The following is a 288,358-nucleotide window of genomic DNA, read 5'->3' as shown; positions in this document are numbered from 1 at the left end:
CTCCCTCTCACCCTGCCTATCCCACCCCTCTAGGTGGTCACAAAGCACCGAGCTTATTGGAGTATAATTGCTTTACATTGTTGTCTTAGTTTCTGCTGTATAACAAAGTGAATCAGCTATACGTGTACATATATCCCCATATCCTCTCCCTCTTGCGTCTCCCTCCCACCCTCCCTATCCCACCCCTCTACGTGGTCACAAAGCACCGAGCTGATCTCCCTGTGCTATGCAGCTGCTTCCTACTAGCTATCTACTTTACATTTGGTAGTGTACATATGTCAATGCTACTCTCTCACTTTGTCCCAGCTTACCCTTCCACCTCCTCGTGTGCTCAAATCCATTCTCTATGTCTGGGTCTTTATTCTTGTCCTGTCCCTAGGTTCTTCGGAAACCTTTTTTGTTTTTAGATCCCATATATATGTGTTAGCATACAGTATTTGTTTTCCTCAGGCTCTAAAGCGAGGTTTCTCATCCTCAGAACTGTTGACATTTGGGGTTGGATAATTTTATTGTGGGGAGCTATTTGTGCATTGTAGGATGTTTAGCAGCATCCCTAGATGCCAGTAGTATCCCCCAAGATGTGACAACCAGTAACGTCTCCAGACATTGCCAAATGTTCCAGGGGTGGGACGGGAGAGGGAAGGAGGAAGGAAGGAAGACCAGATCTCCCTTGGTTGAGAACAACTGTTTTAAAGACAAAGAAGTCATTTGTCCCTGCTTTATCCTAAACTTGAGGAGATAACTTTTTTTTGGACTTTTTTCTCCTTCCATCATTTTTTTATTGAACTATAATTGACATATGACATTATGTACATTTAAGCTGTATGGCATGTCAATTTGATACACTTATATATTGCAATATCATGTCACATAGTTATTATTTCCTTTTGTAGTGAAAACAATTAAGAACTACTCTCTTAACAACTTTGAAGTCTATAATACAGTACTGTTGACTATAACTGCTATGCTCTGCATTAGATCTCCAGGAATTATTTATCCACTAGTGGTAAGTTTGTACCCTTAAACAATATATCCCCAATTCCCACACACCCCAACCCCTGGTAACCACAGTTCTACTGTCTGTTTCTATGAGTTTGATATTTTTAGATTCCACATATAAGCGAGATCATACAGTATTTATCTTCCTCTGTCTGACTTATCTCCCTGAGCATAATGCCCTCAAGATTCATCCATGTTGTGACAAATGGCAGGATTAATTGACTCTTTATTTGCTAACCACTTACTGATCACCTACTGCTCTAGGCACTTGGGGTACATCAGTGAAGAAAACAGAAAAACAACTCTTCTTTCATAGAGTTTACATTTTTGCAGTGGATACAACCAACACAGAAAATAAGTAAATTTATGACCTGTTAGATGACAAAAGAAAGGAAGAAAGAAAGAAAGAGAAGGTAGAACAGAGGAGGAGGACCAAGAGTGCTAAGAATGTGTAGTGGAGGCAGGTCATGATGTGGAAAGAGCAACATTTTTTAAAACTTTTTATTTTGGAGTATATATTTTATATTGGAGTATAGCTGATTAACAATGTTGTGATAGTTTCAGGTGCACAGTAAAGGGACTCAGCCATATATATACATGTATCCATTCTCCCCCAGACTCCCCTCCCATCCAGGCTGCCACATAACATTGAGCAGAGTTTCCTGTGCTATATACAGTAGGTCTTTGTTGGTTATCCATTTTAAATAGAGCAGTGTATACATGTCAATCCCAAACTCCCTAACTATCCCTTCCCCTCATCTTTCCCCACTTGTAACCATAAGTTCATTCTCTAAGTCTGTGAGTCTGTTTCTTTTTTGTAAATAAGTTCATTTGTGTCTTCTTTTTTTAGATTCCGCATATAAGGGATATCATACGATATTTCTCTTTCTCTGTCTGACTTACTTCACTCAGTATGACAATCTCTAGGTCCATCCATGTTGCTGCTGCATGGCAAAGGAAACCATAAACAAAATGAAAAGACAGCCCACAGAATGGGAGAAAATATTTGCAAATGATGTGACCGACAAGGGATTAGTCTCCAAAATTTACAAACAGCTCATGAGGCTTAATATCATCCAAACAAGCAACCCAATCAAAAAATGGGCAGAAGACCTAAATGGACATTTCTCCAAAGAAGATATACAGATGGCCAAGAGGCATGAAAGGACGTTCAGCTTCGCTAATCATTAGAGAAACGCAAATCGAAACTACACTGGAAAGAGCAACGTTTGAGAAAAAGTGAAGGGACATGTTACAGTCAGAGGGAACCATCCATGCAAACACCCTGAGATGGAAGGGGAGTGGACGAGTGAGTGAACTAGAACTGAGTGAGTGAGGGGAGAGTAATAGAAGATGAGGTCAGGGAGGTGGTAGGGACAGATCCTGGGGGGCCTTATGGGCCATTATAAGACTTTGGCTCTCACTGTGGTCAAAATGAGGAGGTTGTGGAGCAAATGAATGACATGATCTTACATCTGAACAGTCACTGCCTGCTGTGTTGGGAAAAGACTGAATAGGGACAGGGTAGAAGCAAGAAAATCAGTTAGGACGTTACTGCAGTATTCCAAGTGAAAGACGATAGTGGTCAGCGGCAATGGAGATGGAGAAGTGGTTGAATTTTAGATATATATTGAAGGAAGAGCAGAAGAGGGTTTCCTGCAGGGTGGGCATGGGATGCAAAGGAAAGAGACATTTGATCTTATCATTTGGAAGTATGGAGTTGACATCAACTAACATGGGATGGCTAGAGTAGGTTTGAGCGGGAAGAAAGAACAGAAGTTTGGTTTTGAACATGTTGAGTTTGAGGTGTCTATTGGATATGCAAGCGAGGTTTGGAGGTATAACTCTGCAGTTCAGGAGAGAAGTCCAAACCAGAGAAATAAGTTAGAGTTGTCACCACGAAGATGATATCCAAAGTCGAGGCTAGATGAGATCATCACGGCAGACAATACAAAGAACAGAAGAGGGCTAAGAACTGAGTTCACTGCCCTCCAACATTAAGAGTTTGGAAACCAGCCAAGGATACTGAGAAAGAGCAGTGAATAGAGTAAGAGGAAATCAGGGGGACACAGTAACCTGGAAGTCAGGAGAGAAGGGTTTCATCAAGTATGTCAAGTATGGCTGATGGGTCAAGCAGCCATTGGCTTTAACAACATGAAGGTCAACATGGAGGTCATTGGTGACCTTCACAAAAGCATTTTCAGCGTAGTGCAGGAGGCTAGTACCTGATGGAGTAAGATTATTTTTAATGGAAGGGAAAGAACTGAAATTAGGCAATATATAAAGATCTTTTGAGTTTCGATGCAAAGGGAAGAAAAGAAATGAAGTGGTGTCTGGTAGAGAAAGTTGGGTCAAGAAACAAAAGGATGTTTGTGGGGTTTTTTCATTTTAGAAGTTTTAGATTTACAGAATCATTGTGAAGATAGTACAGAGTTCATAGATACCCCATACCCAGTTTCCCTATTATTAATATCTTACTCGTATCTTAGTATGAGACATTGTCACAATTCATGAACAAATATTGATACATTGTTATTAACTAAAATCCATTTATTCCAATTTCCTCATTTTCCCCTAATGCCCTTTTTCTGTCCCAGTATCCCATCCAGGACACCACATTACATTTCTATTTCTATTTCTAGTTTCTATTGTACAACAAAGTGAATCAGCCATATGCACACACATGTCCCCATATCCCCTCCCTCTTGCGTCTCCCTCCCATCCTCCCTATCCCACCCCTCTAGGTCACTGCAAAGCACCAAGCTGATCTCCCCCCCGTGCTATGCAGCAGCTTCCCACTAGCTAACTACTTTACATTAGGTAGTGTATATATGTCAATGTTACTCTAACTTCGCCCCAGCCTCCCACCCCGTGTCCTCAAGTCCATTCTCTATGTCTACATCTTTATTCCTGCCCTGCAACTAGGTTCATCAGTACCTTTTTTTTTTTTTTTTTTAGATTCCATATATATGCGTTAGCATATGGTATTTGTTTTTCTCTCTGACTTATTTTACTCTGTATGACAGACTCTAGGTCCATCCACCTCACTACAAATAACTCAGTTTTGTTTCTTTTTATGGCTGAGTAGTATTCCATTGTATATATGTGCCACATCTTCTTTATCCATTCATCTGTCAATGGACATTTAGGTTGCTTCCATGTCCTGGCTATTGTAAACAGCCTCAATTTGAATTTATCTCATGTTTTTCTCACGAGAATGTATGGAGGTAATGTATTTGGGGGGAGGAAGAACACAGAGGTAAAGTGCCATTCTCATAATATCGTATTAAAGGACATACTATCAACGTGTTTGTCAGATTTCTCCCCTATAAAGTTACCTTTTTTATCCCTTTCCATACTGTACTCTTTTGAAGAAAATCACTATGTGCAACCTGCATCTAGGAAATGGGGAGTTATTCTCCATCTCTTTAAGGGCAGAGTATTTACATAAATTATTTGGCATTCTTCACGGGAGGTTTGTCTCTTCTCCTTCATTTATCTATAATACTTATCCACTTATTAATTTATATCAATATAGACTCATGGATATTTAATTTTTTATACATCGGGTTATAATCCAATACAGCTTTATTTTCTTGCACAAATTGTTCCAGGTTTGACCATTGGAAGCCCTTTCAGTTGGCTTCTGTATCCCTTTGACATACTCCCATCATTATGAGATTCTGTCTTCCTTTCTTTCTTTCTTTTCTTTCTTTCTTCGATATTTTTAACTTTCTGCCGCTACAAGATACTCCAGGCTTATCTTGTATATTTCCTATCCAAGCCCTAGAATCAGTATCTCTAAGGAGCCTGGTTCAAAAGGGTTTTTTTTTTTAAATGGAAGAAATAATAGTGTGTTTACATAATGATGAGAATTATCCCGAAAAGAGAAAAATAATGATGTAGGAGGAAAGGGAAGAATAGATGGAGTGATGTTCTTAAACAGTCAAAGGGAGATGGGATCTAGTGCATTAGTAGAAGGAATGTCTCTAGATGGGAGCACAAATAGTTCACCTATGGGCACATGTGGGAAGTCATTGTTGGGTGAGTGCCAATGCCAAGATGTGGGGAGATGAGCTTGTGCGAGTCAGTGTGAGCTCACTTGTTGATTCATTTTTCCCAATGAGAAAAGAAACATGATCATCAGCTGAGAGTGAGGATGGGGAAGAAATGGAGTTTGAGAAGAGAGAAGAGGTATAAAACAGTTGTTTAAGAAAGTGAGAGATACTATAGAAAACAGCATGCATATTCCTCAAAAAAAGGTTAAAAATAGAGCTACCATAAGACAAAGAAATCCCACTGCTGGATATTTGTCCAAAAGAACTGAAATCAGAATCTTGAAGGATATTAGCATTCCAATATTCCTTGCAGCACTATTCACAATAACCAGGATATGGAAACAACCTGAACATCCATCAGTGGATGAGTGGATAAAGAAAATGTGGTCTATACATATAATGAAATATGATGCAGCCTTCAAAAAAGGAGGACATCCTGCGATGTGCTGCAACATGGAGGCACCTTGAGGACATCATGCTGACTGAGATAAGTCAACCATAACAGGACAAGTTCTGCATGATTCCACTCATATGAGGTATCTAAACTAGTCAAACTCATGGAGTCAGAAAATAAAATGGTGGTTGCCAGGGATTGGAGGAAGGAGGGGAATGGGGAATTGCTCAGCAACAGGCATAAAGTCTCGATTATGCAAGTCGAATAAGTTCTAGAAATCTGTACAACATTGTGCCTATAGTTAACGATACTGCCTTGCACACTTAAAAACTTTTTAAGAGGGTGTATCTCATGCTAAATGCTCTTACCACAATAAAATTAAGTTAAAAAAGAAAAGAAAGTGGGAGAGTGAATGGACAAGGAAAGTGCAATGTGGCTGCCTGGCATTGTTAAGGGCCCATATACAACAAGAAAATATTCTGAGTCTGCTTAACTCCAAACCCTCAAGTGGGAAAACACCCTCAGAGACTGGAGTGAGGGAACATGGCTGGGCGGAGTCTGGGTCTGCAGATGTAATCTCTCCTGCCAGGCAGAGGGGAGCGGGAGGGGTGGGGAGGAGGGGCAGAGTTTTCCCCTTTGAGGAAATCAGTCACAGTCACAGGAATTTGTGATAAGGATCAAATGAGCTGGTAAGATGCTTGGAATAGTGGTTTTCTAAGTGTGGTCCCTGGACCACTGGCCTCAACATCACCCAGGAATGTTAGAAAGGCAAATCCTCAAGCCCTTCCCCAGACACCCGCTCTGGGGATGGGGCCCAGCAATCTCTGTTTTAACAAGCCCTCCAACTAATTTTGATGCATGCTCAAATCTGAGTATCATTAGAACAATACCACTGATTTATAGTAAACAGAATGACTTATCATTTTAATTATCATCATCATCATTTTGTTGTGAAATAGCTTTCCAATGCAGTGGAATTTTTTATTATTTTTTTCTAGTGAGATAATAATAAATAATATGTATTAATTATGAATACATTTCCAGGCAATAATCTAAGTACTTTATATGCATTATTTCAGCTAATTCTGTCAACAACCTCTGAGGTATATTTTATTATTATTCCCAATTTACAGATGATAAAACTGAGGATCAGATTAAGTAGTTTGCTGAAGGTCACACAAGCAGTCAAGTGGCAAGATTTGGACTCAAACTTAGGATTCCCAGCAGCCCTGAAAATCAAAATTACTCTTTGGAAATTCACTTTTAGTCTTTCCAACCAAGGATAAAGAGAAAGTTGTTACCAACAGCATAAATGATGTAATAACAATTGTGTGAATTTTGAAAAATATTTCAAAGGCATCATGGGTTTGATAACCAACAGTGTACTAAACGACCAGCAATACATAAAAGCATTTTCAGTAAACAGATGTCAACAGAAACATCGTGTAATAATAAAGTAAGCCACTAATTTTTTCAGTAAAGGAATAATTTATCCCAAAAAAGATATTTTCATTTATAAATACATGTATAAAGTGAACACACTCATTCTCTAGAGCATAAAAAAAGTAGTCGGCATTAAAATTTTGAAAGGAAAATGACTACAGTTGATGACATGGGTGAATTTCAATTCAGATTCTCGATCAAACAGTCATCTTGGTATGGGAATCACAAAAAGCTTCAGCTTTGTTTTATGTCTAGATTGTTTTAGTTTCCATGTATTTCAGCAGTTTTGTATGAGTTATATTTTTATTTCTTTTTGATAAGTTAGAGTTATTTTTGAACAGGCTTTTCACCTCCATGTAGCTTCCTTCTTTTTTAACAGTGAAATCTATTTCACTGGAAAATAATAATAATAAGGCCTCCAATAAATCAGCCAGGAACCTGATGGCAAGGTAACTTTACAGTGTCTTATCTGAAACACAAAATCATAGGATTTTTTAAAGAAAAGAGCAACAATTCAAATTTAATTATATATGAAAATCTGCCCAACCTCTCCAATTAATTAAAGAAATAAAATACAAACAACACACATCATTTTTTACTTAACAAAGATGAAATACCAAAATAGTATTGGTGTGTTCATAGGAAACATTTCCTTGGTTGGCAATTAGGCAACATCTATTAAAATTCCTTGTCAGAGTAATTTCAGATCTAGACCAAAGTCATAGACTCTTAGAGCTGAAAGGGACTTTATTATAAACACCCAGACCAACTCTGTCATTTGTAAATGAAGAAACAGGCACAGAGAGCTAGCCAAGGTCACACAGACAGACATTGATAAATTCCTTTCATCTTTCTCAACATTTCCCCTAGAATTTGGTCCAGGAGCTTCTAGTCCTGAATTTAAAATCTCCTATCTTCAGAAGAAGTCCAAGATTTCTAATGCATAAAGTTTTATGTAACATGTTCACCAACTTTCTTCATTATCCCAGAAGCACTGAAGGAAATGTTGATCCAGTGATAGGGCAAAATGTTTTGAATGACAGTATAATGACAAATTTGAACCTGTCTTATTTTAAACACATGACTTATCTTTATCACTAAAAAGAAGTCATTGAAATATATAACAAGTATTTAAAACGCACCTGCTACCACGACATTCTCTAAAATATAAAGCTTCTGGAATACAGCAACTTTATCTTGGTTTCCATCTTCAGTACAAAGGACAGCGCTTACCACCCCGTAAATGCTCAATGAATTCAATCATTGGAGAGGTAGGAATTCAAAATATCATGAAAAATAAATTCTTGGAAGATATTCTATATATGAAAAGTATTAGTGAAAAACAGAATGTAAGACACTATAATCCATCTTAAAGTTAATGTCAGGTTGCTCTAACCCCTGGGCTCTGGAAATTCACAGCCTGGCTCAGGACACCTGCTCAGGCCACATACTCACTCCAAGAACCCAAGCAGCTTTACCTCCCCGTGGGGTGTTCTTGGGCTCAGCCCAGCTGCCTACCAAATCCCATATCACAATTGAGGCGCCTCCGAATTTTCTTGTCCTTAAGTCAAAAAACTGACTTGTATCAAGGAAAATCCATTCTCCTCATGAGAGAAGTGACTTGTTGTCACCTAGGTGTGAGGAGAGGAAAATGGAAATAGATGTGTTGTTTAGATATTTTAGGGAATGTTCACATTCCAGTGGTCAAATCTTTTTTCTAAAGCCAGAAAAGAACCCAGTCTCTGCTTCTAAGAGATCATAAGAGCATAAATGATCACAGCTCAATATGCTATTCATAAAGGCACAAACATCACCCTTTTATTTCTTACACACTGAACCTCTCTCCTTTATGATACCCCTAGGGACAAAAAGCTATCGCAATCTCATCCAAGCCCTACAAATACCATCTAAGAGAAGGTAATTAGGCAATAGGCAGTATGGTGGCAATTCCCTCAGGTTGAGTCCCAGATCTGCTTCTTACTAGCTGTGTGACCTTTAGCAAATCACTCCACTTCTCTGAGTTTTCACTTACTCAACAGCAAAATGAGGATATCAGCACGTACCTCATGGGACTGTAACGTGTACTAAGTGAGATATTACGTGCAAAGCCTCAGTAGGTTGTCATTTTTATTGCTAACTAATTTAGGCAGGCAACTGTGACTGTCGCCACTGCCACTGGCCATCTCCCTACTGACACATGTGATCACAATTTGCCTCTTACATTGAAGGCCTTCCTCCCTCTAGCCCCTCACTAACTCCACAGTTACAAGCCTTGAAAAAATCTTTCTCTAAGCACTCCAAATAATAATAACGTCAGCCAATATTTACGGGGGGCCTAGTCTGTATGTGGCATTTACTAAGCATGTTACATGTGCTATGTTAAGTCCTCACACAATCCTGCAATGTAGGTTTCATCGTGGACTCCATTTTCTAAAAGTGAAAACTGAACCTCAGAGAATGAAGCGGCTTTCCCAAGATCACTCAACAAATAAGTGATGGAGCTGTGTTCTATCTAGGTAGTCTATCTCCAGAGCCTTTTCTTTCATTCAATACTCTAAAATTTTCTCTCTCCTTTCAGAAATCCATAGATTAGCACACCTGGGTTTCATTGTTCTCTAAGTTTCCATGTGATTTAATATTAAATCTTTAACTAGACTACTTGGTCCTTGAGAGCAGAGCCACCCTCCTATCATTGGGTCCAGCAAAACATCTAATCTGATGCCATATACCTAGTAAGTCCTTGCTAGGTGAATACCTCTAGCCGCTTCCTCCCTCTTTCTGGCAGTCATCATATAAAGAAACCACAACCATTTAAGATGACCTCGCTTCCTACCACTCTCCCTCTCACTCACTCTTGTTCAGACTCACTGGTCTGCTTGCTCTCCTCAATCACACTAGGCACACATTCGCCTCAAGAACTTCGCGCTTGCTGGTTTTGCTTCCTGGAATGTTCTTCCCACAAATGTCCACGTGGCTGACTCTCTTGCCTCTTCAAGACTTTGCTCAAAAGTCCCCTTCTCCAGGAGACCTTCTCTGACCACCCTGTTTAAAACCAAAACTTCCTCAAGAATCCATAAAAAAGAATGAAAGAATGCCATTTTCAGCAACATGCATGGACCTAGAGATTGTCATACTAAGTGAAATACGTCAGACAGAGAAAGACAAATGTCAGATGATATTGCTTATATGTGGAATCTAAAAAAAAAGGGTACAAATGAACTTATCTACAAAACAGGAATAGAGTTACAGATGTAGAAAACAAACTTATGGTTACCAGAGGGCAAGGCAGGGAGGGATAAATTGGAAGATTGGGATTGACATATGCACACTACTATATATAAAATAGATAACTAATAAGGACTTACTACTCAATACTCTGTAATGGCCTATATGGGAAAAGAATCTAAAAAAGAGTGGATATACATATATGTATAACTGATTCACTTTGCTGTACCCCTGCAACTAACACAACATTGTAAACCAACTATACACCAATAAAAACAATTTTTTTTTTAAAGACAAAAAACAAAGAAGTTAACAACAGAACTACCGTATGATCCAGAAATCCCACTTCTGGGTATATATCCAAAGGAAATGAAGCCATTATCTTGAAGAGATATCTGTATTCCCATGTTCATTGCAGTATTATTCACAATAGCCAAGGTACAGCAAAAACCTAAGTTTTCGTTGATGGATGAATGGATAAAGAAAAAGTGGTGTCTACTTACAATGGAGTATTATTCAGCCTTTAAAAAGAAGGAAATCTGGTCATTTGCGACAACGTGGATGAACTTGGAGGGCATTATGATAAGTGGAATAAGTCAGACAGAGAAATAACATACTGCCTGGTATCACTTATATGTGGGATCTACATAAACAAGTAAGTCAAACTCATGGAAACAGAGAGCAGAAAAGTGGTTGCCAGGGGCTGGCGGTGGGGAAATAGGGAGAGTTTGGTAAAAAGGTACTAAGTTTTGCTTATAAGATGAATAAGGTCTGAAAATCTAGTGAAACAGGGTGACTGTAGTTGATAACACTGTATTTTATAATTGAAATTTGGTAAGAGTAGAACTTAAATGTTTTCACCAAAAAAAAGGGAAAAGGTAGATATGTGAGGTGACGGATGGTGTTAATTAACTCGATGGGGGAATCCTTTTACAAAGTGTACATACATCAAATCATCATGTTTTACATTTCAAATATTTTATAATTTTATCTGTCGATTATGCTTCAATTAAAATTTTTTTAAGTTGTAACCTCCTCCACTCCATCTCTGCTTTCCTTATCTCCCTCCCTTGTTTACTTTTTCTCCACGGAACTCATCACCTTCCAATATACTATATACTTTTCTTTTTTGTTTTGCTTAACATCAATGTCTCCCCACTAAAATATAAATTAGTAAAAAAAAAAAAAAAAAGACTGAGGCCCTGACCCCAGTGCTCTTTCTACCACACCTTGTGTCTTACAAGCAGCCTAAGGAACAGCCGTTTTCTTCCACCAGTCCAGAAGTTACTGAGAAGTCCACTTCCCACTGGACAAAGTCAGGCTTTCAACTGTGCATATAGGCCAGGAATAATGTCTAGTAAGGTGGTTGAGGCCAAGTGGCCTTCATTAAGGAAGATAAAAATCAGTGGGAAAGCCAGCCAATCTCAACCTGAATTACACAGTTTGTTACTGCAGAGTATGAGTCTGTTTCTCCAAAAGAAAAATAGTCTGGAAAATGAGCAGACCTGTGGTCCAAGGAGTATTATCCCAACAGGAACAAGCCCCATTCAGCAATGAGCTCTCCCAGCCTTACCACCTTTTGAACAGGACAAAAGACCAAAGCCTGCAGACCACACTGGACTGTACCTTGCACTTGGGCTTTCTAAGTTGAAAGCAGCATGCTATATACCTTTTTCAGTCAACCATTAAAGTGCCTTTCATTTGCAGCATGGTGCCTATTTCACCTTGGAGTTGTCTAAGGCTTTAGAAACCTCTCCCCGCCATCAATGTCTCCAAGGTTCATGGAGGGTGAATACAGTCTAACTCAAAAGGACATCTTTATCCTCATGAGTAAAGAGACTCTGCCATCCAGTGACCTGCTCTAATTGGAGGCTCCAGGGGCCCTCCTTCACTCTCCGCCCTGGCGGAATCAGGGTGCAGTGTCCCATACGATGGGAATGAAGGAGAGCTGAAGTGGGAGTCCCAGCACTGGCTTTTTCACTTCATCATTAGACCTTTGGCAAGTCAATTAACCTCTCTGGACCTCAGTTTCACGGAGCACTTATTATTATGCTAAGAAGAGAGAAGTAATGTCAGCTGAAGGTAGAGCCAGCATTCAAACCCAGCTCTCAAAGCCTGTGATCTTAACTCCTACATTACATTGCTTCCCTCATTCATCTTGACAGCCCAGTTCTCCCCATCTAAAATTTTAGTTTCTCTTCTCTCAAACAAGGAATCTTTTTTTCAAGTTATGTGGATGGTTTTGACAAAACAACACATTTTCTTCTTTGATATCATCTGAAATAACCACAGTCGCTACTGCGCATCGTGCTCCTGATAAAAAAGGCAAGTGTAAACATTACATCTTTCCAAGACTCAATTTACACAAATTACATATTACATGAAGCAGACTCAAGAAGGCATTGTGTCTGGAGAGAAGTAAGACGAAGAAAGCGTCAGAAAACAGCCCAAGCACAGCCCGGAAAGCTTTAAAGATGTGATACAGCGGCAAGGGGGTGGAGAGTATAGACTGTGAAACATTCTCCTCTTTTACAATATCGCTATTTTCTGGTTTAATTAGAATCAGATAGTGTGCAATACAATCATCACCTGATAACATAATTCCATCAAACATGGAAGAGTAATATTCAAGTGACTGAAGCATGAACATAATTCACCTCAAGCAAGGGAGAGAAATTGTATTAGCAAAATGCCACAAGATTCACTAATTAATTTGCTATATTATGCATGACAGGAAACAGCATAGAACAGGAAAAAAAGCCTGATGAGGTAGCAATGGATGTGCTTCCCCATAATTTATTTCTTCAATGCATTCATTATTTGATCAAGAATTGGCTAAAAGGGGATTCCACAGGGTAGAACGAGGACATGGCAATGAGTCGGTGAAGTCGGTGTGCTTATCCAGTTAGCAGATGTCAGAATCACTCTGCTTCACCACTAACTATCTTCATTTATAGATTTCCTTCTTCACTGAAGCACTCATCTGTATCCTGCTTCAATACAAACCCCAAAAATGGGCAAATTAGCAGGTGTGTCCCTTGGCCAATTCATCAGTACAAGTTGATAGTATTCAACCCTATTGTGTTTCCTTGTCTCCCGTAAATTACTGGATTTCTAATGAAGGCAAACAAAATAATATCAAATTTTTATTGTCTTGCCTTGAAGGGATAGACACTCACAAGGATGACAATTTTATTACATCTTTCAACATATATATTGATAACAATTTGGATTGAGATCAATAGTGTATGCCTTGAAATTATTTATGTATAACCTTTTCACATAGTGATTAAGATTTTAAACTCTGGATTCTGATAAACCTGTGCTCAAATCTTGGCTCTGCCACTGCATAATTTTGGTCAGGTCACTTATAAGTCTTTCTAAGCTTCAATTTTCTCATCTGTACTCTGGAGGTGTAACAATTATATCTACCACTTTGAGATAACACTCTCCAAGGGTTTTGCTGAATAACCCACCACCTCGTCATTCTGCCATATTGCTGCTTCTGTTGCTTTCGAGGCCCAGATAACAGTGTAATGAGCTGGGCACAGCTGGCCTCTGATGGAGACCCCACTGTCCAGAATGGAATAGGCCCTTCCCCTTTGTTCACTACAGCTCAGCAGAGACCATTCTGAGAATTTGCAGAAGATCTGAATGTAATGGAAAAAAAGCACAACACCAAGAATAACTTCCAGCCAGTAAGATGTTCTATTTTAATCCAAGCACATCAATAATGACATTAAATGTAAATGGTCTAAACATACACCTTAAGAGAAAGAAACTGACAGGTTGGATTTTAAAAAGCAAGACCTTACTATATGCTGTTTACAAGGAACTCACTTTAAATATAAAGACATAGGTAGGTTAAAATGAAAAAATATATACCATGTAAACACTACTCTAAACTATATATTAATTATGTGTATGTGCTTAACAGACGAGCTTCAAAACACATGAGGCAAAAATTGATGGAACTGAAAGGAGAAATAGACAAACCCACAAGTTCATTTGGAGACTTTACAGTTTTTCTCTCAGTAATTGATAGAAAAGGTAGACTGATAATCAGTAAAAATATATAAGACTATCAACCAAGTTGGTCTAACTGACACAGAATATTCCACTCAACAACAAGAGAATACCATTCAAGTTCACATGGATCATTCAACAAGACATTCTGGGCCATAAAACAAACTTTATCAAGTTGAAATCATACGAAGTACATTCTTTGAGCATGACGGAATTTACTCAGAAATCAATAACATAAAGATATGTGAAAATTTTCCAAATACTTGGAAATTAAACAGCACCATTCTAAATAACCCAGTGAACAAAAAAGAATGTATAATGGGAATTAGGAAATATATTGAATTTAATAAAAAATAAAGTTGACATATCAAAATGTGTGGGACATAGGTAAAAGTGTTTAGAGGGAAATCTGTACCATTAAATACTTATGTCAGAAAACAAGAAAGGTCTCAAATCATGGCCTAAGCTTGCACCTTAAGAAACTAGAAAAAAAAGGAAAATAAATTAGACCCAAGATAAGCAGAGGAAGGAAATAATAAAGATAGGTGCAGATCAACAAAATTGAAAACAGAAAAGCAGTAGGGAAAAATCAATGAAACCAAAAGTTTGTTCTTTAAAAAAAATCAGTAAACTTAATAAACCCTAGGCAGACTGATCAAGAAGAAAAAAACAGGGGCTTCCCTGGTGGTGCAGTGGTTGAGAGTCCGCCTGCCAATGCAGGGGACACGGGTTCATGCCCCAGTCTGGGAAGATCCCACATGCCACAGAGCGGCTAGGCCCATGAGCCATGGCCGCTGAGCCTGCGCGTCCGGAGCCTGTGCTCCGCAACGGGAGAGGCCACAGCAGTGAGAAGCCCGCGTACTGCAAAAAAAAAAAAAAAAAAACTTTCAAGGCAGAAAAATAAGACTTCTGTGCAGGGGCTTTTAGAAAAAAACATATAGAGGTGTCCTATGTTGATCTTTATAGTGTCGTTTATTTGGGCCCCAAAGGGGGGTAATCAGAAAAGTATAACCCTAAACTTTTTTAAGCCCCCAGTGATGCATGGCTTTTGCCAATACAGCCAACTATCAAAACAGGAGAGGTGCAGGAAGAATATTATCTGAGCCTCAGTGACACCGTAATTACTCCATGTTTGGCTTTTAACACCTGAATCATGGCTCTTACATAATAGCAATAATAATAATAATATATGTCACCCAGACAGTGGGGCTTTCTGCCATATTTTCATCCCATTTTCAGGGAATGTCTAAAAGGACAAAGCCTTTTTCTTTGGGGGAGACTTGCAGAAAGATAAATTTTGGCATTTGTCACTGCATTTATCCATCAGTCTCTCAGTGGATTGTAAGGAACTGATTCATCACTCCATTATTCTTCACTTTTCCTGCAAGGAGAGTTGCTACTGATGTTCTCAATTCGGCCTTTTAGACAGAAATAAAGCTGCCCGTTTTCCCAGCAATGAGTTTTATTGTATTCTCTTGATGAGACTGAGCTATATGGGATTCTAGGCCCTGGGTCAGAAAATATTAATCTGTACCTGCTGTAAGGGTTGGATTCTTCCTGCCAAGTAGATGTGACCTTACACTCTCCTTCCAACTTTATGACTCCTGAACTCATTCTAGCCCTGGTGGGGAGACAGCTCCACCCTCAGGCCACTTTCTGTAAAGGTTCTTTTTTTCATATGTTAAATTTGTGTGCAATGGTGGGTGAGGCATCTAGTGGTAGAAGCCAGCTGGCATGGGGGTTAAAAAGATGAGATCCAGAAGCAAGCAGGCTTGGGTTCGGTACTAGTCCCCTCTGGCTGCCATAATAAAATACCACAACCTGCGTGGCTTAAACAAGATAAATTCATTTTTTTCTCGTAGCTCTGGGAGGCGAGAAGTCCAAGATCAAGGTGCCAAAAAATTCTGTTTCTGGTGAGACTTCTCTTCCTGCCTTACAGAGAGCTGCCTTCTCGCTGTGTCCTCACATGGCAGAGAGAGATCTCCAGTGTTTCTTTTCTTATAAGGACACCAGTCCTATCAGACTAGGGCCCCACCCTTATGACCTCATTTAACCTTAATTACCTCCCTATCTCCAAATACAGTCAAGTCACATTAGGGCTTTAACATATGAATTGGGGTAGGGTGTGTGTGTGTGGGTACACGATTCTGTTCATAGCAGGTTCCATCCCAGCTCCAGCTGACTATTTGCGTGACTCCGGGAAAGTGAATCAACTGCTCTGGGCCTCATTTTCCTCATCTTGTCAAATGGAGATAACAGTACTAATTTGTAACATGGCTTTGATGACTGAATGAGGTGATGCGTGTAAGGGCAGAGCACAGCACCTCTCACACAGTATGCTTTTTTTTTTTCTTTGCGGTACGTGGGCCTCTCACTGCTGTGGCCTCTCCCGTTGCGGAGCACAGGCTCCGGATGCGCAGGCTCAGCGGCCATGGCTCACGGGCCCAGCCGCTCCGCGGCATGTGGGATCTTCCCGGACTGGGGCACGAACCCGCGTCCCCCGCATCGGCAGGCAGACTGTCAACCACTGCGCCACCAGGGAAGCCCCAGCACGCATTTTTTTTAATCACCATTTTTATTTAGTTTGGCAACTGAAGTTCAAGCAACAATGGACTCAGTGAAGCAATGAAGTGAATTTGGATATATATTTTTTAATTAATTAATTTATTTTTGGCTGCGTTGGGTCTTCGTTGCTGCATGCAGGCTTTCTCTAGTTGCGGCGAGCAGGGGCTACTCTTTGTTGCAGTAGGCGGGCTTCTCATTGCAGTGGCTTCTCTTATTGCAGAGCATGGGCTCTAGGCGCGAGGGCTTCAGTAGTTGCAGCAAATGGGCTCAGTAGTTGCTGTGTGTGGGCTCTAGGGCACGTAGTCTCAGTAGTTGTGGCGCACAGGCTTAGTTGCTCCACAGCATGTGGGATCTTCCCAGACCACAGATTGAACCCATGTCCTGTGCAATGGCAGGTGGATTCTTAACTACTATGCCACTAGGGAAGTCCCAATTTGGATATATTTTGAGGGCCCCATGTTTCCTCCCTGTCCCTGGTCCCACTACAGAACCTACAAGGACCCAACCTCTCTTCTCCAGGCCGAAACTGAAGTCAGGGTCTGCTCTATCTGTTCTCCTTGTCAGAGCTCATATTTCCACTGAGACATCATGGACTTTGGAGTCAGTGAAACCTGAGTTCAAATCCAGACTCTGTCACTCACTAGCTGTATGACATGACACAAGACTCAGGCTGCCATAACAAAATACCACAGACTAGGAGGCTTAAATAACAGACATTTATTTCTCATGGTTCTGGAGGCTGGGAAGTCCAAGATCAAGGTAACAAACGGCCCATTCGGTTCCTGGGGAGACTCTCTCCTGGCTTGCAGATGGCCACTTTCTCTGTGTCCTCAGATGGTAAAGAGAGAACAAGCTCCGGCCTCTTCCTCTTCTTATAAAGACACTAATCCCATCATGGGGACCCCATCCTCATGATCTCATCTAAACCTAATCACCTCCTAAAGGCCCACTTCCAAATACCACCATAGGGGAGGACTGGGGCTTCAACATATGAACTTTGGCAGGGAGCATAAACATTCAGTCCATAACACTCTCTGAGCCTGTTTCATCAGTATTCTTTCCACTGCAAGTAACCAAAAACCCAGAGCAAAACTGGATTAGGCACAAAAGTGATTTTGCTGATTCACAAACAGAAAAGTCCAGAGATATTCTGGCTTGAGGCATGTCTGGACTCAGAGGCTCAAATGATAACAGCTAGAACCATTCTCCCATTTTCCACCTTTCCTTCCCTGTGCTGGCTTTATCCTTTGGTAGATCAGGATGTTGCCATTTCCTCTAGGCTCATATTCTACAGCCTGAGCCACCTAAGACAAGAAACATGACAGCCTCCAACAACAGTCCCGAAGCCTCCAACAAAAGTCCCACATCAGCTCTCATTGGCCTCACACATCCATCCCTGAACCAATCACAGGGGCCAGAGGGGTAGGATATTCAGATGGGCCAGTTCTCAGGCACAAGGAGCCAAGAGAGGGTCAATTCTACTTGAGCTTCGGGCTAAGAACAAAAGAAGTGGTTGGGGGGTGGGTGGGGACTTCCCTGGTGATCCAGTGGTTGAGAATCCACCTTCCAATGCAGGGGATGTGGGTTCGATCCCTGCTCAGGGAACTAAGATCCCACATGTCACGGGGCAACTAAGCCTGTGCGTGCGCCACAAGAGAGGAGCCAGCTCACCGCAACGAAAGACCCCACGCGCTGCAACTAAGACCCGATGCAGCCTAAATAAATATTTTTTTTAAAAAAAAAGAAGGGGGAAATGTTGGATAAGAAAAGACAGCAGATGACCGCTACCAGCCCCAACTTCCTAGTCTACAAAATGGGAAAATGGTACCAAGCTCTCAGGATTTCTGTGAGAACAGGATTAAATATGTGTTAACGTAATACTGCATGGCGCTAACAGCACAAATGGGACTAAATAAATTATTTATGGTGTGTGTGCACTTGCGCGCACACACACACACCTGTATTCCAGTATTCTAATTTCATAAGGCCCTGCCCTTGACCTTCATGCTTTCCCCTTCTGTGGCAATCATACATCTCCTGTAAACCACAGTAAAAATGATCAGTAGAAAGCACTGTTCAGGCATCCTGAGCCTCCTGAGGCTAGATGTTAATTAACGAGACTCCAGCCGGGATGAGTAACTCTTCCGAACAGAGGTCTCCAGAGTGGCCCCAGAGGGAGAGACCAATGCCCCCTAAGCGCTTTGCATGTGGAAGCCACCAGGGTCTCGGGAATTCCCCTCTGAAATGCAAATAGACCAGGAAGGGCTTTATCTTAAACACCAGCTAATAGCTACTGAGCTATCACTTAGCACAGCAGCAAGGATGATCTGAAACGGGGCTTGATAGGGATTCTGGAGGGAGAGGGGAAAGGAAAGCGTATCAGGTGACAGCAGAGAGAGGAGAGGGTGCCTAATTTCTGCTTTCAGTTATCCAGGGGCATGATTTTCACACACTTCTCTTTCACATCTGGGCTGATGAACCATTTAAAAGAATAAGAGCAGCTAGAGTTTAGAGAGCATTCCCTCTATGCCAGGCTCCATGCTAGGCACTCATGGTGCAGGACTTTATTTAAGCCCAGCTCCCACTGTGCCTTAGTGTGTGGCCTTGGGCAAGTTACAGCAGCTCAATAGACCCCCTTTTTTTTCCAGCCAAAACATCTAACAGTAAGGGGATAACATGAATTGAGTATTTACCATACACCAAGCATATTTTTACATATATTTACTCATTTAAGCTTCATAATATCCCTATGAAGTACTATTATTATTTCTATTATGAGTGAGATTACTAAGATTCAGAGAGGTTAAGTAACTTGTCCAAGGTCACACAGCCTGGAACTGACAGAGCCTAGATTAGAACCCAGGCAAAGTCCATGCTTTTGGCCCCTCTATATTGCCTACTAACACTGAGCTCAGCAAGCAGGAAGCTTTCAAACACTTTAGCTTTTATTGCTATTTCTCTATGTTAACATGAAGATATTAATAATGGAGGTAATATTCTTATCACCATCATCATCATTATTAGAAGATTCAACAAAGATATTTTCATTTTGGAAAATAAAAATTATAAAATGAACTGTCTTGCGTTATTTACATCTGTATCACTTAAAGGTGTTTAAAAGCAAGCAATAAAAACCTACCCAAACACATTCAAGCAGAATTAATATTTATTGAAAAGATATTTGGAAGGTCACAGAAATGAAGGGAAGATATAAAGATACAGATATAGATATAGATATAGATATAGATGTAGATGAATGTGTTAACCAGATAAAGGACTCCTTTCACAATGTATATGTGAATCAAACCATCACGATGTACACTTTAAATATCTTACAATTTTATTTGTTAATTATATCTCAATAAAGCAGAAAAAAATTTAAAGGAATGAAGAGGACCAGAAACTCATCAACAGCCTCAAAAGTAAATGACTTTGCTTCAATCACCTCCCACCCCTGTGTGTCCTGGCTCAAGACTCAAATTCCCAGAAGACAGAGCTTAGATTGACCAGTAAGGCTCACGGACCCAGCCCTCTGGCCGGGAGGGGAAGGGGGGTGAGTTTCATGATTGACAGCCCCATCAGAGCCCTGCAACACACAAGGGGTAGTTCGCAAAGGAACCTGACACTGAGCAAACAGAAACAACCAATGACACATAGAGCCGCTCCCATAGCACTAAGGCTCCTTATAAAAGTGACAGAACCTCGTGGGAGGGAAGGTCCTCATCTAAGCTTTAAGATCTATCATTTGAAGAGCTTCCAGACAGGCATAAAGGGCTATAACAAAGATAACAAAGATAACGTAATACCCAGTTAAGAGTCTGAAGTGTCTCAGACCCTCCTTGAGATTCAAGGCAAGAGCTGGGTAAGGACCTTCAAGGTACTTACGCAGCTTCTCAAGGTGCAACACCCAGAAGAAAATGCTAACTGGATTTATGGGGCACGTTACTGAAAAACCCAATGACCATGTGTCATAATTTAACATGCTGAAGGAGAAGCAAATGGCGCTAAAGTCTTTGTATTCACTAGATAGACCCTGAGCCTGATTTATGTGTTGAGTGCAAATTCCTTCCAGGGGTACGCAGAATGACAGGTCTACACCATCTCTTGTGTCTTTGCTTCTTGACTCCTTCCTTTGTGCCTGAAAGGATTCTCTAGGCAGTACAACCTTTGCAATATCATCACTGCTTGGTACATCTGTGCTGAGAGCTGGACGTAAAGGTATACCAGGGGTGGAACCACACCCATGAAATGGGACACAGGCACTGCTGGACATTGTTAAAATACTTTGGAAGGAGATATCATTTCCCCTGTCTTTCTGTAAGGGTTGCTTTCAAGATATAACAAGCCATTTATTTATTCTTCTAACACTTATTGACAACCATTAAGAAACAGACTCTGCTAGGCATTATGATTACAAAAACGTAAGATGTAGCTCCCACCTGCAATGTTTCTCACAGACTAGTGGAGACTGAGCATATTAGAAAATGTACTAAAATAGGAGTGAGAAGACCTCGGTTCTAGCCTACCTGGACCACCTATCTATTCAAACTCAAGCTTATCACTTACCCTCTTTGATCCCCAGTTTTCTCATCTGAAAGATGCAGATAATAGTAAATCTACATCTATACCAAAGGCCATTAGAAAGCTCAAACCATCTAGAGTAAGCAGAATTGTGTGCTTCACAGCACTGTATAAATTCAGTATGATTCGCACATTCACAATCATTATCATACATTTCTTGAGCATCAAGTTATTTGCAGGCTCATGCCAAAGACTTAAGATTTGAATCTACTGTAGTGTTTTAGACTTCAAATAGATTCCCATTTGTTTTACTCTGCTAGGGCTGTATAACAAAATACCACAGAGTAGGTGGCTTGAACAACAGAAATTTATTTTCTCACAGTTCTGGAGGCTGAAAGTTCAAGATCAAGGTATGGTAAGGTTGATTTCCAATGAGACCTCTCTGCTTGGCTTGTAGACGACACCTTCTTACTGTGTCCTCGCATGGCCTTTTCTCTGTGTGCATGCACGCCTGGTGTCTCTTCCTCATTAAAAGGACACCAGTCTATTGGACTACACCCCCACCACCTTATGATCTCTTTCAACCTTAATTACCTCTTTAAAGGCCCTATCTCCAAAGACAATTACATTTGTGGGTTAGGGCTTTAACAACTATGATCTAGGGGGAAACACAATTCAGTTCATAACACTCTTCAGACTGACTAAATCAATAAGAGGGTTACTTATCATGACATAACAGGAAGTTGACAAAGGAAGGGAACTTAAGGGTTGACTGATGCAGCAGCTTAACACTGACATCAGGAACCCAGAACTTCTGTCCACACTGTGCTCCTGCCCCACTTCACAGTGTGGATCTCACCCCCAGCCTGGCTCCCCTCACTGACATGGTTGCCTGTGGAAACTGGGCAGTGGGCTTCTTTAATTCAAGTACAGTGAAGGAGGAAAACGGGGTTTCCTTTCCCAGAAGCCCTCAGTAAGCCCCTCCTGGCATCTCATCGGCTCAGATTTGCATGGGCCCGCCCATCCCTGAACCAATCACTGACGAGGGGAATAGACTTACTGGGCTTACCCTGGATAAACCACCTGGAGGGAAACGGATGTGTGGGGTCCACCCCAGGGGCCACCGTGCCTCCTGTCCTCAAGGACTTTATATTCTAAAGATGAAAAGGCAAAGTATCTTTGAAAAGGGGATGCTGGGAGGGTAGATTTTTCTTTTTAATTTTTCACTTTTCTTTGTGTGTATGTACTCTCTATAACCATCTGGTTAGAAAAGACGAAGTTTGGAAATTGACTTCAAATGAAGAAAAGAAGATTGTTTGATGGGGAAATGGTGCAGCTGTGACAAAGTTTTTACCTCTTCACTAGAGAGGGAAAGGAACCGCCTTCTGGGCTTTCATGTGCCAGTTGCTGTGTTGCTGGTTTGTAATCTCATTTTATCCTCACACCCTACCTAGAATACTGGTAGGATGAACATTATTCACAGTGCGGAAGAAACAGAGGCCCAGAGCTTCAAAAAAATGTGTTCAAGGTCTCACAGCCCCAGTGTGTCTGACTCTACATCCATGTTATTTCCGGGATATTATGATGATTCCTTAAGACAGTTGGAGACCTTCCCTCCACAATTTCCCTCCTGTTATAATAGCTACAACAGTAACAATAAGTACAATTTATTGAGCACTCACCATGTGTCAGGTATTGTACAGAATATTTAAAACATGATAGCAACCAAAAATATAATTTGTGAAAATCAGTAAACAGAAACCTCATTTTAAAATGGAGTCAGGAGACCAGAAGGGGGAGCTCTCACACCCTACCACTCAACCTCAACTGCAGACCCAACAGGAAGGGACAAACCTGGCATCTCCAACAGAAAGAAGGTTACCAATTTACAACCCAGCAGAAGGAAGGAAGGATTTCTCCTTGCCCAGCAACAGCCCAGCCAATGAGAGACTGGCACAACGCAGCAAATGAAAAGTCACTATACCTCAAACTCCCAGTTTTCTCCAATGGACTCTTCGTTTCTGACAGCCCCTCCCAACTCCCCCTTCTACTCTATAATAGAATGGTCTCTTTGTTCCCTGGACTTACCTGTGGTAAGTCCAATTTAGCTGATAAAATAACTGGCTGTTTTACTGTTTTAGGTCAACACATGTATTTAACCACTCCAACCCCAAAAAATGAATGCACTAGGGCTTCATGGAGAAAAGTAAAATTCTTATAAAGACCATTTAAAAAGCCTGAATGATGTAAGACAAATACCATGTTTGTGAATATAATAATTTAATATTGTAAAGATATTAATTTTCTCCCAACATTAATCTATGGATTTAATGCAGTTCTAATGAAAATTCTAGCAGAATTTTTTGAGGAATTGGAAAAACTGATTCTAAAATGTATATGGAAATTTAAAAGGCATGAATATCTAAGGCAATTTTGGAAAATGGGAGTAAAGATTTATTTTACTAAATATTAAGACATATTACTAAATCATAGTAATTCTTTTAAGTGTGGTATAAATAAATCGATGAAGCAGCATAGAGATTCCAGAAACACTCCTACATATATAGGAGATTTGTTGTCATAGCCCAATAAGAAAAAATGAATTATTTGGTAGATTTTCATGGGGAAATTGGTTCACTGTGTGGGAAAAATAAAATTGGATTCCTTCCTTCACATCTGAATGTGAAAGACAAATTATAAAAGTAATCAAAGAAAATGGAGGAAATATCTTCGCAACTTTAGAAGTGGGCAGGTTCCTAAGCAATTTCTAAAAAGAGTCAGCCATAAGGGGAAAACATGAAGTGTCTGACTACATTAAAATTGAGATTTCTGCTCAGAAAAGAACATCATCTACACATTTCACAACTTGTAGACTGTGAGAGGATATCTAAAACTGGGCTGACATTGATATCTAAAGAAACTCCTACTATCAAAAAAAAAAAAGGCCATAAAATTTTAGGAAACCCAATAGAAAAATGGGCAAAGTCTATGAAAAGAAAATTAATAGAAGAGGAAACACTAATGGCTAATAAGTATATGAAGAGATACTCAACCTCATTAGTAATCACAGAGAAGCAAATTGAACCAACAATGATATATCACTTTACACCCATCAGATCAGCAAAAATTACAAAGCTGGATAACGTCAAGTGCCAGGGAGAAGTGTCAACTAAGCAACTATTCCAAGTAGCAATCTCTCAGTACTCAGTGCAATTAACTCTTCATCTGCCCAACAGTTCCCCTTGCCTGGGTATTTGCCCCAGAGAAACTCTCCCACAAAACCATAAGGACGCATGCATAAGGACGTTCACAGTAGTTTTCTCTGTGACAGCAAAGACATCCATGTCCCTATTCTTCTTCACTAGGTCTATGCACTGTGATCTATGCATACGATGACTCATAGGCCACAGTCAGAATTTAATTAGATTTACATAGAACAAATGAAGAGATGTCAAAAATTATAGTGTTGAGTGGAGGAAAGTAAGGTTTAGGGCTCCAAACCATTTATGTAAACTAATCAAAAACATATGAAAACAACTCTATATATTTTATCAATTATGTACATATAAGTACATTAACATATGAATGGAGAACTGGGAAACGGGAAAGCGGATATTCTGGATACTAGAAGGAGTGCCTATAAGAGAGTTTAAGGAGACATGGGGATGGAGGAGAACACGTAATAAAAGGAAATAAAAATGTGAGGGGCTTGCTCCGACCCGTGAGTATGAATAAATCTACTCCGTGCCCCTGCAGTACCAAGCTTGCTCGCCAAAACGGTGGGGAAATTGCTTTGTGTGCATTATCTCATTTAAGCCTCACCAAAAACGCTATGAGGTAAGTGTCACTGTTTGTCCCATTTTGTTTTGAAAACTAAGTCTCAGGGAGGGTAAAAAGTTTGCCCAAGGGCTTAACTGGTGGCGCAGTGGTTGAGAGTCCGCCTGCCGATGCGGGGGACACGGGTTCGTGCCCCGGTCCGGGAAGATCCCACATGCCGCGGAGCGGCTGGGCCCGTGAGCCATGGCCGCTGAGCCTGCGCGTCCGGAGCCTGTGCTCCGCAACGGGAGAGGCCACAACAGTGAGAGCCCCGCGTATCGCAAAAAAAAAAAAAAAAAAAAAAAAAAAGTTTGCCCAAGACCACGAAGCAAGTAAGTGGTAGAAGGTGAATCTGTAACAGGGCTCTGTGCCTCCAGATCCTGTGCTTTCCGCATCACGTTCCACCGCCTGTGTTCAAAGACGCCCTTACTAGAGTTCAAAGTGGTAGAACATAACAAAATGCAAGTGTATTAAATTACTTCACTCACAGCTGACTCTCCTTAGAATCTAAGATGTTCCCTGATACAGGCTTATTTTTAGTGGACTAGCAACACCTGACGAAGCAAAACAACCTGTGCTCAACAATTTCACGGCTTCAAATGAAAAACAAAGACTGAACAAAAACTGTTTCTTGTGGCCCATCTTTCTGCATGATGCAGCAACTTGTACCATAGACCATTATTTCCCAAATAAGCTGCATAAGATTTTCAATGCCAAGTGTACAGCTGTATGAGTCAAAACCTATATAAACTCAATACAACATTTTGCTTCAGTTTAATGAAAATCCCAAGAGTAAATTTACCTTCCAAAATTATAGTATAGCAGAAAATGCAGTCTTGGAACTCCCTGAGAACCAAGTATTGATAGCCTTAGATAATACATGGCACATTGTCTGTGCTTGATAAATGTTGAGTGGGTGGGTAAAATGAGTGGCTAGATGGGTGGAGGATGGGTGGATGAGAGAGTGAATGGGTGGATGGATGGATAGATGGATAGATGGATGGATGGATGGATGGATGAATGGATGGGTGGATGATGGATGGATGGATGGGAGGGTGGGTGAGTGAGTGAGTAAATTATATGTATCTTGACTCCAGGCTGGAAATTTTAACTAATGACAGAACCTACATGCATTCATGAGTACATCACAGTGATTACAGTATTTCACCCTCTTCCAAAAAAAAAAAAAATGTCCTTGAAAATCTTAGGGCTATTTTAAGCTAGTATTTTCTCTTAACTTTCAGAAAACTCATTAATCTGCCGATGTCTACTCCAAAAGTACAAGCAGTCTGGAGGATGACAGCAGTGTGACTTAGTTCAAAAACCATCCTGGGGACCCTGAAGACTTTGGAAATTGCTTCTTGTCTTTTCTTCCCTTGCATTTTTGCCTAGTGTTAGTGTAGGGAGGAAAGATGAAGTGAAAACTCATCGTTAGCTTAACAGAATGTCAGAGCTTTCAAACAGAGAGAGCTACATCGAACCCTGGGCTCAGCTCCCATGTTCTTAAACGCCCTGGGAAATGTCCTTCCTTGAGCTGTCCTTCAGAGCTGTAGGTTTCATCTAAAAAGAGTCCCAGCTTCTGCTGCTACACACCTAACTCATGTCTCCCTCCGCACTCTGAGCTTGTGTGCCTTTCTTTACACGCTCCTTACACAGCCAGAGTCACCGGAATTCCAGATCAAATGTGTCCATGATATAGGCCAGGCTCAAGAGACCAGAGACTTAGAAGTAAAAAATTACAATTCAGATTCCTAAAACAATCGTTTCCATTTCTATAAAAGATTTCCCCACTGGAGTTATTTTCACTTGAGCTTTGTCCAGCACCATTAAGCAATGTTCTGCCCGCTCACAAGTTATAAGGGTTTCAAGTACAGATTCAGTAACACAGATGCAGCTTTCTTTCACAAAAATGTCTATGCTGTTTTCTTCGTGGCAACCCAGCCGAATATAGCCTTCATTAACCTACCTATATTGAGACGTATGAAAAGACTGAGGACTCCTCTCTTTAGCACATATAATACCTTTCTCAATTCTCAACTGAAGGAGGAAATTTCAGGATTATAGGATTATATTTTATGAATGCTAGTTCCTGGCCATCCTCAGCTTAAATTTTCTCCTATGTAAATGGAAAGAAAATGCTCATCTTACTAAGTTGTTGTAAAGATTTCTTTATTCAGGAAACAGTTTTTGAGAACCTACTCCATGCAAGGCTCTGGAGTGGAGATCAGGAATCAAAGAAAACACAGAGTACATCAGGTCAGGAATTTCACAGGCGAGAGAGATGCACAGACCAACACTAACAATACAAGTGCTCGTGTAGGAAGGCAGGAAACTAGATTCAGAGTCATTCAGGCTGGGTTGAAATCTTGCTTCCACCACTTCCTCATTGTAGGACAATGGGGAAATTACCTAACCTTTCTGAGCCTCAGCTTATCCATGGAGATAACAGTGCCTTTCTCCTAATTTTAAAAGGATTAAATTAGATACTACTTGATGACACTTAGCACAGTGTCCAGCCCGTAAAAATTATTAAGTAGACATGACATTAAGTGCTATGGGGAACACAAGTTGACATGAGTACACGTAAGTGAAGCACAGTGCTTGATACGCAGAAGGCCACTGTAAATCCATACTGATTATTAGTCTGTACCCCTGTCTACCTCATCTCTTCTCCCACAAATAAGGTCATTACCTAATTTGAGCAAGGCAAGGAAAGAGCTAGCAATGGACCCAAGATCTTAGAGGTACAAGGCTTGGAGAAGATCCCAGTAGCCTGGAATTCTCAGGTTGAACTCTCCCTGGGACAGAAAGAAGCACAACTGCATTCAGAAGGAACCACCGAACTACTGGGCCAAGGTAGGGGAGGACAGGGCATAGCACAGGTAAATACCATATCTCAGAGCATGGATAAAGGACAACCATCACTCATTCTAGCAATGAGAATTCTTGGAAAGACAGGAGATAGGCTAAGCCAAGACCCTCTGATGAGCTCTGGACTGGTGCAGGTGCTCCAGCCTGAAGACAGTCCATCATCCAATGGTGACCACTGACAACAGAAGGAAAGAGAGCTCATATCATATTATTATTATGGACACGAGTAATGCTGGTGCCGAACACACTCTCCTAGGCATGAAACTTTACTGAAAGTTGGAAAACACAAGTGTTTAGGATTCTGTTGGAGGCAAGTGACAGAAACCCGACTCAAACTGATTTAAGCAAGAAAATAAAATTTATTAGCTTGCCTAATTGATGGATAAGACCTCAGGCGTAGCTAGATTCAAGCATTAGAGTGATAACATCAACTATCTTCTGCATCAATAATCTGTCCTGGGGACTTCCCTTGTGACGCAGTGGTTAAGAATCTGCCTGCCAATGCAGGGGACACGGGTTCGATCCCTGGTCTAGGAAGATCCCACATGCTGAGGAGCAACTAAGCCCGTGCACCACAACTACTGAGTCCGTGTGCTGCAACTACTGAAGCCCGTGCACCTAGAGCCCATGCTCCACACAAGAGAAGCCAGTGCAATGAGAAGCCCGCACACTGCAGTGAAGAGTAGCCCTGATGGCCGCAACTAGAGAAAGCCGGCACAGCAACGACGACCCAACACAGCCAATAAATAAATAAATAAATTTAAAAGATCTGTCTTCCTCCATTTCTTGACGGTTTTTCTGTGTTTTGTCTTCCTCCAAGAGTGTTCTCCCCGTGGAGAGGAAAGGTAACCAAAAGCAGGTTTATATCTTGTTCTTTAAAGAATTCCAATCAAAAAAGTTCTCTTTCCCAATGGTTGTGGTAAAAGTCTCAGGATTCTCACTGGCTCTGATTGGTCCAACTTGAGTGACGATGCTTTGATTGGCCAGGTCTGGGCCATATGCCCACCTATAGCACTAGAAATAGATCAGGTCCATCTGAGCCACCTGCCCTCAAAGGAAAATGGGATGTTATTACTCAAAGAGGGGGCATGAATCTGTGGACAGGTTAAAAACTCCAGATATCCACTACACCTTCCCACTGCTCTTTTTCTAGGCATCCATAGAACATCTGAAACCGTTATCAAAAGTTAACCCATCTCAGATGATGGCAGCAGGGGTAAAAAGAGAAACAGACTCAGAAATGCCATTACGGAGTTAACTGTATGAAGTGTATCACCCTGATTGATCATGCAGCATTTAACCTCGAGAACACCAAGCCTCCAAGTCTTTTTTGACAAATGGGAGGCAAGGTTTACAAAGACTAGCAGACATGACTGTGACTTACAAAATAAAAAAAGTAAACAAAACACAATTTGACATGATTTAATAAAAGATTTGTTCCTACCATTTCTCGTGGGAACCTCAGCACATTTTCTTTCCACTGACAGTTACTATCTCTATCTTCATTGAACAAAGGCACTGAAACACAGCTGCCGAGGATCAGTAAAGAAAATAATTCTTTTATTAATAAGACTGTTATTAGCAGGGAAAAAAAATCCATGTTTGGGGGTTTGCTCTGAAGTTACAGGCCATTTCAAAGAAATACAGCGGACTAGTGCCAACATTATTTCAGGCAATTTCATGATCAAATGTCCTATTAGGTCGTTTAAAATTTTTATAGAGATTGTAAATCAGAACTATTTTCTATTTGCCCTAAATATTTAGCTGCTACAGGGAAAGCAGATCAAATTAAAGGGTATTGTGCACATTTTTTACTGGGATCTCCCAGGGATATTAATCATTCCACTTGCACCACAGAGTTCTTCAGTAAACTTGTTTGTGAAAACATCATCTGACGCTCCTCCAGCACCCTCATTAAAGGGATGATTTGGATTGCAACAGTAGTGCCAAGTTCTTTTCATCTTCAAATTAGGGACCACGTGCCAAAATTCAAAGAACACTCCTCAAAGTTTCCCCAGAGAGCCTATAGGAATAAGTTTTGAGCTACTTTATTCCATTGCTTCAGCCCCGAATAATACCATGGGACAAGAATCAGAAGAAGACGGGAGGAACAAAGATCTGTAGGATTCTGGAAGGAATCCTTCTTCCTTTTTAGAAGCAGAGGGTCAATATCCATCAAACTTTAACATGCGTATCCCTTGATCTAGCAATTTCTGTTTAGAGATTTAACCTACCGATACGCTCACACATGTGCATAAAGATAGATGTTCGAGGATATTTAATGCAGCCTTGGTTATAGTAGCAAAAGATTGGAAACCATCCAAATGTCTTTCAATATGGCTCTGATTAAATAAGTTATGGCACAGCCTCACAATGGAAAACAATGCAGCCATTTAACAGAATGAAATGGGTCTGGCTAAACCGAGATGGAACTACCTCTAAGACATGCTGTTAAATAGAACAAAAAAAAGGAAAGCACAGAGGATCAAGTATAGTAGAATGTCATTTTGTATTTTTTTAAATGTATGCAAATATTTGGTTGTACACACAGAGAATACCTCCAGATAAAAAAAAAAGAAAAAGAAAAAGCAGTATTTGCCTCTGTAGAAGGAAATAGGGACCAGCTTTATTTTCACTGTTATATCTTCTGGTACTACTTTTTTTTAGCACTACTTTTTAAAGCTTTTACCACTTGAGCACATGTAATTTTTTAATTAAAATTTTAAACAAAAAGAAGTATGGTGCCTTGCAAGAAATCTAACAAGAAATCTAAAAGATTTCTTGGAAAAAAATAGTAAAACTATCAGACATTTATGAAGAAGTGTACCATTTCCTTGGGTGGTGTGAGAGATTGAATTATTGTTCCCCACTCTTCGCTCCTTCTGTTAGCAGAATGAAACATCCTTGTACCTTTGCAATCTTCCCACTGTGGGTGGAGTGTTCTTCCTGATGCACTGTTGTTAGTCTTGGCCATGTGACTTTCTCTGACCAGTAGTATTAGTGGATGTGATGTAAGCAGAGGCTTTAAATGTGCCTCTGGGATTTAGCTTGATCTCTTGCACTTCTGCCATCCACCATGAAAAGATCAAACCCTGGGTAGCCATTGGCCCTAGAATGGGGAGATATATAGAGCAGACCTGGACCAACCCATAGCCTGGAATCAAGCCAAGCTAATCCAACAGAGCCCAGCAGAACCATATCCTACATGCAGACCTGTGAGTGAGAAAAATCATTCTTGTCTAAACAAAGATTTGGAGGGATGTATGTTATGCAGCTTTATTGCAGCTGAATCTGCCTGATACATATGAGAAGACTAAATTACTTCCTTTGGCTCTCTCCCACCTCTTCTAGGAAATTGTTCCTGATTAACCTCACCCCACTCTAGACTGTGATCTCTTCAATGACAGCAACTGTGTGTTATTCATCCTTGTGTCCCTAGACTTCTGCACAATGCCTGGAACAGAAGTTAGGAACTCAAAAAATCCTCCTCCGACCACCCTATCTAAAGTAGTCCCCTCTACCCAAAAGTTAATCTCTACCACATCTCACAGTTTATGTACTTCAGCCCATTAATCACAACCTGTAATTACCCTACTACCTTGTTATCTTGTCCCCCTCACCAGAATATAAACTCCCCAGAGGAAATGACTCAAGGAATGGAAAAAAGAAAGAATATATGATATGACTTTCTCACTCTGATTTGCATAACATTCAGACATCTGTTTTACCACACTCTCCAAATTTATTAGCCTGACCTTCAAGGCCTTTCAAAAGCTGGCCCCAATCCAGTCCTATCAGCCATTGTTCCCCTTAGGCAGTACCATGAAATTTTTCACTGTTTCCCACCCACTACCCACTCTTTTCCTCTTTCTGTGACTATCCATGATGTTCACTCTGACATAAGTACTCTTCTCTACCATCCCTGCTTAGCTAAATCCTGACCATCTGTATGATTTTGAATTAGATCCAGCTATGAATAACTGTAAAACTCAAAACGACAGTGGCCTAAACAAGATAAAAGTTTATTTAACTCTTCCGTTTAATACATTGTAGTCAGAATAAGATTGGAAAGGTAATGTACAGCTTCACAGAAATAAGATCCTCCTAGTTTATTGCTCTGCCATGGATTTCTTCCATACCTAATTTTACTTCATTGTCCAGGATGGCTGCTGGAGCTCCAGCTATTACATTCTCATTCCAGTCATTAGGAAGGAAGGAAGCTGGAAGAAGAGCATGCCTCCTTCCTGTAAGGAAACTCCCCAAGAATCACACACACCATTTCACTTAGGTGTCATTCGACAAAACTTAGTTACATGAATACATCTAGCTGCATGGGAAATTGTATCAGTTACTTTTGCTATGTCGCAAACCACCACCTCATAACAGTGGCTTAAAATAATAAGCATTGCTTTAACACATGATTCTGTGGGTTGGCAATTTGGGCTGGTTTCAGATGGACAGTATTTTGGTCTTCACTGAGCCTATTCATATACCTGCAGTTAGCTGTCTGGTTGGCTGGGTGCTGGCTGGTGTAGGACAGCCTCAGTTAGGACAGTTTCTCTCTGCTCCAAGTGGGCTCCTATCCTCCAGAAAGCTAGCTCTGGCTTGTTCACGTGGTGGTTGGGCAGGAGTCCAAGAGGTTACATGGAAGCATGAAAGGTCACTGGGAGCCTAGGCTTGGAATTGGGACAATGTCACTTCCATCACATTTCATTGGCCAAAGCAAGTCACAAATGTGGCCTGGATTCAAGAGTGGGGACAGAGACTCTACTGCTAAATAGGAGGGGATACCATGTCACATTGCAAAAGGATATGTCTACAGGAAGGGGAATTATTGTGGCCATTGCTGCACGCAATTTTCCAAAGAGCTGTAGTCTTTATACTGTGTGTGTGGCGGGGGGTGAGGACCCAGCTAAAAATTAGATTCTATTACTATGGAAGTAGAGGGGAGTAAATATTGGGAGACAGCCTGCATTCTTTATGACACCAACTTTCAAAGCCCAGTTCCAAATGTACTTCCTCCTCCTAGAAGCCTTCCTTGAATCATCAAGCTAGAATTCTAACCACTAAAGATTTTTACCTGTATGTTTTATGGCCTTTGCATAACTAACTACCTGGAGGGATGCTGGCCCATCAGTGCCTGGGCAGGGTGGTAGAATGCGAGCCTTTAGCCATCTTCTGAAGGCTCCATGAGTTTGGACACCATCTTTACTGAGATACTAACATTTCTGTTGAAACAAGTGCCTCTACTATTTGAAAGTAATAAATCTCTCGTTTAAAGAGCGGGAGTATGGAACTTTTACCCTTGTTTTCAGTAAACCCACAAGAAGTACAAAGAATCCACGTGATCCAAGGATAATAGGTCAAATACTGAAATCTGGAAGGAATCCCTTAGCACCCAGAGCATAGAGAAATATACACTCCTCATCAGAGAGGGTGCTGTAATTAGTCCATGGATTCGTTGGCATTTTCTTTCTCCCTTTGTAATTTTTTTCCTCTCGGTATGACTGGAATATAAATCAGTAGCCTAGAGTCCTTCTGGTTAACAAGGTTCTCATTTGGGAGGTTGCAGCCTAGGAGGCTATTAAAAAGAGAAAGAAACGCTTCTTCTATAAACATTTCCTGCCAGCTGCTGAGGGCTGAAGGGGAGGGAGGGTGCCGGGGTGACAGCACAGAACAGGACCATTAAGGGAAGAAAATCTGTAAAGAGTAAGAATTCTTGGTCCATGTCTCTGGCAGATGATCCATGAATAGAAGTCCAACGAATGAAAAGAAAACCCCTGGGTGAGGAAGAACAAGCCTTCTTGTTCAGGGAAGAAGATCCATTTGGATCAGGGAAGAGAGCCTTCCTCTGATCCAAATGGGTCACTGCTGTCCAAAGTGCAGCAGGAAATTGAAATCCCGGCAGGTGCTTCCAGCATGTTTAAGAATGAATACCTAAACTTTAAAAGCTGTAGGAGGGGTGACCTCATGCCTCAGCATCCTCCGTCAACTCCTAGAAGAAGAAGAAGAGCTTGTGTTTGCTGGGTTATCACTGTGTGCCGGCACCACGTTAAGCATCTTACATGCAGTCATTATCTCAACTAAGCTTCACCACAGTGCCATCAGGCTGGAGCTATTATTATGCCCATTTTACCAATGGGCCTGGTGATGTTCCTAACTTGCCCAAGGTCATTAGGTGAACAAGCAGAAGAACTAAAGTTCAGAACCAGTTCTCTGACTGCATAGGCCATACTCTTGGACCTCTGTACCATCCCAAAGAGGAGGTATGCCAGATCTTATCACAGAATCATCTATCTCCAAGATTACCCAGGGGAGGAGACAGTTGGTGGAGACCATCTTTTTCATTAAAGAGCTCCTGAAATTTGGGAAAAGACATCTGAGGATCTACAAATAAGAATTAAGCAATAACAACAGCAATAATAAATGGAGTAATTATGTTGTGCCAGGCACTGGGCGGTTACATATATTATCTCACTTAATCCTCCGACATAAGAATTATCATCTCCATTTTAGAGATGAGAGAACAGAGGCACAGAGGAGTTAAGTCACATGGCCAGGATCTCACAGCCAAGAAGCAGCAGAGCTAGAATTCCAGCGCAATTTTGAATCTGAAGAGCAAGCTCATTTCCAGTCCCAGGTGCCTCTCTACACAAGTGGGTGATTCAGTCAGTCACTGCTTTATTTATCCTTCAAATATAAATTCATATTCACTGTGTTTGGGAATTTCTGAGATTGGGAGGGGCTAGAAAGGAAAACTTTAAGTTTCTGTTTGACTAAAGGAGAACAGTTGCTGGGATGAAAAGGAAGTCAGGAAGGGAGAGGATCTGAGGGACAAGGTGAGAAGTATAAAAGGTTTCAACCTAGGCAGTCAGGTCTAACATCTTTGATTGGAAATCAATTTGGGCATGGCTGAACTGTGCATGGGCTGGGTGGGGGGTGAGACAGGGTTGGAAAAGGGAGAATACAGGAAAGAAGAGGCAAGAATGGAACCGAGGAGAAGGGTGGAGTCATGACCATGTGGGGGGCGCAGGTCTCCGAGGCATCAGGATGGTGCAATGGTCATGACCTGGGACACTGGGGTCAGACTGCCTGGATGCAAACCCCAGCTCCTTCCCATACTACTCTACTTCTTTTAAGGCCCTTTTCCTCTCTGATGTTTACTTTCCTGGTCAGTAAAAGAGGGACAAGTATTGTTCCCTCTCATAGAGTTGCTGTGAGAATTCAGTGAGAAAATGAAAGTAAGTGCTTGGCAAGGTGCCTGACTCCACGTTCAGTACATGGTGATTATTCCTATAATGCATCCCAGGGCTCTGCTAAACCTGGAATTGAAACAGTGAAGAGTAAAGTCCATGGTAGTGATAGGAATAATAACAACAACAATAACATTCTTGCATGTATTAGTTACCTATTGCTGCATAACAAATGACCCCAAAATTTAGCAACTTAAAACAATAAACAGTTATTATCTCACAGTTTATATGGATCAGGATTCTGAGTTTAGCTTATCTGGGTGCTTTCTGGCTCAAGATCTCTCACGAAATTGCAATTAAGGCACCAGATACTATGACCAGATTCGAAGGTTCAACTAGGGGATCTCCTTCCAAGTGCATTTAAGTGGTAGTTGGTGGGCCTTGATCCCTTGCCACATGGACCTCTCCACAGGACTGATTCCTGGTATAGTAGCTGGCTTCCCATGGGACAAGCAATCCAAGAAAGAGCATCCAAGACAGAACAGTGATAGCTCATCACTTCTGCCATATTCAATTCATTAGCAGTAAGTTAGTAAGTCCAGCCAACCCTAAAGGGGAGGATATTACACAAGGGCATGAATACCAGGAGGTGAAGATAACTAGGGGTCACCATATGTGGGATGCCTGCCACATGGTATGTTCAATAAGGTCACAAAACCCTTCAGTCATCCTATCACCTAACCTCTTAACATATGACCTGCTTTCTCACTGAAAATGGTGTTTTAAATTGAGTTCTCGATCATTCTCAAGAATACGGAATCAAGGTAAAAACGTAGTTTTCAAGCTTTTTGGTGACATAAACACATCCCCAAATAAAATCTTCTTCAATGGGTGCATGGATAAACATATTGCTTTGTATTTACAAAATCAAATACTACTCAGCCAAAATGTAAAACCCGAAAAGAAGTACTGATACACACAGATGCACAGCCAGAGCGTTATTCTGAACGAAAGACTCCTAACACAGGCGTACACACCGTATGGCTGCATTTACAGGAGACTCTAGGAAAGAAAAATGTAATGTATTATGACAAAAACGGATTAGTGGTTGCCTGAGACAAGGCGTGAGGGTTAAGGAATAGCTGGGAAGAAGTGCATGGGAATCTCTGGGGTGACAGAAATGTTCTATATCCTCATTGTTGAATCTTATTAAACTATACACTTAAAATGGGTACTTTTTAATTATTGTAAGTTGCATCTCAATAGAATTGAAAAATACTGAACTGTTCTGATCACAGTAAGGATGTGTGTCCATCCTATTATAAGTAAACAAATAAGAGGGCTATGGATGGTTCGATGCTGACGATACACATCGAACCACAGAGCATAATACAGGTCTGGGCACCTGCTCTCCCAATGAAGTGTAGGGAAAGATCTGGAGTAGCTCTTCCACGTGTTTCTGTGTAAAACCACTGTGCACACACCCCTTTTATACCTGCAATAAAAGTCGACTTTAGTTCTCATGGTTTCTGAAGTAAACTGTGCCTCTGCAAAGGAAAGAAATACTTTTCTTCTTTCCCCTTCTTTTTCCTTTTCTTTCTCTCTCTCTCCCCCTCCCTCCCTCCTTCTCTCTCGCTCTCTTCTTTCTCACTCCCTTTTCTCCTTTATTCATCTCTCTGTCCCCTTCCTTCCTTCCTTTCTCTTTCCATACATCAAATCAGATCCTAGTTTCTGTTCTGCAGGTTTTCTCCCACTTTGCATCTCTTGGACAACAGTCTATATAGACCCACCTTATGCTTTTTAATGGCTATATTGTATTCTGTTGTGTGGATATCCTAATGACCATTTAGCAAGTGCTCGAGTGGTAAAAATTTACATTGCTTCCAGTTTGGGGATTTTTTTTCTTCTAAACTGTTTAATTGTTGGGATTATTTTGGACAAGAAGAAATGTCACCCACTGGTAAAGAGATGCCACCTCCAATTAGGAAAGGTCAGCATCTGTCCCAATCGACGTAATACCAGTATTACTCATTCTGGGTGTAATCATGCTGCAGCCACCATTAAAGCTTCTTTCCCCGGGATCCATGGACGCATCCTATCTGGCCCTCCTCGGATGAACTTCTAACACCCACATAAAACCCCAAGAAGTGAGAACCCGGTGAACATCTTGAACATCCTCTGAAGGCTGTGAAAAGATATTGCACTTGAGCTGTTATTAACACCTGATAACTCATTAAAACCAGACTAATTATCAACAAGCAGCAGGTTCCTTTCACACTCAAAACGAACCAGCTCCAGTCCGAAATAATGGCTGAATTAAAGCCAGAGAGTCAGCAAATGGCCTCCTCCTATAACCCTACTAATTCCTTGAGCTAATTAGTTCTCCTTTCTTCATCAACTGCTTGGGAAAATAAATGAACAGGTGATACACTTTCCTCTACTTGATGGGTAAGCCTTTCTGTAGAATATGATGATAACGTTGATAATAACAATGGCCATTGCATAATGAACCACTTACTATAGGCTATGTATTTTACACAGATGATCCCATTGAACTTTGTTAATATAATATGAAAATAGGCACAAAGAGTGTAAACAAAGAGTGTGCAGTTGCCCAATATCATGCAGCTAGCAGGGATGTCCAAGATCTCCCTACTCCAAAGCCCCAGGTTTGAAGTGAGATGAACTAGATCTGATCACCGGGAGATTTTAAAAAAGAACTTCACCACTGACATGCCCCAAGGTTGTTTATATACATTTCCACTGTCTAGCACACTGCTAAGCATACAGTATGTGCTCAATAAAACTTTTTCACATGAATGAAGAAAAATGGGACCCCTTATGGATTGTTTTGAGTGTCACAGAAAATGGCCTACGGACAAAGCACTGTGATTTGGTTGGAGCAAGCTGACTTGTTTTCCACTCCGCCGGTAGGTGGTGGGATAGCTCCGCAGGCCAAGCCTTTCAAAGAAGGCTGAATGGTGGATCAAATGCACGGAGAAGGCTGAACGGGGGATCAAATGCACAGAGAAGGCTGAATGGGGGATCAAATGCACAGAGAAGGCTGAATGGGGGATCAAATGCACAGAGAAGGCTGAATGGGGGATCAAATGCACAGAGAAGGCTGAATGGGGGATCAAATGCACAGAGAAGGCTGAATGGGGGATCAAATGCACAGAGAAGGCTGAATGGGGGATCAAATGCACAGAGAAGACCTAAGGAAAGAGCATATTCCAGTGAAAAGAATCTGACGAAAAATAGATATATGTGTGTATGACTGAATCACTTTGCTGTACACCTGAAACTAACACAACATTGTCAATAAACTATACTTCAATTTAAAAAAAAAGAAACTGATCCCCCCCCAAAAAAGAGCATATTCCTTCCCCAGCACCACAGATAGCTGTCATAACAAATCCTTCATACAGAACGTACCAAAAAAAAAAAAATCCAAAATGAAATAAACGGAAAACATGACAATTCGTGAAACTATGAAACCTAAGTCATGGTTTGATTTATTCTGCAGCCATGTCAACATCACAAAGTTTTCAACAAGATAGAAACAAAAATGTTCCTCCATAATGGATAAGTTAAATCAATCGTGGTCTAACTATGAAATGGAATACTTTGAAACTATTAAATAGTGTAATCGGGACTTCCCTGGTGGTGCCGTGGTAAGAAACCACCTGCCAATGCAGGGGACACAGGTTCGAGCTCTGGTCTGGGAAGATCCTACACGCCACGGAGCAACTAAGCCTGCGCGCCACAACTACTGAGTCTGTGCTCTAGAGCCCGTGAGCCACAACTACTGAACCCGCGTGCCACAACTACTGAGCCCGTGTGCTGCAACTACTGAAGCCCACATGCTCGAGGGCCCACATACCACAACAAGAGAAGCCACTGCAATGAGAAGCCTGCGCACCGAAATGAAGAGTAGCCCCCACTTGCTGCAACTAGAGAAAGCCCGCGTACAACAACGAAGACCCAATGCAGCCAAAAATAAATGAATTAACTTAAAAAAATAGTGTAATCCACATATATTTAAAGCCACTGAGAGATGTTTTGATAATTAAATGAATAAAGCCGGTAAGAAAAGAGATGTAGTATAATCCCAGGTTTTCATGAAGTATAAAATTTAAGAAAAAGAGTCTGGAAAGACATAGAGTAAAATGTGAACCGGTTTTTATGTATGTTGAGCTTGTGAGTGATTTTTAATACTTTACTTGGCATATCTGTATATTTAAATTTTTACATAATAAATACGTATTGATTGTGGGACTAAAACTACATCAAACCTGTTGAGATGATTGTGTTTATCTAAATAGACACCTAAAGAGAAGAATTCAGTCACAGCCCAAAGCAGACCCAGGAAAGGGGACCTGAAACAGAATATTCAAGTAGGCTACGTCAACTGCCCAAGGATCCAGAAGAACTTGGGTAGGAATCAGAAACTGTTGAAAATGGAGGAGGAGTTTTTAAAATTCCACCCTACTGTGAGCCACGATAATTCCCCCCAAAACTCTGTTTTAACTAACTTCAAACACGTCAAGGAAACACATGTCATTTCTAGATCTCTAAAAACATCTAGATGCCTGATGCCCAGTAGAAAAGAAAAGCCAGTGTTTTTCCACATTTTCCAGTGTAGATGTCATTTTCGCAGCCTTGCAAAGAACTTTCCTTGCTGTAGGAGTTCTTGTCTAGCTCTTTTTGGACAATTCAATCTCCCCAAAGAGTCTAGCACTAAGTTACAGAAAATGAACAGGTCCAGGAGTCAGGAGGAGTGGCCTAGCTCTGCTATTAGTGCTGTGTGACCTTGGGCAAGTCCATCCCCAGGTCTCAGCTGGCTGATCTACTGGACCCAAGTGCTAAGCTTTTCTCCCCCAGGAATTTGATACTTTGAAACCGAGACACATTAATGGCAGAACTCTAGAATTTGACCATGAATTCCATCTGCTACCGAGCTCTGCAGAGCTTGGGTGGTATTTCCCTTCCTAACAAACTCTTCCTTCATTCTGAGATTGCCCCTACCATCTTAACAATCAATGATTGATTTTCCTTGTAGTAACGAGAGTCCATTTCTGTCGCTTAGAACCAGCTAAGACTTCACTACTGTGGCTCAGATGGAATGAAGTCTTTCCCGCCCAGCGTGAAGGGAATTGGTCGGTCAGGCAAAGGAGTCTAACCCGCAGGGAAAGGCTGCCACAGAGAGCAGCTGTCATCCTTGTGCTAAGAGGCAGGGACCCAGCAGGGCAAGCTGTCACATTCAATAAATATTCTCAGTCAGCCCGGCAGTGCTCCCTGATTACTATGCGTGAATCTCCAGAGTAAGGGAGCAGAAAGGAGTGACAATGAACATGATGTGTAGTCTATATCTCCCAGCTCCACACACCTGGCTGGCTGTGTGCCAGCCACACCCAGGGCACTGATTTCTTTCCTCTGTGACTTTGTGCAGCTACTGTTGGAATCTCCCTAACACGGTGGTTCTCAATCAGGGGCAATTTTGCTCCCCAGGGGACATTTGGCAATAATGTCTGTGGACATTTTGGGTTATCACAACTTGGGGTGGGGTATTACTGGCATCTAGTGGATAGATACCAGAAGTATTCGTTTCCCATTGCTGCTTTAACAAGTTCCTACAAACTTAGTGGTTTAAAACAACACAAATTTATTATCTTACAGTCCCAGAGGTCAGAACATGAGTCCATGGGGCTGCTTTCCTTCTGAACTCTAGGGAAGAATCTGTTTCCTTGCCTTTTCCAGCTTCTAGAGGCTGCCTGCATTCCTTGGCTTATGGCCCCTTCCTCCATCTTCAAGGACAACAGCCATGTTATCTCCTCTTCCTTCTCTGCTTCCATCATCATATCACCTCCTCTCTTATAAGGACCCTTATGATAATATCAGGCCCACCTGGGTCAACCAGGATAATCTCCCCCATCTCAAGATTCTTAATTTAAATCATATCTGCAAGGGTTTGCTTTGGTTTGGTTTAGTTTGGTTTGGTTTGGTTGTTTCACCATGTAAAGGTACCATATACACAGAATCTGGGAATTAGGATACGAATATCTTTGGGGGGCTATTATTCTATCTCCCACACCAGGTATCCTGCTAGACACCCTACAGCCCCCGTCACAAAGAATCATCTGGTTTAAGACGTCAGTAGCATGTGAGAAACCTGCATGCTCTGACACTTTTACAGGTAGGTCTCCCACATGCCTTAACTTAATATCACCTTTTCATGTGAATTACAGCTGCAGACCTACTATTCCTTGATCCCATCAATCCAAAGCACTCCCTAAATTTTACAAAAGTTGTGAAGTTTGCCCAGTCCAAGTAAGTAAGAGAAATTCTGTTTTCCTAAAAAGTTTAAAAGCAGAAGAAGAAGACAGTCATTTCTCAGCCTTGACATAATTCTTAAAACTTAGAGATCTGGGGTTTTAAATGTTTGGAAGTTACTCAGGGCAAAAGGATTGAACTCCCCAAACTTTGGGACAGAAAATGGGAAGCAACAGCAGAAAACAGCTATTACCAACTCAGTGCCTCTTCCCTGCCAGTGTCTTGTTTCTGCTTTCTAGAAGCAGAAGTCTTGGGGAAGGAGAAAGTGACCTCATGTAAGTTTTATAAGCACCAGAAGCCAAGCACTGGGCTGTGTGCCTTACATGTGTAACCCTGCTAGGTTGGTGTCGTCATTCTCATTTTAACATAAGCAGACTGAGTGTCTGCGAAATTAAAATTTGACCAGGTTACGAAGTCATTCAATGATGGGTTGAAATTCGGATCTGTATCACTTCAAAGCCTGTAGGTTTTGGAATAAGATGTTTGATGTTCCTTCCACATTCCACATCAAAAGCATCTTTTACAGCCTTAGCGAAGTGAATGAAGACACCCAAAAAAAGTAAAATAACTTCTCTAATGAAATAAAGCAGGGGTCGGCAAACTTTTTCCGAAAAGAGTCAGTTAGTAAATATTTCAGGCTTTGCAGGCCATATGGTCCCTGTTGCAACTGCTCATCTCTGCCTTTACAGGGGGAAAGCAGCTGCAGCTGATACATAGTGGATGGGTGTGGCTGTGTTCCAAAAAAACTGTATTTACAAAAACAAGCAGTGACCAGAATTGCCCCAGGAGCCATAGTTTGCTGCCCCCTGAAATAAAGCTTTAAAATCCCGAAATAGCCTTCATCATATTTCCCCTTAGTGCTCCCCCATTCTCACCCTCCGTGTGTGTGTGTGTGTGTGTGTGTGTGTGTGCGTGTGTGTGTGTGTGTGTCTTGTATTCTTAAACTGCTCGTGAAAGTACAAATCAGTATAATCTTCCTGGAAAGCAGTTCAGCAATATAACCCAGCAATTCTATGTTCAGGACAAGAGGGCATAGATAAAGATATCAGGATGTTCTTTGCAGAATTGTTTACAATGGTGCAACAGGGAAAATGGTCAATCAATAAGTTGTTCAACAAAACCCGCTACATGTAAATCACTCCCACAGACTTTAAATGTTACAATGTAGATTTATAGTTAGAAAGAAAGAAATAGAAGGTGACATAGAAATAGAAAGAAATCCAGGATATATTTGAAAATCAGACCATAAAATATTATGTATATAATAATCTTATTGTTGTTTTTAAAATATATCTACATAAATGTGATGGCTAATTTTATGTGTCAACTTGACTGGACTAAGGGATGCCCAGATTGCTGGTAAAATATTATTTCTGGGTGTGTCTGCGAGGGGGTTTCCAGAAAATATTAGCATTTGAATCAGGAGACTGAATAAAGAAGATTGCTCTCACCAGTGCAGGTGGGCATCATCCAGTATTTGCGAGCCTGAATAGAACAAAAAGGTGGAGGAAGAGAGAATTCATTCTCTCTGCCTGAGTTAGGACAAACATCTCCTGCCTTTGGACATTGGCACTCCTGGTTCTTGGGCTTTCAAACTCAGACCAGAACCTAAACTAACAGCGCTCTGATGCTCAAGTCTTTGGACTCATTACACTATCATAATTCCTGGTTCTCCAGCTTGCTGACGGCAGATCATGGGACTCCTCAGCCTCCATAACCACATGACCCAATTCCTGTAAGTCTTCTCTTGTATAATCCTAATGGTTCTGGTTCTCTGGCAAGCCTTGACTAACACTATAGACTTTTTAAAAAAAGTCTTTAGGGACTTCCCTGGTGGCGCAGTGGTTGGGAATCCGTCTACCAATGCAGGGGACACGGGCTCGATCCCTGGTCTGAGAAGATCCCACATGCCACGGAGCAACTAAGCCCACGTGCCACAACTACTGAAGCCCACATGATCTAGGGCCCACGTGCTGCAGCTACTGAGCCCGCGGGCAGCAACTACTGAGCCTGCGGGCTGCAAGTACTGAAGCCCACGCACCTAGAGCCCGTGCTCCGCAACAAGAGAAGCCACTGCAATGAGAAGCCTGCACACCGCAACGAAGAGTAGCCCCTGCTCGCCACAACTAGGGAAAGCTCACGCGCAGCACTGAACACCCAACGCAGCCAAAAAAAAAAGTCTTTAATGATAAACACCAGATGTTTATGGTGGTCATCTCTGGGTTGTAGACTATTAACTGTTTTTAATTGGCTTCTTTACTAATCTCTGTAGCTCCAGTGCCACTCAGTTCCATGCTAGCACATACAAAGTACTCAGAAAATATTTGTTGATGAGGTGAAAAACTATTCTAGTATGTGCTTAAACTATAGCATCAGGGGTTTCATTTGGATATAAGGGAGGTATTTCTACCAAATGGGCAGTAAACACAGGAAAGTATAATTAAAACAGCATCTGGAATCACCTTTCCTGAAGATATTTTTTAAAGAGTGGAGTCATCTTATGATCTGCCCTTTCGTTGTTAGTGTATAGGAATGCAAGAGATTTCTGTGTATTAATTTTGTATCCTGCAACTTTACCCAATTCATCAATTAGCTCTAGTAGTTTTCTGGTGGCATCTTTAGGATTTTCTATGTGGGCATTTTTTATGTTTAAAAAAAAAGAGGAAGAAAACATATGTACGTGTGTGTATACATACATGTATGTATGTATACCACGCACACACAATTTGGTAACATATACATATTTCTAGGATGGTTTGCCTGTTGCCCCGAGGGCGGGGGGATGGTAAATGGAAAAGTGAGAGACCTTTCACTGTTTATCCTTTTGTATGTTTTGAAGTTTGAACCATGCAAAAGTATTACCTACTCAGAAAACTATTGGAGGGGCTTCCCTGGTGGCACAGTGGTTAAGAATCCACCTGCCAATGCAGGGGACACGGGTTCAAGCCCTGGGCCAGAAAGATCCTACATGTCGCAGAGCAACTAAGCCTGTGCGCCACAACTATTAAGCCTGAGCTCTAGAGACGGCAAGCCACAACTACTGAAGCCCGTGCGCCTAGATCCCGTGCTCCACAACAAAAGAAGCCACCGTAATGAGAAGCCCGTGCACTGCAACAAAGAGTAGTCCCTGCTCACCGCAACTAGAGAAAGCCTGCATGCAGCAACAAAGACCCAGTGCAGCCAAAAAAAAAAAACCTATTGGAGCCTCCTTCGTACTTCAGAACTTTCTATAGTGTTCTGCTGTACAGAAAGAGATGCTCTGCCTTTAACTTACACACACAAACACACATACACACACACACGAAATCTTCCTCCTGGAAATATCTTGTTTTTATTTAAGAATTCTGTTCAGATGTCACTTCCTCCAGGAAGTCTTCCCTGACCAGCCCCACCTCCTGAGCTACCTCTGTTATACTCATTCCCAGTACCCTGTGGCATTTATCACAGCTGATGTCCATTAGCAATTGTTTAATACCTGTCTCCCTCACTAGAGGTGCCACAAGGGACTAGTTCATCAGTGGGTCCCCAGCACCAAGCTGGGCATCTGCCACATGAGATGTGCATGAACCTTTGGGAGGGAGGTGTTATGTACCAAATGTTTCTGTTCCCTCAAAATTCATATGTTGAAATCCTAACCCCCCCCCCACCCCGTGATAGTATAAAGAGGTGGGGCTTTGGGGAGATGATTAGGTCATGAGGGTGAAGCCCTCATGAATGGGATTACTGCCCTTATGTAAAAGAGGCCCCAGAGAGTTGGCTAGCTCTCTCTCTACCATGTGAGGCCAGAGGATAGAATGGCCATCTGCAAACTGGAAGAGGCCCTCCCCAGAACCTGACCATGCTGGCACCCTGATCTCAGACTTCCAGGCTCCAGAACTGTGAGAAATAAATGTGTGTTGTTTAGTCCACTCAGTCTGTGGTATTTTTTTTTATAGCAGTCTGACTGAGACAGGAGGGAAGAAAAAGAAGGGAATACTAACAACAAAAACAGTTATGGCACACCTACTGTCAGCCAGACAGTGGTCTAAGTGCTTCACACATATTAACACATTTAATCCTCACAACAAATGGGTACCATTATTACCAGCATTTTACAGATGAGGAAACAGAGGCTCAGGGAGAGAGAAAGCACCTCCCCGTGGTCACCAGGCAGAGCCAGAATTCAAACATAGGCAGTCTGTTTCCAGAGCCCATGAGCTCAGCCCCTGGAGGAAAAGATGGATAGGGAGAGAGATGAGGGAAGGAAGAGGGGAGAAGGTTCCCACAGAGCAGTGAGATGGAGCAGCTGACCACCCCTCCAGTGTGGGTCTGGTCTTTGGGAAGTTACAAGAACACCATTAATGAAGATTCTATACTATATATAAAACACTTGCAAACTGACAATTTGGGACCTCAACAAAAAGACGGCAGGCCTGAAGTATGACAGCTGTCTTGTCTAGAGGAGTAGGTAACACACATTGTAGGTACATCCACTATCTGATGTGGGTTAATAGGCTTCATTGAATTAATGATGACAGAATAATTACAGCAACAAGCAAAGCAGCAGGGAGACTGCGGGTTCTAATTGAGGATAATTCCAGGGCCAGGCAAGGTTGGAAGTTTTGACTTTAGGACTATGGAGACTTCCCTGAGATTGGAGCTTTATTATTTTTATTATTTTAAATTGATAGCATCTACCATGATTTGTCTGAGTTCTCTGCAAGTCAGCGGAAAGTCATCTGCAGGATAGGAAATATTAACAAGAGAAACAGAAATAAATGGGAAATAAGAAAAGCAGAGGAGTTCCAATTTCTCAAATAGGATTTGTCCCTAATCCTTAAGGTTCAGACTGGATCCTGGAAAGCATAAATAAATGGGGATTACATTTGGGTAATCACAACAGCAATAAAAATAGCTATCATGTATTTAATCCCTACTTCCAGCCAGGCTCTGTAATAAGCCCTCTTTTATGCCTTAGCCCACTGATTTCCCCAGATAATTTTGTGGAGTGGGAATAAACATTTTCCCTTGTTTTATGAGTAAGACAACTGAGTCTCAAAGAGGCAGAGTGACTTGTGCAAGACCACTCAGCCAAGAAATTACAAAAAGGTTTTAAGTTAGAGTTAAGAAAGCAAAGCTTTAGAATAATGCCCAGAAAAGAGTCACTTCTGAGGGAGGAGGTAGATTAAAGAACATATCAGAGGGACAGACCTGGGTATAATTTATTGATGTGCATGAATTCCATTCAATTCAACAAGGATCTACTGGATACCCATCATGGACCCAACACAGTGGAAGTCTCCTGTTGTAGATTGTTTTTTCCAAAGATGGTCAAGACAATAGCTCCCATGCCACATGTTCTTATAAGGTGACCTCGACAGTCTTCATGTGGAATGATGAAGTCCATGATTCCTCTCCCTTGGACCTCAACTGCCTCAGTCAATAGGATATAGCAGAAAAGATGCTATTTGACTTCCAGAGATAGAGCATAAAAATTGTATGCACTTCCTCCTTTCTATCTTGGGATACTCTTGGACCCCAGCCACCATGTTGTGAGGAAGCCCAAATAGCCCACATGGGGACACCATGTGGAAAGGTCACATGTAGATGTTTTAGATAACTGGATAACCGAGGTCCCAGCTAATAGTCAGCATGAAACACACATGTGACAAAAGATGCCTCCAGATGGCTCCAACTCCTGGCCATCAAGTCACCGTCATCTTTTGAATTTCCCAGCCAAGTCCCTAGACATCATGAAGCAGAAGTAAGCCATCCCCTCTGCACCCAATCTGAATTCTTGACCCAGGGGATCCATGAGAATAATAAAATTGTTGTTATTGGCCCTAAATATTTGTGTGATCTGTAGCATAGAAATAGTAACTGGAAGACCCCCACAGAGTGATGTTTTTAAAGTGTATAAAACAGGATCTGCCCCTCTGTCTACTTTGAAAAACAAGACTATTATGACAGAATTTTAATCAAAAGACTGTGTCCCTTATGTTAAGTGAAATACGTCAGAGAAAGAAAAATACTGTATATCACTTATATGTGGAATCTGAAAAATACAACAAACTAGTGAATATAGCAAAAAAATACGCTGACTCACAGATATAAAGAACAAACTAAAAAAAAACAAAACAAACAAACAAACAAAAAGAACAAACTAGTGGTTACCAGTCGGGGGGGTGGGCAATACAGGTGTGGGTGGAGTAAGAACCACAAACCATCGAGTCTGAGATAAGCTACAGGGATGTAGTGACAACACAGGGAACATAGCCAATATTTTGTAATAACTGTAAATATTTGGTAACCTTTAAAAATAGTATTAAAAAATGAAATATTTTTAAAAAGACAATGTGCCTCATAACAGCCAAAAGGTGAACATAATCCAAATGTCCATCAACTGATGAATACTGGATAACCAAAATGTGGCATAGCAATACAATGTTCAGCCATAAAAAGGAACAACGTACTGACACCTGCTACGACATGGATGAACCTGGAAAACATTATGTTAAAGAGCGAAGCCAGACACAAAGGTCACACATTGTATTATTCCATTTATATGAAACATTCAGAGTGGCAAATCCATAGAGATAGAAAGTAGATTAGTGGTTGCCAGAGGATGGGGGCAGGGGTAAATGAGGAGTGACTGCTCTATGGGTAAAGGGTTTCTTTGTGGGGTGATTAAATATATTAGAATTAGATAGTGGTGAGAGTTGAAAAATCTTGTAAATATACTAAAGCCACTGAATTGTACATGCTTTAGTAGTGAATTTTATGGGATATGAAATATATTTCAATTTTTTTAAAAAGCAATATGCCATACCAGGGACTTCTGCAAAAGTCACAGCAATGAGGTCAAATAAATCTGGGTTGCCATCCAGGGATAACCAATTTCTAATTGTGTGGACTCGGGCAAGTTTCTTGATCCCTCAGGGGCTTGGATTACACATCTATAAAATGGGACTAAGAAGACTCACTTTGCAGGGCTGCCGTCAGGATTAATAATTGCTGAGTCAAAGACTGTAACAGAAACCCAGTCAAGCAGCATCAAACAAACTAAGGATTTTATTAAAGGAATCAAGGACATCTCACAGAAGCCCAGGTCACTAAGAAGAACTTGGCCTCATAAGATCCTTGAACCAGAAATTTTGAAGCTATCAAAAATCAAGGCTGAGATTCTTTCTGGCATATGTGTAATGAGTAGGAGAATTTCTTTAAAATTGTTGAGTCATAGAAAATTGAGACTTTGCATCATATTTTAAAGGTTGGAGTCACTTAGTTATTTGCAAAGTAACATTTTTGTAAAGGTGACTTAATTTAAATATCAAATAAGAAAAGACTCAGTAGCTTAACTGGAAGAATTGAAAAGTATTTAAGGATCATAAGCTTGGAGCACAAAATCAACCTCCTGTGACAAATTTAGTTTATGACCTCAGGAGGACAAATGGACTTTTCTACGACAAACACACAGTTTCTTATAACACATTTTCTAAAATCTCAAGGTTATCAGTTAACAGTGCTAGGAACTCTTAAAACAAACTTTTTAATCATATGCAAAAGTGCTTTACTATTTTATAAATAAAATTAAAAAGAAACTGAATGTACATATGTGTATAACTGAGTCACTTTGCTGTAGAGCAGAAATTAACACAACATTGTAAATCAACTACACTTCAATTTTAAAAAATTAGAAAGGAACTGAACTTTATGTTGACAAGAGACAAAATTATATATAGACTTTACTAAATTCTTTATGGTAGGTGCCCTAATATTCGACAGTCTTTATTAACCTGAAGGGGTGGTTCTCAGCCCTGGCTATACCTTAGAATCCCTGAGTACCTTTTTTTTTTTTTTGGCTATCTATTCACTTATACTGGATCTTTATTTTCATTCCTTTTTTTAACATCTTTATTGGAGTACAATTGCTTCACATTGCTGTGTTAGTTGCTGCTGTATAACAAAGTGAATCAGCTACACGTATACAAATATCTCCATCAGGACCCAACCAAGAAGTCTGATTTAATCGGTATGAAATAGGGACTGGCATGTTTGAGGGAAAGCAAGGAGACCAGCGTGGCGGAAGCAGAGTGAGTGATGGCGGGAGGGATAGGAGATGAGGTCATTGAAGTAAAGGGGCCAGGATGTGTAGGTTCTTGTACGCCAATGTGAGGATGCTAGACTTCAGAAAAAATGGGGAGCCACTGTGGGGGTTGTGGGTACTTGGCTGCAAGTGACATAAATCCAACTCAAGTCAGCCCAAGCAAAACTGGGAAATTACCGGTTCTTCTAAATCTGTGGATGGGGCCCATCCAAGTTTCAACATTATTCTCTCTGTCTCTCCACCACCACCACACACCCTCCACTCACGTGCTTACTTTGATGAAACAGGCTGCAATACTGTCTGCTGCCCTCAGGAGAAAGGCAGCTAGCAAGGAGCTGAGGGCTGCCTCTGGCCAACAGCCAGCTAGCAACTGAAGTCCTCAGCCCAGCAATTCCCCAGGAACTGAAGCCTGCCAACAATCATGTGATCTTGGAAGTGGACCCACCCCAAGTCCTGGAGATGGCTGTAGCCCTCACAGATACCTTGACGGCAGCCTGTGGGAGACCCTGAGCCCAAGCGTCTCTCACAGGCTAAGTTGCACCCAGAATCTTGACCCACAGAAACTCTATGTTGTTTGAAGCTGCTAAATTTGGGGGTAATTTGCTATGCAGTAATAGAAAACTAATACAGTGACTTAGACCAGGATAGGGATGGTAAAGTTGAAGAGGAGTGAGTAAGTCTGAAGTGTATTTTGGAGGTTGAAATGATGGGTCTTAAGAGATGAATTGAATGGGGAGGAATCAGTATGAACACTAGCATTCTCTCTCCAGAAACTGTGGATGGTGGTGCCATTTGCTGAGATGGAGAGGAATGGAAGGTGAACAGGTTTGAAGGAGAGAAAGAATTCTCTTCTCAATACCTTAGTTTGCCTGAAAGACATCCAAGCAGAGGTGCCCGTGAGACAGTCAGCTACGCAACCTGCCGTTCAGAGAAGAAGGGGTGTCTCTCGGCTCACTAAACCTGTTTCCTTTTCTGTCAGTTGGAAAGGGCTTCCCATCTCCCATGCCCTCTGTTCTCAAGAAAGCTTTCCAGAACTAATGTGAGTCCAACCCCTAGCCAGGTAGACCAGGTACGGCGGACACCTGATCTAAGCTGAGCCAATTCCCAGGCACCTCTGTGGGCCCTAAAATCAGAGCAATCTGGAACCACCACTCAGTTGAGCATCTTTAACCACATGGATCCAAAAAGGTGCCAAGAGAGAGCGGAGTAGGTGTGCCAAAGAGGAGCAGAGACAGTAAACAGCTCACCCAGAGAAGGAAGTGAGGAGCGGCTGCCTGCCAAGCTGAGCTCCAGTGCCTGTAAGTCCCGTGAGATATCCACCTTTTCTTATACATCTCCCTTGGTTCTTAAGCTGCTTTGATGGTATCAGAGCCCTGAGAAGACAGCGATAAAAATAGTTATAGATTTGCACCCACAGATCAGGGTTGCCATGATGACTATCAAATAAGATCAGGTATTTGGAAGTCCCCTGTAAGCTATAAAGTACGATGCTAAAGAACAGCTATTGTCATTACTTTTGTTATGCCGACTCCTACTCTTTTAAAAATATCTTTAGATTCGCTGAGTAGCTGTAGTGTCCAAACTTCAAACATCAGAAAAGCTACAGGAGAGTAGACCAGAGGCTCAGAACTGTGCTGTCCAGTACAACAGCCACTGGCCATAGGCAGCTATTGAAATTGAAATAAAATAAAATTTTGAATTGCCAGTTGCACTAGCCGCATTCAGAGTGCTAGTAGTCACACGTGGCTATATGGTCTAACCCAATTAGACAGTGATTATATAGAACACTCCCATCATCACAGAATGGATGGTTTCATTGGGGCAAGAGGAACTAAGGACACATTGTTAAAAAGCAATTCCGGAAGATGATGTCAAAAGAACGGGATCATGTCCCCACTCAAATCTCAAATTTGTACCTAATTCTTTCTAAAAATATATCATTTTTAGCTTACCTAGTTTTATTTATATGTACATATTCAGCCTATACCACTGGTTTGAGTAAAAATCCCACATATGTCCTGCCCACCGTGTGAAATTATTTCTTTCAGTTTGACCTCATTCTATTTTGCTTTCCCAACTTAAATCAACATCATCTCATTCCAGGTTTCTAGCTACACAAGACTTACCGGCTTCTGCCAGGTGGCATCTGAGATTGGGAATACAGCCAAACTGCACCTCTTTCAGAAATCTGATTCACGTTTTTACCAAAAGTCAGGCTTCTTCCTTACTCTTTCAAAGGGGGGAAATAAAGGCTCACAATGAGAAATTCCATCACTATAACAGAGACCAGGCAACAGCAATGACAACTTAAGAAACAGATAACCACCCACACAGAGGTGCTGGGGGCTCACCGTACAGCCCCATATCAGGGAAGAATACTCAGTTTTGACAATCATCAAATCCTTTTCTGGAGAAGATGGTATGAATGTTAGAAGCTGCCTTTTATTGAGCACTTACTCCATTGGAGCTGTTGTGCTCTGTTTTATGTGCATTATCTCAAGCTTCACAGAAACTGTGGGCGGTAGTGATTGTTATTCCATTTTAGAAATGAGGAAACTGATCTCAAAAATATTTTTAACTTGTCCAAATTCACTCAGTAAATGGTACAGCCAAGAATCCCACCAAGTGTCTTTGATTCCAGAACCAGCATGAAAAATTGCTAAACCAAACTAACACACTCCTCTCCTGTAACAATGGTAAATAAACCATAGATCATAAAGTCAGAGACTCTGGTGTATATACATTTATATAATTCCTTACACTGAAGTTTCAAAGTTTCATCACCAAGCAAATTATCAACTATGGGCAGTATTTTCCCTTCACTAAAGCCTGAGCACTAGTTTCTATGATAAAAAATTTACCGTTAAGACTCCTTTTATAATAGTAGGTGGTGGTGATTTTTTTTCTTTCCTGTTTCCTTTTTTCCATCCTGAGGGGAATTGTCTGTAAGTGTTTGGTTTAAAGGTTCAAAAACAACAACCATGACTTTGAACAATGGGTTAAAAGAGTTGTCCACAGATGAAATGAACAAAGGGACAAATTATAGAAAAACATTCAAATAAAAATTCCTTCCAGCAATTTTCCTGGGAAAAGTCAGTGCTGTGACTTAATCTGTCCACCTAAAGCCTTCTCTTTTAACATTTTACTTCTGTATATATGTGTTACACCATTTTCAAATTGCTCTCATATTCAATATTTCTTGGTATTTTAATTCCTCCATTTCCTTCTTTATAAAAAGGAAGCAATAAAGTGTGTATCCCAGTATCTGGTACATAATAAGGGCTAGATGTGTGGCACTTTAATGATAGGGCTGTTGTTGGATTGACCTAGAGATTGTCATACTGAGTGAAGGAAGTCAGACAGAGAAAGTGACGTATTCAAGCCTTTTGCACACATCCTGTGTTACCCTCAACTTAGCTCTAGAGATTACTGTCTTCCAGATTGATTTCTGGCCAGGGAAGAGTAGAACTGAGTAAAGAACCACATGGAAACCTCGTAAGGGCCTTACAGACCTTGCTGACATCATCACCACCTCTTCTGGGAATTCCTTCTGTGAACTCCCCAAATCATCAAATCTCCCATCCTCACTCCCTCCTGACATCACCTCGAAGCATATCTTTAAAATCATACAAAATAGTTGGTCGACACAACGATGACAGCCAGCCTGTGTTCAGCACTGTACCGCGCCAAGCCCGGCGCTGAGCGCATTACACACGTTAATCCTCTTGCTCCCTTGCGACAGCTCTACAAGGCCAGCTGGGCAGAAGCTGTTGTTCTTGGGGGAAGAGAGTCTTGCCCAACGTCGCAAGGGGATTGTAGGAGCCCAATTTTATACCTGCTTAGGCTGCCTCGAAAGTCCATACGTTACTGGCCAGAGCCCGAACCAAACTCGGGTTCGGCTGCTCGTTGCTCAAAAGTCAATGTTCGAGGCAAGGGTTGGTGGAAAAAGAAAGATGCTTTATTCAGGAAACCAGCCACCTGGGGAGATGGTGGACTAGCAACCCCAAAACCATCTCCGAGTTGCCAGTTAGAGGAAAGAGGTTTTATAGGGGAAACCTGGGAAGTTTCAAGGATGTGCTGACGGGGGCTTTGTGCAGAACAGCACAGTTGGCTCCGACAATCATCTTGAAGCTGGTCATGCCGTGGTCTGGTTAGCATCATCGTATCGTGCAAAGAAAACAGTTAATCTTTAGCTGTAGGGTGGAACGTCCTGAAGTCCTTCAGCCCAGTTTCTGGAACTTCTTAAGCAAGAGGATATTCTTAAGTAACTAATCACATCATACCTTAATCAGGCCTAGGTCATAGGTTTTCTATAATGGAACTGGGCTTCCAATATGGAGTCACTCTTCCTAGGGTGAGATTCAGGTTCCTCGCCTAATTCTTATTCCAGAGCCTGGTTTCAAATGGACTCTCCATCACATCACGTGACTCTGATGGGACCAGTCCAGGACTGGAACAGAGCCCTTAATCCTTTCAGTCAAAGGAGTGAGACACGGGTTCGAGCCCTGGTCTGGGAAGATCCCACATGCCACGGAGCAACTAAGCCCGTGTACCACAGCTACTGAGCCTGCGCTCTAGAGCCCACAAGCCACAACTACTGAGCCCACGTGCCACAACTACTGAAGCCCACATGCCTAGAGCCCGTGCTCCATAACAAGAGAAGCCACCGCAATGAGAAGCCCGTGCACCACAACGAAGAGCAGCCCCCGCTCTCTGCAACTAGAGAAAAGCCTGCGTGCAGCACTGAAGACCCAACACAGCCAAAAATTAATAAATAAATATTTTTAAAAAGGGGGGAGCAATACATTTTCAGCAACATGGATGCAACTAGAGATTACCATACTAAGTGAAGTAAGCCAGAAAGAGAAAGACAAATACCATATGGTATCACTTATATGTGGAATCTAAAATATGATACAAATGAACCTATCTATGAAACAGAACCATGGACATAGAGAACAGACTGGTGGTTGTCCAGGGTTGGGGGAGAGATGGGCGGGAGGGTTGGACTGGGAGTTTGGGGTCAGCAGATACAAACTGGTATATATAGAATGGATAAACAACAAGGTCTTACTGTATAGCACAGGGAACTAGATTCAATAACCTGTGATAATACATAATGGAAAAGGATATGAAAAAGAATGTATATATATGTAAAACTGAGTCACTTTCTTGTAAAGCAGTAATTAACACTGTAATTAAACTATACTTCAATAAAAAATAAATTTTAAAAAGGGGGAGCAATACAAACTCTAATGGAACTCCCATGTTTTGGTTTAAAATCACCAAATACACACAAACCCATGTAAAGAAATGGAGCTCCGTCTGTAACCAACACTCGTTGGTTGTTTTCACTGCCCAGCATGCATACCAGCATATTCTTTCAGTAGCAGTGCCCGTTTACTTTTTTGAGCCCTTTTTAAAATGTTTTAGTTTGCATCCAGAAAATTCCCTCTTGGGGGTGGACAGTTCTCTGAGCATTCACCAGCATAGTCAAGGGTGGGAGAATAGGTCTCCCACCCTAAAATATTCTCTTGTGCTGCCCCTTTGGATTCCCCATTTCCCTTTCTCCCTATTGGAGCCTGTTTGTTGCGTCTGTCATCAATGAAAGGAAAGCAAAGGGAGGGACGTGTGCTCCCCCCCAGATCTGAAGCTCACGAGAGGTGAAGAGACTGGAAACCGTGGGCTTCGCTCCTTCCAGCATTGAGATGAGGCAGGTGCTGAGCCCTCTGACCTAGAACCCCTGACTGGCCCATCTGTGTCCTGTTCACCCTTCACGCTGTGGTAGATAGCTTCAGGATGAGGGTTGGTCCCCAGAAAGACCAAGCACCTGATTACAGAGTCGGAACTTTCAGCCCCATCCCTGACCCTAGGAGGGAAGAGGAACCGGAGACAGTTCAGTCACCAGTGGATGATGCCTAGGCGACAGAATCTTGATTAAAACCCCCAAATCAAGGGGCTCAGTGTCTTCCAAGGTGGTTAACACATCCACATGCTGGGAGGGTGATGCACTCCAATTCCACAGCAACAGAGGCCCTGACGCTGGGCCTCACCCAGACCTCACCCAGACCTCACCCTATGTACTTCTTCATCTGGCTGTTTATCTGTACCCTTTATAATAAACTATGAGAGTAAGGATAGTGCTTTCCTGAGTTCTGGTGAGTCTCTCTAGCAAACTACTGAACCAGAAGGGGAAGGGGTGTGTCCTGGGGACCCTCGAATTTGTGATCAGCCGAGCAGAAGGGTGAGTAGCCTGGGCTGGTGTCTGACGAGTGGGCATTAACCTGTGGTGTGCTAACCCCGGGTAGATAGTGTCCAGTGCACACCAGTCCAGGCATGTTCCTGGGCTCTGAAGGAAATGCTGAGCTACAGCAGAAGCTGGGGCTTCCAGCCCTACTGCCCACGGGAATCACCTGGGCAGCTGCAAAGCGTCCTGGTGCCTGAATCCAGCCCCAGACAGCCTGACTTCACTGGTCTGGGAGGACGCTCAGGGTAGAGGGGTTTTTAAAAGCTCCCCAGGTGATTCGAAGGTGCTGCCAAGGTTGAGCACCTCCATCTAGGAGGAGACAGCCAGAGGGTCACCCCTCCAGTGTCCACCGCATCTTTAGAGCAAAGGTGCTGAACTTTAATGTGCCTGTGAAGCACCGTGTCAAATGCAAATTCTGATTCAGTAGGTCCTGGGTGGGGCCTGAGACTGCATTTCTCACAAGCTTCCAGGGGACACAGATGCTGCTGGCCCGAGGACCAGGATTTGAAGAGCAAGGTGACGGCAGTGGGAGCTCCAGGGCACCCCCCGCACAAACACCTCGTACGGGGTCCCCCGCCCATCACCCTCACAGGGGCTGGGCCCAAATGCAGGACGTCTGCTGCTTTGGGTTAGTTGGCTCAGCATCTGGGTCTCCCCACAACCGCAAGTCACCACTTTGCCCACCTGGACAGCAGAAGGTATTATGAGGGGCATCGAAGAAAGCAGACTGTCACTCAGGGCCACCCACGATGCTCCCCCAGCCCCAAATCGAGTCAGTCTGAGGCCCCAAGCGCAGTGGTTCCCATTCACCCCTTTCCGTCCAGAGCCCAACCCCCTGTGCGCGGAGCATCCTCTCAAAATAAACTCGCTGAGCCTGCCCCGCTTTCCTCTGCACCTGAGTCAATTATTACTTATAAACAAGAACAGCCAGCTGTGAGTAGCACTCAGCTCGCTGTTCTTAAAATGTCTTATAATCGTTTCTCTCAGAGAAGAATTCTCCAGGCCCACGACAGTTCTGCCCAGCCAATCACACTGCAGTCCTAGGCCCGTGTTTTGATAAGATAATCTGTCACTGTCAGTCAGAGAGATGCAAGGCTCTTGCTACAGGCAGGGGGGTGGGAGAGGGAAGTGCAGCTGATGCTCAGCCTCCCAAAAGCTGGGCCCCAGGGAGGCCTGGACAGATGTGAACAGACAGAATGAAACCTGCTCCTTCTCAAACACCTGTAGGCCCCTCCCTGGCCCAGCTTCACACACACACCCATTTCTTGTTTGTCTCTCGAAGTCCATTCAGAGAGAATGGAGACGTCTTCTTGAACTGAACTAAAGTTGAAGCCAAGAGGGAATAGTTGGAGGACATTTGGAGGAGCAATGAGGCCATCAGTCATAGCCAACTTTGAAGATGGTCCCCATGGGTCCCCACCCCCTGGTATTCACTGTCTCCCCTGTCCCCACGGTACCAGTGTTGGTCCGTGTAATGAATAGAATATGGGCACATTCCCACACTGCCTCTTGAATCACTCACTCTGGAAGAAGCCAGTTGCTACACTGTGAGGACATCAGGCTGCCAGTGGCAAGACCCATGTGGGGAGGAACTGAGGCCTCCAGCAGCCACGTGAATGAACTTGGAAGCAGATTCTACCCCAGCGGAGCCTTGATAGGGCTGCAGCCCTGGCCAACAGCTTGACTGGTACCTAGTGAGAAGTTCTGAGCCAGAGTCACCCAGCTAAGTTGCTCCCCAGTTCCCGACACAAAGAAGCTGTGAGATAATCAATGCTTGTTGGTTTAAGCTGCTAAATTTGCGGTGATTTGTTATGCAGCAATAGGTGACTAATACATCATCCACCCCCAACCAAACTGCAAATATAGTGTGGGCTCCTTCTATGGCAAGATGTGGTACCAATCACTACAAGAGACACAGAGATGATGATGCTACTGGTAATAATAATAATAATAATCAATAATGGCAGCTAACATTTATATAAGCTGTACTTGGAGCTAAACATGGTTCTAAGCACTTTGCATGTATTAACTCGCTTGATCCTATAGCCACCTATCATTATTATTATTATTATTATTATTATCTCTGCCCATGTCCACCAGCCAAAACCCACCAGGAACATGCCTGTAGTTGAACAAAGTTGGGATTAGTGATGTGTCACAACCAGGGAGACCACACAACACGGGAACTCTGGTGTGTCTCAGTTAGACAGTGTTAGCAGGGGCTTGTAATAGAATTTGCGTTTGCTCTGGAGTGGGTGACTTAACCATTTTTATCTAGGAAGCAGGAGGAACAGAGTGGGGCTAAAGCTGTTGCAGGTAAGGAAGCAGCAGCCACTCATGTTAGCTGGAAGGACAAAATGTTGGTCATTTCTGTGGTTTGCACAGCATTCTTACTTTTGTGCTCAGATATGATGGCAGAGTGCTCTTATTTCTGCCTTGTTTCATCATGGCCATTGTGAAGTCTTCCCACGTGGCTGTCCTGTGAAATCACTTCAGTAGAGAATACCACAGCAGAGCTACTAGCACCAGGCCTGCTACAACAGATGCAGTCAGCACTGCATTCTCCCTTTCTCATCCCCATTTTACAGATGGGAAATCTGAGCCAAAATAAGTCAAAGAGTTAAAATGTCAAGGCTGAAAGGGACTTTACAGCAGAGCTTCTCGAACTATCTGTGGTTTAGGGCCCATCTGGGCCATTTTCTACTGTTTTCCAATCCATTATGGGCTAATACTTTCATTATCACACAATATAGATGAATTAATAGAATAATGATCATGCACTTGCATATTGCATCAACATTAAATTGCTAGAAAAGTTTCTAAACATTTACTCTCAATGTCTGTATTATCTGGTCACTAACAAGTAGCAAATGGTTCTCAGGTCAACACTGTCTGCATCGTACACTTTGAGCAGCTTTAGAGATCGTCTGATTGAGAATTTCTCAAACTTCATACATTGGTGCACCTGCATTTTTGCCATATCTGTGTAGTACCTCTCCTATTAGTCACTTAATGTTATCTTTAAATATCCTCACCCTGACTCACCTCACACCTATTAGGATGGCCACTGTCAAAAGAACAGAAAATAACAAGTGTTGGCGAGGATGCAGGAAGAAAATGGAAATCCTGTGCACTGTTCATGGGAATGTAAAATGCTGCAACCATTATGGAAAACAGTATGAAGGTTCCTCAAAAAGTTAAAAATGGAATTACCATATGATCCAGCAATCCCACTTCTGGGTATATACTCCAAAGAAAGAAAAATGGAATCTCAGAGAGGAATTTGAACACCCATGTTCATGGTAACATTATGTGAATAATAATAGCTAAGAAGTGGAACAACTCAAATGTCCAGAATGTGGTCTATACATACCATGGAATATTATGCAGCCCTAAAAAAGAAATAAATCTTGTCACATGCTACAATGTAGATGAACCTCAAGGACATTGTGCCAAATGAAATAAGCTAGTCACAAAAGGACCTATACTGTATGACTCTATTCATATGAAGTAATCAAAATCATAGTAACAGAAAGGAGAAAAGTGGTTTCCAAGGGCTGAGGGGAGGGAAAAGGGGAACTTAGTGTTTAGTGGGTGTAGAGTTTCAGTTCTGCAAGATGAAAAAGTTCTAGAGAGCTATTGCACAACAATGTGAATATACTTAATAACTGAACAGTACACTTAAAAATGGTGAAGATGGTAAATTCAATGTTATGTATTTTTTACCACAATTTTTTAAAAAAGAAAAAACAATTCCTCATCCCAAGCAAAAAGAACCCATATCATGTGTTGAGGTGGATAGTTGTATATACTTTTTCTTATACACATTAATATATATTCATAATTGACCAAATAAAATGTTTTTTCCATGTACCACAGGAAATTATTTTGTGTCCCACTAGTGAAGCTCACACCACACTTTGAGAGACACTTGAAACTCCTGCTTCTTCTGTGCATAGCATCTGAGACCTTACCAAAAGGATGGCTTGCTAGGTCAGAGTGAACAGTTAAAACACACAAGCACTGGGAGGTAAAAAAAAAAAGCTTAAAAGAAATCTGTCTGTTCCTTCAAGACCATGTTGCCTGAAGCCATCCACAGATGCAGTGCAAGGCCAGATCAGTTTTGTTCAGTGCCCCACACCAAGTCGCTAGCACATGCTTGCCCGTCATGGAGTCTCAACTAATATTTGTTGGATTCCAGCAAATTAAGGTAAATAGCAACGAAGCGGCGCAAACCAATGAGGTACTAGGCCAAGGTTTCTAACCTGGGGTTTGTGGACAGACTTCAGATGGTCCATGAACTTGAATGGGAAAAGAGTGCATCCCCATTTTTCCCTAGCTTCTAACTGAACTTGAGCATTTGCTTCCATTATAAATGGAAGGAACCAACCACAATAGGATTCACAGTTATTAATGACTTTGTCACCAATATAAATCACAGATATTTTCATATCTCATTACAATTGCTATAAACATCTCAGTATGTTTTCTACATGCATCGCTAATTGAAATTACATAGTTATCAGACCCACCACTAAATCTTGCTAGTAAAGAAGCACATTTTACTATGACACAAATATGGTGGGGGTTTTTCATTTTGATTATTATATTTTAGTGTAATTGGTTTCCTTTGTAATTCTATGTTCCTTACTTTCTGTGTTGTTCCAGGAAGGAATCCACAGACTTCTCCAGAAGCCACAGGTGTCTGTGGCACACACACACAAAAAAAGATTGGGAATTACTGTTGGACTGACTCAGTTTCCCCAGTGAAGCTGACAACTGACTGGGCTTAAAGAGAAACAGACTGAACAAAGAGCAAGCCCATTTTTGCCACCATGGGGAGACAAACACCAACACACCATCCAAGAGGGCAGTAAATTCACCAGCTAACAGCTGTGTACAGGAATCCCCTGATAACCACTGGGTTCAACGTTCTTAAAATGTAGGCTGGCTGGTAAGATCTAGGTCTCAGAAAATGCGGTGTTGCACAAGAACAATTAAAGTGATCTTACATCTGTAGGGTTCAAAACATGGACTCGAGAGCTAGACTCCCTGTGTTTGTAACCAAGCTCCAACAGTTAGGATCTGTGCAACCTTGGTTAAGTTGTTTCACCTAGATGTATCTCAGTTTCCTCATCTGTAAAACAGGAATCACAGAGCCTGATTGTGGTTGGCAGAAAAATGGCACTTCAAAGATGCCCACGTCCTAATTCCTGGACCTGTGAATATTTTAGGTTCTATGGCAATGGGGAATTAAGGTGACAGACGGAGTTAAGGTTGCTGCTCAGCAGACCTTAAAACAGGGAGATTATTCTGAATTATCCAGGTGGACTCAATATAACCACAAGGGTCCTTAAGCATGGAAGAGGGAGGAAGAAGAGCATCAGAGAGAGAGCTGAGGTTGCGATGATGCTGGCTTTGAAGACGGAAGAAGGGGCCACAAGCCAAGGAATACACATGGTCTCTAAAATTTGGAAAAGGCAAGGTTCTCCCCTAGAAGCTCCAGAAAGAAAGAAAAGGCTCCCTGCCAACACCGCAATGTTAGCCAAGTGAGACCCATTTTGGACTTCTGGCCTCCAGAACTATACGGTAATAAATTTGTGTTGTTTTAAACCATGATGTCTGTAGCAAATTGTTACAGCAGCAATAGGAAATTTTTTTACTGGAGTATAATTGCTTTACAACGTTGTGTTAGTTTCTGCTGTACAATGAAGTGAATCAGCTATATGTATACATACACCCCCTCCCTCTTGGACCTCCCTCCCACCCCACCCCCATCCTACCCATCTAAGTCATCACAGGGCACCAAGCTGAGCTCCCTGTGCTGTACTGCAGGTTCCCATTAGTTATCTATTTTACACATGGTAGTGTCAATCCGAATCTCCCATTTCATCCCACCCTCCGCTTCCCCGCCGTGTCCACATGTCCATTCTCTATGTCTGTGTTTCTATTCCTGCCCTGGGAAAAGGTTCATCTGTAAATTAATAGACTGTTTCAGAGGGTTTTGTGAAAATGAACAAATGTGCTAATTTGTGTAAAGCCCTTAGAACAGTTCCTAACACATGATTGGTGTTAAATATTATTAGTGGTATAGAAATGGCAAAAAAAAAGAGAGAGAGAAATTAACCACTTCCAAAACAAACCAGGCCTGTTCAAGTTGAAGTCCTTCTCTGTTTTGTAATTCTCTAATGAATTCACAGAGGCAGGCATTATTCATACAGCAGCTAACATCACAAAACAAGAGATAACCAGACATTACATGTCTCCTGGTGGACAAAAACAAGACCATTTACAAAGTAGTCTTGGGACTTCCCTGGTGGCACACTAGTTAAGAATCTGCCTGCCACTGCAGGGGACATGGGTTCAAGCCCTGGTCCGGGAAGATCCCACATGCTGTGGAGCAACAAAGCCTGTGTGCCACAACTACTGAGCCCACGTGTCTAGAGTCCATGTTCTGCAACAAGAGAAGCCACCACAATGAGAAGCCTGTGCACCACAATGAAGAGTAGCCCCCGCTCGCCGCAACTAGAGAGAGCCCGCGCGCAGCAACGAAGACCCAACACAGCCAAAAATAAATAAATTAAATAAATAAATTAAACACAAACCCCCCGCCTTAAAAAAAAAATCTTCCAACAAAAAAAGTCCAGGACCAGATGGCTTCACAGGTGAATTCTATCAAACATTTAGAGAAGAGTTAACACCCATCCTTCTCAAACTCTTCCAAAAAATTGCAGAGGAAGGAACACTCCCAAAATCATTCTACAAGGCCACTATCACCCTGATACCAAAACCAGACAGAGATACTACAGAAAAAGAAAATTACAGACCAATATCACTGATGAATATAGACACAAAAATCTCCAACAAAATACTAGCAAACAGAATCCAACAACACATTTAAAGGACCATACACCATGATCAAGTGGGATTTATCCCAGGGATGCAAGGATTCTTCAATATATGCAAATCAATCAATGTGATACACCATATTAACAAATTGAAGAATAAAAACCACATGGTCATATCAATAGATGCAGAAAAAGCTTTTGACAAAATTCAACACCCATTTATGATAAAAACGCTCCAGAAAGTGGGCATAGAGGGAACCTACCTCAATATAATAAAGGCCATATACGACAAACCCACAGCAAACATCATTCTCAATGGTGAAAAACTGAAAGCGTTTCCTCTAAGATCAGGAACAAGACAAGGGTGTCAACTGCCGCCACTATTATTCAACATAGTTTTGGAAGTCCTAGCCACGGCAATCAGAGAAGAAAAAGGAATCCAAATTGGAAAAGAAGACGTAAAACTGTCCCTGTTTGCAGATGACATGACACTATACATAGAGAATCCTAAAGATGCCACCAGAAACTATTAGAGTTAATTGATGAATTTGGTAAAGTTGCAGGATACAAAATTAATGCACAGAAATCTCTTGCATTCCTATACACTAACAATGAAAGATGAGAAAGAGAAATTAAGGAAACATCTCATGTAACAAAAAAAATAAAATGCCTAGGAATAAACCTACCTGAGGAGGTAAAAGATCTGTACTCAGAAAACTATAAGACACTGATGAAAGAAATCAGAGATGACACAAACACATGGAGAGATATACCATGTTCTTGGATTGGAAGAATCAATATTGTGAAAATGACTATACTACCCAAAGCAATCTACAGATTCAATGCAATCCCCATCAAATTACCAGTGGCATTTTTTACAGAACTAGAACAAAAAATCTTAAAATTTGTATGGAGACACAAAAGACCCTGAATAGCCAAAGCAGTCTTGAGAAAGAAAAACGGACCTGGAGGAATAAGACTCCCTGACTTCAGACTATATTACAAAGCTACAGTAATACAGACAATATGGTACTGGCACAAAAACAGAAATATAGATCAATGGAACAGGATAGAAATCCCAGAGATAAACTCACACACCTATTGTCAACTAATCTATGACAAAGGAGGCAAGGATATAAAATGGAGAAAAGACAGTGTCTTCAATAAGTGGTGCTGGGAAAACTGGACAGCTACATGTAAAAGAATGAAATTAGAACACTCCCTAACACCATACACAAAAAAAAACCTCGAAATGGATTAAAGACCTAAATGTAAGACCAGACACTATAAAACTCTTAGATGAAAACATAGGAAGAACACTCTTTGACATAGATCACAGCAAGATCTTTTTTGATCCATCTCCTAGAGTAATGGAAATAAAAACAAAAATAAACAAATGGGACCTAATGAAACTTAAAAGCTTTTGCACAGCAAAGGAATCTACAAACAAGCCGAAAAGACAACCCTGAGAATGGAAGAACATATTTGCAAACGTACCAACAAAGGATTAATCTGCAAAATATATAAACAGTTTGTGCAGCTCAATATTAAAAAAAGCAAACAACCCAATCAAAACATAGGCAGAAGACCTAAATAGACATCTCTCCAAAGAAGACATAGAGATGGCCAAGAGGCACATGAACAGCTGCTCAACATCACTAATTATCAGAGAAATGCAACTCAAAACTACAATGAGGTATCACCTAACCCTGGTTAGAATGGACATCATCAGAAAATCTACAGACAATAAATGCTGGAGAGGGTGTGGAGAAAAGGGAACCCTCTTGCACTGTTGGTGGGAATGTAAATTGATACAGCCACTATGGAGAACAGTATGAAGGTTCCTTAAAAAACTAAAAATAGAATTACCATATGACCGAGCAATCCCACTACTGGGCATATACCCTGAGAAAAGTATAATTCAAAAAGACACATGCACCCCAATGTTCATTGCAGCACTATTTACAATCGCCAGGTCATGGAAGCAACCTAAATGCTCACAGACAGACGAATGGATAAAGAAGATGTGGTACATATATACTATGAAATATTACTCAGCCATAAAAAGGAATGAAATTGGGTCATTTGTAGAGACGTGGATGGACCTAGAGACTGTCATACAGAGTGAAGTAAGTCAGAAGGAGAAAAACAAATATCGTATATTAACACATATATGTGGAATCAAGAAAATGTTACAAATGAACCGGTTTGCAAGGCAGAAATAGAGACACAGATATAGAGAACTAACGTATAGACACCAAGGAGGGAAAGCGGGGGTGGGGGGTGGCCATGGGATGAATTAGGAGACTGGGATTGACAACTATGCACTAATATGTATAAAATTGATAACTAATAAGAACCTGCTGTATAAAAAATAAAGTAAAATTAAAAAACTAATGTTACATGGGTTCACATTCGGACACATTGGTAGAGGGATGGAGTCATTATCAGAGATAGGAAATGCAACAGAGGAACAAGTTTGAAGGAAGTTAATTATTTTAGCTTCGAACAGGTTGCAAATAAAGTGTCTGTAGTACGGGGGAAGAAACAAAATTCTAGAGCTACCTAAAGCTTCCTTTATTTGAAAAATGAAATCAAATTTATGACTTTACAAATCTGTACTCTTTGTAAGTAAGGGAACATTGTGCTGTGATATAGTTCCATTAAATGTACTCTACCTTTAAAAAAGAAAAGATACACCAAGCAGTCTCCACGTGTAGAACTTTAGTTGGATTTGGATTCCAAGAAACTAAAACAATTTTTTTAGATGGTAGGAAATTTGAACAGTGACTGGATATCTGATGCACTAAGGAATTATTGTTAATGTTCTAGCTGTACTGATGGTATTGTGATTATGTTTTTAAGATTCATTATCTTTTAGAGATGCATATTGTAATATTTATAGATGAAATTTCAGTGGCTGGAATTGGTTTCAAGATAATGTGGATGGGGGAGGGTATAAGTGGAATAAAACTGGCCATGAGTTAATCATTGATGAAACTACATGATGGGTACCTGGGAACTCATTACACTGTTCTTTGTTCATATATATTTGGAATTTCCTTTAATAAAATTATGTTTAAGTTACTTAAAATTTTTTTAATTTTTAAGTATTTTTTAAATGTTTCAAATCTTTAAAATTTTTAAAAATCCTCTGTGTTAACTAAACTTTCTTTTGGACCACACTTTTCAAATGCTCTAGAAAAGACTGATGGGGTAGGCTCTAGGACAGTGTCTGGCACATAGTAAACCCTTAACAAAAGTAGGTTGTTATTATCATTGTTATTACGTTATTATTATTATTATTTGTGTATGTGTGTGTGTGGTACGCGGGCCTCTCATTGTTGTGGCCTCTCCTGTTGCGGAGCACAGGCTCCGGACGCGCAGGCCCAGCGGCCATGGCTCACGGGCCCAGCCGCTCCACAGCATGTGGGATCTTCCCGGACCAGGGCATGAACCCATGTCCCCTGCATCGGCAGGCGGACTCTCAACCACTGTGCCACCAGGGAAGCCCTGTTATTATTATTATTGATATTAACTTCTAAGTTATAAAGAGCCTACCACTTTTAAGTGCTAACAGACTTGAAATTTCATGGGTTTTTTTTTTTTCATGTTTGCATTCTCACTTGTTTCATTTTTGCAAGTCTCAACAAAATACTTGTGTAACCACCTAATTATCACCATTCGTAAGGCCATGCACGTACCTCCAGGTCCAGTCTTCGTTCCGTTACTGAGATATTCCCTCCCACTGAAACACTTTTCTACAGAACGGCCCACATATCCTCACCAGCATTCTGTTCACCTGGCCCCTGCTCCGTGGGGCTTCAACTCACCACCCAGTATAAGGAGACATCCCAGCCTCTCTATCACATTTCCCTGCTGCAATCCTCATGGCACTCTCACTGCCTGAGACTGTCTTGTTCCTCCACTCATTCGCTTCATTTTGTCCTTCTTCACCTCACCCCATCCTCCCCTCTGGAATGAATTCTCCACGAAGACCACTGCCAGGCACTGTGATGAATGAATGAATGAACGAACTAATGCTATAAGTACACTGTCTGAATAGCTCTGTAGAGCCTATAATTTAGAAGATCAACTGCATTCTTGCTAAGAGGGTTATACACTCATATACCTGTATCATATGTTTGTAGTTTTTCTCACCAAATCAGAGGGTCAGCTGTGAAGCCGTGATTAAATGTTTTTTTCAAGCCAATGGAGGTGCACAGCCCATTCCTTTCAAAGAGAGATTTAGGTCCCCATCAACTTTTATTGGACACCCAAGCTCTTGGCACACAATGCTCAGTCGCAGGGAGGCCTCTGTGCAAATCAGAGATGATGGGACATGTGATGCCTGTGGTCACAAACCCCCCCAGAGTCTAGGAAGCCCTCAATATCCATCTAACCAGCTCCATGCCAGGGGTTAATTAAAGGGCCAAGCTCTCCTCTGACAGGAGTAGCACCAGCCTCTTGGAAATGAGGGGTTTTCAGATGGAGACTTCACTCCAAATTCCAGCTTCACCAGCTATGGGCTAGGAAGGGTTACAGGGTCCTGGAGACCAGGGGGATCGAATCTCAGCTTCTCATTTATTAGCTATGTGCCCTTGGCTGAGTTACATGACCTCTCTAATCCTCAGTGTCATCTATAAAATGGGGATACTAATAATGATATCTACCTTGTAGGTTTTTTGCGAGGATTAAATGAGATGACATAAATAAAATGTTTAATCCAGTGTCTGACATGGAGTAAGCACTTACTGGATTTCATCTCTTACTGCAGCTGCTACAGGTGCCCCTGTCTTCTGACCTCGGGAGAGCCACTTAATTCCTTCAACCCTCAGCAGCCTCTTCTCTAAGAAGTAATAACAATGTTCTATATCCACAGAAAGTTTGGTGCCTCTCTACCTCATTTCCTTCACTTTCCTTCTCAAATACCCCCTTTTCAAAGAAACCTTCCCTGACCAGCCCCCTTTCAGATATAAAATAGCCCACACTTGCTCTCCATCCTGTTAATCAACTTTATTTTTCATCCTAGGACCTCTCCACCCAATTTGTATTTATTTGTTTAATGTCTATCTTCCTTGCCAGAAGGTCGGTTCCATGGGAATTAAGGACTTTGTCTATTGTGTTCACTGCCTATCTCCAGGGCCCAGATCACATAAAAGTACTCAATGAATATTTCTTGGAAAATGAATAAATGAATGAATTACTGAAATTCAGTAACTCCTGACAATAACTAGCCAGCCTTAAGTTGCTACTCAACAGATGTTAGTTTCCCTCCTTCCTTCCAAGGCCAGAAAAATGAATGGCTCTAGATATCCTTTTGGGGGAAGGGGAGGGAGTGAGAGAGGAACGCCCACAGATCAGCCTCCCGCCCCCTTCTCCTCCAAATATCATTCAAACAATCAGAACAAGAATGGGCTGTAGGTGCTCGGAAGTCCAGTGCATCTCTCATCCCCAGTAAGGCCTTGGTAGTTCTGAAATGTTCAAAGAAGCAAGAAGTCCCTGGGGCTCACTGCTTGTAGAAAAGAATTTGGGCAGAATTTAGACAGCTGCTCCATCACCCATAACCCCAGTAAACGGTATCTTGCCAACCTAACATGGGGCCTCTGAGGGTTAGAGTTGTACTGCTTTTGGGGTCTCAGAAGTAGAAAGTCAATGTATTTGATATATGGCCCCATTTATGGCACGTGAAACAGAACATCTGTTACCAGGTTGACTGCTGTCAAATTCACCTTCATATAACAATGCAAGCCATCGCTGAGTCTTGAAAACCACTTTACAAAACCAGTGGTCAGCTAGCAGACCCGTCCTTTCCAATAGCAACCAGCTGAGATGACCATGTCCCTCCTCCGCTGAAAACCCTCCACTGGCTTCCCATCACTCCAGGAATAAAGTCCAAACTCCTCCCCCAGGACAGCACCAGATCCAGCACGGTCTAGCTGCAACTGTCTCTCCGACATCATCTGGGGCCATCCTTCTCCTCACTCACTCCACTCCAGCCATGCTCACCTTCTCTGTGTTCCTACAAGAGGACAAACACGTTGTCCACAGGATCTTCACACTTTGCATCCTTGTTGCTTATCTATTTTATGCATAATAGTTTGTTTGGGCAGCATCCCTTATATTAGTGGACACTATGATTCTGGGATAATGGAAACTAAGAAAGATGGTTGGCCTGGAGAGTCTTAGGCACTGTTATGAAATTCCCCCTATTCCATGGGGTTTAGGCAATGTCCTATCTCAAAAGCTTTTCCCAAATATTTTAGAACCTCTAAAATTACAATAACCTGCAGAGGCTCCTTCTCCTTTCCCCTTTCATGACCCAGAACTGTAACTACATGTGCCATGAGAGAATGTAAAGTATTTTATCCTAAAGCATGAGATAAGCTAGATTGTTGATCCATTGCCATCATTTTTTCTAGGAGTTTTCTGAGACTCATGTCATAAGATCTAACAGGACTGTTAGGATCTGCCAGGACCGTTTTAGCCAAGAGTATTTTCTTCTTTTAATCCTCACTACATCCTACAAGAAGAGGAACGTTATAATCTCTACTTAATAGATGAGAAAACAGAAGCCCAGAGAGGTTAAGTGACTTATCCCATGGAAGTCTGACTCCAGAGTCTGCTGTTACCCAGTATATTTTAAGTCTTTTTAAATATCTTTCTTTCCAGCTTTATTGAGATATAATTGACATTTAACACTGTCTATGTTTAAGGTGTATAACATAACGGTTTGGTATACTTACATATTGAAAATGATCACCACCACAGCTTCAGCTAATGCCTCCTTCATATTACATAATTATCGTTTCTTTTTTGTGGTGAGAACATTTAAGATCTACTCTCTTAGCAACTTTCAAGTATATAATATTGTTAACTATAGTCACCATGCTGTATGTTAGATCCCCAGAACCCATTCATCTTGCAACTGGAAATTTGTATCCTTTGACCATCTTCACCTATTTCCCCCACCACCCAGCCCCTGGCAACCACCATTATTCTCTCTCTTTCTGTGAGTTTGGTTTTTTTAGATTCTACATGCAATATTACACAGTGTTCGTCTTTCTCTGACTTATTTCACTTGGCATAATGCCCTCAAGTTTTATCCAGGTTGCTGAAAATGACAGGATTTCCCTCTTTTTATGGCTGAATAATATACTACTGCATATACATACCACTTTTTACCATACCACCCATTCCTCCATAGATTAGGTTGTTTACATATCTTGGCTATTGTGAATAATGCTGCAATGAACATGGAAGTGCAGATATCTCTTTAAGATCCTGACTTCATTTACTTTAGATATATACCCAGAGGTGGGATTGCTAGATCATATGGTAGTTCTATTTTTTATTTTTTGAGGAACCTCCATACTGTTCTCCATAGTGGCTGCACCATTTTACATTCCCACCAACAAAGCACAAGTGTTCACACATTTTCTCCACATCATCACCAACACTTGATTTCTCTTGTCATTTTGATAACGTTCTAAGAGTTGTGAGGTGATATCCCATTGTGGTTTTGATTTGCTTTTACTTGATAATTAGTCACGTTTAGCAACTTTTCCTGTACCTTTTGGCCATTTGTATATCTTGTAGGTCTATTCACAGCCTCTGCCCATTTTTTAATCAGATTGTTTTTGTTTTGCTTGAGTTGTATGAGTTCTATATACATTTTTTAAACCTTTATCAGATAGATGGTTCACAAAAATTTTCCCCCATTTTATAGACTGCCTTTTCATTTTGTATTCAGAGCATTCTGAATTTGACTATATACTTACCTTTACCACACTGCATTGTATATTTTTATGTTTTCACATTACTGTGTCCTCTCATTTCAGCTTGAACTCCTTTCAGCATTTCTTTTTTAAAATCTTTCTAAAATATTTAATTATATTTAATTTAATCTTAACAATTACATCAAATTCAACTTCATATAAATAATTTAATTTAAATTTTTATTTTCTCAATTATAATTACCATAATGCCTATTAAATTTAATAGAAATTTTTGAATATTTTAGAAGAAAATATTTTAAACATTAAGAATAATTTTAATTTTTAATTAACTATACTATTCTTTTTTGATTAAGATATATTCAAATTTTTACAAGTGCAATCTTGCACTTGTAGTTCAATGAGCTACAAGAAAACACAGAAAGACAATTTTTAAAAATCAGGAATACAATATACAAACAAAATGAGAAGTTTAACAAAGAGATAGAAATCATTAAAAGGAACCAAACAGAAACTCTGGAGCTGAAGAATACAATAAGTGAATTGAAAAATGCAACATACAGCATCACCAGCAGAACAAATGAAGCAGAAGAAAGAATCTGTGGATTAGAAGACAGGAACTTTGAAATTATTCAGTCAAGGAAAACAAAGAAAAAAGAATGAAAAAGAGTGAAGAAAGCCTACTGACCTATGGAGACCATCAAAAGAAGCAATATGTGAATTACTGGAGTCCCAGAAGAAGGGAGGGAGAAGGGGGCAGAAAGTTTATCTAAAGAAATAAAGGCTGAGAATTTACCAAATCTGGGGAGACATTTTGAATTTATTTATTTATTTTTGGCTGCATTGGGTTTTTGTTGACATGCATGGGCTTCTCACTGCGGTGGCTTCTCTTGTTGAGGAGCACAGGCTCTAGACGCGTGGGCTTCAGTAGCTGTGGCACACGGGCTTAGTCGCTCCACAGCATGTGGGATCTTCCCAGACCAGGGCTTGAACCTGTGTCCCCTGCACTGGCAGGCAGATTCTTAACCACTGCGCCACCAGGGAAGCCCTTGGGAGACATTTTGATATCCAAGTTCGTAGAGCTCAGAGGTCACCAAACAGACTAAACTGAATTCTTTACTGGGTAAATCACAGATCTCCATGTCTTTGAGGTCAGTTGCTGGAAGATTACTGTGACCTTTCAATGTTGCCATGCTTCCTCTGATTTGTCATGTTCCTTGGAGTCTTACGTCACTGTCTTCACATTTGCAGCAGCAGTCACCTCCTCCATTCTTTACTAACTGACGTCAAGAGAGAAATACCTTCCATCAGCCCTGCTAGGGATTCTGAGGCTCGCTCAGATTTTCTATGGATACACCTGCTCCATGCTTCTTGCTCCCTCCTGTGGCAGAATTCTTAAGCTTGAATGCCTTCTCTCAGTCCTATAAAGCACGAGGCTGGGTGCTGCCAGCCTCTCTTTTGCTTTCCCAAGTGTGGAGTGGAAGCTCAAGTTTTTGGACTTCCAGGTCTGCAGATTCTGCCTGCCTTTCTGTGTGTGTTCACTAGCCATCTGCTGAAGCTTGCTCTTGCTATCATCAGGAGCACACACAGAGAGCCTGCCACAGGAAGTCGGGTGGGGGTGTGTGGGTGAGGCATGCAGAGCCCTGGTGGTACCCATATGCCCGTTGGGGAGATCTATGAGCAAGACATTCCCAGCAGCTCATGGGTAGGCTTCTTGATGGAGTCCACAACAGTTAATAGAATCTGCATCCTTTTAATGTCCTCCAAGAGGCCTATCTGCTGCTCTCCCACCCTCTTCCCACCCCAAGTCATACAGTGCAGAACTCAGTACTTTGGATGCAGCAAGAGAGAATTGGGGTCTCTTTGGCAATGTCCCACACAGCTGATATTCACTCACACACTCCCCTTTTACCCCACAGGAGAAATCACAGGCCAAGAAGGTCTCGCTTGACACTGAGCTGTGCTGCCTTGGGAGAAGGGTGATGCAGCTAAAGTCACGCTCTTCCTCTTACCCTTTCCAATATGCCTAAACTCGTATTTTTTTGCTCCAACAATACGCTGGAACTTCTTCACTGAAAACCTGGACTTCCACAAAGGCTCTCTCATCCATGAGTGACCGTCTATGTCATTATTCTCCAGGAGCTCCTGGACCCTGGCTGAGAGAGGCTGGAGCCAGTTCACAGGCCACTTTAGAGTACACAGTCAACTGAGGTCTGTATGCCTATTGCCCAACATGCAGGTGGGTGAGATTCCTTCTGGTTCCCCTGATATATGGGCCCCTCAGCTCTCACAAAAGAACCATTGTCCTTGAAGGATGCCAAATTATTGTTGCTGAAGGGGATACAATGAGGGACATCTTATTCAGCCATGTTGCTGATGTCACTCCTGTTACCCAATTTTCTGGACCACTTTTTATACAAGACGTATTTTATACAATACACCCTTTGGTATTCAAAATAGACCCCTCAGAACTACAAGTCAAACTCAAACATCCTAAATTGCCAGGAGTCTATATGCCAGTTTAAGAAAAATAATTTGTTTTGCTATATTCATCCCATTCTTGTTTAAAGAAAGGCTATAACTGGCCTCAGGGCCTGCTGGCTACGTTTCTCAACACAGAGGTTCTAAGTCAGGGTTCATCAAACTTCTGCAAAGTTCTGGGTAGTTATTATTTGAGGCTTGATGAGCCACACAGTCTCTGTTGCAACTACTTAACTCTGCCATTGTGGCACAGCAGCAGCCATGCACAATATGCAAATGAATGGTTATGGCTGTGATCCAATAAAACATTATTTACAAAAACAACAGATGGTGAGTTTGGCAGTTCCTCAAAAAGTTAAACACCTTATCACCCAGCAACTCTACCCCTAGATAATTATCCAGAAGGATAAAAACAGGTATTCAAATGAAAACTTGCACACAAATGTTCATAGCAGCCCTATTCACCATGGCTAAAAGATGGAAATAATCCCAGTATCAATCAGCTGAGGAATGGATAAACAAAATGTAGTATATCTCTACAATGGAATAGTATTCAGCCATAAAAAGGAATAAAGTATTGGATCATGCTACAATGTGAATGAACCTCAAAAGCATTATGCTAAGTGGAAAAAGCAGCAAAAGGTTGCATATTGTATGATTCCACTAATATGAAATGTCCAGGATAGAAAAATTCACAGAGAAAGAATTTGATTGGTGGCTGACAGGGGCTGAGGATAATGGAATGGGGAGTGTCTGCTTCACTCTTGTGGGGTTTCATTTTGGGTTGATAAAATGTTTTGGAACTAGATAGAAGTGGTAGTTGTACAACACTGTGAATGTACTAAATGGCACTGGATTTTACACTTTAAAATGGTTAACTTTATCTGAATTTCCCCTCAATTAAAAAATATAAATATATAAATACAGGTATATAACTATAGTTTGTGGTGGTTTTTTGTTTGTTTTTTATTTGAAGTATAGTTGATTTACAGTGTTGTGTTAGTTTCAGGTGTACAGTAAAGTGATTCAGTTATACATACATATATATCTATTTTTTCAGATTATTTTCCCTTATAGGTTATTACAAAATATTGAGTATAGTTCCCTGTGCTATATAGGTCCTTGTTGGTTATCTGTTTTATATACAATAATGTGTTTATATTAATCCCAAACTCCTCATTTATCCCTCCCTCTCCTTTCCCCTTTGGTAACCCTAAGTTTGTTTTCTATGTCTGTAGGTCTGTTTCTGTTTTGTAACTAAGTTCATTTGTATCGTCTATTTTAGATCCACATATAAGTGATATCATATGATATTTGTCTTTCTCTGTCTGGCTTATTTCACTTAGTATGCTAATCTCTAGGTCCAACCATGTTGCTGCAAATGGCACTATTTCATTCTTTTTATGGCTGAACAATATTCCATTGTGTGTATATATATATATATACCACATCTTCTTTACCCATTCATCTGCCAATGGACATTTAGGTTGTTTCTATGTCTTGGCCTCTGTAAATAGTGCTGCTATGAACATTTGGGTGCAGGTATCTTTTTGAATTATGATCTTCTCCAGATATATGTCCAGGAGTGGGATTGCAGGATCATATGGTAGCTCTGTTTTAGTTTTTTAAGGAACCTCCATACTATTCTCCATAGTGGCTGCACCAATTTACATTCCCACCAACAGTGTATGAGGGTTCCCTTTTCTCCACACCCTCTCCAGTATTTATTATTTGTAGACTTCTTGATGATGGCCATTCTACTTCTCTGTAGTTTTGATTTGCATTTCTCTAATAATTAGCGATGTTGAGCATCTTTTCATGTGCCTCTTGGCCATCTGTATGTCTGCTTTGGAGAAATGTCTATTTAGATCTTCTGCCCGTTTTTTGATTGGGTTGTTTGTTTTTTTGATATTGAGCTATATGAGTTGTTAGTATATTTTGGAGACTAATCCCTTGTCGGTCACATCATTTGCAAACATTTTCTCCCATTCTGTGGGTTGTCTTTTCACTTTGTTTATGGTTTCCTTTGCCGTGCAAAAGCTTCTAAGTTTAATTAGGTCCTACTTTTGTTTTTCATTTTCATTTCTATTACTCTAGAAGACAGATCCAAAAAGATATTGCTGCAATGTATGCCAAAGAGTGTTCTGCCTACGTTTTCCTCTAGGAGTTTTATAGTATCTGGTTTTACATTTACGTCTTTAATCCATTTTGAGTTTATTTTTGTGTATGGTGTTAGGAAGTGTTCTAATTTCATTCTTTTACATGTAGCTGTCCAGTTTTCCCAGCACCACTTATTGAAGAGACTGTCTTTTCTCCATTGTATATTCTTGCCTCCTCTGTCATAGATTAATTGACCACAGGTGCATGGGTTTATTTCTGGGCTTTCCATCCTGTTCCATTGATTTGTATTTTTGTTTTTGTGCCAGTACCATACTGTTTTGATGACTGTAGCTTTATAGTGTAGTCTGAAGTCAGGGAGCCTCATTCCTCCAGCTCCGTTTTTCTTTCTCAAGATGGCTTTGGCTATTCGGGGTCTTTTGTGTTTCCATACAAATTAAAAACTTTTTTTGTTCCAGTTCTGAGAAAAGTGCCATATGTAATTTGATAGGGATTGCATTGAATCTGTATATTGCCTTGGGTAGTATAATCAGTTCGACGTAGTTTGTTGACCCTTGTTCTAAACCAACAAGCCAAGAGTTGAGGTACTGAAGCACACCACTGCCCATGTGTACAGCATTCAAAGCCATCCAGCAGTGCTGGAGAAGGGAAGGAGTGTGCAGTCTTACACCTCCCTAAGATTGACATCAGGCACCACACATGACCTGTGAAGGCAGGAAAGCTTCTAATAAGACTTGGTGTCTAAGTTGAGTGTTAAATTAGGGAGGAAAGGGTATTCCACTCACAGCACATGGTAAGGCCAGAGGCGAGATGACTTAGTCTCTCCACAAAACCAAAAGATATTTAATATTGGACTAAAGAAGAAGACGGAATGAGGAGGTATATGGCTAGGCAGGGAAATAAGAGTCACAACATTAGGGCATGGTAAAAAATTTGGCTTTTATCCTGAGGGCAGAGGAAAGCTTATCTAGGTATTTCAGCAAAGGAGGTGGAAAACCAGATTTGTTTTTTTGGAAGCATGACTCTCAGTGTGTCCAGATGATGGGCTGGGAGAGAGAGATTCTAGAAACCAGGAGAAACTTGGCAAAACAAAATTGTTTTTGAATGACTTACAGCACACAAATAGAGCTTCAAGGCAAATTCTCATAAAAAAGAAAAGTTGGCCTGTTGGAGGTTTTCCACATCAGGCAGACTCCTCTTTCAAATAGGAACAAGAAATTTTTTATTTTTCAAAAAAGTTCAATAAAGACCATCATAAGGATTTAGTGGCCAGTCCCAGAATGAGTTGAGCAAAGCAAAACTGATAGGGAAGTAAAATATAAAATGAGAATCTATTTTCCACTTTTACTGAGGCCAATATAGATGGACAGGAGCTTGCAGTTTTCCATGAATAACAACTGAAGCAGAAAACAATGTTAATTATTATTATTATTGTCATTATTATTATTACTATTATAATTTATGTTAATAACAACATTCTATGGGACTATTTAAATAGAGGATGCCTTGGGAGGCAAAGACAGTCTAAGGAATTTCTTACACAATTTCATTTGCAGCTCACAGTCTCCTTAGCATCGCTAATTAATATTCCCTCCCTAAACAAATAAGAATTGAGGGGTTGGCAAGCTACTGAAATAGTGCTTATCACAGGAAACAATGGAGAAAAAACTGAAAGTACTGGGGTCACACTTGTGATTATTATCACAACAAAATGCTTCTGAGGAACAGCCTGGCAAAATGCATCTGCACCATCATGCCTGTAAGATAAATGGCTTCAGGACAATTGAAAATTAAAACAAATCTCAGGTTCAGTCACTGAATTTAAACATTGGGAAAATGCGCATTTTGCTCCAGCCGTCAATTCTTGGCAGGATTTTTGGATTTGATTTTGTTTTGTTTTTTCACGCCAGCACTGCATTCTTTTTTTTTTTTTTTTTTTTTTTTTTCGGTACTCGGGCCTCTCACTGTTGTGGCCTCTCACTGTTGTGGTCTCTCCCGTTGCGGAGCACAGGCTCCGGACGCGCAGGCTCAGCGGCCATGGCTCACGGGCCCAGCCGCTCCGCGGCATGTGGGATCTTCCCGGACCGGGGCACGAACCCACGTCCCCTGCATCGGCAGGCGGACTCCCAACCACTGTGCCACCAGGGAAGCCCCAGCATTGCATTCTATAATGGGTTTCCTCACAATCTATTTCAGATACACACCTAAGAGCACTCGATTCCTGGTGCTGCTGAGGCAGTGACTCAGCACATGGGCTTTCGAGTCTGAGAGATGTGGGTTCAAATCCTCATTCTGCCATTAGCCACATGTGATTAACAGCCACTCTGTGTCTCAGTTTCCTTATCTGTAAAATGGGGATGATAATGCTGTCTAACTTTACAGAATTTTAAAGGGTGATGGTTCTAAGGGGATGTCCAGCACCTGACATACGTTTCAATAAGTGGCAGTTGTTGTGGAATGATGATTATGCTGCAGCCCTTCCCCTGCTCACGGGAGATAAAAGAAACAGCCCACGCTGAGTCCGATCCTGCACTGAGCCCACTGACTTTCAAGAAATATGTGTTGTTTGAATGAGAATGAATGCATGATCCTGGTAACTGGTCACTCTGAATTCCCGTCCAGTTTCTAGAACCATCTTGCTTTCGCTTGCTTAAGTGACAAGTGGATCTTCTTGTGTATCAATTATAACAAGCCCTGACCAACAGAGAGATGAAGTCCCCAAAAGGGCATAGAGATGGCACAGAGCCGCAGCCCATTAACCTTGAGAGCAGGGGTCAGAGAGAGGGGAAGTTCCATCTGTTGGCTAGGTGTGGTCCGAGGAGCAATTTTTAAACTCTATGTAGCAAAGGTCTCTTTTGGAGTCAATAAATATTGCCAATTATTACCAATAATAATACCACTCATCAAGTGCTTACTATGTGCCAGGTATTTGGCTTAGCACTTTAAAATACATTATCTCATTTAATCCTCGTGACAGTACTGTAAGGTCTAAATCTCTATTATTCCCCATTTTATTCGGAGGAAACTGGAAACCTAGAGATAATAAGTAATTTTCCCAGATTACGCAGCTGGAATTCAGACTCAAGGTATCTGGTTCTAAAAATCCAAATACTTAACCACTATACTATTATACATCACCTCCCAAGCAAATACAGACCCTTAGACAAATATAAACGTATCACCTGCTTTGGTTTCCAGTGGCTGCCATAACAAAAGACCATGAATTGGGTGGCTTAAACAACAGAAATTTATTGTCTCACAGTTCTGGAGCCTGGAAATCTGAGATCAAAGTACTGGCAGGGTTGATTACTTCTGAGGGCTGTGAGGAAAATCCGTTCCTTGCCTCCCTTCTAGCATTTGATGGCTTGCTGGCAATCTCTGCCATTCCTTGACTTATATCTCTGCTTTCATCTTCACATGGTGTTCTCCCTGTGCATGTGTTTATCTCCAAAGGTCCCCTCTTTATAGGGACACCAGTTATATTGGATTAGGAGCCCACCCTACTCCAGGATGACCTCATCTGAACTAATTACATTTGCAATAGCCCTGTCTCCAAATAAAATCACATTCTGAAGCCCTGGAGGTTAGGACCTCAACAATGAATGGTGGGGGCACTGTAGGGGGGGAGGGTTACACAATTCAACCCATCACATCACCCAAATCCGTTTGTCTTTACTGGTTATCCCCTCATCTTCTGACCCAGGGATATGGGGGAGGGGAGCAGGATTTCTACACACTCATACTGCAATATGCAACTCTTATTCCAAATCCCACAAAGCCATTTATCCTATGTTAGAAAGGAGGATTGAAAAGAGATACAGTGCAAAAGATGTCAAACTAAAGATAAATGTTTCCTCAGGGGCAATGACTTTGAGTAGTAAGTTTTTGAAAAATGGACACATGAGGGACAAAGGTTGAGTTTTGTGAAATCATTGATAACCCCCAAGACAATATCCAGCTTTCCCCCATGATTATAAATGGGGGGATTTGAGGTGAAACTTCTATCGTGTGGCTTTCAAAGCCCTCGGTGGCCCAGGAGTAGTGAATCATTTCTAAGGTAAAGCACTTCCTTCAAACCCAGGGGAAAGAGAAGTAGGCAGATAAAAAATGATAACACAGGAAGCAGATTTATGAGGAACCTGAAATCTGAACATGGCTTCTTTATATTCCTTAAGAGGGACCTGTCCTGTGGCCTATGTAGGAATAAGAACCTAAAATTGAACACCAAAAATAAGATCTCTCAGCATTTCCCAAACTCATACAGGAAATCTCACACAAGTCCCTCCCCAACAAATAACAGACATGACATAAAAAGCAGATTCCTTTGTCTAGCAATGGCCATAGGTAGATGAACATTCTCTCATTCTTTCAAAAGGTACTTCCTGAGTGAGTGCCGTTTGCTGAGCCCTGTCCCAAGTTCTGAAAATAAATACATCAAGGAGAGTTTACAGATTAGGTGGATCCCAAACTCTGAGTAATTAAAGCATAGATCTACAAGGGATTTCAGGAGTCAGTTATGCAGACAGAAGGAGGGCAAACGAGACAGAGGAAGGCATGTGTCCTGTATTTCTGTTGTGTGTCTGCTAATGAATTCATCACAGCAAACTTTCAAGATGGTGTCTTTCCTGCAAGGCCAGGATTTTAGTCTCATTCCTACCATTTTGTAGGAACCACAATGACTGAATTCCTCTCCTTTGGTCCAGCATAATTTGTAGATACACCACTAGGAACCATCATTTTGCTTCTGAGCTCTTCCTATCTAGTGGAGGCCAAAGTTATTCAAGGAAGAAGATATTTTCCCTATTTGGGGAACACTAACAGTCCTGAGGAATCTGCATATATATAAAAAGGTTGTTTCCATAACAAAGGTAACGAGACCAAAATAATATTTTATCAGGGAAGAGGTTAGAAACTGTCAGCCCCTCTAGGTCACCTCCTCCTGCAGATATTTTTCTTGGGCCTATGCTTTCCCGCTCCACAGCCCACATAACTTCTTATTTTGAAAATTCTCAAATTTAAAGAAAAGTGCAAATAATAGTATAATTATATTCAGAGATCCCTAACACACACACACACACACACACACACACACACACACACACACTTTTTTCTGAACTATTTGAAAATAAGTTGCAGACAACAGAGTATTTCACTCTGGAATACTTCCATGGAAGTTTCTTAATAATAAGGCTATTCTCCATTTCCAGTATATCCACAATACCATTACCACACCTCAGAAAATGAACAATAATGCCGTAATATCGTGTAACATATAGTTCATATTCCAATTTCCCCGGTTGACAAAAATAATGTCTTATATGTGTTGGCTAGTTTATTTTTTTAATTTGGAGACTTCACATAAGAAACCAGACTTTCCGTTTTCCTTGAAAAATCTGAAGATCTAACAACACTAAGCCTGGCTCCCCATATGGGAAAATTAGCCTATCTGAGTCTCCTTTAGCCAGGAGCTATGTTCTTCATTTTGCCACCATCTTCATCCCTTATTATTTTCACCAGGCATAACTGCCTCCTGAAGAAATCACTCTGTGACCCCTGATAAAAGACTTCCCCTGAAATCACAGTGGAGCAAGCTACTACCTCTATCTGTACTATATGCTTCTATGTTGCTTCCATGCTAAATGCCAGCCATTCCAACCCCTCTCTCTCAGATCTGTCCTCCAATACAAGCTCCAAAGACTAAAGTTTAATAGACGTCTAGTGTTGATGAAGCATCTCAAACACAACATGTCCAAAACTGATTGATCTTCTCCCCACAAACCCTATTCTATCCACTGCTTGTCCCATACTGGATGATGGCAATTCCTTCCTTCCAGTCGCTGATGTCAGACACTTCGGAGTTATCCTGGACTCACACACAATCGTCATCCAATTCATAAAGAAATTCCATTGGCGCTACCTTCAAACTATATCCAGAATCTGACCATTTCTCTTCACCTCCACCACTCCAACTCTGGTATGATCCACCATCATGTCTCACCTGGATTATTGCAATGCCTCCTTTTTAAACATTAGTTCTATGCTCAAAACCCTCCCATGGCTTTCCATGTCACTCAGTTCAAAAGCAAAGTCCTTTCAATAGCTCTTAAGGCTCCACATGATCTTACCTTTCTGATCTCTTCCCTCACCCTGCTCCCCAGCCCCTGCTCACTCTGCTCCAGCCACATTGGCCTCCTTGTTGATCCTCAAACAAGCCAGGTACCCCAGGGCCTTTGCACTTACTGTTCCCTCTGCCTGTGACACCCCTGCTTTACTTTTTCTTTTTGCCTAGGACAGATCACTCTCTACACTGTACATATTTATTTATTATGTTTATATTTTATTGTCTACCTCCCTCTGCTAGAATGTAAGGGTCAATTTTGTTCATGATGTGTCCACCATGAACAAAACTGAGCATTATGAAATGCTCTTCTGTAGAAGAGCATTTGATATGGGAATGTAAAATGGTGCAGTCCCGGAGAAAGCACTTTGGCAGTTCCTCAACAAGCTAAACGTAGAATTACCCTATGACCCAACAATTCTACTCCCCAAAGAATCAAAACAGATATTCAAACAAATGGTACATGAATGTACAGCACCCCTTTCACAACAGCCCAAAACATGGAAACAATTCAAATGTCCATCAACAGATGAGTGGGTAAGCAAATTATGGTATATCCATAAAATGAAATATTATTCAGCCATAAAAAGAATGATGTATTGATGCACATTACAATGCAGATGAACCTTGAAAACAGTATACAAAGTGTAAGCAACCAGACACAAAAGGTCTCACATTACATGATTTCACTTATATAAAATATCAAGAATAGGCATATCAAAAGAGACAGAAAAGCATACTGGTAAATACCAGAGGCTGGGGGAAGTAACTGTTTAATGGGTATGTGTTTTTATTTTGGGTGATAAAGAATCTTGGAAACTTCGCAAACCACTTCTGACACGTCTGATCAGTCACAGCACCTTCTCCATACACTGCACAAATCTTTTTTTTGCGTTTCAGTTGTGTGTTTACCTTTCTTGAAATCATGAAGCATAATATGCCAAAAATGTTGCTTTTTTTCTTCCATCTTCAGTATTAAAATGGCTACACAAAAATTCACCAATTTTGATAAGTTTTTTTTAAAATGCACACTGATATGACACAATACAATCTAATAAAATTGTTTAAATGAAGTTAAAGACAACTAAGTGCTACTATATTTATAGAGTCATCGTACAGAAAAAAACTGTATGAATTTTTTGGCCAAAACAATACTAAATGCCACAGATTTGCTCACTTTAAATTGATTCATTTTGTGTTAAATTCATTCAATTTAACCTTGATAAAAAAGAACACCTCAAAAAAATAGGTCTTCAACAAATATTTGTTGAATGAATGAATGAACAACAAATAAATGAGTATGTATGGCCCTGAAAACAGCTTGCACTGAAAGGTAATCTATGGAAGAGCATTTTGGGAAAATCTGTGGTCCTTTACCAACCACATTTAAATTACCCTGTTTGGGGGGAAAGTAAGCATTGGAGCGGAAGTTGTCCTGGGGGTCTGTGACCATGCTTGGTGGCCTTCGCTGAGTTTTATTACTCTGCTCATGAAGAACAGGAGACAACGCCTGCGGTCCTATCAGGGAAAAAAATCTTCCTGTCTTGGAATTTTCAGAACCTACTGTCTTCCTACATAGCAAGACACATCTCTGACTGCCAGGAGGGAGTAAAGCCAGTGAGAGTTAGTCCCATCTGCTTGCAGAGAGGCAGGAACATTATCTGTCTAATATTGCTTCATCAGAAAATCTTATGGCTGGGGCCCTTTCCCGGCGCTCACTGTGACCTCAGCCTTAGGACTACATTAAAAAGCATTATTATGCCGTGGAAAGAGGGCAGGAGGGAGGAGACGGGCTGCCAGACTGGAACTAAATTAAAAATAAAGTTCCCCTTATTAAATTCATAATTATTGTGAAGCTGTGAAATCTTATTTTAAACCTCCGGCTCCTTTCTTTTATCCAGGGTACAGGCTGCTTGCTTCCGAATCCCTATTTTGCTTTATGGACAATTTCTTTTTAGCATTCTGAGCATTTAACCTTGAAAAATAGTGTTTTTTTGCTGTTGTATGTTCTGACTGTTAGTCTCCAGGCATCTCTGTGGCATCTTTATAAATCTGCAGGAGCTGGTAAATATTTCTTGCCGACCAACAGCTAAAATCTGAAAATAGCAGCTCACTTTTTAGCTGTCAGGCAATTAATGTAATTCAAAGGAAATGAAAGGTATGGGCAACTGGGACTGCTTTTAATAACAGGAGGGTTCCTGGCTCAGGCTTAGAAAGGGAGGAGAGAAGAATCAATAAAAGGCAAACAGAAAAGGTAGAAGAGGGCATGGAGTTATCCAGAAACATTTTGTCAGCATCCTGGCAACACCACTAATCTGTGCCAAGAGAAGCTGATAAATGCAGCCATTGGTGGTGAACTTAGAGATGGGTCAACCTTCAAGGCCTAGACCAGGGCATCCTCCAGCCTATAAAATACCTTTGTGTAAAATGGGAAAAGGTGCCCCACCTGGGCAGGTGAATCAGGAAAAGTGCCCCCTGTGCATGGATGCAGCCCCACACCAGGTCCATTCCTAGTTCTACAGGTGGAGAGGTGACTCATGTTCTTAACAGTGTCCCAATTTAGTGTCACATGACCTAAATTGATCTAAACAGATGCAGTCTAACTCAGGATTTAGGATTTTTGTGGAGAATACTGGGCCAAAGATGCTTGTCTTTCACTACACATAAAGCCGAATAACGGGGTTCCAGGAGCACCTGTCAGCCATCCTGAGACCATGAAAAAAAGCTTACATGAAAATGCAGCCACCTCTGAGGACACATAGCCTTGTTCAAAGGGACAAGATAGAGAGCCCAGAAAGAAACCAATACTGGGTCAATCGTGTTTTACATGTGTGTGAAGGCAATTTGAGAAAGGATAGTCTCTTTTAAAAAATTGTGCTGAAATAATTGGGTAACCGTTTGCAAATAAATGAATAAATTTTGACACATACTTTATACAAAAACTAACTCAAAATGGATCATAGACCTAAATGTAAGACCTAAGACTACAAAACTTCTAGAAGAAAACGCAGAAGAAAATTTTTTGATCATGAGTTAAGCAAAGATTTCTTAGACATGACACCAAAAGCATGATCCATAGAAGAAAGAACTGATAAACTGGGCCTCACTGACTTTTTAAAACTTCAAGAGACTGTTAAGATAATGAAAATGAAAGCCACAGGCTGGGATAAAGTATTTGCAAAATACATTTCTGGTAAAGGATCTGCATTCAGAATATATAAAGAACTCTGAAAACTCAATAATAAAACAGCAATATAATTTTATATGCTATTTTGTTATTTTATTGCCCCTTGAGTTCTATGTTCTTTTGCATATTTTATATTTTTACAATAGGCCCCTTTCTATAGTTATTGCAGTTGCTTCTATTCACTCAAACTTGACCTATGAGAATTCTATCTAAGAATTGTGTTTATCCTCAAAATAGGTAAGAATAAAATTTTGTAATGGGCAAAAGATATGCATAGTCACTTCACCAAAGAGGTTATATAGATAGCAAATAAACACATAAAAAGATAATCAGCATCATTAGTTATTAGGAAAATGCAAATTAAAACCACCTTGAGGGCTTCCCTGGTGGCGCAGTGGTTGAGAGTCCGCCTGCCGATGCAGGGGATACGGGTTCGTGCCCTGGTCCGGGAAGATCCCACATGCCGCGGAGCGGCTGGGCCCGTGAGCCATGGCCGCTGAGCCTGCGCATCCGGAGCCTGTGCTCCACAACGGGAGAGGCCACAACAGTGAGAGGCCCGCGTACCGCAACAAACAAACAAAAAACACCTTGAGATACCACTGCACACCTATTAGAATGGCTAAAATTGGTGATACCAAGTATTGGTGAGGATAGGGGGCAATCGGGACTCTCATTCACCGCTGATGAGAATGCAGAATGGTGCAGCCATTTTGGAAAATAATTTGGCAGCTTCTTATAAAGTTAAACATAGATTTACTATATGAACCACCGATTCCACTAGTAGGTGTTAAATTCATTTTTACCAGAAAAATGAAAACCTGTATCACAAAAAAAGCCTATGCACAAATGTTTACAGTAGTTTGATGTGAAGTTGCAAAAAATGGTAACAAGACAAATTTCCTTCAGTTAGTTAATGGATAAAAAATAATTGTATGGGAACATATGTATAACTGATTCACTTAGTTGTGGAGCAGAAGCTGACACACCATTGTAAAGCAATTATACTCCAATCAAGATGTTAAAAAAAAATTGTACTTCTATAGAATCAGCTACTACTCAGTAATAAAAAAAGAATCAACTACTGATACATGCAATGACATGGTGCATCTCAAAGGCATTATGCTGAATGAAAGAAACCAGGCTCAAAAGGCAACACACGGACTTCCCTGGTGGTGCAGTGGTTAAGAATCCACCTGCCAATGAAGGGGACACAGGTTCAAGTCCTGGTCCAGGAAGATCCCACATGCTGCGGAGCAACTAAGCCTGAAAGCCACAACTACTGAGCCTGCATGCCACAACTACTGAAGCCCACATGCCTAGAGCCCGTGCTCCGCACCAAGAGAAGCCACAACAATGAGAAGCCCTCGCACCACAACGAAGAGTAGCCCCCACTCGCCACAACTAGAGAAAGCCTGTGCATAGAAACGAAGACCCAATGCAGCCGGGGCAAAAAAAGAATGTGCTATATGATTCCATTTAAAAGATATTCTGATTAGCGGTTGCTGGGGGCTGAGAGTAGCAGGAAAAGTTGACTACAAAGGGATAGAAGGGATTTTTTTTGCGGGGGGGATGGAAATAGAAACGTTCTATATCCTGACTGTGGTGGTGATCACATGACTGGATGTGTTTGTCAAAACCCACTGGATTGTACACTGAAAAGTGTGGACTTTGCCATACATAATATTACCTCAATAAGACTAATCCAAAAAATAAAAATTATAAACAAACAAATAAAATACAGCACTTCAAACCCTGAACTGAGATTTACTCTTGGATGTTCCAGTTATGTAAGCCAGTAATTCTCTCTTTTCTTATACCAGTTGGGTTAGATTTTCTTTTGCTTGCCATAAAGAGTCCCTAACTGTTACATGGGCCCTGTCTTATCCAGCACTTAGATTTATGGGGTTGAATGGTCTAGCCTCAGTTCAGATTTCCCAGAAGCAAAACAGAGCTTTGAGTTAGAGATGGAAAATGTGCAGCATGAGCACATAACCCCCTTTTCTGCCCATGACAGTCATCAACAATCACCCATCCTTCAGAGTAAATATGGCTTCAGAGACCTTCTCAACATGTCACTCGTTATAGGTTGAGATCACTGCTACTCCTTCCCTGTAGCAAGTAGACTCTGAGACGTCTCCCAATCATCCCCAGCTCCTGGTACTCATGTCCTGTGTAAACCTCTCCATTTTGGACAGGCAACACCTGTGACTTACTTCTAATCAACAGAAGATTGTAAAGGTCACTTCCATAATTAGTTTACAGGAGATTGTGAGTTCCATCTTGCTAGGAGACTCTATCGCGTTCTTGGTTTACATGCTCTGATGAAGCCAGTTGCCATACTGGAGATGTCTCACAGCAAGACACTGAGGGTGCCAACAGCCAGCTAAGAACTGAAGCCCTCAGTTCAATGACCTTTAAAGAACTGAATTCTGCCAACAACCATAGGACCTTAGAAGTGGGTCTTTCCTCTGCTGAGTCTTCAGATGAAACTCCAGCCTGGCTGACACCTTGGCTGCAGCTTGTGAGAGACCCTGAAGCAGGGAAGGCAGATAAGCTGTACCTGGATTCCTGATCACAGAAACTGTGAGATGATAAGTATGTCTTGTTTTAAGCTATTAAATTTGAGTGTGATTATCATGCAGCAATAGATAATTAATACACAATTATCGTAAACCATTTCAAAAGATGCAGATAACTATGCAACTCACAGAATGTTTCTTGGCATTTTCTTAACTGCACGCTTACTTGATAAAGATTAAACTTCACTCTGCCAACCCGCCTGTGGCCTCTTCTGTGGACTGATTTCCTCAGACTAAAGCAAAGCATCTCTAAACACATATTCTCTTCTTTCCACTTATTTTTTTATTTCCTAATAAAGCAAGGTAATCTCTGGGAACTGAGTGGATAATTCTCATGCAATAGATTAAAATTACTTCGTGGGGCCTGCAGCCAGATCCTAGGGCCCAGCTCTGCCTGCCAGTGGGCCAGCAATACCCCCAGGACTTGGGCCGGCACCAGCTCTGGGATCTCCTAGACCCCACCTCCACACACCAGTGGGCCAGCAATACCCCCAGGACTTGGGCCGGCACCAGCTCTGGGATCTCCTAGACCCCACCTCCACACACCAGTGGGCCAGCAATGCCCCCAGGACTTGGGCCAGCACCAGCTCTGGGATCTCCTAGACCCCACCTCCACACACCAGTGAGCCAGCAGTAGCCCTGGGGCCCCCAGAGTTCCACAGTCAGCTGCCTCATGACCCAGCCCTGCCAAGCAGCAGGCAGAAGCCTCTGCACAAGGCAGGGCCTGGCAACCAACTGGACTGGGAGCCAGCTATGCCCATCAGACTACCCATAGTAGTCACCCACCACAGGAGAAGGACCCATGCAGCCCACAAAGGGGGCACCCCTAGAGCATATAGCTCTGGTGACCAGAGGGGAGTGTGCTGCTGGGACACATAGAACGTCTCCTACAAAAGGCCACTTCTCCAAAGTCAGGAAACATAACCAACCTACCACATATGCAGAAATAAAAACAGGAAGCCAGACAAAATGATAAGACAGAGGAACATGTTCCAAAAGAAAGAACAAGATAAAACCCCAGAACAAGAACTAAGTGAAGTGGAGACACCCAATCAACCCAATAAAGAGTTCAAGGTAATGATTGTAAAGATGATCAAAGAGCTCAGGAGAGTGTGGACAAACAGAGTGAGAAGTGAGAAGTTTTAAACAGAGTTAGAAAATATAAAGAACAACCAAACAGAGATGAAAAATACAATAACTGAAATGAAAAATACAATAACTGAAATGAAAAATACACTGGAAGGAATCAACAGACTAAATGATACAGAGGGATGGATCAGTGAGCTGGAAGACAGAGTAGTGGAAAACTCTGACACTTCACAGAAAAAAAGAAAAAAGAATGAAAAGAAATGAGTACAGCTTAAGAGACTTCTAGGACAAGAAGAAGCACACTAATATTTGCACTATAGGGGTCCCAGAAGGAGAAGAGAGAGAAAAGAGGGCTGAGAACATATCTGAAGATATAATAGGGGAACACTTTCCTAACTTGGAAGGAAAAAATACATCCAAGTCCAGGAAGCACAGAGAGTTGCAAACAGGATCAACTCAAAGAGGATCACACCAAGACATATTGCAATTAAAACGGCAATAATTAAATATAAAATATTAAAAGCAGCAAGGGAAAAGCAACAAGTTACATACATGGGACTCCCATAAGGCTATCAGCTGACTTTGCAGCAGAAGCTCTGCGAGCCAGAAGGGAGTGGCATAATATATTTAGAGTGAAGAAAGGGGAAAACCTACCACCAAGAATACTCTACCTGACAAGGCTCTCATTCAGATTTGATGGAGGGATCAAAACTTTTACAGACAAGCAAAAGCTAAAAGAGTTCAACACCAACAAACCAGCTTTACAAGCAATGTTAAAGGGACTTCTCTAAGTGAAAAAGGAAAGGCCACAACTAGAAACATGAAAATTACAAAAGGAAAAATCTCTTTAGTAAAGGCATACATATAGTAAAAGTAGTAAATCAACCACAAACAAAGCTAACAGGAAAGTTAAAGGACAAAAGTAGTAAAATCATATATATCCACAATAAGCCATTAAGGGATACACAAAACAAGTAAATGTAAAATACGTTGTCAAAAACAGTAATCATAGGGCTTCCCTGGTGGCGCAGTGGTTAAGAATCCACCTGCCAATGCAGGGGACACAGGTTTGAGCCCTGGTCCGGGAAGATCCCACATGCCACGGAGCAACTAAGCCCATGCGCCACAACTACTGAAGCCCGTGCACCTAGAGCCCATGCTCCGCAACAAGAGAAGCTACCACAATGAGAAACTGGTTTTGTGGTGCTGAATTCTCTTAGCTTTTGCTTGTCTGTAAAGCTTTTGATTTCTCCATCGAATCTGAATGAGATACGTGCCAGGTAGAGTAATCTTGGTTGTAGGTTCTTCCCTTTCATCACTTTAAGTATATCATGCCACTCCCTTCTGGTTGTAGAGTTTCTGCTGAGAAATCAGCTGTTAACCTTATGGGAGCTCCCTTGTACGTTATTTGTTGTTTTTCCCTTGCTGCTTTCAATAATTTTTCTTTGTCTCTGATTTTTTCCAATTTGATACTATGTGTCTCGGTGTGTTTCTCCTTGGGTTTATCCTGTATGGGACTCTGCACTTCCTGGACTTGGGTGGCTATTTCCTTTCCCATGTTAGGGAAGTTTTCGACTATAATCTCTTCAAATGTTTTCTCGGGTCCTTTCTCTCTGTCTTCTCCTTCTGGGACCCCTATAATGTGAATGTTGTTGCGTTTAATGTTGTCCCAGAGGTCTCTTAGGCTGTCTTCATTTCTTTTCATTCTTTTTTCTTTATTGTGTTCCACAGCAGTGAATTCCACCATTCTTTCTTCCAGGTCACTTATCCGTTCTTCTGCCTCAGTTATTCTGCTATTGATTCCTTCTAGTGTAGTTTTCATTTCAGTTATTGTATTGTTCATCTCTGTTTGTTCTTTAATTCTTCTAAGTCTTTGTTAAACATTTCTTGCATCTTCTCGATCTTTGCCTCCATTCTTTTTCCAAGGTCCTGGATCATCTTCACTATCATTATTCTGAATTCTTTTTCTGGAAGGTTGCCTATCTCCACTTCATTTAGTTGTTTTTCTGGGGTTTTATCTTGTTCCTTCATCTGGTACATATCCCTCTGCCTTTTCATCTTGTCTATCTTTCTGTGAATGTGGTTTTTGTTCCACAGGCTGCAGGATTGTAGTTCTTCTTGCTTCTGCTGTCTGCCCTCTGGTGGATGAGGCTATCTAAGAGGCTTGTGCAAGTTTCCTGACGGGAGGGCCCATCATCTTTTTTTATAAATGAAGTTTTACTGGACTTCCCTGGTGGCGCAGTGGTTAAGAATCAGCCTGCCAATGCAGGGGACATGGGTTGGAGCCCTGGTCCAGGAAGATCCCACCTGCCACGGAGCAACTAAGCCCATGCGCCACAACTACTGAAGCCCGCGCCCTAGAGCCCACGAGCCACAACTACTGAGCCCATGTGCCACAACTACTGAAGCCCGTGCGCCTAGAGCCTGTGCTCCATAACAAAGACAAGCCACCACAATGAGAAGCACGGGCACTGCAATGAAGAGTAGCCCCCGGTCGCTGCAACTAGAGAAAGCCCACGTGCACCAATGAAGACCCAACGCAGCCAAAAATAAATAAATTAAATAAACACAATTTTAAAATAATAAATAAATAAAGTTTTACTGAAACACAGCCACTCATTTGCATAGTGTCTATAGCTGCTTTCACTCTGCAATGGCAGAGTTGAGTAGCTGTGACAGAGACATATGGCCCACAAAGCAGAAAACATTTTACTATCAGGCTCTTCACACACAAAAAGTATTCATTGACCACTGTCATAGAAGAAATTAGACAACTTCCAAAAAATGGCTGTATTTCTTCCCTGTATTTCTTCCCTTGGTTGTGGGGCAATGCAGGCAACATGAAAAGAGATCAGGAGACATGGGTTCAAGTTCCAGCCCCGTGTCTGTGGTCCATGCATTAGTCAGTTCCTTTCTCTGAGTCTCAGTTTACCCATCATAATTTTAGTACATGGACTAGATTAGGTTTCTTCCAGTTCTGAGTAACATATCAACTCCAACAACTTTGGTATAACATTTATGTAAGCAGTCGTACTATTTTAATGTGAAATGTAACAGTTTCCTTTTTCTTCCCTTTGTTTATTGCTCTAGACAATAAGAAAGTCTAAGCTCGCCTTGTCTTAGAGGAAAAGAAGAACTATTTCCATTTAGTTAGGGCCATGGGCCATTAACTTTTAGTATACGAAAGAACCAGAAGAGAAGAAGTGGTTTGTGTAATTTTAATCATTATCACTGTCGTCGTCATCATCGTCATCATCATCATCACATACATTGTACCAACAATGTGCCAGATACTGCCCTATCCTAATGCTTTAATTCCTTTAAATTTTCTTGTAAAATCCTATGAAATGGATATTGTTACTAACCCCATTTTACCAGTGGGAAAATCGAGGTATGCAAACTCACATCTTCCCCCAAATCACAAAGCTGGTAAGAAGCAGAGCCAGGTTGAGAACCCCTAGCAGTCTGGCTCCAGAGTCCTTGGTATTAACTTCCATGCTATAAAAGAAAGAAGATTCCTGTCCTTGACAAAGCAGCTTGAGCAAAAGCAAGAGGAAGAGGAGAGTCTCCATCTGCCTCACCCCCGTTTAGACTAGAACGATATTCCCCAAGGCTATGGAGAGGAGAGATGGGAAGGAGATGATGAGAAGGAAGAGTTAGGAGGTATGGCCAGACCATAAGCAGACTCCCTAAGATTCATGTTTCCTGAGTGTGGTTCCCATCATTAAGGGGCAGTTTTCGAGTACCCCAGAGCTGTGTGGCCTATAGATGGCCTCAGTCAAGGGACCCTACCAGCTGTCCACCCAGCAATTGCCCATCTATGCTCAAAGCTTTGCTCAATCTGACTAACCTGCAGGTTGGGGCGTGCTCTCTGGACATCGAAAGGGTGGAGGTAGAGGAAGAAGCCTCTGTACTGTATCTTTGTGGGGTGGAATGAAAACAATTTGGGGACATGCTCTACCAAGATGGGACAGTGGTCCTCACATCCCCAGGACCTCAGCAAAAATGAAAACTTATTGAAAGAACCCTGCGGAATGTCATGATCTTGAACCCAGAGTTGAACTACCAGTCCTGGGGACTTCAGCAACAGAAATGCATTCTTACAACAAATATTTAATAAGCACCTACTAGGCGGCACACTCTGTGCAAATATTGGGCATGAGGCGATGAGTAAGGTTCTTGCACAACCTGCGCCCTCCACCTGGAATTCCTTTCTGGCTCTCCTTCACCTGGCCAAATCCTTCTCAGGGTCACAATTTTGCTGGGCATTGCTTCCTCCAGGGGGTCTCCTGACCCTCCCCCAACACCAATCTGCAACCACTTGCAGCCAACTATGTTCTTTGGCAACTTCTATTTCCTATCTGACTTGAGCTTTTCAACAGTAAAATGAGAATAACAACAGGTGCCTCTAGGGTCATTTAGAGGATGGAATGAGGGAATTGTGTCATGTGGAGCTCAGTGCCTGGGTCTTTAATTGCTCCCACACTGTGTTGCAATCTTCCCTCCAGACCTGTCACGGGGCCTGACAATACATGTTTGACAAACTTGGAAGGAAGAAAGGGAAGGAGGGACACAATCTTTGACAAAGATTTCCCAGTGCAAAGGGAGAGATAGATGTGCACACAAAGAACTAGAGCCTAAAATAAAAGATGCTATAAAGGAAACATTGACAGTGTCCCATGGAATCAAAGAAGAAAGAGCCATTGATGGCTGGTGGTATTGAACATTTTCACAAAGAAGGTGATGGCTGATTGAAGAGTAGGAGCCTGCAAAGCAGAGCAGACAGATTAGGGCCTTCCAGGCAAGGAGAGTGCACAGTTGATGAATCCCAAGCACAAGGATTTAATTCTTACAAAGAGCAGTGGGTTGAGAAAACTAAGTAGAAGCAGTAGACGTGTTTAAGGAACATACGTCCTTAACGTGAAAATGAGACAAAGAGATAAAGTATGAAAAAGTATGACTATTTTACCTTTAATAAATAACATAAAAAAGCAGAGAACGCTGAGAGATTATCAGTGATTTTCCTATGTCTTAAATTAGCAGCAATCAGTACCATACAACTCATTTTCCATCTGCTGTCTCAAGACTGCAGGAAATTTTTTCAGGATCTCCCTCTCCTGCATCTGCAATACAATGCTTACAAATTCGTTTTGCTTTGTAACAAATAACATGCATGCTAAGAGGCATTTTTCCCTCTAACTGTACATCCATCCGAATGGGCCTTTTCTGATTTCATGACTTGGATTTGTTAATGTGCACCCCCTCGGGGTCTCTCTTCCGCCACAGAGACACAGAACTTGTAAAGTCCTATTCGTTTGATGCCCTTAATAGTTGCTGATATTTATGTGTGCCAGGCACGATGATCTGTGCCTTAGAACTATTACATCATGTAATCCTCACAGTCTCCCTGTGAACGTACAAGCAGCCTGGAAATGCTTCTACTGTGGCATTTGTCCTCAGCTGACAGACGAACAGCATGAGGATCAGAAATGTGAATGTGCCCAAGGTCGCCCTACTAGCAAGTGACAGAGCCGGGATTTGAACCCAGGGCTGTCTGACTCCAGAGAAAGAGCTTCCAACCATAAAGCTATGCTGCCAACTCCACTTGGAGATGGGGTTTGGTGTCAAAGCACGCTGAAGCGCAGATCTGCTTTCCCTCTGCAGGGCTCACTGCAGAGTCTCTGCTCCTGCTGCGCTGCCTCATCACCTCCCTCTTCCGCTCGCAACCTCCAGTTTCCTCCAACCACACCCAACAGAGGGGCTCACATTTGCTTACCTAGAACCAAGATTCCTCTTCCTCCAAGAAGATGTTCAGTGCCTTTGTAGCTTCATGACATAGATGTTAACACACCATCTCCTAACAGAGGCAGAGATGGAACAATCTCTAAGTGGCATTATTTATTTGACCCACGTAATAACTGACAGCATTTTTTAAGCATTTACTATGTCTGCACTGAGCTCAGTGCTTTTTGTGTGCATTAGTTCATGGGACTTTCCCAGCTACCAGAGGCTGTAGGTACTCTTAAAGCCCCGTTTCACAGATGAGGAAACGAAGGTGCAAGCGCTATTCTCTCCTAAAAGTTGGTGCCCAGTGGGATAGTCTCCACGCAAACCGTTCTTCCTGGGGAAGCAGATATTCGCGTTCATTGCTACCGGGAGCACAAATGGCTACTGTCCCCATGGAGGGAAATTTGGCAATATCTATCAGAATCATAAATGCATATTACAATTTAACCCAGCAATTCCACATCTGGAAATTTATCCTAAATATATGTAACATCATGCATGTACAAGGTTATTCACTGCAGTGTGTATAGCTTAAGAAATAATTGGAAACAACCCACTGTCCATCTAGAGTAGACTGGTTAAACAGTATACTGCAAAGCATAATAGGGTACTCCGTGGCTAGAAGTAAAGAATGAGGAAGCTCTCTATGTGCTGTATAGATACATAAAAATGATGGCAGTGATTTATTGTCGAGGGGAATGGGGGGCAGGTAGATAGAGACAGAAATGGGAGGAAGAGTTTTCACTGTTTTTTTTTTTTTTTTTTACTTTTTAGTTTTTTAACCATGCAAATGTATTGTCTATATTCCAAAAACTAAGTAAAAGAAAATGTGTTCACAAAAAGAAGTTGTCCTAAGTTGGGCCAATAAAGAAAATTATCTGCATCCTGTATTAAAGGTAAACTTTGGTTCTGCAAGAGCCCTAAGCCTTCAGAATATTGCTTGTGCTGACATCTTGATCAGCTATTTCTACATCAGACTGGATTTTACACCTCTCTTTCCCAGTCACAACCCACTCCTAAATGGAAAATTTAGAGCTAAATCCTCCAAAAAATTTTTTTGCAAAGGGACCATGGTTATATTCTTATTTTGCACATCAGATGATTCTAACCAGCTTTACATCCCCCCTCCAAATGCTGGTGTTACTGAAATGTAAAGGATTACATTAATAGCAGCTGCATTTTAATAATTGATGGCCTGTTTGCTTAACATTCAGTTATTACTTGATATAAGCCTCTAGTGCAAAATATTCTCTGCTAATAGTCAAATAAAATTGCTCAAGTAACGTTGGGTGGTTTGTTGTTGACTTTTTTATCCAGCACCATAGCATTTACCTAGTTCTTTATCTGTGGATAAGAATATTTGAGAATAGGTGTTTGTAGCAATGCTTTTGGTCCACAAAACCAAAACCAACCATTATTAGGAAAATAATACTTGCATCCTTAAATAAAACGGAAAAGCCTACCACTCTGACCCATAAGAGTCTTAGCTCTTAGTACTATTCACAGAACAGTAAAATCAGAAGTGAGAAAACACTGCCCAGATGAGAAATATGGAGAAAAGTTCCCACAAGCATCAAAAGAAGATGGGTTATGCACTTCAAGATGCCATCCAGGTGTTGAAGCCCAGAAGCTCTTCCTCAAATCCCTCTTCCCCCACACACACCTGGAGGACAACCCTCAGACCTGAACAACAGGGGGCACCTCTATCACTTGGGATCTGTACCTAGCACCATCAAAGCATGACCCATTACCCAAAACACCCACTCTGATGAGCGATACCATTCAAGCCCCAGAGAAACACCTCTCCAAGATCTTGACCTCTGTCCTCAAGATGGAAGGCAACGGTGTCACACGGCTTGAAGATTGGGGTGTGGTGCCAATGCCAAAGCAGAGATGAGCACTGCCTGGGGGGTGCCGGGGGGGTGGTCTGAGTGGCAGGAGCGCTTAGGTGAGAGAGAGGACAAATGAACTAACTTGTCAGATACTGTCTCTCAGATAGAGTCACTGCGATAGATTCTTGCACAACATAGCACCATTTCCCCATGGTGAGGCAAGCTTATTTCTAGCTTCCCTTTGTGTTCCAATTTGTGGCTCTGGACCTTTGCAGGAATCAGTATGGCATTTGCAATCGCTGCACGTGGTGGCCGAGAAAAATGCTGGAGTACTAAATAATTCATATTACTCTTAATTTTGTATATGTAGAAGTCTGGGCATAACATAAGACCATAATACTGATTCTTGGCATTGATGACTGAATGGACATGGAAAATTAGAATTATGAATAGTTTTTAAATAAAAACATGCAATAAAATCTAATTAAAATGTTAAAAATTAAATTTTGAATATTTCAATATTTGACTATTAAATATTAAAGTATTCAAATATTGACTTTCAATATTTGAATATTTAAATTATTAACATTTATTTATAATTTGTATTTTACCTTTTAATTTTAATAAATTATTTTGACTACCTCAGGAAGAAATAACTTTTTTTAAAACATATCAGTTATAATTTTAATTTTTTAATTTTTACCTGTAATATATTTTCTTGGTGAAACTATATCCAAATATTGAATATTTTTAATCCAATTATATTTCATTTATAATCACAAAATCATTATTGTCAATAAACACAAATTAGTGAAAATCTTGATTATAAAAACACTATTAGTGATTTTGCTAAAATTAAGGCAAGAAATTTTAAGGAAAATATAATTTATGAATTATAGGTGTCTTTTCTTACTCATCCAAACATTGCCAGCCAGCCCACTTACAGACTATCCGAAAAGCATCCAGTAATTTAACTGAATAGTCTTAAATATTGTGCCAACATTTGGTCATATAAAAATCTTAGCTTTGGGGGAGTTCCCTGGTGGCCTAGTGGTTAGGATTCAGTGCTTTCACTGTGGAGGCCTGGGTTCAATCTCTGGTCAGGAAACAATCCCACATGCTGCACAGCATGGCCAAAATACCAAAAAAAACAAAACAAAACAAAAACCTTAGCTTTATTTGAATTTTTTAATTTTGTCACTATGAAGGTTTATTTACCAAGGCAGGAGGATAAAACAGATATTGATTTACATTTAAATATGTAAACATACAGTATGTGAGCCTCTGTTTGTACTCTTAACTCAAACCCTACAAATAGCAGGTGGTGACCTGCACATCTGGACCTGTGGTCTAGCTGTGAGAGATAGAGTAACAATTGCACCCCTGAGCACATTTTCCAAAAAGTGCTCCTTCTAGGTAATATAGGGTTGGCCAAAAAGTTAGTTCGGGTTTTTCCATAAGATGTAATGGAAAAACAGAAACGAGCTTTTTGGCCAACCCAACACATTGATGGAATGGTCATTAAGACTATGATTAAACAATAGGATGGGAAGCACGAGGATGGCTATAATCAAAAGAAGAGATAATAACAAATATTGGTGAAGATACAGAGAACACAGTGCTGTTGGGAATGTAATGTGGTACAGCCACTTTGAAAAACAGTCTGGTAGTTCCTCAAAAGGTTAAACAGAGAGATACCACAAGACCCTGCAATTCCATTCCTAGGTATATATCCAAGAGAAATGAAAACATATGTCCACACAAAACCTTGTAACAAATGATTATAATAGCCAAAAATTGGAAACAATCCAAATGTCTATCAACAGATGAATGGATGAATAAAATGTGGTATGTCCATACAATGGAATATTATTCAGCCATAAAAAGGAATGAAGCACTGATGCATGCTCCAGCATGGATGAACCTTGAAAACATGATGCTAAGTGAAATAAACCAGTTGCAAAGACCATATGTTGTATGATTCCAATTACATGTAATGTCCGGAATAGGTGAATCTATGGAAACAGAAAGTAGATTAGTGGTTGCCCAGGGCTGGGAGGTTGGTGAGAAATGGGGAGTGACTGCTAATGGGTATGGGGATTCTTCTTTGGCATGAAACTGTTCTAAAATTGATTGTGGTATGGTTGCACAACACTGTGAATATACTAAAACCCACTGGACTGTACACCTTAAATGGGTAATGAATTATATCACAAAACTGAAAAAAACAAAAACAAAAAATCAGTAGGAGAAACAGGGCAATCAAAAAGCTTTGTCTTTGCTCTAGCCTGGTGCCCTGCACCTTTGTCCTTGGCCTGCCCCATGGGCTGGCTCCCTGCCCCCATGTCAGCATCCCACCACCTTTTGAAGGGTGGTGAAATTCCCCTCTAATCCCCACCACAATTTAACACAGAATTAACCTGAAACATGTGCGTAGCATTAAACTTAGCCTGGCACATCATCTCCCACAGTTTAGAAAGAGCCAGTGAAAATGAAATATTGTTCTCTAAGCTAATATGTAATCTTCACAGACACCATCTTATTAAAGTCTGAGAAGCCATGCCTTAGGACAAGCCCACCTGTCGATTTAGAGGCCTGACTGTAGTTCCTTATATTATCAGTTATTTTCCCTCAGGTCTCAATGCCAACGCCGCCACCCTCTGCCTTCCCTTCCCCCTTCCCCCCCTCCACCCAGCCCCAGAGCTGGTCCCCTCTAATTCGCTAGACTCTCCCTGCGGGGATGGGGGTGGGAACTGCTTTTCTCGCCAGCCCTAGGCCTGTGTGTATTAAGGGGACCACGTGCTTGGATTTGATGGAAGTGGCAGCTTAGACACGTAAGCTCCTCACATACGGATGAATAATCACAGATAAAAACTACTTTCAAATATGATTAGGCTCTAACGGAGACAGACAGAGGCCATAGGGAGCACAGCTTGCAAAGAGTGAGGAACTAAGCTTCTGCCGCCTAGAATAGGCGATTAAGGCCTCCGCAAGGACCCCTGGGACTTTCCTAGGGAAAATATTACAATGATTCAGTAATATTCTGCTGTGCCTCTCTTTCCAGCTCTCCCACCCTAAGCCTTGTGCTGCTGCTTTCTGCAGATCGCCATTTTCCTCTGGGAACAAGGCGGCTCTTCCCACTGTGACTTCTCAGGTCTTTAATCAAGGCCGCCTGTCACTGACACCCATGTGGAAATCCAGTAGGGTTTCTATTTGCCATGCTTTCTTCTAGCTGATAGTAACATGTGTTTCGTTACTGATGAATGCGCTTCTTGCCTTTGTCCCCACCATATGAAAGTCCCAAAATAACAGCCAAAACCCAGCTAAAAGCGAGATTATGTACCAGCCACTTTAAACACCACATATATTAGCTTATGGAACCTTCATAATAATCATATGAGCTAGGAACTATTACTATTTTCCTTTTTACAGATGGGGAAACCCAGTCAACCCAGTCAATCATCTGGCCCAGCAAGCGGAAAATATTTACTACCTAGTCCTTTCCAGAAAAAGGTTGTCAACCCTTAGTCTAGAAACTTCCCAGTACCGAGACTTCCCTGGTGGTCCAGTGGTTAAGACTCTGTGCTCCCCATGCAGGGAGCCCAGATTCTATCCCCGGTCAGGGAACTAGATCCTGCATGCTGCAACTAAGACCAGGTGTGGCCAAATAAATAAATATTTTAAAAGAAGAAAGAAAGAAAGAAAAGAAACTTCCCAGTACCAAATAGGACCAGGATCCTTCAGGAAGTCCTTATCACAGGGTCTCCCTGAAGCCATTCAACTAGTGACCATTCATTCAACAAATGTTTCTTGAGTACCTACTATGTGCAAAGCACTGTGCTAGGTGTTTGGGGTTTACAAGGATGAACAAAACTAGGCAGGTGCCCTGGCCCTGTGAAGCTTAGCTTCTGAGGGGAAGACAGAAATGAGTATGATAATCACCTAAATAAAACGGAAAATTCCAAGTGTGATGAGCACCACACAGGAAACTTATGTGGCACCTTGGGAACATTCAAAAGTGGGATTTTACCCAGACTGGGCTGCACAGTCCAGGAAGACATCCCTCAGGAAAGGACCCTAGTTTAACCCTAAAGGATGAGAAGGGGATAACTGGGTAAGAAGGCGAGCCATGTGTTCCAGGCACGTCTTTGACAGAAGGGAGCACGTCACACTCCAGGCACTGAAAGGTGGACAGTGTGGCCGGGCTGCAACAGGGAAGGGAGGTTTGTTCAAGATGAGTCCAGGAGCCAGCCAAGGGCAGAGCACACAGGGCCTTGCAGACCACCTGAGAGCAGGTGCCTAACGCCCAACGAGAGAAGGTGACACTTGAGTAGAGGCCAGAATGATGAGAACATCAAGCACAGGGAGGCCATGGGAGAAGTACTGCAGATAAAGGGAACAGCCCATATACTGTGTACCAATTCCAGAGGGGGAAATGTACCTCTGCAATGCAGAGGTCTGGTCTTACCTCTTCAACGCAAGGCTCAAGATTGGCATCACCAAGAGGGGAACAAAAAGACATTTATGTACCTCCTGGCATGAGGCACGTGAAATACATGGTATCACCTTGAAGCATGCTTGCCAAAATGTTTCACTTCAATCTAATCAAGGCTCTGAAGGAAACTTCCAGTTTACAGGAAATGTAGGGGATAGAGGAACTTAACGTTAAACACCAAAAGGAAACCTTAGACAAATCCCGATGTGGGACGTTCTCCAAGACATCCAGCCAAGATTTTTCAGAGTCAATGCCTTACACTTCAGTTTAAGAAGAAGAATTTTAAGCCAATATCATTTACCAAGGGGATCTCTGTGAGACTTTCTATATAAAGACATCACAGATCAGAAAAGAAACAGTTTGTCAGACCACATTCCTCCATTTTTCTTTCAAAAAATATGATCTCTGCGTGTATAGATGATCAACACTTGCCCTTTGCTCCTCAGGCAGCCAAGATTCCAGTGGGAAAGACAAGTACGATGCTGACTTCCAGATCAGGCTCTGCCCAGAAAAAACTGGAGATGGCTGGGAATGGGGCCACGGCTGATGAATTCCACTTGCTTCTGGCCCTCGGCTTAGGGCTGGGAGACCAAGATTGCTACCAACTCAGTCCTTTTAAATTTAGTTCCTTCTTCTATATATTTTTTAAAGATATTTATTTATTTGGCTGCGCCGGGTCTTAGTTGCGGCACGTGGGATCTTCGTTGCCACGTGCGGGATCTTTGTTGCCGCATGCGGGATCTAGTTCCTGACCAGGGACACAACCCGGGCCCCCTGCATTGGGAGCGTGGAGTGTTAGACACTGGACCACCAGGGAAGTCCCACTTCCTCTATATTTTTAACTAACGCAAACTTTTGAAAAAGATATTGCTTTGGGGACATTTATAACAGCTGTAAAGATCTCTATTAACCACCCTTTATCAGTGAGATAAAGACCAGCTGTTTCACTAATTGCCCTCAACTGCTTGGGCTTGATTATTAATGAATGCCCTTGCCTTGAGTTCAAACAGCTTAATTAGCTAAAGTTAAGTGTTCCCAATAAATTTACTAACCTATGATAAGCTTTTCTTTAATAGGAAGGGAGCAGTCCTTAATTAAATAGAATAATTTACAACTCCACATCTACTATAAGTAATGGTTGCCCTGCTACCATGTTACCTAATTAGATGATATTGAAACTCTTCCAGAGAGGAACTGAGCGTACAGTTGAACATGCCCTTGGACAAACCAATTTGTTAGCCGCCCACCAGCATGTGCATGTGGAGTCGTGGACAGATCATGGCATTGGCTTCTGGGTCAGAATCTCCTTTCTGCCACTCACAAGGCGCCTGCTGCCTCACCTATAAAATGGGAACCTAACTATCTGCAGAGCCTATGGGGGGTAGATTGGATAGCATTTGCAATCACTCAAAGAATGAAGAAAAAGACAAGTTGATGCCCTCTTTACACCCCTAAGGGGGTCATATTTTTATAGGCAAAATTATTCCCAGTGGAGACTTGTCTGGATAACATGCACAAAAAACACATCCCTCCAGTGTAATCATGAAAAAAGCATCCAGCAAACCCAGACTGGGGAACTTTCTACAGGATACCTGGCCGGTAGACTCAAGACTGTCACGTCATAAAAGTAAAGAACGAGTGAAAAAGTGTCACAGACCTTAGGTGACTGGGGAGTCATGACAACTAAATGCAATGTGGTATCCTGGATTGGATCCTGGACAAAAAGAGGGCATTAATGGAAAACCTGGCAAAACCCAAATAAAGTCTGCAGTTTAGTTAATAGCAAAGTGCCAGTGTCTGTTTCTGAATTTTAACAAATGTGCTCTGGGGATGTCAGATGTTAACAGTGGAGGAAACTGGGGGTGGGGGTGTGTGTATAATATGGGAGCTCTCTGTACTGTCTTTATAAATTTCTGTAAATCTAAAATTATTCCAAAATAAAAAGTTGTTAAACATTGCTTACCTATTGGATAAAAGAAGCTTAAAAATAGGCTTATCCAACTGATGAAGGGATAAATAAAATGTATTATGTCTATCCGATGGAATATTGTTCAGTCACAGAAAGGAATGAAGTACTTGCTCCAACATAAATGAACCTTGAAAACATGATGCTCAGTGAAAGAAGCCAGACACAAAGGTAGCATATTCCATTTATATGAAATATCCAGAATAAACGAACCCATAGAGACAGAGAGCAGATTAGTAGTTGCCAGGAGCTGGAAAGAGAGGGAGATAGGGAGTGACTGCTTAATGGACACTGGATTTTCTTTTGGGGTGATGAAAATAGTCTGGAACTAGGTAGAGGTGATGGTTGCATGATATTGTGAATGCACTGAATGGGACCGAATTATATGCTTTAAAATGGCTTAAATGGTAAATTTTATGTCATGTGTATTCGACCACAATAGAAAAATTAATAAATAAAAAGATTTGTCCTGATTACTGACACACCTGGCACAATTTTTAAAAGCTTTCCTTGAGGTTTTCATTGTGCAACCTCACTTTTTGTTGCAGGAGAGTCCTGAGTGCACCTCAGCAGGTCCCCACGTGTAAGTCTCCTTTTTGTCTGGTGGGAAGGAAACAAGACTAACAGACACTGGCTCCAGGCAGGACCACCGTGGTATTCCAGCTCCTTCCATTGAACTAGCAGCTGCTCTGTAGCAGGGATTGGACACTGCCTGGAGGTCCTTGGCTGAAAATTTGAATTTGTTTAATGACTATGCTGTGCCGAAAGGTTCTTTGTCCCCTAAGTGTCTCTTAGTTTTAGAATTCATGTTTGTTTTTTACGTTTCTATAAAAATTAAGGAAAAACCTGGTCATCAGAGTACCAAAGAAGGTCAAGAAAGGTGGTGACTGGGTGTTGCCAGAGGTCCATTATTCCCACCCAAAGGCAACAGTAAAAGTGCCCCAAGCATTCCACCACACCCCACGCCCCTCCTCACCATGGTGGCTTGGTCATGCTTGAAGGGGCTCAGCTACAGATCTCTAGTAAAACCCACTGAAATTCATCTCAGATTGGGTAATGTCAATTCTGGGGCTCCATGAGAAGCCCACCTTCAGGCAGAAGACAGAAAGCAGGGAATAGGGTGTGACACCCTCTCTTGTGTCTGTCCTGGGTTGAATAGTGTCCCCCCAAATTCATGTCTACCCAGAACCTCAGCATGTGACCCTATTTGGAATTAGCATCTTTGCAGATGTAATTAGTTAAGATGAGATCATACCGGAGGAGGGCTGGCATCCTTTTACGAGAGAAATTTGGACGCAGAGATGCAGGGGAAAAGCCCACGTGAAGACGGAGCCAGAAATCCAAGTGATGGGAACGAGGCAAGGAACTCCAGGGACTGCCAGCCACCAAGAGAAGCTAAGAGGGAGGATCCTCCCCTAAAACCTTCAGAGGGAACGTGGCCCTGTTGACACCTCAACTTTGGGCTTCCGGCCTCCAGAACTGGGAGAGAAAAAATGTCTGTTGTTCTAGGCCACCAGTTTGTGGTAGTTTGTTACAGCAGCCCTAACAAATGAATCCACTGTGTATATCCCACATGGCCTGGCGACCTTCATTTCATCGTGATCCAAAGAACCCAAGGTGGTGTGGCCCTGAGAAAGTAAACAACTCCAGTTTTGGCAAACTCAGCAAAATTGTTTTGAAGGTGGTCTGGGTGAAACACCCAAAGCGGGGAATGATTCAGCAATCGGGCCAAATGGGTCATACTTTGAACCTTGCCGTGGTTGAGGACAGGAATATACAGACCGATGGGCATCCAGGCAGTGTGATTTTACTAGTTCACCTGGAAGGACACCAGCCATCATTTGGGTTAGTTCTCATTATCCCTGTCTAATAGATAAAACCATGTTAGGCCTAGAACAATAAAATTATTGTCTCAATACCACATCACTATTATAATTACCAACTGCACGTAGGATAATAAATCCTACAATCACACATTTGGGCAGAGCCTTGAACATTTTCAAAAAAGCTTTTGCATCATTTGTGAAATCTTCACGTAAGGCCCTAGGACAAAAAAAGACAGGAATTTTTATCCCTGCTTCTCTGATGAAGCAACTGAGACCCACGTAAGCTTTTCTCCTTCCCTTTTTGCTCGCCTGTCCAATCCTCCCTCCCTTCCCATCTCACCCTCTTCCCCCTCTCTAGTAATCCCTTCTGACAACCTAGAGTATAGTCTTCTAAATTTGTCTCCATATTCATGTAGTCACACGCAATTATATGTTTTTACACACTCTATGCAATACATGGGCATTTGTCATTTTCCTCACACTCCTTGTTCCTGTTTTCTCATTCTACAACATGCCATGGAAAGCCCTCCAAGGCATCTGGTATTACTCTAATTCATCGCTTTTAATGGCTGCACAAAATTCCATGGTGTGGATGTCCTGTAATTTATTCAGTCATTAACAAGCATGCAGTTGTGTCCCCTTTTTTCCAAATAACGACAATGCTGCAGTAAATCCACTCCTCAAATGTCCTTATGTACTATGGCTATTTATTTCTATGAGATGGAGTCCCAGGGGAGAGACTGCAGGATCAAAGAGTATATGTATTTCTTTTTAACTATTTTTAATAGAACAAAGCAAGAAAATAGGATTGTGGTTATCTGGAGAGGAGCTTGCCAGGGGATTTAACAGCATTGGTGATGATCCAATTCTCAGGCTGGAAGTGGGCTCATGAATGCTCATTTTATCATTATTCTTTAAAATTTGCATGTATTTTATTGCCTTTATTATTTAATAATTTCAAGTAATCTGCATGTTTTAATTTGAATAAATGTGGCCAAAACAGCTGAATGAATTCTTTTCTTCATCGATATAAAAGAATAATCCTTTCCCTGCTACCCCACCAGTAGGAGATGTAATTAGTCTTTTCCATTTCTTTCCCAGCCTAAGAGCTATATCTCATTGTTACCTTAAGTTACAATTCTCTGACACCGGTGAGTCTGAGCATCCTTTCAGAAGTGTGTCATCCATTTGAATGGGGACCCATTTGTATGGATAAAATGACATTTTAACTGCTCTATAAACCCTTTCTAATTAAGTAAAAAGGGGAAGGCTGATACTCAACCCTTTTAATCACACCCCTCTAAAAGATAAAGCTCAGAGTTTTCAAACACCACAAACAAAAAAATTAATCAACATGAATTGCTTCTCTCTCATCTAAATTCCAGATGCCATGAAGACATAAGCAACCTACAGCAAAATCCCCAAACAACACCCAAGACCTCTGAAGCACTAGACACAAATGTTATCTTCATATGGGAGTCAATAAGACTAACAGATCATGGCCACTGCCAAGGTGCAATGGAATGAATGATTATGTCCCCCACAAATTCATATATTGAAATCATAACCCTCGAGGTCATGGTATTTTAAGTGGGGCCTTTGGGAGGTGATTAAGTCATGAAGGTGGAGCCCTCATGAATGGGATTAGTGCCCTTATAAAAGAGACCCCAGAGAGCTTCCCTTTCTCTTCCACCATATGAGGACACAGCGAGAGGACAACCACCTGTGAACCAGAAAGTTATTACCAGACACTGAATCCGCTGGTGCCTTGATCATGGGCTTCCCAGCCTCCAGAACTGCAAGCAATAAATTTCTGCTGTTTATAAGCCACCCAGTGCATAGCATTCTCTTACAGCAGCCTGAATGGACTAAGAAAGTGAGCACGTCCTTTTCTGAGTGACAGGCTACCTGGTCACCCTATGGGAGAGTTATAACCTCTGCCCCCACCCATCTGGCTGGTCTCTTCCCACGCCTTTCTCCTTGTTAGCACTGACTTCCAGGGGGTTGGAGTTTTTGCAAGAGCTCTCTACTCATCAATCCATCCCTTCCTTTACAGCACACCATGGACATCACTCCCGGAAAATGGCTAGAGATCTCATTTGCTTTTAATAGCTACACAACATCCCATAGTTTAGATGTACCAAATTGTACCTGATCATTTGCTAGTGATGGACATTCAGGTGTTTCCAATTTGTTTTACTTTACTATTTTTCTTTTGTTTTTATATTTTTGTTTTACTTTACTATATTTTTTCACCATATATACATTTCTATTGTTACAAACAACACTAATAAATTTTCTTGTATGTATATCTTTTGTAATTCTAGGTCAGATTCCTCTCCAATAGATATATATACACATGCATATATTTAACTTTTTCACCATACCCTCTTCAGTGCCAGATGTTAGTATGTATTGCTGTTTTTGTTGTTTGACAAAATCTGAGAGGTTAAGAATGAGAAGGGAACTTCACTGTAGTCTCAGATTCCTTAGCTCTCTTCTACATAGAAATCACCTGTAATTCTAACACTAGAATTTAATTTTTATAGTTTCCCATTCCTTTTGATCGGCTGGTTTATTTGCTTTTTTTTTCCTCCTGGAATTTAGCTATCATTACATACTAATGATAGCTGATCAGATTAAAAGTTACATTAATTTTTAAAATTTCCAATTACTTTTGAACAGTTGATTCCTCGTTATTATTTGGAGGCAAGAAGTTGAATCTGATATAGATCCTGCCTGTGATTAACTTACAGTCTTATAGGAGCATTATGACATATACAAATAAGTACAATTAATAAAATGTAAATACCACTGTGTAGGTACAAACACTGAACTCACAGGATTCAGAGATGAGACAGGAAGATAGAAAGGCAACGTGAAGGAAATGACACTGGAGTCAGGCCTTGAGGCACTGATCCAATTTTGATATTTGGAAATGGGTGGAAGGAGACAAACTGGAGGAGAACGAGGAACAAAGCATCTTTCCTTTTCAAGCCCCTGGCCAGGAATACAAACAAGTAACAGTGAATTGCAAATACACATTGATTACGGATGACTGCTGGTGAAATACATGCATGGCAGTACATACGTGACGAATGCATTATACATGACTTCCTTATATGAGATCTCGGTCAGTTCATAATGACAGGAAGCCAAGACAGTGCACACTTGCTTGATCTAGCTATATGACAGCATTACATGAAAGTAAATTTAGTGGCAATGTTGACAGAAAAAAGGAAAAAGCTAAAATGTGTTCCAATAAACTTCATTCAACAAATAACTAATATTTTAGTTATAGGAGATAAAATGGTAAGAAAGACAGCAAGCCCAAGGTGAGACTTATGCCTAATGGGGAATAGGGTAAAGTTTAAAGAGCAATAAAAATAGAGTTTGTCACCCACTTGCCAGGCTTGGTTTCTCAATACCATTCTCCTATGAAAGGAACCAGGGCTCCCAGGAGAAATGGCTGATAGAATCAGGCTGGAAAACACAAAACGAACTTGGAACATCTCATAGAGACAAAAAGCAAGGAAATGCTCAAAAAAAAAAAAGGAGGGGGCACACAGGAAAATAAAAATAAATAGCCCAGCATTGGATAAATAGCTCAGCATTGGATTCTAACCCAAAGTATAAAATAAATATATACGAGTTCATACTTATTTAAGTAAATGGTTGAATAGATAAATACATTGGGGAAAGGAACAACTCTTCTGTATAGAAAAACTCCAGATAATATCTATACATCCCCATTACCACCAATTCCACTCCCTTTGGGTGTGGGCAGGACTTAGTAGCTGGCTTCTAACAAATATAGAAAACAGCTTGAGTGTGGAAAGGAAAATAATAACCTTACAGTAGAGAGGCCTGGCAGACACGACCTTAACTTCATGATCAAGTTCAGCATCACTATAGATGTCAGGTTGGTAGCATGTACCTCTGGACTATTCCTCCCCCCAAATTCCCCAGTCTGCATTGTGAGAAAAAAAGCTTCAGACAAACCCAAATTGAGGGACATTTGACAAAACTCCTGACCAGTCCTCCTCAAAACTATCGAGTTCATAAAAACCAAGGAAAGAATGAGAAATTGTCACAGGTCAGAGAAAACTAAGGACACGCAAAGACTACATACCACGTGGTGGAAACAGCCCAAGTGTCCATAAACGGATGAATGGATAAAGAAAATGATCCCTGGTCAGGGTACTAGATCCCACATGCCTCAACTAAGACCCGGCACAGCCAAATAAATAAATATATATTTTTTTAATTAAGAAAAAAGAGCACTATGTTATAAAATTATAGTACAACTATCACACTCTGGAGAATTACTATCAGTAAAATACAATTAACTAACAGTCAGTCCATATCCAAATTTTCCCATTGTCTCTATAATGTTCTTTGAAGCTGGATTATTTTCTTTTTGGTCCAGGACCCTATCAAAGATCATATATCACATTTAGTTGTCCTTTCCTTTTATTCTTCTTTCATCTAGAACAGTTCTCAAACATGTTTGTTTGTTCTTATGGCATTGATTTTTTTAATATCTTTATTGGAGTATAATTGCTTTACAATGTTGTGTTAGTTTCTGCTGTACAACAAAGTGAATCAGCTATATGTATACATATATCCCCATATCCCCTCCCTCTTGAGCCTCCCTCCCACCCTCCCTATCCCACTCCTCTAGGTCATCACAAAGCATCGAGCTAATCTCCCTGTGCTATGCAGCAGCTTCCCACTAGTCATTTGGTAGTGTCAATGCTACTCTCTCACTTCGTCCCCGCTTCCCCTTCCCCCTACTGTGTCCTCAATTTTTTAAAAGTCCAGGCCGGTTGTTCTGCACAATGCCTCTCAATTTGGATGTATCGCATTTTCTCCTCCTGGTTATATTTTTGGCAAGAATATTGCATAAGTATTGCTCTGACACGCTCAGTGATCTTACCTCAGGAGGCGAATGATGATAAGTTTGATTACTCAGCTAAGGTGGTGCCTGCACATTTCTCCATTCTAAAGGTACCTTTATCGTAAATTAATAAATGATCTGTAGGTAGATATTTTGAGGCTCATGCCACACTTTTCCCAGCAATATTTCATCTAATGGTTTCTGCCTAGGCTGTTGATTCTTTCATGAACTGGGTATTTCACTGATGGTTACAAAAATGTGAGTTTCTAAGTCTAACATTCCTTCTACGTTTATTAGTTGACATTCTTCAGCACTTTCTCTTCTCCCTCTCTTGTCTTTTTTTCTATCTTAATGTCAGTTTGGACTCATGGATTCTCCTTTAATTCTGTCTATTGTTAAAATCCACTACTATCATTTTAAATTCAGATGTTCAGATTATCCCAGATTTAGCCAGTGAGAGCCCCTTCAGGCTAACTTCTGTTTCATTGTGATATGCCTCCATTTATTTTAGCACTTCATATTTTGCGATTAAAAAAAAAAAAAAAGAATGTTTCAGGTATACCTTGTACTTTTCCTGTCCCAGCCCTGGGATCACCCATTTCTCCAAGGAGCCCTGGTAACTTTTAATAGACAATACTATTTAGAAACCAAGATCTGAGTATTAAGAGTGCTCATTGCAGGACTTCCCTGGTGGTCCAGTGGTTAAGACTCTGCGCTCCCAATGCAGGGGACCCAGGTTTGATCCCTGGTCAGGGAACTAGATCCTGCATGCCGAAACAAAGATCCCATGTGCCGCAACTAAGACCCAGTGCAGCCAATAAATAAATATTAAAAAAAAAAAAAAAGAAAAGAGTGCTCATTGCTCCTGGGATGTCATGCTTCAGTAGAGCAAATGCACTTTTAACAAACATGGCATGGAATGTCAGACCAAAATTCATCAGACAGCTGTGACATCAACAGAAGGTGAATTCAATGTTGGAATCAAGTATCATCCTCCAAGAACAGGAGGTATTTTTTTCAGGTGACCAGCATCCACTCCTCATTCTTCTGATAACAGCACCCTTTTTCCCTTTGGGGAATTACCTCTCCCCTCTGTGAACAGTCACAGCGGGACTGTAAATCAAGGTATCCTGAACCCCTCCTCATATCCAAGAAGTAGGCACTCAATACCTGAATCAGACAGGCGCCCCTGGACCCAGGAAGGATGCTGAGAAATACTGAGACATGTTTGAACATAAGAGCGTTTGACCACACATCCCGAGTTGACAAAGTCACATGCCCTACAAGGTGAAATTGAACGCCCCTTCTTCCCAAGGTCTGTTGGTTTCTCACTTAGTGAGAGACTTTATCCCACACAGCTGAAAGCTCCTCTGTCTTTGTAGAAAAATTCTGACACAGTAGAGCCCATTTTGAACCTCTTTCCCTGGTACTGGTTCTTTCGTTCACCTGTTCCACTTCATAGAATTCAGTTGTTTTGACAAATGTCTAGATGGCTAGTGATACATTTTCATCTCCTTCCAAATCCACACAACAGATAACCCTGCTTGTAAATCAGCACTTTTTTTTTTTCCTGAGGAAAAGCTTCTAAAACTTTGCTCATTTTGTGTCAGTCCCTGCAGGGTTTCTTTATTTGCCGGCTTGCTTTGTGGGGAGTAAAATAAAAGCCTGAAATCTTGACACTTACAACTTCAAAAATTATAAAATTTATTTACCTTCCATTTTCCTTTTTTTCAATCCTTTTCCCCCTCCTCTAATTAGAAAATAAGATATTTTCTAATCTCCACCATATGGGTGTTACACAAAATGGTAAATATGGGTGAAAAGAAGGAAGGAAGGAAGGAAGGGAAGGAGGGAGGGAGGGAGGGAGGGAGGAAGGAAACTGAGGAGAGGATCAAAGGAAGGACGATTCTTATACTCCCCAGTCCTTCATAATATAAAAACACAAAATGTTTTCTATCTTTTGATGCATGAGTTTTTGAGTCACCCAACACTTTGACACTGAACTTGTTCATGTCAAAAGGAGCTAGTCATCATGCAGCACCATTGCTCTGGGGTGGATGGGGAGAAACAGAGAAGCACGGGTGCCAGTCTGATGAGGACCACTTATCCCCTCTAAATGAACAATAGATTTGGATTTCAATATGAACCTTGAGACTAAAAGTTATCATCATGGTTATTTCAGGAGCTACCAACCACCCGAGCCTGAGGCTCCTCTCCCTGCTCTGTCCTTGTAAATCTGAACTTACAGGACAAGATGGATGGAGATTCAGTGTTGGGTGACAAGTTCAGCTGTATGTGGAAAGAGATAAAACAGTGTAAAGGAGGAGAGCTTCTGTAGAAGATATAATCTGTTTTTCTGAAATTTGGAGTAATAAACAGCCAACAGGGGGAGTGAGTTGCTTAATCTCCTACTCACTGAAGACACAGCTCATCAAACGTTTACGGGGGGTCAGTGCCACCTGGGAAGGCAAAACTGAGCAAGCTCTAGCGGTTTTGCTCATAAAGGGAAAATGGCCACCTCTGGCCTGAGCAGTGTGACGGCTTCCACTCCTGCTGTACCACGTTGACACCAGTGATGTGCTACGAGCCCTTCACAGTGCACTGCCAGGTTCTGGGCCTTGTGCAAACTTCATTTGTTTTTTTCCTACAGTTGGGCTACTTACTGATACAGTGATTTGTCTGATTTCTGTTGAGCTGAATGAGCCACACAAAATTTTAGAAGGTGGAGTTAAACTTGAAACAAGTAAATACAAGTGGAGCATAACATCAAGAGTATGCCAAGAAAAGATACCATATCTTCCAGATTCTCGCTACTCAAAGTGTGATCGTCACACCAGCAGCATGGATATGACCTGGGGGTTTGTGGAAAATGAAGAATCCCCAGCCCCACCTCAGACCTACTGAATCAGAATCTGCATATTATCAATATCCTCAGGGATTCATGTGCACATAAAAGTTTGAGAAGCCATAGCTTAGAACGTAGAACGAAGACCTTTCTCGTATAAATGTACAAGAGACATTGGTCAGCACATTAAGCAGTCCAGGTGTCATCCAAGGGTCGACCAGTTGATTAGTAGGTAAAATTGAATAGTGGTCGATAAAATATAACCTGTTCTGTGTGCCGCCACAGTTTCTGATGTGTGAGAGAACAGGCACAAACTCAGACAGCTGAGAATTACTGTTTGCCCAACACTTACATTATATCATTCTCTTTGATGGTCTCCACAACCCTGCCAGGTGCGTAGCACAGGCTCTAATGTCACCCCCATTTTACAGGTGAAGAGACTGAGTTTCTCAGAGGTGAAGTGACTTGCCCAAAGGCACATGACTACAGTGAGTCTAACTGGGCTTGCACACTGACTGCCTGGTTCTGGGAAAGGGGTCCTTCTACAGCTTCTTCAAACCTGTGTGGTAAGGACCAGGCGGGTTGTGTGACTGAAATGAAATCAGTGTGACAGGTGTGTAAAGAAATAAGATTTCTCTAATGGGGAGTTGGAGGAAGTGGGTAAGCGGACACGACGCTAGAAGCTGCAGGTATCAGATCCTGGGAGTCTGGCTCCATGAAGGATCCACCTTCTCATTCATATCCTTCCCAGGTACACAGGGGTGAGGTCAACAGGCCATCCCACTGAGACCCAGAAACCATCCAGGACAACGTGTGCCCCTCAAATCTAGGACAGGTACCTTCTTTGAGCAATAATGGCTTATTTTTCTCCTCAGCAGGGTGATCAAACTTTTCCTTCTCTCCAGGTGAAGCTGAAAAAATCAGATTTAGGGCTTCTTGCTGATCTGAACTAACTTGAACAGAAAAGCCATTGTTCAGCCTTGTTTCCCTGACCACCTGCCTAACCTGATTGTAGTCACTTGGAGAGAAGTGCCCCGCAGAGAAACTGAAGAGCTTTGCTTAAAGTAATCAACAAAGACCTGGGGGCTGATGCAGACCTCAGGAGACGTTTTCACAGCTGTGCCAGAGTGCCTTTTCCTCACTCCGCCTGACGTCGTCTATAAAGCTCTGGATCCTGGTGGGCTTCAATAAAAGGGACCTCGTGGATTCTGAAAGACAGGTAAGCTGGGGCAAGCCTGGAAGGCCAGGGCACTGGGGAGGAAGGCCGCCATTCTGTGGGTGGCGTAGCTTAGCACTTGGCTTGCCTAGAAGGCCAGGGTGGGAGAGAAAGAAGCAGAATCCCTGGAATAATGCTCAGTTTAACTAACTCAGTATATCACTGGTTCGTTTCAGGTTATCTTCAGGGTAAACGAGAAATCAGAAGGCCCAAGAAAAGTCTTAGCATCAATTACCTGGCATCCAATCATTGACTAGCTATATTCAACGCGGCATGATACCAAAAAAAGAAGAACTAATAATATGATTTGGAAGCCCTCCTGGGCCTTTAGGATCAGGGTTAGCCAATGCTTTCCTCATACACAGAAGTAGACAATTTCTCATCATTCCCTGCCTCCCACCCACCCCAAGATCAATGGTTTCCTATGCTCATGCTTCAGAAAGCAATAGTGTCAGCAAAGCAGATACCATTCTAGGTATTTCAAAAAACAAACTGATTATAAGGCTTTGGATATAAGTGTAAGATCAATTAGAAAAGAGGGTCTGATAAGCAAAAAGAAGGGGTGATAACAGATATCAGAAGCCGCCCCTAGGTTGGATCTGTGAGCCTGCACCTAATGCTGTACTACCAGAGATGCCACTACAGTCACTTCTGTATTTACCAAAGAGGGGCCACCTCCACCAGGGCTAGCACCGCACAAAAGGTGCCACCTCCACCTGGGGTACTGGAGTCTGGAATCACTCCACTCCTGTTGCTGCTACAGCTACAGAAATCTCCCTGCTTTCCCACCTTCTGATCTCCATCCAATGCACCCTAAGAGGAAGCCATATGGCAGAGGAGCGTAGGAAATGCAGTTTGCAAATTCCTGGCCCCAGAATTGCAGAGCTGATTATAGAAGGGCAGGTGTTTACACCAGCAACCAAGCTGTCCCAGGTTGACAGTGCCACCCATTGGCCAGCAGTGGAAACAACATGACCCACCACCTTTTTTCTTTCTCTTCAGTAACAGGAGAGACAGGGAAACCGCACATAGCTTTAAGCTGTGAGTTGGATTCAGATCCACTCCACTCCATGCTTGTTCTAAGCCTCAGGCTGAAGGAGCAGCAGATAACCAGGATATGCTTTTCTATAATGGATCATAATAGTGCAAAGAGGTGAGCCAAAGCACACAAGCACATTTGAGGCATCAGTTTGCATCATACCTGTTAATGTCCCATTGGCCACAGCATGTTTCACTATTCTCTGGGTGTCAGGCTGTGCGGCAGGATAAACTGTATAACATGAGGGCAGCCAAAGTTAAAAGGTGGACAAGGGTCACCCAAGAAAGAGACCATGCATGATTCGATGCCACTGAAAACAGACCACGACCACACCAGGCTCAAGTGGTCCAGCGTTTTTTACTTGCAGCAAGAGAGGAGACGGAGTGTGCACAAGAGGCAGCCCTGTGCAATGCGGCAGTCCCCCATGGCCAGAGGATCCACATCTGATGCAACACATACCCCACGTCATGCTGCAGCACGAGGACCCCAATCCTTCCTCCCAGGGTCTGAAATACAGGAAGCTGGGGCATGCGTGAGGGCCACTGATGCATGCGCTTAGCAGAACACAGGAGTACACATCAAGCCTGGAACAGAGAAAGACAGTCCTTCCCAAGGCCATAAGCTCAGCACAGGCTGTGAGAGCTCTTTGTCTCCCAGTAAGGAAATATTCCAGGCTCAAGCCTATTCTTATATGGCCACGCAGGGGTCAAAGGACTGTACACAGAGACGGCCTTTCCCAACACCCAACGTTCTGGGTGGGGAATTCACTCTACTCATCTACTACACTGCAAGGTCATGTGGCAGAAGAATTGTGATGAATTATCCAACTGAACACAGAAAGCAGAAAACAAACTCTATCTCTTTCATCTCTCTATTCCTACCATCTAGGACCAGGACCAGCACAGACAGACATCAAGCAACGATTGCTGAAATTAGTAATGGCATGGAGCAATGTGAGACATAATACATAATCCAGTGGGCAAGAACACGCGCGTTAGACTCACAAGGACCTGAGCTCGATGCAAAATGAAAGAGCCACTTTAAAAACAGTTTGGTAGCTTTTTATAAAGATAGACATAAACTTACCATTAAACCCAGCAATTCCGTTCCTAGGAATCTACCCCAAAGAAATAAAAACATACCTCCACACAAAGACACATGAATGTTGATAGCAGAATTATTCATAACATCCAGGAAATGGAAAAAATCCAAATGCCTATCAATTGGTAAATGGAAAAACAAAATGCAGTACACACATACAACGGAATACTCTTCCGTAATAAAAATGAATGAACTACCAACACACACAACAATATGGATGTTGTTGGCTAAGTAAAAGAAGCCAGATGAAAAGACCATATATTGTATGATTTCATTTACATGAGATGTCCAGAAAAAAGTAAATTTACAGACATACAGTAGGTTAGTGGGTTGCCTGGAGCTAAAGATGGGAATGGAGATTGAATTCAAAAGAGCACAAGGGATTTGGTGGTGGTGGTGTGGGTGATGGATTATAGTGATGGTTGCACAACTTTTTAAATTTACTAAAAATCACTGAAATATACATTCAAATGAGTGAATTATGATAAAATTAAAGAGGATCTGGATTCAAATCCTGGCCTTCCTTACTATCCACTAGACTGAATTATAGGCTCTGTGAGCCTCAACTTCACCATCTGTAAAATGGGGATGAAAGAGAGGACTGTTGAGGGATCGATGAGATAATGCATGTTGTGCCCCCAGCACAGGGCCTGACAGGTGTCTGAGGAGCTGTTCTGAATTCTCCAGCACCCCAGGCTTTTAGAGAAATCACTTCCACCCAAGTCCATCCCAAGACCAGGGTCCAATCCCCATTTGTATTTAAGTTGCTGGTTCCCAGATACCCTTGGGAATATGTCAGTCTCTGCCTTATCCCCAAATCCCTGGTTCAGGAATTACTCAGAATATTTCTGGGCCAGAAATTAAAATATGTCAACTTCATCTACTTCACCGCAGAAACTAAGGCTTTTGCAGAATGCTGTACTAAGATGCAAGAGCCTCTGACCAAATACAAGCATTTCCTCTCCACTTTTTCTTTTACATTTTTTTAATGAAAAAAAAAAATCTTGACTTAGCGGGTCTGGGCTGCCTAGAGCTGACAGATTCTATAAGCAAGTTGCAGGAAACATCCCAGCCTTTACAATGAAGCTTGGGGGAGAGTGCAGCAGCTGAGAAGGTGATTCACTTCCATGACAGTTTCCTGATGAGGGCTCGAACCAGCTGGAGAGTTGGTCAATTTATGACTTCACAAAAGACTCAGTAAAAGTCATAAATTAAAGGGCATGTGGGTGTGAGTGTACCACACGGCGTCGGAAGGTCCCAGATGACAGAAACAAGGCTGGTAACTCCGATTTGGCGCAAGGTTTATCACTGACTCGGTGAAAGGTACAGACCCTGTATGCCAGGGATGCTTGTCGTCCAGTGCAAACAGATTGCACCGAAGGATTAGGGGAGCCATTTCTCAAATTCTTTGGCCGTGGATCTGCAGGCAGTGGAGGTGAGGAAAGGCTGCCTTCCCTAATAAATAAATCTTGGTGCCTCCAAGGTCAACCCTGGATAAGGACTCTTCTGGGAGTAACTAGATGTCTCCCCTTCCAAACTGCCTGATTTTTCACCATTCAATGCGCTCTTGGAGCTGAATGCTTTGTCTTCTGATACAATGCAAAACAGCTTCAGAACAGGCCACATGTACTTTCATTCAATCATTTAATAATTCTTACTACTGTTATTACCAATATTAATAAAATTGATTCTGAGCTCACATCCCCTCCTGAAATAATACAAATTTCAAGGTATTTCTGTGATAGTAAAGGGTTAAATGAGATGGAGTTAAAAATAAATAAATGAACCTCAGCACATGCGTGGTACATAGTAATCCTCCTTAAACTGTAGCTATATAATTTCTCACTGTCTAAAACCTTTAAAAGCTCACACAGTGGGAATTCCCTGGCAGTCCAGTGGTTAGGACTCTGCCCTCTGCCAAGGGCCTGGGTCTAATCCCTGGTCGGGGAACTAAGATCCCACAAGCAAGCCTTGCAACACAGCCAAAGAGAAAAAGAAAAAGGAGAGGTGATATACGTATACAGTGGAATACTAGTCAGCCATAAAAATAAGCTCACACAGCAGTGTTATAATAAGAAAATTAGGGACTTCCCTGGTGGCACAGTGGTTAAGAATCCACCTGCCAATGCAGGGAACATGGATTCGAGCCCTGGTCCAGGAAGATCCCACATGCCGCGGAGCAACTAAGCCTGTGTGCCACAATTACTGAGCCTGCACTCCAGAGCCTGCGAGCCACAACTACTGAGCCCACATGCCACAACTACTGAAGCTCGCGCGCCTAGAGCCCGTGCTCTGCAACAAGAGAAGCCCCCACTCGCCGCAACTAGAGAAAGCCCATGCACAGCAATGAAGACCCAATGCAGCCAAAAATTAATAAATAAATTTAAAAGAAATTAATAGTAATAATTATGACCATTATTAATCACAGCTATTAACCACACACTGTTCTAGAAGCTCTGGGTCCTTTCTCTCATTTGGAGAAGGTAGGATGTAGGTTATATACAGTAGATAATATATGTAGATACACAGATTTTATATATAGTATGAGATACATAGTCAGATAGCACATGGTAGGAGGGCAGATGTAATATGCTATAGGGTGGTCAGGAAAGTCCTCCCTGATAAAGTGACATGTGAGCAGAGTCCTGAATGAAGGGAGGGAGAGGGCCATGTAGGTACGTGGGGGGAGGGCATTCCAGGTAATGGGAACAGCAAGTGCAAAGGCCCTGAGGTGGGATCAAGCACAGCATATCTGACAGTTGAATGGCCCCCGTGTGCAGGAGTAGAGTGAGCAAAGCAGGTCAAGGGAGTAACACCAGACCAAGTCAAATGTCAGGAGTCAGCTCCTACAGGGTCTCCTAGGCCAAAGCAAAGAGTCTGGATTTTATCTTAAATATGACAGAAAAGTCAGTGAAGGTTTTCAGCTGAGGAGTAATGTGACCTGATTTACTCCCTGAAGGATCACTCAGGCTACTGTGTGAAGGGTGGGTTATGAAGAGGCGAGGGAGGGAGCAGGGAGAACAGCTAGGAAGATACCGTAGCCATCCAGGCAGGCAGTGGTGGGGGCCTGGACTAGGGCGGTGATAGGAGAGGCAGAGAACTGGATGTACCTGGGCTGTGCTTTGGAGGCAGAACCAACAGAACCAAAGGATGGGACGGCGAGGGTGTAGGAGTGGGAGGAAGGGAAAGAGGAACAGCAGTGACTCCTGGCTCTTTGTCAAGCGCCCTGGGGAAGGATGGTGCCATTCACTAAGCAGTAAAGACACAGAGAAATATTTCGAGGGAGAATGGTAAAAGGTAAAATATTATGAGTCTGGGTCACATTTTAAACCTTATCAGTCATTTACATCTCTGTGTGAATAATGGCATCTCCTAATAATCATGACTTTTCCGTTTACAGAAACTTTCATCTCTACTATATTATTATATACTGATATATGGCATATTGCATAATATATAGTATTTATATATAGTGGATATAATATATAACATACTATATATTGTATAATATAGAGAAAGATGGTTATATACATATATTACATAGTATATAATACTGGCATATTAGCATAGTATCTATATTATATAGATATATAATAGAAGCATGTTATCTATTACACTAGCATAATATATTACACTCTACAGTATATAGCATCTATATTACAGTGTGTATTGTATGGTGTATATATATATATCATATACATTATATAATATATATAGTATATATTATATACTATAGAATATAAACACTATATAGTATATTTGATATGTCTGTTCATATGCTATATAGTATATGTGATAAACAGAGCATGTTGTATGTATTACATAGTGTTTATATGCTATATAATTATATACTATACAATTTATAATAGCTAGTATACTATAGTATATTACATATGTTATATAATAAATTCTATTCTATATATTTTAGTATATATATTATAGTATATATAAATATATAGTGTGTATAATATATACTATATATTATATATAAGTATACTATGTATATATAGTATGAATATACTATATAATGTGCTACATGTAGTATAGTATAGTTGAGTTTCTTGTATATTAGTCTGTTACATAGTGCATATAAAATATATAAAATAGTATATATTACATAGTGTGTATATATAGCATATTATATGTGTTATTATTTACTACCTCTTTGGGCTTTAAAAATTCTTCAACCTTCCCCCTAGTTTTCTCTCTCCTGCCAAATTTGGAGGAAACAGAGTCTCAGAGAGGGAAACAACTTTCCCGAAGTCTCAGAGATGCAGGACAAGGAGCTGGAGCCAGGGCTAGAGAATTCCGCTTCCCCTACACTGTTGTATGAGCTTCAGACGCTTTCACAAGAAAGTTTTGATAGTAAGAATTTTTTGCTCTTATTTATAGAATGTAAATATGCTCCAGATACCACGCTAAGAGTTTCTAAATTGTACCACAGGGGGTATCTGGATGGAAATGCCAAATGCCAGTTACATCTGTTTGGCTACTGGAATACGGGTGTTGCTTCTGCTAAGTCTATGGAAAGAAATGTACAATTTTCCTGTGACATTTCCCTTCTGAACTGTCTTGTCTGTCATGAGAAATCTCCAATTTGGCTTAAGTGCATGGATTATGTTGCAGAGTTAAACCCTCTTCCTAGGAAAAAATAAATAAATAAAGGAAATCATTAAAACTGAGCCTGAAAAAGAAAAGACTAGCACACAGGCAGCAAAGGTGGAGTCAAAGCCGTTGGAGATGGGAATTACATAAATAGCAGCCTAGATTCCTAAAATGTAGATTTCTCCTACCCAAGTTCTTCAAATGCTCCAGATGCTTGAAGGAAAATACCCCTACATAGACATTTGTTGCTTACTTTTGCTGTGCAAACCCATCCTCCTAAGCCACGTGTTACTCTCATCTTCTTTCTCTATTCTCCATCACATCAGTTGCCTAGAGCCCGTATTTCTCCATTTTTCAGCTCTCAGAATTGCACAGAGTTTCCAAAGCATTGCTCACCACCTTTGGTCTATGGAGACTCAGGTATAGTCTGAGATACTGGCTAGAATGGGGAGGGAGATGGGAGAGTGAAGAGGCAGAAGGGAGCGAGAACTTGAGTCTTGCCCAGAGAGGCAGGAAAATGAGCATCTGCTCAGGTGGGTCAATAGGGCATGGGCTGCATGAATTTTAAGGACAGTGCAATGCCTCATTCTAGGAGAACATAGTCTCCATCAGTTCTCCCCTACATATGTGACTAGAAAACTACCAGGTCTTGGGGGAAAAGGAGATCAGGAGCCAACATTTATTGAGCACCTACTAGGTAGCAGGCATACATTCCCTTAATCCCTACAGCAGCTCTGAGAGAGGGACAGCATCATCTCATTTTATAGATTAGGATAATAGGATACTGTAAACACCATAATATCAGGGAGTTTGTCTTGTGTGTCCACATCGTCAGCACAGTGCCTAGCACCTAGCAGATGCTCAGTAAATATTTGGTGAATGAATGAACGAGGAAACTGAGAAACACAAAAATATAGTGTATAGGAGTAGAAAAAACAAGACATTGGAGGTGGAGAGAGCTGAGTGTGAGCCTAGCTCTGCCACTTCCTGGCTGTGTAATCTCTAAGCTTCACCTACAAAATGGATCTAATAGTGGACCCCATTTCCTCGATTAGGGGGAGGATTAGATGAGCGGGTGCTGACAAAAGTACTTGCAATCGAGCCCTCAATAAACGGTAGCTATGTTTATTATGGCATCCTGACCATCAAGCCTACACTTGAATTTATGTTTGATGATGATGATGAAAGACGAGGAACAGGAAGAAGAGGAGGAGGGGAAGGAGAAGATCAGGATGGTCTCAGGAGTGTCAGTGGAAAAAAAGATCCTGGCTTGAAATCTTGTGCAAGATTCTTGGGTAGATGAAAACTTCCCAGTATATTCTTACTGAATTCTATCAGTCTCTGCATGGGCCATCATCTGTCTTGAACATTCTAGGGACCCAGAATTCAAGCTTGTCCTTTCCCTACTCCAGCCAAGTGGAGTTGGATGTGACATTTTCTCCTTCCACTGTCCACTCTGGAAATGACTTCAAGTTTTGCATTTAGTCCCTTTAAGTACATTCCACACAGAACATATCCAAAATGTCTGGATTGAATGTTTCTCAACTACAGTGGTTCTCAAAGTGTGCTTCCCAGACCAGCAGCATCAGTAATGCCTAGGAACTTGTTAGAAATGTGAATTCTTGGACCCACCCTAGATCTCTTGAATGAGAAACTCTGGGGGTGGAGCCCAGTGATCAGAGTTTTAAGTCCTTCAGGTGATTCTGATGCGTGGCTAAGTTTTGAGAACTGCTGCTGTAATGAAACCAAATAGGGCGGCCAAAAAGTGTTCTCTCCATTCAGCCCCTGAGAGGTTTCTGATTTTCAAGTGAGAAGCATGAGACAGAAGTAAGACTCCCTGGAGAATGGGCATCTTCTCCAGAAAACTGCAAAGGGATTTTACATGCAGAAAACTGTGTTGCTCAGTGAACCAAAAAATATTGAGTATCCACTATGTTCCAGGAGCTGGGCTAAGCGCCAGGGAAACCATGGCAAACGCAACACATGATCCCAGCTCTCTAGGACTTAACAATGGGTGTGAAAGACCTGTATTTCACATACATCAAATTGGTAAAGATGGAGAGTCTGACAAAGCCAAATACTGGAGAAACAGGAACTCTCACGTACCTTTGGGAAGAGTGGAAATTGGTACAACAACTCTGCAGAGCAATTGGGTGAAATCTAGTAAAGTTGAAGATGTATAGCCCCTAGCAACTCCATTCCTAGGTTTATACCCTAAGCCTGGAGAAGCTCCATCGGTTTTTCACAGAGGAATGTACAGGAATGTTTACTGCAGCACGGTTTGTAATAGCAGAAAAATAGAAACAACCTAAATGTCCATTTACAGGAGAATGGATAAATAAAGCATGGTACAGTTGTACGGTGAAATGCTATCAGTAACAAATTAACACTAAAGAAAATGAGTGAAACACAACTTTGATAAATTGCAAAATCATAATAATTAACAAAAAAAGCAAGTCATGGAATGATATGTACAGTGGGATTCTATTTAAAGTTTTAAAATATGCAACATAATACTATATATTGATAACAGATAATACATATGCAATGAAAGTATAAAAACATGCATGGAATAAAAATACAACTGGAGGATTGAGGTCACCACTGGGAAAGGAGGGAGAGAAGAAGGACACAAGATTGAGATGGGTCCACGGTGGGATTAGAATGTATTTGTTATGCTACATTTCTCAAGCTGAGTGATGGGTAAATGGTTGTTCACTATATTAGACTTTATAGGTTTTCTGTACCTGAAACGTTTCATAATAAAATAAATTTACATAAGAAATTGCAAATAATTAAATAATAATTATAAATATGTAAAGCCGTGCAAAGAAGAACTATAGGCTGTCATAAGAGGAGACCTAACAAATGCCTTTATTTCAACCCTGTCTTTAACTTGCCTTCTTAAAAGTCTTACTGTCAGCTCCATCCAGTCATAAGTTATATTTCATTTTTGCTTATCTGTATTCTTTAATTTTCCTACCAAGGAAATCAACCACTTGGGTTTTGAGATATCTAATTGATATTTTTGAATGAAGCAGTCAAAATCAGCTTACAAAAGTTTGCACAGGATATTCCAATGTTCTATATGTCTAATATATGCTTATAAGTATAGACACATAAGGGAGAGAGTGGGGAATTCTAGGACGTTCTACATAAAGAAGTCAGAAGTCATTATTTCTGGGTGGTGGGAGTATTGGAAATTGGTGGGAATATTTGCTTCTTATAGTGACACCCATCGTTTTGATCAATTCATCCCCTTCTCCTCTTTCTTCTGGAACAGAATCCCTCCTTCCTCTGGGAAACCTGTTTCTTGTATTTCAAGTAAGACTTGCCTTGATTCCACCTCCCGGGGCCATTGGCTCACTAACCTGACCAATCAGAGCACTTCATTTGTAGCCACAGGGATTGGCTCAAGAATGTACATGTGATACACACCCAACCAATCAAGACCCTCCCTGAGACTTTTCTACCTGAGCTCTTAGAAGACATTTCCTTTCTAGTAGGTTGTTCAATTGATATGGATTAATGTGGGACTAATAATGTCCACCTTTACCCCATCTGGGGAAGGCCTTTTAGAGAAATGAAAGAAATAGAGGAAGATGGTATCCCATCAGTATTTTCAGCCTTGGACAGAGCCATACCTGATTCATGCCTGGAACATCCTTGTTATATGAGCTTATGGATTCTCTTGAATATCCTAAACCAGTCTGAGATTGATTTCTGACACAGCTGAACAAATCCTGACTTTTATACTCTATTTTGTTCCCCTCTATATTCTACACTTTCCACAATGAGCATGTATCACATGTACTGCATGTTTCAGATTCAAAAAAAAAAAGAAAAAAAGAAAGAAAGAAGGAAAGGAAACAGCAGATTAGCGTCTGTCTGCAGAGGGCTGGCTCTTGGACACTCCTGCTCTAAGGCATAGGCGGAGCCTGCCTGATCTGGGGGAGGCCATGGTTTGCCTCTGGCTCCATGATTCCGCTGGTTCCTCTGAGGTCTCCAGGCCTGACTCACTGCTTCCAGACTAAAGACTTTACTCCCCCAAATCAAGAGCACTGCCAAATCCACTTTTCCCAGCACCCCCACTGGTCCCTGCTTTAAAGTGAAAACTAGTAAAAAGTTGGGTATCTTTGTCCTTCTGGGAGAGAGAGGAATGCTTCATGCTTTAACGGCGTGAAGTGGAGCAGAGTGTGGGTGGATTTAACAAGGAGGTAAGGAAACTTATGTAAGAGGCATTATTATATATGATTATATCACCAGAATAAAAGAAACTCGTTCCTGCTTGGGTGTTACACTGATCATTAAATTTTAGGCTTACATGAAACAAAGAGATGAAGAAAAGCCATGTTCTCTCTCCCTCACCCAACTCCAGAATAACATCAATATTTATTCAGCCTTACCATGTTCCCGGCACTGTTCTAAGCTCTTTCCATGTATTAAATCCTCGTAGCAACCCCATGAGGGACGTATCATTATTATCCCCATTTTACAGAACAGGAGACTGAGTTACACAGAGATCACATAACTTGCCCAAGATCCCAGAGCTGGAAAGTGGGAGGACCTCATTCCCAACCCATGCTGTTCAGCTCCCCACATCCACATTCTAAACCTCTCAGACAAGCCAACATCAAAGCTGTGTACCAAACCAAAAACCAACACATCAGATCCCTCTGTTTGGTTAAACACACCATAAATTAGTCAATGAGGGGGAAAAAAATCAACCGAACTATTTTTGTTCTCTTTTATTTTAATTAAATTGACCTCCTGGCTGGTGCAAAGCCACAATATCAGGAATACTCTAGACAATGTGCATAGCAGGCAGAGGTTTCAAACTGGAGGACCACAGACCAGATTCAGCTCACACATGTGTTTGCTTTGGCTGGATCAGGTTCTTTTTCAAAATGTTTTAAATGGGGCATGTGCTCTCTAGTTTACCATAGACCCTGCCACTCCCTAATGCCTAACACCTGGCCCACTCACTTACAGGGAATCTGAACTAGCAGCCTCTGATGTAAGGAATGCTTGGTAACAAAAGGAAAAGGAAACTCTTTTTGTTGACTTCGAAACAGTATTTGGGTAATAATAAGATATGTTGAGGGCTTACTCTATGCCAGATCTCATGTGCTTTACACACTTTGTATCATCTGATCATAGAAACAGTCCTGTGAGAGGTTAAGTGGTGTGGTGACCATGAGAATGCACCTGCTGGATTTGAAATCCATCACACCCCATCAGTGTCGGGTACAACAGGGAAACTAAGGCAGGCTCATTCCTAGAAAAGGCGGGCTTCCTCTGACAGCCACTTGGATGCCCCAAACTTCCTCGGGCTGCACAATGTGGACACTTCCAGGCACTTCTCTCTCTCCTTCTCTCCTTCACTCACGGGCAGATTCACAACACAGTCTGACTTCATTCACACAAGCACTTCCCCTAATGAAGTTCTTGCACACTGCTTCTCAGAGCAATGTTGGCTTCTTGGAGGACCCATACTGACACAGGGTCACACAACTAGCAAGTGACAGAGCCAGGATTTGAACCTGCCCTGATTCAACCAGCATCCACCCAACTCCACAAGCCAGAGCTCTGAACCACTACCTCAGACCCTTTTTTTTGCCTTGGCCTCTTATTTTCTCAACCCCCTTGGTTCAGAGCAACCAGAAATCACCATCTGAACCCAAGAATGAACCAGGGGCAGCAGGGAGAGTTTCAGACCCCAAAGCCAGGCATGATGCCCACACCTGGATGCCTAACAGTCTCCATGGTGACCAGGAGAGTACGTGGAGCCCAAGGAAGGGAAACACAGGTGACTGGAGAGGGGACATATGTCTATGGTGCTCTTTTCTCAAAGCACTGAGGGACAGCCAGCCTCTCCCCCAGGGCTACAGGGAAGCAAAAGCCACGCAATATGAGAGTGAGCACTGGACTGAGAACCTGGGGGTGCACCCGGCCTACCCCACAGAGATGCATCAGCAAACAGGATGAGTAACCCAGGGCTCTGTGGTCCATGAAGTATTTTCATGTCTACCATCATCACATTTGATCCTTAGATATAATCATTATAAGTGTAAGGACTTTTAACTGTGTTAAAACATGTTTCATTTCCCACTTGTGAATTTCACCTTGTTAATCATCACTAAATAAATCCCTGCAGCAACTCCCCACAGCACAGGCTGTGTAGAGTTGCCCTTGTGAGAAGTAGCCCGATTTTACATCAATTTGGTGGGAGTGTCCTTATAACTTTTGTTGTGGAGTCGTATTTAACACCCTTCCTTGACTTCCCTGGCCAGAGTAGATCTCCCTTTACCAGCACTCACACGTCTTCTCCTTGCTGCTCAAGTGTCAGCACCTTGGAAGAGCGACTGCCTCTCTCCTCAAGTGCCCCCAAGGTACTCCAGATCACTACCGTGCCTGCCCCAGCATCTGCGTCCTAGGTCAGACCATTCTCAGAGACGCGCTCCACATGTGGTAAAAATCCATCCACCTATGTTCCTGTGATTTGGTGTCACTTTATCTTAGGAATTCTTATATGTTACAAGAGAAAATATTATCTATCTTCTTGAACCAATAGAGATATTTAGGCCCAATAAGCTTACGCAACTTGAGCAAAGAGATGTCCTAAATGTTCTAACACCCAAACCCAATCTTAAAATCTTCTGTTTAAAATCCTCCAATGATGTCCCATAACTTACACTAGCTCCTGACCTTTGTTTTCCCCAACTGGACACATGACAGGTCACATTACATAAGCAATACCCTCTTTGGAGATATGGTGGGGGAGGGAGGGGTGTCATTCCCAGCATTCCAATCCCATCTCTTTCTTTCTCTCCCACTCAAAGCAGCACGTTCATACACAAGTACAAGAGAGGGACACTATTGTAGACCTATGTCTGCATTTATTCTGTTTTTACTAAGTAAATTGTTGAGAAGCTTCTTTCCAGGAAACATTATCACTTGTAAAATGCTTCCCAATGAGATGCTGTGAACTAAGGTTGAGACTTCGGCCCAGAACCTAGTAGGTGCTCAGTAAATGGAGGTTGAATAAATACAGGCATGAACAGCAGGAAAAGGGAGAGGATGAAGTATAGTGGGCTACTAGAGATGGTGGGAACTTCCTGGGTTTATGAAGGGCCTAATGATGTCAGGTGCTGGGCTTGCAGAACCAAAGGGAATCCAAACTTAGGACAGCATTTCCCAAACTGCAGTCACTCAGAACCACCAACTCTAGTTGTGTGTGTATATATATAGTTTCACCTATACTATTATTTACTTCATAGATTTATATTAAAGCAACTCTCACTTCTAAAAAATTAAATACATCTATTGAAAAGAGAAGCTTTGTAACACTCCCATAAATAGAAAACCAATATCATTTGTCAGAAGTTGCAGGCAATCATAAAAAATAAATACAATGAAGACCTACCCAAAAATCAAATTTTAACTAGAATTCTCTGCTGAAAGCTCTATGCTGTGAGGCCAGCTCTCTCTTTATTAAAAGAAAAGGGAGGGGGCAGAAAAGTATTAGAGCCATGCTGGTATCAAACTGAGATATTCTCCTTGGTGTAATCAGGTTAATAAGAGAAGAAAACAGGATTGATAGTTTTACTTCAAAACACATCCCAGACAAGACTCCTTAACTTCAGCATTGATACACCTTTGTGCAAGTCACCAACATCTCTCTCCTAGCTCTTTGCTTCTCCAAGTGTCACCTAACTGGTCGACTGTACCCTCTCTGGGGTCTTAGCCTGGGTTGAGACCCCTTGTCTCAGCCAGGGAGGGTTGTCTCGCCAGGGAGGGAGGCTCTTTTTCCGCTCTAATTTGCAGAGCCAATAAGGAAACCAATGCTGAGACTGGAAGAGCACAGCTTTATTCAATGGCCAGAGACTGGAGAAGCAGGAATTTAGTTTGCAAATCAACTCCTCAACCCAACTGGGTGGAGATACTATATATATAAGAAGGTCGAGGTAAAAGGGAGGGGACTGGAAAGAGGGAGGAATATTCATGAGTTATCTAAGAACAGGGGTGTGGTTTGGACCCAGAACTGATGCGGCATTCCTTTTCAGTCCTTGTATGGGCTTTTCCAGTTGTTCTCATGGCAATTGTCAACTAACTGTCATGATGTTGGTGGGTGTGTCATTTAGCTAATGTATTACAATGAGCATATAATGAGGCTCAAGGTCTACTGGGCGTCAAGTCTTCCACCACCTTGGGTCTAGTTGGGTTTCAACCAGTTCTTGTTTTTCTCTTTGCAGCTTCCTCCTGAAACTTGGATGGGAACAATTTGTTTCCATTCCAGGAAGGGGCAGGGGTATGATTCTGGGGCAACAGCCTTGGTAACAAAAGTTTGTCCTGGACCTGCAGCCTCCCATCCCCTGGGAGCTTGGGTTTAACAAGCCCTGCTGGTGATTCTGATGCAGGCTTGAGTTTGAGAACACAGCCTCCTATCAGGTCTAGCCAGATTCCGTTCTGCCTCCCAGCCACACCCACCAACGTTCCCTTCTCCTCACAGCAGCTGAAGTGATCTTTCTAAAGTCATAAATCATGTCACTTCATTTCCCTGTTCTAAACTTCCAAAGACTTCCCCTGGGCTTAGAATAAAATCCAAACATTTTCCTTTTCCTGCAAGGGTCGGAGGCTAGACCCCTCTGAAACCTAATTCCTACTACTCTCCTCCCTGCTATGCTTCAGACACCTTTTAAGTCCTTCAAAGTCCCCTGCCTCAGGGCCTTTACACATTCTGTTCTCTCTGCCTGAAAAGCTACTCTGCCAACATGCCCGTAGTTCAGTCTCTTGCTTCATTCAGTCCCTACTCAAACGCTACCTCCCTAGAGAGGCCCTGACCACCTCACCAAAAGGCCGCCCTTCTTAGGGTAACCAGCTCATCCCAGTTTGCCCAGTTTTAAAACTGAAAATCCCCTGTGCTGGGAACCCCCTTCAGTCCCCAGCAAAATGGAACAGTTGTTCAGCCTACAGTTCCCATCACTCCCTCCCACAGAACCCTGCTCTGTTCTTCTTATCTTATCACATGTTCATACCTTTGCTTTTCTGTTTTCTTTCTCTTTCACTAGACTGTGAGTCCCATGAGGACATGGAGTTTAGGGTATTTTGTTCACAGCTGTATTCCTGGCACCTAGAACAGTGCTTGGCACACAACTGGTGTTTAACTAAGATTATTGGACAAAAATATCAAAGGAATGACCCTCATGGTTTATTTAATCTATTGTTTACAGTTTAGCTGCCTCTCCTATTTGGCTGCAATAAACAAAGCTTTCTCCAGATCCTTGGGCTAGGTAGCCAGGAGCGGATTTATTGAGCCAAGGAGAATGCCATGCTTAAGTTTTTGATACCCAGTGTCAAACTGTTTTCCAAAAGGGTCAGACACACACTGCCCCCCACTTCCCACTGCACCCAGGATCCCCCATCTACCTCCACCCTGGCCAAAGCCAGCATTATCATTGTTAAAATCCTTCCTTGGTGCAAATGTAGCTGTTTGTTTTAATTTGCATTTCTTTGATTACTATGTAGGCTGATCATTTCCCCATGTGCTTCGCTCATTGCATTTCATCTTTTTTGAGTTGTCTGTCACACCCTTTTGCTTGTTTTTCTACCCAGTTTCAGGACATGGATTACTGATTTGCTTGAGTTCTTTGAAAAAGAAAAATAAAAAATAAATAAATATTTAAAAATATTAAAAAAAAATAAAAAATAATAAAAAAGCCCTTTCCCCTCATACATTAAAGGCTTGATTCTTTGCATTTTCCGACCCCTGCATTCAATCGTGTCCCCTTCATATTTCCTTATTCCTCTTTTACATGTTCACACCCCATTTTGCATTTCTCTTTCCACTGGGTTTTAGGGGTTTTTTCACAGTTAATTATTGAATATACACTTAGAGAAAGCCTCTAAAGGCTTCACATGTCATTCAGAGTAGAAGATACATTTTTCAGAATCATCTGCAAGGCCCTCCGTGATCTGTCTCCACACACCGCCCCCCCCGCCCCCGCCATATTACCTTTCTGACCTTAGTTCCTACTCTTCTGCCCTTGGATCTCTCTGCTCCAGACTTTCTGGCTTCTCTGCTGAACTGCAAACACCCAGCCACGCCCCCACCTCAGGTCCTTTACACAAGCTTTTCCTCTGCCGGGAAGGCTCTTTCCCCAGGTATCTGCATGACTCCCTCCCTCCCCTCCTGCAGGCCTTTACTCAAATGTCATCTCAATGAGTCCTTCCCTGGCCACCTTACCTAAAATTTCAGTCCCTGTGGTAGACCCCCTGCAAAGATGTCCACATCCCAATCCCTGGGACCTGCAAATATGTTACCTTATCTGGCAAGAGGGAGGTTGCAGATGTTTTTCAGTTATGGATTTTGAGATGAGGAGGTGGGCCCAATCGAATGCCAAGGGCCCTTATAAGAGGAAGGCAGAAGGGTCAGAGTCAGAGAAGGAGATATGACAACACAGCAGACGCTGAAGTGATGCAGGGCCAGGAACCGAGGAACTCGGGCAGCTTTTACAAGCTGGACGAGGCAAGGAAATGAATTCTCCCCTACAGCCTCCAGAAGGAATGCAGCCCTACAGACCTGCTTAGACTTCTGACATCCAAAACTGTAAGATAATAAACATGGATTGTCTTAAGCCACTACAGTTATAGTACCTGTTACAACAGCCATAAGAAACCAATATGCCCCCGATACCTTCCACCCACCTCCTGCTTTCTGTTTCTTTTTGTCATTCATCACTGTCCAAGTTCCTATAATTTTATAGATTCCTCTTTTTTATTTTTGCCTCCCATAAGAGAATATAAACACCATGGGGACAGGCATTGTCTGTTTGCTCACTGTTGCATCCCCAGCACCTGGAACAGTGCCTGGCATGCGTCAATAAACCTTTGCTGAATGGACGCAGGAATGGGAAGGAAGGAAGCTTTCTTCGCAGGTCAAACAGAAACTCTTGTTCAGCTGAAGTTGCTGGAAGGTCATTATATCCAAAGGGCCATTCTGGGTAGAACGAGGTCTTGAAGAAGCTACAAGCCACTGGAAGAACATGAGTCTGATATTCTAGAGAACTCCCAAGGTCACTCCATCCTCCACCCCACAAACAGGGGCACTTGGCACACCTGCGCACTCAAGCGGAGGAGAAAAGCCTGCACTCCAGACTCAGACTGGGTTCATAGTCTAGGCTCAGTGCTGCCCAGTAGAATTATATTTGAAACCTGTTATGTCATTTTGAATTTTCTAGTAGACACCGTTTAAAAGTTTTGTTAAGGGAATTCCCTGGCAGTCCAGTGGTTAGGACTCTGCACTTTCACTGCTGAGGGTATGGGAACTAAGATCTTGTAAGCCGCTGGCACGGCCAAAAAAAAAAAAAAAAAAAGAAGTTAAAAGGTGAAATTGGGGTGGAGGGGAGGGATAAATTAGGAGTTTGGGATTAACAGACACACATTACTATATATATAAAATATATCAACAACAAGGACCTACTATATATAGCACAGGGAACTATATATTCAGTATCTTATAACGTACAAGAGAAAAGAATCTGAAAAAGAATATATATATATAAACTGAGTCACTTTGCTGTACACCTGAAACTAACACAACATTGTAAATCAACTATACTTCAATTTTTTTAAAGGTGAAATTTTAATAATATGTTTTATTTGGCTTAATATATCCACGACATTATAATTTTCAGCATGTAATCAATTTTAAATATGAATGACACATCACACTTTTTCCTATACACTAAGTCTTTGAACCGCTGTGCATATTTTATGGCAGTTTCAGTTTGGACATGAAATTTTTAACAGTTAAAGTGAAACAATCCCACTGAAACAATCAAATTGTTTTCACAGAAAAATACACTGCTTCAGTTTTTTAATTAAATGTCAATTAGTAAAAGTTAAATAAAATTTAGAATTCACTCCCTTCTGGGCTCCGGGCACGTGTGCAGAGCTCAGCAGCCACATGTGGCCAGTGGCCCCTGTTTTGGACAGCGTGACCCCACAGCACAAACCCTTGTAGGCGATGTGATCTCGCCCACATTGCTGAAGCTCTCTGAACCTCCTTCCACCACGTACAGAACAGGCGATGATAATAGTAGCTATTTTGTGGGCTAAATGAAGTCATGAGTGAAAAGTAACTGGTCCACAGTAAACGCTTTATAAATTGTAGCTATTGTTACTCCAGGGCAATTTCTTGTCTTTCCGGTTAGAAAGAAGTAGACTGAACTGACATTTAGGGAACACCTACTGTGTGCCAGCCCTAAGCTGCAGATGATGCATCTCAAACTTCCCAGCAAACCTTCACAATTAGAGTTGTCGCCTCCACCCCACCCATCCCCAACCTGCTCTCCCAGTCAGCTGGCTGAAGCCGGCCTCCCTGCTGTCTGGTGGGGCAGCTGCCTAACAGAAACGGGGGTGGGGGTGGGGGGGGTGGGGGGGTGGGGAATAGAGCCGAGCATTTCAGTTCCCTTCAAAGACAGCTGCCTGGGAGGCTGTCTGCTGGCCTTCCTGCTCTTTTTCCCTGTGCCCCTCCCTCGCCCCTTCCCTCTCTCTCTCCCTCTCTCCCTCCCCCTTTGCCCAGAGATCCTGGAGCTGCTTCCCCAATCTGTTTAGACCGCCCCTTGTCTCAGCGATTTTTCAACACGGTGTTTTTCTCCCCACAGGGAACGGGGGATGGCAGATCATGACTCAAACCCACTCTTAAAGGGGGAGGGCCCCCCCCCAGCCCCTCCCCGTCTAGACTTAAGCTTCCTGAGACATGAATAATTAGAGATACCAAGGAGAGCCATGGAACTCCCAGAAACATCCAGCTGGTTTCTTCAGCACCCAAGGTGTTCTTGCAGAAAGTGGCGGCAGAGCTCCTGCCTCACCCAAAATCGTGGCAGAAAGAGCTTGGATGTTGGAGTCTGAAAGACTGGGTTCCCCCCTCTTAACCTCGTGGCCTTGGCCAAGTTGTTTGATTGTCCAGTTTCTTCCTCTGTAGAATACAGCGATCCCCTCCTGAGAGGTCACTGTAAGAATTAATGGACGCATCCTCAGACCCTTGAGGGCAAGAACCATGGCTGGGAATATCTCATTCACAGCCCCATCCCCAATACCAAAGCAGCATAGTATGTGGTGTACAAGTATTGCATATATAAAACTATGTATTTTAATGTAATGACATTGAACCCCCTCCAGACCAGTGAAAACGTGCATGTTACTTCCTGAGTACCAGGGCCGGGATGAAGGTGAGGCAAGTGAGGTGCAAAATTTAAGGGGGCACCAGAAAACCCCAGTCATCAAGATAAATAATATTTTGCTGCAATATTCTAAAAAATCAAAAGGAATGGAAAAATATCCGTGAAGAACAAACACTCTAAGTTTTAAAAAAAGACAAGTCCAGTATTACCAGTTTTTCCCTCTGTCTCCAGCTTCTGGCACTGCCAGGCATGGTTTAAGAGTTTTTCAAATATTAACCCATTCTATCCTTATAATAACCCTGTGAAGTATACACTTCAAATACTAATCATTCGGGCTTCCCTGGTGGCACAGTGGTTGAGAGTCTGCCTGCCGATGCATGGGACACGGGTTCATGCCCCGGTCCGGGAGGATCCCACATGCCGCAGAGTGGCTGGGCCCGTGGGCCATGGCTGCTGGGCCTGCGCGTCCAGAGCCTGTGCTCCGCGGCGGGAGGGGCTGCAGCGGTGAGAGGCCCGCGTACCACAAAAAAAAAAAAAAAAAAAAAGTACTAATCATTCAATCCTTATGATAACCCCATGAGGTAACTACTATAGTTCAGATGAGGAAAAGGGGGCCCAGAGAAGTGATGAATTTGCCCCAGGTGGTTCAGCTCCTAAGTGGCAGAGCTGGGACTTGAACCCAGGCACTCTGAACTGAGAGACCCAGTTCCCACCCCATCCCGTTACTGTCTATGACACAGCTCTTGCCCACTGGGGCTTATATCATGAGATCAGGTACTCTGGCCACAGCTTTGGTGGTTGAGCAGGGCCCTTGTCCTGTCATTCGAGTCACAGACATGTACCATGTCTGTAGGCTGGGTTCTGCAGACACAGAAATAACTGTACAAAACAGTGCAGTCCTTACAAGGGTGGGTCCCTTGCACCACGAGTGCAGGGCTCATGCCAACTGCTCTTCAGGGCCTGAACAAGGGCTCCATGAGGCTGGAAGAGGGCATGACTAACTCGACTTTAGCCAGGAGGTCACTTGAAATGCAGGGGCATTTCCTGCCTCCCATCCTGTGACAACTGATGCACCTTTGAGAGACGAGTAAGCGCTTGTCAGCTGGACAATACAAAGCAACCATGTCTCCCTTTGACACACACACAGAAACTCGGCTCAAAGTGATTTTTACCAAAGGTACGTAACTCAAGGAATAAAGATCGCTCGGTGTTCACTTTTGGCTCTTCGTGGGTTAGCAGACGGCCCTAAACTCTCCCCTCAAGATCCTTCATGAGCAGCATGAGATGATGGTGATGAGCATGTCAGACACTCAGCACTTTCTAAGCCAGGTGACCTTGGGCAAGGCACATACTCCCCAGCCTCAGTTTCTTCATCAATAAATGGGGATAGTGATGCCGATCCCAGAGTTGTGGGGACTAAACATAATAAATGGATATAAAGTACGCAGTACAGTGCCAGGCATATAGAAAGCACTCAGTAAGTGGTAACTACTGTCATTATTTTCAAAAACGGGTTGCAATGTCTACTGACAAATGTAACCTACGTTTACAAAACAATGCAGCACCTCAGTCCTTGATGAGAAACAATCCGTTAAATGGCCTGTTTGAGGCAATGAAGTGTAAGTTCTTTTAAAAACTAAAGCGCGAAGACATCATGGGACTTCCCTGGCCGTCCAGTAATTAGGACTCCACGTTTCCACTGCAGGGGGAATGGGTTTGATCCCTGGTGGAGGAACTAATAAGATCCCACAAGCCACGACGAGGCCAAAAAATATATATATATATTAAATCGCAAAGACATCGTTACCTGAAAAGTCAGAAAAGCTCATTCATTCCACCCCCAGGGATTCTGTTTACATTGGTCTGGAGGGTCTCGGCATCATTACTTTGTAGTCTTCCCAGGTGACTCCATGGGCAGCCAGGGGTGAGAACCACCAAGAAAGCAGGAGGGAAGGGGTTCTGGTGGGAGGGGGCGTGGCTGGCAATGATCTGGTAGTAGATCCAAGGATGTTAACTGGACTCATTATTCATTCACAATAGCTTCACTTTTTATGTGCTTTCTATATATATGCTATATTTCATAGTCTTGACTTTTTATTATGGAGAATTACAAACATACACTAAGCAAACAAATGCATATAATGCATCTTCCTGTGCCACCACTCAGGTCCCCAAATCAGTGACCATGGCCAGTCCTGCCCCATCCCACTCCCAGGCTCTGCCTCCGCCAGTTATTTTGAAACAAATACCAGACATGAAATCATTTTATCTGTAAGTATTTCCCTGTGTAACTCTAAAAGAGCTCTTTTTTAATACAATCACATGACCATCATCACATCTAACAAATTCATAATTCCTTACTGTCCTCAAATAAGTATACAAATTGTCTCATGAATGTCATACTTTTTTTTAAACTTTTTTTCAGGATTTAAAGAAGGTCTGCACCTAGGTTATGGGCTGGTTCATCTTCCAGGTCTCATATCTCAGTGCTTCTCACACTTTAACATGCACATGAATTTCCTGGGGATCTTGTTAAAATGCAGATTCTAACCAAGTAGGTTTGGGGCAGGGCCTGAGATTCTCCATTTCTGACATAGTCCCAGCAGGTGATACCGATGCTGCTGGTCTGTGGACCCTCCTTAAGTAGCAAAGTTCTATTTCATAATATAAGGAAATATTTTTTAAAGTCATGTTGACATCTTTGGGCTGACTCAGTGATTTGGCAGGCAAATCACCGCTGGCTGGGAAGGGCCGTCACCTTCCCCTGAAGTGTAACTGATAATCACACCTGCTGTGGGTGTTTAAATGCCAAAGGCAACACCTGAGCTCCTAGAGTTGGTACCTGACACACTGACCATCCAGAGGTTCATCCTGACAGGGTCTGGCCCTCCTGAAACCAGAGGTCACCTTGTTACAATCCTCGGAAGCTCTGGAAGTACATTGATTTGTTCAGTTTCTGGCAGGCAGGCAGAAACGCAAGCTGCAGAAATAAGGCAGCTACCTTTTCTTGCAGTTATAGGTTTAATTAAAAAGCCCTGTGCTGCCAGATTCCAAGCACCCTCCACTGATCTGCGAGACCTATTGATTGCTTAGCTCTCCCCGCAAGACACAGTGGCGAGAAGACTTTATCTTCCTTTAATCAGACCTGCTTCCCTCAGATCCAGTTCTGACAGGGCTGCTGGCTTCTCCTCACCTGCTTGCATCGCCCAGTGCTCAGCCAGCCCCGAGTACAGTGGGCAGCACCAGCATCAGCCACAACAACAAGCTGGGAGGTCTGTGCCCCAGGGAACTGCCGGCATCATCAGCATCACCATGGCCAACGTGTATCGAGCCTGCACCATGTGCAGGCACTATGTCAAGTACTACTTCAAATGCATTCTCCCCTCTGATACATTAACGTAATTAATCATTCTCTGTGTTATGATTCCCTGATTACGTAATCATGTCGCCTGCACCGGGCATTTGTTCTCTGTCATATCGCCTGTTCGGTTTTCGTCACAGCACTTATCATTACCTGAGACCATATATATTTCTTTGCCTACCTGATCATTGTCTCTGCCCCCGGATGGTAAATTCTGTAAGGGCAGGGATTTTGCCTCTCTCGTTCAGTATAGAGTCCCCGGCACCTAAAACAGTCTGAGCACATAAAAAGTTCTCAATAAATGTTGAGAAGGTTCATCCATGTTGTCACATATTGCAAATTTTCCTTTTTTATAAGGCTGAATCGTAGCCCCATTGTATGTACTGTATGTACTGTATACATTTTCTTTATCCACCCATGTTGATGGACACTTAGGTTGTTTATCTTGGCTATTGAGGATAATGCTACAATGATCATGAGAGTACAAATCTCTCTTCAAAATCTTGATTTTTGATTCTTTTGGATAGATACCCAAAGGTAGGACTGCTGGATCATATAGTGGTTCTATTTTTAATTTTGTGAAGAAACTCTACACTGCTGTTTTCCACATCAGCTGTACTGTTTTGCATTCTTACCAATAATGTGCAAGGTTCCAATTTCTGCATGTCCTTTTCAAGATTTCTTATCTTCTTGTCAAGAGGGCAGATCTCCTGTTAAATGTTCTTACCACAATAAAGTAAAATTTTAAATAAATAAATGTCTGTTGAATTTGGTTTATCATGTTTATTCCTCCTGGCAGCCCTATGAGCTCACTAGTCTTATACCCATTTTACAGGTGAGGAAACCGAGGTGCAGGTAGGAAAAGCAATTCACACAAATGTCCTGCACAGGAAGGTATAGAGCAGGGGTTGAAACCCGAGTCTATCTAACTCCAGCAAGGGCTCTTAACCTGGGGTCCATGAGCATGTAACCTGGAGTCAGTGAACTTGGATGGGAAAAAGACATTACCTCTTATTAATTTTCTGGACATCTAACTGAAATGTTACATTTCCTTCCATTATGAATGTCGGCAACAAAACTGCAGTAGTGTCTGCAGCCCCCAGGACTTTGTCACCAATTGGAATCAAAGATATTTTCATGTCTCATTAAGTTTGTTGCAAATATCTTAGAACATCATTTACACTCATTACCTGCTTAAAATTACAATCATAATAATGCAGCCGACCCACCACCAGATCTTATGTGGTGTGTTAAAGAAGCACAATTTGGCTTTGTAATAGTTTGTTAACTGTATTTCAATATAATTGTTTGCCTGAAATAAGCCAGATAAATACTGCATGTCCACCTATACACTTATAGCTTATATGAGGAATCTTAAAAAAAAAACAAAAAACGTCAAACTCATAGAAACAGAGAGTAGAAAAGTGGCTTCCAGGGGCTCGGTGTGGGGGAAGCAGGGAGAGGTTGGGGAGAAGGTATAACTTTCAGTTATAGGATGAATAAGTTCTGAGGATCTAATGTATAACATGGTAACTATGGTTGACAACATGATATTATAAAATTGAAATGTGCTAAGAAGTAGAACTTAAATGTTCTCACCAAAAAAAAAAAAGGTAAATATGTAAGGTGATGGTTAATTAACTTCATGGTAGGAATCCTTTCACAATGTATATGTATATTGTGTATCAAATCAGCACACTGTACGTGTAAAATTTTACATTTTGTCAATTAAGCCTCAATAAAGTTGAATATACTATATATGTATATATACTATATGTATATAGTATATATACTATATATATACTATATATGTATATATACTATACATAGTATATATATATACTATATATGTATATATACTATAATATAGTGTGTGTGTGTATATATATATATATATATATATAGTATATATATATATATATATATATATATGGTTGCCTTTGTAATCCTATGGATTCTATATTAAAAGCATTAATCTGAGCTGGAGCCCAGACACAAAAAAGATGAGAACCTGGCTCTGGAGCCTGTGCTCTGACCACCTGGGTGAGCGTTGGAAGGAACCCTGCCCAGTACTGCAGTTCTCCTCCCTTCAAGGATGGGGACACCAAGGCCCAGAGTGGGAAAGTGACCAGGTAGACACGCAGGGAGGTAGAGTCTGGGTCTCAACTAGAATCCAGGTTTTCCCATTCCCAGTCCAGCACCTCTGCAGCGATCCCACACTGCCACCTAAGGACGCAAAGCATTTCAAACCTGTGGCAGCCCAGCAGGCTGTGGGCTGCAGCCAAGGGATGAGCCACCCAAAGGCCGTTGAACAGTAGATGAGGACTCCGGTTCACAGTGCTGCAGTGACTTGTATTCACTCATTCATGCAAAACAGTCATCATTCACTTGCACACTGCCCTGCCAGTGAGGATGCAAATGAGGTCAGCCACCTTGAAAAGCAACTGGGCAGTGCCTAGTAAAAACGGGGCTGTGCATCCCATCTAACAGTGATTCCACCACCTCCACCCACAGTGTACACCCCAGAACAGTGGGTCTCAACCCTGGATGCACACTCAAACCACCTGGAAGCTTCTAAAACCACTGTTGCTTACCTCCAGATCAATTGAAATCCTTTTAAGATTTCAGAAAATCTTAAAATCTTGAGAAATGAATTAAGAATCTTTGGGGGTGGGGCATCGGTGTGATTGTAAAAACTTCCAGGTGATTTTATCTGCAGCCAAGTTGAGAACCGGTGGCCTCAGGAATCTCTGAATGTAGGCATGACAAGGCCCACATGGTTAAGTTCACTGGAGTGCCCTTTGCAGTAGCAAGGAAGTAGACACAACACAAATGTCCATCAACACAGGAATAGCTTGACAAATGAAATGATGAAACATTATACAGAAGCTAAGAGAAATTAACTCCACCCACATGTATTAGCAAGGGTTGATCAAAAACACATTGTTAGGTGAAAAAATATCAAGCTGCAAAATATACAATATAGCATGGTATATCTTTGGGTTTTTTGGTGGTTTTTTTTGCAGTACGCAGGCCTCTCACTGTTGTGGCCTCTCCCCTTGTGGAGCACAGGCTCCGGACGCACAGGCTCAGCGGCCATGGCTCACGGGACCCGTCGCTCCACGGCATGTGCGATCTTCCCGGACCGGGGCACGAACCCGTGTCCCCTGCATCGGCAGGCGGACTCTCAACCACTGCGCCACCAGGGAAGCCCTATCTTTGGGTTTTTTAAACAATACTAAAGATGCATACAGATGTATGTGAAAGTATTTTAAGGTCCTTAAGGATACATACTATGTTCCTATCAGTGAGAGGTGGGAATTAAGGATGGGTGCTAAAGGGACTTTAGTTTTATATTCTTTTTTAAGGAGGAAAATGTACTTATATTTTACCCAGGCAATTTTAATTGATTCTAAAAATTGGTATATTTTAAAATATTCCAGTGTCTTCTATGTATTGTACTAGATGTGGGAGAAATGAACCTGAATAGGAGACTTCACAGCAGATAGTCCAGAGAAGAAAGATCAAACAGCTAGAAGACAGGGGTTTCATCCTGCTATAGGCGAAGGGCTGTGGAGGATGGGAGGAGGTGCTCCTAAATGTCCTGGTTAGCACCTGCTGCATAACAAATCATCCCAACAGTCGGTAGCATAAAATAGCCATTTTATTATGCTCATGGTCTCTCTGGGTCAGGAATTCAGACAGAGTAGCAGTGAGGATGTTCCATGATGTCTGGAGTTCCAGCTGAGAAATCTAAAGGGTTGGGGGGGTGACTAGGTGGCCATCTGGAATCATCTGGAGGCAGCCTCACTCACATGTGGTGATTGATGCTGGATGGCTGCCACAACCTCCACTGGGCTATTGTTCAGAACACCTACAGGGGGGGCCTCTCCATGAAGTCTCTCCATATGGGCTAATTTGGGCTTCCTCACAGGGTGGGATTGGGATCCAAGAAAAGATAGAAGTGTGTGGTGATTTTATCCTCTAGCCTCAGGAGTCACATAGCATCACTTCTGCTGCACTCTTTGGATGGAAGCAGTCACAAAGGTAGGCCCAAATTCAAGGGGACAGGACATAAGTCCCAGCCCTCAATAGGAGGAGTGTCAAGGTCACATTGTAAGAAGAGCACATGGGATGAGAGACATTGTTGCCACCATCTTTGGAAGATGCAATCTGATACACTAACCTATCCCTTGGAGCAAAGGGATGGTGGTGTCAGACAGGGCTTCCTGGACAAAATGATACCCAAGATGATGTTTAAAGGACAACTAGGAGTTGGCCTTCAAAAGGGCAAGATCGGGCTTCCCTTGTGGTGCAGTGGTTGAGAGTCTGCCTGCCGATGCAGGGGACACAGGTTCATGCCCCGGTCCGGGAAGATCCCACATGCCACGGAGCAGCTGGGCCCGTGAGCCATGGCCACTGGGCCTGCACGTCCGGAGCCTGTGCTCCACAACGGGAGAGGCCACAACAGTGAGAGGCCCGCGTACCGAAAAAAAAAAAAAAATTAGGGCATGGGCACATAGCATACTTAGGAAGCTAGTCATGAGTTGGGCTGGAGGAAGTGGTGAAAGATGAGTCTGGGAAGTGGGCAGGGGCCAGACAGTGTGAGATCTCTTAGGCTACATTAAGGATTTTGGTCTTGATGCTTAAGGCAATGGGGGCCACCTCTTGGGTGAGTGATGAAGGAGGGGAATAAGAGGAAGCAGTGAGGCCAGCAAGGCAGACATTGTGGTCACCAGGGGAGAGGTGACAGTGGCGGTGGAGGTGGAGAGAAGTGGACAGAGCCAACAGATGCTTTGGAGGCAAAATTGATGGATTTGGTGATGGATTCTATGTGAGGAGTAAAGAGTTCAAGAATATGTCCCTTCCATGAGGCAGCTTCTAGCTCTGTGGGGCCCATGCCTGGTGGACTAATCCCAGGTCTGCATCTCTCCACATTTTCCCTGGTCCAGCACCTTTTGGATCAAGAAAACTCTGGCTAAAGAAGGAGCCTTCCATTAAGAAGATCCTGAGGTTCAGCATATCTCAGATCAAAGACCAAAATTATCCTCTTGGGGGAACTCCCTGGTGGTCCTGTGGTTAGGACTCAGCACTTTGAAGGACTCAGCACTTTCACTGCCATGGCCCCGGAGTGCAATCCCTGGTCAGGAACTACGGTGTCATGTGGTGCGGCCAAAAAAAAGACTAAAATGATCCTCTTGGCTCACCACATCCGAGTCCCTTGTGTCCCAAAACTCATTATCCTACCATGGTGGCACCCAGTGACAATTAGTGGGAAATTGTAGAGGCAGCTCCTGATTGGATGTAATTTCCTTGAGCATCATGAATCAATTACTCTGAGTAATCAACTTTAATGCCCTGACACTCCACCCTCTATGAAGGCACCTCCTCCTTTGCACACACTCTCTTTCTTCCCAATGAATGAATTGCGAGCTCCTTGTTTATAGGGACCAGGATGTTTTCACTAGTGATTAAAGAAGCAGGTCTGCTTGCCCTCTTAGCAGTGAGTCACAGGTGACTGCGGACAGGGATGGGATAGGGTTGAGACTAAGGGTCCCAGCCCCCACCCCAGGTATGGGTCCCAGACTCTGCCCAAGGAGTGGAGTGTCCTGCCCTGGGTCCTGTGGACCTGCAAAGCCAGATGCCCTCAGAACATCAGCCATACTAGAAACACTGCTTCAGCCCACAGCTCCAAGGCACGAACCCTCAACCACGATTCCCTCATTCAAGAACAAACGCTGAGGGCCTGCTCCATACCAGGCACCGTTCCAGAATCCCTCACCCTCAGGGAGCTTAATTCATGTGGAAAGAGATATGCAAGAAACAAAAATACATAGTATGGGGGAATTCCCTGGCGGTCCGGTGGTTAGGACTTGGTGCTTTCACTGCCGGGGCCTGGGTTCAATCTCTGGTCGGGCAACTAAGATCCTGCAAGCCATGCAGCGCAGCAAGAAAAAAAAAAGCAAAAACAACATAGTATGAAGATGGCGAGATGACGTCCTGTGGGGAAAATTTTCTATGAAGAAGTGGACAGGGATTCCCAGGAGGCAGGGAGGAGAAGGAGCGCTGCAAATTTAAACAGTGTCTTCGGGGACTGTCTTGTTGAGAAGGTGACTTCCGGGAAAACCTGAGGAAGCAAGGGAGGAAGCCACGAAGATGTGGGGTGGGGAGCGATCCAGGCAGAGGAGAGGGCACAGCATGTGTAAGTGTCCTCCGGCAGGAGGGGCATGGCGTGTTGGAGCAGCACCGGGGGCCAGAGCAGCTGGGGAAGGAGCAGGGAAGGGACAGTAATAGTTGGTGAGGGCAGAGAGGAGCTGGGGAGCCAGCGGACAGGGGGCCTTTCAGGCCACTGGGAAGATACGGCTTTGACTCTGAAGGAGATGGAAAGTCATTGGTGGTTTAAAAGATCACTCTAGTTGCTGCTCCTGCAGCTGATGGCAATGATGATGGTGACGATGACAATAATGATGACGGTTGTGATGGATCATCTTGTTGTCGTATTGGCGTTTTGGTTTTCTTTTCTTTTTTGTTTCGTCCAGCATCTAATCTCTTCCTCTTATACACTAGTGGCTCCCATGGGAGGGCCCCATTTTGAATACCTTTGGGCTCTGACCTGCTTCAACTGAATTTCAAAACCTTTTTCTGGAGAATATCACACTTACATGGTGACTTCCAGCCCCACTCTGCAGATCGCTGCTTCCTTTGCAAATTCTGCATTCGTCTCTATTTTTACTTTTATTTTTTAAGTTGAAAGATTGTATCTTGTTGATGTTTTGATCTCCATGTTTTTATTTTATTTTTTTTAAATAAATTTATTTTATTTATTTATTTTCGGCTGCATTGGGTCTTCGTTGCTGTGCATGGGCTTTTAGTTGCAGCAAGCGGGGGCTACTATTAGTTGCGGTGCGCAGGCTTCTCATTGCGGTGGCTTCTCTTGTTACAGAGCACGGGCTCTAGGCACACAGGCTTCAGTAGTTGTGGCACGTGGGCTCAGTAGTTGTGGCGCACGGGCTCAGTTGCTCCGCGGCATGTGGGATCTTCCCGGACCAGGGATTGAACCCCTGTCCCCTGCATTGGCAGGCGGATTCTTAACCACTGCACCACCAGGGAAGTCCCTCATCTCTATTTTTAAAAGAAAAACCTTATCACCTTCTGGTTTCCCACTGAAATAGGAATTTGCTGGTATTTTCCAACTTCTAACCAAAATGTGGAACTTCCTGTGGTCCCAGCTGGGTGCCACTTCCCTTCTGCCACCTACCCCTTTGCCCCTTAGCCAGTGGGTGCCCTGACCTGGGCCCTCTCATTGTCAGCTCCTCCCTCCTCCAGTCTTAGGCCTGCACCCCAATTTAGGGGTGTCCCCTGTCACTTCCCAACTCTAAAGTCCAAGGCCTGCATCTCAAATTAGGGGTGTCCCCTGTCACTTCCTGACCCCAAAACCCCGTGGGATCCAGCACCAGATGCAGCCCCACCGAACAAGCTCCTCTCCCTAGGCCCATCCCCCCCACACACACACCTTCTTCTAGAATAGGTGTGTGGGCCTGGATGACTCACACACTGAAAAGACCCCAAAACCAGGTCAGACACACCCAGGTTCAAATCTCAGCTCTGATCCGGTTAGCTGTGTGGCCTCAGGCTAGTCGCCTCACCTCTCTGACCCTGCCTTTTCAAACCCCTACTCTGCATTCACAGCTGGGTCTCGTATTTGATATTCCATCAGGACATGAAAGACCTCCTCAGTGCCCCAAGTCAGACCACAAAATTCCTGGATCTCCTAGATTTCTGGTGGGGAGAAACAGAAAGATACCTGTTTCACTCTGCCTTGTTGAAAGAGGGTTCCTAACAGGCTCCGGTGCCTACAGGCAGGGTCCCTTAACACAAGATCTCGGTCAATTAACTGAGAAGGAGTGAAGAACAGCGATATTGTCACTGGGATGCTTTGTCCACAAGCCAGCCTGCCTCAGAGGCCTCTAAAGAAAAAAGTACCTTTGCCCGAGGCCTCAGACCTCCACAGAGGCCCCTAACCCAGCCCAGGCGGAGACAGGAAGCCATCCACAGGAGGCCAGGAGCTGGCCAAGCAGAGGGAGAAGGGGCGCGCAGGCAAGGGCCTGGAGGTCAGAGGGCACTCGCCTCCTAAGAGATGGACCCATTCCCAAGGCTGCAGATAACTGCTAATCAGGATGACGGACTCCTGAATCTGTACCCCACCCTGGCCTCTCCCCTGGATGCCAGACCCCGGCCCGTGGATGTTTAACTTGGCATCACAAACTTTAAGCAGTAAAGCCAACTCTCGTTTTTCTCCCCCATGCTATTCTTTCTCCCCCATTTTCCCACTTTCTCAGGCCAAACATCTGACTGCAGAGCCCGTGCATTTAAGCGCCCCATGTGAGTTCCCAGGGGGCTTGCTGCCAGCTAGCACCCCAGCTTCAGAGAATCCCCAGTCCTCCAGGGAGGAGGCTGGGATAGTGGATGGAGAAGGGGGTGGTACACCTGGGGCCAACCACCCAAGGGAGGAAGAGAGAGGGTGTGGGCAAAGCATGAGCAACAGGAGGACTGAGGGCGCCGGGCGGGCGTCTGAAATGTGATCCCTCCTAGGACGCCTCCCAGAAGCCTCCTTAGACTCAGCTAAACTCACAGAGGCCTAGTGTGAATCGTCTCAATGAATTTTTGTGATTGTTAGTGTTGTTAAAAAAAATTATTTTTTTAAACAGAGGATGTGACGTGCTACAGGTCAGAGGCATCCCAGAAACAGAGCCTTTGGGGAAGGAAAGCCAGGGGTCAGCAGAAATCCTAGAGAGGCCTTGGGATCCCACAGAAATGGGATAGAGGTGGAAGCAGAAGAAGAGACACTTGGGGAAATTTCATCATAATCACAAACAGATAACATCTCAGATAACACCTAGTTTACATTAAGAAGTGAAGGGGCAGGACATTATAACAATAGAAACAGGGTAGTTAATATTAGAAATGCTAGTAATAGGGGTACTACAGACAGGCCCAAGTGCTTTTCAATCAACAAAAAGATAAAAGCAACCTTGACACTAAATAAAAGGTAGTACCAGTTATTCTCGTGTGTGTGTGTGTGTGTGTGTGTGTGTGTGTGTAATATATATTAGTGTATATATACATGTAAATACATGTATATGTATATATGTATGTGAATATCAGCATATTATGTACCTCTGCATGTATGATATGTATCAGTGTGTGTATATATATCGGCACATATACATATATATCGGCATATATACATATATATCAGTATATGTGATATATATTAGTAGAGAAACATCTCCAACTTTTTTCCTTCGAAACTTTTTTTTTTTTGGCCACAGCATGAGGCTTGTGGGATCTTAGTTCCCCGACCAGGGATCAAACCTGGGCCCCAGCAGTGAAAGTGCCGAGTCCTAACCATTGGACTGCCAGGGAATTCCCAGAAACATTTTTTTTAAATTGAAATATAGTTAATTTACAATGTTGTGTTAACTTCTGCTGTACAGCAAAGTGATTCAGTTTTACATATATGTTTTTTTATATTCTTTTCCATTATGGTTCCCTGTGCTGTACAGTAGGACCTTGCTGTTTATCCACTCTCTATATAATAGTTTACATCTGTTAACCCCAAACTCCCACTCCATCCCTCCGCCACTTCCCCTCCCCCTTGGCAACCACAAGGCTGTTCTCTATGTCTGTGAGTCTGTCCTTAGAAACATTTTTTCACTGAAACCTGGAATAGATACAAATCATCAAATTCAAACTTCTGAGATTCATGAGGTTTCCTCACCAGTCTAGGGGATTCCTTCAAGTCCAAGGCTTTTTTTTTTTTTACTTGCTTTATTGCAATATTTGCTTTAGTCCTGTGGTCTGGAACAGAACCCACAATATCTCCAAGTATGCCCATACTTCTTTTTCTAATATTTGAATTTTATTTTATTTATTTTTTTATACAGCAGGTTCTTATTAGTTATCGATTTTATACATATTAGTGTATATATGTCAATCCCAATCCCCCAATTCATCACAGCACCCAAGCTCAAGGCTTAACCAGACTTTGCAGAAGGGGTGGACTAGCCAGTGCTTCCCCCTGATACAGAGAGGACACTGAGTCCACACTTGGATGACCACAGGGCTCAGCAATGTCTTCAGTTCCTGTGAAGGGGGGTGGAGCAGAGGGAAAGGGAAGAAGCACAGACTGGGTGCCAGCACTTAAACCTTACCAGTTTATGATCCCATTTTGCAGATGAGGAAACAAGCCCAGAAGGGTGTGCTACATAATGGCTGTTGGGAAAAAAAAAAAAAAAAAAAAAAGATGGCTCTAAGATAGGTGCAAGCTCAATGAGGACAGGGACTGCCTGTGTCTGTCTTGTTCACTGCAGCATCTCCAGAGCCTAGCACAGGTGGTCAAAAACATTTGTTGGATGGATGGACGGATTGGGTGCACCCGTCTTCCAAACCTCAAACCAACTCTCTGTTGCCTCAAAGCCAGTGGGTGCCACTTTCCTTCCTCCCCTCTCCTGCAACCTCCTCTCCCCCATGGCTAGTACATGCTCTACCCCAGCCTCTCACTCACCCCCTCTCCAGGCTGGTCTTGGGATGTTTCAGGACATTTGTGGTCATGTGCTTCCACCTACAGGGAGTCTTTGGTACTGCAGAGAGGAGCCCTGTTTGACTCAGGTCTCACATTATGCAGAAAGAGAAACAAGCATGAAAACGCATTTGGCAAGGACTTGGTAAAGGCCACGGTAAACTGGGGGATGGTTTAGGTTTAGAATCTTCTTTCAAAAGAGGAAAACACTGTGCTCATTCAGGTACACTGAGCCCAGGGATGTTAGGTTAGGTAGAGCAGGAGAGGGCAGGGGGAGGGAACAATGAGGTGCAGGAAGGAGCTTCTGTCTAGGAGTAGCTTATTCCACTCCAAAACAGCCCTGCGACGTGTGTGTCCAGTTAGCGTTATTACTTTAAATAAGAAAAGGGGATCTGTAAAGGCAATTTGGAAAGTCCCAGAACAAAAGAGCTTAATAAACAGGCCTTAGAAAACAGGAACCAGGACTGCTCAGAAGATCCCAGCCAGAGGGACCCAGGAGCTCTCTCAAGGGTTCCAACCCCTGACACGGAGGTGTCTCTACATAAGAGGCAAATCCCTGCAATGGAGTCTGTCCGGGCAGCCTGATTATGTGGCCACCTCGGAGCTGGCGTCCAGGATTGGCAGGCCCAGAACTGCAAAGTGTCAGATAAGAGTCATCACCCCAAGGAAGGGATGCTGAACTTGAAAGCAACAGCTGTCCCCATTTCACAGGTGAGGAAACTGACTCAGCTTTGATATCTGGTGCGGTCGGTTGGGTCTTTGTATGCTGCAAGGAAGAGCAACATTCTCAGGTTTCATTACAAGATTGAGAAAACGAAAGTCTTAGCCACCCAATAAGCCTCCCAGAGGCTGGAACAGCTTTGGGTTAGAGCAGTAGCTCTAGTCAGCTGTCAGCAGCTCTGTAACTCAGGGGCACCCCCGCTGGGCACTCTGCGCTCCACCGTCATGGTGACTCAGCACATCTGGGTCTTGGCCTGTCCCTCTGCTGTCCCCACTCTCCTCTCTGTCTCATTTCTGCTGACTCACAGTTCCTGTTCATTCATGGCTCCTACTCACCCATCACTTAGGTTGACTCAAGGCCTTCTACTTAGAACTTTCCTTCTGCGTGTCTCTCTGCTTCTGCCCCTGATGCTGACACTAATCCTTTCTCCATGTCTCAGAGTCAGATTCTGCAGAAGAAAGAATCTGAATTGTTCAGTTGTTCCCCATTATCCCTATGAGCTGGATTTCTCACACTGGGCCACATCACAATCCTCTGACCAGCCTAGATGTTGCCTGTCCGTAGCGGGGTTCCACTCCTGTCCAAACAGCTGTATCCTGGGTCCTAAGGCCGAAGTGGGTAACTCAGAGCAAAGAACCCCTCTGAAGTGGCTGTGGATGTGGAGGGTACGCAGATGTAACAGGCTCCTCTACAAGCCAGCTTGTACATGACAGAACCAGGGTTTGAGCCCAAGTTTTCTGGTTCCAAGTCCTTCCCAACTAAGTACACAGGCTGCCCCTGGGATCAAGAAATAATAACAAGGGGGCTTCCCTGGTGGCGCAGTGGTTGAGAGTCCGCCTGCCAATACAGGGGACACGGGTTCGTGCCCCGGTCCAGGAAGATCCCACATGCCGCGGAGCGGCTCGGCCTGTGAGCCATGGCCGCTGGGCCTGCGCGTCCGGAGCCTGTGCTCCGCAACGGGAGAGGCCACAACGGTGAGAGGCCCGTGTACAGCAAAAAAAAAAAAAAAAAAAAAAAGAGTGGCTGGCCTGAATTTCTGGGTGGCCTGGATTCCTTGGTGCCCAGTTAAAAATAACTACAGCTACAACAATTTGTTAATGGACACACAATACAAAAAGAGGTAAACTGTGACATCAAAAACATAAAAGGGAAAGAGTAAAAGGGTAGAGTTTTTGTTTTCCATCAAAGTTATTATCAGCTTTAGGGACTTCCCTGGCAGTCCAGTGGTTAAGACTCCGTGCCCCCACTGCAGCGGGAGCAGGTTCGATCCCTGGTCAGGAAACTAAAATCCCGCATGCCTTGCGACACGGCCAAAAAAAAAAGTTATTATCAGCTTTAAAAGTTATTATCAGCTTTAAATAGACAGCTGTAAGTATAAGATCGTTATGTAAGCCTTATGGTAATCACAAAAAAAAAAAACCTACAGTGGATACACAAAAGAAAAAGAGAAAGGAATCAGAGCATATCACTATGCTAAAATCATCAATTCACAAAGGAAGACAGCAGGAGGGGAAGAAAGAAACAACAGGACTACAAAACAACTAGAAAACAATTAACAAGATGGCAAAAGTAAGTCCTTACCTATCAATAATTACTTTAAATGTAAATGGATTAGGTTATCCAATCAAAAGGAATAGAGTGGCTAAATGGATAATTAAAAAAAAAAAGATCAATGTATGCGGCCTACAAGAGATCTACTTCAGCCTTAAGGACACACAAAGCTGAAAGTAAAGAGATGGAGAAACATATTCTATATGCATAGAAACTAAAAGAGAGCAGGGGTAGCTATACTTATATCAGACAAAATAGATTTTAAGTAAAAACTGTAACAAGAGACAAAGAAGGTCATTGTATAATGATAAAGGGGTCAATTCATCAAGAGGATGTAACATTGTAAATATATATGCACCAACACTGAAGCACCTAAATATAAATTTTTTTTCTTTTTTTTTTTCCTTTCTGGCTGTGTTGGGTCTTCGTGCTGTGTGCAGGCTTCTCATTGCAGTGGCTTCTCTTTGTTTTGGAGCACAGACTCTAGGCGTGCAGGCTTCAATAGCTGCAGCACGCGGGCTCAATAGTTGTGGCGTGCAGGCCCTAGCACACAGGCTCAGTAGTCGTGGCATACAGGCTTAGTTGCTCCACGGCATGTGGGATCTTCCTGGACCAGGGTCGAACCCATGTCCCCTGCATTGGCAGGCAGATTCTTAACCACTGCACCACTAGGGAAGTCCCAAAGCACCTAAATATATTAAGCAAATATTAACATATCTGAAGGTAGAAATAGACAGTAATGCAATAATAGTAGGGGACTTCAGTACTCCCCTTTCAACAATGGAGAGATCATCCAGACAGAAATGAAAAGGAAATACTGGACTTGAACTACACTTTACACACCAAATGGACCTAGCAGACAACTATAAAACATTCCATCCAACAGCAGCAGAATACACATTATTCTCTAGCGCACATAAAACATTCTCCAGGATAGATCAAATGTTAGGTCATAAAACAAGTCTTAACAAATTTAAGTTGCTGAAATCAAATCAAGTATATTTTCCAACCACACATGGAATGAAACTGGCAATCAGTAAAGTGGGAAAGTTGGAAAATTCACAAATATTGGAATTGGAAATTGGAAATTAAACACTCCTAAACAATCAATGGGCCAAATAAACCAAAAGGAAAATGACAAAAACCTCCAAACAAATGAAAATGAAAACACAACATATCAAAATTTATGGGATGCAGCAAAAGCAATTCTAATTAAATGCCTACATTAAGAAAAAAGAATAATCTTAAATAAACAATCTAACTTTACACCTCAGGAAAGGAAGAACAAACTAAGCCCACAGTTAGCAGAAAGAAGCAGAGCAGAGGTAAATGATATAGAGATTATAAAAACAATAGAACAGACCAATGAAACTAAGAGTTGGTTTTTTGAAAAGCTAAACAAATTTAACAAACCTTTACCTAAAAGAGGAGTGGGGGAGAAAAGACTCAAATAATAAAATCAGAAATGAAAGAAAAGACATTACAACTGATACCACAGAAATATAAAGGATCAAAGTAGTCTTATGAACATTTATGTGCCACAAAACTACATAACCTAGAAGAAATGGATAAATTCCAAAAAACATACAACCTACCAAGACTGAATCATAAAGAAATAGAAAATCTGATCATATCTGTAGCTATTAAGGAGATTGATCAGTAATCAAAAATATCCCAAGAAAGAAAAGACCAGGAACTGGCCTCAATAGTGAATTCTTATCAAATGATCCAACAGTCCCACTCCTGGGCACACATCCAGACAAAACTATAATTCAAAAAGATACATGCACCTCTATGTTCATAGCAGCGCTATTCACAATAGGCAAGACATGGAAAAACCTAAATGTCCATCAACAGATGAATGGATAAAGAAGATGTGGTACATATACACAATGGCATACCACTCAGCCATAAAAAAGAACGAAATAATGCCATTTTCAGCAACATGGATGCAACTAGAGATTATCATAGTAAGTAACGTACTTAGTAAGAGAAAGACAAATACCACATGATATCATTTATATGTGGAATCTAAAATATTACACAAACGAATCTATCTATGAAAAAGAAACAGACTCACGGACATAGAGCAGACTAGTGGTTGCCAAGGGGGAGGGAGCTGGGGGAGGGATGGAGTAGAGAACAGACTAGTGGTTGCCAAGGGGGAGGGAGCTGGGGGAGGGATGGAGTGGGAGGTTGGGGTTAGCAGATGTAAGCTTTTATATATAGAATGGATAAACAACAAGGTCCTACTGTACAGCACAGGGAACTATATTCAAAAATCCTATGATAAACCATAATAGAAAAGAATATTTTAAAAAAGGAATGTGTGTGTGTGTGTGTGTGTGTATATATATATATATATATATATATATATATATATAACTGAATCACTTGGCTGTACAGCAGTAATTAACACATTATAAATCAACTATACTTCAATTTAAAAAAAAACAGTGAATTCTACCAAACATTTAAAGAATAATTAGCACCAATCCTCCTCAAACTCTTCCAAAAAATTGAAAAGGAGAGAACACTTCCAAACTAATTTCACAAGGCCAGCATTATCCTGATAAGAAAGCCAGACAAGGACACAAGAAAAGAAAATTACACAGCAATATCCCTGATGAGCATAGATTCAAAAATCCTCAGTGAAATACAAGCAAACCAAATTCAACAACACATTATAAGGATCACATGCCATGATCAAGTGGGATTTAGCCCTGGCTTATAAGGATGGTTCAACATAAGCAAGCCAATCAATGAGTCACACCACATTAACAGAATGAAGGATAAATATTATATGATCATCTCAACAGATGCAGAAAAAGCATCTGACAACATTCAACATCCTTTCATGGTTAAAAACTCTCAGCAGATTGGGTTTATAAGGAATATATGTCAACATAATAAAGGCCATATATGACAAGCCCACAACTAACATTATACTCAATGGTGGAAACCTAACAGCTTTTCCTTTAAGATGAGGAACAAGACAGGGATGCCTACTCTCACCACTCCTATTCAACACAGTATTGGAAATTGCAGTCAGAGCAATTAGACAAGAAAGAAAAATAGTCATCCAAATCAGAAGAAAGAAGTTAAATTGTCTCTGTTTGCAGATAACATAATATTATGTATAGAAAACCCTAAAGATGTCACAAAAAACTTGTTAGAACTAATAAACAAATGCAGTTAAGTTGCAGGATACAAAATCAACATACAAAAATTAGTTACATTCTATACATTAACAACAAACTATCTGAAAGAGAAATTAAGAAAGTAATCCCATTGACAACAACATCAAAAACAATAAAATGCTCAGGAATAAATTTAACCAAGGAGGTAAGAGACAGGGCTTTTTGTTTGTTTTGTTTTTTTGGGGGGGTGTTTTTTGTGTGTGTTGTTTGTTTGTTGTTTTTTTGGGTTTTTTTGGCCACACCGAGTAGCTTGTGTGATCTTAGTTCCCTGACCAGGGATTGAACCTGAGTGAAAGAACCAAGTGTTAACCACTGAACCACCAGGGAATTCTCGTGAAAGACTGGTTTGCCAAAAACTAGAAGACATTGATGAAAGAAACTGAAGAAGATACAAATAAATGAAAAGGTATTCCATATTCATGGACTGGAAGAATTAACATTGTTACAATGTCCAAACTACCCAAAGTAATCTACAGATTCAACATAATCTGTATCAAAATTCCAAAGACATTTTTCACAGAAACAGTAAATAAAATTTGTGTGGAAACACTAATAGCCAAAGCAAAAACCAAAGCAAAGACCACCTATATGATATATTCCTAAAATATATAGGAATTCATACAACTCAAGAGGAATAAAAAATAGCCAAAGCAATCTTGAGACAGAAGATCAAAGCTGGAGGTATCACACGTCTTAATTTCAAACTCTATTACAACGCTATAGTAATCAAAACAGTACAGTACTGGCATAAAAACAAACATATAGACCAATGGAACAGAACAGAGAGTCCACATATATGGTCAACTAATCTTTGACAACAGCACCAAGAACACAAAATGGGAAAAAACAGTCTCCTCAATAAATGGTTTTGGGAAAACTGGATAGCCACATACAGAAGAATACAATTAGGTCCCTATTTTACACCACTCACAAAAATTAACTTGAAATGGATTAAAGACTTAAATGTAATGTATGACCTGAAATGGTAAAACTCCTAGAAGAAAATATACGTGAAAAACTCCTTGACGTTGGTCTTGGCAATGATTTTTTTTTGGATATGACATCAAAGCTCAGGCAACAAAAGCAAAAAGAAACAAGTGGAACTACATCAAACTAAAACGCTTCTGCACAGCAAAAGAAACAATCAACAAAATGAATAGGCAATCTACAGAATGGGAGAAAATCTTCGAAAACCACCCATATGATATATTCCTAAAATATATAAGGAATTCATACAACTCAAGAGGAATAAAAAAAAAATCTGGTAAAAGAAGAATACTCCCTAACACCATACACAAAAATAAACTCAAAAAGGATTAAAGACCTAAATGTAAGGTCAGACACTATAAAACTCTTAGAGGAAAACATAGGAAAAACACTCTTTGACATAAATCACAGCAAGATCCTTTTTGACCCACCTCCTAGAGAAAGGGAAATAAAAACAAAAATAAACCAATGGGACCTAATGAAACTTCAAAGCTTTTGCACAGCAAAGGAAACCATAAACAAGACCAAAAGACAACCCTCAGAATGGGAGAAAATATTTGCAAATGAAGCAACTGACAAAGGATTAATCTCCAAAATATACAAGCAGCTCATGCAGCTCAGTATCAAAAAAACAAACAACCCAATCCAAAAATGGGCAGAAGACCTAAATAGACATTTCTCCAAAGAAGATATATAGATTGTCAACAAACACATGAAAGGATGCTCAACATCACTAATCATTAGAGAAATGCAAATCAAAACTACCATGAGGTATCACCTCACACCTGTCAGAATGGCCATCATCAAAAAATCTACAAACAATAAATGCTGGAGAGGGTGTGGAGAAAAGGGAACCCTCTTGCACTATTGGTGGGAATGTAAATTGATACAGCCACTATGGAGAACAGTATGGAGGTTCCTTAAAAAACTAAAAGTAGAACTACAATACGACCCAGCAATCCCACTACTGGGCATATACCCTGAGAAAACCATAATTCAAAAAGAGTCATGTACCACAATGTTCATTGCAGCACTATTTACAACAGCCAGGACATGGAAGCAACCTAAGTGTCCATCGACAGATGAATGGATAAAGAAGATGTGGCACATATATACAACGGAATATTACTCAGCCATAAAAAGAAACAAAATTGAGTTATTTGTAGTGAGGTGAATGGACCTAGAGTCTGTCATACAGAGTGAAGTAAGTCAGAAAGAGAAAAACAAATACCGTATGCTAACACATATATATGGAATCTAAAAAAAAAAAAAATGGTTCTGAAGAACCTAGGGGCAGGACAGGAATAAAGACACAGCTGTAGAGAATGGACTTGAGGACACAGGGAGGGGGAGGGGTAAGCTGGGAAGAAGTGAGAGAATGGCATGGACATATATACACTACCAAATGCAAAGTAGATAGCTAGTGGGAAGCAGCTGCATAGCACAGGGAGATCAGCTCAGTGCTCTGTGACCACCTAGAGGAGTGGGATAGGGAGGGTGGGAGGGAGACGCAAGAGGGAGGGGATATGGGGATATATGTATGTGTATAGCTGATTCACTTTGTTACACAGCAGAAACTAACACACCACTGTAAAGCAATTATACTTCAATAAAGATGTTTAAAAAAAAATCGGATTAAAAAATGGGCAAAGGGGGCTTCCCTGGTGGCGCAGTGGTTGAGAGTCCGCCTGCCGATGCAGGGGACACGGGTTCGTGCCCCGGTCCGGGAGGATCCCACATGCCACGTAGCGGCTGGGCCCGTGAGCCATGGCCACTGAGCCTGCACGTCCGGAGCCTGTGCTCTGCAACAGGAGAGGCCACAGCAGTGAGAGGCCCACGTACAGCCAAAAAAAAAAAAAAAAAAAAAAAAAGGGCAAAGCATCTAAACAGACATTTTTCCAAAGATATACAAATGGCCAACCGGTACATGAAAAAGTGCTCAACATTACCAGTCATCAGGGAATTGAAATACATATATAAATACACACATATACAGTGGAATAGGACTCAGCCATTTAAAAAAATGAAATAATGCCATTTGCAGCAATATGGACGGACCTAGAGAGTATCATACTAAGTGAAGTCAGAAAGAGAAAGACAAATATCATATGATATCACTTATATGTGGAATCTAAAATACAACACAGATGAACTTATCTACGAAACAAAAACAGACTCACACATATAGAGAACAGACTGGTGGCTGCCAAGGGGAAGGGGGTTGGGGGAGGGATGGATTGGGAGTTTGGGACTAGCAGATGCAAACTAGTATACATAGGATGGATAAACAACAAGGTCCCTACTGCCCAGGGAACTGTATTCAATATCCTGTGATAAACCATAATGGAAAAGAATATGAAAAAGAATATATATAACTGAGTCACTTTGCTGTACAGCAGAAATTAAACACAACATTTTAAATCAACTATACTTCAACAATTTTTTTTTTAAAAATCATTGTGCTGTACACATGATGGCACAGGAGGAGAAAGGAAGGGAAAGAGGAATCGTGGCTGAGTTGCCCTCAAGAAGCCTACAGTCTGATGGGACAAATGGGACCAACTGGAAAGACACTTAATTGAAACTAATCTGTGGGCTTCCCAGACATGGCCCAGCTACAAGCCTGGTTTAAGCTCCACCTCAAGGGCAGCAGAGTTTTTTGGGTTTTTTCCCAGATCAGCCGAGGGCAGAGCACACTGGACCCTACACACTATTCTGTTCCCTTCATATTTTGTCTCCAATGACCCCAGGCCCAAGGGATGTGGCCTGTGTGAGCATGTCCGAAGCTGATGGATTGAAGAACAAAGAGGAGACACAAACTCTTACCCCACAACTGGTGAATATTAAGAATTCACTCCCAGCTTCCAAGGTCAAAGTCTCCCAAACTGCCTCTTAGAAGCTCCTAATCCATGAATGAGGTAGTTTAACTTCTTGCACAGACGAGGACAGTGGAAATGGAGGACATGAGAGGGATCAACTACTCAGACACCCTCCACCAAGGAATATCCCACTTGTAAAAATAAGAGGATTCTTTGGCTGTGAAACTTGCTTAATAATTGAATAGGAAACATATTTTGATTCCCGAGAAAAAAGTCAGACATTAAGTAATGCAAATTCCCATTCAGCCAGGAGCCAAATAAGCAGAAAATATGAATCACTAGATTCTTCCCCATACACCAGATCCACATTCTATTTCACGGGAAAGAAACAAAGAAAATCAAATTCTCTGACATCTGGATTTTGCTCTATCAAACAGACCACCAGAATGGACTGGGGATGGGGCTGCCCACATTTTCTCAGGGCCTACACTGGGGCCCCTCAGAATCACCCAGAGGACCAGCCACATCCTGTGTGTTCTCCTGTGAACCTCTAAGATCCTTTGAGGTCTAACGGGAGAGACTGGCTCATGACCAGGAAGTTAGACAAATGCGAGGTCAGTGCCTGGTAGGGAAAACGCACAGGGGCTGAGTGAGGGACAGATGGTGCGGTCAGCTCACCCAGCCGAGTGGGCCCAAGCTGGGGTAAAACCAGGGAAGGCTTGCGCAAATGTTACTTTCCAGGCAGCACAAAGGTGCTTGTAATTTGTTCTAAGTAAAGATTCACCAGTTTAACAGGTAGTTGCAAAACGATGTTCCCCACTCCCCTTTTAAACGTGGCTGTTTACACACATAAGCACATCTGGCATGAGAGAGTTGGAGAAAGCCCCCACTTGTATGTTTGGATTCTGATACTGATGACCACAGCTGTTACGATTTTCTGAACACTTATCCTGTGCCAGGCACCAGACTAAGCTCTTAATGTGTTCACCCATTTAATCCTCATGATAAGCCCATGAAGCCAGGGCAGTGCTTAAGACAGAGGCCAGATCTCAATTTGCTTTCTCCAAATACCAGCTGTACGACCAAGTGACCTAACTTCCCTACACCTCAGCTTCCTCATCTGTAGAATGCACCACCTTGTAATATTAATATGAAAACTAAATGAGTTCTTATATGAAGTGTCTGGAACACAGAATGCACAGTCCAAGTATGGCCGTCATCATTATCATCATCATCATCTGTTTTCACAAATGAGACAACTGAAGCTCAAAGGTAAGAAGGCTGAGCTATATCCCCACAGTCCATTCTACTGTCAAGTTCATTGTCAAGGCCCCGCCCTCCCCTACATTCCCATTCACACAGCATCTGGGTTACACTCTACAAAGCCCCTGTCCTTTGGACGCCTCGGGAAGCAGGGACTTTACATCTTCTCTCTGGTTTGGGAGCAATCACACAGCTGGTGTGGACCGCCTCTCCCTGGGCACCTACGCACCCACCCATACCACCATCTCTTTGGCTGGAACCACGTGCTCCTGGGAGCTCTCCCTCTTTCTCCCTTGGCACACTGTGTACTTTTCTAAGAGGATACAGACACGCAACCCCATCCAAACAGCAAGAGAACACATCACGCAGTGGTTCCTCAGTGTCACCACACATGTATACATTCATTCTAAACACATCTCATCCTCACAGCCCCAAAACAGGGCTTTATTTTTAGTGAGGAAATACGGCTGCCTCATGGACAGTTTCTATTAATTAATTTTGTCCTGTGAATGGCCATAATTTCTTGTTATTTGCATGGCTTGTGATTTTTGGTTGTTGAATACTGGATATTTTGAATATGTGGCAACTCTGGAAGTCAGATTTTCCTTCCTTTGCCTATTATAGGTTGCTGTTGTTTGCTTATTTAGTGAGTTTTGTATTTTTGTAAGGTCTGTAGTCTTTGCCACTGAATTCTGTGTTCCTTTAGCTTATCGGACAACTGCTCTTTTGGCAGAGTTACCTTAAATGTCTGGAGCCAACAAAAGAAATAAAGAAGAATTCTTTTAGAGGAAAGAAAAAATACCCTCTTAGTCTTTGCCAACTGGATCTGTGTCAGGGCACGCCTTGAACACTTAGCAGAGGCTACTTGCAACTCTGCCTTAGCTTCACTTCCTGCTTGCACAGAGCCTGAAGGCCAGCAAGAGATGAAAGCCCAGAGTCTTCTCAGGCCTTCTCTGTGTCTCACTCTTAGCCTGCACATGGCTTTCTCGAGTCCCAGGCACACATGGAAGCTTTGAAAAGCCCTATTCCCACATATGTCTCTTTCTCAGGCTTCTTGGTCTATTACCTGTCCCAAGTATTGCTGCAGGGTGCTGAGGCCAGTACCTGTCTGTGCCTTTAAATGCTTTTAGCAAAAGCCACCTGTCACCCCAGCCCCAGGAATGCCCTGAGTGTGGAAACAGGAAGCCTTTCCACCTGTCCTGAGGGAGCCACCAGGCAGGCTGACCCCACCACCACAGTTGTTCAAGAACAGTTTCCCTTCTGGCACTCGCAACCAGCACGAGAAGTCTGGGTCACATCCTCACGGCCATGGAGTGTGGGGGATGGTGGGTGAGCAATCTGAAATGCCACTGCACCCTCTCACCATAAAGAAGCAGTTTCTCTCTTCACCAGGTTTTCCCTTTGCTGTTGTTAGTTTTTGACTAGATTTCAGAGTTCTTCAAAAGCTGACTCTGACAGTCTTCACCAGCTCATTAGTTGTTTTGGGGAAAGAATGGAGCCCTGGACTTCCCTATTCCACCGATTTTGGTTGCCCAGCACCTTTTGAGCACTCTTTCTATGTTTGGGGAAATTCCTATATTGTGAGTCTAAATACCCCCAAGATGGAGGCTCAGGACTTGTTTTCCCTGTCTCCCTTGCAGCCAGTAGTGCACTTACATCCTAGCAAGATTGGCCCTGTATCTCAGAAATACATAAAAACATAAATGTATTAAGGAACACAGGGTGCTTTTGTCATTCAGGATCACATGCTTAGCACTGGCTCAGCATGAACTGTAATCCTAAACATCCCATTTCATAACACCGTTCAGGCCCCCAAGAATGTTCTCCTCACCTCTTACCCTAAAATCTCTAAACAAAGGCAACTGTATCTAAATATCAGAAAGGTTTGTGGGAAGTGGCCTCTGCCAATGTTGCAGACAGGCACCATGTCAGAGTATGTGAAGAACTTTAGCATTGAAAATACTTAAGTGAAAGGACAAATTAACTTCTTAATAACTTCTCCTTCTCAAGCAGCACGTGTGCAATAGATTCTAGCATAACAAGCATCACTTGCCAGCAGTGCTGAGCGTCCATTTTTCTGTTTCTCTTCATGTTCCTGCTTGTCCTTTCCAAGGAACATTTTGCAATTTAAGTAGTTAATATCACTCTCTAATTTGTGTATGTGAGATAGAGAATTTCTATTTGGACAGAAATTTCCATTCTTCTATCCAAAGACAGAAATATAAAGTAATACCAATTCTTTATATTAGCAACTAGATTGACACTGAATAGTACAACTGCAAAAAGTCATGTAAGAGAAATATTACATAATAAAACTGTTAATAAAATTGTTTTCAAAATATTAAAATTTTCTAGCTTTAAACAACTTTGATTTAAAACTTTGATATTCAATACTTATATAATCTGTATTTTGCCCTGTAATTTTAATACCTTTGACTACTTAAAAAGCAACTTCACTGAGGCTTTTGAGCTTTAAAATTTTTACATTAACTTTCATTTATATCTTCTATGAAAACATATTCAAATTTTTATATTTTGAAACTAATTACACTTTTTTTGTCTTTTGGATCACTACTGCCTGTAGAATATAAACTATGCAAAAACCTTTATTATAACAACATATTTAGTGATTTTATGAAAAATGAAGGCAAGAGAAATAAATTTTATGGACTATATAATAGTTTATAAATTATGAATGTCTTTCTCATTCAAATATTGCTGTCCCATCAAGTTGCTCAGAATATATGCAATAATTCAGTTTAGACATTCTGCCAACTTCATCATATAAAACCAAATTTGTTTGGGGTTTCATTGTTGTTATGAAGCTGTCAAGATAGGAGATGAGAACAAACATATTTTACTAAACATCTTGTTAGCTTGATTTATTACTTTTGTTTTTGCTTTTGTTTTTTTGCGGTACGCGGGCCTCTCACTGTTGTGGCCTCTCCCGTTGCGGAGCACAGGCTCCGGACGCGCAGGCTCAGCAGCCATGGCTCACGGGCCTAGCCGCTCCGCGGCATGTGGGATCTTCCCAGACCGGGGCACGAATCTGTGTCCCCTGCATCGGCAGGCGGACTCTCAACCACCGCGCCACCAGGGAAGCCCTTGATTTATTACTTTTAAATACACAGACATATGACACCCAGGCCTCTTTTTGAACTCTTGCCCTGGCACAGTCTGCTTGCAGTCGAGTGTGAAGCTTTGATCCAATAGAACGGTGTTTCTCAACCTGGGGTGATTTTTGGTTGTCTCAACTGGCATGTAATGTGGGGAGGCCAACAATGCTGCTAACATCATATAATGTACAGGACAGACACACACACACACACACACACAGAATTATCCTGCCCAAAATGTCAATTGTACCAAGGTTGAGAAACGATGCATCAGAGGCTAACATGAAGTCAGTGTGGAACTGATAGTAGTAAGGGTGATAGAAACCTCAAGCTTCCAGAAACAGCAGGGGCAAAGAACTCAGGAGCTGAGTTTTTGAACAGAATGGGCCAGAGGTGTAACGGAGATACTAGCCCTGGAGGAAAGCCTCTGGTCCTTCCAGAGACTGAGTTACCTTATATCCTGTAATAAATTAAACTAGCTAGAATGGTTTCTGTTTTTTGCAACGAAAAATGATGACTAATAAAGCAGGTAGGTAGTACTGTATACCAGAAACTAACACAACATTGTAAATCAACTATACTTCAATATTTTCAAAAAGCAGGTAGGACTAATATCCCAGCCCCCATTTGACAGATGACAAGATTGATCCCCAAGAAGCTCCAGAGCAGATTGCTGAAAGAGCTGCAAGTAGGCCTGTGTTAGTTTGCAAGTAACTAGAATTTAGTTCAAATCAGTAAATTTAATTTTAGCTTCATTAATTTATTTTAAATACACTAAATTTAAATTTAGTTCAAACTAGTACTTTTGAAAAAAAATAGTGGAGAATGTTATTCCTTGCTCACAGAATACGAACATGGGAAGGGTAGGGTGCAGCTGCATCTCAGGAACCACTGGAAGCCAAACACCGTAAGGACCTGATGCATCTGTCTGCTCAGGGACATTCCTCTGTTACTCCAAGCATCTTCTTCCACGTGGCCGAAATCATGATAATCAGCAGCACTCAAGATTTTTATCTTATCATTTCCACCATTTTAAAGACACAAACCTCACGTCTTCCAGGTTCAAAAACCCTCATGTATCCTCTACCTGGTTTGAGGCAGGTGCCCCACCTAAGGACAGACTGTCAGAGGGCTGCGGGTTGGGGGTACGTAAGAGCCACGTGTACGCATGGAGGGGGTTGCGGTGGGTAACGGAAAAAGCCACGTTGAGAACAGAGGGTCCTACAGTCTCCTGACATCCACCCAAAGAATGATAAACCCTTTTATTCTATAGCCCACCCATTTCCTTTTTGTAACTTAATAAGCCCTTACTAAATTTCAGAAATTGCTCTAAGCACTTGTAGCAGGAGGCTAGTAACAAAGCAGAATCATCAACGGGTGATTTCTTGCTCTTCCTACTCTTGTCATTGCTGAATAGCTGGATCTCTGCACTGTCATCCACACTCCCAGGCCTGGGCTAATGCAGCCCAGTGCCCATCACCATGGCAGAAAGAAACAGGGTGCATGGGAGTTCTCCCACCAGCCACTAGATGCTCCAGCCTGGAACACACATCACTTCTGCTCACAGCTCATTCATTGACCAGAATTAATCACATGGAAAGTACATGTGCCTGGCAGGTGGAGAACCTGAATATTTTGCCAACAGCTCTAATTACCATTCCAGCACTTTACAAGCATTATATTTAATCTTAATGACCACCACAGAGAGTAGTACCATTATCCCTACATTAAAGATGAAGAAACTGATGCACATAAAGGAAAGGCAACTGGCCCAAGATCACACAGCATGTGATCCATTCTATTAACCATATCTTTCTTTACTGCCTCCCTTATTTTCTTTGTGGTCTGCAGCACTTTCATTGCCCATTAGATTACTTAAAACATAAAACTGGGAACCTGGGTGCCAGGACAGTGACCTTGAACTGAATCCTGCCCATATCCCACTCTACTCCCATGCTTCCCTGAGACTGATTCTTGGGACCATGGAATTCTGTGGACTCAACACTACAACACAGGCACTGGATGGGATTACACTTTTAGAAACACTCTCCCATGGCCCAGAGGGTCAGTGATGACTTTTTTAAACATGCTGACATCTTTGATAGGCTAGATGCTGGGGACAGAGATAACAGGGTTCCTGCTGTGGAACATGGACTAGATGTTGGCACACCCTGGGTACCCCAAGTGCCTGGATATAGTAAACATATAATAAATTTAGTTACACACTGAAGATAAAGAGAATGTATGCCAGAACATAAGGGCCAGAAAACTTAGACTGGTAAAGCATTTAAATCCTGACTTTGCCACTCCCTAGCATCTTCAATAAATGGTGTCAAAGCTCTGTGCTTCATTTTTTTCACCTGAAAAACTGGAGCCAGCAATAGTAGCCATCATGCAGAATTAAGATGAAATGAGATGATACATGTAAAGCTCTTATTCCATGCCTGGCATATAGCAGTAAACATTTAACAAACACTAAAAACTACTATTAGCCTTATTAAGGCATTTATATCTTTAGGAGAGAAAAGACAGAGTATAACAACACATGTTCCTTTTGGAGGAAGATTTACGATGGAAGTGACATTTAAGCTGGATCTTGGGAACACCTCTGGGGAAGAGGAGAAGGCATTCCAGGTGGGGTGAGCCATAAGCAAGGGCTCAGAGGTGGGGCACATATGTGGGGGTGATTTAGAGTTTAGGATTAGATTATCTCTATATTAAAGATGAAACAACTGGTATGGTCAGCTGTTTTGGGAAACAGTGAATTCGACTGGAAAGCCAAGTAAGAATCAGACTTCGGGTCTCCCAGAGCTTGCTTTCTTCGGGGTCAGTAGTGGAAAGCGAACTTCCTAGCCTGGGGAGAAGGGAAAAGTAATCTCAGATGCTGACCTGACCAAGGAAGGCTGTAATAACTCTGGCTTTCCCAGAGAACTGAGTACTCAGAATTCTATCTACCCAAGTTACCCAGAGGCAAGGCAAAACAGGTTCTAAATGAGGACACGGCATGCACTGGTGTGGACACAGACGTGCTGCTAAAACATGGAGGATATTCTTGGCAGCGGTTTTGACTTCCAGGGTCTGGGTACGTGCTGCGGCCCCCTTTAACACTGACTCAAAGTGCATCTGGTGGGCTGTCCCACTCCGAACCCCAGATCTCTGCCTGCTGGCAACAGTAGCACGTTAGGAGGAAAAGCTGAGTTCACACCACAGCAAAGTACAACTCTGAGCCAAGTCATTATGCCAGCAGGAACCTAAACTATCTCCAGAGCCTCAAACCCAGGTGTCTAGACCCAGCCAACCAGCCCCCGGTCATGTTACAACTCTTACTGGGTCTCAGAAACAAGGACTAAGGCCACCTGCTTCCTCACTCATGTGCTGTTAAATTCATCAACAGGTCACCCAATTTTCCTTATCCAGATTTTTCCCACCCTTGTTCATTTTAAAGGACACAGGATCCCTACTAATGGCAAATAGGGCCATTTTCTTGTCCTCACTTTAGCATTCGAAGTCAATGCCCAGTATGATATTCAGTCAACGTGTACTTACTGAGTCTTCCCCTATGTGCCATGTATCAGGCTAGAGACCAGACAACAGTAAACAAAACATGGCCTCCATCCACCTAGAGTTTACAACCTTGGCATTAAGAGAACCAATCAACCATTAGCTCTTTGGTCTTCTAGACTCACTTCACTTCAGTGTCTGACAAATACAGCTGTAAAATGACTGTCAAGTGCTATTTTATATAACCTCATCTTTCCCTCAACTGAGGTAAATTTTTTTCCATTATCCCCAATATACAGATGAGGGAATCAAAGTTATTACGTGGAAAAGCAGACCTCAATCCTGGTGTACTGAGCCCCCAAACCCATGTTACTTACTCATGGCCTTCCAAACATCAGAGGCCCCAAACCCAGACATGCCTCTCAACTTTTCTTCTCACATTTTGGCAAGTGAGGCCTACCACATGTGGTTACCAGCTACATCTCTAGGGTGTCTAGGTACTCCTGTTTCCCATATCTTACAGTAGGCCCTCCTTCCAGGAAGTTACTAAGTTACTGAATACAAGCCATGCACCAGTCCATGTTAGCAACCCCATGAGGTTAAGTTGTCCCTGTTTACCCAACAGGAAGAACAAAGAAGTCGTCACTTGCCAGAATTCACCTTACGCCAGGTCAGCGAGGGTTTTTACCAAGCACTGTCTGACCCAGAAGAAAGTCAAAAAACAGCCCTATAGGAAAGTTATCAAAACAATCCCAATGGAGAACTGTGAAACTTATCCTTTTCTGAAAAGAAAAATAAAATCAAACCTATACATCAAAAAGGTTTAGGCACCTAACATCCTATTGGGTCTATTGGACATCTTGTAATAAGGCCTACAACCTGACAGCCTTTTTAACTTTGGCCCACTTGACCAGCAGACAACTGAGGAAAAGTAGCTGCTGTCCTTTTTTGTAAGGCTGAGCTGCCCCATTCACCCTACTCCTATGCAGGAAAATACAGCTGGCTAGGTGCTCAATTACATAACATACCCAGGATCTCTTCCAAGCGTCCTTTCTCCTTGGCCAGACCCACCAAGAATCAAGAGTCTAGACTGTGCTGTCCAATACGGAACACCAGCCACATGTAGCTATTAAAAGAGGCTAGTCCCAATTAAGATGTGCTTTAGGTGTAAATAAATGTACAGTGTTCATCATTTCAAAGACATCATGAAGAGTACAATCCCATTCATTTTTCACATCAATTATATGCTGAAATTTTAACTTCTGAACACAAAATGTTATTAAAAAAAAAATCAATCCCAGCTGTTTCTCTTTGTCTTCACGCGGCTACTAGAAGGCTTAACTACACATGTGGCTCTTGTTACAGCTGTACTGGACAGCACTACTCTTAGAAGGGAGAGTGGAGCCGTGGTCTGTTTCACAAAAGCCACCCCTGCCCTCTCTTTGGTGCCTGAGCTCTTTACAAGCATTTCCCAGGTCAAGTGGTCCAGTAAACTAATTCTCGCCAATTCCAGAATATACCTGGTGACAGGTTTACAGTAAAACTAGTTTTTAAAAGATGGTCCACTTTTTGGAAAAAATGACATTTTATAACCACATATTGCTAAAATGTCCCTGATATGCCATCCAAATTTACTTTGAGATGAGTCTTAGTGAGCTGTGGAGCTCTAGTTATCTGTTTCCTTATGAGCACTTACATAATCAACTACAACCATATCATATTTTTAGGGCTTGAAATGTGTATTCTGTCAAGCTAAAAAGAGGAAAGGCACCACTCCTTCCAGGGTTAATGTAAGACTCCAGAAAGGGACAGCTTCACCACCTGGACCCCAATCCAGAGTCAACCATCCAGGGCCAGACACACCCTCCTCTGGTGAGCCATAAGGGTGACGGCGAAAGTTATCCCAAGTCAAAACTTTCTTCTACGTCAAGGAAACAGCATTCACCAATTAACACAAAGGCTGTACACTCCCGCAGACGCTCTTGCTACTCTGCTGTACAAAGTTCAAAACGACTGAGGGAAGCACCAGAGTCCTCTGAGGCATTTTATTTGCACGTATGTATTACATCCCTAGAAAAAGAATCCAAGGATTTTCCCTCCTGTGTGTTTTCGTCTTGCTTCTTCATGGTCCATGATGCCAGCTGAGGTTGTCAGTACAATGAAACTATGGAAAGTTTAAAAAAAAAAAAAAAAAAAGCTGGTAAGTTTTTCCTAAGAATGTTCAACACAGAGCTACTTTCTGGTACAGAAAAACTCCAACATTTATCAGTGCTTAAGATGCCTTCCCATAATGGACACACAGACTAATGCTGCCTCCACAGGCTGGCAGTACACAGGCACGGTTCCTAGAACCAAAGACCCAAACCCAGAGATATCAGCTATACACATACAGTCCTGGCCTCAGCTAACAACGAGAAGCAATGTTACCTAAGAGCAAAGACTGGAACTCCTTTAACTTCAAAATGTCACTTTCTGCTCTCAAGGAGACATGCAATCTAAAGCATTAAAGTACTGACTGAATTGTTTCTGCCACTTACTGTGTGTACCATCACAGGCAAGCTACTGTACACAGTTATTTGGACAAAGGGCGTTCCACCTGGCCTGGCTACCTCATGGGTTACTATGGGGATCAACGTAAGACACAGAAGGTATGCCAACTGGGAGGCATGAAAATTAGTATCGTAACTACAATCAGAAATGACTCGCTCATAACACTATACCTGTTGTACGGCAGCCACGAAGTGGGAGTAAATTCAGCATCACCAAACATGACTGTGGGTTTAAGTTCTTAACCACAAATAGATAAGCACTTACTGTGTCAGATCTTAAAGTGCTTTACCAGAACTAAATCAGGTGATACTATAACTTACAAGAGAACTACTACCTTTTTTAAGATGAAGAAATCAAGGCTATGACTTGCCCAAGGCCTCACAGGTTTAAAGCAGAAAAACCAGGATTTGAACTCAGTCTCTTACCGAGGAGGAAGATTTTCAAATCGAGTTTCCCCAGAGGCCAATGGTTGAGAAGTCATTCTGGCCATAGGAAGGGATTCACAGTGAACATATATCAACTATATGCCCTGAGCCAAAAGAGCAGACATTAAAGGGCACACAATTCTGCTGTCTCTCAGCCAGCCTCAGCTCTTCCACGCCTCTCAGAAACTAGAGCCTAACACATGAAGTATGGCAACACAGAAGCTAATCCTTGAGTCAAGGATGGAAACGGAGACAACTGCTACTGCTATTAAGTTAAAAAAAAAAAAAAAGCTCAAGTCAAACTGCATCACAGGGATCCACAGCATTAACTTTTAAATACGGAAAATTGACTCACCCAAACTGACGGGACGGGAGCAGGTTATTCTGCCATTTTTCTAGATCTTTCAGTTGCACATCAAACCTGGGGCTGATCACTCCACACTGTAAAAACGTAACAGAAAACGCTGTTCACACTTCACCAATAACAGAAAAAGAGTAACACTAAAATGCATTTATAACTGAATAGTCATATAAACCAACCAACTCAACATTTAATGGGTAACTATTTTGTACAATCTTTGATATAAATGCCATTTGAAAAACACAATTAAGACTATGCCTACTTAGGAAGAAAAGGCACACTATTGAAAAAGTCAACAGAAGAGGTAAAACACCAAGATAACATCAGTGTGCATTCCTATGGCCCACAGAGCTGCCTCAGCACAAATGACCAGATTTTAAAGAACTCAAGTCTTAGACAAATAAATTATAGTCAAGCCCTACTAATCTAGCAAAATGTATAGAAGGCAGAACGAGGTAGAGTTATCCCACCCGCATGCTATGACAGTGTTGGGTGGGAGAGAAGACACAGCAACAACTATCCTCCAAAGTGAGAGCTAAGAGCCAAGGCACTACAATCCATCACACCTAAACCATAAAACACAATAAAGTTTCAAATATCCACTAACAGGCTACATGACTCTATCCGTGGGTTCACACAAGGTCTATGACTACATCCAATTGGGTGGAAAATGAGGGGACTAAAAGGCTCTTTAGTTAATTAGAGCTAAAAGTGACCCCGCCCTCTGCTAGACCACCAACTCTACAAATCACTAGCACACTTAAAAAAAAAAAAAAAAATCAAAGCAGGAAGCCTCCTGCTGTTTACACACAAGAAATGATCACGTGAGAACACTCAGGATTCGTACCTTCAGAGGGCTAAGGGAGCGGACAGAAAGTTGTGTGTGCACATCCACAGAAGAATCATTCAAGATTCCAAGATGCTTAACTGTAAACTAGAAGAGGCTATGAGATTAGAACTTAGTGAAGTCTTTGGAGCTGGTACACTTCCCTAGACAGATCTGAACCCACAGAAACTGAAAATGGACCTGTCATGCCCAACTGCCCCATGGCAGGAGGCCCACTCAGGTTCTTCTTTTTATAACATCACCTTATCAGCTACAAATGTCACTTGACTGTCAAGGGCAATCCCACACTGGATGCAAGCAATACAGGGATAGGAATAGGGAAAACCCAAGCAAGCTACAGTGAAAGACCTTTCTGAGGCCTCTACACTACCACACCCAGGCTTGCTTTATTCCAGCAGCAAAAAGCCCTTCCATTCAGCTAGCAGAACTCCAGCACATCCACTCCCAAAGCAGATGAATCTTAAGAGGATACAATCAAGGCAAGAATTTTCTTAATCTATAATCTTTAAACACTACCTTACTTCCCAACTGCATTACAATTCCACAGTAAGGTACATCTATCTCCTGCATGAAGGAAACTGAGGCAAAAATGTCTTATAAAGTAAGAAAACTGCAACTGAGAGAAACCAAAAACTAATTCAAACAGTTAAATGTGGCAGGGCCTGGATTTCAACTACCTGTTAGCCAGGATTTTCTAAACTAGTATACCACTGAACAAGGATGTCACAAATGAGTTCCATTTGGGAAATACTCTGTTAAAACTTATTTCTCAAGCTATTATGTGTAGTTCAAGAGAAATGTGGTACAGGGCACTTCTCCAACTAAGTTTTTTTGGTTTTGCTTTTTTAACATCAACAAAAGCTGCTGCAGGACAGCTTTAAACTGTATACTGGAACCAGCTCTTCCACAGTTTACTGAGACCTTGAGCAGGACTCAGCTCTCAGCTTCCTAACTCCTAAAAACGGGGGAAAAAAGACACGCCCTCTTGTACTTCAAGAACATTGTGAGGGTCAGAGCGAAAGAGAAGTGAATCCAAATCCTTCCGTGGGATTGGAGTCTAATGGCTACAACAGAACAAAACAAGACATAGGCCCAAAATTGCCTTCAAAAATTCTTCAAAGGCTTCAAATTCAGTAGTTTTCATCTGACACTAAGTATCCACACGGGAAGCAAATTCACTATGTAAGGAACCAACTTTGTAAAATAGGAATTGTTGGTCCAGGAAATAACCTTATCAATAAATCTGGCCCCTGTCACTAACCACTCACTTTCTTGGCCCGTGTGCCCCACTCTGTTGGACCCCTTGCAAATAGGAAAGCTACAAACCTGAACACAGAAAGCAGGGTAGCAGCTTAGAGACCCCCAACTTGCTTATAGACAGATACCTGCCCCCAAAATACATGGAATCAGTTAAACCACAAAGTCAAAAGAATCAAACAGATTCAGTAGATTATGCCTACAGGGAGAAGAGACCTCAAAGACATACATTCAGCCTATGTCAGCAAAAACAGAAATATTAATAGTTAGAGAATCCCATATTCTCTGTTCAAAATACCCAACAATCACCAAGCGAGACGAAGGACCAAAACTTATTTACATTGTCAGGACTAGTGGCCTTGAGCCACCCAAGATTCAAACACCAGTATCATCGGTTGTTCATTTTCACCCAACCCTGCCGCATCTCCCTTCAGATACCTTCTACTCCACAAACACTAAGTTAACTCACAATTCTACCTGGAGAACAAACGAAGTAAAAGGTCCTATATAAAAATTAACGATTTTAATCAATCCTTAATCTTTTTAACCTAAAGCAAGCACATTATCTGATTCTACAAGGGCAATTATAACATGGAACACCTTGGTAGACCATTCTGAAGGTTCTTAAACATGGAAGATAATCAATCCTTACCTTATTTAGCCTGCCTGTGAGGTTCACAACAATTTTCCCAGCCCTGTGATCATCGATGATTTCAAATTCGCCAATGTAACCTACAGAACACAAGTGACTGTATTAAAAATAATTTTTAAAATTTAGGGGGCAACACCCAAAACAATCCACCCTGAAATGTTAAAAAGGGGATTATTTCCTCCTTGCCTTTTCACGGCTTCCCACTCCCAAAGGCTACCTCGTGCCCAAGACAAAACAATCCTCCTTTCCATCCCAAGGAGCTCTTAGGTTCAGGGCCCTTTCAGTGACATGTTGCAGCTGCAATGTTACACAAGGAAAGGCCATTTTAGCTGCCAAACTTTCTCTTCCTTTCAACAGTTCTACCCTACTCAGTTATTTCTTGAACAGCATCATTTGTCCAGAACTACCCCGTCCACAGCCCCAATCAATTGCATTAGTTCCCATGTATGACTGCCACCTTGTTCTCCCATCTTCCCACATCTTCCCACATCTCTCCAACAGTTAACTTCTACAGGACCCATTCTGTAACATGTTTACCTCAAAACATAATAAACAGCAAGACACTTACCATGCTTCATCATCACAGTGAGAAACCTGACGATGACTTTGGAGCACGGCCTAATAAGAACCTGGCGTTTGCCTCTCTTTTCGGCATTGTTGATACTCTTGAGAGCATCGGCCAGGACATTCATGCGCACCATTATGGCTGTTCAGGGAAGAGAAAACAGGGATTTTATTGGCATTGCCATTAAAAGGCACCCAATCATTCCACTGGGAACACATCCTTTCCTTTCTGCCTCTATCATAAGGAAGTTTCCCCATTTCTAAGCAGGCTAGTTCCCCAGGATACCCAGAGGAATATGTCGACTGTGTCCAACCAAATAATTCATTTGATTATTTCATTAATCAAATGAAAATACCAGCCATGGTAGGTCAGTTATTCAGAACGGGAGCTGATAATCACCAGCAATATTTTCCAAACTTCTGGAATCCGGCAGCATCTGTACTATTTAACATTGTCCTTTAAACCAACTGACTCAGTGTCAGCCTTGTCCTAACACCCAAAAGATACTAGTCAACTCTCACCTAACACCCGTAACTATTAAAATGAAACGTCCGTCCTTGTGCCATCTAAAATTATGACCAACAGCAATCGTAGCACACTGGTAAGCAGAAACATTTCACATGCACCAGAATGGACTCTATCACAATGGGCACGAACTTCAATAGTTTTGAAAGCTAAGGATAGAGGCATGCCTCAAATGACAACAGCAGGGATCCAACCTGCTTCCTCAAGCTCAACAAAGTGTCTGAGGGGAAACCCTGGGGCCCAGACGACCCAAGTTCGTTCCAGCAAACCGCCACCCCAGGCAGGATCCAGTTTTCCCTCCTGAGGATCTTCTGTCTCCCAAGTTCCCGGCGCGGCCGAAGTAATGGGAAGCTGCACGGCTCACCAAGGTTACGGCTCCCCGATGCTTCTCGGAGCCAAGGAGCTGCCTCGACCACTAATGGGAGACCCTGGCGCCGCCGAAAGAGTCGGGACTGCCCCCTGACGGTCGAAAGCTCCGGGTCCCGCCGGGGCTGCGGCCTGCGCCTCAGAGACCGGGCTCCCCAGAGTGCAGAGCATGGGGCGGCCGGGCAGGACTCCCCCCTCCGCCTGCCCAGACCCCTGCAAGGATAGTATCCCCGGCCCAGAAGGTCTCCGACATCCTCGCAGGACACCGAAGCCGAGTCCTACACCATAGGATGGCACCGATAGTTGACGGATGATACTAGACCGTTGAGAGAAAGACACTCACCGGCACGGAAAGATGGCGGAAAGAAGTTGGGCGGGGCGAGTGAACGGAATTATGGGAAGCGGTCGGGCTATCGCGAGACTTTCAAAGGACCGCCAAAAACAAAAAAAATTAAAAAATGAATTGCCTAGTGGAAGGAGGCGGGCGAGGGGCGGAACCTCCTCAGGGGTGGGCAGTAGAGAGTCGATGGAGTCGAACACCCAGGCGAGGCCCTGGGGAGCTAGGTGGTGGAGGTGCGGCGTTAGCACAGGTTCGACTACCTTCTAGCATTTAATCCGTAAAAGTCAAAAACTGACAAGGGCCTAGATATTTGCAAATTTTTATTGCAGTAACTGTTTACCATTTAGAATTAATTTTGATACTTGCGTATTTACAGTATCTCTAGAAGGACCCACAAGAAATCGGTAAATGCCTCTGGGAAGGGCGTTAGGAACTGGGATGGAAGACTTGCTTTTCTCCCAATACAATTTAGTTTTGTTTTTTGAAACATGTATAGAGTACTTTTTCATACAGTCAAAAATATATTTTTTAATCGGTGCTTCCTTTTTGACTCTCCCTAAATATTAGAAATTATTTACTGGAGTTCCAGGCTTTGCTTTTGAGTTCTGAGATACACAGTTTGGAAGAAAGCCACAAATGTTTCAAAATAAACGCTCAGCCTTTTAAGCGCTTTCAAAATAAACGCTCAGCCGTCTCAAATCCCAGGTGAACAGATGAGATAATGGTGACAAAGGGCTCGCAAAATGTCTGGCACGTAGTATATAAATGCTCAGTAGGTACGGCTTGAAGCCCGGGGTCTGACGGCCTGGGAGGAAGTGAATTCTGGCTCCGCCCTCTCCGGAGCTGAGTAACCTCAGGCTAGATATCCAACATCTGAAACTTCTGCCACGGACTTCTCTCCTCTCTGCTGTCACTCTTACCCTCCCTTCTTACCCTTCCTTGTGTTTCCCACTTGGCCGCCACAATGATCGCTTTAAAACTTGTCAGACCTTGCACTCTCCAAGGGTTCCTAGCACCCTCAGTAAAATCCAAATTCCTTACCAAAACCAAGGTCCTCCCTGACTTGCACACCTGCCTCCTTGCCTAGGAACATCATCCCCCCAACTTTCGCCCCTGGCTTGCTTTTCTTCAGATACACCAAGCATACTCTGCCTCAAGGTCTTTGCATTTGCTTTTCCCTTTAACTTGAGTATTCCCCCCCCCCAGTTTATCCCGAGACTTGCTCCCCACTCCCTTTCCTCAGGTCTCTATTCAATCACACTCATACAACCTTCTCCCCATTCGCCCCAACCCCATGGCCCTGCTTAATTTTTCTCCACAGCACTTACCACCTGAAATATTGGAAGTGTATTTATCGTCTGTCTCCATTAAGTAAGCAGGGATTTGGTTGGTTTTGTTCACCGCTGTACCCACAGCTTCTAGAAAAGTCATCTGGTACATAGTAGGCGGCTGACACGTATTTGAATAAATGAATGGGCAAATCAGTTTCCCGATTTGCAAAATGGGGATGATACACCAATCAGTTGAAGTTGCTATGAGGGTAAATGAAATAATCCATATAAAAGAGACACATAAAACCCGGGAGCCTGCGTGCTCAGTCAGCGTCTGTGATTAGCATCACAGCCCACCTCCCCCACCCCCAATGCTTCTCAAATCCCAGGTGAACATTGAGGAGAACCAAGCTCCCAGTTTGAACATCTCAGGGATATAAAAATCTCTGGTTGTAACTTACATTTACAAAAGGACATTTGCTTTTCTAATGAACATTTCCTTTAAGAACTGGTTACCTGTACACTTAACAACACATTCTGTTGACTAGAAATGTGGTGCTCACCTTGAGGGCCTTAGCAACAGTGGGAAGGTAAGTGAATAAATCCACTTTCCTTCAAGAGCCTTACCATAAATAGAAAATTAGTACCACCATCTCTTTATACACTTCATTCATTCATTCATCCCTTCATTCAGGAAATATCTAATGAGTGCCTACCATGTGCCTGCCAGGTGTTGTACCAGGTGAGAGGACAAAAATGTCAGTTCTTGCCCTTAAGAGGTACAGATCCTAGCAGACACAGATCTCTAAATAACAGCACAATACTGGGCAGTGTGCCACATAGGACGCCAATATGAAGTGCTGTGAGAACAGAGAAGTGGCCTGGAAAGTTGCTGAAGCTCTCACAGAGGAAGCGCCATTTGATCTGTGTCGTGAAGGGTGCTAACAACTACTAATTCCTAACTGCCACTGAGTGCTTCCTGTAGATTAACTGAATCCTCAAAACAACACATGCAATTACATAATGTCCCTGTGAGATCTGTACTATTATCTCCACTTCACAAATGAGGGAGCAAACTAAATTCAATCTTAACTCAGTCTCCAAATTTTGCTGTAGGTTAAAAAATCAAAACAAAAAAGTGGTCACTTATAACTTGTCTAAGCTACTAAATTACTTGTGGGGTTTGGGGATCCTGAAACGTTAGGAAGGGTGTGTGGCCTATAGATATTAAGAGCTAGGAGGGCATATAAAGATGGACAGAAATCTCAGAATGGTTGGGTTGGAACTGGAAAAAGGGTAGAAGGGTGGAAATGGAGCGGGAGGGCCATGTATAAACTGCCTCTTGTCATCCTGTGAATTCTGGAATGATAGGACCTCTGCCAGAGGTGGTGCAAAGGCAAGAGTTGAAAGGGGACCTGTGCTGTGGCCAGAGCTAGCACAGGAGTAGCCAAGTTGGCCTGGGGAGTAATCATAGCTGCATGTGGAAGACCAGCATTTCAGAGCATCCAGTGACCAGGAGGAGACCTATGGTGACTGGGTTGAGACTTCCCTGTTCTGGACATCATCAAGCCCCCAGGAGGCTCCAAGGAAGGATCCATACGTTTTGGGGAGAGGGGGAGCAAAGAGATTTAATTTGACATTGAATCTGTTCCCAGGATCCACTACGTATAGATAGTAAGGCCTAATGATAAAATATCCAACTGGGGCTCTTTTTTTTTTTTTTTTTTTTTGTGGTATGCGGGCCTCTCACTGTTGTGGCCTCTCCCGTTGCAGAGCACAGGCTCCGGACGCACAGGCCCCAGCCGCTCCGCGGCATGTGGGATCTTCCCGGACCGGGGCATGAACCCGCGTCCCCTGCATCGGCAGGCGGACTCCCAACCACTGCGCCACCAGGGAAGCCTGGGGCTCTATTTTTTAAAAAATCCTAAGTGCAGACAAAAGTCACCCACCAATTATTTACTGAGCAGCTCAGGTACCAAATTCTGAGCTAGGCCCTAGGGTACAGAGGTGCCTGGGCAGGCACTCTCTCCTGCATGGCTCCCTGCCTATTCTTCCAACCAGGCCCTCTCACACATCACCTTTGGCCATCAGTTATTCATTGTATCTCCTTTTCCATCTAGGGTGGTGCCTGGATGTTTACTGAATGAATAAATTTAAACCTTTTATTTCATTTTATTCTTAAAGAGCACCTTATAGCCATGTAATGATCACACAGGGTAGTTCATTAATTGGGTACATAAATCCGATCATGTAAATGTTGTACTGGCTAAGCTATAAAGAAAGGACACAAGGAGGGATTCCAGCTTTTTTATTTTTCCCCCTTTACACAAAACAAAGTAGAAGAAATAATACAGGATTAAAACTGCAAAAGTAGTTAATTGGTAGAACACACATACACACAAAAATCTAGGAAGACAAGCTTATTTACAGTGAGGAAACACATGTAGATTATGGTAGTTTGTATACGAAACATTAAAAAAAGAGAAGTCAAACATATGCTACATGGGTGCCACTGTTTACAGCAATATTGAAGGAGAGAAAACAACACTTACTTAGGAACAGATACACCACAAGGTCCAGGTTTTACAGCATCAGTGCAATAAATTCACAAAACTATATTACAGCTAGTTAATCAGTTTAAGAATTGTTCCCAAATATGTCACATTTCCAGCCCTCAGAGGTTCATTCCTACAGATTTCAACTACTCCATCTATGGGGACCAAAAGCAGCCAGTGATACCATAAAATGAGAATCTTGAGGCTTACCTTTAAAGGCTTATTCTGGTCTTGAAAAACTAGTAGGATTTTCTACTGAAATGAATCTTGACTAAACACAGGATGAGTTTTGTTCTTTATCGGCTGGTCTTGGAGTGAAGGTCATAGACATGACTCTTAACCTATTATGTACTTTAGTTTCATTTAGCTGAAAATCTGAAATCAAAAGTATGCTAAAAATCCTAAATACCATCTTGCGTAAGCCTGCTACTAAAAAGCACTTAAGGATGTACTAACTTCAAGTTTAAGTGCACGGGAACAAGAGTTCTAAGCCTGTCAGATTACCCATTTGGGAGGGAGGATCAATGCTTCCAACAAATTGCTAAATTCTGCACAAGGGAGAAGCCAACACATACTAGGCCATGGAATTACTTTCATTTTATTCCATGAGGATTCTTCTCCCACAGTGTCGAAACAGAATGAGGAATGAATCTTAACTGGTCTCTTCATCAGAAGTGGTAAACTTGGTTTCTATATGCACGAAGCCAGACAGTTGTTTAAGCAGACTGTGGAAGTAGACAGTAGAACCAGCTTCCTGTAGTCACAGACCACTATCTTGTATCCAGCTACAGCAAAGATCAACTTTAACAGTTATCCCAGGCCACTGTTAACTGTACTAAAGGATGAAGTTCACCACTATATTATTTTAAAAGTAAGAGTTCAATTAACCCTGGGTGAGAAAAACCAAGACGAGTGGTAATGATGAATGAGTTGTCCATATAAGGCCAGCGGATGAGAGCACACCCATGAAGACACTGGGCATACAGCCTTACTTGGCAAGTCAGAATTTCTACTAACTAAGGGCAGAATGAGGGACAGCAAAGAGCTACATCTGTAACATTTTAGTATCCAGACAGCATAACAGACACTGTCCCCAAGGACAATGTATACACCATTAATCACACTGCATAAAGCAGATGTATTATTCATTTTTCTTTTCTTTTTGTTTGAGAAGCTTGTTTATCTCTCTTTTGGCCATTCCAATGTACTTCGAAATGATTCCATGTTGGTTTAGTCCAGGAAGCAAGAGTAAGAAAGTCACTTAAAATTAAAAACAAAAACAAAATTACAAAGGCAGCAATTAACTTCCCAAAGATTCTAACATTTTATAGAAGATAGTTCTTCAAACTATTACACACTCTAATGGGAGGAAGTAACATGAAATCCATTATTTCCATTGGTATTTATCCCCAGAAGCTTCTGCTTCATACCTCCCAACCTCAGATAAGACACACTGCTTATTTTTACCTCTTGCACATTACTTTCTACCTTGGTTATTAGTTCTTTGTCTTAACTTCCGATAAGACCACAAACTCACTGAAAACAAGGACCTGGGATTTAGTCATCTTTCCATACTCACACAGTTCCTTAATCACTGCCTGGAACTCAGGGAGCAGGAACATATTGCTTACTAAATTCCAGTTAGACTTTACTGGCCAGGATGTGCCTGCAGTTTGTCCTCAAAGACTTACCTATCAGGTAGGTGAGAAGGAGGTTGTGGACTTGCTGTCCCACCCAAGCAACCGCAGCAAGAGAAATGATCATGGTCATGAAGTACTAATAATGAAAATAACAAGAATTTATCAACTTCTAGAAACAGACTAAGAAGCGAAACTTTAGGAGGTTGTTTCCAAGATTGGAAAATAACTCTGTTTTTATTCCCACTTTTCTTTAAAAATATTTAGTATCTATATATTATATAAAAGCCATAGAAAACTCCCTAGGTCTCCTTTATAGAATTTACATACATTCTCTCCTAGAATAACTATAATTCTGTATGTAAATTAAGTAGTTTGTAAGTTAACTACTTTTGCAATTAATAACTTCACATAGTAACCTCAAGTGAAGCTAAGAGAAAAGAGAACAAATGCTTCCTAAATATATGTCTTTTACATTTATTTCAGTAAATAAAAGAGAAACAAAAAATTCACCTCTACAAGAATAAAATATTGAATGCAAAATGTAATTTTAACTTTTAGTTTAATACAGATAAATATTTATGAATGTACTCAGAGGAGTTAAACCAACAGATAATGATAAACATCAAACTACAACTAGAGTAAAGCAAAAAGGCTTTACACTATAATGAAGCAAAAATTGACTCAATCTTAAAATGTTGCTTTACTTAAATAAGTCAAAACTAAAAAAGTACCATTTTAGGCTTTTCTTCCTTTAGCGTAAAGAGGCGTTTCCACCAGCCCACAGCTCTGCGTCGAGTTTTTACGAGATTGCTGCAAATTTCATGGAATCTCTGCTGTTGCTCAGTGGTCCTAGGAAAAGAATCTTCCCTTTTACTATAGGCAAATCTTAACAGTAAACAGAAATACACCGTCCTCTCAAATTTCAGAAACTATCTTCTAAAGAAAATCTAAATAAAAACAACAATGATTCACCATTATGTTATAGAAAAAGTTCTTAAACCATTAAGACTCCTTTTGGGAATTCCCTGGTGGTCCAGTGGTTAGGACTCTGTGCTCTCACTGCAGAGGGCCTGGGTTCAAAACCTGGTCAGAGAACTATATCCCACAAGCTGCTCAGCATAGCAAAAAAGACTCCTTTCATAGCACAGGAATAAGTTTTAACATAAAGACACACGTGTGTACAAAGTAATGGCCATCTATGGTTCTAAAGCCAAATTTGGTCAATGATAGTAACAAAAACCTCATGACTACTATGAGTCATGCAGAAATCAGTATGAATTAATTTCTCTATTCCTATATTATTTTGCAGATCCCAATGAATCCTGGGTGGTGACCCATCAGAGTCCTTGAGGAAGATGTGAAGTTTCAACCAAACAGTTATATTTAAGCACTCGCCAGTAAGATAATAACTACTAGCATTCAAAGCACAATACCCTCCACTGGGCTTCATACATTTGAGGCCTAGGCAGCCACAAAGAGCTCAAATCCAAATTCCTTATAAATTTAGTCCCATTGAGGGAAAATATAATCACAAAAACAGCAGTAAGAATACAAAAAGATCCTCCAAAAAGCCCTTTGTAGTTTATAATGTATTTTGGGTTCTGATTTTTGCCTTTGTACTGCCTTTGCTATACAGACATAATGGCTGCTATAAAAAGTAAGCCCTATGCTGGAGATGTGTTGCTTTCTCTCCTCTAGTCCTTGTCCCTATAAATCTGCAGTGACAGATACAGTAGAAGGGCTTCTACTGAGCCCTGGAACTTCTTATAAATAATCAGACCTTGTATGCTGCCCATAGTCAAGGCTGGACTGTGGCTAGGCAACAGTGTTCTTCCTTCTTCATAAAGGTCAAAAAACAAAATCGCTCTGTAGATAAAACTGAGCCACATACTGATTACCACGAAACTTCAAGAGCTTACTTCTGAAAATTCTTCTCCAGGAGTTATGAATTAGCAGATTAGAATGTCATCTGGCTAATAAAGTCAGGGTCCGAGGTTGATTCTGTTAAATTGCTACATTGCATAGTTACAAACTTGCCCCCCAAACAGCAGCACAATGAAAAACAATTCAAAGCACATTTGCTAACACTAACCATTGTGCTATGGCAGAAACATCTTTATTTCAATACAAAAATGCTTAATTATCCCATAACTTAAGCAAACCCTACATTTAAAATTCTTATTTTTATAGAATTATTTTATAATTTGCTATTATCAGGAGAACGAAAAACGACAGGCACAAGTAGACTACCAATTAAATTAAAATAAACAACCAAGGGAGTATAGCAGCTAGGAGAAAAAAATCCATTCCTATATCTGGTTTTGCTCACTATTTGGATCAAAAGAGAAATGCAACATTCCAGAAGGAAGTTAAAAAATACTTTAACAGGATCCACAGCCACTTATCTTGGGAACTCATAAGTAACCCGTTCAAAGAGTGGTATAAATGCAATCAACAACCCACTTATATATACAGCTTGAACGTATTCTAAAGCACTTTTGCTAACCTCCACTGCACTACCTCAAGGTCTCAACGTGAAACACAAGATCAATCTTTTTCTTTTTTTTTTTTGAAGTCTTTATTGAATTTGTCACAATATTGCTTCTGTTTTATGTTTTGGCCGGGAGGCATTAGCTCCCGACCAGGGATCGATCACGCACCCCCTGCATTGGAAGGTGAAGTCTTAACCACTGGACCACCAGGGAAGTCCCAAGATGAATCTTAAAAGTCAAAATATTTCACAGCACCCAGAAGAGTCTGCCTAATAGAAAAGTAGACATTCAATAAATAGTTGCTAAATGAACAGGCAAAAAAAACTACGTTACTGTTTTCATATTCATTCAAAAGTAATTGGTGAAATTAATATTATAATATCTTAAATATCAATGGAAAAAATGTAGAAGTAGACATACTACTTTTATGGAAAGCCCATTATGAGGTCTGCAATCCTTGATAAAACATTACCTAAAAAAGCCTCACTTCAATAAAAAGGTCTAGGAAGAAAAAAAAGTCAAAATAAATGCTAGAGTATAAAAGAACTATGGAGATATAAGTACCGGAAGTTTGTGATTTATATCTGAATCAGCTAAGAAATTCTTTACATCAAACGATAAATCTAACCCCTAGCCACCTGATGGTTAAGACAATTCTCTGTGCTTAATTACAACACACTAGTCATAGCTACCTGGTGCAGTAACTTCTCAGAAATTAGACTGCCACATCATTATGCCACCTACCATTTATTGGAGCCAAAAATTCTAGGCGCTAGAATGGGAACAAGGTAGTCTGCCAAGCACAAAAACATAACAAAACAGGAAACACCCGACAGAACGGATGGATCTAGATAGTAGATAGTCCTGTTTAAAAAAAAAAAATTAATAAAGGTTAGAAAAACATAGACCTCATTAATCCTAGCTGAAGATGTTTATCCTCCTAGTCCTCTGGTTCTCAAAGATGTTATTCACCTTTTTTATTCTAATTTTCTCACAAGTAGTTTTCCGGAAGCTTCATGACATCACAGCTGTAACGGTTAATGTAAACATGAAGAAGCAAAGGCTCTTTGGAGTCCTCAACATTTTTTAGCAGTGTAAAGGGTCCTAAGACCAAAAAGTGTGAGCCACAGATTTATTCAACTGCCTTGATAACTGAGTTTACAAAGTACTACAAATTCTGAAAACTAGGCAAACGGCTCTAAGCAAAGGCATTCTTTACAGATTCAGGCACTTCCATAAATGGAACCTGAGCCCTTATGAGTAACAAGCACAATCTACAGAAATTTAATAGCTCACTTACAGAAACACCAAAGAAACCACACCCATGATGGCAGGTGGAAACCAGGCTCTTTCCCATCGGAGGACTTTATCTGCCATCAGCATCACTTCTCCCCATCCTTGCAGCTGCTCTTCCAGATTTGCAGTCTCTGCAGCCTACATATGAGTAACATTTAAAGCGATCATTCTACTAATCTCAACATTTCTGTGGCTCCTAGAGAGTTAAATTCTTCTAAGGCACCAGGTATGTAAAACAGCTCCTACAAATCACTATCTTAAACAAATTAGTTTCTCAGAAAAACGCAATTTTTAAACCAAAGACAGAAATGAATGGGGAAAAAAATTATCATTTAATGGTCACTTTCCAAGTCCAAGCACTGGGCTACTCTTTTACATGCATTATGTAACATAATCCTTATAGACCCCTTAAGATAGGGATAATCAGAGCCATTTTACAATTAAAGAAAGCGAGCTCAGAATGCACTTTCCCAAAGCCATGCACTACTAAGTGGCAGCACCCTGAGTATAAAATTGGATCACTTAAAGTTTCTCATTTCAGGTAGTTACAACTGGTCTGGTGTTTTGTCATTTCATTGTTTAGCCCCCTACTTCTGAATCCATTAGGAAAGCCTCTTCCCAAACAGCATTCAATTTCCAAAATAGCTCTTTGTGCAATGAAATCATTTAGATGTTGGCATCATCTGCACAATTAAGGAAAACTACTGTGCTTTTACAAAATTATAAAAGGCATATTAAGCCCAATATATCTCAATAAAATGCTTCTTACACTTATCAGGACATTTTGGTTAGACTTCAAATTTCTCTGCAAATTTGACCATCAGCTGCAAGTAGACTTCTCAGATGAGCTAATGGGGCAAAAAGCCCTTAAGCTGATTTTGGTAGAGAAAAAAAACTTGGAACAGGAAACCCATGTGTTCTTATAACTGTTACCACAGGGAAATATGCAAATGACAGGAGACAGGGCAGCTTAATCTTGATAAAGATGTTATCTGTGCCACACTGACACTTAGGTGACCTCAATGTTTCTGACTTTATATACCATGCTTAATATAGTTAAATAAGAGATTACCATGTGGCAGAAACTCTGCTGAATATATTATGTGCTTATACTTTAATTACTCCTCCCAACAAGCTCAGTTTCCACATTTTACAAATGTGGAAACTGAGATACACAGAGGTTTACATATCTGAATCCAGCAAATCCAAGGCCAAAGGCCTTGTTCTCCTTAAATTAAGTCACACTGCTCTGTGGAAAGAGCAGCCGAGCTCCAGGCCAGGATCTGTTGTTTCAATAGCTGTGTGAACTTGGGCAACGATCAACTCTTAAAAGAAACCTGGCTGGGGCTCACTAGGCTAACCATAGAAAAGGGGGTGGTGGTGTGTGTGCATGTAAGGGGGCAGAGGTCATGCATATCTAAAAACCAATGCAAAATGAAAATCACGCACAATCAAAACTGCCCTGCAAAGTCACTTAATTCGTTAGCACCTGAGCTCTTGGAAAATCAAAAGTCAAAATTAAATAATTTGGTTTCTCTATTCACTGTTGTTCTGGTGGTGAGTAGCATGCCTTTTCCTGGGGATAGGCAACTGAGAAGATGGACGGATTTCCCTCGTTTTTACCTAGATCCTGAGGGGGGATTCGTGCTGAGGTTAAAACTGTCTGCCTGTGATACAACCTTACTGCAGTTCCCTCCGACCCCGGCTTACTCTAAAATCGTCCTGGGACACCCCCCACCCTCGCCCAGACTTACACGTTCCAGACAAACGCCAGAACCTGCCACTGTCCCTCCAGCTGGATCCTACCTCCAGTTCCCAGCGGCGAGCTCGCAGCCTCCCTGCCGTTTTAAAGCTGTGCCAGCTCTAAAAGAAATTCTCGGCAGCAGCCCTTTGACCCTCCACCCCTGCCCAAGTATTAGGGGAAAAGGGCGAACGGACATCCTGGTTAAAATCAAAGACGGGGAAACCCAGATACAGCTGGGGTCTGGGCCGCAAAAGCGCTCGATGAGCCCCTCGCGGCCCTTTGCCAAGGACTGCACCCCAGGCTGGTCACAGCCCCCCTTCTCCCGCTTCCTCCTCAACCCCTACTCGCGCTGAATGATCACGCGCCCTCCTCGCCCCGTCGTGCACCTTCCCCAGGGGATGTTAGGAGTCGACACGACTAGTGACCGCCAAGCAGAGGTTACCCAAGAAGCCCAAAGGGCAGGCGTCGTCGCCTGCACCTGGGAACGGAGAGGAGGGCCGGGCCCGCGGCGGGTGATAGGAACGAGGCCGCAGCGCACCGAAGTCCGGAGGCCCCGCTCGGTTCCCTCGCGACGAGGAGCTGGTACTCACCAGCAGGTTGGTGCTGCGATTATCTCCTTCCGCCATTGTTCCCGAGGTGCCCCCTCAGCGAGCGCAAAACGCCCCCAAAAGCCAGCCTTCCTCAGAGGCACTCTCGACAACCCTAACGAAAGGGCACGCCCAGCAGGCCGTTTATATAGGCCAGCTGCCTTTCCCGACAGAACCCGCGAAGCTCACTCCTCATTGGGCAACTCGAGATCACGCTTAAGCGGGCCGGACCAACCGCTGCTCAGCGCTTGTCTTGAAACCCAGATCAAAGGAGGAGACCACGCGGGGCCGAGGGGGCGGGGACACGGAATAACCAATCAGCACCCAGGAGATGTGCTACACCCCGCCCAGGCCTTTCGGAATCGGTTCAACTGCCCCTGGACGGGGCCTGGTACGGCCTTAGTATCCCCAGGGAGGGCCGCCGCGGTGGCTCTCGGACTCTTCCGGGGGACCTCAAAGCAGCTAAGGTACCTCTCTGGAATTTAGTCCTCAAGGAAATATGCCACCCAATATCAGGCGGAGGGCAGAGATGGGCATGTGACGCTAACCGCATTGTGATTAAGGAGGCTGGCTGGCTGGGATCTTCTTCCCGACCCAGACGGCGGCCCTGACCCTGGCTGTGCCCCTAGCCAGCCCGTCTTTCTTTAATACCTGCTCTGGCAGCCCTAGCCAGGCCGCTAAGCAGCTTAGACCCAGATATATGACTCGCGGACTCGTGCCCATCTCAGGAGGTTTTGAGTACTGGTGAAAGGGGCCATTTATGTAGATTTTCTGCAATTTTTCCTTCCCTACCCATTAGGAATAAAGCCTTAGTTTGATAGAGGGGCGGGGGCGGCGGAGACGGTGTGGAAATCTGGGCATAGTTTCAGAACTTGTGAAAAATGCACCGACTTATAAAATTGGCTTATTTTCATGGGTTCTTTGGGGAAATTCTTTGTGGGGCACTTCACTTAAACTACGAGCTCCCCCTCCAAAAAGGGACTGGTTTTGACAGATCCTTTCTTACTAAGGTCATGCTAAGGAAAGATGTAAACCCTCTCATAAGAGTGGAATTTATTGCAATCTAAGAATTAGATGAACTATGTGAGAGAATTCTACATATTTCTCTCCAGGATTTCAAAATGCATTAACACTTTTCATTACTCAATACAAACAAAATAATGCCAATGTTAACCTGGTTAGATGTCTCTTTCAGGAAAACTTACCGTAGCTTTCAACTTCCAGCCTTTTACCCTTTTATAGTCATCTATATTATGCCATCGAGTTTATTTTAAAAGCATCCCTTAAATTACTACCGGGTTCATAAGATTTCAGGGAAGACATAAAGAAATGTGAGCCAACACATGCTGCTCCTAAGAAAACCTGGGGGACCGGAGCACTGTGAATTTCAAAAAAGGTGTGAAATTTGCCATGGAACTTTGAAAAGAAATAAAGCATCTGTTCAGGTATAAACAGTTCAGGGGGGTAAAAAAAAAGCCTTTGCAAGGAAAGGGGACTCTTCAATAAACTGCCAATTAAGGGAATGTTGGGGCAAAACAGGTTATGTAGGTAAAATGCAGCCAGTTGGACAGCCCGTTTTGGGAGATTTTAAAGTTGTGACCTCTGAGGAGCAGGCCCTCTGCTACCTATTCCAAAGGAAATCAAAAGGTCCCAGTCAGTCGGCAGCCACACAGTGAGTGCAGATACGGAGTGCTGAGCGCAAGATCTCGCCACAGGCACAGCAACGCCCTCTTCCAAAGGACAGGGTGTGGGGTTATTAGACTTTAAAAACTGCCCCGTGTATTTTGGGAAATCAGTTTTTGCTACAGAATGTGCCTGGTTTTCACCCAAGTTCCCTATGTACAACTTCAGAAGAAAGACTTTTCAACACCAGCTTGTGAAATTGAGATAGGTGAAAAAAAACTGAAGAAATGGCTTTCAAATAGCATGGGTTCTCCATAGAGTATTTGTTACTCAAGGAACATTTGCCCAGAATGATTTGCAATTTAACAGCCTAGGATCACTTCTATAAGTTCCTTAACTAAGCTTCCAATTGCCCTATTTAAAAAAAAACAAAAACACCCACGCTTAGTGTAGCTTCCTTTGGAGCTTTCTTTTTTTTTTTTTTGGTATTACAAAGGCAGGATGTGAACTTTTGAAATATATCAGGTGGCTAAACAGTTAACATAAATCCTAACATAATCTAGCAGCAACAAATACAATCTGATTTCTAGATATTAAAACAAGCTGGATATTGTTTTCCTTCAGAGCTTTCATACACCAGGGATATACATGTCAATAATATTCTACAGGAGTTTTTAAAGAAATACAAAATTAAGCTTAATAAATTGTGCCTTAATACTAAGAACTTTCCCATTGAAGCAAAATTTCTACTGCTATTCAAAAATACTATTAGAACACTGAGTGTAAAATACATTTTTTAGAATCAAGTTTTTAAACTTTTGTAGGTATTAATAATTAGCTTTAAAAAAAAATCTCCCCATATTCCAAAATTAAGTTTTCTGGAAACTACGTCAACAAATTCAGAGCTTAAATCCTACGTCTTTTAAACACTTTATTTTTTGAAAAACAGGTATTTCATACAATCTTTGCCACGTTAATGCAAATATGCACAAAGTAGGCCATGTATTTTTGTTTTCCAAAAGTTGCATTATGAACACTTTCAGGAAGCTGGTGTGATTTATTCAACTTTTAACCTTAAATACAATCACAAAATTATAACCATCAGGAGGCATTACAACCTTTTGTACAGAGAATCCACTCTATTTATACAATGTTACTAGAACAAGGAAGATTCAGTTCAACTCAATTTGCTCTACATAATAAGGGTAAAGTAAATTAACAAGTGAAGTGTGATGTTGCCATTGACATCACAGGTGGAAATATAAGGAAAATTTAAACCAAAAAATAATTGACACAGGAACTTCAAACAGGAGCTGAAACTTGGGTCAAAAAATACAACAAAAAAAAAAGCTGCTTCGAAAGACATAAAAACATTCTGCAAGTCTGCATTTCAGAACAACATTCAATTCATTAAGTTTATCATCTTCAAAAGCCGAGCTAATTGTATGACACTTTTGCATTAGCACAACAGCTTCCCTAGTAAGCCCAAATTCCCATGGAAAGCAAGAGACTGAATGGTTCATGTTGTACAACTAACTCTTGAACCTATAAAGCTTCTCTCAATTGGAGTCCATTTGCCCTTTTGTAAATAAGAGATGGTGATACTCTTACCCAGGCATAAAAAAAAGCAGGAAAAGTGCAATAAACCCTTCCGGGTTCCTAATACAGTGAATTTCCTTCCCCAGTGTTTGGAAAATTTATGATGCTAGTTCTTCCCCATAGAAGGAGTATTTCTAATACAACCCAAATAATGAAAAAATCTGTCACTTCTTTAAGTGACCCTTACCATTAACATAGTCTACCTCCTAGATTTAAGGGGAGGGGGAAAGTCCTAGCTCTAAATTACTGGCATTTTACAATCTCAAGATACAGAATGGAAGGTCATTGGTTTTCATATTTATCTGGTTTTATGTAAAACAAAGGTACTTAAATGTGCTAACAGAAAAGCGTTCACTGATTTTTGATGTATACGAACAGAAGCTAACAAGGCTAATTGTAGATGCTTTCTTTAATATGAAAAGAATTGGGAGAAAAGAAGAACCAGCTTCTTTGATTTTAGTACTGCCAAAACAAGTAAGCCCCCAGAGTAATCACAAATATGTGGAGGAAAATAGGCCAGGAAGACTTTTCAATTCAAAGTACTGCCTATATCACCCCAAATTTAAAAGGACCTAAGATTGCACATCAACTCTAATATTTGGCTGCACTTGCATTGCCCTGCTTGGAATTTTTTAATGGCTCTTTCCTTAAATTTCACACATCAGAACAACCACAGTTAAAAACAAAAACAATGCAGATAACATCAAACGCTGGACAATATAAAGAACACTACATACTAAGTTCAGGTAATAGAGGCAAGTGTTAAGGGCAGAAGTGATGGAAGTTCTTCTTTGTATTATAAACCCTCACCCTGAACCTGGGGTTTGGGCTCTAAGAAAGCAATTTAGGGAAGCAGATCAAGAGCTTGATTCTCAGTTCTCACACAGAAACCTCACACATCTCAAAAAACTCACAAGTGTCAGACACAAAAGAATCTTAATAACCATCTAGCAAACTATGTGAAGAATTCATGACCAGAAATAATGAAATACTGCAAGACACACCAAAGAAACAGAGTAAAAGAGAAACACAGACAGCACCATAAACTACTAAGCCTCCACAGCTTTACAGATAAATCAACTAAAACTCAGGCAATTCTAGAAAATTAAAGACAGCAAAACACTTAAGATAAACTTCAATTTCCAAGGGTCATAAGTTATTCTGTACCCCCTGAATCTTAGAGAGGGAAAAAGAGAGAGAGAGAGCATAAGAGAGACAGGGGAAGGGGGTGAGGCGGGAGGGAGAGAGAGCAAGAGGAAGGGGAAGGGGAGGGAGAGGGTGAGAGAGAAGGAGGGAGAGAAAGAGAGAGGCAGACCCCTGGTTTTCCACAGGTATTTCTGTATCATCAAAAATGCATGACTTCATAACCACAGCACTCTGAACTTTACATTATTTTACAAGATAATCACCAAAATATATCCCTGTCTTCTCAAACTGCTGTATCACCAAGGCCTTTGTACCTCTGATTAAATCTGACTGTTGAGTTCTCTTACAACAGGTCAAAATAAGGCTACTTGCCAAATGACTTCCCAGAAGAAGCCAAACTGTACAGACTGGGAGTCTTGTTGTCCAGAGTGCAGTGAAGAGCAAGCTCTGAAGTCCCCAGTTATTCCTATCTGCCCTACAACCAAACATGTATATGCCACACTATTCTCTGAGGGACCATTTTAAAGTAAAAGTGATGGACAATTTAGCAGAGACGCATGTTTTTTATGTAAAGCTGTTTTGTTTTCGCTAGGATAAGGTGCCAGGTACCTCTGAAGCCTGAAATTCACAGGCAATAAAATTAACCTATTTCATTTATCTTCTTTACCAAAGAAGAAGCAATTTCTGAATACTACCTATAGGGACAAACTAGTGTGAACATGTTTTATCACTGTGATAAAAGTTTTTCCTGTGACAAAGAATGTTGTTGAAAGACTGTTTAATCTTGAGAGAGAGTAGAGGTAATCAAGTGATGAGTGCAATAGCCTCTAGGAAATAAAGCAGTGTGCAAAACACAATATGGCATTATTATTCCAGATGGGTTGTTTTGATTGTGAAAATAAGGTTCAAGATGAATGAAGAAAATAAAATTTGATGCACTAGGTTCCTTAACTTGCTATTAGACACATGGGGGTATTCAAAGATACCACCTTTCTTGTAATACCTGTCAAAGTGTTCGAAGAGCACTGATACTGAAATGCATTCTCCCATGAGTATTTAAAGATTATATATTAACGTGGCAATGAGGATACAGGAAAGGCCAGAGCTATGTGGAATTTTTCCTTAATACCTTTCAAGTTTGTGAAGACTGGCAACTAGAAAGTGATCACAGTGCTAATCTCTAAAATGCAGGAAAAATGTACTCAATCCAGATTTTAATCATGTTCTACTTTGTGTTGATACGTGACTTTAGGAATCCTATTCTAGTCTGGATTTTTATTTTGGATCAACAATTGAGCTTACACAGTCAGTACTGAAATGCAATGCTAAATTTAAGGAAACCTTGATCATGAATTCACTACTGAACAGGAAACTTAAAATTGTGGAAAAAGTAAAGTACTTCACACACTAATAACTGAACTTAATAAAAGATGTTGGTGGTTCGCACTTTTGCTGATGTTTCACGTGTATGTCCTAAAATGCCAGGTAAACTAAAGCACTTTTAATTTACACCTTGTAAATTGTAAATTAAAAGTACCAAATGAGAAAACTGAATTAAAAAAAATTTCACTCTACCTCCACCAGAACATCACTTTATTGTTAATCTGTCATCAACAATGTAAAACTCTAATAGGTACTCTATCCTGGTTTTTAAAAAGGTAAAAGATTACATTGGATTAGCTACTTTCTATGAAAGAAACTACAGCAATCACAGAAGAGGGAAAATTTGAATGACCTCCCAAAAATGTACACTATAAGCGAAGGGGAGTGTACATTAAATCAAATGTCTGTTAGATTCATTACCTGTGAATGCACAGTGACAATTCTGGAAACTGTACATGATAGAATCACAGAAATGACTTAAATAATCAGAATTACATTTTGTATGTGATCACCAGACCTTTAAACCATCGTTGCATTTTCCACGTTACTGGTGGTTTTGGAAAAATTTCTGTTTATCACTCCAAATATAAGTTGTTAACAGCATTGAGATGGAAGAATATGAAGTATAAGGACTGAAATAAAAGTGAATGTGAAAGATGGCTAATCTACTAGATCAAGTAAAGGGGGATGGGCAGATGGTGGGGGCTGGGGAGGAGGAGGATGGGGTGGGTTTTTTCCCTTCATTTCAGAAGTTCTTCCAACGTAGTGTTATCTGTTACATAGCTCTCCTTCTTCAGTCCATTTCTGAAATTCATATCGCATAGCCTTTTTGTACTTACTGGTCAACCCAACCAGTACTGTTGCCAAGCAACAAGTGTTATGCAAGAATCTGAATGCATCAAATCTTCCTTGGCTGTGTCGCGGCCCCAGTTTTCTCTGTTTCTGAGCGGGGTTTGATTTTTCCTGGATTGTACACACAGGGTCAGGTGGAATGGAGTTCCAAATCACTCTGTGCTCCGCGGCATCCCGATTTCTTTCTGCAGCTAACCTCCTGACACGTTTGCAGCTGTTCTGTGGCAGAAAGACAATCTCCGTGTTCAGGCGGTGAGCTTTCTTTCTTTCACCCTTGACCCTGGGGTTGCAGGCCATGGTGTTGGGCGTATCCCTGAGTGCAGCTGTCCTGCAGGATTCACTTCCTAGCGCACCGAGATTTCCTAGGTTTCCTCAGAATAAGCCCCCAGTTGCATCACCACCGACTGTGGTGTGGCTTTGGATGCCTGAGGCTGAGTTGATTCTGGTGGATGTCTGACCTCGCTTAACCAGACTCATCTACTGTCTTGCCATTCATACCCAGGCTGTCCAACCTTCATACAGCTGAGCCAAGTTATCTAGATTAGTTGCTTCCTTAATGACATAGTCAACCTGTAAAAATAGGCAGGATAGAATTAAAGCCATTTAAAACTTGAAAGAACATGGCTCATATATGAGTTATATGAACTGTTTAGGAGTAAGTTCCCAAATTAATTACCCAAAGATGTGTAGTTGTCATGGTGGGAAGAGAAGTTAAGTAATCTGAGCTTCCTTCATAATTCCATAACTTACAAATGTGTGTCTTGGGAAAGTCACAATCCCCTTTAAGCCTTATGAATCCTTAGATGAAGAGAGCACCACTGACCCCACAGGTGCCCTTGGGATTAAACATGTGAATTCACTGGGCAAATGCTTAGGTGCATTAAAAAGTGCCCAGCAGATAGATTCTGAAACAGATTGGTACTCAGCAAATATCTATTGATTCTTCTTTTTTTTTGGGGGGGGGGCACACTGTGCGGCACGTGGGATCTTAGTTCCCCAACCAGGGATCCAACCCACGCCCCCTGCAGTGGAAGCACAGAGCCTTAACCACTGGACTGCCAGGGAAGTCCCCATATCTGTTGATTCTGACTCAGCTAAATTTTCTTTTATAGTAAGAGATATAATCGTTATCTCTATCCAGAGCACCCATCAGGGTCCAATTATATCGTAAATGCTCAATATAAGGCTGTTCAATTGTAACCTACACCAAAAGTTGTATGCAAAGAACTCTATACTTACCCCACTCCTGTGAGCCCCTAACTTTTTCATATAAAATTTAATAACTATCAGAATAAAAAGCACAATAGCCAAGCATCCTTTAAAAAGATGGACAGAGACCTAAGATGCACAGTCATGAAAGCACACAGCCCATTAACCTACCAAAAAGTTTCTGAAGTAAGGATACCCCGGACCCAGAACACCGTCCATGGTTTTTGACAAACTTGACGAACTCTCTCTAAAGAATGAGTCTTAAACAAGAAGAGCTTAAGCTTAGATCCTATACAGAGATGTAACAGTGTTTTTTTAAAAAAAAAAAAAAAAAAAAAAACTTTCCTTGCTGATGTTAAATTTGAATTGTGGATGCCAAACCATTAAAAAAATAGGACATTCACAAGTCTCAAATTTTTACCCCACAGAAGAAAAGGCATATGTGTAATGGAGAATTCAGGAGAACACTACCCTTGACCAAGTGATCTAACTTAACAACAAAGATAGCACAAACACACACATGCCCCCAATGTAAGATTCTAAGAACACATCATTGGCGAAGTATTCTTGCGAAAAATGTTGATTCTGAATCTAATTATGAAGAAAATGTCAGACAAATACGAACTGAGACACATTCTGCAGACCAAGTAGTCTGGACACATCAAAAATATAAATGTCATAAAAGAAAAGAAAGAAAAGGCTCAGGAACTGTTCTAGACATTAAAGGAGATTAAAAGTAGAACAAGTATATGAAATTCAAGATAAGCCTTGACTAAATCTTGTATGGGTTGGGGTGGGGTTGGGTTGGTGGTTAAGGAGAGGCAGGCTAAGTAATAAAGGACATTTGAAGATAATTGGAGAAATCTGAATATGGACTCAATGTTGGATAGAAGTCAATGGTTAACATCAATGTTAAGTTTCCTGAGTTGATAATTACATAATTATATCATAGCTATATATTATTAAAATGTTTTGGTTAGGAGACAAAGTATTTAGGCATGAAGTGTTAGAATGTCTGCAACTAACTCTCAAATGTGGTTCTGAAAAACTGTGTGTATGAACACACATACACAGAAAGGTAAAGCGAACATTAAGAAAGCATCAACAATTGGTCTACCAATTCTAGGTAAAGAGTATATGAGCATTCCTATATTTCTATAGGTTTGAAACTTTTCAAAATAAACAGCTATGGGGAAAAGAATTCATTCCTGAATTTATATATACAATTTTAGAAACACTAATGATAAAATTTCAGAGTAATAACTTCAGACAAACTGACACCCAAGAACACTTTATAGATACTACTATTTATACATACTATGACACCCAAAATGTCATCCTCATTTCATTCAAAACCTTCACACAGCCCTCTCTAAAATGCAAATTAACGGTCTTCTGTTGGAGGACAGGGGGTCAAGCCACACCCCAAATTTTTGTTAAAAGAGAACTGGGAAGAAAGGAAAGTGCTAATAGGGTAGAGTCAGAGTCAAATGCTGAATATTTGATAATCCTAGAACTGTGTCACTCAAAATCTTCTGAAGCCAATAAAATCAATTTAAGTTCCTTATTTCTTGATATATCACCAAAGGATAGGGGTGAGGGGATCTTTAAACCTATACTGTTTCAGCAGCATTAAAATGTGTAGCTCAAGTTTTAAAAATGGTCACCTGTTCAGCAACTGACATCCTCCTATTCGGATCAACATCTCGGCCCTCTAACTTGGCTTTCACTCTCTTCCACACGCTCACTGCATATGAGTTTCTCTCCTGCACAGCTGTGAAGCAATGGAAACGTGTAAGTCAAACCACCACTTAGTATTAATATTTAAGGTATCCTTATTCTGACTAATTACCTTTTCCAGTTTTAGGGTCTCTGACAGCCTTTTTAGGACTACAGGCAACACTCTTGCCAGTTCCTGGAACAGTGCTTGGTGGAGTATCTGCTGATGTAGCTAGATTTTTCTGAACCAGCTTTCTAGCATTCTGTGACATGACATCAGGCTGAGTCTTCTGGCCAGTGTTGCTCCGGACTGCTATAGAGAAAGAGTTGGTAGCTCAATTTACATGTACACAGAAAATGAAGGAGCAGGGCAGTGCTCTCTCAGTCATCAACTACAAATGGACAGCCCTGATACTAGATATGATTTTACAACCTTAAAGTCCTTATCCCTTAAAATAAAAACTCTCCTCCTAAAAATATAGCCTAAGCAGCTAGATATTCAGATATAAATTTGTACAATGATGCTCACGAGTTTGTTGTGGCATTAAAAAACTACAAATATCTTAACTGTCCAACAATTAATACGGTAAAGTCATAGAATGGCACATTAAATCTTGCCATTAAGTCATTTTTTTGATTACTTAATGATAGGGAAATTATCAATTTAATAGTAAGTGGGAAAAGGCAACAAAAGTTGCATTCACAGAATGATCCAACTTGTATATGTGTGTGCATGCATATAGGGAATTCAACAAATACATAGTGGTTTTAGCTCTAATTGGAATGGAACTATAGATTTTCCTATAATTATTTTTCTGTATTTTCCTAACAGAATATATTTTATAATCATAAAATAAATTATTTAGAGAGTATCTGAACACACGGTATTTTTACTCTCTAACAATAAGTACTTTTAAAATTAAGCCAGAATTTGTTCAGTTTGAGATATGACAAGAGTTTATGGAAACCCTTTATTTTAAATAATTAATTTTTTAAAATTGCAGTATAGTTATTTATAATGTTGTGTTAGTTTCTGTTGTACAGCAAAGTGAATCAGTTACACATATACATATATCCACTCTTTTTTAGATTCTATTCCCATATAGGTCATTACGGAGTACTGAGTAGAGTTCCCTGTGCTATACAGTAGGTCCCCATTAGTTATCTATTTTGTATATAGCATTATGTATATGTCAGTCCCAATCTCCCAATTTATCCCTCCTCCCGTTCTCCCCCTTTCTACATTTGTGACTCAATTTGCTTTGTAAATAGGTTCATTAAGGAAACCCTTTAAAAAGGTGATGACTAGAAACATATTAGACACTCATTAAACATCTTAGCATCTATGTGTAGATTATTAACAGGTCAAGATTCAGGTTCTTCTGAAGTAGGGGAGTCTTACCTGCAGCAAAGGATGGCTGGTAAGTAGCAGATGACGTTGGACTCGAACATTCATTTGTTGCATCGGTGACTAAGGGTGATGCAAAACTCACTAAATTATTATAGACACTGAAATATAAAATAAAATGGCTCATTTATGATATGCTTTAGCAAATAGCTACTTATAAATATGAACAAAACTGAAAAAAAATTAAATGAATTAAATAAACAAACTTACTCTACCAGATGTTTTGCTTATATTTTAAATTCAGGCCAGAAGGCATTCTTACCTCTGACTTTGTGTTTTCAGTTCTTTCAAGGTGGGAGTTATTTCCTGGAGCATTTCAACATGTTCTTGACTTCGAACCTGACCCATACCTTGGACTAATGTAAACAGCACTGTCTGAATGTTGTCTTGCCATGATTTATATTCACCCAAGAACTGCCTAACACTGTTCTCATAGGGAACATCTTCACCATCTGCCAGAGCAGCTTCTTCATCCTAGAATCAGTATGTTAATGATCAAGAAAAATGGTATTTGCTTCAGTAATTACTCTTAAAACCATCACATTTTGGATAACAGGTAATACGTGTTTTTCAAATACCAATGTGTTTATAATATGCTTATTACAATTTAACTCCTTTTCCACAGGAATCTTGTTTCCAGCACAAATAAAAACTCCAATGAAAAACAAATCCAGGGGTGGGAGGGAGGGAGATGCAAGAGGGAAGAGATATGGGAACATATGTATATGTATAACCGATTCACTTTGTTATAAAGCAGAAACTAACACACCATTGTCAAGCAATTATACCCCAATAAAGATGTTAAAAAACAAACAAAAAAACAAACAAAAAAAAAACAAATCCAGGGAATGCCTTGGCAGTCCAGTGGTTAGGACTACACACTTCCACTGCAGGGGGCATGGGTTCGATCCCTAGTGGAGATCCCGCAAGCCACGTGATGTGGGAAAAAAAAAAAAAAAAAAATCCAAAAAGGAAATGATTTACTGTTTTGTGATGATGAAGTAACGCAGCCTTTTCTGGGGATTCAGTTTCCTTACTATCTAGATTCTGTACTAGAGGGAAGATATTTCATTTATTTTGGAAGCAAGCTATACAAGTTTGGGTAGGGAGGTGCAAGAGAGGTTAGAGATCTAAATACTCTGTGAGACTAGGTTCAAGTTTCAGCTCTACTATAAATTATATGACTTTGGATAAATCAATTTCTCTAAGCCCCGGTTTCTCTGTGAACAAAATCAGAATACTACTTATACTTACTACCTGCTTAAAAAAAATAGTTGATGAAAACACAAATTAACTCAGTGACAAACAAACTGGAAATATGACCTGAGAGAAATTAGGGTTTTTTCTCATAAATAAAACTGTCTGTAATTTTATAAAAGGGGGGAGTAATTATGTGTCAATGGTATTAGTCTTACCTTGGCCATTGCTTTCAGGAGATGTTTGACATCTCCAAGCTGCCGGTTATGACCAGTGAGCACAGTCTTTATATTATCAACCAAATTCTGAATTGTTTCACAGACCGTTTCTATCTGTTGCTCTTTCTCTGTCTGAATTGCTCTCTGAGTAGACATATCCTGGGTCAGTTGTTTGTGTGCTGACAAAAGCCATTCAGAGCTGCCAATAGGATGTTCAAGACTCGTGTCCTAAATAGAATAAGCATTTGTTTGATTTTAAGTATCAGCCAGAATAATATAAGGTTCTTTTCTTCATCATCATCTCAAAAGACATTCATAACTCAAGCCGCAACACAAAGAACCTCAGTTGCTGAGTCATGAATTAATTACCTACAAAACACTACTTGACAATAATAAACAATCTATAAAATACAGACTAAGATTTTTACCTTTTCTGCATAATCATACAGGGCATAAATGTTTAAAGTTTAAAACCTAAGAAACCTAAGGAATAACAAAGATGATCCATATCTGGGAAACTAAACCCACTGTAAATCACTCTTTCTCACTGTTGTGGCCTCTCCCGTTGCGGAGCACAGGCTCCGGACGCGCAGGCTCAGTGGCCATGGCTCACGGGCCCAGCCACTCCGCGGCATGTGGGATCTTTCCAGACCAGGGCAAGAACCCGTGTCCCCTGCATCGGCAGGCGGACTCTCAACCACTGTGCCACCAGGGAAGCCCTAAATCACTCTTTAAAATGAAACCAGAGTCTCGTAATACATAGTCTAAAGCCTTCCCACAAAGTAGAAATGCCGAATTTATCAACCTGATAATCCAGCATTCATCTTCCACTAGCCCTCTGTCTGCTACCCTACTTTCAGAGCATCTGAGTCATTTGCTACACACTGTCTTTCTCCTCCCCTCCGAACCTCCACAGTACGTCCAGTTGTAACTCTGAGAGTTCTTTTCACTTTTTCATTCACTGTATTATTTGTGTAAATAAGTTCCTTGGGGGCTAAAAGCAAGATTTAATCATCACGGTACCCCTCATAACATCTCATATACAGTACATGCTCAATAAATGTAAACTAGTGAGTGAATGTATTAAATTGATTTTGAGGGCATATAGTTGGTCTTATTTTAATCACCCAATCTCTTCACTCCCACCAAGATTCAAGACTTACCACTCTCTGTAATAAACGAAGCTCTAACTCAGAGACCGAACTGTTAAACTGTGATGCAAATGAACACATTTGCTGACACCGTTTGATTAGTTCAAATAATGAGGCATCCAGGTTTAAGGCTTCTGCAGTTCTAGTACGTAAACTTTCAAAATGAATGATATTGCTGCAGAGGAAAGTGACCTGTGAAGACGAAAAAGAAGAGTGGAACCACCACAATGAAGAAAAAATTTGCAATTAATGAAAACAAAAAAATACTACCTATTGATTTCCAGAATTCAGGACCAGGTCCTGAAAATGTATGAATGTATGACTCTTGTGGGAAACAGACCTACTCCTTATAAAAGCTAAATAAATGAACATTTTTTGGTTGATGCTGTTAAGACTGAGATGGCCAAAAGCACCTAAGGAGAATCAGGTAAATATTATCTTCTGCACGATTGTTTTTTAACTGAAATTTTACTCCATACTAAAACTGTTATCATATTCAGCTGCAATTTGTTCGTGCTGTGTCTGAATTCCAACCTGAAATGTTCCCCTTCTGCTTCTACTCCTGCCTAACTTTACCATAAAGATCAGAAAACACTAACTGGATATTTGACAATATTAAGCACATCTTTTAAGGTACAACAATAGTATTGTGACTGTGTTCCTAAATAGTTCTCTCTTTTTTTAAAAAAATAAATTTATTTATTTTTGGCTGCGTTGGGTCTTCGTTGCTGAGTATGGCCTTTCTCTAGCTGCGGTGAGCGGGGGCTACTCTTCGTTGCGGTGTGCAGGCTTCTCATTGCAGTGGCTTCTCTTGTTGTGGAGCATGGGCTGGTTCTAGGTGTGCAGGCTCAGTAGTTGTGGCTCACGGGCTCTAGAGCACAGGCTCAGCAGTTGTGGCACATGGACTTAGTTGCTCCGCAGCATGTGGGATCTTCCCGGACCAGGGCTCAAACCCGTGTCCCCCGCACTGGCAGGCAGATTCTTAACCACTGCACCACCAAGGAAGTCCCAATAGTTCTCATTTTTATACTTATTGAAATACTTACAGATAAAATGATATAATATTTGGGATTTCCTTAAATATGGGATGTGAAGGAGGAGTAGGAAGTATAGAGGAAATAAAGTAGGGCTTAAGTTGATAATTATTAAATTTTGGTAATGGGTATATGGGATATGGGAATCATATTAGTCCAATTTTGCACCTGATTAAAAAGTACATAGTAGTTTTTGTTTGTTTGTTTTTTGCTCCCAATCACAACAAAGTTAATCCACAACCTCTGGCAGTACACAAGGTCCTAAGACATTTTATTGCCATGTGGAAAAAATAACATTCAAATCTTTATAGTTGCATATAAGGAAAATCTTAGATAAATATGGAATTAAACTCTTTATTTTCCAAGAGGCTGGATCCACCTTATATTTAACTGCGAGGTAATAAGAGTCTAGGGAAATAACTGGCTGTGAGCTCAGCCTAAGGATGCCCCATCTTTCTCCCCCAAGGCCTATCAGTCCTTCTTCCCAGTGCTGTAAACTAGAGAGTGGCTCTCAAGCTACTCCTAATTATCCCACATGTAACTTCCAATCAATTATATAATCCTGTAACAGAAAACAAAATGGCGCACATGAGTGCCTATACCTGACTTGCTCTTTGGCTCTCTTTAAGGACAAGATTTCTTCTTTCAGCTATTGTTGCTTCAAAATCTTGTAGTACAGGTGTCAGTGCAGGGTTGGCACCACCTGCCCACTTGAGTCGCTGTTCAATACTTGCTTCAAGTGCTGCCAGTTTCTCCTATAAAAGCCAGCAGAATCTCAGTGAAAACGACACTCTTCACTTCCTGTCTGTTGAGCATTTTATATAAATACAAGAGATTCAAAAGAAGTAGGATGGGGCATAAGTAAATTAGAAAACATCTTTAACAAACTGTCACCTTTTGGAATTAATCTTGATTTCACGTTGAATATTTAAGGCTAAACACGTTTTGGATAGGTAAGGATTGGCTTTCAGTTTATTGTCTTAAAATTTGCAGAAAGAAGTTTCATTTTCATTTTTAAATAAAATAGTCCTTAAAACAAAACACCTGCTACACCAAATTCCCACTGCACTATATGTGCTATCTACAAGAAAATCCATTTACACTTTTGATTGTGAAAGATGAAAATCAGATTCCCACAAATGCAAAAATTTACGAATAATGGTAAAAATACAGCCAGGTTATCATGACGAGGAAGATTTTATATAACGAAGTTGCTTCATTATTTATTCAACGTTTTGAGCGGAGGAATTCACATTCATAGTCTCTCTCTTGCTCTCGCTCTCGCTCTCCCCTCCCTCCCCTATTTCTTTCTCTCACACATATACACCTCTAAAATCAGAAAGGGCATGAGTTCATTCTCCTAAATTGAAAACTAGGACTAACATGCTGTAGAGAAAAGGTATTTCAATCTTCAAAGAAGTGAGCTCCAGAAAAATTTTATTAAAAAAATTTTAAATATTATAAACGTGATTATACTTGATTTTATACTAGTATTAATCTATAAAAAGAACAGAAACATGTCAGTTACTACTGAGTGTACGAGATATAGGAATATTCACTATAGAGAGATATATAAAGCCATCATCAAACCAGTTTTTCTTATTTTAAAAAGGAAAGCGAGATTAAATATTTTGCTGAAATGACCAAAAAATAGTCAATAAAAATGGTTTGGAAAAATGTTCTGCTGCCTTTGACATCACAAAATTCCATTAAGTAACTGCACAATAGAAGTAAAGAAATGCCTAAGCTTCTTGGATATTAATAATAAGCCAAATATAACTGCTTTGTATACATTTCAGAAAATAAATTTGGTATTCGAGTTTTTCCCATTACCAAGGTCCCCTTAATGTATAAAAGCATGGTAATATCAAATTCATTAAAAACTTGAAATATTTAGTATATCTCTATTCTTGGTTCAAAATATACTGCTAAGATTCAGTTACTTCGGAGGGTAAGAAAAAAAGATATAAATTAAAAATAAAAGTGAAAAGGTATTATGTTCCTGTGGCTTAGAAGCCAAGGACAGACTGAACAACAGAGCACTAACACTTCACCACAGTGGAGGTCATTTCTAAAAGTAAGATGTACCAGAAGGAGGATCTGACAAAACACACCTGAACTGTTGCAATTGAAGTTTCAATCTGGCTCAGAGTATGGAGTTTCTTTTTCAGGCTGGTTAAGATGGCAGAACGAGGGGGAGGAGTGACCGACATGGCTTGTGGTCTGTTGATAAGGAGATCTTCATGCTGCCACTGTTCAAAGAAAAAGAAATGTAATAAAATAAGCAGGAAAAAGGCCTTTAGATAAACAAGGGAGGGGAGGTGTGATTTAGGACTGGGGGAAGAGGGAAAAAACCCAGCTGCAGCAAGGTGGAGTGAGCAGGGAAGAATAACAGAAACACAATAAAAGAATCAACCAGGTGGAAAATTTCCTGAGGTAGAGAATGGCTGATAAATTTCTGGGATCACTGATATGCAACATTTAAATAGTAATTCTGAAGATGTTTCCTAGTCTAAGTAAAAATCTGCTGCACAATCCCCCTAAAATATAATCTCCAGTTAAGAAGTTGGAATAGGCAAGGTAGGGGAAGAGTTCCCCAGCACGGAGTTTACAAGTAACTGAAAGAAGCAATGGCAGCAGTCACAGAAGAAAGAATTCTCCAGAGAACCTACAAGCGACAGAAAGGCATAGGTAACTACTGACAGAGGATCAAGCCATCCTGTATGCTGTAAGGTGGCCCCAGAAGGCCCAAGGGGCATTTGGGTTAAAATTTAAAAGTTACATTGTGCTTACAGCTTAAAATGTGTTCAGATGAACAAAACTGGAAGGATTTTGATAATGTTTTCCATATAGTTGTCAATTTTTTAAGGGAATAAACTCTAAAATGTATTAAACAATAAAACTTTTCAACATTTTATATATATATATATGTATTTTTTAATAAATTTATTCATTTATTTAATTTTTGGCTGCATTGGGTCTTCGCTGCTGCACGCGGACTTTCTCTAGTTGCAGTGAGCGAGGGCTACTCTTTGTCGTGGGGCGCAGGCTTCTCATTGTCGTGGCTTCTCTTGTTGCGGAGCACAGGCTCTAGGCACGCGGGCTTCAGTAGTTGTGGCACACAGGCTTCAGTAGTTGTGGCTCGCGGGCTCTCGAGCGCAGGCTCAGTAGTTGTGGCGCACGGGCTTAGCTGCTCCGCGGCATGTGGGATCTGCCCGGACCAGGGCTCGAATCCGTGTCCCCTGCATTGGCAGGCGGATTCTTAACTACTGCACCACCAGGGAAGCCCCTCAACATTATATTTTTTAGAAGTAAAATAAATACCAAAAAATCCCAATGTGCTAGAAGAACTGTTAATATATAATAAATGCAACTTCAGAATTTGAATAAATTACTTTTCTTATGAGGTAAGAACACAGCTAATGATAAAACTGCAAACAGAAGGAAATACACTGGTTCCATGCCCCACCAATTCCACTCTTGGGAAGTAGCTTCAATATAAATGAAGTTATTAACTGGTTTGTAACACTGCCAAATATAACTGCTTTATATACATTTCAGAAAACAAATTTGGTTACACAAAGTAACCAGTGTTTGTGCCAAAACAGATCCCAGGATAATGTAGTCCCCCAATATTACTCCATGAGTTACAACTTGTCTGAAGCTACTGACAATATTGAAGCCTATAATTGAAATAAAGAAAGAAGAAAAATAGCTATAATTTATACTGTGCTTAGTGTCTTACACAAATCATCATTTTTAACCTGCACAGTCATCAACATTTTAGAGAGGTACTGTCCCCATTCTACAAGTAAGGAAATCAGACCTTAAGGGAAGTTAAACTTAAGTTCATATACCTGAATCCAAATCCATCTCACTCCCCCAAAGTCTGTCATACTGCCTCTAAACAAACAAGGACAAAAACAGGCTTCTAAGAAACAGTTCCCAAGTGATGACCAATGCATGCACAGAGCTTAGAGAATCAGGGAAACAGAAGTCACTTCAGAAATAATTATGTTAGACAGTACAGAAGGCATATCCACCTAACGAACACATTCAACTGTTAGAAATTACATTTACAAGTAATACTTAATGAAAACACGAACCATACAACTCTGATGGAAACTAATTCAAAGGACACAAAGCATGAACACAAAATGGTCTCAACTACGTAAAAGAGAAACAAGGAATAATTGGAAAGACAGCACCGGAATGCTAATGCATTTCGGTGTTTGCTCTGGGCTGGCACAATTCAGGAAGTTTAAAATTTTCTCTTCTTTATACTGTTCTGTATTAATTCCCGCAGTTTTTCAAATTCCTACATTGAGGAAAAACCCCTTTATAAAGAGAAATACTAACTTGAAACATGGCGATATGCAACTGAACGCGCTGTAGGCTTGTCTTACAGGAGGAGATACTCGTCTCCAGCCTGCGCACCAAGTCGTGCTTCTTCCAGGCAGTGTCGTAGGAGCTCGCCAGCACAGTCGCCCTGTTCATGACCAGCTGAGAGAACTTCCCGATCTGGATGTTGTGCTCCACTGCTTTTTTACACAGATCATCAACTGAAACTTTGCTTTCAGCACCAAAATCCTTTGCCTCCACTTGAGCAATAATGTCTACCCCTAGAGCACTGATGAAGCTGCACAGCGTGAGGCCCAAGGCTTGGTTCGGGAGTCCAATCAGGAGCTGCCGCACAAAGTCAGCTGTGAATGCTTTTATCGGTTTAGCCATCTGGTCTTCACTGAAACAAGAGTTTCTAAAAAGGGTTTTCACATTGACAATCTGTACAGGCCCATTTACAGTATTCTGATCTTCAAGTGAACTTGATCCTAAAAAAGGAAATTTTTCTTTCAGTATTTCATGCAACACTAAAATAAGGTAATAATGCTGCTTATTTAAAAACTTGAAGATTGCATTAACTTAGTATTTTAATTTAATTTACAATTAAGCATACTCTATCCTGTCCCCCTCCAAAGTACTACACAACTAAACCCAGCTTGTTTAAGAGTGAAATATTACCTGACAAAGTTTTAGAAAAGGTACCACAGAGCCTGAAGAACTCCTTAATTGTCTGTAGTCGTTTTAGAAAGAAAATCTCTTCAAGCACCTGTCGGTGATTATCATCATCAAAAAAATTGACTTGGGTGCTCCTGGCTTCCCTTATAATGTCAATCTTTCGCCAAGCTATAGGAATTTCCATCTTATTTAGCTATGTAAATGAAAGAAAAGCAAGTTCACTTCTCCACTCTTCACACACTGAACAACTACTTTCCTACATTTGCATTATTCATAAAACCATGTCAATATTTACCTTTTCAACTAATAAGCCAAAAGCAGTCTCAACTTGGGCAAACATGCCATCAAATGCTACCAAAAGCATCTGGCCAGCTGACATTTTTGGTGTTTCATCAACTGAACCATTTCTTGGTTGGATTAATTCACCATATTGAGCATGAAGTATTCTAGAGGAAAAGAAAGGGGAGTTAAAACCCTCGCTGAAGAGTATTAAATTTGGGGGAAAATGTAAGATCAACAAGTCTTACAGCTAGTGTGTGGAGTCTAGGGGAAAAGTCTCTGTATGAAGGAAGGAGTGTTATTAGCCATCATTAATGTGAGTAAATTTTATGCAAATTTGAACTATGACATTTTAAAAAGAACTATATAAAGTATTACAGTCTCACTTTATACACAGAATGTAAAATAATATAAAATGACAATATTTTTTTTTTAAATGTCGAGAATCACACAGTTCTAAAGCTGGTGGACCTAGCAAAAGTTGTCAAGTATGTTCACACTACTGTCACATGGCAGAGCCAGCTACAGACAGTAAATGGAAATACCTATCACTTTTGGCATGCTGAGTTTCGAATAATGCATAGCTTGAAGGTAGGTCTTCAGAAATTTGCCTTTCACATTATCATTAAATTAAGAACTTACGTAGTGTTTATGTATCCAAGCACTATTCTAAACATTTTATATAAAAAAGCAAAAATACAATTCCCAGTACCTATGACTACTATCAGTAAAACTAATGTTAACTAGATTTTCAACTTTATCACACACACATAAATAGCTATAAAACTATTAGGAATTATTAAGAGAATTTAAAATTTAGGCTACCCGAGAAATTTCTAATGGAAAAAGAGCTGCATGATGGTATAAAGTTTTACTTGAGATTACCAAAAAGTTTCTCTAATACAAGATACACACAGGCTGTAACAGAATCAAACACGAAGTCTGTAACCCAATGCATACATGGAAGGAAACATTCCTCCATTTGACAGTAAAGGGAATCTAGATTAGATATTAAGGGAAAATAAGGGCTGAAATTTTGTGAGGAAGAAAAGTATATAGATTTAGCATCTAAGTTTTAAAATAATGTTAGAAATTTTATGATAAAGCTCTTGTGCAAATAATCTAAATCACTATTTGGCTGGCATTTATGTTTATGCTATACTGATTACAGTTACTTTTTAAATTTTATGGTAAAACAACTACAAAGAAACAAGAAAATAGGAAAATTTTTAATGCAACATAAAAGAAAACATTAAGGAGCTGTTACCTTTTTTGGTGAAATAAGGCACCATAAATTAAGAAAAATAAGTTTACATTTTAGATATATACTTCCTGCAGTTTAAGAATGAAAAGGTATTTGCTTCAAAATAACTGGAGCAGTACAATTTAAATAAGATTAAACAGGTGCAAGAGAGAGAGAGATTAACCAGGTACAGATAATTACTGAAGTTGGTAAAATGGAGGTTCATTACTATTCTACTTTCTTGTATCTTGGAATTTTCCCATGGGAGGAAGTATGGTGGGTCAATTCATTTCTACTCTCTCAATTATACCTTCTGAAGGGAACTGGACATCAGAATGCCAAAGAAAGAGGCCTTGAGTCACGAAGCACAAAGGGTAGGGCTTAGCTTTGGGTACAGTGCATGGCTGGAGAAACTGCCCAACCTCTACAGGTTCCAAAGTCAAACTGTTACCCTAGATTTAAGAGTCAAGAAATACAATGTTCAATACCTAAAACAAACTTATAAAACTTAAGCTAACTTAAAAGTGTTCATCTGAAATGAGGTGTATACTCCACTAGCTAACTAAACTGGCTCAGATGCTTCCATGGAGTTCCAAGGGCTGGCTTAAAAAGTACCACACTCTACTTTGTGTGTGTGCACATGTATGGTGAAACTACAGCCCTAAAAGAATACATATATGTATGTGATAAAACTACACACACACACACACACACGAGTGCATGTGTAACTGGTGAAATCTGAGTAAGCTCTGTGGGCTGTACCCATGTCAATTTCACGGTGTTGCTGCTGTACCATAGGTATGCAAGATGTTACACTGAAGGAGGAATGAAGGGTACACAAGACCTCCCTGCACACTTTTTTTTTAAACACAACTGCCTATGAGTCTGTAATTATTTCCAAATAAAAGGGTTTTTTGTTTTTTGTTTGTTTGTTTTGGCCCTGCCTCAAGGCTCACAGGGTCTTAGCTCCCAACCAGGGATTGAACCCGTGCCCTCAGCGCAGAGTACTAACCACTGGATCACCAGGGAATTCCCCCAAATAAAAGGTTTTTTTTTTAAAGACATTACTTATAAATGCTTATATATATATATATATATATATATATATATATATATATATATCTGCTCTGAAAATTAAAAGTAAGCTTACAGTAAAATAAGAACTCAAAACTTTTATCTGGCTACCCATCTCTTTCACAAGAAAAGAGAACACAGCTTAGCTTTCACTTGCCTGGCGACATCGATGTAATGAGCATGTGTTTCTTCCTCAAGTCCCATAGCTGCATTTCTTAAATAGGCTTGAAGGGATTCAACTAGAGTCTGCAGAGGAACACCATCAGTTGTCTGCTCAATAAGACTGTCCAGTTCATGAAGCATACTTTCTAATGTGTATTCTCCTTTCATTAAACATCTCAGTGCTTCTGGAAATATGATTTGCCGGAAATTTGAATTTAATTCCTATAAATATGTGAGAAACATATTTTAATGCTTTCTGAGTTTAGAGAAAGCAGCATTAAAAGGGAGGAAGTCAAATCACTTTTCGGACCCAGAGATGAGAAACACAACGTTCAATACCTAAAACAAACTTCTAAAATTTAAGCTAATTTAGAAGTACTCACCTGAAGTGAGGTGTATACACCATTAGCTAAGTGAACTGCCTCAGATGCTTCCATGGGGTTAGGAATGTCTAAGTCTTGTGGCACTAGGTGACACTGCTTCAGTAACTGAACAAGGCATGTGACATTTCCACTCATACTGCAGAGCTCCTCCAAGAACCAGGCTCCATCCCGAGAAGTCAGATCAACCAGCTGCTCTCCAGCACTCGAAGCTGCACCTTCCATCATTAGGTTACGTCTAAAAAATGAGATAAATATTTGTACAGTGAAACTGACTTAGCTAAACACACATAAATGGGATATCTCAAAATCTGAAAGGAAATAAAGCAGTCTTACACCGAGCAAGACTAATGAAAGATAAAGGATATCTTAAGTTTGGGATCAAACAAAAGACACATGAACTCTCCATAAGCATCAATGTTCGCAAGACAATGAAATGGTCTCACTATGTGGTCAGCTAACTCACCTTGTGAGGGTACAAAGGGCAGAAATAATAACACTTGCTAGACTCAAAGATCCTTCCTCTCCGTTCTCGTGAAGGAAAACTTTGATACAACGTTCAATTTCTTTCAACTGATCTTCACAAACAGGTACAGTGACAGCTTCCTGTTTCAAGCGTTCCACCTGTCTAATAAGACGGCTGTTTATGTCTGTTGCGTACCGCTGCAGGGTCATCTCAGTGGCAGTGATGAACTGACACACGGTTGGGGGTGGCTGGGGCGCATACTGCACTTCATATCTGTAAACAGAGAAAGAGGTGCTTGTAAAAAAAGTTCACGCCTTACAAAATACGAAAAAAGACAATATGGAATACTGCATTTGATCTTCAAACCTTGAAGAGTAGAAATCATTATTTCCATTTTACAGAAAAGGTCTCGAAAGCGAAAGTAGCTTCCTAAGATAACTTGTTAGTGAGCGATAGAATCAATATTTGAATTCAGCTCTCTTTACCCTGATCCAACCATGCTTACACTGGGATACATTTTAATCAATTAGGAAAAACACATTGTCTTTTAAAGGAAAACATGAGCTCAAACCCTCTTAAAACCAAGAGAAAAGTGACTCCATTTAAATTCCATCTATCAACCATTTCTTTCAGAAAAATAGAATACTATGCAATTAAAAACATGAACACAACTTTGCTTCCAGTCCCAATGAGAAGTAAAGAAAATGGAAAGTGATCAAACTTACTTCCTGTAGAGATCCTGACAGCGCTCTACTGTGGTGTTACAGATGAGCTCTTCCATCCAGGTTTTCCATTGCTCAATTCGATGTTTCTGAAATATAGCCTTCGGATACTGCAGAGCTACGGTTGCATAGTGGTGCAGCTGCTCCAGACAGCCTCGCAGCACCGAGCGCCTCTGCTGCAGGAGGGTACCGACTTCCCCCTCCAGCTGCTCACACTGGCTGATCAAGTGGGCCTGGCCAGCATTCTGCAGAAAGGCTGTTGCTGGCACATAGCTTGGAGGACCTTTGGGTAAAAGATAATCATTGATTACAATGAAACCATTTCAAATCAGCAGTTACTGAAAGGGAGTACAAACCAGAACTCCACACACGAACACAACAACAACAAAACCCACATGCTCACATGTATATCTAAAATAAGTCAGCCCATACCAAGGTCCATTTGTGTGCTTATCTCCTGAAGCAAACTTGCCAGCTGTGTTGCTTCTAAATTATTGAATGCAGCCTGATAATGTGTTATCCACTGTTCAAATTCATTCAGCTTCACCTGGATTGCTTCCTGAACAGCTCTTTGCTGAGTCTGTAGTTGAGTGTGTTCAGAATACCTAATGGAAGGAAAAATTTTTGATTGCTCTTCTTTCTTCTGTGTACTTTCATCACCCTGAAAGTACATTTTGCTTATACTTGGACTGCCTGGTAAGCTTCTTTTCAATCTTGAGGGCACTGCTCAAATGTCCTTTCCTTCTCTGTTTTTTCCTGACCCTACAGAGTTCCCTAACTACACTCAACATTTTAAATAAAATTCTACCACATTTGCCAGGGTTACGAGTTATTTGAAGTATGGAAGACTGAGACTTAATAGGTCTCCGTAATCTCAGCGTCTCCGGCAGTGTTTGGCACTTATACATTTAACCACCCTTCACTGAGCTGGGCAGCCGCTCTGTGCAAGGTTCATTCACTTAGATCACTTTTAGTTTAATGCTCAAAAAAACTCAGCCAAGCAGACAAGATCCACTGCACAAATGAATAAGGATTCAGATACAAACCGCAGAGAGAAAACCAAACCCCAGCTTTTCTGAATCCAAGTTCAGTGTTCTAACCACCATGTCCACCATCTCCCATAGTTACTCAAACATGTAAATTAAATATAATAAAGCAGAAAATTTAAGTGAATTCTGCTTTATTAACACTTTGAAAATGCAGTCCTTGGGAGAGCTTTATTTATCTGAGTTGCTGCAATAATTCTAATTCAGGTTGACAATGTTTACACAAAAATATGAAAATTATCCTTAATGGCATATCTTTAGAAATAAGAGTTCAACACTTGTTTTAAACCTGTGTTGCAGAGTATGAGAAGGATGATCCACTCCTTCAGCTCCTTCTAGAAATTCTATTTCTTCCAACAGTTTGCCCTGCAGTTTTTCCACATCTGTTAGTTGCTCTTGCAAGCTCAGGTATTCATCTAAACTGCTGTCCAGCTTGGGAAGTACAACCAGCATCTCGTCCCTATTCTTAAACCAGTTCACCTGTAAAAAGACATTATTAGGAAGATTCTTATATAGGGCTGACTATGAGATATGATGATGTCTGTCAGAAGGATCATGTTAGAAGGACATTCTGCACATGTTACTCTACTTAAATCTCAACAAAGCCGGGGTGTGTGTGTATGATGGCATCACCCATATTTTTACAAAGATAACTAATGTGGTCAATTCAAACAGCCATAAAATGAAGACTCAATTCCACAATAACACGCAGTTACCACCATGCCACACAAAACAAGATTAGCATCACTGGCTACCACGATATTAAAATCAAGAAGGAGGGAGGCTATCCAAGTAAAGAACACTTAAAACCGTCATTGGTAAACACTTTTCAGTCTATTAAGAAAGGTATAATTTTTTCAAATCATTAACCCACCTCCCATGTGTGAGGGTGACTGTGTGTCTTTGCATGGGAGCATTTCTTAGTGAAAGATCACAGCAAACTGTGTCTTACTTCGCTGCCATTTCAGTATTATACACTACAGTCGTACAAAACCAATTTTTAGAAAAAGTTCCACTCTTGGACTTCCCTGGGGATGCAGTGGTTGAGAATCCACCTGCCAATGCAGGGGACACGGGTTTGAGCCCTGGTCCAGGAAGATCCCACATGCCACGGAGCAACTAAGCCCGTCTGCCACAACTACTGAGCCTGCGCTCTAGAGCCCGCGAGCCACAACTACTGAGCCCATGTGCCTAGAGCCCGTGCTCTGCAACAAGAGAAGCCACCGCAATGAGAAGCCCGCGCACCGCAATGAAGAGTAGCCCTGCTCGCCGCAACTAGAGAAAGCCCGTGCACAGCAACAAAGACCCAATGCAGCCAAAAATAAATTAATTAATTTTTTTAAAAAAAGAAAAAGTTTCACTCAACTTTTTTATGGACATGTTAACTTTTTTTTTTTTGGCCATGCCACACAACTTGTGGGATCTTAGTTCCCCGACGAGGGCTGGAACCTAGGCCCCAGCAGTGAAAGCGCCGAGTCCTAACCACTGCACTGCCACGGAATTCCCTGGACATGTTAACTATTTTTTTTTTTTTTTTTTTTGGTTCCATCAAGTCTTAGTTGTGGCAGGCAGGCTCCTTAGTTGTGGCATGCATGTGGGATCTAGTTCCCGGACCAGGGGTCAAACCTGGGCCCCCTGCACTGGGAGGGCGGAGCCTTAACCACTGTGCCACCAGGGAAGTCCTGGACACGTTAACTATTAACCAAAAGATGACGATGACTTATTATCATTGGCCTCACCTTAATTTCAGCTACTCTTGAAGAAAAAAGGCTGCGAGTGATCTCTCGTTCCATCTCTCTCTTGCTCTGCTTGCTCTCGGCCTGCTGGCCCCCTCCACCATAGACGGCACCAGCAAACCCGGCCTCACCCCCAGCTGTCCAGTCCACCAGGGGGTCATACACAAAGGCCTCTAGCAGTGTCAGCAGAGTCTCTCTGCCACGCCGCATAATGTGTAGAACCTGTTTTCAGAAGACTTTTAATTAAGTTTTGCCACAAGTTTCCTCATTAAAATGTAGTTTTTCATTCCAAAGGATTTGTTGATTTAAACAGGTACACTAAGAGGTGTAAGAGAAAAAAAACCACATACCTGCTCACATGAAAGCCTAAAAACACCTTCTACTCCAGTTACACCCAGTGCTGTTTCAATGTTCTGTGTCATTCGAAAAGGTACTTTCTCAGGAACTCTAAGGCTTTTACCTTGAAAAGATAAATCATTATATTTTTGTCCTTTCACCAAAATAAATTCGACCCTCATATAAAAAGTCTTTAATTTTACCTTTTTCAAAGCAAACATTGTAATCTATGTGAACAACCTCTCCAGTCGTCATATCAATGAGAACATTATCCAGATGTCTATCTCCAAGGCCAATTATGTATCCGACCATAGACATGACTGCAGTAGATCTGGCATAAGACTAAAGAAGAGGGGATGGGGGAGCAAGTTAAGCATCATTAGCAAATTTCCTTCCAACATGGACTTGATTCTCTAAAATTTACAAACCTCCATAATCCTACTCCCTTATTTCTAAATAAACAGCTAGCGCTCTGCAGGGACGCTGCACGTAGTCACAGAAACTCTGCACTGAGCAACAGCATACGACACAGGTTGGTCCAACTTAATCATTATCAGAATGCAGGATTTAAAAAAACAGAACTATTCTTCAGCCTCTCTAGTTTTTCCCTTTCTAAAGTTTTTATTCTCCTTTTCATTTAATCCATAATCCCCTCCATTCTGCCTTCATCCAGTCATGGCTATGCCTCATAAAAATAAATGTAATATAAGATTCAAATGCAGGTCTCAAACTACCAAGTCTGGAGGGAGGCAGGAGGAAGGTGAACAAGACAAGACAGGAAGCAGGCAAAGAAACAATAATACTAATGATAGTCTAAAATAAAACACATACCTGTGTGACTCTCCACCATTCATCAGGGGTGGTGCAAGATGACCAAAGCTCTTTAGCGAGGAGATTTGGGGGCGTGGCCTCCATTAACTCTTCTAATACCGCCTTCATCACATGAAGAGGCCAATCCCGTCGGGACACATCCAGACTAAGTCCAACTGCTTTCAAAGCAGGACTAATTTTACTGTAATAAAGTTCACTAGGACGGGGTACAATTCCAGGATTCTGAGGAGTTTGGTAGGAATCTTGGGCCTTTAAAAAAAATTTTTTTAAGGAAAGATCAACTTTCTTTAAATAAGGATAAAGATTACCTTGACTATAAAGCAGTATTTTAAAAACTGGTTTTTCAGCAGAACTCTCTACTTAGCTAGCTAAATCTCATCCATCAAACAGCCAAGTCGTCTGGACTATGCATCTTTCTTACAATCTACATATCATTTTCTTAATTTGGTCTTACTACTTTATTGAAAACTCTGTCTACTGTTATATTTTCTTGAGGTTCAATTCAAGCTCAACATCCAAGTTACATTCTTCTTTGTAACATATAATTCTGTTTAAAATTTATCACTCATTTTTTGAACATATTTCATTCTTCACCAATACGGCTTAATCAATGTAAAATTAACAACAGATATGCAGAAACACCTCAGACAAAACTTTAAATAGCCCTTCTCTAATCCCACCGCCAATTCACCCCCCAGTACCTCTTCTGTGGCCTCCTAGGCCCGGCTAAAAAACCTGAAGCCTTTCAAACTCTTGCTCCTCCCCATACCTGCCCTACTTAGATTCATTTTATTTGTCTAGATGTTGGAATCTGAAGTTGTGACTTTAAAAATTTATCTTCTTATCTGTAGTACTTAGTGCTACTCCTGTAATATACACTAAGCACTCAGCTACTTAGCTAAATGAATTCTAAAAAACTGTTCTAAATCGTAATAAATTTCACGGGTACAAAATAGGATGCCGCAGTGATTAACTCCAAATTTAAAGTTGTGTCTATTCCTTCTTTAACTCTTATAAACTTGGAAAAAACCTCAAGGGCAGTTAAGACTAGAAATATGTCACATGTAACAGAGAACAGACTAATATATATACTTGTTTATTAACATTCAAATAAAAGCACATATTTTAATTTTAATCAACCTTTTGTGCTTGTAAGGCAGCTTCCCGTTGTTGCCATCGTTTGTAAAGACCAAATAAGGGTGTGGCTCCATCCACCCACTGGATTAGGCCTGATCGAGTTCCTAGTGGTGTTACAGAATAGTGTCGAGCATGGAAACGGGGTGTTTCCTGGCGATTGATTGTAGCAAACATAGTATTTACAATAGACAGAAATTGCATTATTCTCTCATCCAGATGTAAATCCTCCAATCCTATGGAAACAAAATTAAAGTAGCTAGAGTAGGTGACCAGATGGGGTGAAGTGCAATGGGATGGGACTGGAAACATACCACTTTTTTGTGCTCCTCTCAATTAGCAACAGCAGTCAAGAAGTGACAGCCAAAGAAGCACAATGAGAGCATTAGACAACATTCTATTGTCACAAGGTATTAGATACTAGCATTATTAGCTGTACCTCAGTTGCCCTGCTTCTATAAGTTCATAAGCAAGAAGAGAGGAAGCAATGGAAAATCATACTACACAGCCTCCAACTACTTCTATCAAAATACAGGATACTCCAGGCTATTCACAACATATAGATATTCACCTAAAACAATCCTAACACACACTCACACACACACACACACACACTCACACACACAGTGTTAATAATCAGACTAATGTTCTTCTTTTAAATCTCACCTTTAAAAAGATAAGGATAGCTCTTCCCATCTGATCCGAGAAAGAGAAGTTTCTTTGGCTTGGTTTTGGTAGGTAAGATTGTGATGGTTCCACCCACACTGTGGATTGTGACAGTGTCTCTGGCTGAGACTTCTCCAGGAAGAGCAATTTCAGTGTTAGTCATGGCAGCCAGCCACGGGCTGATTTCTTCAAGACGCAAGATGTAACTTGCACGTTTCTGTGCTCTCTGTTGCAAACTCAGCATTATCTATATTTAAGATAGGAAAAGTTTACAATACCATTACAACACTTATTTTCTTCTCCATTCTATCTGGCTTAAAGATAAATTTAAAATACAAACACCTCCTGTCTAGTTCTTACATTTAATTTGATGTTACATATTCAGGCCATCCTGGGAGGGGAAACACTGGTGTGCTGATATGCTCTAGGTGATTTCTACTTTGTTCAGATCTCTCCCACCTCCTCTGTACAAATATGCAATGAAATCATAGCAGGTGGAAAGAAATCACTACTGTGATCACAAAATTCAAGGCTTGTAGCAAATTCCCCACTGTTAAGCTATGTCCAATCAATGCCCAAACAAGTCACTTCAGTCCTTGCAGTAGAGCAAAAGATATAGCCAGCTATTGGCTGTCAGGTAGACACACACTTAAGGAAGCCATCTGAAAATGTGGTAACAATTTAGAGCTCTGACTACTTTAAGTATGCAGAAAAACACACAATCTCTTATAACTCACAGGAGTGGATCATGTATATCTGTATCTCTACTTGTAGCTAACTCAATAATCTACACCTGATTTAATGAACTCCTGGGCTCTGCTTTCATGTGAAAATTTTTAAATCAATCTTTTGCAACATTTGTTCATAAAAGGAAAAAGACAACTGGAAACACCTCAAGTATCCACTGACAGGACAAAGGATAAACTGTGGTATTGTCCCATAATCTATCAATGTTCAGCTGTATACAAAATATGGATGACATTAAAACAAAAACAAAAACAAAAACCTAATGCTGATCCATCAATTATGGAAGTGGTAAACACATGCATGTACATACAATATAATCTCATTTATATGAAATTCAAAAACAGGAGAAGCTAAACAATATACCATTTAGAAATGTATCAGTAAAAACTGTTTAAGTAAGTAATGATTAATTCAAAATTCAGAGCAGTGGTTGTGGAAAGGGAGATATAATTATGGAGGGACATAGGACTTCTAAAAGTTTTCTCTATGATTTATTTCACACACACACACACGGGGTTTTTTAAAAGTACTCCCCCTGGGAAGGGGGTGGGGGTGGGGGAAGGACTGGGATCAGCAGATACTAACTAGTATACATAGGATGGATGAACAACAAGGCCCTACTGTATAGCACCGGGAACTATATTCAATATCCTGGGATAAACCATAATGGAAAAGAATATGAAAAAGAATGTAAGTCTATATATATAAAAGAGTCACTTTGCTGTACATCAGAAAGTAACGCCACATTATAAATCAACTATACTTCAATTAAAAAAAAAAGTATTCTCCCTGTCTCCTCCTCTGGATTTCTTGGTTGATTTACTGAGAAGAACACAAAGAAGCAAGAAACTACTGCTGGAACACGAGAAAACAAGTTTTGGCTAGGCCACACATAATAAACTTCATCCTTCATGTTAGTGCTCTTATCTTGTGCTTCTAAGGCATTTCCCCTGAATTTAGCATTTCCTCTAGTTTCCTCTATTTTGCATTTACTAGTTAAAGTCAGGTATATTTTTTGTCTCTACACTATATCTTTTAATAGTTTTTTCATTACTAAAGTTAATGAAATCAGTTAAGAGCAATATAGGAAAGGGATAGGAAAAGAAGGGATAAGAAAAAAAGCTACAAGGTAGCTTAAATAGGCTCCCCTGGTGGCACAGTGGTTAAGAATCCTCCTGCCAATGCAGGGGACACGGGCTCGAGCCCTGGTCAGGGGAGATCCCACGTGCTGCGGAGCAACTAAGCCCGTGTGCCACAACTACTGAAGCCCGCGTGCCTAGAGCCCGTGCTCTGCAACAAGAGAAGCCACTGCAATGAGTAGCTTGCGCAACCGCAACGAAGACCCAACACAGTCAAAAGTAAAATAAATAAATTTTAAATAAATAAATAAACAGGCTCCCCCAACTAGTGGTGCTGTTGCTGAAACATATGAAAACCAAAGAACATACAGAATTAAGGGGACCAAAACATAAAAAATAAGGATTCTCAAGTATTTAATTACACTAATCATCCCTCAAACAGGCTATGCAGAATTGCTGTCAAAGAATTCCTTATAAAAATTGATGTTGTGACGTGTGAATATTTTGTCTGTTAGAAATACTGAATACCATTCCACCAAGAAAAACTACATAGGTCCAAGATTAAATTTCTTAATCTTTTATGAGAAGAATATAGCAGGCAGTCAGTATTTAGCTCAAGGCCACAGCTCCTCCTTGTCTAATTTCTTACAGTATATTCTTCCCTGGTGTGAACCCTCAGTAGATTAAAGTTTGCCACCCTAGGCCCACTCATCCTCAAATTCTTAAAAATGAAGAAAACACCTTTCTCTATATTCTTTACAAGAAACTGACCACTGGCTGCCTTCCATGGGCTTAGAAAGTTCTCTTGTGTTCTAAGTAAAAAGAGTCCCCTTACTTAAATTTTTCATCTCAGGGAATTTCCTATTTCAGTAGCATTCTTGAGATTTTTCTGTACCTCTTTAAATGGAATCCAGCTGCTTCCAGGCTTTGCAGGGTTTGATGGTGTCTTCAGTTTTTCTAGGGCATTTTCTATTGCATCACCGTAGTTATCCTGAAACCACTTTTCATGAGGTGTTTCTGCAGGGGCCGCCGTGATGCTCCTCACATGCTCCAAAGCAAACACAATGGGCTTCATCAAAGCCGTGTGCTTCTCCCGCATGATTGCAATTTTCTCTTCTCTGACCAGAAAGACGTAAAGAGTTCAATACAAACAAGGAACAATTTAATTGTCAAGTGTAAGTAAACAGTATCAAAGAATAGTCAAAATAAAGTAATAAAATATAAGCAAGGTAACTGACTAAAAACAGCATTGCAAAAAATCCAGCATATAAAAGAGGCGCCTTCTCTTTTCAACAAGTGGTGCTGGGAAAGCTGGATATCTTCTTACAAAAGAATGAAGCTGAACTCTTACCTTTTACTATATGTCAAAAAATAAGTCAAAATGGATCAAAGACCTTAACATAAAAGCTAAGGCTTTATTTAAAACTCTTAGAAGAAAACAAAAGAAAAAATTGATAAACTGGGCTACATCAAAACTAAAAAATCATGTGCATCAAAAGACATTTTTTTTTGACTTCCCTGGTGGCGCAGTGGTTAAGAATCCGCCTGCCAATGCAGGCCACACAGGTTCGATCCCTGGTCCAGGAAGATCCCACATGCCACAGAGCAACTAACCCCATGTGCCAGAACTACTGAGCCCACGTGCCACAACTACTGAAGCCCATGCTCTGCAACAAGACAAGCCACCGTGATGAGAAGCCCGCGTACCACAACGAAGAGTAGCCCCTGCTCTCTGCAACTAGAGAAAGCCCACGTGCAGCAAAGACCCAACACAGCCAGGAATAAATTTTTTTTAAAAAAGACTTTTTTTTTCACTCAAGAGAGTGAAAAAGACAATGCATAAAACAGGGGTAAAATATTTGCAAATCATGTGTATGATAAGGGATTAATATCCAAAATATTTAGAGAACCCCTAAAACTCAACAACAATAAAACAACCCAGTTCAAAAATGGGCAAAGGATTCAAATAGACACTTCTCCAAAGGAGATATACAAATGGTCAATAAGCACATGAAAATATGCTCAACATTATTAGTCATTAGAGAAATGCAAATCAAAGCCACAAGATACCATTTCACACACATTAGGATGCTACTATCAAAAAGACAGAAAACAACAAATGTTGGCAAGGGTATGGAGAAATTGGAACCTAGTTTACCACTTCCTCTACAAGTTAAACATAGAATTACTATCTGACCCAGCAAATCCACTGGCTCACACACAATTAAAAGCAGGGACTCAAACAGATATTTCTGTGGTGATAGAAGCATTGTTTACAATAGCCAAAAGACAAGAGCAACTCAAGTGTCCATTGACAGATGAGTGCATAAATAAAACGTGGTATATCCATACGATGGAATGTTATTTAGAAGTAAAAAGGAAGGAAATTCTGATACATGCTACAACATGGAATGAACCTTCAAAACATTATGATAAGTGAAATAAACCAGACACAAAAGGACAAATACTATATGATACCAGTCACACGAAGTACTCAGAATAGTCAAATTCATAAAGACAGAAAGCAAAATAGTGGTAACCAGGGGCTGGGGATAGGGGAGAAGGGAAGTACTATTAAATGGGTACGGAGATGTTCGGGATGATGGATAAGTTCTGGAAATGGACATCACACTGTGAATGTACTTACCGCAACTGAACTGTACACTTAAAATTAGTTAAAATGACAAACTTCATATGTATTTTACATTAAAAAAAAAAGAGGCAGCTATGTTTTTGGAGTGTAAGTATATGAAAACATACTTGCGTAAGGTATTGTTGTTCTGGACTCTCTTCACCTCATCTTCCAGCTGCTGAATTCGTCTCAGGACATACATGTGTTGCTGTAACAGAACTCCCAACCAGAGCTCATCCCAGAGAACAGTGACCCTGCGCAGCTCAGCCACGAGCATCTGAACCTGCACACACGGCACATCCAAATATGCTCATCTACAAATCTACACACAGCACAGTTCTGCAAACACTGGATATTGCAAGTGAAATGTGTGCATCTTGTTCATTAACCAATTAGAGAACCTTGATCAGTGATTCTATCAGTAAAGATTTATAAAACCAATTTTGGTTATTTTAAAAGCTTTACTCCTTGAATAATATTTCTGTAACAGTTTTATGGGTTTAGTTTTTAGGTGAGTTTTTTTGGGTGGGGGGGGTGGTGACAATAAAAATTTATTTTAAAACATATGAGTTGGTTTTTTTGTACCTGTAACACCATAGTTGGGTTTGCAGAGGACAGTTTATCTACAATTTTGCTGTAGCAATCCTGCATCATGGCTTGGTCTTCATTCAATCCACTTTTAGGCTCATCCTTATTGCTATCTTGAGAAGCAGGAGGACTTCCTCCCTCACACTCAGAAACTAGCAATTCTTCTCCTTGAATATTGCCAAGTAAAGTTGGAATTGCAGAGGAAAATTTATTTCCTAAAGTGAAATGGGAGAATAAGGTATAATTTGGATACTTCTCCATGTGCATATGTTGAGTTAGGGAAAACATCAATAATGTATTTGATCCCAGAGCACTCATTTAACTAATTTTGCCTTCTGTGCACTAAGCTGACAAAAGATCATGGATATTTTGCCTTTTTACAAGTTCAGCTTCTATATTTATTAATATTATAAGCTAATAAAAGATAAATGGGGGGGGCTTCCCTGGTGGCACAGTGGTTGAGAGTCCGCCTGCTGATGCAGGGGACACGGGTTTGTGCCCCGGTCCGGGAAGATCCCACATGCCGCGGAGCGGCTGGGCCCATGAGCCATGACCGCTGAGCCTGCGCGTCCGGAGCCTGTGCTCCGCAACAGGAGAGGCCACAACAGTAAGAGGCCCGCGTACCGAAAAAAAAAAAAAAGATAAATGGGGGAAAATATAATAAATGAGTCTCAACAAATAAAGTGTTCCCCCAGCCAGAGCCCAGAACTTATTTTCCATCCTTGTCTGCCAGTTAATTCAGCTAGGTGAACCTGAGATTTCTCCAAGCCTTGGTGGGTTACTGTGAGACTGAAGATATCATGTAAAGCACACATCCTACTGCCAGACATGGTAGTTACTCAATAAATGGTGTTATTATTGTTACTATTATTATTATGGAAAAATTACAAACTCTATCAACTCTGGAACATAAAGCTCAAAAAATTTTACCTAAAAAACGTTGTTTGCAAACTCATTTATACTTAAAGTAGCAGTATTTTAAAATTCCTTACCTGAAGCCTGTGATTCACTACTAAGCGATATGGTGCCCACTATTGCAGGATACAATATGAGATGTGGGGAATCTTGAGCCACACGGCAGAGAAGGTTACAAATACTTTGGCGCACATACACTTCAGGGTGGTTTAAGCGTGAGAAAAGTTGTGGAATAATTCCTTCAGGATAAGAAAGAAAAATACTTTAAAGTTATTAAAAACAGTCAACATGGTGGAGGCAAAAGGATAAAACTTGATATATGTCAGCATAAGTTCCAAGAACCTCAAATTTCTCCCTGTGATAGCAAAGAACCATACACAATAGTTCTTGATTTGCAAGTTTAGTTAGGGTACAGAGCTATAATCAAAATCCTAAGCAATTCAAAAATGTTATAGAGAAATATATTTTTGTGAGTGCCTGTAAAAGAAGGCAGAAACAGACAATTTTTTCAAAGGGTATATGAAAGTTTTTGAAACTTATTCTTACCACTCTCTCCAAAATTCCTTTTGTATATAAAAAGCTTCCGCCTCTCAGCCTTCCATTTCTCTGAAAGGTGGGAGGGAAGTGGTATAACAAGCAGTCCAGAGTGTCCTATGAACTAATATAGCTATTTCATAACACACTCAAATAGTAAACATAGAGGAATTATTTTTTTTGGCCACGCCACTTGGCATGTGTGATCTTAGTTCCCTGACCAGCAATTGAACCCATGCCCCTCTGCAGTGGAAGCGCAGAGTCTCAACCACTGGACCTCCAGGGAAGTCCAGGGAACTATTATTTTTCAACAGCCTTATTATCTTCTACCCAGAAATAATTTTTCCTGAAACATTTAGACTATCACCTCTCCACGGCGCAGTAGGTGTTGTTTCCAAGCCATGTTCCAGATACTGCCTAAGCTCTCCAGCATGCTTCACAAGCAATCTGAGCAATCGCAACGTGGCCATCACAATCACGTCGTCCGTGCTCTGCTCTGCTCTGTGACTTAAATGTAGCCGAGGGTCATCTTCATCTAAAGGAATCTAAGGATGAAAAACAAAAGGAAAAAATAAGACAATTCAGAATACTGCTTCCATCTACGAGAAAAGAAATTTCAAATAAACTTTCCTAACAGAACACTGTGCTACCTACCTGACCAGCATTGAGTTTAAGGAAGGTAAAATATGCACTGCAAGACAGTTTGTACAGGCTGAAGATTCTATCTACAACTTTCCTCCACACTTTAATAACTCCTTCTGTTGCACTTTCATCAAGTTCTGAAAGCCATGGGCAGCTTGATATTAACTGACGCCAGATAACATCAACCATGTCATCTTCCTCATTATCTTCACTTTCTGTTATCTGAAGTGTTATATCTTCATCCTGAAGAAAAATAGGGCAAAAAAAGTTGCTATTTTTGGGCACAAATTAAAAAAGGGAGAAAGGTATGTGATTTTCCTAACATATGCAAGCATTTTCTCATTTATGAAAGACCAAAATACTCCACATTTAGTGTTATACATATTAAATCAATGTTACTATGCTTCTCTTTATGATATACTCACTAATGTAGCTAATGATGAAGGATATAAGCATTTAGCAAAGATCAAAGATTTTGATTTGGGGAATTTAAATGCTTCAGAGTTACAACATAATACTCTGCCTGCAGAGAATTACCTTACTCTCTCTACAGTACTGCACATGTACTTAAACACCAGCTTTGACAGACACTGATATATGCTGAAGTCTAGAGCAAGAACTAAGTCAACACAATTTTATCTCAGCAAATAAAATGCAAACTTCTAAAGTCTACAACTAAATACTTAACAGTTATAACATTCTAGAATTCACAGAACTTTGAGAGGGGCGGGAGTAAATGCTACAGACCATCTAGTCCGCTGGTTTTCAGCTATGGCTGTATATTTAGAATCACCTAGTAAAACTTCAATAAACCCTCCCATCCCCAACACATACACAAACGTTCCATCCAGAATATGTGAAGGGCTTAGACACTGGCATATTTTAAAAGCTTCCAAGCCAGTATTAAGAATTTCTGATCAGAAGAGCAATTAAAAGAGAAATCTACATAAAACAAACTTTGCCTTTTTTAACAGGACCCTAAGGAAATGACTTGATTTCTCAAGAAATCACATTCTTCTTATTAGAAAACTACTTTAACTCACTTTCATCTTATCAAAGTTTCATTTGAAACAAAACATTTAATCAAGTATATGTGATTTAGAACAGTGAACTTGACACTATTTCCCCCAAACACTGTATCATGTTTTTCTTGCCTGAATCCCCGCTGGCCGACAAACAGCCTGACCAAGAATACCATATATTCTCTCTTTTTCTTCTTCGGTTATAGTGTCTGGGAGCAGATTCTGAACTTCAGATTTTTCTCTAGGCAGCAGACGAACACCTTCTCCCTGACTATAAAAATAAAACAAATCATCAGTATTTCAGCAACCTAAACTTTGCCATGTCAGCAGAGATTTTAAATCTCTAGTTTGTGGGCTTCCCTGGTGGCGCAGTGGTTAAGAATCCGCCTGCCAATGCAGCGGACATGGGTTCAATCCCTGGTCCAGGAAGATCCCACATGCCGCAGAGCAACTAAGCCCGTGTGCCACAACTACTGAGCCTTTACTCTAGAGCCCACGAGCCACAACTACTAAGCCCATGTGCCACAATTACTGAAGCCCACGCCTAGAGCCCGTGCTCCACAACAAGAGAAGCCACTGCAATGAGAAGCCCGCTCACCGCAACCAGAGAAAGCCCACGCGCAGCAACGAAGACCCAATGCAGCCAAAAATAAATAAAATAAATTTATAAAAAAAAAAATCTCTATTTTACAATGCATTAAATAAATTACACATTTCAACATACATACCTAGCATTGTCAACCACCTTTCTGCCCCACCTGTAAGCCCAACTAGCCAACGCTGCCCAAGATTTGGCTACTTCAGGCGCCTGTACTGAAGATAGGTGATACAACTGTCCCAAAATGAAGTCAGGTTCTCCAACTCCAATATGTACTGCCGTAGTGGAGAAAAAAATAACAATGTCACATTCATAAATTTCTAATGGCATTCCCATTAACATTTTAGGATTTTACTATCTGCAAATAATAAGTTCTATAATGTTATATGGTACATAATTTGATAAAGCACACATTTGTATTATGCTTTTCTAAAAGGCTAATATGTTGAAATGAATCACTCAGCTTCCCAAGTAAGCTTAAATTATCACCCTGTAAAACACATCAATGTCTTTCATGATACTGAACTTTACAAACAGTTCAGGTGTCAGATGTGTTCTAGAATGTCTTGTATTTTGGATCTGACTGGCCATTTCCTCACAATTAGATTCAGCTTAAACATTCTGGCAAAAATGACAGATAGGTGATGAGTATACAATTTCATTCAATCAAAGATTCATGAGGTAAATATCTTTATTTCCAGTTTAGAAGTGAAGAAATCTCCTGCTATAGTGCCACTTGCCAATATGAAGATTTATAATGATCACAAGACATATCCCTTGTGAATAAAGATGGCTACAGTACATAGATTAGAATTACTTAGTAAGACCAATGTAAGTAACTACAATTCTAGGCTTCACAACAACAAAATGAACGACATGAACAAAATTCTCATGTTTCAGCAAAAAGGTTAGTTATCTCCCAATCTGTAAAACCTGGACAACGGTGCCTACCATAACAGGCACTCAAACACTGAATGAATTAACTATCCTATTTGTCGAGTACCCTTCTGTTACTAGCACTAGTGTCAGGATGTGAAACTTGAACCTTTCTGTAGTTTCTGTGCTCCACCAGTCAACGGGACCAGAGGCCACTATTCTGTAACTTTGTTGTTCCTCCTAGCATGAGGTAGAATTTTAGATATCACAGGCAGGACCTTACTGCCAGGAAAAACATCAAGGTCCATAAAAGCACCATGAACTGGGGAGGTGGGAAGTATGGCCTTGGAGGCGGAGTTCAGTGACTTCCACAGTGGCATCAGATGCTAAAGAAATGTGCTTTAGTCACTTCTGGGCAATATAATATACTAAATTTCCACAGAGACAGTTTTTGTGGCCAATTATAGCCTGCCTAACACTGTAGAATTTAAAATAGGGGGAAATAACTTCTAAAATTAATATTTTAAAGCTAATCAAACATATCCTACCTGTAGATTCGCTCTCGATCCGAGGATACTCTTCTTCCATTGTATTAACAGACGGTAGTTCAATTAGAGTGAGTATGTTTTTAGATAAAGTAGAAAGACCTGTCAAGTTCTGCTGCTGCTGAGCTCTGTAAACCTGTTTCAGCTGCCCTGAAATTTCCTTCCATTCTGCCTGGATCCATTTAGCCAATGTCAGAATTGACTTGGCAACAGCATGTTCAGCCTTGGCAGACTTGCAGAAAGATATGGCGCAGGAACTCAACATCTCCATTGCGTGTGTTGACTGGCCTATAAAAAATCAAAACACCAGCCCTTAGAAGCCTTAGAAGCAAACAAATGACATTTTTCCAGGATAAAGTAATATTTTAAATTCAGTGATAACCAATGATCTCTGGAAACATTTCCTACTTTAATAAACAATAACAAAATTACCTCTTTTAAAAGCACCAAATTGCAGAGGTAAGTCAATTACACATAACTTACTCTTCAGGACCTATTTTCTGCAACAGTTGAAAAAAATCAACTTTTCTATTATTGCCTTACACCATACACAGTAACATTCACACACATGATTTTTATTATAGTCGCGTATTAATCATAATTCATTTTACTAACCTGCTGTATATAGCAATTTGGTTTTTTCAATGTCAAGTTCAGGCCCCCATTTTTCATCCATTTGACCTTGAGTTGATAGTTTTTTAAAATGCTGGACCAAATCCTGCGCAGTGGTGGTCTTTCCCAGCTGAACCTCACTACACTGTGCCAGCAGTCTTGTTGCAAGTGACACATTCCCCCGTTTTCTAGCAAATTTTGCTGCTGTTAGACCTAATTCCATGAGATGGCTTCTAACTGGAATTGTTTGTTCTGGAGAGAAGAAAATGTTTTATTAGTCCTTGCCTGGTCTAATCCCAGATTGCAGAGAAACATGGCCAAAAAATTTCTTCCCCAACTATTCCCTTCCCCAACTACCTCCCTAAATAAAGATAATTCGTTTTTCATCATCTTTAAATCCCTAACAGCTAGCATAGTGCTTGGCATACAATAAACAATAAATGTTTGTTAAAATAAATGTATACAACAGAGTAGACAAAAGTAAAAATCGTTCAGTATAAGAAATTTAACTTTTGGGCTTCCCTGGTGGCGCAGTGGTTGAGAGTCCGCCTGCCGATGCAGGGGACACGGGTTCGTGCCCTGGTCCGGGAGGATACCGCGGAGCGGCTGGGCCCGTGGGCCATGGCCGCTGAGCCTGCGCGTCCGGAGCCTGTGCTCCACAACGGGAGAGGCCACAGCAGTAAGAAGCCCGCGCACCGCAAAAAAAAAAAAAAAAAAAATTTAACTTTTTAGCTTCTGAATCGTTTTAGTATAAAGAGCCTAAGCCAAGGGTGAGGAATGAGGGTAAGGCTAGACCATCCCCTCTTCTTGAGTAAGTACCCTCTGCCCTTCTACCATGCCATTCTCTCCTGGTTTACTCCTACCTTTCTGAAGAATCTTTCTCAGTCTCCTTCTCATCCACTACCCATCCATTATAATTGGTGTTCCTCGGGGTCAGTCCTAGGCTCTCTACTCTACTCTGCATACTCTCCCTGGACAATATCATCTGCTCCTGTGGCTTCCATTACCATACAAATGCTGATGACTCTTGAATCTTCATCTCTAGCCCAGACCTGACATCTGAGTCCCACCTGCCTACCAGTCACCTATACTCAGGTATTTCAAAGGCACTTTAACCTGTGTTACATGGAATCCGTTTTCCACCACCCTCCAAAGCTACTTCCTTCTCTGTTTTCTCTTTCTCAGGTAAAGGCACATGATCAACTTGGCTACCTAAGCAGGTGCCTGGCAGTCATCTTAGCCTTTACTTTCAATCCTCGTATCACATCTGCTTTTTTCTGTCCCTACTGCTACTACCTTGGTTACCTTTAGCAGGGACTTCAGCCTAACTGGTCCCTCTGCCCCCAGCCTTAGCCTCTTCTAATTCATTCTCCAATCTGCAACTGAACTGATCTTACACAAAGGTAAATCTGATCACTTAACTTCCCTTTCAGGCCTTCCCACTGTCCTTCCGATAAAGCCCCAACTCTGAAATTTGGCTTATGAGGCACTGATGCTTACACTGCATTCTAATCTCAATCTCATCCAGCTTCATCTCTTCCCATGCTCCCTTAGGTGAGAATTGAGAATTGAGTCATCTAAGAATCTTTTACTACTGCTGCTGGACTTCACACATGATATTTTCTCTAACTACACCAGTCTGCCTTCTTTCTCATCTCTACCCGCCCCTTGGCTCAGCTTAAATATTACTTCCTCCCTGAGTCCTTTTCTGATTCCTAGGATTAAATCGGTGCCCTTGTTGTGCTATTTTAAGCACCATGCATGTGCACTTCCATTTAGCACACTATATTGCTGCTCCTTGCTTGATGACAATTTTCCCTGCTAGACTCCAGAATCTCTTTGGTCCTAGGAATGCAGAAAAAAGGCTTGTCTTGTTCACCATTACATCCCAACTTAGAGCACAGTACCTGGCACAAAGCACATATTTTGATAAACACTTGCTGAATAAAGAAAGAAAAGTAAGGAGGAGTGAGGTTCTGTCTCCAAATGTAACTACTGGGTTACTGACTTTTTCTTCTCAGTTCTAAAACTTATTCAATACGGGAAGGATGGGAAAGGAGATGATATTTGTATTCCTATTATATGCCATGCTCTGTGCTAGGGCTTTTATATACCTTGTCTCATTTCCTATAATCCTTACAAGAATCTCATGAGTGGGGCAACCCCCATAACTGAAAAGCAAAGCGACTCAGAAGTTTAATGACTTGCCCTAAGGTCCCTCGATTTGCAAGTGTTGGGCTAAAGATCCAAACCCAGGTCTATCTGGCACTGAGGGTCCAAGTGAGTCACAGTTGCCAGTAATCACCCTGCATATCCCAGCATTGGCTTACTTAAAATTTAATACTCAAATTTACTCGGTAACCCTAGCGACCACATTTTTGACTAATTCTACAGAATTCTGGCAACTTTTCTGTATTAGAGCGAAAAGGAAATTGCTAATATCCCTTTAATATGACATTTCTTTCTTAAATATGAGACCTATGAATATTGATACAAATACTAATTCTCTAACTATTCAATTGAAGCATTTAAAACATTCACGGTACATTGTATCTGACAAAGAATTTGAATCCAGAATATTTAAGTCTTATGACTTCATTAAAAATGGCTAAGAGTTGAACACTTATAAGATATACAATGGCCACTATTCAAATGAAAAGATGCTCAATATCATTAATCATCAGGAAAATACAAATAAAACCACAATGAGATACTATTATATTCACTCCAGTGACTAAAATTAAAGAACCACTATAGCAAGTATGTAGATGTCAGAAGGAGTGTAAAATGTACAATCACTTTATAAGAAACTGCCGAACTATTTCAAAAGTTAAACCATATGACCCAACAATTCCAATCCTAGGCATTTACTTAAGAGAAAGGCAAATATATATCCACCCAAAGACCTGTACATGAATTTCACAGCAGCTTTAGACATAATAGCCCAAATTTGAAAACAATTCAAATATCCATCAAAGGATCAATAGATAAACAAATTGTGGTATATTCATACAATGTATATTCATACGATGTATATTCATACAATGGATACTACTCAACTATAGGAAGGATGGCACTACTGACACATGGAACACAGGGAACCTTAAAAAATAAAATGCTGAGCAAGAGAAGCTAGACACAGAGCATACTGTACCATTTATAAAAAAAACTTTAGTAAAGATGAGTCTAATCTATAGTGATTGGAAGCAAATCAGCAGTTGCCCAAGACAGGACAGATGGGAGAAATGACTGGCAAGAAGCATAAGGAAACCTTTGGGGGTGAGATAAATATGCTATATCTTGACTGAATTGGTGGCTACACAGGTGAAGAAATGTCAAAAATCATGAACTATACACTCAAAATGTGTAATTATATCTCAACAAAGCCATTTTTTAAAAAAAGCTAATTACCTTTTATTTTCTCCAACAAATGACTCTGGTACATGGTATATCTTAATGCCTGCATCCACGGCCTGACATCATGCTGTTTACATGAACGCAAAGCTTCACTGAAGAGTGGGATAAGACAGTCCTGCCAGAGAAAAACCAAAACTACTTAATGTAAACAGGCTCCTTATATGACCCCACAGGTCAGCTACTTCAGATCTACTCCAGATTTATCTATTAAACGCTCCCCTTTCTTCACTGTATCTTCTAATTACAAGAGAAAACAACACGCTAAAGAGAAAAACCTATGTTTTGCCAAAAGAAAAAACTTTTTTCAGAATATTAAGTCTAATTTATCATTGTACTTATCAATAAAGCAGTCACATTTTGATAAAAAAAATAAACAGCTCATTTACTATAAAGCAGAAGCTAAGTTACAGAAAAACATAAAACTACTGCTTCATAAACAGATTCTCAAAGATTATTTCCCTTGGGAAGGGCCCATCTTCGGTTAAACTTTACCCTATTTGGAAGGAAGAGGCACAGTCTCTTCTTTTCAGTCAAATCTGAAATTTATATAATCTGGTATACATTTACGTAACCAACTCCTCTTCCATAAAAAGGGAGGGAGGGAGGGAGGGAGGGAGGAAGGAAGGAAAGAAGGAAGCAAGGAAGGAAGGAAGGAAGGGAGGGAGGGAGGGAGGGAGGGAGAAAAAACCCTAAGCAACCAGCCATCCTTGAGATTATACATCTTAGGTTCCATCTTCCTCACATACTTCTCCAATAAAAATTTGCCTGAAAATGGAATTTTAGATTTCTGGATTTACTTACTAGCTTGTCCAAAAAATGCTACAAATGCTATTTTTAAAACGTGAAAAACAGCCTTTGTTCCACACAAATGCCTATTAATGTTCAGAAGGATATCCTGGTTAAAAATACACATATACACACCTCTGTTGAAAGTCTGCTAGAAACTGTGTTCTCCAAAGCAGAAGAGCAATACAGCTGTAAGGTACTTAGAACTGGCAGAGACTGTGAAACCGTTAAAGTAGAAAGTCTCAGTGGCCCAATAGCTATGCGGCAGGTTTGCTTCAAGTACTTCACCACGTTTCTGAAAGAAAATATTTACTGCTAATTAATAAATAAGATTTTCCAACTTGTAACCACTAAAGGGATAAGGCAGTGTGATAAGATGCTACTATACTGGCATCCAAAGTGGGGAAAGAAAAAGGAACTGCCTGCTCTTAAGTAAAATGACACAAGCAAGTCAAGATATCAATATTAGCTTTTGGGGATATAAAACTTTTAATTTTACTTAGTTTCAACCTCTGTATATTAGCAAGTGACATTCACATATCATACGACTTCTACAACTAAAATGAAGCTATCATGACTAGCGCTGCAGTGATCTGGTAACTGTCTCACCCCCACCAATCTACACACATTTACCATAAGGTACACATAATGCATATTTACCTCCTTAGGATTTCACTTACTCAGTTATAGACTGCCACTTCTGGTCTTGTTCTATGTGGTTTAAAGCAGTTGCCAAACAAACAGAACTTCTCAACAACTGAACTTCAATGGACTTCTGAAGTTCCCTTGGATCTGGACTTAACATGTTAGGAAGCAGTTTTTTCATATCTACAGAAATTGAATAAGTTCCACTAAGTTAATTCGCTTTTAACAAGATACCTTGACAGTATTAAAAAACAATCACCAATGAATACCTCCTTTCATGTTTAAGTTCATATTTAAGTTCAGGCAGTTTCATATTAAGTTCAGATACTATGATTACGCATTTCTGGTAGCTATTTAAAAATACTTCACATAAAATAATACCTCAGACCTCTCAAAATGAGTTCAAAGACTCAAAAATCAGTAAGTCAACCTACCACTTAAAGGGGCAAACACTGAATTTAGCAAGTCAACGTTAACACACAAAATATTCATAATACTAACTTCAGTATTACATTTTACAAAATGCTCCAGTTGTGACAAAGAACTTAATTAATGAACCACATCAAGATGTCAAGCAAGAAAAATATGTAAACACAACTTGCACTTTTTCAAAGAAAATGGCTAGATAAATCTCTAAGTGTTACAGTAGCCTTTCTTAGTTTGCTTAATTTGAATTAAACTATTTTTTATTTGCTAAATCAAAGGTAAAGGGAACAGCCCTAATTTTTTGCTTCACACTCTGCCCCAAAAAATGTACAGAAAAACTTCCAGATTTTCCACTAAAATATACTGTCAAACATTTTAAACAAGTTGTTCATTAAAATACTTAATTTTAAAATTATCTCAAATACCTATTTTTTCTTTTGATCCTCCAGCAAGTAGATTGATATTTTCTCCTGGTAACAATTCTAATTGCTCAGTACATTCAACAAACTCTCCAGATTCAAAACTGCTTAGTGATCTGTAATTAAAATATTGGTTAGCTCGTTTTACACTCTATCCAGCCTGTGGAACCATTCAAAAATACAGAACAAATTCTAGAAAAAGAAAGCAGTTATACAGAATTCCTTTGATGAAAGTTCCTTCCACGTAGGCCACCATTTTATTTTTACTTTGAAGATGTGACTACCATCTTAATTAGAGTGGCAAACTGGAAAGTCATAGCTACAGACATTCAGTTTAGCATACTCAACCCTCCATGTTTCCTTCCTCTTTTTGCAGTCTGTTATCCTTGGGGGCCCGACCAAAACACTAACAGTAGAGCTCTGCAGGGCAACTTCAACATCTAGTTCTCCCCAAGCTACCACTAAATTCCCTGCATGGCCTCACTGCTCACCTAAAGCGCAAGCCCCAGTAGGTCTCCTATTCTATGAATCTCAATCTGATATCCTACTCCTGCCTTCTTTCATTGCTGGCCTCCCTCCTCCTCTCCCTTTTCCACTGTTTCCTGGAAGCTGTTTCTCTTCTTTCAAAGAATTTTTCCTTCCCTTCTCCTCACCTTACCTGAAAATGGTACACCTCTGGAACTCCTTCCGATAGTCTGTAGCTTCAATGCCAGGATGAGGGCCTTACCCTCCTAGCAACCCACTGCTACTTCCAGATCTTGCATTCTGTTCCCATTCCTATTACAGCTGTTCTCCAACCAACATGATGATTTACAGTTTCTCAATTTCCCTCTTTTCCATTAATCTCTCATCTTTTCCCGTCCCTCTCACTATGTCACCTCCCTTACATTTCCAGCACTGAACATAGCACTGGAAATGTACATCACTTGACTGTACCTGCTTCTACCTTAATAAACCCCAAGCTTGGATCAATGCAACCACCAGCTTCTCAGGTGAGCCATAATCACTTGGCACTGATGAACTGTCTCGGTGTGGTGACCAACACACTTATCATTTCTGCCACCACAGAAACGGCAGGTCTGCTGTGTCCCCACTATGCTCTACAATGCCCTTGCACTTTCAGCTAATGACTGACACCTCAGGAAAAAAACAAACACAGACTGTTTTCATTTTCTCTACCTTTACCCCCCAATCCACATGCACTCCCCAAACTGTATATATCCAACTTTAACTGCTTTCCTTGAGGCACAGGAAAGGTGGAGTCCAGTTAATCCTTCAATCACTCTTCTTTACCCTGCTTCTTCAACCTGTCTTCTTATGGCTCCTTCCCCAAGGCTTAAAAGAACATTTAATCTCTCCAATATTTATAATAAACACACAGTACTCTGTTCCAGCCACAGCGTTCTTTCCTTGACTTCATTACCCAATTAACCTAACTAAAACTTCATTTTCAAGTTTCTCCACCACTCCACAGTATTCAACCTGGCTGCTTCTCCTTCTCTCTCTACAAAGCTCTTCTTGCTCAAAGTCTATGAAGCTCCCGACAAGGATGACTATTCCTGTCTGGTTCTTCTGCATCTCTAACATTGCCTTCCTCAATGTCCTTGTGTTTTCTTCAGCGGCTTCTTCTCCCATCCCTTAACAAAGATGCTCAAAAGGACTCTAACCATGGCCCTCTTTCTTTTTCACTCACTCTTCTCCAGAGCATTATCTGTGGTTTGGTGGTTTATGAAGGCTCTGGAGTATAAAGAATGAAAAAGAAAGAGGACCTGTAAGTATCACCTATATACTAATGATTCCCCAAATCTCTCTCAAGCTCAGGGTTTTCACCTTAGTTCCAAATCCAATTCTTAACTGCTTACTAAAACAATCTTGTCTGCATATTTCACATACTTTAAACATAGTTCATTGTTCTCTGTGTGTTCCTACTTCAATTAATAGCATCTGTTTTCCTCCCTCTACCTCTGCCCCACAGATCAATGGTCTACATGCGTCCATGCTGGCCCTTTACCTCCAGTCTCCTGACAACCCAGCAGAGTGGGGCAGTAAGTCAGATCATGCTATGCCTCTCTTACTCAAATCCCACCTAAGACTTCCTACCTTATTGGGAGTCAAAGTCTTTTTCAGATTTCCCACCTACTTCTCTACCCTTATCTCCTATTATTCACTCTGCTCCAACCACAGTGGCTTCCCAGGCATTTCCAGAACACTCCAAGCCTATCATCCTTGCATCAGGTCTGTTTCAAGTCTGTGCTCAAATGACGTCCTGATGGCATTCCCCAACCTAGTCTGTGTGTCTCCTCCTCACTAGAAGGTCAGCTCCTCAAGGGTTAGAATTTGTGTCTGTCATACACAGTGCTACACCCCAGTGGCTGGCACTCAGTACGTGCTCAATGCAGAAACTACCCATTAATTCATTTACTCACTACAAGCTGAGCTCCTTGATGGTGAGGACAGCTAATGACCCTTATCATCCCAGCAAAGTGTCTGGGACACAGCCTGTACTCAAATTTCGAATTAAGAGATTAATAAATGCAGAGAGGAATAAGGGAAAAACAAAAAAGGGAGTTTAATTTACAAATGTCATAAACTCTGACCTCTTTATAATAAATGTTTTTGATATATTCACACCTAGTTTAGAAACAAAGCCATCAAACATTATCCTTTCTAAAGCAGTGGCAAATTTCTCTTTATATTCATCATGATTTTAGAACAGGCTCTGAGAATCAATACCAAATGACTGTTTCAACATAGAAATCTGTCTTCCCATTGCATGAATACCCACCTCACCTCTAATGTTGGTTTTTCATTGTAGTCATTTTTAGAATGGCAGTATTATTAGAACTATAACCATCTTGCCATAGTAAATATGGACAATTTTAATATTTTTCTGCCATAAAAGAAGACTTTAAATTTACTGAAAATTTGTTTAATGGGGTAAGAAATCCTTACTTTATGTAGTTGAAATCAGCTTTTAGGTTGAGAGAAGTACTGCTGGTACTCTTTTTCAAGTCATGGATAGCATTCTGCCATTCCTGTACAGCAGTCCAATCAGCAATTGAAATGTAGCACTCACATGCTTTATTTCCCAAATAATTTATAACCTCAGGAGAAGAGTCAGTTGGTTTGGACAGCACAGTTTTTCTGGATTCACCTGAGTGAAAGTATTTCATAAAATAGAGAGAGAGACCCAAAGCGGTTATAAATATTTCAAAGAGCAAAGAAATCTAAAAATATACAGTAAGATCATGAGCACAAACTATTTGACTACAACTTTTTATTTAAACCCTGAATGCTCACCATTCAAAGAATGTTTGGGGCTGGCACTGTTACGCCCAGCATTAGCCAATGTGAGAACAGATTTGTCGAAGCTGGAGATGCAGCAATCAACACCTGTCATGGCACACAGGTGCTCCTGGTACTCCACAGAGGCCTTTTCAAACCTTCAACACAAGTTCAAACAGTCTTATTTTTTAATTATCCACATACTTCATTTCTAAAAAAACTGGAAAGAATGAGTTAATCAATTGAGCTGAGACAATGAGTTGATTATTCTGTGTGGGGTTGAGCAGGCACAAAATTAGATCTCTTCCTCACAAAAAATGAAAATAAGTTCAAAAATCGTTCAATGTTTAAGAGACAGTATAAAATAACTAACAGAATATATCAGTATTTAATCTCACTGTGTGCAAAGACTAAATAGAAAAACAAACACAAGAAAAAAAATACATAAAGTTAACAGATCTAATGACATCATAATTTGAAACTTCTGGGCATCCGAAAAAAAAAGGGACTTCCCTGGTGGCACAGTGGTTAAGAATCTGCCTGCCAATGCAGGGGACACAGGTTGGAGCCCTGGTCGGGGAAGATCCCACATGCCGTGGAGCAACTAAACCTGTGCTCTAGAGCCCGTGAGCCACAACTACTGAGCCTGCGTGCCACAACTACTGAAGCCCGCACACCTAGAGCCCATGCTCCGCAACAAGAGAAGCCACTGCAATGAGAAGCCCGCACACTGCAGCGAAGAGTAACCCCTGCTCACCACAACTAGAAAAAGCCCCCACACAGCAACAAAGACCCAACACAGCCAAAAATAAAAATAAATAAATAAATTTATTTTTTAAAAAACATGAACATTAAAAACAAATTACCAATCAAGAAGTTAGCATCAATAATCTTGGTGTATAATAAAATCTCACAGATCAATAACAAAAAAACGAGAGGCCACAAAGACATAATCTATGTTTTTAAAAATCACAAATGGTCAATAACATATGGGGAAAGTTCTATTATTAATAAAGAAATGTAAATTAAACATTTTCACTAATATGGTGGCAGGGTTCTTGTTTCTCAGTAGCCCTCTGTATTCACAAACGTGCAGGGAAGAGGTGTTACTCTACTGTTAGAGATACAAATTGGAACCATCTTTTATGTAGGGTAAATTAGCAATAGTTTATATCATATGCCTTATGGTCTATAGCCTTTCTTCTAGTAAATCAACTTGTAGGAATGCATTCAAAGAAAATAATCACAAACAAAAGCAAAGAACTAAGTACCATGGTGCATTAAGATTAGTAAAAACATCACAAATAACCTTGCTGTCCAACAATAAGGAACGTTAAATTATGGTGCATTCCCAAAAAAAAGAAAAAAAATGTGTTGTTAAAAATCACATCGTAGAATATTTAACACGGCAAAATATTTTTTTAAATATTGCCGAGTAGAAAAAGCAAAATCATGAGACCAGCAGAAATACTGCTATTCTGTGAAGAGGATAAAAAACTATATATAAGAGAAAAAAGAACTAGAAAGAAGGCATATATGTACACCAAAACTAACAGTTACCACTAAGAGATGGAATTATGAGCCATTCTTTTATTTTCCCTACATTTTCCAGATTTGGTAAAACTTACACAAGCATACATAGAGGCACTGAATGAGTTTACCTAGAGCAATGAGTTTGAACATTTAGTGCACAGAGCTAATGAACAAGAACTCCGGCCATAAAGGGCAATTTGTATCAGACTCTGACATAAAAGGTTATCAATTAAGAATCAACATTAAGTGTAATTAACATTTAATTACAATGTTAGTCAGTAATACAAAAAAATTTAACATAGAGAAATCCTATCACCCATTTCCTTCCTTCCAACTTACCTCCCTTCAGCCTGTTGGGCCACTGAATTAATCCAGAGAAGATTTTTTCCAATGACCGAAGATGACCAGGCAGCAATTCCCTGTATAGCTTCAGGACAATGAAGTTCACACAGTGCTTCTACCACCATCATGATAGTTACTTCCAATTCATTCCCCTGAGAGTGGCATTCAGAAAAATCAATCACAGACCTCAATACCTTCAAAATTCAAATCTCTACTAAATTTACAACTACCGATCACAATCTAAAGCCTGAAGTCAAATTTATTTAACAATTATTTTTACAACAATGAAACTGCATTATTGGAATTACCTAAAATGTTACCTATAATGTAGATACAAAGGGCGGTGGTGGTGATGGACCTTAATAGCATATGCGCGTCAGTCTTTACAAAACAAACTTAAACATTTAAACTGTGGCATCTTTGGGAGTAACACGTGAGGTAAATATAAAACAAAAATTAAATAACCATGAATTAAAGAATGCTTAATTTTATGTCTTTGAATATTGCCTACTGACATTACCTTAACTAGTAAACATGTGCAATTTTTGGATTCCACTTATTTAGTGACCCTACTTACTAGCCAGCACATTTCCCTACATTATAACATTATTAGTACTATACTTTTACATCTATAATAAAATTATTACTCTCTTATACTTAATCATTATATATTATTATAAAAATTCTTTCTTCTATACACAAATTTCTTAGAATTACCGTTAAAGTTCTAACCCTTAGGCATAAGTAATGAATATTTTCATTCTAAGTAAAAAATATGAATAGGTGACCCTGGAAGTTACTGCTTGTATAAAAATACTGGAACAAAAGCTTTAAAAATGAATAGAACCGGGCTTCCCTGGTGGCGCAGTGGTTGGGAATCCGCCTGCCAACGCAGGGTACACGGGTTCAAGCCCTGGTCCGGGAGGATCCTGCATGCTGTGGAGCAGCTAAGCCCATATGCTACAGCTGCTGAGCCTGCACTCTGGAGCCCACGAGCCACAACTACTGAAGCCCACGTGCCTAGAGCCCATGCTCAGCAACAGGAGAGGCCATCACAGCGAAGAGTGGCCCCCGCTCTCAGCAACTAGAGAGGACCTGCATACAGCAGCGAAGACCCAATGCAGCCAAAAATTAAATAAATGAATAAATATATTTTTTTAAAAGCTCATTAAAAAAAAATGGGGGCTTCCCCGGTGGCACAGTGGTTGAGAATCGGCCTGCCAATGCAAGGGACACGGGTTCGAGCCCTGGTTTGGGAAGATCCCACATGCCACGGAGCAACTGGACCCATGAGCCACAACTACTGAGCCTGTCCATCTGGAGCATGTGCTCCGTAGCAAGAGAGGCCGCAACAGTTAGAGGCCCGCGAACTGCAATGGAGAGTGGCCCCCGCTCGCCGCAACTAGAGAAAGCCCTCACACAGAAACAAAGATCCAACAGAACCAAAAATAATAAATAACTAAATAAATTTATATTTTAAAAAAATGAATAGAAACTTTAACTTCTTTTATCCATAGATTAGATCATAGCAAATTAATTAAGCCTGAATTTTTCTAATTAACAGAGTTAATTAACTCCACACACACACCCACTTTACCTGAGATGAATTTGTCTTCATTTCTGTAAGCAAGTCGAAGCCATGTCTCACTGTCACAGCAGGCTGTCCTGCCAACAATCCAACCCTCATGATGGAGAGTCGGATCCGAGTCAGCCAGTCTTGACAAGTTTGGCGATTAGTATAGAAAAAAGTCCTAATGACCTTTAGACGAGAAAGAAGAGCTCAGGACTGGTTCAAATTACAGGCAGAGATGTCTCAAATACACATAAAGCATATACATAGGTCCACTGCGATTTCAGCTCTGCATGCACACACTGCCAGGTTTGACCACGAAACTGACCAAGCAACATTCAGCCCACTGAAACCAACCTTGGGAGGTGATGTTAATGCATTGGCACATCCCTCATATGCATTATACATTAACTTCTCCAGGTTTTCCAGATACTGCAGAAGAAGCACAAGTCTAAGCTGGTTGCTACTGTGGCCTTCATCGTTGTCTGCAGTTGTCCACTGACTAACATCTTGATCGGGGTTTAATGTGTGAGCTGCAAGACTTCTAATGATACCTAAAACCAAAAACAGCATTCCAAATTTAAAAGGAATCTTCAAAGATTCTAGAAGTTCTTAGAGATAATTTCACAAATTCACATTTATCAAGTATCCTCTGTATATTCATCATTTAAAAACAAAAGTCCCAACAAGATCTTTTCATTTTTAGAGGAAAAAAATCTTCTCCACACAAATCCCCTAAATTTGTGAACAAAAACACATACAACATGATTATTTAATAAAAGTTTATTCTAACAAACATATCTAAAAGATTAACTGATAAAGTACTAAAGAAAAAAATCGTATACTCTCAAATTTTTGCTTTAACAAGATAAGAAATCCATTATTTCTTAATGTAAGCTTGAAAGTATTTACAAAGTTTGAAACAATGCAGAGTCAATTAATTACCTTCAATTGTCTGGAAGGTATCCTGAGCTCTGCCCAGTGGGGTTCTCAACTTAGAAAGGACAGTGAACTGTGCTGCTTCCCAAATAGCCCACTGCCAAAGGACAGCATCTGTCTTTAGTAGATTGCGGGGAATTGTTGATTGGTCACGTTTATCCAGTCTCTGGCAGCTATAGAACAATCTTTCTAACCAATTGTCCTTCCTGGGAAAAGCAGTTTCATATTTAACAGACAATGATAACTTCGTTAAAATAAAAAAAAAGACAAAAACAAAAAACAAACTGCAAGGGAAATGGGAGTAGGGGACTACAATCTTCCCCACTTGAAAAAGGCAAACATGTAAAATTGGGAAGCATTATGTCCCCACCTCTCATTTTAAAGAGGTCTTTTAGAGCTGAAATAGGATGGGGTATGGTATAGACAGATTATTAGGGTAAAAGGCTCATGACAATTTGGCTATCAGGATAAAACATTCATTGCAACTAAAAATCTCCAGAATGCCTACGCCCCCAGGCCCCTCCGCAAAGCACTGATGACTAGGTCAGATCAGTTAATTGTCAACTACATTTCACCATCACTGTCAGTTGCAAAGCCCATTTTTATTTCTTCAGATGCCATCTTCAAAGCAATTCCTCCTACTACTGAAAACTTAAAACAACCCATTTGAGAAGAATATTACTTTCTACTCTGCCACCCCTGACATATTTTCTCCTCAAAACTGGGCACAGGGTTAAGACATTCATGTATATTTAAATTACTTTTCCCAGATGAAAGAGTCAAAGAAATAATCTTACCCTGTTCTATGAGAGTTCCCATACAAAATAAAACTAATAACATCAGAGAAATCTTGTGGGTGGAATGTGTTACTTGGCGCTTTACTCATGTGACTTCTTAATGCTAAAGAAATTTCTTGAATTTCTGTGTGGTTGTTATTGCTGTAGACAGAAAATAAAGTCATTGTTATGCAAAATGTTTTCGTTAAAAAGTTAGTTCATACTGGAAGTGAATCATTTCCCTGCCAACTAAATTTGAAAGTAAAAACTGATAAAATTAAGACTTAAAAAATACATACAGAAATGTTACAACTTTGAAATTTAAGGTTCTTAAAGCACCAAAATTGACCTAATTTAAAACTATAAAAGAATACAATTTACAAATAATAACTACTGAGAAAAATATTTTGACATTATAAGTATTATTCTGTAGCAATTATCATCTCTTCAGTCACTGAGAAGTGCCATACAAGATGTGATATTAATTCACTAACAGGCAACTTGTCTTTTCCTGAACTAAACATTGTGGGATGTCTTTGCACCAACATACCTCAAGACAACATCTAAAGGAATTGACTTCAATAGCTTTCCAAATGCTTGTCGAATACGAGTTCCACTATGGACTAGTTGAACACGGCAAACATCAACACACCTACAAAAAAATGAAATAGATAATAGAAGTGTGGAATATTTCCAAGGATCAAAAGGGCCAGGGTCAAAATACTGGATCTTTAATCCATACCTCTGTAAAAGATCATCTGGTAATGAAGAGGACAAAGCATGTAGACTGCTGCATGCTTGTAGACAGATATTCACATCTTCGACAAGAGCTATTAAAAATTTAAAGACACTTTCAGCTTGCCAGAAGAAATTATATGCCACTATGTCATAATTTTCTGAATCCATTCATTTCAATAAACAATGAGTGCCTACTATGGATGAGGGGCTGCTCCTGCCTGGAACCATCACTGGCAGTAACATTTGGGAAAATGATACTCTCAACAAAACCCACTCAGGGTGACTAGTCTTAACCCAAATCTTTCTCTGAAGGAAACTTTAAAAGTACATGGAATGTATAAACAATCACATAAGCTTAAAAATGTGACAATCACTTAAAAACAACTTGTTTTTCACATATTAAGAATGGCAAAAAAATTAAGACAGATTATGCATTTGTCATTAAAATGGGGATGATACATCTCCAGTCATGAAAAGCACTCAAGTGACTATCTTTCTGCCATTAACAAAGATCTCTTTTAAGCACTGATTAACAAAATTAAATAATCTCAGATTCTTACTGTTGGCTAAAAGGCCTTTGCAAAATTTATGGAAAGATGGAAGAGAGAATAAAGGTGCGTATGTTTCAGACTTCCTCATTAAAACAGCCACTTCCAAAGCCCAGGTCATTAATAGTTTCCTGAAACACAAAATATACAGTTGATTTCACATTAAAAAAAAATAGAAAAACACCTTGAAAAACCTATTCTTTTTACATTAGTTTTCTTTTGGTCTTTTAAATTCCTCAAGCGATAAGAAACAAATATTAAAACTAGAGAAATTCCTTTGCCAAAACTGTCTTTTAAGAAAATCTCCCCAAACTAGCATAAATTGTAGCAAAAAATATTTTTAAATCTCTATAAATACATTCATCTATAAAATATTGCAGGAGGGCGAGGTTTCATGTAATTCTTTCAGGAAAGAACACGAAATTCTAGATTAAATAATAAAACAAAAATTTAAAGTGTTTCATAATGAAGAAGTTGCTCTACCCATTCAAATGACAGTCATTTCTTTTTCTCAAATTATGAAGCCAAATTAACAAAAGTTAGAAACAATATTATAAGTATTAGTTACCTTGTGTCCTGGTTAAGATTATCTTTCTTAAGCAATATTCCCAGGAGATTTAATATAATTGAGAAATGTTTTTTTGTAGCTGTAGTTACAGTACTAATCACCGCTCCATCAAACAAGGATGGGGACGAGGAACTAAGACTACTAGATATAAAGTGGTCATGCCTGGAAGACAAAATTTGGATCATCTTTTCATCTCTCATTTTTAAAAAAAAGGCAATTCCAAAGTTAAGTCAATACACATTTTAAAAAATGTACTCTAGGGACTTCCTTGGTGGCGCAGTGGTTAAGAATCCGCCTGCCAATGCAGGGGACATGGTTCAATCCCTGGTCGGGGAAGATCCCACATGCCACAGAGCAACTAAGCCCTTGCGCCACAACTACTGAGCCTGCACTCTAGAGCCTGCGAGCCACAACTACTGAGCCCGAGTGCCACAACTTCTGAAGCCCGTGCTCCGCAACAAGAGAAGCCACCGCAATGAGAAGCCCACTCACAACGAAGAATGGCTCCCGCTCGCCACTAGAGAAAGCCCGCACACAGCAATGAAGACCCAACACAGCCGAAAATAAATAAATTTATAAAATAAAATAAATTATAAAATAAATGTATACTCTAAAGGACCCATGTTCCTTTTTAAAAAAAAATTTTTTTTTCTTAAGAAGTATATGTAAATACATTACCTGGTACAATGAGAATACAATGTGTAGAGCACTGCGTACTGAATGGCAGGGAAGTGAACAGCCAGGTCGCCATGCACAATCATCAGATTCTTACTAAGGAGTGCAAAGACAGTTGGAGACAGCGCCCACATCTGATGACATACAAAAGAAAGTAAACGTATGGCTCCTCCAAGACATACAAGAGCATACAAAAAGTTTATCCTTCAAAATACGTCTACACATTTTTAAAAATTAAAATTGACAGATTTAAATTTGGAAACAAGCTAGTACACTAAACCTGGGATCAACAAATACTTCTTGTGAAGATGAGAGTAAATATCTCAGCCTTTGCAGGCCACATGACACCTCTGGTACAATGTCCAACTCCTCAACTCTGCCACTGCAGAGAGAAAAGTTACAGACAAAAAAACAGGAATAAAAGTGGCTATGTTCCAATAAAAATTCTTTACAAAAAGAGGTGATGCTTGGTGATGGTTGCACAATTCTGTGAGTATACTAAAAGTCACTGAATTGCATACTTTAAATGAGTATTATAATGTATGTGAATTATATCTCAATATTTTTTTAAAAAAAGAAAGAAAAAAAAAACACGTAGTGGGCTAGATTTGGTCCATGGACTGTAATTTGCTGATCCTTCGTCTAAACAAAGCCCTTGCACCCTTCAGTGTAGTAGATCGTATTTCCTCAGTTTTCCATGTACTTCAAATGGCAAGTTGCCCTGTCCAGTGAGAAAAAAGGCACATGCTGCCACTCTAAGTCTTTTCCATCTTTCCCTTTCTTTCCATTGCTAAGATACTCCTTTCCATCTGACTGCCCGGTCCCGACTCCCTCTCGTTTCCAGAGTGCAGGATGTAAACCTCAAATCTGAGCACAATGTGAATTTCTCAACAACCAAATTTTAGAATGCAAAGAATGGAAGAGTCTACCGCAGCCTAGCAGTGAGGGAAAGAGCAGCTATGGAGGGACACAGGGCAATCTGATCTAACAATATGGAAAGCATGCAAATATAAACATCAAATCTTGACTCTTCCCTCCCTTCTCTCTTAGACTACATTATCCCCTTAATAATATCCCATTACTTTTCATTATAAATCATGTTTTTCAATCCTGCAAGGTCCACTAGGAGGGAGAAATATACTAACCACAGCAATAATTATAAAAGAAAAGCATGGTCACTTCAAATTTCTTACAGGAAATCTTTATTCTTTTTCCAAAAGAATATATGAATGTTCCTAGAGAAAAGTAGTTAGTCAAAAAATAAGGACCATATGGAAGCACTAACTCTAGTGGGAAGAAGGAAAAGAGTACCAGGGGAAGAAGGGGTTGCATATTAAAAGAACTATACAAACTTGCCCTGTGGAAAATATTGACAATTTTTCTAAAAGCATGCTAGAGTAAATAGGAGAAAGCATTAAAATGCATTTTGTAAAAAATAGAACAAATATAAAAAACTTATCAAGGAAAGCAAGAGCTAAACATAATGGCAAGAAAATATTCCTGTCAATTTTAATTATCCAGGCATGTCCAAAATATGGCCGTTTGATCTATGTGATTCTGTAGACACACTGCCTTGATAGGTAAATGAAATATGTAAACATGCAATAAGAAGAGGCTGAAATGGGATAAAACAAAGACATTACAAGTAAATACTCACCCCAATCAGTGAGTTTTTAGCATTTCCAATTGTAGTCAGAGCACTGAGGTCAAATATAACTACAAATTTTGCATTGTCTACATTGAATACATGATTCTTAAAAGCCTCATGTTTTATTTCGGAACAGGCATCAGGAAGTTGTAGACTATGCAACAGGTTGTTTAGGGCACAAGTCATTTCTCCCAAAATTAATTTATAGGCAGTCTCCAGAACAGGAATATTCTTCAGGCTGAGCACTGCTTGATAAACAGCATGGGCTACAGCAACAACCTTAAAATAAGAATTCAGGAAAGTGATAATTAAATGGAAAGTATATTACTATCTGCATAATGGTGATGCACATCAGTTTAAGACTGATAAATTTACTGTCCAAAACACCAAAGACCTTAATTTTTAAAAAAGCAATTTAGGAAACCTACATAGTATCAGTAAGCATTTTAAAATCTATAAAGCTTTATTTAAAAAAGGGTCCTCTAAAAATGACAATGTGAAATTTCTTAAAAGTCCTTTTTTTTTTTTCAAGCCAGTATCAAAACACATACAAACACCATTTTATTAAGATAAGTTTTCCTACATCTACTTAGAAAGTCTATAGTGGCTTTGGCTGGGAGTCGGTTAAGAAGCTAACAATGAAGTATTATTTACAACATACACATCACATTTTAATAAAACAAATTTAATAAAATCTGAAAAAACTACCTGCATATCACTGATCAAAGTATACAGTATGAAAATCAAATATTAAGTGAATCATTATAATTTCTATATTCTAAATCAAATATTTATCATTTCGATTTCATTTATGTAGCCTACTAAGGAACAGGAGTCAAACCCTTCAATGACCTAAGTTTATCAAGTCTGATCAATGAATCACTTACCTCTTTTTCTTTATGATAACGCAAAAATAGTAGTTTAGATGATGGTATAAATAGTTTTTCTACAAATGATGATGGCAGTTTTGTATTTATCTGTTCAACAATCTAAAAGAATAAAATAAGAAATGAGCTATCAATTCACAAAAGAACATGGAGGAATCTTGAATGCATATTTCTAAGGGAAAAAAAAAACAATATGAAAAGGCTGCATACTGTATGATTCTAACTATATGACACTCTGGAAAAGGCAAAACTATAGGGGCTTCCCTGGTGGCGCAGTGGTTAAGAATCCACCTGCCAGTGCAGGGGACGTGGGTTCGAGCCCTGGTCCGGGAAGACGCCGCCGAGCAACTAAGCCCGTGCGCCACAACTACTGAGCCTGCACTCTAGAGCCCACGAGTCACAACTATTGAGCCCACGTGCCACAACTACTGAAGCCCGCGTGCCTAGAGTCCATGCTCCACAACAAGACAAGCCACCACAATGAGAAGCCCGCGCACAGCAACGAAGACCCAGTGCAGCCAAAAATAAATAAATTAAACCAAACAAACAAACAAACAAAAACTATAGAGACAGTAAAAAGATCAGTGTTTGCCAGCCAGAAGAGGGGAGAGAATAGGTGGAACACAAGGGATTTTTAGGGCACTGAAACCCTTCTGCATGATACTGTAATGGTGAATACATGGCATTATACATTTGTCAAACCCACAGAATGTGCAATACAGAGAGTGAACCCTAAAGTCAACTATGGACTTTAATTAATAATGATGTCTCAATTTGGCTCATCAGTTGTAATAAAAGTACCACACTAAAACTAAAGATATTAGTAACAGAGGAAACTATTGGGGGAACAGGTTATATGGGAACTTTGTACATTCTGCTTAATTTTTCTGTAAACCTAAAAACTGCTCTGAAAATTAATCTATTAAAGAAAAAAGTAATATATCTAAGCTATATGTTTAGGCCTTAACATTGTGACATTAAAACGTTTAGATACCGAAATAGTATACATGTATTTACACTTAAACATGGGTTTTTTTTCACATTGGCAAAGGGAAGTGTAACTATGGCAGAAATGTTTAGCAGAATGTCATCTAGAATTTGCTTTGAAATAATCTAGTTGGGGATGCAGGGATGGCAAGGAGGAGGCAGAGCGTAGGAGGCCTAGATGAAACCAGATGGGCCATGTGCTTCTAATTATAGAAACTGAGTATTAAGTATGCAGAGATTCATTATACTACTCTACTTTTTTTTAATATACTTCAAAAGGTCCATAATAAAAGGCGGAGAGAGAGGGGATATTTATGATTAAGAAAATAATAAAAACTATCAAAGAAGTTTTCATGTTTCAGAAACAAAACATAACAGGGTCTTTCAAAATAGCTATCAAGTACCTTCTCTACACAGTATTTATCAGGAGTGCTAGATAGTCTCATGTGAAGGATGATATTTCATCAAAATAAAGGATATTTCATCGAAAAAAAAAGTACAGCTACACTGAGATGAGCTCTCAAATACTAAAAGTACACAGATACTAGAGCAAAAACAAACTAGATTATATAGATAAGACTAATTAATGCAAAAAAACACAAACAAACAAGGGCTTAACTTCTTCCGCATCAATTTAAATTTAAGGGCCTGAATAAACATATTAAACAAAAAAGAATTCACATACCAATGTGAGTAAATTCAAGACTGAGATGATATAATCTGTACCACAAGTCCGGCAATTCTCCAGTTGATCTAATCCATATGTAATAACCATGTCACAATGTATAGTCATGCTAGGATCCAAGCTGCCGAGCAAAACACCAACACACTCATTAGCAGCTGTCAACACAGCCTCAGAAAAAAACACCTGGTTTGCAGCCGTCACACATCTCATTACTCTGTACAGAACCTGCAATGGGGAAAACAAGCAGCTTTAAAAAAAACTCATATTCTTCCACAGAGCAAGAAATATTTTCTATTTAATGCAGTTTCTATTGAAAATTAACTGCCTGCCTTGTCAGTAGTCTCTTAATATTCTAGTTCTCAGTGGCTGAATAATAATAAGGTATCTCTGGTACAACACACAAAAAGGATATTGCCTAAGTATTCTAAAGTACTATTGTGAGAGGAATGGAATTTGCCATACTCTATTTCCTTTATACCCAATTCTTATTCCCCCCACCAAAGTCACTAAATGGTTGAAGTTCAGAATCTTCATAATAATCATGAAATACACCAGAACTTAGAACAGTAACAGTATTAACAACATGGGAATAACCTGCCGTGAGAATAACTTTCCGTAATCTAGCACTTGGACTTTTAATCAATCTTTTAAAACTAAATATCCAAGATAGCTTTAGCTTATGAAAGTTCATGTACTGATGGTCTCTATGTAAAGATAAATATAAACATTCTCATTCATAACATATAATACCTATTTGAGGATTATGAAAATCTTATCATTTCCAGCCCCAAAAAACCCCAGTAAACTATAGTAGTCAATGTACTACATTTCTAATAAAAATAACTTAGGAAAAAACAAGTACAGAAAAACAAACACAGAAAAGATTGATACAGAAAAATATTTCTCAAATTTTTCTGTAATATTCAACAACCACTACATATAGGGGTTTTTTGTAAACCTGCATATAGATTTAAAAGGCCTAAAAGACCATTTTTGGCAAGGACCTAAAAGACCTTCATAAAAGAGTACATTTAATATAGAACTATCCTGGAAAATGATACATTCCTATCCTTTTGTTTTATAGATATAAATAAATAGATATAATAAACTGCTTTTATTTCAACACTGACAAAGTCATCAACCACCCATCTTTCAGACAGTAAAAATAAAAATATTAAACCACTTGGATCAGTTTCAAAATATTAACATATTAACATGCTGGTTTTAATTATCTTCAGGACATTTCTGCTCAAATACACAATTAACTTACCAAGAATTACATATATATATAATTAATGTCCTATTTTATCTAGCAAAGTGTTCAACGAAAGTAAATGCTCATAAAAGCTAGAATTTTACACTAGCAGTAAAATTTTAATCATTTAGGTTAAATCTTTTATGACTATCACACAGGTTTCTTCTCCCTTCTTATTCAAGCAGAATATAATGATGGGGGTTCATTTCTCACATTCATTACACTGAACCACTCACTGGACTATAATACAGTGCAGCTGATGTCTGGGGCTGCTGAAATGTGGCAATCTAGCTACCTCTTATAATTGGTCTCAGGCTATTACATGGTTTAAGTTCTTATATCTTTATATCCTTTGATGTTAGGCTATCAAGTTGTTTCATCCTCTCATGCTTAGAGAAAATTACTTTTCGAGGCCTTCCCTGTTAAGAGTTATTCTTAGTATGTTGAAAAACTAAAAGGAGACACAATAATTTTAAAGCAAAACTCAGTATTATTAAAAAACTAAAGAATAAGATTTTAAAATTCATATTAAAAAACAAGAATAAATGAACCTACAGAGAATCTACTAAAAGAAAAGTTCATAGGCATTTAAAAATTCAGAGTGGACTTTTTTTCATCAGGTTGGGGGGTGAGGGGAGTGAGATATAGAATTCCCTACTTTTCTGGCCATTTAAGAAAGTGGCCAGACACCTACACACATGCTTAACAAATGAGGGATTAATAACATAGCTCACTAGGTAAACAGAAGCATTTAAAAGAAAAGGCAATTTTTGCTGAATAATACTAAAGACTACTAAAACTTACATCTGTTACATATGCCTCAGTAATTGGAGGACCCCGAATTGGGCTGAAACGTTCCCCAATGCTCCTCACCACAGTACTGAATACCCGGAGAAGCGCTGCCAACTTTGGTAAGGACACGGATGGAGGTGGAACATCTTCATCCACTGACTCCCCAGAGGCCACATGGCTGAGGTCCTAGATGTGAATTCAACAGCATTCTTATTTAAGTAAGACATTGTTTAAAAAACAAAAAACTCCCAATTTTTAAATCAATTAGCTTTATAATACATTTTTACAAATAAGGAGGAATTTCGGCTTATGAGAAAAGGAAACATGAATCTAAGTATAAAAGTAGATTTTGCTTCTCTAATTATTTAACTAAGCAAATATTAACCTCAATAGATTCTTTGAGCCACTCAAGTCAACAGTATACTAAGCCAATATTATTCACATGAAGAGCAAGGGGGGTTGGGGGAGTTTAGAGGAGGTTGGTTTAAAAAATTATAAGACCTTAGAAGACCTAGCCTACAGATTTATAAGCTAGCTGAGGAAATTAGACATACTCAAAGGAAAAGATTAGCAAAAAACGGGGTACTACAACCAACATATACCTACACATAATTAAGCACCAAAATAATCAAAGAGAATTCAATCTTAGGGATAGCAAAGGGAAGTCTCTACAAACTAGAATGGGTGGCTTATCAGAAGCAGATCAGCTTTGAAGGTGTGCTAGGAACCAAGACATCCTAGGCATAGGGGTAAAGTAACATGTGGAAGCAAAATATTCCCTCACTTTTCTCTGAAAGGGAGCAGATAGATTGGTAGAGTTAAGAGGCAGATAGATTGGTAGAGTTAAAAGTAGTGAAGTAACTGTTTGCTAGAAGTAGCAAAAGTATAAAGAAAAGATGAAGCTAAATCTTTACGGAAGCCTTGACCACCAAACAAGAATCTTGGTAATTACCAACTGAGTAGGGAAGAAACACTAAGATGGCAGGTTTAAGTCAGGACAGTGGCCAGGAAATCCAAGAACCAATAATAGACACTTCAACAGCAGTATTAAAGGTACCATACTCAAAGGTGGCTGAAGCCAAGCCTTGTCCTCCGAAGCATGATCCAAGATTGCCAATAGAAGTAAGAGAAAAAAGCCTTTAGGGGCTTTTATACAATATCAATTCACCTTTTTCATAACAAAAAATAAGAAACAACTGAAGAAAATGTCTTCAGGAAACTACCAGCCACCAAGATTATTTCAAGTTTTGGGAAATTAGGCCTGCAATTTTTCTATCTTTCTGGTAATTCTGCTGGCAAAACATCTAAAAATAATTAAAATATTGCAATGGTCTCATAATTTTTGCTTAAATGTCAGGTGATCTGAATTGTTTTAAAATAAATCTAGCACTGCTTTAGATTTTTGTTTTTGCTTTTTTCTTACCTGAAATTTTAGGAAATAACTTCATTTTTTATATACTCACCTCAGCATATGCCTCCATGTCCTCTAGAAACTGACCAAGAAGAGTGGTAGAAAATGCAAGATCAGCTACCCAGAATGGCTCCAAACTCTGCAACCACCCTAGGAATCATACAAGAAATTTTGGAAGAGTAGAAAAAAATTTTAAGTCCAAGTTAAAAAAATATTTAAGAGAATTCTTTTAAAAGGTATCTGGTTTTCAAGTTGCCCACTCTTGAAACATGCCCTATATCATAAAATTAGGACTGTAAACTGTTTTTTGTTTGTTTGGGGCCGTGCTGCGTGCTGCGCGGCTTGCGGGATATTATTTTCCCGACCAGGAACTGAACCCGGGCCCCCGCAATAGAAGCGCAGAGCCCTACGCACTGGACCACCAGGGAATTCCCTGTAAACCATTTAATATACTAGTGATTAACCACTACCTCTTTTAACGCTACAGAAATGAAAATTCTCCAGAAATTAAAATATAATCTCATGTCCTTTTTTTTAATAAGTAGATTCAGTAGCCATACTGTCACTACACACAGGACTTAGACTAAAATGTGCCAATCTATGGCCACCTTGGCTTTCTTCTCCAGGGCCACACGTGGTCACCAAAAGCGTACACTCATCCACCCAGGGGAAATGGGACCACTTGCCAGTGGAATTGAGAGAACTACTCTCACCTGTATATCTTAATTTCAGAAGTTTATTTCACCAAATAAGCTATGAGAAACTACAGCACCTGGAACAAGTTGAAATGTCCAAGTGAGTCATATCAGTCATTCATTTAACACGGAAAAAAAATTTTTTCTTTATCATTTATGACAATCCTCCAAATTAATCCATTTGTTTAATCAATAGAAAAACAATAAATCACGAATATCCAGGATCTTCCTTTCTACCCTTCAGGGTACTGCCACTGTGGTATCTCCTACCAGCACACGCAGCAAATGACTTGAGAGAAAGTCCTTACTCACAGGTGCAACACTACAATCTGTATTTACTCTCCCTACCTACTACAAAAGTACACATTTTTCCTTTTAAAAGATAAATTTAGCTAACAAGTAATCTTCACCAAAATATCCTCTGAAGCAATTATTTTTCTTGCATTATCAAAAAAGTAGTGTTAACAGCTGGTCTTTGAGAAACGAACACTCCTTCCCACAATATTTAAATGACTGGTATATGCTGAACGACTCACCAGACACCTGCTGTGTAAGCGAAGGTTTCTGAGTATGATCTATATGCCATCCGACTAATATGTCAACTGTATCCTGGATGGAGACAGAGAAGGGGACTAATCATTTTAAGGTCTTATTGCTATTCAAACCTGTGGAACATTTCAGAGTAAGAGAACCTAGAACATCTTACGTCCCACCTTCTTGACATTATACATTAAAGCGGGGTTGGGAGGGGCAGGGCAGGAGAATGACACTGATGAAATATTTCTTTAAGTATTTTAAGGTATTAGTGTTAGCAAGTACAGATGGTATTTTTTATAAAACTACATTATTGCATCATTCAATCCTGGACCTTAAAACCAATTATACTCAAAGGAGCAGAAACTCTGTTTTCTATCTAATTCCCCATGTCCTCATACATGCAGCCAATCCCTTACCCCATCATCTGCCAAGGGGGGGGCGGGGAACTCACCCTAAAATTAGTGCTGAAAATATGAGGGTAACATCGAGCTACCAAAAGAATGCACTTAACACATTTGCAAAGTAATTCTGGTGTATCCACATTTTCAAGAATGGACTGCAGGCTGGTCATTACAAGCTAAAAAATAAAAGTTACAAACCGTGAACATTTAATAAAACAGGGAGAAAACAAGCAAATTAGGTTCATTATTTAATAGTGACTATAGCCAAAACTGACTATATCAAAGAAAATAAATTCTATAGTTTTAGTTCCCAAAAAAGTTGAAAACATTTCAATCCACTGTTTTCCCCTCATTTAATATCTATTAACATTATTCCTAAGTAACATGTTTACATTGTTCCTAAGTGCTCTCTTCAAAACCATGGGTGTGATTAAAATTTTAAGTAGAAAAACTAAGATGTGCTTGGGAAACTTGTCTTTAAAGTACCAGAATTATTTTCCAATTCAAAACATAGAGCAGATGTTGTACGACTTACACTTTAAGATATTAGTACTTGCTTCAAATTGGAATGATTTAAAGAAGGTTAGCATGGCCCCAACACAAGAATGACACACAGGCTCATGTTACCACTATATATTTTTTTAAAATAAATATATGGCATATTACCTATAGAATATTTTGTAGCTAAAATTTTTTTTGTTAAAATCAATTTTTTCCCCAAAAGGAAAGTTCTTCTCTACAAAAGAATGATGTTATAAATATAGAAGAAATGCTACAATTAGAAAACCACCATTTTGCAACAGCCAATGCTATAATCTATACAATGCACAGAATATGAATGAATGCTAAAATCAAGTGAAATATTATGAAAAAATCAGGATATTCAGGAGGTCTCACAGTATCATGCCCACATTACTCACTAATTACAAAGGGAGAAAAATAAGCCTTCACAATGGAAAGATCTGGTTGGTCATCACCTTAACCAAGTGATGAAACTCTTTATCTAAGAGTTACGTGAACCTGAAGTTATATGCCTGCTAGTGTGATACAGCACTAAGTATGAACCCATGAAGTATTCGTGACCAAAATATTTGAACTGAATCTAAACAGGAAGGAATAATCAGACAAGCCCAAAACATAGAACATTCTACAAAATAAGGGGGACAAAAAAGGGTGCAGAGAATTGTTCTACTTAAGAGGTTAAAGAGGCACACCACCATCTTCAAGAGATTAAAGATTCATCAATACATGAACCTTGATGGGATCCTGGGTTAAGACAAAAGTTATAGACATCTTAGTGGCAGCTGCAAAATTTGAACATGGATTGTCTTATGTGACAAAATTAATTTTCTTAGGTATGATTATAATGTTAATATGAGATTAGCCTTAACCTTAGCAGAGGCATGCTGAAGTATCACAGCATAAGCCATCATGATGTGTGGAATTTATTTTCAAACAGTTCAACAAAAAATCGTGTCTCTGTGTGTGTCTGTGTCTGTGTGTGTGTAGAAACAAAACAACTGCAGCAAAATGTTAATAAGTGACAGATCTAGGTAAAAGATATATGGATGTTTAATGTGCCAGCCCATCTGTTTTCCTGTGGATTTAAAATTTTTCAAAATAAATACTTGGGGAAATGTTCATATTATGAAAACTGTATGCAGAATAAGCCAAATTTGGTGTTATGCTGGTTAGTTACAAATTATTTTCTGCATCTTTTCCAAAATTTTGTCACAACCTCTATAATCAAATAAAAATAAAATTTTTAAAGACAGAATAGATTTCTCATGTTTTTTAAAAATAATTAACCAAAATAAAACATACCATGAATTGTTTAATAAAAAAAGCAAATTAAATAAAGATATCAAATATTCTAAAGACACCACATCCTAAATTTTTAAAAACATTAGCTCAACAAAAATTTACTTACTTATAACTTTGCTCAAAATTAAATTGGGAACGATCTTAATAATTCAGATACAGGGACTTCCCTAGTGGTGCAGTGGTTAAGAATCCACCTGCCAATGCAGGGAACACAGGTTTGATCCCTGATCCAGGAAGATCCCACGTGCCGCAGAACAACTAAGCCCATGCGCCACAACTACTGAGCCTGCGCTCTAGAGCCCACGCACCCTCCGCAAACCCCAACTACTGAAGCCCGCGCACCTAGAGCCAGTGCTCCTCAACAAGAGAAGCCACTGCAATGAGAAGCCCACGCACCGCAACAAAGAGTAGCCCCCGCTTGCCGCAGCTAGAGAAAGCCCGCGTGCAGCAACGAAGACCCAACACAGCCAAAAAAATAATAATAGTAATTCAGACACACAATTATTTATTTTATATCACTAGGAATAAGACTTTTTGACATACTATCAAAACTTTAGGCCCAAAATAAGTTGTGGTGTTTAGTTTTTATCTCCCTCAAAAAATGTGAAGCCCCCTTCTACGTGGCTTTCCTCATGGAGCTTCTATTTTCAAATCTGTAAATGATTCTAGTACTACGCAAATTCAAAAGAAAGCTTCTAAAAAGCAAAAAGACAAAATTTTTAAAATAACTTACTTTAAATCTACCTTCAGTGTGTATCATTTACTCTAATTCAGAAACACGAGTTTTATTTACGTCATATATCAATCAGTATATAACCCCTATTCTAAGTTTCCTTTCTTCAAGCTCCCCTTCAAGGATGTGTGTTAAGGACAACTTTCTTCCCAAGCGCATCATCATTCCCCCCAACCCTCCAGAAATTCTTACCTGCATTACGGATGAAAAGGCTTTCTTTTCTCCTACAGTCTCTAGTGCTTTGTAGGTGGCACATAAGTAGAGGAGTTTAACTTCATCTTTTGCAGATGAGCTAAATTTGCTAAAAATCCATTTGAAGATCTTCTCAGCCTCATAGCTCAGAGAAGCACAAAGAAGGCCAAGACAGCAAGCTCCCTCCTGTCTCAACTCCTGAAGCAATTTGCTACTGTGTTTATTTTAATGCAAACAAAACAAAATACACAAAAAGCTTAAGCTTTCAAAGATGACAAGAATGACACATCTTACAACAGAATGTCTTAAATGATTTTATAATTTTTATTCAAACTACACAAAAGGTTGAAATTTTATCCACTTCAAATATTCTCTCTATTCTGTCTCCTGCAATGCCAAAAGTACCTTTGTTAAGACTTTAGATTTCCTTTTATAGAATCAATTATTTACAAACAGTAAGGAAAGGCTTAGAAATACTAAAATTCAGACTTCAAATTCCATCTCAAACTACATTAACTGATTTGCAGAAAAGGGCAGCAACAAGTGATCAGATAAAACACACTATATAATTATATACTTGGTAATATTCAATATGTAAGGACTATAAAATAGGAAATGGTAGTAGTTAAATACAGTAAACGTAAAGGACAACACTGATTTAAGTATTATATTAATGAGAAACTATATAAAATAAAACCATCAAAAAGCAGTAAGGTTCGTGATCTGCTGAGATGAGTTTTGGATGCTTTCCAACACTGCAATTCTTTGGGAATCACCATATGAAGAAATGACTGCACACCTTTGGAGAACCCCAGTAGCCTCAGAGGATAGATGGCCTGAATCCACTGTTGCCCAAAGAAGGAAGCTCCCTTTCACCTCTACTCTCTAAGCAGTTTCCAAATGCTCTAGTTTACAAAAGTTAATTGCATTCATTCACACTTGCATTAAGAGTTTACGTCATTCTACAAGTCAATGCTCAATTATTCAGTCATGTTGACAAATTAAAAAGAAGAATGGCTCTCCCTTTCAAGTGGATTCGTTTGTATTCAGTGGTAATTAATGTTTAAATATTTTTACACAAATAAAGATGACAAGAGAACCCAGTTAAACATTAAGTAGATGTTCATAAATGAAGCCAATGGGTTTATCTTCTTGTACACTTTTTAATAGTTTCTAAAAATATATTTTAGTCTTTTAAATTACTTACCTTTCATTAAGCACATCATGTACAGCAACCAAGATATTATCCAATTGTTTAACTAGTACCTTAAAAAAAAACACATTAATAAAAGCTTCAGATTCCTATACTTTTAAGAATAACACTGTGTACTTTCTTTTTTTTTTAACTTGTGTTTCCCTCCAAATTATAACTGGACCACACCTTACTTTTCTTATTATTCCCAGGTCCCAATTATATCATAAGTTAAGAGTGTCATAAGTTTCCTTTCAGACTCTGAAAGAAATTTACCCATAGAAAATATACAGCCATGATCATCAATGGGGGGGAAAAAAAACTTAAAAAGCTTGTTTCATTTACTCTGAAATGCATTTTTAAAACAAAAGATGGATTGATGGATAGAGGAAGAGGTAGAGAGATATATGATAAAGTCATACGATAAAGTGTTAATGACAGAGCTTAGACACTATGATACTCACTGTAAAATTCTCTCAATTTGCTGTGTATTTGAAATTTTTCATAATAAAATGGGGAGGAGGGTTGGAGGAAGCTTGCTTTGAACCAAATGTTATTTGACTCACTATACCATTTCATTAATTTTCTCCTGTTCTATATCAAGTTTTTTTTAAAATTATTTATTTATTTATGGCTGTGTTGGGACTTTGTTGCTGCGTGCGGGCTTTCTCTAGTTGCGGCAAGCGGGGGCTACTCTTCTTTGCTGTGCGCGGGCTTCTCATTGTGGTGGCTTCTCCTGTTGCAAAGTACGGGCTCTAGGCACTCGGGCTTCAGCAGTTCTGGCACGCGGGCTCAGTAGTTGTGGCTCGGAGGCTCTAGAGTGCAGGCTCAGTAGCTGTGGCGCACGGGCTTAGTTGCTCCACGACATGTGGGATGTTCCCAGACCAGGGCTCGAACCCATGTTCCCTGCATCGGCAGGCAGATTCTTAACCACTGCCACCAGGGAAGCCCTATAGCAAGTTCTTAATTTAACATTAGGAGACTTACTTGGAGGGTAAAGAAATTTGTAACTGCTCCTGTATTTTATTTTTTTTGTTGGCCGGGCCACACGGCTTGTGGAATTTCAGCTCCCTGACCAGGGATTGAACTCGGGCCACGGCAGTGAAAGCCCGGAATCCTAACCACTAGGCAACCAGGGAACTCCCTCCTGTACTTTACTCTTTAAAGTGTTTTTCCATTTATTTAGCCCAGGCCACCAAACTTACCCATGAACAAAATATGTACCTCCTACCCCAATTTCACATATGAAAAACAGAGATATTCTGTCCTGGAACACAGAAAAAAAATTCCGAGGACAACAGAATAAATGTGTAAAAGGTCAAAAGCACTTTATTGCAGAAGGAACCAATGTGGATCTAACATTTGTATAGATAAATTACACATTAGGGGCATTAAGTTCTAGACCATCATAATACAGGCCAAATCAATCTGGAATAAGGAATCCCTATTATTTTTCCTTGGAAGCAAAACTTTTCCCTTCTTAAAACCACTCTAGGTAACATTATCTACTGAACTATGGAAAAATGAAACTGATCAACATTTCCAAACATACTATACTAACCAGCTTATTTTCTGGTTGCTGAATAAATTCTTTCAACTGCTTTACAGTAGCCAGTCTTCGGTCTCTGTCGTCCTCCCGGGTGATCCTCCGAAGAAGATTCGACAGTCGAGACTCATCAGAATAAGACATCGATCGCTCTGTGAATATAAACATTGAGTATGAATCAGCACAGAAACTTTACAGCCCAAATATTTTAAAGTATATTAAAAATCACAGTCCACCAGACAATAAAAGCTCAGTGAATGTAGGTCCTTTAACACTTCTGTTCATCACTATAAACCCAGCCCCAGCAGACTGCGGGCACACAGCAGACCCTCAAAAAGGATACGCAAACACCTCATTCCAGAGGACCAACTGACAGAGAAAAAAGAAAGCCTTAGAAATTATTCTCTTCGAATCTGTTCCAAACTGTTTTCAACATCTAGGTAAAGAGCATAGGTAAGAAACTTCAACAGGTTAGGGATAAAGTCTCTATCAGGCAGAAACAGGGTACATGCTTCTATTTCTCACCTAGGTCTCCCACTGGAGGGGAGCCTCTTGTTCACATCATCATCATTTTCCTAGGACAAAGTTTTGGTGAATGGCAATCACATATTCAGTTCAACAAATGTCTAATTACCACCTGCCATGTGCAAGTATGCTGCCACAAGGAAAGTGGCAAATCAAAACTTTTCTTCCCTTTTTTAATGACAAGAACAAGCAGGAGTACTCAAAATGCTGAACACTACTAATAAAGATGGCTTTAAGTACTAAATTTTTCTTTTTAAATTTTCAGCTGCACAATTTATCATCATTAACCCATGTACATTAACACAAAATTAAAGGGTCTGACAGTTTCATTTCTAATGAATGAAAGGAAAATAGATAATAAAAGAAATTACAACATCTGAGAGAAGGAATAAGATTTTTAAAAATCCCTAGCCTATAGAGTATTTTCAGTAAGGATGACTGCTAAAAATGTATTTAGGTTACTAGTCAGGAAATCTAGGCTCTATTTACAATTCTGCGCCTAGCAAACTGCATAACTCCGAGCTTGCAAGGGGGATCTAAACTAAATAAGCTTTAGAGTCACTTTCTAACTCTATCATACCTAAATCTAAGACTTCAAACACTGGTGGGGTTTTTTTTTTTCTTTTTTTTTTGGCCGCACCACTCGGCATGCAGAATCTTAGTTCCCTGGTCAGGGATTGAACCCGTGCCCCCTGCAATGAAAGCGCAGAGTCCCAACCACTTGACCACGAAGGAAGTCCCTTCAAACACTTTTGAGACAGTATAGGCTTTGACTAGTCATTCCATTTTAGAAAATTTATCGAAATTTTTTTTAAACTGCATGCAAAAAACTATAAACACAAAGATGTTCACCAAGATACACACAACACACACACAAAGCCCTCACTGGGAAAAAATGGTCATAAACTAAATGTCCAAAGAGTAATTATATCCAACAAAGTGTATAAATCAGAAATCTTGATTTCTTAAGCAGCTTTACCAATACAATAAATTTCTCTTTTAGAAAAAAAAAAAAGATCATTACCTTTAATCCTATGAATTTTCGAGACACTTTACCTATAGAGTGAGGTTTGTGTTATAAAGCAAGAAGCAGTAACTGTGTATTTAACTTTAGAAAAGGGCCCAGTCCATGTACACCCCTACCCTCACCCTAGAGTTCAAGGACTTGCTGCAGTAAGAGTCCGCTATACATTCAGTATCCACTATAATCAGGAAAAATCCTTTCTTTAAAATCTTACCCAGTCTTCTAATCTTATTTTAAGAAAATTCTCCTTTAAAAAGTATTAAAAACCTTCTTGTGGTAATTCATGGTAGGGAACGGTTCACAGGAAAAGGAATGCAAACAATTATCACCTGCACATGTTTCTCAACTCAGTAAGCTAACCAACTCACACAGGTACAAGGCACTGGTACAGAAAGAGGCATTTAGGAGATGTCTCAGCAGAGGCTTGTGTGATTGTCCCCAGTTTACCCAGCCTTACCCTGTGATTTCCTCATGTCTTTGATGGCTAACGCACGACTGCCATGCTGAATACTGGTGAACTCAGGGCTGGTCACATTGTTAACCCTCAGCTCTTGCCCCAACGACTTCCGACCATAAGTATTTTCCCCAGATCCTCCATTGACACTGTAGCCACCTAAAAACAGCAACATTTACATCATTTCAATAGGGCTCTTTGTTTCACTCAATCAATTCCTGATAGTTCAGGTTCTTCTGACCCAATCTGCAGTTCAACCAGCCTTGGCTTCTACTCTTTCCCTGTGATGCATGCATTGATTTCATTTTGTTATCTTCAGTGGAAGGTAAGAAGAGAAATGGAAACTAAATTAACTCAGATTTTGTACTTTAAAACTTTTCAGAATCCTAGAGGAGAGATAGTAGTCAGGAAAGCCTTAGTGATAATATTGCATTTTGGGGGCAAGGAAACTGCATTTATGTATTGCGTGTGTGAAAAGTACATTTAAATTTTTTTTTAATTAAGGGGGTAAACTTAAGTTTCAAGAACAGCACTGTGTGTAATATTTATATTTTAAACATATTAGAAGAGAGAGGTGAGGGAGCGAGAGACAGGCAAGGAGGAAGAAAGGGAGAGGCAGCTAGGTTAAAAAAAACAAACGCACAAAAAACATGCCTCTAGCAGCAAGGAAATATATATACCCTTTTCGTCATTCTGTATGTCAGCATGGATTCTGGTATCATCGTGCCTTTGCCGAGACACCACAGCTGAATTTGAAGGTTGCAGTCCATAAGAGGAAGACCCACCCCTATCTCTGGATGAAGAATATTTTAAATTATCTGGGTCGGCTGATGCACTATCAGTTCTGCAAAGAGAGAAGAGTATATAAGGTTACAACTTTAAACAAACATTTTGATAACCCAAATCATAAATCTTTCTTTCATACATGCCTCTCTCCTCATTACTATTATACATAAGCATTCCAATGTGTAATAAGAAGTCTTTCAACTGGGGAAGGATTGTCAATGGATGAAATACCAGCTTTTCAGCCCCTCCTGCTATCTAAAGACCCATACAGAAATATAAATAACTACCAGGACTAGGGTGGCCAACGCAAACCTTAACAGGTTTTAGCACTGAAAGTTCCATGTCTTAAGTACTCCCTCAGTCCCAGGCAAACTGAGACAGTTGGTCACCCTGGTCCCAGGATTCTTTTCACATGACTTGATAAAAGGAATAGTTCTTCCTAAATCTCCTCCTCCCAGAACAGGGTTTTAACCAGTGGAAAAATTACAATCTTCCCAGTCATAAAAATAAAAAAAACACTGGCAACATATCAGGCAGGGGCAATGTGTTACCAAATTATTTTTAAAGTACTGCCTCATGGCAATGTGGCTCTCTCCCTCTCTCACCTAAATTTGTAACTTGACTATTTGGTGGGAAAATAAATTATAGAATGAAATTTGAAAGCAAGCTCAATAGGATATTAGGAAAGAACACATTAGCTGCAAAGATTGTTTTAATGTATGGCAATACTGAGGACTTCACTGAAGATTCCTCATATAAAGAATATCTATTAAAATTATAAAAAATGAGGAAAATAAAAGCAAAGTGTCAGGAATCCAATAAAGCTGAAGGTTGCAGTCCATAATCTATTTAAAATTCAAGTACCGCCTAGAATAATCCGAGATACCTGATATTAACAAGCTGCTCAGCCCCAGGATAAAATTAGTACCCTTATCTAAGGATCATCTCTAAGCCTCAATGTCCCCATCAGTAAAATAGGGAGCTAAACTTTATAATTTCTCATGAGCCTTATTCTTCCATCAACCATAAGGTATCAAGAAATAAAAAAACATGGGCTTCCCTGGTGGCGCAGTGGTTGGGAGTCCGCCTGCCGATGCAGGGGACGCGGGTTCGTGCCCTGGTCCGGGAGGATCCCGTGTGCCGCGGAGCAGCTGGGCCCGTGAGCCGTGGCCGCTGGGCCTGCGTATCCGGAGCCTGTGCTCCGCAACAGGAGAGGCCACAACAGTGAGGGGCCCGTGTACCGCAAAAAAAAAAAAAAAAAAAAAGAAATAAGAAAACTACCCTATGGCAGCATATGAAAAATACCAAGAAAAAAGTTCCTCTGCTATTGATATTTCTTCTGAGAGGAACAACCTTCTGGAAAAGAATCACTTTTATGATACTTACTAAAACACCTGCTGCACCCATAATTATCTGGAAAAGTTAAGGACACTGGCAAGAGCAGAAACTGAGCTATTCCTCAACCCCCATGGCCCTCCCCTATGTGTAAAAAAAAGTGTCTGTGTATTTCATTTCGAGTTTATCATCCTTTCGTTGCCCCCCCCAAGAACACTAAATATGAAAAGGTGCATAGGCTCAGACACCCTGATCTGTACCTACTGCAATCACTGTTAATATAGAATGTAGACAAATAGGTTCAATTAAACTTGGATACCTATGTGGCACCAATCTAAATTATTCCTAAAGGCTCTCAATCTGAAACTTGATAAAAATCCATAACCCTAGCATACTATGCATATAACTAAGGTTCCATAGTGAAGTATCTTCTTCAAACATTCAGAGTTCACTTGTTGACAAAGCTCAGAACTTCCAACATATGAAAAATAAAATCTATGGAATTTCAAAAAAAAATGTATTAGGATATTTTCTAAGTATACTAAGTATAAGTATTTAAATACCTTTACCACTAAATGGAGCATGAGAACTTTTTAAAACTAACATAATGATCTACCCCCATGTATCTAAAATAGCACACTAAATGAGCACCTATAATAAACCATAACATATCATTAATTTCTAAAAGGGAACTGAAAAATAAAAGAGAACTTATGAGTTTTTCTGGCAGATTTTGAACCTGTCTATACGTATAGCATCTAACACAACCTAGAAAAGGAAGGTGTTAGTAAATGAATGAATAAAATAATTCTAAAACATCAAGATAACTTAAGTCTATCAATATTTAAATGAATATCTAAATAATCTGAATTTCTAATTTTCATTATGCTTATGCATCACATATATACTCTTACCATTGAGAGTTAAATATTTGTATCTTTTTCTGGTGACATACCAGTAAACACAAGGCAATAGCGAATATGGGTTAAAAAAAGATCTGGGCTCAAATCCCAGCTCTAGCACTGAAAAGGTATGTGTGACTGCACAAGGAACTTAATTTCCAAGCCTCAGCTGTCTTTTGCATAAAATGGGGATAATACCTATCTATTATGTAACGTTATTGTGAGGCTTAAGAAAGATAAGTTCTTAAGAAATACTTAGCTTTTAAGATACACTTGAAGTTATTATGACCATAACAGTAAATATACTTAAGGTTTTCAGTCTAAACAAATAAATATAAATAGTTCATAAACATATGAATATGATCAAAACAAGTTTTTATACTCAACATACAATAGCTGATTTTAACTTCTTCACTGAAGAAATTAAGCAATCTACTGCTACCAACAAATCCATTGCTAACTAGGAAGCACTGATTTCAAACTAAACTGAAAAAAAACAGGAACAACCTCCCAATTTGTTAGAAATACACGTTTTTAAATCTCATTAGTAATAAACACCAAGTTTTTTTTTTTTTTTTTTTTCAGAATTTGGGTTTTCAGAAATATAGCAAAAAATTCACTAGGGTAGAACTACTGTCTCAGAACTGTCTAAAAACTCCCTGGTTGCTAAGTTCTTCCAATACAAACTGATCAAAATATTTCTAACCAGAATTCAAGTTATAGGTATTCTGATCCCAAAAGCACAAAATAGTTCAGCATTTATATGAAATCTCTATTTTTATAATATCTAGACAGCTTAGTTCTCAAAAAGTCAATATCAGGCAGTTAGCACCAACAAGATCATCCCAGTCCAATAAATAGAAAACTGTTAAGAACGGAAATGAGCACTTAAAATGAGGCAATCAAAGGCACAAAATAGAAAATGCAGATTTGAACTCAAAGAGGCAGGCATAAATGTTAAGCTAGTTATAAGGGCTGAAAAAGCTATCATCTGCCAGAATTAGTGTCTCAATTTAGTGATAAAAAGAAAATGTATCTGTTAAGACTAAGTATCCTAGCAAGAATCCAAAAATACCTCCACAGCCCCTTTAATACTCTAAAAATATTATGGAGAGAGAGAGGGAAAAAAAAGAAATGCATAAATTCCCCAAAATGATTAAACTGAAGTTAAAGCCTGATGTACATGCCACATGAGAGGTAAGTTTCTAAAGCTCATACCTCAAAAATCGCATACTGTATAATATGGAGCCTTTGTGATGTTTTTGCATCAAGTCAATCTGTAAGACAGTAGTTACAATATTAGTGAAGACAGTGGGTTAAAACATTTGTTGTTCAAACATGAAGCAAATATCATTTATGGGTTAGGTGCTTTTAATTGCACTATGGCCCTCTAGGGTTCATATGTTGAAGCAAAAACTGAGATGGCACGTGCCACTCTATGCCTTAGAGAACAGAGGCTTAAGGTGGCAACAAAAAAATTTTTAGTACAAAAGAATTTAAATGTTAACTATAACATACAAATCACATGCAAGTATAGTTACCGCTCATTTTAGTCACCTATTCTCAACATACAGAAAATGTAATAAATCTGAGAGGTTATTCATTTTCAATGACCCAAGCCCTCAGACCTCACGTCAACAACCTACCACGTGTTAGGGGATAGTTAAGTATCTCCTGGCTAAGTGTGGTCTTGTGGTCCAGTTCTTAAGGGGGAAAAGTCAGCCTGGAAGTGTGAAGTCAGGGAATTCCCTATCAGAAAACATTTCCATAAAGCACCCGGAAATGACTTGATGCAAACACCACACCTAGTGGTGCCACCGGAATAAGCATCATATTGCTTCAAGTTGTTTTTAACTAGGCTTATTAAGGGATTTCGTTCTCATGGTGAGATCTAATTTGTAATGGATATCAACTAGGAAATGATATTTGCACTAAAGCCAATGAGGTGGGAATGCATTTATTCTCTAAAGCAATGGTACTCAAAGATGCATAGCATCACTGTCACAAAGCAGTTGTAGGATATGCTGTGAGTTTTTCATACTAACAGCTAATACCACTAAAACTGATTTACTTTTTAAAAATAAATTCAAGGGCTTCCCTGGTGGCGCAGTGGTTGAGAGCCCGCCTGCCGATGCAGGGGACATGGGTTCGTGCCCCAGTCCGGGAATATCCCACATGCCGCAGAGGGGCTGGGCCCGTGAGCCATGGCCACTGGGCCTGCGAGTCCGGAGCCTGTGCTCCGCAACGGGAGAGGCCCGCGAACCACAAAAATACATAAATAAATAAATAAATTCAAGGTTATCTCTGTGATATCTCTTACTCACCTGGATTCAGACATACTTTCAAAAAAGTATAAGAGAAAAGGTGAAACTATGCATAACTCTGAGGCTTGTGTACTTTCACATTAGAGACATTGCTCTAAAATATGAGTCTATGGCTAAAAAATTCACTTGGGAGGCTCAGGGACTTCATTATATGAAACTGTTTCCACAGGAGAAAACAGTAAGTTCAAATTTAATATAACAGAATTGAACCATCATGCCAAAATTATAAGTTTACCTCAATTTTACTATAAATATTAACAGCTAGTATTTCTCAATGAAACTTCCTTAGCTACTTAAGTATTAAGTGTCTACGATACCAAACCCATACAATTTATGGGTTCTTTATTACCAACTTTTAATTATCAATCAAACATCAACTAATTAGTTTCTGCAGCCTCAAAATATAAAAATATATTTAACGATTGTTGTAAAACTATAAAGAATTTTACCTTGCCCAAAGAGAGATCTGGACTTAACCCTTGGCTTCTGGAAGGTAATCTCTAAACTCTTGGAATATAATGCCTAATAAGAGTGCCCTTGGGTTTCCCCCGTGGCACAGTGGTTAAGAATCTGCCTGCCAATGCAGGGGACACGGGTTCGAGCCCTGGTCCGGGAAGATCCCACATGCTGTGGAGCAACTAAGCCCGTGCGCCACAACTGCTGAGCCTGCGCTCCAGAGCCCACAAGCCACAACTACTGAAGCCCATGAGCCTAGAGCCCGTGCTCCGCAGCTAGAGAAACCACTGCAATGAGAAGCCCGCGCATCCCAACGAAGAGGAACCCCTACTCGCTGCAACTAGAGAAAGCCCGCAGGCAGCAATGAAGACCCAAAAGAGCCAAAAATAAATAAATAATTTTTTTTAAAAAAAAGTGCCGTTGTCCACCTGGGAACTTTGGGTCACACTAGAAAGTATAACAATGTGATCTATGCATGGTGGGGCCTTTGAGTCACACGTATCAACTCAACCTCTAGTAGGGCTGGAAACTAAGTTCGTGCATGTGGGCAGTCAATGATGGAGCCCAAATAAGAACTCTGGACACCAAGGCTGGGCTGGGCTTCCATGGCTGGTAATACTCCATACGTATTATCACCCATCAATACCAGGAAAGTAACACTGCTCACTACTCCACGGGGAGAAGCTCCACATTTGGAACTGTCGTAAACTCTACCCTATGCACCTTTACCCTTGGTTGATTTTAATCTGTATCCTATAGCTGTAATAAACTGTAACCATGAGTATAACAGCTTTCAATAAGTCCTATAAGTCCTTCCAGTGAATTATCCAACCCAGGAATGGTCTTGGGGACCCCCAAACTTGCAACTATCAGAAGTAAGGGTGGTCTTACAGACATGCTCTAACTCTGCACCTATATGACTGAATATACTCTAACCCAAAATTTAAAGGGTTGTAAATTTTGTTTTTATATAATATCTTTAAGCAAAACATAGAAAAGATTCAACTTCAGTATAGTTTATATCCCTCCCAAGGAATCTCAAACAGCCTCTATTGACAGATCTCTAATCATATTAACCACAAAGGACAAACAAAGTAACTAGGAGGGTACTACACTAGATTTTAAACTTTGCTTCATGTGCACAAGTGTCTTCAGTGTAAAGGCTGGTGAATACACCACTCCCATGTAGTTCCCTATCACTGAGTCTTCAATGCTGCCCGTGACTCCCTAGCCAGGGTTTTCTGCTTTCCAAAACAGCTTTCAAACTTTCTGCACTTTTCTCCTTCCCCCAGCACTACCACTGATAACCTTACAGATTCTTGCTATATTAGAAATACAAGTTTTTCTACAGCACTCTGAATAGTAAGAACTAAATTCTGAGCTCATAATAAAGTCTGGTAGGCAACCTCCCCAAGCAGTTTACATACATTTATCACCTCATTTAATCTTCAACATAATCCTGTTGTGATTACTGAAGACGGTAAGTTACCTTCTTACAGATGAGGTAACAAAGATTCCATAACTTACCTAAAGCAGCAGAGCTAATTAAAGGCAGAGCAAGAACTCAAACTCAGTTCTAACTTTCAAGTTCTTCAACACTCCACCACTGCCTGCCAACCTCCTTCCAGCAATCTACAAATTTACCTATGTCTGCACACAGAACATTTCTTCCCATCACATTCACATAATGGAACGACTAAACCTCCTATCTGCAGTAACCCTTTGGATTCATACATTCCCCTACCTTCTGGAGTATGCCTTGCATCTCTGACTTTCCCAATGCTCATCACAACATCAACATATAAACACATTCAGGTCTTTCCTCTAAAAAAACAAAAACAAAAACCTTAATTCTCTTTCTCCTTCTAAAGTTAATTGTCTAGATAGATTCTTCACAGCCAAACCTCTTGAAAATTTCTTTTCCTTGCCTTCTCTCACTTTCCAACTCACTGTAACCAGGGTCCCACCCTCCGCACTCCACAGAAACTGCTCCTGCCCCAGTAGCAACTGCCACTGGTGGCTTACTTGTCTCTAAAATCCCACAAGCCCTTTTCAGTTCTTCTTGCTCAATGCCCCCAATGACTTGCTTTGCTTTTGACAACTCTCGACTACTCACACTTTCTCAATACCACTCTAAAGGTTTTTTTAGTAACTTTAATTCCAGTGATTCTCTCTACTTTTTTCCAATCCAAGTACCTTCTTTCTTCTTAACTTCCTTCTTTAACCAGTTTTTCATGGTTTATCATTTCAATAACTCTTGCCAATTCCCTTAACCTGCCTTAACATTTCCCTCACACCAATCTGGCAAAATCCCAACCCTGCATAAACCCAATTATCAATTCCATCATCCATCAGTAAGCACCACATCCCCAGGTCCTCCAATGTTCATCTCCCACATGCACTATCCAGACATTCCCCATTCTCTTCAGATTCCAAAATACTCTCCTAAATCCCTGACAAATTCTCTCTTTCTACTTAACCAAGGGGGGAAAAAAAGATACCATAACACACCTGCACCCAACTCTAGGCCTTGATTAGGATTCTATGTCTACCTTCTCATAACTTTTCACAAATAGTCTTTCTCCTAGGGAGTCTACCTTTCCCACCAAACTGAATGCTCTCCTTAAACATGTAAAATTTCCTAGTATCTCCAATGTAAGAATACAAAAACATATTTTAAAAAAACACCCAGGGGGCTTCCCTGGTGGCGCAGCGGTTGAGAGTCCGCCTGCCGATGCAGGGGACACGGGTCGTGCCCCGGTCCAGGAAGATCCCACATGCCGCGGAGCGGCTGGGCCCGTGAGCCATGGCCACTGGGCCTGTGCGTCCGGAGCCTGTGCTCCGCAGCAGGAGAGGCCACAAGAGTGAGAGGCCGGCGTATCGAAAAAAAAATAAAAATATTAAAAAAAATAAAAAAACACCCAGGGCTTCCCTGGTGGCACAGTGGTTGAGAGTCTGCCTGCCAATGCAGGGGACACCGGGTTCGTGCCCTGGTCCAGGAAGATCCCACAAGCCGCGGATTGGCTGGGCCCGTGAGCCATGGCCGCTGAGCCTGCGCGTCCGGAGCCTGTGCTCCGCAACGGGAGAGGCCATGGCAGTGAGAGGCCCGCGTAGCGCAAAAAAAAAAAACACAAAAAAAACTCCCAAAAAACAGAAAAAGTCCATCAATTCCACATCCCTCCAACTAAACAATCTGCCCTTGCTCTTTGCAGTCACACTAAGAATTGTCTCTACTCGCTGTATCATTTCTTTACCTCCACTAGCTCCTCCAGCTACACCAATCCAACTTCTGCCCTATCACTTTTGGCAAAACCAACTAAGACCTCCAGGTTGATAAAAGCAAGATATATTCCAGGCTGCTGCTTCTTACTCATCCTCTCATAGAAGGTTTTCACAGGGCTTCTGAGCAGGGTTGAGCAGGCTGTGGCCTACACAAAGGTGCCTTACAAAGGAATGAGGTGGGCTGAATGAAAACTTCTTTTTAAAATCCTTACAATAACTTGGGCTCAGATCCTGAGAATTCAAAGTAACCAGATTCTTCCCTTCCTTTGGCTTATAGTATGTTATAGTCTGTATTTCTTGCTGCCTCTCTGGTTCTGCTTTTTCAGGAACCTTTGAAGGCTTGCTCAGCCTCCTCTACCAAATACTAAATCTTGGAGTTTCTCAAAGCTTGACCACAGGCCCTCTATGCATCTCACTTTGTACTCTCTCCCGCAATCCATGCCGATGGCAGTACTTATCACCTGTATGACATCGACTCCCAAATCCAGGCCTCCATCATAGATCTCCACTCTGAGGTCCAGACCTATAAACCCAACTGTTTAAAAAAACAATCTTAATGTTCTAATGCCTCAAACACAACTAGCTCCTTTCTTCCTGGAACCCCCATTTTAATAAATGGTACCATCATCAGGTATTTTCCAATAAATGGCACTATTTGGCCAGTCAGACACAGTATGTTTCCCATCTCCAATTCTCACCTCTCTCCCACTTCTCCTCCACAGTGCAACAAAAATAATTCTTATGAAACACAAATCTGATGTCCTCCCACTGCCCTTTATCATCTTATGTACCTTACCTCCCTTTTCAGCTAACTCTCCACACTCTTGTAATCCTTTTACATTCTATGCTCCATCCATCCCAATCTTTCAGTCACCTTGCTCAGCTCGTCTGCCTGGAACAGCCTTGTCCTCAGCACTTGCCGACCCTAGCTAATTTTTCAATGTCCTTCAAGCTTCAGCTTTCCTTCGCAAAGTTTCTGATTCCCCTGAGGGTGACTAGGAGTCCCTGCTATATAAATGCTTCCAGAGAACCTAATAGTTCCCTTAGCTCTTACACCATTTGAGAAGCTTATTTAACTGTGTTCTGCCAGGAGACTGTAAATTCCAAAAGGGCAAGAGCCTGTTAGCGTTGCTTATCATTGTACCCCTCATTGCCTTGATGGCACACAAATTAGTTGTTGACTAAATGATTGCCTATTCTCACAACTGAGGCCTTTCTCTTGACACTGGAATGCAGTCCCCTAACCTAACCCAACACTAAGTTTTCTTCAACATTCAACCTAGAACCCATACTCCCTAATCAACAATATTGTCTTGGTTATGTTCTACAACAAGAGCACTAACTTGGAGTAATGACTCCAAAAGGCGAACTAAGTAAGATAGTTCCAACCCTCTAAGAATTTACAATCTAGAAAAAAAAGAACTGTTAGTATAAGTTCCAATTAGGAGTATAAAATGTTCTGTGCTTTCAGAAAAAAAATAAAAATCCCATCATTCAGCCCCTTCTTCAAACTCTTACAACACTCAAAGAGAGAACCACACTAGCTTGCACTTTAGTAGTTATATACTAGCTTCAATTTGCCCACTAGTTTGAAAAGATGCTAGTATTGAAGGCAGAGATACTGTATTATCTAATACCACACACCTTTCATAAGGAAAGGAAAACAGTATAGTGGTTGCTGCATGGAGAGGGGTGGGGAACTGAGTAGAAGATGACCTTGGATCAAAATCCATTGTGATTATTTAAGTAAAAATTTTGTCTTCTAAGGTAAAACTTTATATAACTAAAATATGGTCTATGCATATGATCTTAATAATAACTTCTCTGAACACAAAAAAGAAGCCAGTAATAGATAGGGATGGCTTCGGTAATATATTTAAATGATTCCAAATTTTTAAATTCTACTTAATATGCATTTTAGAAGTCTTATTTATTTTTGTGCAAAGGACACTATCAAATGAAAAGACCACTCATAAAACCAGAGAAAATACTTGCAAATCATATACCTCATAAGAGAAGTGTCTAGTATCCAAAATATACAAAGAACTCCTATAACTCAACAAAAAGACAAACAATCCAATTTAAAAATGGGCAAAAGACCTGAATTGATACATCTCTCCGAAGACATACAAATGGCCAATTAACACATGAAAAGTTGCTCAACTTTATTAGTGAATAGGAAAATGGAAATCAAAACCACAAACAGCAACCACACCCACTAGAATAGCCAAAAAAATTTTAATGGAAAATGTTGTGAGAGGTGGAGAAATTGGAACCCTTGTACATCACTGATAAGAATGTAAAATGGTACAAAGGACTTCAGAAAAGTTTGGCAGTTCCTCAAAAAGTTAAACATAGAATTACCACATGATCCAGCAAATCCACTCCCAGGTATATGCCCAAAAGAATTGAAAACAAATGTTCAAACAAAAACTTATAGGTGTATGTTCACCACAATACTATTCACAATAGCCAAAAGATAGAAACTCAAATGCCCATCAAAGGATGAATGGATAAACAAAATGTGGTATACAACAGATGATTATTCAGCCATACCTACTATAACACGGATGACCCTTGAAAATGTTATACTAAGTCAAAGAGGTCTGACACAAAAGGTTACATATTACATGATTCCATTTATATGAAATACCCAGAATAGGCAAATCCACAGAGAAAATAGATTTGTGGTTGCCAGGTGCTGGGAAGAGGGGAAAATGGGGAGTGACCGCTTAATTGATACTGGGTTTCCACTTGGGGTGATAAAAAGTTCTGGAACTAGATTGTGGTCACGGTTGCACATGTTATGAATGTACGTAATACCACTGAATTGTAAAATGGTAAATTTTATGTGTATTTTACAACAATTTTTTAAAACCTTATTTATGACATTCTTGAAAAGACAAAATTATAGGGGAAAAAAGACCAGTTACCAAGGGCTGGGAGAAGTTGACTACAAAAGGGAGCAAGGAAACTTGGGGTGGGGGAAGGGAAGATATGATGGAACTATTTACAGCGTGATTGTGGTGCTCATGGTTACAATACTATCTGCATTCCTCAAAACTCAAAGAACTCTACAGCATATAAACTAAACCTCAATAAATCTGACATATAGGAAAGAGTATGTTTCTTTACAGTAAAGGTATAAAAGTAAAAGAACATTGATTTATTTTTAATAATTCGATATTTCATGTCTTATATTGCCTGCCATATTTTGTAGCCATTCTCAATGGAAAAGCAAAAATGTAGCACTGGATGCTCTCCAATGAAACCAAAGACTGTCAGTGTCTGAGTTAATCAGGCATGAGAGCTGGAACTTTAAGCTAGGGAAGGATTAACCTAGCCAAGGTACAGAAAGAAACAAAACAGTGCACTTAAACCAGTAAAAGACAACTGTTACCTAGACTAATAGTAAAAAAGTTCCAAATTTCTAGCAAGATAGTAATTTTACTCTTTAGCAATGCTTGAGAAATGCCTAAGTCCTTATAGCACTTTATTTTTTTAAAAAAGAAACACCCTGTAAATTCCTAATATTTTATTACCTACCCATTTTGATAGCTTTCAAAAAAATTTAAAGAGTCAAAGCACTGTCGCTGGCAAACTCAGAAAAATCATTGCCTGAGAGAGAGACAGGCAGTCCACTTCTAATTTATTTCACGTATTTAAGTATTATGAGGTTCTGTACCTCATCTGGCATAAATTCATTTCTTACTAGGCATTAAGAATACTGATAAAAGGTGGTATGCTTTTAATCTCCAATACAGATGTGAATTCAATTTTCAGCATTTAACAAAAAAAACAATTTTGTTAATGCTAAATAATCGTTCACCTGAAGGCTTCCGAATCTAAGGCACCACGTTAACTGGACTCACGTTCTTCTGACCTTTATTTATTTATTTATTTATTTTGTGGTAATGCGGGCCTCTCACTGTTGTGTGGCCTCTCCCGTCGCGGAGCACAGGCTCCGGACACGGACACGCAGGCTCAGCGGCCATGGCTCACGGGCCCAGCCGCTCCGCGGCATGTGGGATCTTCCCGGACCGGGGCACGAACCCGTGTCCCCTGCATCGGCAGGCAGACTCTCAACCACTGCGCCACCAGGGAAGCCCTGACCTTTATTTTTAACCCAAGCTAGTTTACAGCCTTAAATAAAACCCTGCTTCAGCTACCATTTGCATCCCTTATCTTCCTCTTTTGTCAGCAAGTCCTGGAAGTACTTTAGAAACATCCCATTCAGCCTGGGAAATTGCCAAGATTGAAAGGAAATCTCTTACTGCGTGACCTCCCTAGTAGAGGAAGGACAAAAAGACTGAAAGTCTACCAAGAAACATGTCCCACCCCCTCACCTTCACGCAGACTCTCCAGTTATATGCCAAACATAGCCACTTAGGACACAGAACATTAAGAATCACTAAGAGTTAAACACTAAAGAAATCCTAAAACGAAGTCTTGAGACCAGAGGGGGACTCTAATCAAGGATAGGGCAGAGTGTTTTATAATATAAGAAATGTGTGCGACCATCTTTTAAAAAGTCCTGGGGACTTCCCTGATGGTCCAGTGACTAAAGCTCTGCACTCCCAATGCAGGGGGCCGGGGTTTGATCCCCGGTCAGGGAACTCCACATTCCGCAACTAAGAGTGTGCATGCCGCAACTGAAGATCCTGCAGCCGCATCTAAAAGATTCCACACGCTGCAACGAAGATCCCACCACAACCAAATAAATAAATATTTAAAAACATAAAAAGTCCTGAAAACTGGGGTGGGGGGGGCCAAAACAAACAAATAAGTAAATAAAAATCAAAAGTCCTGAAAACAGGCAAATAACGACTGTAGAGTTATTCTGATAAAGTTCCTCTGACTAATAGACTCAAGCATACACCCAAGGGACTAACATGCTTGTGAGATTCTCTAACAATTACATATTTTAAATTTTCCCTTTAGAAATAATCCAAAAAAGCACTGTGGTACAAATATGTACTGTGTAACAGATAACATCATTACCACTTTTTTTTTTTTTTTACAGGTCAAGAAAAATGATGTGGTTGCCAAAAATCACTTGTAACACATCAAGAAAAAGTAAATACTAGGCAATTTAGACACACGTATTTTTAAAGAAAACTATTACCAAGTTAGGCTCTACTGCCACAATGGTATGGTATACCCTACAAATCCTGGGCAGAGTCAAGGATGTGGGCATCGAAAAAGCAATATTCTAACATGCACCCCTTAACATGTAACACATCTTAAATATAATGGCAAGTAGGGAAAAGACACTGATTTTCATATTCCACACATGATTCTCAACAGAGGAAGACATTACCAGAAATATCTTTAGGCCATTCTCAAATCAGACACATGACCCCCAACCCCAACCCTCTTAAACAAATAAATACACCTTAGAGAGAAATCTAAAACACCTTGGTTCTGTTTCTAACTTTACCAACATAATTATACGAAGACAGCAAATGGATTTTTAAATGGATCCTGACTCCTTTCAACATGTCCAGTAACTCCTTTAGGACCTATCTCCTTAGGTATCCTGGGGTAGGAAATAACACTATTAAATACCAAACTGGTAAAGAAACATACTACCTGTAATCAGTGGTATCATGGTAAAGTATGTATGGCAAACCCTCCTACTTAAGCATTGGAACCTCTTTTTCAGAGGTGATCTTGAACAGCCATATCCTCCCCTACTTAAACATAAACAAATAAAAATGTCTCACAGATAAATCTCAAAAGACATGGGCTCCTAAATCAAATAGTTGGGAAAGGAAGACATTTTTCACAAAAACCAGATTACTCTTCTAACTGCAGAAATATTTATTAAATGAAGACAGTTTGGGGTAGTTATTGAAATATTCTAGTAAGCAGCAATCAAGCGCCAAGAAACAGCACTCCAACTGTGCTCAGCAGTGGCCAGAAATACACTGAAGTATTTAAAGTATTTAGCTATAAGTTTGAGAAAGCTATGAAACAGTTCAAAATCATCACTTAAGCCACTTTAAACTCAAAAGGCCTATACAAACTCAAAAGGCCTATACAAACCCTATCTCTTTCTTTTGTTATATTTTACACTAAACACACTTGTATCAGATGGATTTAAGTGGTATAAAATAAGAACTTTAAAACGAAAGAGAAAAATCAATGTTTCTAGATATGAAGTTCCTTAGGAGGCAGTATTTACCCATTTTGAGTAAATTTATAGTGCTACAATGTAAAATAGTACCAAAATCTCATGAAAGCTTAATACTGTATATACACTACGTAATGATACAAAATTTCATTAATTCCTATCTGTTTAGAAGATGTATGTGGTTCTTCTTTTTTTATGTATTTCAAACTATTACATTGCCAGAGGCTATCCTTTCCATGATTCCATGATTTCCCTACTCCCTTTAAAACAAACATACATACGTACTAGAGTAGGGGAGAAAACGCAATGCAGCATTCAATTGATGTTCTTATAAGAATCAGTTCTTAAATTCCAACTGTATAATGAAAGTTAAGCAAGGTACAAGCTACCCTTTAACCTACCCTGTCTCTATTTAATTCCATTTGCACCTGCCCTACAATAAATGCAGTCAGAAAGATTAGATTATTTTTGTTGTCTCACAATTTCAACTGGTATCAAGTTCTTAAAAGTGTGAATTATAAGATATATAGAAAAAATAATAAAGAATGATGCAGACCTACAGTGAAATTCCTCATTGACCAACTTGAAACAGGATGATAGCCTAATGGAAATTTTCATTCTAGAAGCCTATAAGTAGAAAATGTAAAAAGAAAAGCCACTACTATACTAAGGATGGCAAATGCCATACCTAATAGAAATTTAACAATTACATGAGCTTCCAGTCATATATCCTCTAAGACACTTGACATAAATGCCCTTCATGAAACTTTTAGAAGTTACCACACACACATACACACACACACACTCTAGGTACTTAAGAGTTCTAGAAGAGAAAAATGAAATTTGAACTAGAGTGTGGGTGCATGTGTGTAGTAAATTCTAACTTTTTGAGGAAGAGATAAAAGAGGGAGGTTCTTTAAAATTCCAAATTTGATTCAGATGTGACAACATAAATATCATTTGTATAGCATTTTACAGTTTCGAAAGTAATTTCCCAAACTTTATCTTTAATCCTCACAACCCTGCGTCTTAGGGAATGCATCCCTCCTCAGAGGGACAGCTGGTAACGTCAGTACAAAAGACCTCTGTCTTCCCATTCTTAGTCCATTGCTATTTTCATGACCCCAGCCTCTCCTAAGACAAATATTTGTAAAGGATCAAAACTAAAAATGCACACATTCTTAAAAATAAATATACCTTAGAGAAGAATCTAAAACACTCTGGTTCTACTTCTAACTTCTCCAATGTAATTATACTAAGACAACAAGTGGATTTTTAAATGGACTAAAAGAGCAGGGAGAAGAGCACTGTGGTGTAATTTTCACATCTTCAATAAGATTACAATAAAAACACAGGGAATACTAGCATTATAGTAACTATACAAGATAGGCCACTTTAATTAAATAAAAGGCTGCTTTTACAAAACTCTGTCTTATAGTCAATTGATTACCACCCCCCAACACACTTTTATTAAGCATAAGTTCATCTTTAGTTTCAGTATTTTCAAAAAAGGAACAAGATACCACATATGAAAATTACATCAATATTTCAAATAATGACAATTAATCACTTATAACAGAATTCTAACTCAAGTCCTTCAAAAACAATACAAACTGTACCTCAGGGTAGATTCCTCTAAACCAGACTAATGAATAGACACTAAATCTCAAGGTTCATTGTCTTACTTCTGGAAAACCATTTTCATTTTTCTTCAAATTTATCAAAAGAATATAAGGACAGGAAGAAAAACAATCAATCTTTTTAGGAAAGAAAATCCAGGATGTGTTTTCTTTCCAATTAAATATGCATTAATTCATCTGTACAATACTATGTGATACTGGTGATCATCTTTGGATCATTTTAATCATCAAATCAGAAGAGAGTCCCATTCTACAGAGAACAGACAAAAAGTCTGACATTTTTCCTCAAATTAATAGATTTTTCTGCCTAATTTCTGGCAAACTGCAGGAAGTCAACATACACTCTGTCATTAGGGCAATGAGTCTGAATTTCCAGTGTCAGAATCAAAGCAAAGAGACTGGAAATAAAGTGATATATTTCAGACAAGGATTCCAGGGTCCATATTACTAGGAATATAAACTAGGGAGACCCTTAAGAGGCAGGATAGCAAGAGTCATAGGTTGCTTCAAAGAACTAAATATTCCAAGATGAAAGTTAAAATTTCAAACACACACACTGACACACACACTCCATATACACACATCTTTTTAAATCAGAAGATTAAAATGCTAAAGAGGAGACAGTAAAGATAATTTTTCAAATAAATTTAAATAAGAGGGAAAATTTTAATTCAAAGAACTTCAGTAAAAAACAAGATTGTTGCCAATGCTGTCATATACAGAGGAAAAACTAATACATGTCACTATATAGTCCAAGACATGCTTATTAGTGAAGGCTTTTGCCTAATCAGCAGAAAAGGTATTAATATATTAGATGCCACCCAAAAATAAAAATCTAGTAAATACTAAGTTCAACAATTTTTTTAAAAAATCTGCACACATATACATATAATTACCTTAGGCCACTGCAGAGCCTGTAATAATTTTCTTGTGGACCTATAAGAGCACTGCTGAGGTGCTTTATTGATGATAAAAAGGGTAAAGGAAAAAAGTAGTGCCTTTCCTTATAAACAAAGAAATAGCAGAATTTAGTAAGTTCCATACCAAAAAGCAATCTACAATTCTGATACCAGAAACTCTTTTTTTTTTAATTTATTTATTTTATTTTATTTATTCTTGGCTGCATTGGGGCTTTGTTGCTGTGCGTGGGTTTTTGTCTAGTTGCAGCACACAGGACTCTCATTGCGGTGGTTTCTCTTGTTGCGGTGCACCGGCTCTAGGCACCACGGCTTCAGTAAGTGTGGCTCACGAGCCCTAGAGCGCAGGCTCAGCAGTTGTGGCACATGGGCTTAGTTGCTCCGCAGCATGTGGGATCTTCCAGGACTGGGCTCAGACTCGTGTCCCCTGCATTGGCAGGCGGATTCTTAACCCACTGCACCACCAGGGAAGCCAGAAATTCCTCTTTTGGGGGGAGAGGGGAGGTGGGGGGGGCTGTGTGGTTTGTAGGGTCTTAGTTCCCCCTCCAGGGATCAAACCCAGGCCCTGGCAGTGAAAGCGCCAAACCACTGGACTACCAGGGAATTCCCCAGAAACTCCTCTTTTGAAAAAGATTTTTAAGTAATAAACACAAAAAGTCTGTAACAGGTTTTTAAATAATAAACATGAGATCCTAGACACGCTATGAATAGCAACATTAACTTCCTAAGGAATGATTTCTAACAGGAATACAATCTCCTTTTTTCAAAGGGTATGAAGATTAATATGAAAGAAGTAATTCACTATGAAAGAAACCTGTTGATTCTGGAAATTTTGGATTTCAGTCATTCCCCAATCAGCAGGCATACAACTGGCAAGAGGTTTGTTTCCTCAGGCCTTCTAATGGAATGTCAAAAGAGGCTCAACCCACCCAGTGCTTAACTTTTTGGTGATTAGACTGTTTAAATAATGTACAAATAGATACAACAGATATGGGATAAACTGTCAATGTATAAATTAACTTTATGTGAGCAGAGTATTTCTTCAAGATGGATAAAACCTATGAATCTTAAATGGCCATAGTCTGATCTGGTCACCTCAGTCCACTAGAACATTGTCCCTTTGAACCTGTACAATCACCTTACTTAAGTTGCTGCCTCCGGCTAACCGAGCTGCTGTACAAGGAACAGTTCCTCTCAAAATGCCTCCTACAGTTACAGTGTTCTAAGCCCTGCAGTTAACTCTAAACACAAAAACAAACTTGCAGAATTCCATTTTCATGTATTTACTTGAGAAAGGACACTCAAATTTAGAGTGTTTACTATTTATTGACGCACTGGTAGGGAAGAAGGGATACAGAAGTAAAACCATTATACAATGCATGCATACATAAAGGTTATGTCTTACTGGGGAAGACACACACAAAAAAACTCAGATAGTGAGTGTTATTAGAGAAGCCTGGTGCTTCTCACTGAGGGGGTGCACTTAGGCTGAGATAGCATGAAAACACCCAGGTCAAGCACTCTGAGAAGAACAATCTATGCAGTAGCTACACAGCAAGAACAGGACTTGCAAAGGCCCTTAAGACAGAAATGAGTTTGGGGAGTGCTTTAGGCTAAGTACACAGAACAGTAGAGAAAATGACAGGCTCAGCCTTCAGGGACAAACTAGTTGGGAGAACAAAAAAAGGTTGAAGTGATAAGCACAGTTCCCTTTCATTGTAGACCTGTACCAAGATTTGGGAAGATCACAGAGGGCAGAGGGTAGGGTAAGGATCTTAAGGGAAGTGCAATGTTTAGGTTGGGGAGAGGACAAAAAAACAGAGCTACCAACGGTAGGTTCAAGAGGGAAGAGAAAAGTCCGTGAACCTGTAGCTCACAGGAATAAATTTAGCCAACAAACTTAGGAGAGCTCCTCTGTGTTCCAGGACTCAAATGCCTGAAAAGGTTAACAGTGGATCCACCATCTGAAACTGTTTTCACAAGGATCTTCAGATATCCCAAGTTTGTTTATAGCAAAAGAGGAATAACAGAACTATGTTGAAGATGACGAGGTTATCAATCTTCAGAAACCATAAGTTGGTAATAAATCATAAGATAATATTCAAAAATTTCCTGTCTATAATAACTTTTAAGGTAAGATCCACATGTACACTCTGCCAGGGTTTTTGGGTTTTTTTGGGGTGGGTGGGTGCAGTGGGAAGGGAAGTTATCCAACTGCAAAGTCATTGTGTATCTGTATCTTGATCAGGATTATGGTTACACAGGTGTATACATTTGTCAAAAATCACTCAACTTAAGACCTATACATGGATAAATTTTATCTCAAAAAAGTAACAAGTTCAAAAAACAATGCAACTAAGAGAGAAAAAGTACCCTCAACTAATACAAGATGGAGCAGAACATAATAAAAACATATACATACACCTGAAACTAATATGTTGTATGTCAGTTATACCTCAATTTAAAAAAGAGAACACAAATGTCTCCCTAAAAATTTAATAGGTTATATTCTACATTAAAAAAAGTAATAAGCTGGAGTATTTCATACAGGAATTAAACCATAAAATGTCTGCAACCTTCATTGTTAGACCTCTAAACAAGAGGGGATGTGTTTTATTTTCTAGTCCCCAAAATAAAATGGATTCTGAGAAAACTTTAAGATAGCCAAAGACAGGTAAGCAGAAAACAATATGAAGAGACACCAAACAAATGACAGCTTGTGTGAATCTATAAAGGGAGGTCCACTGAAAGCCGCCTCAGGGATTTATTTTAGGTGATTAGGATTGGGAAAGAAAATCAAGTAAGCAAGTGCCAAGCAGTGAAAGCAGGAAAGCCTAAATTTAAAAGTTGTGAGAACTCAGTGTTCAAAAAAAAAAAAAAAAAAACCATCAACCACACTCCATTTTGTGTATATGATCATCCTATATAATGTAAGTGTCCTAACCTGAATTGAAGTGTGAGCAGATAAAAAGTATCACTTTAGTGATCACCCTCAATCAACACCAGATAACAAATAAGGGGCTCTTGCTTATGGAAATTCCATATATTGAGCTGAATACTTTTGTCTGAATTTAAACCATGAATTATAAACAATATTCAGGTCCTCAACAGTCTCTTGTCTAGACTGTTCCAACTGCCTCCTACTGTGGTTACACACACACACACACACACACACACACACACACACAACTAATTTTAATCTTCCTCAATTACGCCACTTCCATGCTGGTAAAACTTCAGTAGTTCCCTAAAGTCATTCCAAACACGTCCAGTATGATTCAAGACCTACAATACAGCCCCACTCCAGCTCTTAAGCTTCATCTCTTATTTGTATCACACCTCACAAATACCCCATCCTTCTAACCAAACTGGTAACATTTTACCAAGGACAACTTGCATTTTGCCATTTCCCTGCTTTCTTCTATTTTTTGATCCCCCCCCCAAATTTACTGTCAAAATAGAACAGATCAATTTCATGGTCCCACTGCCCCCTACTCAACTGTACAGCTTTCCCTCCTCTGACTCTCCAAGTTTTAAACTGTAAACCACATATAAAAAGAATTTTACCAAGAATTATATCACAATTAATATCCATATACTGCTTTACCTTTTACAAAGCCCTTTCTTATCCCCCATACTAACCGATAATCTCCTTAAAGACAGTAGCTCTATTAGTCATAAAAATCCCTACAGGATCACTATTTCCTGAATTAGAATATTTTCATTGAATTAGAATATTTCACAATCTCCTATTATTTAAAAAACCCTTCAGTTATACTCCCAACTTAAAAAGGAACCACAACAGAAGGGGGAAAAGGGTTCAATTTAAAGATAAAATTGCCATATGTTTCATAAGGAATATATTTTATTCTATAATGGAAAAAATAAACTTTCCCCCCAAATTAAACACCCATACACAATTATCTGGAACTCCTTAATGTACATGAAAATCTGTGGTACAGAATTGGCAACCATTAAATTCTGTTTAACTAAAGCTCTATTTATAGTTATAAAATATGTAACTCCACTTAATTTCACCCTTTATGTATTTCACTATATTATGCACCTATGGACATCAGACAGTACAGACTCATAAAAGGCTGAATAGACAACTCTAGTTTCAAAAATCCAGCTTCTCACAATGTCAGACATACTAGTTTTTGGCTTTTCAATCTTCACAGCCCTCTTCCCCATCTTTTGGTCTGTGACAATGGAGAATGAAGGTATTTGTACTTGTGAGAACTTCAATCTGTCTACATTTTACCAAAAATAGAAGCTGTCTTTATTATACAGTTTCATCCTTTTAGAACTGTAGAAAGATCTTAACATTGGGCACAGTAAGATACCCAAGATATATCTGTTAAACGAATAAAGTCTTAAGATGCCCAAGTGTGGAAGTAAAATTATGTGTTTTCATTTGACAACGCTCACTCTTGCTTGTTGAACTAATCTATATTTGACTCCAATGTCAAATCAGTCTTGTCATCTTGGAGAATTAAAATGAACAATATAACAAATTACACACTTTTTTTTTTTTTGCTTCACCACCTGGCATGCAGGATCTTAGTTCGCCAAACAGGGATCAGACCCGCGCTCCCTGCAGTGGAAGCCCAGGAGTCTTAACCACTAGACCACCAGGGAAGTCCCATATACACTTAATTTTAAAACAAATCATTCTGATCTCTATCTTGATTGGTGCACCCAGAAGATTATTCCCCAAAATAAAGTCAAGAAAAGGAGAGACTGGTTAGTGCCAATAATAAAACCACTCATTTGCCTAATCATTCTTAAATGTTAATGGAGGGGCTGCGCTGGTGGCACAGCAGTTGAGAATCCCCCTGCCAATGCAGGGGACATGGGTTCAAGCCCTGGTCCGCGAAGATCCCACATACCGCAGAGCAACTAAGCCTGTGCGCCACAACTACTGAGCCTGCACTCTGGAGCCCGCGAGCCGCAACTACTGAGCCTGCGCGCCTAGAGCCTGTGCTGTGCAACAAGAGAAGCCACTGCAATGAGAAGCCCACGCACCGCAACGAAGAGTAGCCCCCACTCGCTGCAACTAGAGAAAGCCCGCGCACAGCAACGAAGACCCAACGCAGCCAAAAATACATAAATAAAATAAATTTATTTTAAAAAAAGTTAATGGAGAGTACAGTGAATGAAAACGAAGAAAATGCTTTCTGCTAGAGGTATGCTTTTAGCAAAGGTGGGCTTGCTCTGTTGCCACATGACACTAGTCTATTCAGCCACCTGGAACACTTCCTGTCAATACGTGTGAAGTATCAGGTGTGGCCATCATTGACTCAACAGTCGGTTTCCAGACTAACTGACAAACTAACACTAAAAGAAACCAAGCAAAAATTGCTTTTTTAAATCCTACTTTTCAAAAAGACTAAATCTAGTAAAATAGAACCCCAAAAAATCAGACAAGGACTGGTACAGAAAGGCAAAAAAAAATTTTTTTAAACCAAAATGACTCTGATGAACCATACGGAATGTGCCTGCATTTGAAGATGTTTAGAAAAACAAACCCCCATTTAAGCAAGGGGAAAAATCGAGCTCCATTCTGTCAGTTAACTGGAGTCTGTCACCTTTCTAAAGTGAAGAGGGTACAGAGTAACCACCTCAAATTTAACTCATGAAAATTTATGACTTGGCAAACACCTGAAGTTTTTTATTGGCTATTTAACAAAACAATTAGGCAACAGTGCAAAGAAATCAAGTTTTGCTATGGCGTACTGTCCATACTTTTCTATTCCTTCCTCTACAAAAAAGTCAAGTATTTCCAACATCCTAATCAACTGTTACTCCATGTAACCAAGGGCATCTCACAGTATCTGTCTACCTAGGCAATAAGTTCTGAGACTGTGAAACAGCACAGCTTCCAAGAATGCATACATCCTCCCCCACACACAGCCAAGAAATAAAGTACTTGAAGAAAAACAGACAATACTAATAACCCACGTACATATTCCACAACTATATAAGCCATTCTGCTTCATACCTGTCAAATTAAGCCAGGTGATCTCAACCCATAGCTGCAACTGGGCTACTCCATTTATTTAGAAACACAAGCTACAACTTATTCTTTTCCAGAAGCTCCAGGACTATTTGTGAAGGGCACTTTATTTAGTCCTCTAAAGGGATACTGTGTACATTCTTTTACATATGCTGACCACAGTACTGAAAAATAATGGAAAATCTACTGTCAAAGAGCTCTCAAATGTCAAATTCAAGCTCATTTATCATCTAATTCATTAGATGCAAAAAAAAAAATCAAATTTCACGCATTTCAATGAACATACAAAAGAATGTCAATTACAGATATAAATACCAAAACTAGTTAACTGATTTTATGTAAAGCAGGCATAAACCCTAAGTGGTAAAGAACAAGTAAAACTATGCTTTCAAAACATTTTTTTTTAACTACTTATCTCAATTCTAGGCTCAGGCATTAACTTTTAAAGTCACCTAGTTATATACACCCGATCTCAACAGACACAGGATTTGGGAAGGCATATTAAACAGAATGAGATGTGTACCACTCAGTAGCCAAAAGAGTATTTTGATTTTTCTATCAAGTATTAAAGTGTTACCTTCGAACATCTTACCAAATTATTTCCAAACACTGCTGGAATTACATGAACCCATCAAGAAGCAAAAGTCATCCCAACAACGTGTGTTTGTCTAACATTTATTTGGCCAGTTCCTGGACAATCATATGGCAAGTGTGCTTCAAAGTATGAGAGCTCCATGAATCAACTAACCCCAAAATATTATATACGTTTAGGAAGTTCTTCTAGGCGCTGGGCTAAGTTCCAAGATAGTCTTGAGTATTACAAGCACTTATTCAGTAAGAGAGATAAGAATAAATTAGTCCTAAATTAGGTACAACTGCCCCATGATTAATCAGAAAGACACGAAAATTAATTTTTTTTAAGAAGTCGATGCTCCGCAGGGAGTTTCCTGGTGGCCTAGTGGTTAGGATTCCGTGCTTCCACTACCGAGGCCCAGGTTCCATCCCTGGCTGGGCAACTGAGATCCTGCAATCGGCCCGGGGTGGCCAAAAAGTGGTGGGGGGGGGGGCGGGAACAAAACTCGATCCTCCTCATATACTCATTTCCAACTAGGCCCCAAACCTGTCTGAAATCAAATCAAATTCTCTACTCCTCTAAGCAACTGTCCGTACAAGTGTCCGGGTATGAATTGCTCTCCGCCAGAGTAACTGCCCCTGCACTTGGGGAAAACTTCATTTCCTAGTACCAGGGTCGGTCGGCCCCATTAACACAGTCACAATCTAGTCTCATGCTCCACAACTACGCTGTTGTCAGAGTAATGCCTTGGAGTGCTGGGTTTTGTTTTGTTTTTTTAATATTAACACGTGGGGGTCGCAGAAGGGATCCCAGTTAAGGAAATCTTTCACGTGGGGACTCAAAGGGTTAAAGATCAGGGAAGTTAATGGGTAACAGAGAGGGTCCCGTACTCTCAGGATCCCCCAACTCATATCCCAACTTGAGGGCAAGGTGGCAAGTAAAAAGTGCCCCCACCGCCAGGTCCCCCTTCCTTCACCCAACTCCTAGGCCAGTGCCTTCTCCCGGCGCCCTGGCTCTCGGCTCCAGCCCCCGAGTTGAAATGCAGGGAGAGGGGAGGCATTTAGGCCTCGCCTCCCAGCGGCCTTCCTCCCCCGGCCGGGGCGGGAGGGGACCCAGGAAGCCGCGCCTGGTTCCCCGGGGCGGGGGATGGGGTGGGGGGAGGAGGGTGGAGAGCCTAGGCCGCGCCTCCCACCCCGGCGGTCCTAGGCCTCGGCCCGCCCGAGGCGGGGCCCGGGGTCGGGTCGGCGGGCTGGGCGCCGGCTCACCCACCTAGGTTGCCAGTCATTCCAGCTCCGCGGGTACTTGGTGCCGCCGCCGCCGCTGCTCAGCCGAGACCCCGGGGCTCTGCGGCTCATTACCTTCCCCGACACGACATGGCCAAGCGCCGCCGCCCGAAGAAGCGCGAGTCGCCGCCCGAACCGGCCGCCGCCGACACTCCGCTCCGGCCCGGGTCAGAGGAGGAAGCCGAGCAGGAGGAGGAGGCGGCGGAGGGCGGGGGAGGCGGACGGCCGTTCCGGGTTCCGCCTGAGCCCGCAGCGCAGGACTGGGAGGCGGGAGCGGCGCGGTGAGAGGGAGGCGGAGGAAGGGGAGGCGACGTCTCTTACAGGGCCGTACGCGGCCCGCGACGCCGGGGCGCAGGAGGAGGAGAACAGCGAGGAGGAGGCGGTGGCCGCGGATCCTCAAGCTCACACAGCCACGGCTACTCCACCTCCCGACTCCGCCCGCCGCGCCGCCGCTGCCGCACGGCATGCTGGGAGTGAGGGGCGGGGCCGGCGCCCGCCGGGCCAGGGGAGAGGGGCGGGGCCGAATCGGAAGGGCGGGGCGGGGGCGGGGCCGGGGGCGGGGCCGGGGCCGGGCTCAGCGAGCGGACGATCCTCCCGCGCCCTGCGGTATTCTGCACTATCCGCGGACCTCGCCGAGGTCTGGCCCCGCCGCAGGGGATCACGGGAGAGGGGAATCTCCGCCACCACTCCCACACGCACACCCTCCCACATAAGCCCGGGAAAACACCTGACCCCTTGAGGGCCGGGCAGTAAGGTGTAAACAAGCATCCAATTAAGAACCTGGGGTGCCCTTGCTGGGGGGGGGGTGCGCGCGCGCGCACACACACACACACACACACACACACACACACACACACGGAGGCGTGCCTTTAGGGTTCACGTGCCTCCACGTTCCTCACCTTCTACGGTAAAAAGTGGAAATTAAAAAAAAAAGAGAGAGGGTGGGTATCTATTTACCCAGCCAACGCCTGAAATGCCCATGGAGTCCTGACACCTCGACCATTTCTTCACATTGCAAAAAACTAAATTAAATAGAGAAAGCGGAGTACTCTCAAGCACCAGACCCGATTCCCTGCAATGTGAAATATGCTCTGAAATCCTCTCACCGTTACACTTGCCCACCTTCCCCTCCAAAAAGAGTCGGGGGGCTGGGGGGTAAACCTGAGCACTCTCTCCCCCACAGCGACAGTCCGCCAGAAAGACTTCACTAAAGCATCTGATACATGATGTGAATGCCATCCATATACATTGAGAAAAGGTCAGCAAAATGCACATCGAACAGGTAACAGGAGTTACCTTTGGGGAGGATAGTAAAAAGGATCTTACCCTTGTCTGCACAGAGGGTCTTAACCTATTTTATGTTGCAAGAAGAAAGTCTTTATATGTTGCTTGTGTGATTTAAAATGGTTACCAAAAGTACTTGAGATTATGAGGTGTTACACACTCATCCCGCTTCAACCCTGGGCTCCTTTCTTGTGCCCAGCAACCCCTCATAAAGGTATGATCCTGCCAGTTCTAGCGGATAGAAAGTTAGATTTTCAAAAGCACTTTTCTCCCCTCTCCCCTCCACCCATTCAGGAAAAAAGAAACTCCTCTGAACTGGGGCTATTTGACTCAACACAGAAATTCCCACTAGGTCAGACCCAAGCATGGTCACCCACATGTGTAAAAAAGAAATTTTTTTAATAAAATACCTGAGTGAAGAGAGATGCATCTGGAAGGTACACACTCTACCCTGAAATTTGCCCTGGGTTCCCCTGCACTTGCTGTGAGGAAGGATCCCACCAGTTGTAAACGGGGCCCTACAAGAGGTATCCTTTCTTCCCTACTCTCTGATGAAGAGAAAAAGTCCCTCTTGAATCGAGTCCCAAGATTAGGGTCCCCTCACTCAGTATGGTTCTCTCTGGAAAATTGTTAATCCTGCCACAAGTTATTTTGGTTTGTTTGTAGTTAATGTCTAATTACATAAGCAACAGTGAACATATTATCCTCAAGTATGTTTTTAATGTGCAGCCTAATCATGATTTATTCTTTCATTCAACATTCAGCAAAATTTATTGATCATCTACTAACCAAGCAGTTGGGGACAGGGACAGAGATCCAGACTCAATCCTTGTCCTTAAGCAACTCTGGAAGTAGGGGTCAGAGAGATAGATCTATTATTAGAAATGTCTGGAATTGTTATGTTTGCTCAATCTCCCCTCTCTCCATCATTCTGCAAGCCTGTCTTGCAATCTGACTAAAAAGGCCCCTTCCCCCAAAGCCTTTTCTTAGTTCTAAGTTTTGACGATTCTTGGACCTGTCTTCCTCAGATCCTTTTTTTTTTGTGCTCCAGGTAAGTTGATGCTCTCTTCCTCTTTGGGACCCTCAGACCCATGAGCAAATGACTGATGTAGCCAATTAATAATTTTGACTTGCTTCAACAGTTGATTGCAACAAAGGTGCAGTGATGACCAAATTATGTCAATTGTTCAGCTTCCAAAATGATTCCCAACAGAATAATCAGAACCTTAGACCCCTGAGAAAAATGTCAGGAGTCCTTTAACCTTTTCAAATTACAGAACAACAGCAGAGTACTTCAAGGAAGGGCTCTGGGTTCAAATTCCAACTCCACTTAAGAGCTGAGGGAGCATCAGCAAAGCTCCTGACTCTCGCAGTGCCCCAGGTTCTCATCTGTAAAATGAAGATGATAATATTAGCACTGACCTCTTGAGGATGTTGAGAGGATTAATAGCGATCTTGCATGTAAAGTGTTTTTCACAGTGCCTTCCACATGGTAAGCAATCAAAAAAAATTACCTAAAGATCAGATTCACCACTTCTCTGAAGCACGTGGCTATCTGGATAATATTTGACCAATGAAGAAAAAGAAAAAAAAAAGAAAAGTAGCTGGCAGGGGTTGTGCCCAGTTGCTCAAACAATTCCTTCTTATTTATCATTGTTTTTTCTACTCCTTTCATGGAAGTGATTAACCCTCAAAAACAGTGTTGGCACAGGGGAGGTGTGAGGACATGGGAGGTGGGTGAGTGTCATGTGGCAGCAACTTCCTGGAAAGCAATTTAAGAGTGTGTGTCCAAAGACTTAAAACTAACGCCCTTTCCCCCACTAATTCTTCTCCTGGGAAACTATCCTAAGGAAATGTGCCACATTACAGACAAAGTGATTTTCTTAAAATAAAAATCAGATCATGCGAACATCCTACTTAAAATGCACCAATGGCTTCCCATTCTTAGGATAAAATCCAGACTCATCATTACTAAGAGCCTGTAAAAGCTGGCTTCTCCTGCATTGCAAACATCCCAGGGCTGCTCATACCCAAAACAGGATCCTAACAATGGTTCTAAAGTTTGTCCTTATAGGAAAAGGGTATGTAGGCTGTACCTTATAGGAAAAGGGTATGTAGGCTGTACCTTATAGGAAAAGGGTATGTAGGCTGTACCCCAATTAAATCAGGATCTCTCAGTGTAGACTCAGGCATCAATACTTTTGACTTCCCCAGGGGATTCTAATATGCAGCCAAGATTGAGTAACACCACTTTTGAGCACCTAAGCACTGAAAAAGTTATTGGGGACCCCACCACATCCTCACCTCCCAATACATGTGGACTATAAAGACAATTCTAAACCACTGAGAAGAAAGAATTAAAAGCCCGGTTTTTCCCATGATGACTACTTGGATACTTAAAAATATATACACATCAAATATGATCAACTCTGAAAACTTTCCAAAATTTTTTCTCACTTCTTTTAGTAGTTTTGCTTCACTGGTTCCATTAGCACTTTTTCATTCCACTCCAATAATAGAGACAGAATTTCAGTTCCTGAAACACACTTAGCCTCTCCAGCCCCTGCACTTTTTTGTACTTGCTGTTCCCTCTGCCTGGAATGCCTTTCCTGCCTTTACTCCCATCAAGGTTGGTACTGGGGTAAAGAGTGGAGTGCCTCTGGGGCCAAATTTAAGGAGGCACTCACTCTTGAGGTTGTCCAAGTGCCAACCCTGCACTTGCACCAGCCTGCGAGTGAGTGCCTCCTTAAATTAGGGCCTCTAGGCACCTCTTTTGTCTCACCCTAGTCCTGGCCCTCTTTTCCTGGCCCATCTCAAGTCTTTTTTTTTTTTTTTTTAACATCTTTACTGGAGTATAATTACTTTACAATGGTGTGTTAGTTTCTGCTGTATAACAAAGTGAATCAGTTATATGTATACATATATCCCCTCCCTCTTGCGTCTCCCTCCCACCCTCCCTATCCTACTCCTCTAGGTGGTCACAGAGCACTGAGCTGATCTCCCTGTGCTATGCAGCTGCTTCCCACTAGCTATCTAGTTTACATTTGGTAGTGTACATATGGCCATGCCACTCTCTCACTTCGTCCCAGCTTACCCTTCCCCTCCCGGTGTCCTCAAGTCCATTCTCTACGTCTGCATCTTTATTCCTGTCCTGCCCCTAGGTTCTTCAGAAACTTGTTTTTTTTTTTTTTCAGATTCCATATATATGTGTTAGCATACGATATTTGTTTTTCTCTTTCTGACTTATTTCACTCTGTATGACAGTCTCTAGGTCCATCCACCTGACTACAAATAACTCAATTTCCTTTCTTTTTATGGCTGAGTAATATTCCACTGTATGTATGTGCCACATCTTCTTTATCCATTCATCTGTCGATGGACACTTAGGTTGCTCCCATGTCCTGGCTATTGTAAATAGAGCTGCAGTGAACGTTGTAGTGCATGACTCTTGTTGAATGATGGTTTTCTCAGGGTACACCATCTCAAGTCTTCTGAGAGGTTTTCCCTGACCTCCCTGCTCAAAAGAGCTGGCCAGTGCCCTTTCCAGGTGTGTTCTATCACACACCCTAGTTCTTTCCTTGGTAACACCCATCACCATCTGCAAGTATTGTGTCTCTTTGCATATTTATTATCTGTCTCACCCTTAGGATATGAGCTCTGTGAGATTCAAGTCCATACCTGTCTCACCTTTACCGCCTCCATCCCCAGCACACAGCACAGCACCTGACTCAGAGTAAGCACTCAAAAAATAGTTGTTAGTGGAAGGAATGAAATGGAAATTAACTAAGATATGGACCAAGATTGATACAGAAGTATTGGTCTCAGTTTTACTTATAAATAGCACACACAAAAAAAGAGGAGGCATCATTTCAGTGTCCAACAGTAGGAAACATTAGGAGACAGTCCATTCGTACTTGTAATTTTCTTCAGATTATTAAAAATTATAATTATGAAGATTTTAATGGAATCGAGAAGATATTATGCTTACATGTTTAAAAAAGAACATGAAATAGAGAAATGCAAATCAAAACTGCAATGAGGGGCTTCCCTGGTGGCGCAGTAGTTGAGAGTCCACCTGCCGATGCAGGGGACACGGGTTCGTGTCCCGGTCCGGGAAGATCCCACATGCCGCGGAGCAGCTGGGCCCGTGAGCCATGGCCGCTGAGCCTGCGCGTCCAGAGCCTGTGCTCCACAACGGGAGAGGCCACAACAGTGAGAGGCCGGCGTTCCGAAAAAAAA

General features: G+C 40.8%; 3 protein-coding genes across 4 annotated transcripts; all 3 read right to left on the bottom strand.

The window, feature by feature from the left end:
• Positions 1–165,569: 165,569 nt before the first annotated feature.
• RPS15A (ribosomal protein S15a) lies at positions 165,570–171,759 on the bottom strand. The gene is made up of 5 exons (XM_082857056.1): positions 171,725–171,759; positions 170,494–170,631; positions 169,926–170,005; positions 167,164–167,249; positions 165,570–165,997 (listed from the first exon to the last, which is right to left on the bottom strand). Exons 2-5 carry the CDS (start codon positions 170,624–170,626, stop codon positions 165,904–165,906), a joined length of 393 nt encoding a protein of 130 aa, XP_082713182.1. The 5' UTR covers positions 170,627–170,631; positions 171,725–171,759; the 3' UTR covers positions 165,570–165,903.
• Positions 171,760–175,285: 3,526 nt separating this feature from the next.
• ARL6IP1 (ARL6 interacting reticulophagy regulator 1) lies at positions 175,286–183,415 on the bottom strand. Its single transcript, XM_082857757.1, has 6 exons — positions 183,310–183,415; positions 180,980–181,113; positions 180,424–180,543; positions 177,919–178,036; positions 177,239–177,323; positions 175,286–176,807 (listed from the first exon to the last, which is right to left on the bottom strand). Exons 1-6 carry the CDS (start codon positions 183,343–183,345, stop codon positions 176,689–176,691), a joined length of 612 nt encoding a protein of 203 aa, XP_082713883.1. The 5' UTR covers positions 183,346–183,415; the 3' UTR covers positions 175,286–176,688.
• A 2,441-nt stretch (positions 183,416–185,856) lies between these two features.
• SMG1 (SMG1 nonsense mediated mRNA decay associated PI3K related kinase) lies at positions 185,857–283,260 on the bottom strand. Of its 2 annotated transcripts, XM_082857250.1 has the most exons (63): positions 282,822–283,260; positions 257,862–258,025; positions 257,185–257,340; positions 255,194–255,330; positions 253,648–253,706; positions 252,441–252,654; positions 249,742–249,867; positions 249,290–249,362; positions 248,111–248,208; positions 246,660–246,833; positions 244,601–244,825; positions 242,929–243,030; positions 242,051–242,320; positions 240,397–240,527; positions 239,719–239,880; positions 239,163–239,281; positions 238,607–238,694; positions 238,415–238,516; positions 237,886–238,026; positions 237,095–237,294; positions 236,507–236,703; positions 236,177–236,338; positions 234,577–234,731; positions 232,720–232,862; positions 232,372–232,573; positions 229,426–229,535; positions 228,610–228,757; positions 228,065–228,224; positions 227,138–227,258; positions 223,730–223,978; positions 223,118–223,402; positions 221,824–221,968; positions 221,228–221,366; positions 220,086–220,316; positions 219,799–219,976; positions 218,975–219,136; positions 217,980–218,197; positions 217,523–217,677; positions 215,658–215,880; positions 212,937–213,183; positions 212,277–212,506; positions 211,137–211,385; positions 210,509–210,647; positions 210,320–210,429; positions 209,973–210,191; positions 208,523–208,713; positions 207,620–207,792; positions 207,191–207,470; positions 206,466–206,738; positions 206,003–206,237; positions 205,615–205,841; positions 203,157–203,307; positions 202,865–203,054; positions 202,205–202,674; positions 199,960–200,097; positions 198,448–198,600; positions 196,824–197,003; positions 195,661–195,888; positions 194,508–194,719; positions 194,240–194,346; positions 192,971–193,150; positions 192,786–192,892; positions 185,857–190,479 (listed from the first exon to the last, which is right to left on the bottom strand). In XM_082857250.1, exons 1-63 carry the CDS (start codon positions 282,905–282,907, stop codon positions 190,402–190,404), a joined length of 10,977 nt encoding a protein of 3,658 aa, XP_082713376.1. In that variant the 5' UTR covers positions 282,908–283,260; the 3' UTR covers positions 185,857–190,401. The 2 variants fall into 2 exon arrangements, with proteins under 2 accessions (XP_082713376.1, XP_082713375.1); XM_082857249.1 differs by lacking the exons at positions 185,857–190,479; positions 192,786–192,892; positions 192,971–193,150; ... (7 more) ...; positions 202,865–203,054; positions 203,157–203,307 and adding an exon at positions 261,423–261,481 and having other exon boundaries at positions 205,571–205,841.
• Between the last annotated feature and the right edge of the window lie 5,098 nt (positions 283,261–288,358).

Source organism: Leucopleurus acutus (assembly GCF_964270905.1).
Source record: "Leucopleurus acutus genome assembly, chromosome: 16".
NCBI classification, from domain to species: domain Eukaryota; kingdom Metazoa; phylum Chordata; class Mammalia; order Artiodactyla; family Delphinidae; genus Leucopleurus; species Leucopleurus acutus.
This window is presented reverse-complemented; position numbering and strand designations above follow the sequence as displayed.

Bases quoted from the DNA above. Each gene is read 5' to 3' on its own strand.
- RPS15A (XM_082857056.1), bottom strand. From the start codon at position 170,626: ATGGTGCGCATGAATGTCCTGGCCGATGCTCTCAAGAGTATCAACAAT. The intron at 170,006-170,493 runs GTAAGTGTCTTG...TGTGTTCTGTAG, and splicing joins CACTGTGATGATGAAGCATG to GTTACATTGGCGAATTTGAA. The intron at 167,250-169,925 runs GTAAGGATTGAT...ACGTTTTTACAG, and splicing joins TCACAGGCAGGCTAAATAAG to TGTGGAGTGATCAGCCCCAG.
- SMG1 (XM_082857250.1), bottom strand. From the start codon at position 282,907: ATGAGCCGCAGAGCCCCGGGGTCTCGGCTGAGCAGCGGCGGCGGCGGC. The intron at 234,732-236,176 runs GTAAAGTGGGTG...TGCCACTCTCAG, and splicing joins TGAAGACAAATTCATCTCAG to GGGAATGAATTGGAAGTAAC. The intron at 210,430-210,508 runs GTAAAATTAAAG...TATCTTTTCAAG, and splicing joins CAATGTTTGCTTTGAAAAAG to GTAAAAGCCTTAGAGTTCCT.
- ARL6IP1 (XM_082857757.1), bottom strand. From the start codon at position 183,345: ATGGCGGAAGGAGATAATCGCAGCACCAACCTGCTG. The intron at 181,114-183,309 runs GTGAGTACCAGC...ACTCATATGTAG, and splicing joins ATCGCAGCACCAACCTGCTG to GCTGCAGAGACTGCAAATCT. The intron at 178,037-180,423 runs GTAGGTGGCATA...TTCTTTTCCTAG, and splicing joins ATTTTTGGCTCCAATAAATG to GACCACTGAGCAACAGCAGA.